The sequence below is a fragment of the Scleropages formosus genome, chromosome 1, assembly GCF_900964775.1.
Source record: "Scleropages formosus chromosome 1, fSclFor1.1, whole genome shotgun sequence".
Taxonomy (NCBI): domain Eukaryota; kingdom Metazoa; phylum Chordata; class Actinopteri; order Osteoglossiformes; family Osteoglossidae; genus Scleropages; species Scleropages formosus.
The window spans coordinates 37,565,741-37,806,474 of record NC_041806.1 but is presented as its reverse complement, the minus strand read 5'-3'; the positions used below and the strand labels follow the sequence as shown (position 1 = coordinate 37,806,474).

Sequence of the window (240,734 nt, the reverse complement as noted above, 5' to 3'; positions counted from 1 at the left end):
TCCTTACCAGGGTCCCAGGGAGAGCCCATCCCAGCAGCATTTGGTGCAAGGCTGAGGTGGGTGGCAGGTACAGTCTCTCACCCATTCACATACCACAAGCAATTTAGTGTCACCAATTCACCGCAACTGCATGTCTTTGGACTGTGGGAAAAGAAAACTCGCGCAGACACAAGCAGAACGTGCAAACTGCACGCGGCCTAAGTGGAGATCAAAATCTATTTCTGGAATGTTCTGTATAACTTTCTGCGCCTTGAGACTGGGGTGTAGATATAGCATATCTTGTGATGTTGCCTCCTGGACACTGCTATATTTGAGATATGAGGACTGAAAGCAATAAAATACAACAGCGCTTCGAGAAGGTGGTTAAGATGAGATGTAGCAAAAGCTGCTCGACACCCTGCACACACTGTGACGGCTTAAACGGCAATTAAATATAAGGCCACATACAGTAGTCTGCAGCTGTGAGCTAGACAAAATAACGGTGGTATTTTGGGGTATGGGGGGATGCTGAGCACCGCAAATGGACAGTTAGGGACACTCTTACATTATCAGCGCTTGCCCTCACTTCTCAAGAAAAACAGTCCCGCTCTGGCAGACTTGCACATTGTGACTTGCAATTTTGAGCTATTACAGGACAGGGCAGGGTAGGAGAGGATAGCAGAGCTTCCAGGCTGGCAGGGACATAAGGGCAGCCCTGGGGAAGTGAAATTCTGTGATTTACACTGCTGGGCAACCTTTGACCCTCCTTTCAAAAGAACAAAGGTTTGTAATAGTTGTATTAAATACCATCTGTGACATGGAAGAGCTCAACAGCATATAAACTAAGTCATAGGTAAGTGTAAAATAAAGTGTTTATAAATGACAGAAAGCACAGGCAGTGTGAAGTATGTAGTAAACACACTTTTACATACTAAAAGTGCAGAAGCCACAATTGCAAGAAGGGTGGGTTCAGGCTGCAGACACTGGTTTCGACAACAGAACGCAGCAGTTATACATGAGAAAAGGGCAGAAGAGTGTTTATTTATAAACTTATTACATACTAAAAGTAAACTGTCACCATTTCAGAGTAGTTTCCAAATTTTAAGGTTTATTCCAAGAATAGCTTCATCCAACAATCTGTGAAGCCTGGGAATTAACATCTCAAAGCTGTGAGAACCGCCGATTGCCAACTCCTCCAAGTGTGGTAGAGTAGGCTGTGACAGAGTAGGTGTGGACTGTGGACTAGGGCATAAAGGATGCTCAGACTGCTGTACATAAGGACTGGGGAAAAAGCACAAGCCTAAATCTATCAAATTGCACAGAGGTAGGTAAATTATCACTGAACCGCCCTACAACAGCAAATACTTGATGTTCAAGTAGATACACATTAAATAGTAAGCAGCAGTAGTAATCCATAGTCCAGTGCTCTCTGTATAAATGGGGGGGGGAATCTAATCAAGGCAACCTGGTTCAAAGGTGACCAGGGAAACCTCCTGTTAGTTCACATCTCAATAAATGTTAACACCCATTAGGATTCCTTGCCAAGAACAATGGGTAGCATTGCTCTCAGATTGCATATACTTTCACAGTCCAGCAGGTTTTTCCTCCATCTTGGAATCATATCTTCATTCACTATATTGTTGCATCAATCCAAAATGCTAAAAGCAAACTATTTTGTGTAATCATAGGAAGCTGGTATAATTCATCCAGTTTGTTCCCATTTTGGCAATTCAGTTTAAAATAACACTGGTATTTGAAAAACCTGGATGTCTATATAAAAAAGGAAAATTGTCTGTGCACCCAAAAGTGATTAAGACTGTCGGTAGAAAATAAGTGGTATAAAATTACATGCCAAAAAAAAAAAAAAAAGAGAAAAAAAAATTACATGTGCCTGCTCCATTTTCCTCACAAAAGGTCCTTTCTGTAATCATTTAAAAAGCGCAGGTGGTTTTAGTCCTTGTTTAGAAAAGTAAACCCAGTCTCTGAGTTTCAGTGTCTTGTGGACCCTTCAAGGTCTGGACAAAAGTTCAACAGCCCAGTTTTTAATGGCAAGAGTGGTATCCTGCAGAAAAGTCCAGGTTGAATTGGTGATGGATATCACGTGGTTCTGAACACAGGGTAAGGAAACCTCTCCACTGCAATAAGATACAGTTGATAAGATACAACAAATGCAAGGAACTTTTTTTTAATGTAAAGTTATAAATATGAACAATTTTTTGAAGTAGAAATGTACTGATGTTCAAGTCCACAATTTTACAACCTTCCCTGTGAAACAGCATTTTACAAAGCTTTGGAGTGAGTATATTCCTTTAAAGTATGTAAATACATGTCAAATTTCCCACCTCACAAATGGAGTGCATAAGAAAAAAATACAAATCGATTAGCTGATAAGGCATCTAGCAGAAAGAAAACCATAGTTTAAAAAAACACAAAAAAGATTGTACTTACTTGCAAGAATCTACAAAATTTTTCCAAGCTTGTTCCAATGAAACTTTAATATACATCACAACTGGCAAAACATAGTTCTGATGTATAAACAACAGGAGCTCCTTCAAATATTCAGCAAAATGGAACACACTCTCTGGGATATTAGCATTAAGCTAGGAAAAGAAAAAAAGTATTAAAATGAAATCATTTTGTGGTATATCTATAACAGTGGTATATTACTTGACTTACCCATTCAACGAAACGTGGAGCATTTTCCTTAACCCACAGGATCAAGTCTGAACACTGTTCAGCAATGAAGGCAAACACAATCTTGGTCTTTTCCCATACAACTTCCAAAACTGGTCCCACAGTAGTAACTGCCTCAGAATAGTAATATGGGGCATTTTTCTCAAGCCAACTGAAAGAAAAACAATACTGAATGAGTCTCACAATGAATAAAATATGCGTGCTTTTGCATAATTTCGGCTACTTAAGCTGCAATTTAACACGTAACCGTAGAAATGACAATCCCAAAATTTGCAATATTCTGTACCAGTTCAGTGCCATTTCAACTTTACTTTAGCAACACTGTTGCCACAAACCTGATTCCTTTCTGCGAGTAGTGTGAAATGTGACTCCAGGCCTGTTGAAAGACAGGCATCAACCCAGAGTTCTGCAGGTACTGTGCAGTGGTAGAAGCTATAAAACAGATTGAGTTCAAAGTTAATGAATGTCATTACATTGTGAAATGGATAGTTTTACACACAAAGATCCAATAAAGCAAGTTTAAGAATATTGCTCTAATATGACATGGACATCCAGTCACATTAGGGAATGATTTGATCAGTGGAAGTTTAATACTATAGCACCGTGATGGTATTATTACCACAAATTAAAATGCAACCAGAGGGAAAGAATTCTTTTGAACCAACTTGATACTGACCTTTGAATGACCCTTGTGATCTGATATCATGGACAATGAAGCCCGCAGCAAAGACCATCATGGCAAGCAACAAGCGAATCCATGGGAACCCCCGCCCCTTCATCTTCAGCTGTAGTTTCTGCACATTACAAAATCAGTTGTTTGGCCCATTAAAGATTTCCTAACCATATAAGGGCACATTGAGCAAAAAGCTGAAACCTTAACAATGGCAGCTTAAGTCCCAGGAGAAAGACCTGTAGTAGTAAACCTTAGCAAGAATTTAACCTGAACTTTTCAGTAAAATACCCAGGTGTACAAGGAAAACATTAAATACCATTTAATAAGTAAAGGCTCAACACAAAAGTATTTATATATAATAAAAAAAAAAAAAAAAAAAAAAAAAAAAAAAAAAAAATAATCTGCACATGAATGATAGTCTTTCCCTTAAGTATTCCCCAAAAGCAGGAAAACAAAAATAAATGAAAGTCATTTGTAAATTATTGAAATAGTCCAAGACATTTGGTTATGTGACAGTAAAGTTAAAATTCAGAACTTACACTGCATAGAGCATTGCATTCCATCACCTCTTGAGAACTTCCAGAGCTCTTCATTTCTTCATTGGTCATTTTGAAGGACTGGATTGTTTCTTGAAGATTCTTACGAAGCTATTAACACACATTCAAAACCAATATCAATGGATTAACATCTGGCAATTTATTGTAACTGATGTTTTTTTAAATACTTCTGTAATAAACTGTGAAACAGCAGACCTTTGGTGGCAAAGTGTTCCAGGATTTAAACAGACTATCTAAAAGAAGGCTGCGGGGAGACAAAAAAAAAAAAAAAAAAAAAAAAAAAAGTTAGATCACACATCAACAACCAATTTAAACCAAATTTGTCACTGGACCTCTTGCACTGAGGCATAGTGATGACACACCCATAATTCCTGGTAAGCCCCTCAGAAACCATTGAGTCCTTACCTTGACTGAGAGAGATGTTTTGTGTATAGCTGTCTCCATACACCCAAGCTCTGGGGGTCCAGTGACAGACATTCTGTCATGCTGTTCAGGAGCTGAAGAGACACCAATGTGATGAAGACAATGCCGCACAGCAAAATAAAAAGCCTTTTAAAACTAACAGTCCCACAACATTTGCACAAGCAAAAATTAGCAACTCACCTCTCGCTTCATTTCGTCAGGGCAGTGTGGTGTAGCTCTCGACAGGAAGGAGGGGAAGTAAGTGTGCAATGTGCACTCGGGCTTGGCTCCAAAAGCTAGTACTTTCAGCCTGGGGTATAGCCGTCTCAGCTGCTCCTGCAGGCTAACAAAGAATTCAGGCTTCAAGTATAGTCCAATATTGTTTTTTTTTCCTTTTTTTTTTTAAGTTCGGAATACTCAAGTAAATCTAAAATTACATCCAAATGTTAAAAAAAAAAATTTCATCTGCAATGGCACACAATGTCATCCCTTGATAAAAATTGACTTTTCATCAATGACATTTCAATAACCTGATTGATGAAGTTACCTGGGAGAAAGTGCATTTTTCGGCATGTAGGCAAAGTCCAAGAGGGGGAAAAACTCCTTTGGCCCCATTATTCCAAAGCCTTTGGTTAAATTGGCATGTAACCTAAGAATTAGATTTCAACATGAAATGTGGCGATTCACATCGGCACTCTTCCAGTTTGCGTGCCATGTTTCAAAATGGCACGCACAAAGCTAGAACTTCCATCTGTCCTATTGAAAAAAATGAACCAACTGAGCAAAACCAGAAATAATTCTATATGTTGCGCAAGGTCACTTTCCTTTCATGCAAGTGAACAAAATGTGCTGACAAGCTACATAACATGAAGAAAGAGACAAGCGATGCAGGAAGCCTTAATGACTATGTGTTGAAGGCTGAAGACAAAATACACAATGAAAACATATCAACTGGACAGATGAAAAGCAGGGCAACTACATGCACAGGCACTGAGTGCTTCCCCCTCCAAACTCACATGAGAAGTCTTTCCAAATATGCAATGGCGTAGGAGGAGAGGGTTTTAATGCCCAGCACTGGAAGCATGATGCCAAGCCACACTGAAAGAGTTGAAAAAAAAATACCATTACTTCAAATGTTCAGTTGCGGTAAACAAAGGGAATCTTTTAAAATGTGTCCTCCAAACACCAGCATGAGGATATCAAGTAGTCCCTTCTTGGAATTAAAGTACTTAGTTCTTGGCAACATTTTCATCGCATAACAGAAATTAACAAGAGTTAACAGCATTTTGCATAGAAGGACACCAGTTTTGAGTTGATTTTCACACAATGATTGCCAAGAAACCCTTCAAGTCTTGAAGTTCATCTGGTACTGTGAAAGTCCACTACAAGAACATGTTGCAGAAATCACACCTCTATTTCAGCAGCAGTTTAAGATGTCAGTATGGTCCAAAAGAGCACATGCAGAAGTTTGTCATTCTTCAAAGCAACAGAAGGATACACTGGTACATTAACATAGTTTATGTAGGTGTGTGCAGCCCTGGTTTTTCCTGTTTAGTTTCTGTAAAATTATGGTAAACATAGTGAAACTGTCCATCAATGCCTGGAGACATTTGTTGGCACTTTTTAAAAAAAAAAAAAAATACATAAAACCCATACCCATATACACACACACACACACACACACACACACACACACTTTCAGAACCGCTTGTCCCATACGGGGTCACGGGGAACCGGAGCCTACCCGGCAACACAGGGCGTAAGGCTGGAGAGAGGGAGGGGACACACCCAGGACGGGACGCCAGTCCGTCGCAAGGCACCCCAAGCGGGACTTGAACCCCAGACCCACCGGAGAGCAGGACTGCGGTCCAACCCACTGCGCCACCGCGCCCCACTAAAACCCATACAGAAAACTTAAAAGCAAATGGCTGTCTAGCAAAATCCATTTTACATGACAAATTAAAGCAACTGCATAACTAGGTGATATTAAAAGGAGCAAATATATATAGCTATCCATTATTAAAATCACCATAGTTAACCAAGTAATCCATAAAATCCCTTTATCACAATTGTCCCAATCATACAGGAATTATTTTCAGAGGCTATTGTCCCCCCTTTCTCAGCAGTTGCCACTTGCCTTTGAGTCCCTGGCTGAGGTCCGAGAAGCCCGCCTGGCCCAGAGCCCACATAATGGTTAGACACTTAACTGGTCGGTTCTGATGAGACCTCAGCAGCTCCAGATACTGAGATAGAAGACAAGTGTTTACACCTTACCTTCAACTTTAAATATTCATGCCAAAACATTTTTAATGTGCAGCCTTAGAAGGGCAATTAAGTAAATTCTGCCATAAATTCCAGATTTGGAAGGAAAACACTTTATATCTCTTAGACCACATGAATATGCAGATTGCACTTCAATGTCTGTGAACCTTTACAAAAATCAAATCAAGCAGTCAATTCTTAAACATTTGTTAATAAAAGCAATCTATTCTGACCGATTACACATGAAGACCCCACATAACTATCTCCCAGGTTCTCTGCCTGCATCAGCTTCCACTCACATTGGCCAAGTTCAATGTTGCTATTTTGGGCTTGTCCAGCAATATGGCCTGAATGCAGATCCTGTAGCCATGCAAGGGCTCACCTGCCAAAGCAAAAATGACACTTGAGAGGACAGCACAGCACTGCAAAGGGGAGAGTGTGGCCTGCACAATGCAGTGTTCTCATATCTCCCTCCCCAACTTCCTTACCAGAACAGTGAAAGTTTATGTCATCCACTCAGAATGTGTCACTGACAGAAGTCAAGCTTGAACTATGGCACTAAACTATACTTGACCTTATTTTCCTTTAAACTCTGAAACACAACCAGGACTTGGGAATATGGGAGGAGCTGTACCTCCTACAGCTGAAAAACTATGTCCTTGGTTTGCTGTCCAAAAATGTTGCAATCCCAGCTCCACCACCCCCCTTTTCACAAAGAGAAGCACACCTGCAGGTTTGTCCAGCTCACGCAGCATTGTGTAAATACAGTGGTCGAAGAAGTCCGGCAGTGTGTCGCTGCAGCGGCCCAGCAGACTCTTAATGGTGCTCCTCAGCTCCTTGCTAACCACACAGAAAGGGTAGTCTGCCCAAAAAACAAAATAAATTGCAGGGTCAGTGAATGCTTTAAATGCCTGACAGTGGTGAAAATACAGGCATGTACTAAGTGCATTTTTAAGACCTCTTCAGAATGAAAACATTTTTTGGGATGGATAAAAGCTGATCCCATTTGACTTAATGTAATATGATTTAGAATATAAACACAGCATCCATATGTAGCATAAAATCCTTTTAACCTTTTCCATGCTTTTATTGAAAATGTTTACATTTAATAATTAAAACTGAAGCTAGTTTTCTACATTATCAGTCACACACAAATTCCCCATTGAAGGATTTATTGAAATAGGTGGAAGATACTACTAGAGGAGATATGAAAACAAACATTAAGTTTACTTAAATATGAATTCAACAAGATCTGTAACACTAAAATTCTGTTACTGTCACATACAAGAAAAGTTTTCACAAAAAACACAAATGAAAAAATGCAAGTTGTTAATGCTACTTATATTTAAACATTTTGTGCATATTACAAGAATCTTTAGAAGGAAAAAAAGACTTTCTGCTAATCAGAAACAAGTGGTAGAAAAACCACTGTGGTATTGTGCACCTATTTTTGTATCTGCGTAACATCTTTCCTGTTTTGAGTATGTATTTTTAAATCAAACAAAATCCTATTGTTAATATCCCTTTATACAAAAAAGTGTAACCTGCATCTTCTTTCGACTACACAGCCATATGCCAGTTGTATAAAACTCATCCAATCACTGTCACGTCAGAGTAATTCAGCAGACCTTATGGGAATGCTTACACAGTTTAACTCTCTAACATCATGGGAAGTTCAAATATTCATTTAGATTGAGAGAGGAAGGGGAATAAAAAAATAAATTATAAACAAATGGTGTGAATTTCCAAGTACTGGTTTTAGTTATGCTTTTTATTCAAAGGCCAGCATCGCCCATTTTACTCCATGTAAGATTTGTTCATATTCCATGACTTCTGACTTGCAGAAGCCTAAAATAACTCCAAGCAGCAGCTCAGAAAGCTTTACCCAAATAAGCATTTTCTAAACAGACAGTAGTATGCTCTGCATCAGCCTCAATCACTCACCAGGGGCAATAAACTGGTAATTGGGCACAACAAGGAACTACGTACACCGTCACCTTTAACCACTGCATGAATATTTGTCAAGGAATCGAAAACCTTTTCAAAAAAAGGTTGCATCAAGGCAGCATTTTAGATTAATGAAAAGCAGGACAAAGCTGTTGCAACTGTACAGACATCAAGCATGCCACAACACAAGGTTTACCGGAAAAATACAGACAGGTTGATTATGAAAAACAAAGATGATATTTTATGCTATTCAAGCTCTACGGTGAACAGATGACTGACCGTAGGAGTGGTTACTCAGCGTAGGCTCCATCTCTGGGGCCTGAAGCTTGTAGTTGAGGTATCCAGCCAGGTCCTTCACCCATACTGAGGGGTTCTCTGGAAAAAGGTTCTGACTCTTCTCCAGTTGCTGCTGAAGCTCAGATACATCGAGCTGTGGAAGCCAGAAAAGCAAACTGCTCAATTCTGCTTTCCAGTACTGTGTCCCCAAAACAAACAAATCTTATTTAAAAAAAACTGCTTTTGAAACTGGATTTCAAAAGTTTCTCTAAAAGATAAAAATATTTGGATATGTAATTAAATACTGTAGATCCCAATATGAATTGCTGGAGATTACTAGTACACATGAAGCAGACAAGTGAAACCTCACATCTACTTTACATAAGCTATTTTTTCTACAAACTAGAAACCACTCTGTTCAACTAAGACTTGCACCTTAGAGAAAGAAGTTCTGATTACTATGGCATAAGTGAGACAACAGATCCAGAGAGGCGAAACCCAAATGGACTCACAGCTTTCAAAGCCTCCTCCAGTGATTTGAACTGTGCTGGTTTCTGTCCTGCACCATTTGCTGGGGACTTTTTGGGCTGCTTGCCTGCACTGGACTTCTGCTGCTGCTCTGGGGGTGGAGCGGGAGGAACCTGCTCTTTGTTCTGCTTCTTCCCCATCTTCTCAAAACCCTCATAGATGGTCTCAGACATCTTCAAGGGTTCTGTCATCCAATGGAAAGGAGGAAAGAAGGTGTCAGAAAGGCTAACTGTTTATAAAGGCTAACAGAAACCTCCCCACCCCAGTGGGCATGTCATCAGTACAGTGGCATCTGGCAACAATTCCTTCATCTTGCAACAAAATGCACAAAAAAAAAAAATCCCCAGGACCCTGAAAGTTCATGTCATGGTAAGTGTTACACAAAAACAAGGGCATGCAATTTAGCAGAAAGTTCAACATAATGAAGAGGAGACATTATTTCCTTTGCCCTAACAAAACTTGATAATACTTTACGATTTCTGGTCCAAGACTAAAAGCAAGATATTCATGGCCCTTTGATCAGCCTATAACACTTTCAAGCACAAGCTACATTTATGATATATTGATAATAACTAAGCAATTAATTATGTTCAACAGATTTCTTTCAAATTAAATTGATTTATTAGATTAAGTCAAGTCCAGATGAAGCCTGAACTGAACTAAGTGTGAACTGGAATTTGGTAGATGGCTTCTGCCTTCAAGTGCCTCACATACACATGCACACAGGGCTGTCTGAGCACGACAGCTGTCAAGTTACACCCTACTCGTTTTTAAAAAAAAAAAAAAAAAAAAAAAAAAAAAAAAAAAAAAAAAAAATTCAAGTTGAAAGAACACAACTAAGGGGGGGGGGGGAAATCAAATGTCTGCCCTTCCTGTAAGGAAGCTCTACTGTCCAGAAATGTTAGAGCATCTGTGAAGTGATTTATTGCCCCCCTCCCTTCTTTAAAAAGAAAAAAAAAAAATGTTTAACATGGACATTGCTTAGAGAGAGGAATGAATATTGACCTTTTTCACATTCTGGAAAACCACAAAGATCTAAACATATCTACATGCACACATTTGTTTACTAGTAATTCTTGCATGTTGGTAATGTGATCTTGCCATTCAATCTTAGATGGAATATTAATCAAAATGCTTCTTGAACAAAAAAGCTTGGCGCACCTATTCATTTTATTCCCTTTGTGCCATCCTAATGAAGATGCAAAAGAATAAATACATTAAACTGTAAATCTTTAGTTTATAAAACAAGTAAGTCTGATGAACAACAGACTTTACTCAACAGCTACCCACAGCTTGCGGTGAACCCTCGTGATTTTCATTTATCCTGGGAATTTTCCAAATGTGATATTTTTAAATCAGCTAAGATCCGTTGAACTGTCATGTGATGTATTTAATAGGAAATTACAGGAATTTAACATGTACAGAGGTTTCACCAATAAGGCATTTGACCACAAAAACTGAACATAAAATGCTAGATGCTGTATTTAAACTGCTGGTGTTGTTACCCTGGAAGCAACAAGAGTGGTAAGGAAAAGACAACTACAGGACAACACTCTGGCCAACAGAACCAACCTCACCCCAGACCACATTTGGGTCTTGCTAGACCTTTGCCTAACTACCACCTGCTTTCAATTTAATGGGGGTTTCTACAGGCAAAGACACAGCTGTGCGATGGGGTCACCAGTGTCACCTATAGTGGCCAATCTTTATATTGGAGATATAGAGAGTAGAGTCCTGAACTCTTTTACAGGAAGCACCCTTCATAAACGTGTGGCTCAACACAGGAGAGCCAGTTCTTCAGGTCAGGACTCAGCAGTCCACCTACACCTGAAGGAAAAGGGACACTCTTTTGAGGACAACAAGGTGCATATTTTAGCCAGAGAAGACAGATGGTTTGAAAGAGGAGTGAAGGAAGCCATCTATGTAGAATTGGAAAACCCCTCTCTGAACAGGGGAGGCGGACTGAGACAACTTAGCCACGTGTAACACAATCTTAGCATCTGTCCCCAGAAAGTTTCACACCCACTTACACCTCGAGTCTGGAGTTTCTGGCCATTAATGGGTCGTTAGAGTACCGCTAATTGTGGAAAAACAGGACACCACCCAGGTTAATTTGAACAACATCCTCGAATTGCAGGTGACTGTTGGGTCGTTAATAGACCCCAGTCATGTGAGTCTCAAGTGGGCTCCACCCACAGATGTTCCAAGTTAAAAACCTAAACTCCCCACCACTCTTTTAGAACTGAAGAAGCCACTTGGAGGAGTGGTGAAATGTTTAAGAAAAACTTATACAAGTCCAGTTGCCTTTGTTCATAGATATTACACAGACACACACCTACAAAAGCTAAGGGCAACAATTTGTACACTAAAGGTTGCTGGTTCAAGCCCTACTTCTTTACATTTATTCATTTCAGATGCTTTTTTCCCAAAGCAATTTACAGTGTTAATGTACCTATAATTATTTACCAATCAATACAATGGATAATTTTTTACCGGAGCAATTTAAGGTAAGTACCTTGCTGAAGGCTAATACGGCCAGAGGCAAGGTTCGAAGCTGCAACCTTTGGGCCCAAAGGCAGCAGTTCTAAAGTAGCAGACAATCAGAAGACTGAATCTAGTGAGAATTCTTGTGTGAAGGCAACCAAGGTGGCGGCGGTAAGAGGAGGAGGAGAAAGAGAGACTCTTTCTGCCAATTCACCAAATACTGGGGCTGACTGACCCAGGCTAGGCAGGCAATCTGCAGTGATGTTTGTTTACATGTGACAAGACACTGTAAAAGGCAGAGCATTAGTGTCACTGGCTGCCATGATGTTCAGTACAAACTGTGTGTGTAGTGCAGTCTCTGACAACATCAAGAAGCCAAGGAGAAGGACGGTTACACATGATGATGATCAGGACACGTCAGGTGTCACAAGTTAAGGGTGATGCACACCTGGGCTTGTAAACTGAGCACTGCTTTTCCAACCCACTCCCTGACAGTAATACTGTAGCCTTGAGTGAGGTTCTCACCCTGATTTACCACAGCAAAAACACACTTTCGAATAGGTCAAACACAAGTCACTTGGATAAACACCTCCGCGAAGTAAGATAAGACGCACAGTGGAAGAGTGCGAACGGACGTGGACCTTGGACTCCAAGTTGGAGCCCATTTGATCTGTGACAAAGAATTAATTATGTCTGAATTATGGAGAATACGGTGGACCGTGTTACATGTACCCAGCAGCAAACCACGAGCCGCCGCTCGCGCTCAGCCCTCACACTTCCCCGCAGCCTCGCGAAGCACAGCACCACCAACAGCAGGACATTGATTCAGTACTCGCCTCCAAGTCCCAAATCCTCTGTCGGGGGGGGGTGGCTCACTTAGTTTATAATGACAACACCAACGAGATCTACAACAGTATCCTGCTACGTAACCAAGCCAACGAGCTGCTACAGCAAAGCTAGCCGGTTATCTAGCGTCGGTAGTAATTAGCTGCTAGCTAGCTACGTTGTGAAAGGTTGGAAACGGCTTGCTGTGCATGAAGTACGGACCGTTGCTAACTACTTTGCAAGCTGTTCTAATGCTACACTAGTTGAGCTAATGAGGTCTAAGATAGGTGCTAAGTGATATGCTAGTGGCTATGCTACACGCTAAGCTAAGCACTGTGACTCACGCGCGGGGTCGATCCTCGGCAGGTTGGACTCGCTCAGCGCCTTCCTCCCGCCGCTCTTCTTGTCCTGCTGACTCTTCCCTCCTCCTCCGCTCTGTTTCTTCCCTTTCTTTACCACTTCCCATTTGCCCGCCGAACCATTGCTCGCAGCCGAAGCCATCGCGTGTGGACCGTGTCCCTCGACCGCCTACGTTCAACGGTTATAAGAATGGAAAAAGTCTGAGCGACTCCGCGTTACGATTTAAACGCCACGTCTCCCTGTTGAGGTGACGTCACTAAGAGACGCGTGCCCGCTGGAGAGGCGCAGCCGTTGGTTTCCGTGCGGCGCGAGCCCGACTATATCTAACCGGAAAGACCCGGTAGCGTGAAGCTGTCAGCGGCTGTAATGCGCATTTAGTGCGTCAGTGTTAGGGCTGAACTTTATGTAGTGCAGTGTGTATATAAATGTCGGTAGTTTTAGCCGAGTCACTAGGCGCCAGGCCAGGAGGGGTACACTACTATGGACGGGATGCCATTCCATTGCAGAGTAGCACACACTGACACAGGGAATTTACGAGGGTCACCAGGTCACCTGAAGGCCTTTCTTTGGGCTGTGGGAGGAATAGCTCTGCAACAGTCAAGCACACACACACACACACACACACATACATTTTCAGAAGCATCATAGGAAATAGAGCGGCAGAGGAAACATTAAACAACTAGAAAATTTGATCATTCATAACTGGGCAGCAACATGAAGACAACGGTTCACGTGGTTCATTTACATGTTTGCACTGGGGTGTTCACTGAATAAAGTACAGTAGTTTGAAATGACAAATTCAAATAGTTACACATTTTGTTGGGTATTTCGAGCTCTGCCATGATCATCTCTATTTGAATTCAGAATGTCACTTCTTCAGGCACCTACTTGAGAAATCAGTGCCAGCAATATATATACTGTGCTTTGATCATTGTGCCTATCTAATTAGCTCTTCATTTGTTGAATGCTCTTTTATGTAGCACAAGTACCCTTGTACCCTTCAGAGATAAAGGTCTATTAAATTAATAGATGTAAAGGCAATATAATGCAAGCATTCTATTTTAATTACATCATGTAGTAATTTTTCTATGTGCATAATAAATATTTAAACTACCATCCATGAAATCAAACTGGGTACTGGACAAGCATCGATGTTTCCTGTACATTTATCCAGGGAGCATAAATGTAGTGGACAAAGTCCTATTTAAAAAGACATGTTGTAAATCAGCATTTAATTGTAAATAAAAATCCCTGTGATGGAGAGGTAAGATTTAAAAAAAAAAAAAAAATCATAAAATGAACTACTCAACCTATTGATTGATTTTTAATACTACATAGGTTATTGCAGACATAAGGTGATTTAAGTATGTTCCAGTATTCACCCCATGTCTCCAATTCAGGCAGTTCTGCTCTGAAAATCATCTTCTGCAAGAGAAGTGTGCGTGACTGCCATGATGGACTGGCATCCCATTCAGGATGTGCTCCTTTCTCTGTCCTTTGCTTCCTGATTCAGGAAGGTTTACCATGAACAGAGGTATAAGTGGTATCGAAAGCAGGTCCAAATAAGAGGTCTGGTCAAAGCACTTTGAAGGCAGACTGAAATAAGCATAGCATAAACACAAATTAAAATGGCTATATGCAAGAGAATAAACAGGTGCATTTCTCCACAAGTTTATTTTACTTAATAAAACTCAGAACAGATGAAAGCTTTGCACAAGATTGTTATGGCCAAAGTGTTTGAACCGGACAGTTGATGTGACTTTGAAGCTGGTATGTGCAAGGGAAAGACTGCCGAGCTGCTATCTAAAAGCAGCATGAGGCGCTGGATCTGTGATGCCTACAAATATGCAAGTTGAATTCTTGATTCTTGATTCAGACTTCAGCCTTATTTGAACAGCAAGTTTCAGTTGATCTGCCTTGCAAATTCAAATCAAAACTTGTGTGGTAATTAAAGTTGTACAATATAAAAAAAGAAACCAAAAATAAAAATAGCAGCTAAAAGCCCATGATGCTACAAAGTTACTTTTCTTCTCAATATTTGCTGGTTTGTAAAATAATAACATTTTAAATATATATATATATAATGGCCACTTCACATCTGACCTTCTACTGGCCTTTTCTTTGCAATAAATACATTTCACAGCTATGCTCAAAAATGATGCACTGCTGTACTCAGTCTACAGTAAAAATGAGGCATTAGTCCTTTCCATCGAGAAATTCAAATTGGTCATTAGCAATGAAGTACCATCAACTGCTGACTCTGGAGCAAATGTAAGTAGTTAAAAAAATATATTAATCCTCCACTGTTCATCTATATCATTCAAAAGCAAATCTAGGTATGCAGGTCAAAGCAAAATTACATTCTGAAAACTTTCAGTTGCCTTCTCGTTAGTTACCATTGCATATATTTTTCCCTTTATACTATTCCTCCTAAATCAACAGAAATCAAAAAAAAAAAAAAAAAACCCAACAGAATCAAGCCTCATACTAAATTTAAAATAATTAAATAATTAAAAAAATATTTTAAACCAATTAACCTTAAAGCATTTAAATGTATCAATGAAATCATTTTGAGAGCTCAAATTCAGCGGATTTTGATGCTGAAAAGCTACGCCGAGAGTCGATGGAATGAGCCATAAACCAGGCCTAGTCTAGAGATGGTAAAATGCAAAAAATCTGGAAATTGGTTCAAATCAGGCCCAAAAATGCAGGCGAAACAGCAACCCTATTAAGGGACCAAATGACCCAGAATCTCTTCTCGTGAAAATATTTACAGCTTAGTACAATATCTTACTGCACTAATATTGCACTGGTTTGCTCATTCTCAGTTTTAAATCGTGCAGAAATGTTTTGGATTAGTCACTACTGCTAATTTGCAACTGCCTGGGTGAGGGGGGCGTCAAAAGGCTGTTGGATGTCAGTCAGTACACTGCACATGTGGACAGCCAGGGGAAGAAGTCAGAGAGATGGAGACGAGAGCAGTGCAAGTGTGAGCAGGAAGTTCAAGGGCAAAGAGAGGAGGGGAGAAACTGAGATGGGTCGAGTGAGGAAGAGAAGGAGGCTTCAGTATTCGTCCTGGTCCTCGTGCGGTTGCCCGTCAATGTCATCGTCTTCTGGTGGTGCAAAGCCTTCCTGAAATGCAGTAAAAATTAGTAAATACTCTGCAAACTCTAAAGCTATGCAGTGTTTTTGCATCTTATGCATTTGCATTTTATGACATGTAAGTTATGTGTATGCTGATAAAAGGTAATGTATGTGTTGAGCTGAAAAGATCCCTGTGACAAAGCTGCTGATGTGTGTTGGAGAGAAGTGGAGGGGCAGCATGTTAATGGTTGAGATGAACAGGAATTAAAAAGCCAAAAATAAACAGCCCACATTTTACACCATGGCATGTCGTTCAGTTTTCACTGTGATGCCAAAATGTTGCGCAGTAGGTTTGGCCCACCAAACGTTTCAGCTTATGATGATTTTGCAGAAGCTCATGTACTGTACAGGAAACAATGCAATATATCTAATTGTACCAACATTACCCGTAGTAACCGTATGAGTGAAGACATGTTGAGGTGTTCCATTTCATGAACAAAGTATGCAGAGATGTGGGAAAAGAATGAAGAGGTTACTAAACTCAATATAGTTAAGTGAAATAAAGTATTTTATCAATGTTTAGCAATGTTTCACATGAGTATGACTGTCCCATTGAGGTAGTCTTCAAGAAACTGCTGTAACATCTTAATAATAAACAACACTGTTGTCTATCTGTGTGTGTGTATATATACATACACATACACGTGTTTATACAGTATATGGGCGGTAGAGTGGTACAAGAGATACCACTTCCGTCTCATGGAATGGGGATTGTTGAGGCATAGGTTTGAATCTGGCTCAATCAGTGTGGAGTTTCCTTGGGTTTCCTTGGGTTTCCTCTAGCTGCTCTGCTTTCCTCTCACAGTCCAAAGAACTGGGGAATCTACATGTCCATAGTATGTGTGTGTATATGACAATGAATGTTTGTACATACAGCTATCCTACAATAGACTGGTGTCCTGGCCAGGGTGTACCCTGACTAGCCCAGCATCCTGTGCTTCCAGGATAGGCTCCTGATGTGCACAACCCTGACTGAGATAAGCAATTAATACAAGCTAAAGTACGTACACACACACACACACACACACACACACACACACACACAAACCATGTGTGACAGGATAGCTTGGAAACACCAGGGCAGAGGCAAGACCGCTACCTCTGTAGCGTAGAGAATGTCAATGATCCTGGCCAGAATGGGATTGTTTTCACTTTCGTGCTCCTGACAGATGAGCTCAATGTCGCGCAACTTGCTGAAGTAGAAATCCCTCTCTTTCTCTAGTCCCTCCACCGTCAGCTTCAGGTCCAATAGCTTACAGGGGAAAAAGTAGAAAGGAGACAACTTTATTTCCACTCCAACATAGACAATAGTTATTTCACAGGCCCCAGAAAAGAACACTTCAACTATTAATTACTTATCTGCCACCCTACTGTCTCTAAAACACACTTAGTTCACACAATGAACCTTTGGACACATGGAAAAAAAAACAGATTAATCTGCTTTACCCGGTGATTTATATTTTACCACAAAACACTTGAGAATGAAAGTTAAAAATTATAATTCCGTGGAGACTTTAGGGAACTGGTTCCTGAAATATTTTACTGTTATTGACACCTACAGAGCGTAGAGTCTAAATGATATCCAACATGAACTCAAATAGTAGTTTCCTCTTTGTGTGAAGAACAGCAGCAGGCCCTTGTCTCATGCAGAATTCCATCTTCTGAACCTTCTTATTCTCCTACCTGTTGGTTGAGCTCCATGATCTGAGCATCGGCTTCACTGCCACCGTTCCGGGAAGCAGGCGGGTTCTTCCTCGTGCTGACAGACAAGGTGTTGTTGACAGCCCTGGGGGGCGTCGGCACGTTTTTGGGCACCGTTGGGGATGTCCTCTGGGGTACTGGAGCGCAGAAAGCCAAGGGTTACTCAGCAGCTCATCGCCACTGCATCACAGACAAATCAAGGACAGAGACAAAATGCTCAGCTCTACAGCATGCTGTAAAAACACGGTAGTGAGCAGAGTGTGTTGGGGACGAGCCCAAGGAGCAGGGTGACAGACTGCATGAACTATATCCTCCTTTATTCCCTGTCAGTTTGTTGTGTAAAGGGATGAAGCATGGTGGAATTATAGAAATGACTATGCACAGTAATGCCACATTCATGTGAAAAGCAGCCGTCTAATTTCGCGTGTGTTGATGTACACAATACGAAGCATTCGGAGCAGGCCAGATGGAAAAAGTTGCATAAAATCTCAGGAAGTTTACATCCGAGACTCCTAAAGAGCTACCACACAGTGAATATTTAAGCCTAGGATAAAACCCAAATGTCACCTTGTTTTTCCTGTTTGTGAATTGCCTGAGACAAGATTTAACGTTATCAAAGCGCCTTTTTCACATTGTTAGTCCTAATGTTCATTAACACATGGATGGTACGTCAAGCTGCATTCTGCAAATCCCTTCGGGTCAAACACGGCCAGTCTGACAAAAGCCACAAAAGATCCACACTGCAGTATTTCATACGGAATCGTTTGTTCTGTCTTAATTAGTCTCAAAAACAAATTTTGTTCCTCACAACATGGTACATTTGACGTGTACAGTAATGTCAATGAGAGAATATTGTGAGTGATGTGGCAAGTAAGCGAAGGCTACTCAGCTACAGCCCTAAACCGTCAAACTAGGAGCCAGCAAACCTCCGAATTCCGTGTAGTTTCTCTAATTTCACTCCCTTTTCCAAGATCCTTTCCCAAAAACGTGATGGACTCAACTCTTTAGGACAGGAGCTGAATAGCCCTAATGCACAAAGTCAGCAGAGCCACGAGCAGAAAATTACAGCACCGGTTGCTTCGCTTTAGCCTCGTCACCACAGTAAAAGATGTAGCTGCCCCAGGAGCAAATAGGCAGTAGTTTTTCAGTAGGACCAAGAGTAGAATGAACTGATGTGAAGGTCACGTGATGTGGGGTCCCTCACAGCTGGTCAGAGCATGGGGCTGGGGTGGGATGGCTGTTGCTGTTATCAGCAGCAAACAGATCGCAGCAGAGGTAAAGTGCAGGTCAACCACAGAGCAGTAGGCAGAGCGCCATGGCTCATTCCGAAGCGTGGCAGGAAAAGATGGATGCAGTGGGGCCAGCAACATCGTGTTACCTGGGGCGCCACAGGGTTTCTTGGGTTTGTGGGAAATGTGTTCACCTGGATTGGGGGGCGGGGCTATTTCCTGGCCCTGCCTGGCCAGCAGGGGGTCGTATTCCTTCCCGTCGTAATTGGCGTCAAAGAACTTCTTGAACCACTGCACAAACTCAAAGTTGTCCTGGAACTTGCCTTTCACTAACTTTTCTACCGGGATTATCTGAAAGTGGAGAAAGAAACGCCATTATTGAACTGCACCCAAAGAGACCTACAATTCCTGTTAGCACATCATTTCATTGCTATAGCGCAGACCAAGCATAAAAACAATAAGCCACATGAAAACAAACACACACACACACAAAGTCTGAAACTGCTTGTGACAAGCAGGGTCGCAGCGAGCCGGAGCCTAACCCGGCAACACAGGGCGCAGGGCTGGAGGGGGAGGGGTCACACCCAGGACAGGACGCCAGGCCATCGCAGGGCACCCCAAGCAGGACTCAAACCCCAGACCCACCGGAGAGCAGGACCCGGTCAAACCTGCTGCACCACCGCATAAAACGAGTAAATAACAGTCCTACACTGGTTCACTTTGTATCAGTAATTAACAACTTCATGGTCCTTCAGAGAAAGCTAAATGAACCTTGTCCATGTGTGGTAAAATGTAGTAATGAACAGACTCACTTTATCCACATTCATTTTCTTGAAAGCTGCTTGAAGTACTTTGAAGTTGTGTATGTACTCGTGCTCCAGCTTGGCTTGGAACTTCACTTTCTTCAGGAGGATACAGCCAGGAAACAACATGTCCATAAACTGACAGTAAGCTGCCCCTATGAACAGACAAGAGGATGGTCATGTCATGTCATTGTCCGAACCGCTTGTCCCACATGGGGTCGCGGGGAGCCAGAGTCTAACCTGGCAACACAGGGCGTAAGGCAAGGATGGTGTCCAATTTAATTTGTACAACATACAGTACACTTTAAATTAGGCTCTGGACCACTGAGACCCTATACTGAATGAGGAGTTATTGATAATGGAACATGGATGTTTTGAGAGAGAGTTAATGGCAAAGTTCTAGAAAAATACAACAGGGAACTAAGGCTTAGGGTGCTTTTCTTTACGATGGGGATATACGGCAAGTTTTAATCTTTTTTTTTTTTTTTTAACCATAATCACTTTTTAACAGGTTCACCAACATCCCAGATGCTTTATTTCTCTGTCAGGATCACGATCTATTACAATTTTCTGTCTTTTTTTACCATTATATCCTTTAATGATTTTTTTTGTCTATGAGCTTGTAATTTGAATTTAACAAAGTTGATCAGAATCACATATATAGGAATATTCTCTGTCGTGTAATAGCTGTTAATTTTCTTTTTTTAAAGGAGTATGGTGATGTGATTATAACTGATCTCTTGTGATGTTTGTAAGAGTGGGTCCTCTTTCATTATGCAGCATATTTGGTGTTAATTTTCATGAAATGTAATAAAGGAGAAAATTTTCAGAAAATAAACTGCTCACTGGATCACAAAAAAAACAAGCTGTAGATGAACAACTATACTGTCCGAAAGATTTTTTTTTATTACAGATTTTAAAAAAAAAGAAAGCTGTGCTTTGGCAGTTGCAGTTATCTGGACTCTGTTAACCCTGATTTTACTTCAGTTTATTTACACCTTTGAGGCTTGGTGGGAGAGATGTACAACAGCGTCACAAAGAGCATTATGGGCAGTCCCACCTGAACACAGCTGCTCCACCTTCGTGTAGTTGAGCTGCAGGGAGTCATTGACCCAGGCCAGCATGTCATGTCGGCTCAGGTTCTCGATGGTTACAGACGTGGCGTACACATTCACCGCCATCCCCCAGCTGCAAAGCAAGACACATTTCCAACATGCGGTCACACCAAACACGAGCAGAGAAGGGCACGGTGAGCAGTTAGTGTGTGCGGAACGTGGTGGCCACCAGATGGAGCCACAAATGAGACGGCGCTGTCGGAGATGACGCTGAAGCTCTGGGCACCTCAAACAGTGGTGCAGAAAACTGCGAAAGGAAAAAGGGACCTTGTGGAGCAGGGTCCCCACATACAAAACTCACATGGGAAGCGCAGTGGAGTACAGTGGTGCACGTGAATGTGGTGTGATATGGCCAGAGGCTTTGCGGTCGTGCGAAAGACCCTCCCATTTGGACTTGAGTTCAGCAGGCCTCCCTGTGGACTCTTTAGCATCTCGAAACTCCATGGATACAGAGCTGGATTCGAACACATAACCATGGAGCTCTGAGGTGGCAGACATAGCGGTGCATCAACAATATCTCGCTTTAGTCTGACACAGAATCCCACCCACTATATTTACATTCTTTCTTGTTGCAGGCGAGTCTGCGGACACCTTGTATGGATCAAACCAGACATCTCCCGAAATCACGACAAAAATGCTACGTTCAGCTATGAAACACTGAAAACACTCTTGTTCTAACAGAAACTGTGTATCACTTTCATTCAGGCTAATGTTAAAATCATCTTCACCGTCCAAAAGTGACAAAAACACAAATGGCTTCAGAAATGACCAGAAGTAAAACTGTGGATGAACTAATCTAAACAGGTTATAACAGACGAACAACAGGAAACCCATCAGGTCATCATTATGTCACATTAAGTTCACAATCTAATGAAAGAAGAATCCAACTGTTTTACTCAAGTCTAGAATTTAAAATACACAAGATAATAGTAATCAGTGTTTAAAATTGGTAATACAATTGCGATTTAAAGTTTTTTTCTTTAATTTAATTTGCAATGCCTTTTTATTTCAAACCAAAAGAAACACACTCCTGTGGCCTATCAATATAAAAAAAAAAGTGAAACCCTGGAGTCTACCAGATACATAATGCACCGAGTGTAACCGCGGTATCACAGTCGGTCCTTACAAGTCCCCATGTAGAGTAGGTGACCTGAAAGTACAGTCCGTCAGGAGCGGGCTAATCTCGGAGGTCACCAGGAGCTGTGTCGCATTTAAGAGTATCCAATGCAAACTGGGCTTTTATGACACATTAACTAATGACAGTCATCATGAGCCAGCGAAGGGCCTGCCTTTGAGCACAGCACTAGCCCACTCACTGCACCCAATAATCATGAGGCCTGTTTTGCCAGGTGGGTATAAAATTCACACAGTAAATGTTCTGCAAAAGAGTGGTTTGGAAAGCAATAACCGCATTATTCTTAACGAAGGTGAAATCGTAAACGGCTGTAGGGTCGTGAAAATAGTCAATAACGGCTGACAAAGTAAAAACTATTAGCAACACCGGAAAAACCAGAAATGAGCGACCTGCTTGTGTGTGGCTTTAAGTTGAGTCAAAGAGTATCCAGGTTCTCCCATGAGCTGTGACTGTTAAGTCAATCCTCTTATGTCATTCTAGGAGAATCACCGTTGCCACTTTTACTTTAACCTGTCAGTGATTCACTCGGTCATGTGTTGGATGAAAACAGCATCTGTTAGATATATAGTCATTTCCTACTCTCCTCCGCATCACTTAATGACCATTACCTTCTCACCAAGACAGTAAAACCTGTCTTCAGCACAGTTATTTCTGATAGATTTTTGTTTTTTAAACCATTTAACTCCTTGTCACAACTAAAGATGATCCATTCAATAGGAGAGACTTTGCAAACTTATTTCTCAAGTTTTTGAATGAGGTCATGTCCAGTTTGTGGTTCTACACAGTGTGTCCTCTGGCTACAGTGTATGTGAAAGTGGTAGTCCTGAGAGAGCGTGTGTGTGTGTGTGTGTGAGGACATCAGGCACATTGCGAGGTGCTGTAAAAGGGTCTCGGTGAAAGGTCCATCGGCAGCAGCCCTGCTCTGTGTTATTGTCACTGCTGGTGACCCGTGGCACCCCACTCCTCACACACATGGGCTGCAGAGTATGGGAACCGGAAGGCCGTTTCTTGCTGAAAACGTGTTATATTTACAAAAAAACCCCCCATACACACAACTTATTTCTTATTGTGCTGAGTAACAGTGGTTTAATATTGGGCTGTTTCTTGCCCACGCATTTCTTTCAAACTTACAGATACTCCTTCAGTGTAATTAATGGGATAAAATGGCAAGTGGAACTTGAATGTTTTAAAAAAGTTCAACGTTAACCTGCAAAACAGTAATTCTAACATTATTTGTCTGAAATAGACAATGTCTGATTACTAGCATTTTAGTTGCAGAAATATTCTTTCTCAGATCTGAGTGCAATATACCGTATTCCGAAATTCAGTACGGCGACCAATAACCGACTGAAAACATGTGGTTCTCTGAACAGACCACAATGAGCCACACGGTGTGTCACTGTTGATATAACAAGTCCAGTAAGGACCCCGAGTACAGACAAAATGGACAGACGGCCCGTGGGGAGACTGCCTTAGCTGCGTTACGCACTTCTGCTCTGCTTATGTTTCCCTGAAGCTATGCAAATGAAACAGGACTGTGATGTGAATACAAAACAAACCACTGGTTCCTAAATAAATGGCTAATCTGTGCTCAATGTCAGCAGCTTAATTTGCCAAACTAAAAATATCATGCAGGAGGACCACTTTATGCACAAGACAGTCTGCAGGAGACCTACCCAGCTTATTCGATAGTGTAACATTTTTTTCATTGGACATCTGCAACGGTACCATCTCTATCATTCATGAGCGAGTGACGCATATGCGAATACATAAGAACTGTAGCTTGCAGAGTCCTGCGTGGCCCTGGCCTACCTGTAGGAGCACTCCTCTCGAGCTGCGTGCTTGCGGAAGGGAACAATCCTGCTGCCGGGGCCCTCATCGCGAGTCGCACAGGAGGACGGGAGGGGTGACGGCATGGGCCCCGGTGTCATGATGCTGTACCAGAGAGAAGCAGCCAGAACGAACCTGGGCTCTGAAGCTGAGCAAAACTGCGGCCGTCCGAAGTGATGCGGACCCAGCGATACCGAATCAGGTCGGAGGAGAAGCCTCTGCACTGGCACACCGATAAGGCAGTGAAGGAGGAGGAGCTTACGCACAGTGAACACTAAAAAGGCACACCAAGAGGGAGGGCCTGTATATAATCACACTGGAAAGGCAGGCTAGCAGGAGGAGCCTGGCCTGGGTACATCAATCAAGTAGGATACAATACTTCCAGCTCAAACGTAGGTGTGAGCTGAGACACCAGAGGTCTTTCGGGGTGAATTCAACACGATCGATGGATTGATTGCACCAGTCTTTCTGTTATTTCTCTTCTCGTTTTGCCTTTTGAAAGGTTCTTAGTGTCTGTTCAGATTATAAAACTAGATGATGGGACAACTGGTAGCATAGCGGTTAGAGCTGCTGCCTTTGGATCCAAAGGTTGCAGGTTCAAGTGTGGCCTCCAGCTATAATACCCTTGAGAAAGGTACTTATTTTAAAATTGCTCCAGTAAAAATTACCCAGCTGTACAAATGGGTAAATAACTGAAAGTAGATTAACACTATAAATTGCTTTAGAGAAAAGTGTCAGCCAATAGTAATGTAATGTAGATGAATAATGTACTTGTACATTTAAAGCACAAAATTATTACAGAAGCTCTTGATGAACTCAAAATTAAATCTTTGTGAATAAAGATTTAGCAATAATCCAAATCTACATTTTTACACCTCCTTAACATTTTGAACAGATATAACAGTGTCAACATTCAAAATAAGAGTATATAATGAGAGCCATTTCAAAAAAAAAAAAAAACAAACAAACATACAGAAACAACTGAACATGGTTACCAGGCTGGTTACTACACCACCTGACCATCCATGTTCCAAGATACAATAAACAAACATTTAGATACAATGGCTCCCAGTGTCCTAACCCCTGCCTTACAATAAAAAGGTGCTGGCTGACGTGTAGACGCAGAAAGTGACAGTAGTGCCGAAGCCTGGGACAGGGCCGGCCACCATGGACGATGCACGTCTGCTCCACGTGCTTCACCAAATCACCTCACAGCAGCCGCAAGAAGCCATGCAAGCACAGCAGCCTGCAGGGAGCTGCTGACTTTACTAAATGACACCTGAGTGTGTCCTCGCTTCTCCCATTGCACCTGTGAAAGATGTCACCTGAGGATGACCCAGAGACTTTCTGGGACACTTTTGAATCCACCACCCTGGCCTGCCAATGACCAAACAAAGAATGGGATCTTCGCCTAACCCCATCGTTCTTTGGGGAAGCTTTAGCAGATGAGTCCCAACGGTGTGGCAAACTGGAGCCCTCTACTACGATGATATCTGCACAGCTACTGCTATGAAGATGTTGCAAAGCTCCTCATCCCTGTCTAACAACTGCAGGTGGCTATAACCAGAGGTGGGGGCTGAGAACCAAAACATGGAGCTGGAGCAGTTCATTTTTGTACTCCCAAAGAAGAGAGCCAACTGGGTCTGGTGTCATAAGCCTGCATCTCTGAAGGAGGCAGTCCAGCAGGTCAGAAATCACATGGCGGTTGCTTCTGATCAAATCCTCCAACCAGACCCAACCTCTTTTAACCCCCTTCTCTCTGACCACCTTTTCCCTTGTTATACCAACCCAATCTTAGTCAGGTGTACGTTCTCTCGGACATCGCTCTTCTGAAAAGAAGAAAGCCTCTGGGGGCCCTTTCTCTCCCTTAGACCTCTCTTATTCCTGTCCCCAACAGGTTCTACAGTTGAAAAGAAGGCTGGCTCCAGTCGACAGGGGGTCAGGATACAAGTGCTATGGTAAACTGTGTCAACAATCAGATTGTAGAAGTGGGAGCAGTCCTCCCCTCAGTTGACCCCAGCAACCACATTATGCCTGACCACAACCAGGCAAACTGCTACTGCAACCTGGTAACAACCTACTCCAAGGGGATCAACACACATTTTGCTGGATTCCCATTGTCAGCAATCCATAATCCAGCACAACCTGCTTCTGCTGCAGGTACTGCGATACATTAAGATGGGAAATGCATGAACATGAATATCTGGCTGTCAGGTCTGAGTTATGAGGCAAAAAACTATAGCCGCCATGGTTAGAAGACAGGGCCCCTCTTACCGCAGGATGAGGAGGTAAGGGGTTCTCCTATCCAACAGTTTCGTGATGTAACCCTCTGCAGCATCAGCAGTCAAGTAGTATAACTTGAGTGAGTTATAGTGAACCCCAACCAGCCAATGAACTACCCATGTCTTTGCATGTTAAATGATAGACTACAGATTAAATCACAACACAATCACTAATGAAGAACTAATACAATTACTCGTTCTCCTCGGTATGCACCTCATCAGTCCTCTAGAATTAGGCGCAAGGAGACTCCACTTTATGTTAGCAAGTGCATACTATGTGAGCTGCTTCTGGAAGCAGTGCCATTGCGCAACATTGAGACTAAATTTATCGGGAGCATTCTTAACAAAAGGGTACCAGCGGATCCCTTTGTCCATAAACTCCACGGAGATCTGAACCTTTACAACTCCTTTTGGTTCACATTCAATATGTCTCTTTTCTGTTAGAGATTCATGATTCATGGCTTGTCAACAAGATCCCCCCATCTGCATGTGGTCTATGCTGCTACGCACCAAGATAACATTGTTGCCTGCAGTAATGACTGGCAGAGGAATTTGGTAGACCTGAGGGAAAGCCTGATGTCAGAGATACAGGCTGGGCTCACAGCAAACATCAGCAAATTGTGTGACTAGAAGGGGCAGTATGTGGGGTTCCTTATGGGCAGGGATCAGGTATGTCCTAAAAAGAAAAGATGGCAGTCACCCACATTTGGACCTTACGTGGAAAGGGAATGCCAATCTGGTTCAAGATGGAGGAGAACCAGGCTGGGCTCTGCTTGATTAAAGAAACACGGAGTGGTGAACCTGTCCTAGCATGTCCTGACTTCTCTGTCTCTTTTTAGCAAGAGATACCCTGGACAGGTGACTGGAGTCTATCCTCTCCTAGGAGGTGGGCAAAGAGGACCGCTTTATTTTGTGCGCCCCCAGAAACTGTGATCAAGGAAGCAACATTACAGCACTATTGAGAAGGAATGCTTGGCCATCAACTGGGCATTTCAGACCCTCCTATACCAACCACAGCTCGCTCTGCTGCCCGAACCCTGAGAATGACACCAGTGCTTGGATCGCCTGCTGGGGGGTGTTCCAGACCTTTAAATTTCAGGTAGCCTACTGGCCAGGGGCTTCGTTGATCATAACTGATTTTCTCTACTATCAAGCAGTAAAAAAAAGTGTGGCATGCAAGGCCCCGACACGATCAACATGTTTATCATGCCTCTCTAACTTACAAGCACTTAGTTACACTAAACAAATATGTAGGATCCACTGCAACTACTTTTCCTATTCGCAGTGAGAAGGTATTAACTGATGAAGAGGGTGACTATAGTCCCCAGTTCAGAATTTCTAGTCTCTACTGCACATCTACCCTTTATTTCCCCCTTCTCTTCAGACCACGTTCTGATCCCACACTTTTGCAAATGCCTGCTGTTGAGTTCAGCAAAACTGAGTCCATATGTCATCCTATACAAATAGTCAGGGAAAGGAAGCAGCCATTTCAATTAACAGCACCAAAGTACAAGTTTGCATTAACAACATTAAGCCTTAGCCCCAATCCAACATCCACCCAAGTTAAGGTGAAGAGAGAGACTGATCAATCTTCAACCACCACTACGGGAACAAAAGCCAATGTGTCTTAAACATCAACACAAGGACTTGACATTTCAGTGAGGCTCTCTTGATCTTATCACCACACAGACAAAATCACACTGGAATATTATCTGGACTAATAAAAAAAAAAATTTTAAAAAAAAAAGGATAAATTAAATGACGATGAAGCCCAATTTTGCACAGAGCCCCCTCACACTGCTGATATGCACATTGAGAGACAGGCCATCCTGGGAAGCCCATCCCCAAAATCCTGCTGTGCTCAACATCTTAGCCCGTCTTATTTAGCACAATACGATTTAAGAGAAATGCTCCTGTTTGAAGAGTAAACATTGGCTTCTCCACATTCCGATGTGCTGATGAAACGCAATCCCTTCTTTTAGGCCTCATCAGCAGGAGATAATCTGTCCGGATTAACAGGAACTCTTCTTCTGTGCCAAACAATCAGCACAACACACATCTGCTTATCCCAAAAGCTGCCCACACATTTTCTCGGTAAAGACAAAACCTGCCTGCTGCTCAGTCAATCAGTTTCACCTGAACTCTGCGAGGTCCATTCCTCAACTGTCACCACCTCCTTTGTGGGACATTTAACTGTGCCACATATTTTTATTTAACCTATTCTCAAACCGCTCGTAAGACTATAAAAAAAAAGAGTGTAAATAAGACAAATTTTGGGCATAATCATTATTTGGTGATATTGCACGGAGCATGCATGTGTTTATTGAATACAGAAGAGATTAAGCGGTCATTCACCGATTCCTGATGAAGCTTGCATCTTAGGGGCCAGTTTTAATTCTGAATGGTGGACATGGATAACCAATCCCACAGCCAAGTCCAACACTAATGCAAAAACATAACAGTCTCATCAGTGAGATGAAACTGCAATATATCAAGATAACAAGCAGCACATAAACTGCATTGCTGACTATTTGAAAGGTTATCACATCAGCTGGTAGAAACTGTTACACAAATACCACAGGTAATACAATTAACAGCTTGCAAATAAACCTCCATCTGCTGCTATAGCCAATCTGAAACTGAAACTACTTGGTTAGAAAACAATTCCTTTACCCCAAATAGTGAAGTCATAAAAGGAGTATCATACAGTCTGTTTGACAGCAGAGGACAGGAAACACAGCAATCACTACGCATACCTGTCTGATGTTCTATTGTTCTGAATCACAAACATAAAGCTTAATATTCTTTACATCACTGGACTATTCATTTGTGAATAAGCATTATTCTTTTTTATGTCAAGTATTTATTTAGCACATGATGGGTAGCAACGTTCTGCAAAATGATGACAAGAGCTCTTGGGAAAGAGTAGTTTTCCTACACACGACCTGAGGGATAAGCCATCCACCCCTCTAGAGGAGTCTCCTTGTTGTTATACCAAGAAAGACGACATGTGGGAGTTTAGCACTGCTAAAGGGGTCAACAAGATCAAGCGAGGCTTTTTCACGTCGGCAGTCTGTCAGGAAAAGAACTGCAAAACCACTCACAATCAACTATCAGACACATGAGCAGTGTGAGCTTTATGTACCAAACAACTCATTATTAGTTTACATTTAATAATAGACAGTGACATTTACTTATTTAGCTGATGCTTTTCTCCAAAAGCAATTTACTACATTAATCTACCTAGAATTATTTACCCATTTATACAGCTGGTTTTTTTTTTTTTTTTTTTACTGGAGCAATTTAGGGTACCTTGCTCAAGGGTACTACAGCCAGAGGTGAGTTTTGAACCTTCGGGTTCAAAGGCAACAGCTCTAACCTGCTACACTACCAGCTTTTCCCATTCATTTTTCATAGCTGTGTAATTTTTACTGCATCAGTTCAGGGCAAGTTCCTTGATCAAAGGTACTATAGTCTGAGTGAGAATAGCAAGGAAATCGCTCCAGCCACTACGCTGATTCAAGCAGGTAGCGACATTTGCATCCACATCCTGCAGGCTAAATGCTGTAAACGCACATACACGAGCACGTATCCTCAACCTCACCCTAAGGTTAGGCTGTCAGGCAGTTTGTCAAAGGTTTGCAGTATCTGACAGCACTTAGGACACATCAGCATGCCAGGAGGTGAAGGAAAGACATTCCTCCGATAGCGCAGCCTGACTAAAGTGTGGGATCCCGACAATGGTAACAGAGGCTGGCTGTCGCTCTCCAGTGCAACGAGGTGCCGACAGTTCTGTACATACATGAGGATGATGAGTCTATGGGAGGTGCTGCGAGAAGCAGTCTGAAGGACCAATCCGGTCAACACCTGACCTCGTGACGTCATGACAGTGCGAACAGAACACAGCAACAGACTGCCCCTAGGCACGGCACAGCAAAGCACAGTACAGTACTGCACTGCACTGCAAGACCTCTTCAACATCAGGACCTTGACACGACAATAAAAGTACAAGTGTGGTTCACTTATTTAAAAACCGACACTTATGAAAATCAGGAAGCAAATCAGGCTTTTAAAATCAGTTCAGAAGAATAATTTTACTATGCAAAACATTTCCGTGTAAAAAGACGCTTTTACTACAAAAGCTTGAAATTAATGCCATTCTATTAGGAGTTCTAGTATTACCACAGAGATCATGAAAGAGCTCGAATCTGTGGGAGTGCCTCTGAATATCTTGTTACCCAAACCATGAAAGTCCAGGTGCACAGCTAGAAAATATATTTGCATGCTATCAGCATGTACCAGAGTGGTTACAGGTGCCACCTGGGTTCGAATCCCCGTTCTCGCTGCTGTACCTTCGATCGAGGAACTTACCCTGGGCTGACAGAGTACAAAATAGCCAGCTGTAAAAACAAGTAAGTGTTTTTACTAAGAGTAGCTTAGTAGACAAAACTAATGCAGAAAGTTGCCTTCACGCAAACAACAGTTAGATAAACAACAGTTAAAAAGCAGGATTAACCTATCTTACCGTTCAGTGGCCAGCCGAAGATTAACGATCTCTCATTTGTTTTGGTACAACAAAGCTGATGATTCACTAGCAGGAATTCTGAGCGTACAGATAATAGGTAACCGGAGAAGCTGGCTCACAGCACTCATGAGCTGCGAGAGACTCCTGTGCGTTACTGTCGTTGTTGCCATGCTATTTTTAGTGATAAAGCACTACAGGTGGTGCATGAGGCTGATGTGAGCAGTTGGGACGTTGAAGCTTCCAGAAGGCTCAAGCACATGAAGTGACCTCAGCCATCTGGCTCAGCTGCAGGAACGGGGTGGCGAGAGAACGGACAGACGTGGCTGGAATGCGAGGAGCATGGACGAGGCTCCGCTCAGGACCCCAAAATGACCGTCAGGGACTTGTTTCCTTGCTCCGGCTGCAAACTGCTCCGAATGCCTGGGTGATGCTGACTGTTCCTGGATCCTGGTCCTCAACAGCCATTAACATTTACCACAAAGCCTTCGAAGTCCACCCATCCGTACACAACGGACTCTCGGGTTTGACTGCAGGGTTTCGGTGAACCATAACACATCCCTGACCACGTCCGCCCTTGTTTGCTGTGCAATGAATTCCACACTTGCTCTCTCCCTTTTTAAATGTCATGGGAGTTAATGTTTTTCACAGCTGGGTATCCCTGCCCTACTTTTTCTAAAACTAATCGATTGTGAAATTAAATAAGCATGCAGGCATGTTGCACCAGGTCCAGATATAGAAAACCGTGCAGAACAATTTCCTTCAGGGCTGTTAAAGCTACAATGATACCATTACGTTTAAATATTCATATGTACATGCAAATATGCAGATATTCTGTCCTGTCAGATATTAAAACATTACAGTGTTTGACGCTCACTTGGATTGTCCGGTTCAGACTTTTCTTAACGGAAATGCCGACTTTGATTAATTGTCTGTGAGCTTGCGGGTGTGACCTTACTGAAGCTTACACTGTGATCACACCTGTGGATATAGATACTCTGGGGCGGCCCAGTAAGGTTGAAGGATGTTTCCCACCACATCTAGCAGTGCAGTAACACATACGTTCAATAACAGTTTGTCTTACTCACAAATAAAAGACATTAAGAGCATAGTGCTGTAACCCCACCAATCTCCATTGTGGAGATCTCGGACCGCTGCTGGGGGCTAGAACATGGCCTCCTCGAGGAGCATCCACAGCAGGTGACCTCTTTTAGTGGGGCACACACACGTACCATGGTGCACGACTGGGTGACCCAGTAAGATGTGCTTGACTTGCCAAAACGTTCCCATCTATCTCTACTCGTTTCTCTGCACTGGCTTCCTATAGCTGCCTGGATCAAATTTAAGAGCATGGTTATTGCCAACAAATGCATCAATAGAACTGCTCCTAGCGATGTACAAGATTTGATCAACCACTACACCTCAACCACATCACTTCGCTCATCTCTCTTCTGCCCGCTTGGTGGCCCGATACACTAAAGGTAAAGCACGGAGATTCTCGGTTCTGATTCCATTGTGGTGGAACGGCCTTTCCCTCTCACTCAGAACTGCTGAAACTCTGTCTACATCCAAGAAGGGTCTGAAAACTCACCTCTTCCAGACTCACTTCGCCCATGATCGATTAAGCTCATGTAAGATGTAAATTTTCATGCACCGTAACCTTATGGTCATGCCCAAATTTGCCTTTACACATCTGCTACTCCTGTAGCGCACGTAAATATTTGTTCATTTCAAAAAAAAAAAAAAATGCAATACAATTCAGTTTATTTTTATAGAGCGCTGTTCTCACACAGTGACACAGAGCGCTTTAACACAGGCCAGAAAAACAAATGTCAGATAATAATCAAAGAAGACAGTTGACTAATGAATATCATAATATAGTACTTTTATAGAGCTATAAGTATGCCTACTGGCCACGGAGGAAAGGAACAAAAACTCCCAACTGAAATTCGAGGGATAAAAAACCTCTGGGGGTTCAAGGGCCAGTGGTTGCCCACCCCTCCTGGGCATTCTAGATTAAGTAACAATTCTAAGCCGATTAGCAAGCAATAATGATATCGTTTCTATATGGTATCTTGAATCCCCAGCTCAGCATGGTACGTCTCGCCCATTATGGCAGTGATGTAGGAAGGTGATCATGATTCGTCCATTCTGAGTTTTATGCAGCTACTCGTGTGATGAACATTGGTGCATATAGTGGAAAGAAACAAACTTTACTTCAGGATCACATGTCTGCAACTGTCTCTCTCCTAATGTAATGCACAAATTGTATTCTCTGATGTACGTTGCTTTGGAGAAAAGCATCTGCTTTAATAAATGTGAATGTGTGGATGTAAATATAAGGGCCTGGATGTGGAAAACATGGGCTCCCCTCTCCAGTCTCTCCACCCAGTCAAGCAGAGCGAAGGCAAACCAGCGCCAGCACAAACAGCTGGAGCTTCAACTTCACCTAATTTACAACAGCAGCGAAGAAGAGTGGAGAGAGACCCTTCGAAGAATGATCCGACATGGATCACGTTACCTCCTACCGTGAGGTTGGGTGGCCGTGAGATACACCCACCGCAGAATGAAAGAACAGCACTGAGCCTGGGGGGAGTAAGATACGTTGAACACGACCAATGCTCTTTTGCTGAGCAGCATCTCTCTGTCTGCTACAGAAATCTCCATCAAATAGCTTAATATCGCCAAAATACAGTATGCCATAAAGTGGTCAGAATGTCAGCTATAAGTTCACTGTCTGCCCCCCAAGCTTGCATAACACCAGCAGCTTTGTTAATTCTGTACGCAGAACATGCAGAATTATGAACCCTGATCACCTTAAAGGAAGATCTAACAATAGAAATAAACACGTTTTAAGTTGAGTTACAAAGAAAAATGGCAACTCGCCCCTCAGTTAAAAGTGTGTGTGTGTGTTTCATGTTCATTCCTGTGTTAAGTGACGCTCATTGAGAAAACTGTGCTGCTTTCAGAGAGCCTCACCTCCCAGGGTTTGGGATGGACTAAATGAGGAGAACAAGCGGGTTCAAGGGAGGGCAGCCAGCGTGTCCACTCTCCACTGACAAGAAGAGTGGCTGACAGAGCCAGCGGTGGGAATTCACGCTTGTGTGGTCCAGAAGTTTCCCAAACACTAAACTTTTCTAAGGGCTCCTTGCAGCTCATACCATCACTACATTATGAAGCTTGAAGCCATGCTGGAATCAATAAAAGACCAACGGTGTCATTTCACACAGACCTACATTGAACAATGTGAACAATGAATAAATGAGTATGCACATCTGTCAAAACATATTGGAGAACAGAATAACTACGGTTTAATATTAGTGCTTCCATCTTAAAGCATGGTTAATGTGAGCAAACAGTAATTAAACGGGTGAGTGCTTACAGTATTGCAGACTGGGGACCTGTGGCAAAAGACAGGCCTGCTGTCACACGTCACACTTATATTTACATTTATTCATTAAGCAAACACTTGTCTCCAAAGTGATGTACGATTCAGAGTAAACAAAAGTGCGCTTTTGCACTTTTTTAGGCACATGATTATTAAAGCATACGTTCTTTGTTTGATTTTTCCATTGTGGTAGTGCACATTACTCCAGCAGCTGCCTACAGAAACGAGATCCCAAAAGCAATTATATAACAGCGGTACCAGATGATTTTCTATTCATTTACAAAGTCATCAGAAGATCGGGAGAGAAATTCACCTTAAAGAGATTCTTCCTCAATGCTGGCAGGGTTTCAGCAGTTCTGAGGGAGAGAGCAAGTTTGTTCCACCACATTGAGGCCAAAGTTGACACAGGTCACATCCGACAGTATTCCTGGTCAACTGCAAAAAGGCCTTACCTTTAGGGTCCTACAGTCATTCTCACTCTCAGACTGCTGAGATCAATGGCGTTCAGTGATTAGCAGAATACTTGAATAGTGACCGGCCACAGATGACACGCTACTGAGACACACCAGTGTAGGATGAGATACTGCACTCTTCGCTTTGGCTCACAGACGGATGCTCTGCTGTTGTGGCTTCTCTGTGCTGAGTCATGCGAAAGCAACGCCACATTAACACCGTTCCCAAGGGGTCAGACATAAATACACTGCAGGCTTCAACGGCCCTCATCTTAGTCTGACGGCACAAATGAGAACACCAGCCACCAGAGTTCCTCCATGCTGGAGCGATACCTCTCCGAAATTACTTTTTAAAAAAAAAAAAAAAAAGTGAGCAGAACACCCACGCAAACTGACCACAAAAGGTCCATTTTGCAATGCTGCAATTCACCTATTAATAAAAACCTATTAACAAGCAAAACAGGGAGGAAAGCTCAAGACTGGATCTGTGCAACTGTCACTGTGGGACCAAAAAAAGAACAAACCAACCAACCATCGGTGCATTTTCCTCTCAGGGACCAATAGGAATGGTGCACACGATTTTAACAAGAATAAAAGGATGCAAAGATCATCTTCCCAGCCTATCGCATGTACTCTGAATAACCTATATCTGTGGAACATTTTTAATTACAAAGTTCAAAACTTGCACATACCACCTTATCAAGCAGGGTATTCAATACTGTAAACAAAATTAATGACCTTCAGGATGTGGGAGCAAAAACACGTTGTGCTGAACTGACATACCGTTGAGAGGTGTCCTAGAGTATCCTGCCGCAAGAGTCGCGTCCAGAAGGTGCAGCTGTAGACAATTCCCTGTAAAACAACACAAAGTGAAAGATGCAGTCGGGCTCCAATAAGAGCAGCATAAACGACTGTGGACGCTTAAATCTTCTCCAAAACCGGCTCGATGGTGCTTTTCTACTCTTCTCTGTACTTCTTTTCAGAGTCCAAGAAACAGCAATACCCGGAAATCTTATTTTAAGAAGCTGCCTCTCTCAAGGCCTTTCCCAGGAAAAGCTGACAAACCCAGATGAATAACAGAGGAGCCCAGCTTGTGCGTGAGGGTTCCGAAAGTGATGCGCACACACACTCTAGTCCTGGAGGATGGGGCCCACTTTAAGATGCCTGAACAATCCCGTGCTCCATTTTCCTCGTTCATGGTGTTAATGGTACAGTGAGAGACGGATTCCCACACAAGTAAATGTCGAGTGAAGGGACAGTGGAAAGAAACCAAAAGACGAAGCTACTTACATTTCTTCATTTAGTTGACGCTTTTCTCCAAAGCGACTTACGGTACCACCAAAAGGTATCTCACAAAAATACATACAATTATTTACCTATTTATACAGCTGGGTCACTTTACTACAGCAATTTAGGGTAAGTACCTTGCTCGCGGGTACTACAGCCGGAGGTAGGAACCGAAGCTGCGACCTTTGGGTCCAAAGGCAGCGGCTCTAAATGCTACACTACCAGCACGATTACGCAGATTCCAGCTGTGATTCAACGTGGTAGCTCTTGTTGAGGATGCAAAACTAAGACAGACAACCTGAGCATCTGACATCTATATGCAGAGGCAGATGAGCCGTGAGGAGATCCGCAACATTGCGCACTAGCCCGGCCCACCCAGCAGAGCCCCGCCCCCTTCCCTCTCGGCCACACCCCTCCACGCCCCTCCCTGCCCTTCGGTTACCACAACAGCTGTGGCTCTCTGAGAGAAGACGACCAGCATATGATCCCAGTAACCATGGAAAGGGATTTACACCAACATCCCCTAAACCGGGTGGCTGCGGCTGCCTCCCCCCGACGACGGATTATGACAGAATGTGTCTGTCGTATGGATGAGCGTGAATGGGCACTGAAAGGAGAAACTGCAAGTTTCTTCCCCCCCCCCCCCCCCACATAATGTCTACGATACCGTTACTCATCCAAGGAGGCAAAAGATATGCCCAGGTTTTTTCGAAGCGTGAGAATGACATTCCATTGTATTGCTTTCTGGACTTTTTCGAGTAACGCTTCAAAGCCTTTATTTTCAGATTCATTTGTCCTCAGGTTTTCTCCAGCAAGCAAACACGTCTTAAAAAGAAAGGAGGAAAAGACAAAAGTGACAGCTATTGAACATCAGCGACTGGAGTGCTCCGACACACACGGCCGCAGACTTTGTGGAATCGGCTCAACCGGCCCAAAATCCCTCGGAGCCGAGCGGAGCCTCAGCTTTTCAAGTCATATTAACGGCGGTTGTTAAGACCTCAGTTAAAAACAGCACAGAAATGAGGACAAATCAGGCCACCTGACAAGCACCCTCTCCAGCTTTAGACAATGAAGATTAAAAGAGTTAGTATGTAAACTGTTAGTTCATTCATCAAGTCCACAGTAACAGTTCAGCACTACCTGCTCCAGAAGTTCAGGCCACGCCGGACTCATAAACCTCTCTGCGTCACATAAACAGCTCCGTGTCACATAAACAGTTCCCGTATCAGCAGTTTAATAACCCTCAGGGATAAAACCGAGGCTGAAGGGCACCTGAGCACAAAAACACAGTAACTATCGTGACATGACCTCACACTTGACAGAGGACGCGAAGCCACGATTACACATCATCTACATGCTGTAAATGAGCCATTCATAGGGTACGTCTGTGCTATGAGGCTACCTTGCTGTACCAGAACGCCCACAGTCCTTCTGTTGAAGTCATACGATAAGGAGCACATCCCCTCAACTGTGCTTGCCAGGAAAAAGCAGGTAAGGTCATGACCTGTACAACGGCGATGGTGTCCTCAGTGAACAGGTGTTCACAGCATTTATTGAAATCCCCAATTCAATCTCAGTTACATATTATGGTTGCGGAAAAATATACCCAGAACAAATGATGAGAATTTACTTCCTGTTTAATAAATACAAGAGTTTTTCCAATGTTGCCGCATGGACTAATGTACAGTGTTCTATAGGTGTAGAGCGCAGTCTGATGACTGTATAATACACCTGTTGCTTGAGTCCTCTTTTCCAAATTCAGCCCATGCGTTGAGCCACCTGAAGACAGCACGCAACTGGTAGCACGACACGATGATGCAACGATGAGTTAAAGGTTCCCTCCTGTCGCTTACCAGACCCTCGATCACAAAGAGCGGAGAACTTGATTTATTCATACAGTCCGGCGCAGGAGCAGTTCAGCATGGCGTCTTTCCCGAAGGTACAATCACGTTTTTACCGGCCTGCAGGGGAGGTATCAGCAGTTTGAAAGCACCCAGGTTTGTTTCAGTTTGAACCCCACACTGGACTTTGTGATCTAGGCTGCTGTGTCACAGGGTGCATCACGTGCGCTGCTCCGGGGGACCGCTGAGTCACCGAGGGCTGCGGGAGCGAAGGACGGCAACACGTTATTTCACACGACAACAAGAAAACACGCTTTCAAACCGATCCCCGCCCCCCACCCTACACCGTTCACTGCGGTAATGATGAGAGAGAAACAAAAAGATTTCGTATCATTATAGACTAAACTCCTCTAGCCAGAGTAAGCGGCATCTTCCCATAAACAAAAACAAGTAAAATATTACCCTTTCTAAGGAAAGTAAGAATAAATTGCACCTTATGCTGTCCGGTACATTTGTTTATTTGACATCCAAAGACACCGGGGGATTCCCGAGTCTCTGAATTTCATATTGTCAAAGCAGAGCGAAGAACCCTGCCATACACACGGCGATACACGCGATGTGGGAGATGTGTACGTTCCTGTTAATGACCGCTTCAACGAGCAGCGGAAATCCTCTTTACCCCATACAGTTTATTTATCTTTACAATTTTGCCCTCGTACGAGAACGACGAGTCCTCTCAATATCGACGATGGTACTGAGCGCTTTATTGGAACCCTCTCTCTGCACACTTTCATAGCTCTCAGTGTGATATTTATTTATTCCTGCTACTCGAGTGTCTCCTCTCAATACTTTTCTGTACATGTGCTGCTGAAGCCTTGTGCAATTGACAGTGGGATCAAGCAAATTTTCATCTGCCTACCAATAGAAATATTTTAACCTTTAGATCATTCAACACAATTTATTAATCAGGTTTTTACTGTAAAATGTTTAACTGCAGTACAGCAAGCGTACGGCCAGTACGGTACAGGTAGCCCGTCAGTCGCTCCCGGACAGCATCACGGGTCTGGCTTTGCTCAAGCTCTGCCTCCCTGGACACAGCCGCCTTCATTCACAAAACATCCTGTGGCGGGGCGCACCTTCCTCTTTTGCGCCTGGAAGCCTGGAAATACGAATGGCTTCTCCCAGGGCCTCAGCAGGACCATTCGCGGTTCCACCGGACCAGTCTGGGTTCTGCTCGGGACACGACGCTGTCAGTGTATATATATCAAGATATTTCTGTGTTATACTGGTACGCCACAAAGGATTCCTAGCGAACAGGAATGAAAGGGAAACATCAGATCGACTCCCCTCCGTGCCTCTTGGAGCGCTGCCCCACACCCACTGATGTATGAAAAGGGCAATTTAATTTATAGCTGGAAAATATGGTAAACAATTGCCGGAAGAGGTGGTTTAGATAAGCGAAACTCCCTCACCCTGTTTACAACCAGCAGGCAGCCATTCACACCGCGGGCTCCGACGCAGTTCGTACTACCCTTGAGTGGGAAGAGGCTAGATCAACACCTACAGGCCCCCGGAACTTGAGGTGGAGTTATGGGAACGCGCCCCTCCTCGGTAGTCACCCAATGGGTCACTTTACAACCCCGCTGATGTGTTTCCTGTGCACTTTGTCCACACTGCATTCTTGTTGTGTCACAGTCAACACCAGGAGTATCACCAGTCTCAACGTTCTACTGGGAAGCCCCCATATCTACTAGGGGAAGACCTTAGTGGGCTTTGAACCTGGAAAACAACGCAAGACAACAGTCCACGACACAAGGGCACTTCTCTTACTGCAGGGATCTACTGGCTCAGCAGGTGGTGCAGCACTTAGTCTGAGCAGTTACTCTGCTCAAAGTCCTCAGTTCAGAATCTGGTAAGCTGAGCAGCTGTCACGGTGATGAAAGTAACAAGACACTGTCTGAGCACACCACATGGGTTTTGCAAGAAGACTTCCTAATGCTGCTGGAACCTCAGGGACTACGAGGTACAGAGGTCCTCTGCTGACCCTATGTGACCCCAAGGGCTCACCTTCCAGCTTCCGGCTGTGGTCCCGCATCGTGAACGAGTGAAACCTTACCCTGACTCCACGTACAACAGGGTACAATCTTCAAATAAGAAAAGCCCAGAAAACAAAGATGAGTCAGGGAAAAGCGACTGACGTGGACATGCCCAGGGGAACCCTCAGTAGGTGCTGATCTGATGTCCATTAAGTCCAACAGATACACAGACGAGCAATAGAGGGAAGCCATCCCAGCGGAGACATGCGGAGAGACGCGTGGAAAGATGTGCCCCCGAGCAGCCCTACCAAAGGATGCCGTCCCAGACAGCCGACTGCAGACCAACAAACAAACTGCAGTGTTTTATTTTCCGAGTCCTTATTGTGCAGAAGGATGCCGCATCAGCACCGCTCATTGTTTTTCACATCCCGCCTTGCATTGCGCCCTCCCATTCTGCCTTTTAAAAGCTGTTTGTTTGGTAAGCCCTGCGAGTTTTGGATCACCCATCCCCCAGTATTTTGGGAGCGCTGGCCGCGAGTTGCCGTCACGGCTGTCGGAGGGAGCGTTGGGAGTACTATATGCAGCGTGTGTCTTTTCAGTGCGCTGTTGCCTACGGCACTGTGGCTATAACAACAAGAGAGGAGCAACAAACTCATGAACACATGGTGACATGGAGACTGCGCTGTAAAATGACAGGCTGCTGTCCAGAATGAATACTGGCACACACACACACACACACACACACACACACACACACACACACACACACACACACAGAGAGAGAGAGCTGAGCCGAGCCAAGCTCACAAACCTTCAGTTACCTCACCCATGTGTTTATTCCCCAAAGCAGACAAAGGGGGAACCTGGCTGGTAGGAACGCAATGCAGATGCCCCTTAGTGGCCACATGTGACCCCATGTCCATCAGATCCATGCAGAGGGATCCACCCAGGGATCGAGCTGAATCAGCTAGCCAGGCCTGTGTGAAAACAACAAATATCTGCTGGCTCAGAGTTGTCTGGGGAGAGTGGGAAGCAGCCAGGACACCAACAGAGACCCAAATCTGGACTGGGGGAGGGGAAAGGGCAGAACACGGGGCAATACCTGTAAGAGCAGCTTCTTGCTCTGCTACTGGTCTCAGACGTCCATCATCCCTCAGGAGCAGCGACATCGCTCTGTCCTCTCTTTACGGGACTCATCGCAAGGATGTTCCTCATGTCACAGTCCCCCGCAAGCATCGGCAGTGATGTTCATCTTCAGATGAACAGAAAGCACAGCCCGCTAGTGTAACCAGGCTCCTGTGAACCCTTGACAACACCGGGGTTTCCCTTACCATGCTGACACAGTCTCCACCGTGCCTTTTAGCAGCTCCTGAAGGTGCCAATATAAACGGTAGAAGTTCTACACTGACAAAACGGTCAATATTCTACTCTTGGGCCAATTAGGAGTGAAGACATTAAAAGGAACTGTTTACTGAAAGGTTTTTGACAATAGTGGAGTAGGTATAATCACCATATCTTCACCGATTACATACCGTATGTATATATTGCTACCCATACACCTACTGAGTGTCTGCTCATGTTGTATAGCAGGAAGTTATTGCTCTGAAATACTACGGCAGAAAACAATAAAGTAACATATATTATGTGAACAGTTGAAGAATTGTATGACCCGGCTACCTTAAACAGTGACCCCCCCCAATACACTCCGCAATATGCTGGTGTTACTCTGGTGTTGTCCCACCTGTTACCTGGCAGTGCCTGTACACACCCCCCTCACCTCTTTGCAGAAAACATGACTCATCACTTATGGCCACGCGACAGACAATGTGGAAGGGAAACACTGAACACCACAAAGTGCTGCAGATCTTTTATTTGTTCTTATTATTCATTTACCTCACACCTTTGTCCAAGGCGAATTAGAAAGTTAGGCTTTAACTGTAAGATACTTACAAACAATTACACACTTAAAACAGCTGGGGATTTTTTACTGGATCAAATGGAATGGGATTCGAACCTGTAACCTGTCAATGGAAAGGCACCGCCTAGATCATCCCTACACCCGAAACGCCATGAGCACTTGGCATGCGGGGGGGGGGGGGATCCTAAAGCCCATGTTATGGGTTAGCAATCTCGAGCTGCCATCTCGGCTCAAGACGGAAGGACGGGGAGGGCGGGGGTCTGACCACACGCTGTGGAATGCAAATATTTTTCCCTCAAATTAATCTTCTGTGTAGAATGTGCAGAGAATCCCCTCTTTTCATTTAACAGGCCAGAAAAGGGATTTCGTTCCTCTACTCTATTATGGAGACACCAGCACACTACAATGGGCTGTGTGTGAATGTGAGAAATGGCTGGATCAAAAACGGTGTGTGTGTGTGTGTGTGGAGGGGGGGGGGGATTAAAGACAGGCTAAAAGTTAATTATTGGAAAACCCTGGCAGTGAATTCCTTGACAAAACTAACAGTTGTTAAACGAACACCTCTTTTGTGCGCTTCAATCTAGTTCTCACGTAAAGCAGTAACATCAGGAATGAATAATATCCTACTTTTGTCTGCTTTCTTCTCGGGGAAAGTCATTTGAGCAAAACAAATGCCTTCACTGCAAAAAAAAAAAAAAAAAAAAAAAAAGGCTCGTCACCAACAGAGCAGTTTCTCATTCCATACAGTTTTTGATTCTTCTCATGAACAATTTACCTTAGCAATGACGAAAATGCTTAAAAAAAAAACACGGCTGAGATCAGATCGAGCGGGAAGTCTTGCAGGAACGCAATGGTGCTAAACGCGTCCGCTGTCAGAGGATCGGAGCCTTTCGAACACGGCATGAGGCACGACGCTGGAAAAGAACTAAACACAGCGGGCAGTTGATGAAAGGCACTGGCTTCCATTTACCATACACTGTGTGTACGGTGCACCCTACCTCACCCTACCTCACAGCATGCTTCCAGGATAGGTGCTGGACCACAGCAAGCATGCACTGGAGAAGGGGTCACTGACAGCTGATGGACGGACGGACAGATGCTGTTGGACAGACGGGTGTATAGTATAATACTAGTACAGACTGAATAGGTGGGCAGCAAGCTCTCTTTGCACCCCCACGGGTCAAGGAATTTCTATGGAATTTGTACACTTTTTACCGTGCGCCACAATACTACCACTGCTGTGTTACCTTCTGCATATTTCCGCCCCGTTTGTGTTTTCTGCACTATTCTTGTTAAGCCCTCCGAGGCACCCTGTCGGGAGGGACGCGATACGGAAATAAAATTAACTCAGCGCATGCACCTGAGACAGGAGAAATTCACCAGGTAAGAAGTGTGTTTCATGTCGCCTGAGCCGTTAGAAGAACAAACAGGTCAGCGAAGGGTGCGTCCGAGTGCCTTGCGAGGCCCGTGTTTACATAAGGGTCCGTGTGCCTTCGAATGACGTCTCGTATCGCAAGATGTCAACAGAACGCACCCCGTCTCCTCCTTGACTCGGAAATGTAATTCCGCTCACGCGCTGCGCTGTCCGTCATCGCTCTGACATGGGTCGCACCCGTGCGCAGATCACATTACGTTTACGTTCATTCCTGTAGCTCACACTTTTCTCCAAAGTGACTTCCAGCATGAAGATGCTTAATTATTTTCCCCATTTACACAGCTGGGTAACTTTACTGGAGCAAGTGAGGGCAAGTACCTTGCTCAAGGGTACTAGAGCCGGAGGTGGGATTCTAACCTGTTCTTGAGATCCAAAGGCAGCAGCTCTAACGACGACACTAAGAGGCGCCCTAACAGATTCTCCTTTCATGACAGCCAGGATAAAAACGGGGGACTCACTCAAGAAGGCTCTCCGTGGAAAGGGCTATGACCCGATGTCGAGCTCCATGCTGCAACCGAAGGCTCCATAGAGGACAAGAGTGCAGAGGCAGGTTGGCCTTGCAATTAACCCTTTCAACTCCCTAGATCTGACCCGATCGATCTCCATACAGCGCATGGCCACAGAGGGCACGCGCTTCCGACGAGTATCGTGAATCGCCCTCACAAACGCGCATCAATTACATCCACTGACTGCGTGGTAACGGCTCCTGCTGAAGACTAACTGGCTGTAATTAGGAATCAATTAGCGAGCGTTTAATCGGCTCGAACCCAGCTGGCGCAGAGACGAGCTGCTGGCAGATGCCGCGGTGACAAGGACCCGATGCTGACGTTACGCTTTCAGATGGGACATGAGATGCACTTCAACGTTTTGCTCAGAACATTGACATTTTACCGAGAATACAGTCAGAGCCACATTCACTGTTTCCAGCATGAGCTCGCTCTCTCTCTCTCTCTCTCTCACACACACACACACACACACACACACACACACACACACACACACACACACACACACACACACACACGTTACTCATGGCTAACAAATCTCCTAAGAGGACATTATGCCACTATAAGTCCTGGCACTTTCGACACCAAACACACCCCACTTGTTCCACGTACAGTTGTCGCGCACACGTAGACGTGACGGGACAAAGCGCAGGAGCCATAGCGAAACGACAGTGGCGGCTCTGCACGCAGTCTAACGTGAAGGGTAGGCCAGAGAGCGACCGCAGCGACTGCTCCCCCGGGTGACATTTCACACACCGGCACTTCAGCTTACACCGTAAAAACGGAAAAAGACGATTAAAAAAAAAAACACCGAGCACCGCTGCTCAACCAAGAAACCTGCAAAGCTTAATGGGGCATGGACAATCACCCAGGGCACTGCAATTATTTCCTCATATTTTGGCATCTCTGCCTCGTTATGGAATTAACCAGTTTAATGTACATTTAACGTACATCGACTCATTTCACTGACGCTTTTCTCTAAAGTGACACACAATTATTTACTTATTTTCACAGATGGGTAATTTTACCGGAGCAACTACGGGTAAGTACCTTGCTCAAGGGTACTACAGCCAGAGCTGGGATTTGAACCTGCAACCTTTGGGTCTGAACCACTACGCTACCAGCTGCACAAGCTGTTCTCGGGCCACTATGTGGTGGTCCGTCACTTGTCACAATGGGGATGGACGCATCAGGCATGTCCTCCGTGGTCAACAGATGATTTTAATCTCAGTCCAGGGAATAAAACGGCACCTTGCATGCGCGACACCTCCCGACACGAACCCTCTCCTATGGACAGGGTGGCGTCCGGTGGCCGTCCTGCCGAACCTGCGCTCCTCTCCGTTGTGGTTTTCCGTGCGTACTGCCATACACACACCGATCACCGTTTACTCCTTTTCCGTGCCCCCTCCCCCCAGCCTCCTGCTGGGTCACACTCCTTTTGTCTGCCACCTCTCTCTGACCGAGAGCTGCGCGGCAGCCCAGCGCCAAGCTGCCACGCGACCCCATGAGACCCCCCCTCACTGAAACCTGCCTCCTTGAAAGAGTCAAAACTGAATTACTCATCGATTGCCGCACATCGTCAGGTTTGTACGCTGACCCACTCGCAATCGTTTACCCACTCACATACAGCTAGGTTATTTTTACTGGAGTAATTAAAGGTAAATACCTTGCTCCAGGGTTCTACTGCAGGGGGTGAGACTCGAACCGGGGACCTTCGGGGTGCATTGCCTGCTGTTAACCGTATGGTCCGAATGCCTTTCTTATCCTGGAGACATCACCCCCCCACCTTTCAGCACCCACTCATCTTTCCTACAACGAGCAAATCCTTGTCGAGTTTCTCCCCACGCTGCTCTCCATTTACCCAGTTTTACCTCATTCCCTCTATGTAAAGCGTTCTGTGCACAACACATGCAGCAACACTTGTTTCTTCTGTTTGGTTCGTTTCAATGATGCTGCCACAGACTCAGCCTCTGGATCGTCACGGAAACACAAAGACAGTAATCCTTGTAATTGTCATGCAGGGCAGCTCAAACAAAGAGGAATTCGGCCTTAAATCCAAGCAGACTAAACAGTCCCCGTTCGAACCCGAGCATTCGAGGATGCGCAAAAAGTCGCACGGGCAACAATGTTTCGCTTTTCCCCATTCGTTCATTCATTATCGAGCAAAAACGGAGAGACGATTCCAGTTTTTCGGGGGCTCCACTTCGTTCACGAAGCGAACGCGACACAGAAAAGAGCACGGGGATGCAGCTCCGCATCCAAGCGTCCACATGGTCACTTTCAAAATTTTTTTGACACATTTCATTTGTTTCACACGTTCCCTGGAGCCACTGATGTGGACACGAGGATGTCGTCTCACAGAAGTTCCACATACTCAGTCACACCGGGAAAGCAATCATGATTTTTGCACTCTATAGGTGGCGAGAGTGTGTGTGTGTGTGTGTGTGTGTGTGTGTGTAGGACGGATGGGGTAGCTGACACCTCTCAGGGTCAGAGGGTAATCTGTGTCTGCCGCGATGGGTGTCGTTCACAAGCCTGATGGCCTGTGGGTAAAAACTGTTTTTCAGCCTTAAGGTTCTGGCTTTAACACTCCTGTAGCGTCTGCTGGATGGTAACGGTGTGAAGAGGCTGTGCTGGGGATGACCGTTGTCCTTGATGATGTTAATGGCTCTCCTGATGGTTCTGGCCTGGTATAGGCTCTCCAGTAACGGTAAGGACGTTCCGGTGATGGTTTGAGCAGCTTTCGCCACTCGCCGTAGCGCCTTACGACAACATCTACACCTCCAGGTGCCACAGCCACACCTCCCCAGTAAGGAGAATCTTCACTTTCAGATGAGGTGTGAGCACACCAGCACTGACCAGTAGTGACCAGCACTGACCAACAGTGACAAACAATGACCAGCACTGAAAAACAGTGAAGAGTACTGACCAACAGCGACCAGCAAGAACCAACAGTGACCAACACAGTGTATAAGCAATCACCACTGACCAACATGGACTAGTACTGACCAGCACTGACCAATAGGGACTAGTACTGACCGGCAGTGACCAGCAGCAACCAGCACTGACCAACAGGGACTAATACTGACCAGTAATGACTAATACTGACCAACACAGTGACAAGTAGACACCAGCACCGACTAATAGTGACTAGTACTGACTAATAGGAACTAGAATTGACCAGCAGTGACCAACAGTAACTAGCACTGACCAGCACTGACCAATGACTAGTACTGACCAGCAGTGACCAGCAGCAACCAGCACTGACCAATAGGAACTAGAGCTGACCAGCAGTGACCAGTGTCAGTGACTATGATGATGATCCCGCGCGCAGAGACAGTGTGTGAGTTGACAGTGACGAGACCACCAGCAGCAGCAGCAGCAGCGGCACGTCAGGCGTGATGTCGCTGTGACTCTGTCTGTGCTGCTCCAGACAGTGCAGCCCGCGCACCTGTAGAGCGTGCCCGGGAGAGGAAGGGCGCACAGCAGACACCCCTCCGCGGGAGACCACCTCTGACACGAGCGCGCTTCCCCCCGACAGCCGCCGTTTTACTCACCGAGTCCCGGACGCTCTCTCCTCCAGAGCGCTCCACTGTTTCGACGCTTCCGTTGCTAGCGCCGCCGCCGTTCACGTCTCCAACCAGCCACGAGCATGCGCTTCCAGGGAAATGCGCGTGCGCGCTACTCGGGTGACCTCACCGTCGCCCCAAGTGTGCGCGTATGCGTGCGGGGCTAGACGTCTCGAGCGGCTCGAGCGCGACCTTGTGGTCCCGGTACCGCCATTCCGCGCTGGGATGCGAGACTTCAGTTTGATCGGCTGAAGCGCTTCGTTCTTTCGCTTCACTCGAGTTTGTCATTGAAAAAAGCAGAACAAGCTTTTAGCTAACATATAACAGCTCGACAAGAATATTGTCGGACATAACTTATATATATTTCTGTCAGAAACGTGTAAATTGTTAACCTGTTGCGCTGTGACGAGAATTCAGTCGTGTCAGAAAGCGAAATAGTATACCAGTCTTTGAATAGTTTTTTAAGTAACATTGTCTTTTTGAAAAATACCATTCTCCTTCTGGCTTCGTTTTATTTCCAATATTTTACCTTACACGGTAGTTTACTACACACACAGTCAGTGTCACTAAACTGTCTTCACAACTTAAAAAGTAAATATTATTTATTCACAATTGAATTGAAACGGCTTCGAATACTTATATTAGAAATCACCTGAGACACCTACCTACTTCACCCCTCATATTTTTGATGGTTTAACTGAGTTTTTTCAGCAATTTAAAATGGAGGACAATGAGATAAAACACTTGTGAGAATCTCGTGATTTATTTTGCACTCATTCAAGTGATAAGAAACGAGCCAATACTTAAAGGTTCACCTTTCAACACAAGTCTCTACAGGTACGTACAATCACAAATCTTTTTCACAAAGTGCCTTTCTGAAAAATAACTATAAAAATAAAGGAACATGAACAAATTGCAGCAATTAAAAATGTTTCTTTTTTAATTTTCAGCACCAATCAAAACACTTTTTATGCTCATGCAAGTTTTTGCTATGCTATCGTGACAACAGTCGTGACTAAGAAATGGACACAGGAATTTTCATGTCCCAATGAACAAACCATCAAAAAATTTAACGATGCATGATAAATATAAAGACTGAGGTGAGATGCCAAAAGTAAAACTAAAAAAAAAAAAAAAGTGTTTTCCTCATAGTGAAACCATGCAGCTCAATCAGCATAATGCTTCTTAACAGTCTCCCAGACAGATGGAAACATCTGGAAGAAACCCCTTCCACCCGAAACAGTGGCATTCACTCAACCATCTTCTCCAAGTACAACTTCATTAAAGCACACAGTCATAAAATCATAATCCATAACACTTTAAATAACATTGTACTGCTGAAACAATGAAATTTAACAACTTTGAATGTGAACAGCATTGTCTCAAAATATGTAAGTTACTGCTTTTGGTGACAGCCACATCATGTTAGAGATACAACGGAAAGGATACAATTGAGCAAAGGTTGCCAAGAAACTCATAATTTGATTCCAAATAATATGCTGCAGCATTCAGTGGAAGAAAGTTGTTTTATTTAACAATACTACCGGTGCCATCAGATCAGTAAAATCCCCTTCTCTGATAGCCCTTTCAGTTACTGTCTCGATGCAAGTGAAGGTTTTTCTGCTTACACTGTGGTGCACAGTCACATTTGGCCAACACTGGGAAACAAAGTCCAGGTTTCAAGAAAAAAATTGCTTTCCACTCTTATTTTCAGATGGAGCATGCTAGCAACTGAGTGAGGTACTGTGATTTGATAAATTTAAGACCTTATCTGTCACATAGCCATGAATGCTGTGTAGATCCGTTGTTTTGGTCGGTGATCAGATGATCTGCATCTTGAAATTACATCTCATTTCAGCGCTTGGATGACAGGCTAAACCAAGTACACAATGTCAGGTCTGACTGAATGTCCCAAGGCCATTAGACAGCAGTAAGTATAGAAAGTTTTGAAACAGCTGTGTTTTACATGCTATTGAAAGGTGCTATGATATAGTGTTAACTCGTCTTTAAAAGTAAGATGGATTTGAGTCTGTCACGAAATATGTCTTAGTACTGTGTAAAGTACAGGGTTCAAAGAAGCCTGTAGTAATTTCAAAATGAACTGATCACCCTCAGAATTATGTTGAAAATATTCATGTTTAAGTTTCTATTAGTAGGGTAGTAACACATGCATCAGTCACCTTTTACTTTGGTGGCATTTGGTGGACAACTTGGCGCTTCAAAAGTTGCACACAGAGCCTTACAATAAAGTTTTCAATCTTCTTTATGAGGAAAAATAATATTTCCATCTGTGCCCATTCCTCAAATCACTTAAATGACTTGTGTTTCTTCAGCTGCAGGAAACAAAAAAGTGAAGCCTGACCATCCTGAGTTTAGATGCAACTAAAAGTTCAGTAATCAGTAGAATAGGTACAAATATAACTTGTACAAAACAAATACCGTTGGACAAATAAACACAAAAAATTAAATTAAGACATTTAAAATATTTTTCCCACAAACCAATACAAAATACAGAGTTCTCTGCTGACTTTTTGCGGAAAATAAATGTTAAATGTGTTTAAATTAGAGCAGCGGAAAGCACGCAGGTTATATGCAGCAAAGGCCCACAATATTTCCCAGTTTACAGAGGGCTGGATGTTCAAAGCACCAAATTCCCCACCCAAATAACACATGTGACACACTGTATTTTGTGAAAACTACTAGAAATTAGTTAAACTCATTTCTGAGGATTCACATTAGAAGGAAAGGACAGTTCCAAGGCTAAGGAAAGCCCTTCTGTAAACATGACTAGTAACAAAACTTGAAAACTGTGTACATCATAATTTTTTTAACCATGTATAGATACTGACTTGCTTTGAGCTTTTAAAAGATCGTTTATTCCTTGGTAGTCACCATGTAAAGAACATCTTGTTTTAAGAATTTGTAGACGTGACATGTAGCAATTTCAGTTCTCATATTAATTCTAACAAGCACAGTGATTTAATTCTTTTTTTTTTTTTTTTAAATGACAACACTTTCTCCAGATCAAATAAAATGCAATGTCTTAAAATGAGGAGCAGCGGACAAATACTAACCTTTCACCCCATTTGTCCTTAAACACAGAAATGTGTCGAAGCATATGGATTTCATCACCACATTTGGGCTTCAGTAAAAAGGAGCACAAAAGATATGACATAATTACGCTTGTTTCATTACACTGTAAGTGCTACAAGGAGTACATGTAGTAAAATCGTTAAGTGGTATTCAGCATAACTACAGAACCAACCATACTGAAGAACAGGAACCAGCAGCTCTATGTAGCTGCTTAATGGTCACATCAAAACAAAGGGTCTGACTGAGGGTCTGAGGGTCGACCTCTTGTATATTCCTTGGCTGACACTCCTCACTGATTACATAAATAGAACTTGGAAGTTTCACTTTTTCATACATACCCAAGAAGACGCCATAACATAAAGCACATTGCATCATTACTACTCTACATCTACAGCACTATGCATTTGTTCTGCTCCTAGTATTGGTAAATTACCTCAGTCAACACTGACTTTGCAACCCAGCAAGAAACTGAACTGGTTTTATCATTGGAAAGTATTCAACAAATTTACTCTGTTGTTGAGCATTCATTTTAAAAAAATCACTAACCACACTTACTGGTAGGTACAACTTTCAGAGTTTTAAAAATTGCTCAATGTTTTTTCCTTGGTAAAATTTTCTTGACAAACCTAGAAAAATCTGGAATTTATTCTGCATAAATATACATGCAAAATTAATGTCAAACTTTTCTAGGCTTACAAGTGCTGTCCTTTATTACCTCTATTATCTGCTGTCAGTTGAGATTCCAGCACCCAAAACTAAAGTGAACATTGACTATCGGTGCATTATCCATTATTAAAATGTGTTTTATACATCACAGCACTTGCTATATCAAAATCAGTGCAGTTCTCTTGGTTGGTCATTAATTTACTGAAGACAGATGTGTTTGTGTTGTGGCATAGTAGCTGTTTTGAACTCCAGGTGGTGTTCGGTCCTATTGCTGCGGTTTCCATGGTTACCAGATGCCACTGGACCTGCCACCTGGGGGAGCCAGAATCCTGGCAGAAGACCTCTTTGGAATATGGTCATCTATCTGGGAACCTAACACAGAAGAAGCAAAAAAGATTACTAAGACATGTAAGACCACAAATACCCTCTATCATGTTCATCTGAGGGATTAGCAAAGTTTCAGATATACTAGATTTAGAGTTACTAAGCAGGTTCTTTGTTTTTTCATGAAAAGATAAGTATCAATTAAGCGCATAATATTTTCGACTATGCCCTGACATTATTACTTGCAGTCATAGTCAAATATCACATGTTCACAAAGGTCACAGATAGACCTTTGATTCCTCCATTTATAAAGTTAATTACAGGAGAACCCCTTTCCCAGAAAATAAACTAACCAACAATCTTCAGGTTACATGTCCTTAACCACAATGCCACCTGCTTGGCCTGCCACCATTTCAGTGTCATTTTAAACATGCAAGTACCACATGTTGGGTGTGTTTACCAGACAGACTGAAGCTGGACTCATGCAGGTCCCTCATGCCCCCATGTCGTGTGCAGGGCCGGGTGGGTGTCACTCCATCAGGGGGTCCAGACTCCTTCTTCCCAGAGTTATGCACCATGGCAACATCACCACTGTAGGGGGCCCGCTCAACACCCTTCAGAGCTTGGCACTGCCAGGTCACACACAAACACACAAATAATTAACATCTGTGAGCTGTATACTGCTCTGGGGAAAAAGAGCAAAAAGCACCTGCCAAATGCATAAACATAAACTTTAAATCCCAGCTCAGCAAACTGTGGGCAAATGCAGACTAACCTCTTGCATGCTGATGTGTATTAAATTATCATCAAAAGAAGAGTTCAGATGCTTAACTGGTTGGAATAGTTGTAAAAACAGGTTGCATTTTGAGTACTCTGTTTTATTTTGTTTATTTTTTTATTCTTTTCTTAAATTTAAATCTGTTTTAATCTATTTCCTGGTGTTCATTTGAATTTTCCAGCTGGGGAAAAGTAAAGTATATGTTTTCCCTGTAATGTGCAAATTTATAGGAGAAGATGTGCTGTCAGACAACAGGCATGGAGCTGGAGAGTTGTATGACAGGGCCTGAGGGCTTAGAGTGAGAGTGTTGCGCTTCGTCGAACCTTTTCCCTCTGGACCATCTTCTTGTAAAGGAAGTCAGGGAAAGTCCTGAGAGGGTAGAATTTTCCAGAGCCTTCAGCGCACATAAAGACGCCATTTTCGCAAACCACGCGGCCACGGCTGATGGTGACCAGAGGAACCCCGTGGCAGCGCAGGTTCTCGTACAGATTGATGTCCCCTCCCTGCTGCTGGGTGCTCACTGAGATGGTCCTGCACCCAGAAACACATGGTCATTGGCACACACAAACACACACACACACACACACACACATTTTCAGAACCGCTTGTCCCTTACGGGGTCACGGGGAACCGGCGCCTACCCGGCAACACAGGGCGTAAGGCCGGAGGGGGAAGGGGACACACCCAGGACGGGACGCCAGTCCGCCGCAAGGCACCCCAAGCGGGACTTGAACCCCAGACCCACCGGAGAGCAGGACTGCGGTCCAACCCACTGCGCCACCGCACCCCCTCACACACACACACAGTCATTGGAATTCTTTCACATCACCTAACATATCAGGACAACTTCTGAGTAAGCTATAATTATTATTAATTTAACTGCTGCTTTTCTTGAAAGCTACTTACAAGTTCGGTGTTACGTTACGTTGTTATGTTAGGTGTATATACTAAACTACTTACAGTTATTTACCCATTTACACAGCTGGGTAATTTTTACTGAAGCTATTTTGAGTAGTTACCTTTCAGTTTAGTAACAGCACGTCTGGGGATTTACAATTAGATTTACATTTACTTATTTAGCGGACACTTTTTTCCAAAGCGACTTCCAATGAACTCTATGTAGTGTTATCAGCCCACACACCTTATTCACCAAGGTGACTTACACTGCTAGATACACTACTTACAATGGGTCACTCATCCATACATCAGTGGAACACTCATTTCACTTTGGAGAGGAGTCTGCTAAATGAATAAACGTAAATGTAATAAAAACAAATAAGATCAATAGGGAAATCATTGTAAAAAATAAAATACCCATTGTAGAAGTAAATTGCCCAAGTTAAGAGCAAAAATGCTGTTGCACTGACTAACAGCTAAAGCGGCTGTTAGAAAGAAGGGTATGCAGTATATTTTCCTAAGTCGCAGCAATGTTTTGTTGTACAGGACACTCTTATATGTATGCTGAGTGTCCTATCACAATAGCAACAATTTAAATTTGCTTTAAGCACTCATACATACACTCACTTGCACTCTAAAAACGATATGGGAACATTAACTAGGAACTTTAGAGTTGGGGTCTTTCAGTGTCAACAGTGCTCGCTTGAGAAGGGTCCACTGGCCTCTTGGGCTTTACTGACCTGGTCGCATCTGGATCCCACACCACAACATCAGCATCGGCTCCAGGGATTATCCTGCCCTTTCTCGGGTACAGGTTGTAGATCTTGGCAGCATTGGAGCTCGTCACTGCCACAAACCGGTTCTCATCCATCTTTCCTCCAACCTCGAAGGGGTGAGACGGACAAACGGTTTCAGAGTAGGGTGCATGACACGATGGATCGCAGTCCCGATGACACCAGGCCGCACGGCTCCACTCACCACGCCTCTCTCCCAGATGACACTCATGCGGTCCTGCACTCCAGGAACACCATGGGGGATCTTAGTAAAGTCCTCCTTGCCCATAGCCTTCTGCTTGGTGGTGAAGGGACGATGGTCCGAGGCCACAACATTGAGCGAGTCGCTGGAAATCACCAAAAACAGAAGTAAGAAAGAGCTCACCAGAAAGCTTGATTCCTCTTCCTTTGCAGAATTCCCAGTCAGGACACCAGCCTACATCAACTACACAGCTGTGGACTTCACATACGGCTCAGATAAAAGTTTTACAGTCAATAGAACACGGACGTCTCCTGAGCATCTTGAGGTGAACTTTAAAAAACAAGTATTGATCTGAATTATAAGAATGTCTCATTGCTTCTTTGTGGCCTGCTGACCTCTTGCAAGTGGAGAATGACAACTGTATTTACTTATTAGTCTATTATTATTGCATCAGTCCACATATCAGCACCCCAGGACTGTCTGCAAAAACCACTGTTGTTTGATGAACAGACAGAGGGCGCTTACTTTCCCAGCAGGCTCATCAGGTAGTTGGGCGTGTTGGGGTCCAGGCGCAGGGGAGGAACAGTGACATACGCTGCGGCGTGTGACCAGTCCTGATGGTAGTAGTGCAGACCGTTGAGGACTGCATGGGCTGTGGTTGTCTCCGCATGCACCACTTTACCTGTGTTTGCAAAGTATGAGATTTTATTAGACCATCAGTTGGTAAATAAGTGGAGACTGAGCACAGGAGACAAAAAACAAGCAAGGGACATGGAGAGCGCTCACCCTGCATCTTGGCTGCAGCAATAACATCCCCTGCAGACATGCTGGACACGTTGACCAGGTAGATGGGGCAATGAGCCTAGATTTGAAGGAGAAGACCTTCCTTAAATTCATAGTCCCAAAGTGACGGATATACAGAAAGCACAAATACAGGAAACAGGACACACACACACATACACTATGGCCTTACTCACTCTGTTGGCGATGGTGATGGCTCGATGCGTGGCCTCTGCTTCCAGCTGTAGATGAACATTAAAGATTGTAATGGTGAGCAAAGACCTCAGACTACTGGATTTGTTTGACAATGAGCATCCAGACCACAAGCTAAAGGCCTGGTCAGCGGTGGTGGGGGAGGCGTTGAAAAGAGTATGCTGTGTGGAAGAGTATGGACCTCCAAGGCACAAAAACCTTCCAGCTTGTGTAAATGAACCCTCCAACTGACACCCCTATTGGTTGTACATTCAACACAAGTGCCTTTACTGGGTCATCTCAGACACTCTGAGATGCTGCAAACAGACATATGGAGCTGAAAAGGAGAACAGGCCACTCACTTCCTCTGGCCTGCTGATCTCAATGCCTTCTGGCCCACTTATGCCCAGATCCAGAGCCTCCTTTGCACCCTATGACACACATCACACATGGGAAATGTCCCCTTGTTAGCAAGATATATTACCTTTAAAAATAATAAAGAAAATACAATAAATTTACATTTTGTACGCAAAGTGCATATAGCCTTGTACAGTAAAAATACCCACGTACAAAAAAAATACTCAATTGTATAAATGAATCAGTAGTGAAAGCTGCTTTAAATAAGTTCAGGTCCCTTCTACAATGAGTGCAATCCATTCTTGAAGTAAATTAATCATCAAAAAGATCTCTTCATCACTACTAATTTAAATGGGAAAAATAAATATTTACCCTCACATAACAGGTCCTGTACAATAAAAAAATTGCTGTGGTGGAAAATACCCTGTTTTCATACAACTGGCTAACAGCTTCACTATAGTGGCATTTTTGCTTGTTGTGCAGTCATTTTTCTTCAAGAAATATGCTTTGCACAATCCTAAAAAGGACCCCACAAGCAGTACAACCACACACACACACACACACACACACACACACACACACACACACACACACACACACAAGACTTCAACCCTATACTGATGATTCCTATATGGGAGACAACACAAGCCCCAACCCCAGTTATAGATTCAGAGGAATCATTCATTAGAACAGCAACAAGGGAAACATGGAATAAACAATCAAGGGAACACTTAAGAAAATGAAAGCACATTATAAACTCATTTATTTTTGTCTATTATTGCTACACCTGGAACTTTTACAGAACCTTCCAGAAGTACAACAAATCTAACTGAAAGTGGCCGTAACACTCATGTTGCGTGTGCCTGTGATCTAGGTGGCATTGCACCTGACCCCCAGCCTTTATCTTGCAAGTGGTGAGTCCATCACATGAAAAGCAGCCTGGTACAATGTCAACATCTGAGGTGCTGAAGGAGGTGCTGAAGAAGGAGCCGAGTCTTCGGAAAATGCCCCAGTCTACCAATTAACTTTGGGTAATGACCGAAAGACTAAGGCTACAGATACCAGCGAGTAAAATGAGGCTTCTCTGCAGGATCTCTGGACTCACTCTCCATGAAACGGTGAGAGCTTGGTGATCCAGGAGAACCTTGGAGTAGAGTTGCAGCTTCTTTGAATCAACAAGAGTTTGGTGAGATGGCTTGGGCATGTGGTACAAAAACCCCCTGGTCAGCTCTGAGTGGAGATACACTGCACTGTTCTACCAGGACCAGACCCCAGGAAGACCCATGCAAGAGGCTGTGACATTGTAGTCTGTTCTCTGAATGTTAGGGTACAAATAACATTTACTCATAAGGGTGAATTCTTGTACTGCGAGTGAAGCCTGTAATAATAAAATCAGTACAACCAGCTGGATAGATACACGGCATAGATGAGATCTGAAAGACGTAACAGGTCCTTGAATATATTATAGATATATATAACATGCTTGTTTTATAATCATGAAATGCTGAGCAACCTTGAACCCAGACAGCAGTGTTGGATGGGTGGAGCTGGTGGACATCAACACTGCCAGCAGAGGGCCTTCAATGGGGCTACGGTGTAGCCTCGCTGACATTGTTCTGTGCTGTTTATAGAAGTGAAATGAGGTGATCGAGCAAACCTTGAGGACAACACGAAGAAATGACAATCAACAGATCCCGCGAGTGCTCGACAAACAAGACGCACGACAGCTGTAGACGCCGACTGACTTCAGCACAGGCAGGGCATGAACTCACTCAGGCACAGGCAACACTTAGGAGGCACTTCATCCAAAAATGTCAAACATGGATTACAACCTTCACCCATTTATGCAGATATTTTCACTGAATCTATTTATCCCAAGTATCTTCCTCAAAGGAACAACAACATGGCTCGGCTGGGGACGTGAACCTACATCCTCACAGTCACAGGTGCGATACCTTAACTAAGTTAAATTATAGCATAACAGAATACAGTTATAGTTTGTTATGCTATTATTAAAGCATATAGATTCATATATATATATAATAATATACATATTATTATACACACACACACATTTTCTGAACAGCTTGTCCCATTCAGGGTCGCGGGGAGCCAGAGCCTAACCTGGCAACACAAGGCGTAAGGCTGGAGGGGGAGGGGACACATCCAGGACGGAACGCCAGTCCGTCGCAAGGCACCCCAAGCGGGACTTGAACCCCAGACCCACCAAAGAGCAGGACCCGGTCCAACCCACTGCGCCACCACACCCCCCTTAATTAAAGATATTAATACAGAAATATATATAAAGCTACACAAACTATAGTAAAGCAGAACATAGGGTATGAAGACAGGTTTGGAACATATGAATATTGCAGATGTTCATGGAATGGACCACTCAGTGTCAATTAAGGAGGAGTCTAAGACAATATATTTTCAGTCATTTTAAATTGGTCTTAATAATATGTATATTATTACAATGTACATTAAATGATGTTTAATCTGGCTCAAAATAAATACAAATGTTAAAGATCCTAAAGGTTATTTTTTAAGTATTATAGCCAAATCCAACACTTTTACAGAAGCTACCCAGAACATAAGATGAGGTATACCTGTAATTATTAGGTTTCTTAGGTTGATTTAGTAGTAAAATGGGCTTTGTTGTCATGAACAGTACAAGTCACATCTGAACCCGAACATATGAAGCACACTGAGGAGGTAGATTGTCCCACTACTGTGATTTTGCAGTTTCACATAGAAACAGCATTATTCCAATATCAGTTCCCTCTCTGTGCTGTCGGTCGGTCAGGCTGGACTGAGGAGCTCCTTAAGCACTTTGCAGTGTTATAGCACACACACACACACACGCATCTTCAGAACCGCTCGTCCCGTACAGGGTCGCGGGGAACCGGAGCCTACCCGGTAACACAGGGCGTAAGGCCGGAGGGGGAGGGGACGCACCCAGGACGGGACGCCAGTCCATCGCAAGGCACCCCAAGCGGGACTCAAACCCCAGACCCACCAGAAAGCAGGACCGTGGTCCAACCCACTGCACCACCACACCCCCTAGTGTTAGAGCAATAGCTAATAAAAGATTCATGTCAATGTATAATGTCTAAGACTGCTTCTCCGCACTGCGGGATCTGCTGCGCGGCCGGCGGACACATAGCGATCCCATCCTGGTCACGATGGGCAGCAGCTCCGAAAGAGGGAACCACAATGTGCAATGGGGAGAATTCTTTGACATGCAGGTCGCTGCGAAGATAATCTGCAGGCTTCACAAAAGCCCTAAACCAATGACCGCTCTCTGCTAATTCCCACTTAATCCGCTGTCTGCGAGCGACGAACACCTCTCAACTTCTCGGGATGTAGGGGTGACGCTGTGACTAAAGACGTTAAAATAATTGCCTGTTTCAGGCACGCCACACTTGCCATCATTTCTTACTAACAACAGCCATGTTTCCCTCCCAAACAGATCACGCAAAGAAAGGGGGCGTGCAAAATGTGTGCTGCGACTGGCTCCTAACGCGGCTTCCTACTGGGATGTCTTCTGCGTGGGCCTGATGCAATTGCGTGCGGGGCGTCAGGAAAATGGACCGCTCTCATTGGTCGACGAAACGGGATACTCGGACCACGGAGGAAGATGACGGCGTGATAGCGGCAAGTGTCAGAAAAGCGCGTGCTTGACGAGCGCTCTGAGGAGGAGGACCTGGGAACGAGGAAGATGGCTGCGGACCGGTTGAGGAGGGGACATGGAAGAATGGGGAGGGGAGAGGGGACACAGGTGGGGAAATATGTTCTCTGTGTGTGTGCGTGTGTATCTGAATGAGAACAACACGTCTGATCATTCTGAGACTAAAAACAAGGCCATATTTCACTGGACTCAAATGGCGAACGAGCACAAATTCGCTGTAAATGCCTTTACCCCCAAGAAGAGGTGTGTTCTGATGAAAGATCTGCCATCTGCAAAGCGGCTCAGGTCTATTCGAACCCGCACTGCTAGGTACAGGAACAGCTTTTACCCCACTGCTGTAAGAGTATACAACACTCACCAGTGTGCCACCTTTTGTAACTGGAGTTGGACTGCTCCTCCCAAGCACATCGGCACATTACTTGCACTGTCACTTTAAGAGTCGAGATTTTATTTGTCACATACACAGTTATACACACATACAACCTGTAGCGAAATGTTAATCTAGTCTAAGTATTCTCACTTTTAAGTACTCTGGCTGTCTACTGTTATTTATTGTCACTGTCATTTATTGTTTTTCTTATCGGCATTATTTATTGTTTTTGGGTTGTTTTTGATGGGGGGGTGCAGTGGTGCAGTGGGTTTGGCCTGTATCTGCTCTCGGGTGGGTCTGGGGTTCAAGTCCCGCTTGGGGTGCCTTGTGATGGACTGGTGTCCCATCCTGGGTGTGTCCCTTCAGCCTTCCGCCCTGTGTTGCCGAGTTAGGCTCCGGCTTGCCGCAACCCTGACCGGGACGAGCGGTTTCAGACAGCGCGTATGTGTTTTGTTTTTGTGCAGTATTATCTATTGCTTTTTTTTGTTGATAGTCTGTGGAGAGGCACTCAAACAAGAATTTTATTGTACTTGTACTTATGACAATAAACCTTGAACTTGCACTTCTGGCATTTTACTGTACATCTTTGCATCCCCACATGGGACGGTGACACTTTACCTCAATCAGTGTACAGACTTGTGCTTTTCACTGGACTCCTGCAGCAGTGATCACTCAGTACACCAGCAGCTGCACCTGCACCACGATCGCTCCGCACAGCAGGTCCTCACCTCAGCCACCAGCTCCCCGTTCTCTGCGTGGACACGCGCGACCGCCCCGATGTCTTTGCAGGTTTGGAAGACCTGGTAGAGCTCGCTGTCCCTCAGCATGAACAGGTCTTTGTAGGCCATGAACATCTGGAAAGAGTTCACGCCCTTCTCGCGCACCAGCGTCTCCATCTCGGCACGCACCTGGGCAAGAACGGGCATTTCAGGGTTAGCGCTGTTCCGAGATTACAGGCGCTCTCTCTGCGATCGAGGTGGAACGAGATAAGATGATCCCTTCGATCGAACGTCGCGTCTCCCTTACGGCAAATCGACTCGCGTTTTTGTCTTTTAGGTAACGGGCTACGGAAGGAAAATGCCATTCCATTCAACTTCGGTGTAATCAGAAACCGGGGCGCTGCTGCTATATGCTGTCCATGAGCTGGGGGGACTGGGAGGAAACAGGTCGATACCTTGGGACCCCACCAGGTGACGCCCACGTGCAGGGCGTAGTCGCAGCAGGCCTTGGGGTCAGCCAGGGTACGGCACTTCTCGTACGCCTCCAGCAGCGACGTGTCCTTCTCGGGTAGGACGTGGGCTACCACCATGGTCGTTCCTCCGGCTAGGGCGGCCTGCGGGTACGGAGACACACACACACACCGCATTTAGAAAACGCATATCCGTGACGTACGACGGAGAAACGCGATGATCATCTGCTCGTATGTCAACATGTGTGAGATACAGCATTTACGCGGGGAAGCGGCATCTGGTTATCTGCCCAGCGTGACATTCATGCAACCGTGGCTTTGCGGTACAGCAGTGTTAGTACTCAATAATAAAAAGAAAGAGCTACATTTCCCTAAACGTGACCGTTTTCGGCTGTCTAAAGAAGCTTCTGCCTGCAAAGTGAACCAGGCAAACAAAAGCGACACCATATCGCATCACTAGAGTCGTGAACCCAGGGCCGGATGACTGGATGTCTCCTAATTCCGCTAAAAGATTAATAATGGAGCAGGGATTTCTTTCTCCGATCACCAGCCGCGCACGTGCGGCTAGGAACGGCTCTCTGTGCCGCGACACCACCCGGCCTAGCCACTAGCTGAGAGACGGCGTATAATTAGACCGCGAGCGAGTGCCCGTAACACCCCGGCCACGGGCACTTTAAGCCCGGAACGGCAGCGCCGCTGTGTCACTATCCGCAGTCTGCATCGCATGAATTATGCATGAGCTAAACGAGACGGCAGACAGGTCAGTTTAAATTGTTCTATCAGGAAACTGGAACTAAAGGGAGTACAATTTTTAATGACGCTGAATGCAGAAGACCTTCTGCTTGATGGGGACATGGATGTGAATTCAGATTCCTTCTAGCCTCGACAGAGTAGTAAAACATACAGTAAATAACAGGTCAAGACGTGAAAGGTGTAAATCACTGTCTGCGTCCTAACGAAAAAGGGGAACGCTCATAAAAGCCCCCACCCATTGCGGCTGGCGGACGGGATGCTCGAGGGCCTGCGGGGCGCTCAGCTTCGTGCAGGGAGCGAAACGCAAGGCCCGTCGACGAGCGACGGTCCAGGGACCTCGGCTGCTGCACGTTTCGACAACAATAACAAAAATCAACTGAACAAATGCCATGCGAGACTGCCGAACACGACTGGAAACATCATCCTCGTGTTTCAGTGACGACAGCAAATATGAGCATTCTGGGACCGTATTGCACCGAATTTGATTACGCTCTTATTCTCAATGTCTTTATGCCCGGAATACATCTGCTGCTTAGTGCGATGAAAGCTAAATTGACATTTGGGTGTTAGTTTACATTTAATGATAAAATATTACTTTTCGGTACCTAATCACCTTAAAACACGCACAGTCTGAAACCGCTTGTCCCAAGCAGTTGTCAGGGCAAACCAGAGCTTAACACGGGGCATAAGGCCGGAGGGGGAGGGGACACACCCAGGACGGGACGCCGATCCATCAGAAGGCACCCCGAGCAGGACTCGAACCCCAGACCCATGGCACGGGAGAACCCACACAAGCCCACTATGCATCTATAGTTCTCACACAGAGGGAACTCGGAGGATGCAGACGTCTGAGAAGGTCCCACTGTGCATGAACTTCTACCAATTTCCCATGAGCCTTATGCTCTGGCACACATGAGCTAACCCTACTGCCGTCACGTGCATCACCCTCTTTGTCCGGGCCTGCAACTGATTTTTGGTTCCGTTACAGGAGCCGTTTAAACGTCTACGGTACCATCCTGGTGTGTCTCAACGGCTTTTCACAGCGACTGGAAGCCGGTGAAGCATCAAAACTGGACAGCTTTAACGAAACTGTTGTCTGTTACATATTTTCCCACCGATATGCAGTTTGAGGGGGCATGGTGGCGCAGCGGGTTTGATCGGGTCCTGCTCTCTGGAGGGTCTGGGGTGCGAGTCCGGCTTGGGGTGCCTTGTGATGGACTGGCGTCCCGTCCTGGGTGTCTAACAGGCTGATGTGATGTGGTGGGCGGGAGCTGAGGCCACAACCCCTCTCCTGGACCGACAGCTGCACCCGGGAAAAGGGTCGACAAGAGGAAACAAGCACCAGGTGCAGCTTCGGCTTGTTACTTAAGGAGACTCCTTCAACCAAATTCCTTCATCCTTTTCTGCTCCAAAGAAAGGAAGAAGGAATTTGATTGTTTCACGAGTGACACTATACTGTGTAGTTCTGCTTGCTCACCCAACTGATAGACCATTTCTTTCCATTAGTTTCATTTCCTTTTCTGCCGGTCAGAGGTGGACACGGCAAACCCGGTGAGCGCACCAACGGGTGCCTCATTTTTGGTTCTTCCTGAGGCCAGACGCACCCGAGCATGTCACAGTTAGTTATAGCTGGAATGGTATCACCGCGGTAGAGGCCACTGAGAGGAGTGTTGCTCATCACATGTATTGTCACCGCCCATGTGGACGAACGGCACAGACTGCGCAACACATGGGGTGACTCTGGTCTCTAAGGGGTTTTTTACGCCAAGAGCTTCTGAGTGATGTCATCCTGTACCAAAGCAGAGCTCACCGAAGCGGCACAGCTGTGACGGGGGACACAAAGTGAGTCCTGCCTGCGGCTCCGGCATGCCGACGCACAGCTTAGTCACGTTCGCCACATCCCCCACCCCGAGTGAAAACGCCTTGCCAGCTGCGCTCCGGTGTGCTGCTTCAACCCTATCCTGCATCTAACCGTATTTTCACACAGCCCTCCTGCTACTTACACATTTCCATAGCGTTCTCTGCTCCCAGGCCTTGGAGTGTCTGTGCTCTTATCCCCAGGGGGTCCTTACTGCTGGGACACAGCCCCACCCAACCCCCCTCCTCCATGAGTCACCCTCATCAATCATCCTGGACACTAAGAGGATGATATCAGCAGACAGCGCAGGCAGGTTCGAAAACATTCTGCCATGGTATAAACACACACACACACACACACACACACACACACACACACACACACACACACACACACACACACACACTGGCTGAAGCCACTTGTCCCAAGCGGGGTTGCGGCAAGCCAGAGCCTAACCCAGCAACACAGGACAAAAGGCCGGAGGGGGAGGGGACACACCCAGGACAGGACACCAGTCCATCACAAGGCACCCCAACCGGACTCAAACCCTAGAGCCAAACCGGCTGTGCCACCACACCCCAAAAGGGAACAGGCAATGTGTGTTCTTTGCATGACAAATTGTTGAAATGAATTACAATTATGAATCTTTGAAGAGCACAACCATCATTTTCTCACCTGACACCAGAGAAAGGGGGTTGGAGAGCCTAAGAACTAATCTCGGAGATGTGGATTTGTGCAAAAGCAAGATGGCTAAAAACAATTCAAGTTCTACACGTTAAGCTCGTATATGATCTAAATGACATTGATTAATGAAATAAATATATGCTGTACATATTACATATAAAGTAAAGGTTTTGTCCCAGCGAATGTATAATCAGAGAGCAAATGAGGGCTGATGAAGAGAGGCCATGGCTGACCGAAGATGGCTCATTTATCCCCCCTCTAACTGGGTGTCAAAATGACAAATGGAAGCGGTCCAGAAAATCTCAGGGTTTCAATATTGGAAATGTGTGAAGGGACGGCGTACTGTGGAGTCGATGCCCAGGATCGTCTGTGACTCTTGACTGCGCCGACGCAGCCGCTCCTGAGCGGACAGATTGCCATGGAGACCAGGAGAAAACCGGGGAGAAGGCCAGTCTGCTAGAGGACAGCCCACCGCCATTCTCGTACTGTCGACGCAGGCTCCTTGTCTGCTCGTCCGGTCGGAATCATCCGCTGCCTGCCTGGCCTTGCTCGATCATGCTCCGTTTCATAAGCGCTGTCCTCTAGAAGACACAGACTGCCTGGGAGCCGTCCAGACATTTGCCCTTGCTCTGAGCGTCAGACAGGGTCCAGTTTCATTCGACTTGACTCCCTTATGAATTCTGTTTTAGAAACCAGAAGCCGCACATCCGCATTGTGTTCAGACCAAAATAAATCGAATTCCCCATCTAGCAGAACACGGCAGTAGGAGTTAGTGCCCTCCGTGACTTCTCAAAGGTTCAGGTCTTCATCTAACATCCATGCCTTTGTTTTCAGGAAGGTCAAAGGAATGTTTTGAGTCCGCGGAAATGCTGCTCAGGAAGAGCCCCAGAATGTAAAGGGAAAGAGGATCAGCAGGCTTAAGGATCCTCATGTTTTGGCAGAAGTTGGGCTTTGGAGGTAAGAACGTGTTAATGAATAATGTTTGAACAAGGGGGGCACAGTGGCACTGGGGCACCGGGGGTTTGGCCGGGGCCTGCTCTCTGGTGGGTCTAGGGGTCGAGTCCTGCTCGGGCTGCCTTGCGGCGGACTGGCGTCCCGTCCGGGGTGTATCCCCTCCCTCTTCGGGGTCGCGTCCTGCATTGCCGGGTTAGGCTCTGGCTCGCCGCGACCCCCCCGCTCGGGACAAGCGGTTGTAGACATTGTGTGTGTGTTTGAACAAGGACGTGGGGTTAAGGAAGCCAAAGCGCTAAAGTTTGACTAGTGATGCTTTGTGGGAAAAAATGATTTCACACATATGAAACCTCTGATGCTACATGAGAAAAGTGAGCATAATGCACAGTTTCATTTCAATGGATTATTTAACTTGTCAGTTGCTCTAAGAAATAATGCACACTACTCTGAAAACTCACTACCTGCACAGGGACGGCTGGTAGCATAGTGGTTAGAGCTGCTGCCTTTGGTAGGTAAACATGGAATAAACAATCAAAGGAATACTTAAGAGAACTCTACACATGAGGGTATGGTAAGGTAAGTACCCAGTGAAAGCCAACCACTCGTGTGGTTTTCAAGTCATGGGAGGAAACGGTGGTGGGTTACCACATCCTTCCTCTGCATGGCAGGGGAGGCAAACGCACAGAGAAAGACAGGGCCACCGCACCCCAAGTAGGACTCGAACCCCAGAGCTGCTCCACGGCAAGGCACTGGCCAAACCCCCTGTGCCACCACATCCCACTACAGACTCATTTATTTTTATTATTGCTACAGCTGGGACTTTTACAGAACATACACAACACTCATGTCCCATTTGTTTACCATCTACAGCTGGTAGCGTACTGGGTAGAGCTGCTGTCTTCAGACCCAAAGATCACAGGTTGGAATCTCATCTTTAGCTGCATTACCTGTGAACAAGGTACTTACACTGAATTGCTCCAGTAAAATTACCCAACTATATAAAGGGGTAAATAATTTTAAGTTGCTTTGGAAGAAAGCACCATGTAAAGAGACAACACTGTTAAAAATTTGTTTGGTCAAAAATTCACTGTCTGCAAATGTTCAATGACACGTGTTTTTAAGTACGCACGTACGCTAATACATAACTCCATGAGCTAACAGAGGATCTATTACTAACCTAGTTCATTGCTGCTACCGCTTTTTCCCGACGCGCCTTCTTCTCGTGTCGTCGTGCGGATAGGTAGAAGCAATCGGTCATGTGTTTGTGTAGTTGTCGGTGGTATGGTAAAGCACGGAGGTTCTCGGTTCTGGCTCCGCTGTGGTGGAATGACCTCCCCATCTCACTCAGAACTGCTGAATCTCTGTCCACATTTAAAAAGGGTCCGAAAACTCACCTCTTCCGGACTCACTTCGCCCACGATCTCTTAAACTCGTGTAAGGTGTGAATGTTCATGCACTGTAACTTTATGATTAGCCCAGATGAGCCTTTACACAGCCGCTACTCCTGTACTGTATGTAAATATTTGTGTATCTTTAAAAAAAAATGTAGGAAGGTGATCAGGAATCGTATATTCGGAGTTTTATGCACCTGCTTGTGTGATGAACATCGCTGCATAAAGTGGAAAGAAAGAAACAAAGTTTACTTAAGAATCACATGTCTGCAACTGTCTCTCTTTCTCCTAATGTAATGCATAAATTGTTATTTTTGCTGAGATGTACGTCGCTTTGGAGAAAAGCGTCTGCTAAATGAATAAATGTAAATATACAGACACATTGGCTGAAGCTGCTTGGGGTCGACAGGGAGTGCGGTGGGTCCTGGACCGGGTCCAGCTCTCCAGTGGGTCTGGGGTTCGAGTCCTGCTTGGGGTGCCTTGTGATGGACTGGCGTCCCGTCCTGGGTGTGTCTCCTTATGCCCTGTGTTGCCGGGTAGGCTCCGTGACCCCGTATGGGACAAGCAGTTCAGAAAGTGTGTGTGTGTGTGTGTGTGTGTGTGCGCGCGCTTGGGGTCGCGGGGAGCCGGAGCCTACCCGGCAACACAGGGCGCAAGGCCGGAGGGGGAGGGGACACACCCAGGATGGGACGCCAGTCCATCGCAAGGCACCCCAAGCGGGACTCGCACCCCAGACCCACCAGAGAGCAGGACTCAGCCAAACCCGCTGCACCACCGCACCCCCCGAATGTAAACGTCATGTAATGTAAAAAGCATTCCATCCTAAAAAAGCCACCCTAACAATAAGACTGATGTCTTATAAAAAGCATCTCTTCACTGAGAGACAAGCCAACTGTAGACACAATGCAATACGGTATCCAGATATGGTACTCGCATAAAAACAGATAGAAACATTTTGTAAATGCACAAAAATTAAGGTTAGTTGTTGCTTTTTAAAGCATGAGACAAGATCTGTCATCCTTGGAAGCATAAAAGAAGTTACGTGTGCATCGCGCACAATGGGTCATTGCAACCTCCTTTAAGCAGCTTTAGTCACAGCCGTAAGGCAGCAGAGCCGTTACCGCGGAGATGACAGCAGCTGACGGCATGGCGCGGACTTGTGAGCGGACAGACCGAGACTAACAGCATTCCGGGAGACAGGCGTCCTGAGAGGGAGGGGCACGCGACTGTCGTAAAACCGGGGGGTCCAGGTGAGACCCAGACCGGGTCGACCTGTCGGGTTCTGTCTCGCTCTGAGCCAGGCGATGAGGGGCAGCAGCCTAAATCCTGCCCCATGATGCATCACCGACAAAACCACTCAGACAGCCCGTCTCACCCCTCCGATCATTTCCGAACTGCTGCTTGATCTCAACCCGCCGCAAGGCGCACGGTGGCTACGATGCTTCCCATATAGATGAGAACAATATGGCTCCGTCATTCAGTCTTGGATATACAGAAATAACTTCTTTTTAAAGAACAAAGTTTTTAGGTTCCAGCTCCGATGTTGTGGAACGACTTCCCGCTCTCACTCAGAACTGCCGAATCTTATTCTGCTGAGAGAGCGGACGCTACGTTCCCACAATGCACCGTGTCTCACTTTCGCTCACGCAGTTGCCCGGCGCTACGTTGAAATGCATCTGAGTCGCAGACCAGACGAATGAAAACGTGGACCGAGTAACGGCAAGGGGTATTAATAAAAGCCGACCGCATAGGTCAAACGCGAGATACCGGGAGACCGACTATTAAGAATGAGCGTAAATAATAAATATCTGCACGATTTTTTGGAATTTAAAGAAAGGTATATTTTAAACACTTTCTTTGCGATGCTGGTTGGCAGCCCCAGCGCTTGGTAACCCTGATATACTCACGCGGCGCTCCGCATCTCCCTCCGTGGCTCAGCCCTAGCCTTCTGCACAATCACGATATCAATAATTCAGGACACCGGCGCAGCACGTCACCTAACCTAAGTGTGTGGTACACCCCGGCTCTCTCTGTCCTCGGAAGGGTCCTCCGGTCGCGAAGCCAGAACGTCCGCTGGCAGCCAGCGTGGCTCGGCACGGGAAAACAGAGGAGGGTCACCTCCGTACAAATCATTAGGGCAGAAAATCCTGCAAGTGGACGGGATTTTTCTGAGGGAGTCACGTTCCTTATCTGTAAACGTTGTACTGCGTGTTGTACAATAGAGGAGCACCAAGAAATGCGACGCCTCCCTCAGATCCATAATCCCTCCAGCTGTAAAGCGAGTGACTCCGCAGTATTGAATATGGAGATGAGAGAGCCAGCAGGAGGGCTCCCGTACGTGGCCCTGCCTTGCCGTAACAAAGAAAGGCACCGTTGCATCTCGGCACTAAACTCCTGGAGCGAAAGACCCCGAGCGAAGGCTGCGGTGTGAGACGTCACCATTCCCGGCGTAGACGAACAGCCCACGTAGGAGACGCGTCGACGAAGGGCACGGCGCGCCCCTCGGCCGGGCGTCGGCGGAATGCTAACGGCAGCCGGAGCGATGGAGTAACGATCCGTACGGACAGCCTGTGGCGAAACCGAAGAAGCCGCAAAATGGACCGGAGAGGCAACGAAGAAAAGCCGAACACGTTCATTCGCGCCAAAGAGGACGTGGCTTAGAGTACGACAATACGCAATGAAGGAGATGCCGATAATGCGGGTACTTAATAGTCGTTCCCTTTTTGTTGTTTATTCCATGGGAGCAGCAGAAGATGAAAGGAGGAGCGATTCTTCGGGGTGTGATTCTGCAGGAGTGCTTCATGCCGATATGCAGGATCACAGGAGGACTTTTTGCTGAACCATAGCTGTCAGGAGAGTAGCTATAAATAGGCCTTCAGGGTCTTCTTCCCCGCTTTGCTTTCAGGGCCACGTTCTCATCTTCTAGTCTCTGTGCTGGGCTCTCGGGGATAAGGTTAAGCTACTCGTGTCAGTCTGTGAGCACGCGCGTTCAGGTCCTCTTTCCTGCCTCCTCACCTGTCAGCCTGCGGGGCCTTGATGGGCCTTGACGGCCCTTGACGGCCCTTGACGGGCCTTGACGGCCCTTGACGGGCGGCTGGGCTCGGCTCGCCCCGGCTCCCTGTCGTGCCGGAGCAGGATGACCGTGGGGCGGGGGGTTGCGCGTCAAGCAGCACCATGAGCCGCATGCGATGACGGTAATGCAACAAGCCACTGGAGCTTCTCGCCTCGAAACCTCCGCCGCTCATCGATGCAGCGGCTCATTCTTCTCGCTCCCGTCGATCCTTGGGGATCTTTTGCGCTCATATCTGCTGCCACGTACGGGCCGCACGGGGAGGGATGTTTCAGGCGGATTTCAACACTAATGTGTTGCGAAGCACCCCTTGTCTCTGCCACCGGCTCTTTCAGCAAAGCAGCTGCCATCTCATTGCTCCAGTCAGGGCCTTGTTCCGGATGGACGTTCACGCAAGGCCCTACAGAAGAGCTCGCCCAGGTCGTTCTGGACCGGCCGAGCGCGTCCACACATCGCTACGAGCGGGGTGCAGGCCGGATCGCAGCTGAGAGAGCTGCCTAGATGTGACTTAATGACAAAAATGGATCTTTATGTGAGGGTGTACACTGGAGGGAAAGAGCTCCACGTAACCATAGCAACGTGCACTAATTCCCAACAGGCATTTTCAGCCCACGCTGCCCCACCCCCTCCATATTCCACAATAGCACGGCCCCCAATAGACGAGGAGTACGTGGTGCGTGCCGCTCACGCTAGGCACACCCAGTGCATCTTCACCACAGTGCACCGAGACATGTGCTCACGCATGCACTCTCTCCTCCATTAACACCTACGCAGCGGCAGCGCTCCCTACAAGCACACAGTCCCACAGAGACGGAGCGGACGGCTCCACCATTACAGGATGCAGAGTTTGCTTCTTCACCCCAACCTGCCCCACGGAAATCGTATAAGTGCCGGACCAGAGGGAGCTCCGGGAGTGTCCACTGTACCCATGGCATGGTCCTACAGGACCGAAAAATCAATTCATATTACATTTATTCATTTAGAATAAATGATTCCTCCAAAGCCAGGTACGTCTCAGAGAACAACACCAGAAGTGCATCGCGCCAACAGAAGGGAAGATGTTCATGCGGAAGGGCGCAATACACGACTAGCTGCACGTAGAGTTTTTTTTATAACAACACGGTACATGTTTGCCGAGCGCATAGGACAATCGGGGGAAAAGTGAGCCCTAAAGAGATGTGTTTTTAGAGCCTAAATTCAAACCTGAAATCCCAAAATCCCTGCTTGAAATCAGGCCACCTGCTCACACACACAACATAGCAGAGCAGATGCAACCTCCTCTTTTGTACTCATATTTCATTAGAGATTAAGCGCCTGTCTGCGAAGTCCAGATGATTCTGTCTGATCACACGTTGCCAACAAGTGTAGGACACTTTGTGACACCGTCCACGGTTACAGACGCGTACGCCATCTGCCGCACCTGCACTGCAGTGTGAGATCAAGTCAAGGTAGACGCTGGCATTGCCGATGACAGAGCCGTGGTGAGCGTGTCCTTCCCCTGGCTGCACGTGATTAGGAACCGCCGATATTGGGATAAACCTTTATGCACCTACTCGTGTGAGGTACATTGGTTCATATGGCGGAAAGAAACAAACTAACTGTACTTAAGAATGCATGAGACATTATGAAACACAGAACTTGATGATCTTCAATGTGCTCACTGCAAGAATGGGTCCAAATTATGTCATGTGTGCTTCTTGACAGTTCAACATAAGGTGCTCAGACCAGACACTGGGAAACTACACAAAAGCAGATAGTTATGGACTAATGAGTGAAGAGCAGGCCTGTAGTCTATCACCTTTTTTGGAGCGACATTTCTAACAGATTCTCTGTGATGGACTGGGGTCCCTTCCAAGGTGCCCCCCATCCCACAGTCTATAGTTCCCAGTGCTTCTGGGATATGTTCTGGATCGCTAGGGCCCAGCTCAGGACAAGTGGTTATTGAAATTGGATGGATGGATGGGTGGAGAGACAGACTGACAGACGGATGGATGGATGGATGGATGGAGAGACAGATGGATGGATGGATGGGTGGATGGATGGATGGAGAGACTGACAGATGGATGGATGGATGGATGGTTGGATGGAGAGACAGACTGACAGACGGATGGATGGATGGATGGATGGATGGAGAGACAGACTGACAGACGGATGGATGGATGGATTTCCAAAGAACTCTGCTAAGTGACAATGAGGTTTTGCATTAACTATGAAACTGCCTGGTCTTATCCAGGACCATTGCCTAATTATCACATTTTATGCTACTTAAGGATGTGAAGCTTCTGTGGTTTCCATTCACATGTTAATATTACTGATGGGAGGCTGACTGAGCCACTGGGGACACGGTGTGCAGTAAGTACACACACCACTGCAGAAACTGCTCAGGGCTCAAATGACACGCATATATGATCCAAATAATCGTGGAATCATCTGACACGTCATTAAACAAAGATGTTCTGGAAGCTTCCTTTCCTTAATGAGAGAAAATGTCAGTAATTTTGTTCTAAAAGTATGCCGAGTTGAGCTACAAATGAGCTGTATATACCGAAAGTCATTTTTAGCTCTCCTCCCAAAAAGATTTTCGTTCATAACTGAGCGCTCGGGATCATCATCGGCACCAGCACATTCATGTTGAGCGGCCCTCCGGCACTGTTCCTTTAAGATTTTCCACAAAATTAATAGCAGACACATACAACTCAAACATAACATTATAAACAGTGTAGTCAGTCCAGAGGAAGCTACAATAAATGGAATATTGGTGACCCCTGAAGAACGTATGAAACTTATCCAATTCACGTGGACACAAAGTGACCTATTAATTCTGGTAAAGTTTGCATTTTTCACAAATTACATTTGCACTTATGCATTGGGGGATGCATTTTTTTTTCTAAGCAGCAGAAAAACACTCATTAAAGTGTGGCTTGTTTGTTTGATGAGGCTTTTATTCTACCACCGTATTATTAGCAAAATATCCGCATTTACTTTCATTCATTTAGCAGACGCTTTTCTCCAAAGCGAGGTACATCTCACAGAAAATACAGTGTGTTCGTGACATTAACAGAAAGGAAGAGAGACGCAGATGGCGACGTGCGGTTCTTAAGTGCAGTTTGTTTCTGTCCTCTATATGAACCAACGTTAGATACGAGTTTATGGAGCACAGCTACTGAAATGTGGTACTGAACATACTGAGAGCTTTTAAATGAATGTAAATAGGTTGTTTCTTTCCTCCTGATCTAACTGCTGAGAAGAGACAGACTGTCCATCCACACGGAAGGTGTGGTCTGGAACCCCCAAGGGAGCTCTGGTCTCATTTGCTGGCAGACGCAGTAAGAGGACGGGGTGGGGGGTGGGTGGTGGTGCTTAAGAAGCTGTGAGAATGGATCTTTATTTAGGGACTGTCTCTGGAAGAATTAGGATACAGGGAACATCAGTCTTGTCACTGGGGGTCAGTGGAGGACAGCTAAGAAATAAGAGGTAACAAAACTGTACACAGTGATGCTACGGAGCTATATTTAGCCGGTACAGTTATTTCTGTTCCTTCATTAGTGAGGGACAGAAAATATCTAACGATTTTCCAAAGGACTGGAAAAAAAAGAAAAAAACTGCAGTGCTGTCTTACTTTAACAGGGAGGCGCGGTGGCATAGCAGGTTCGGCCAGCGCCTGCTCTTTGGTGGGTCTGGAGTTCGAGTCCTACATGGGGTGCCTTGCAATGGACTAGCGCCCCATCCTGGGTGTGTCCCCTCCCCCTCCAGCCTTGTGTTCTGTGTGGCCGGTTAGGCTCCGACTCGCCGTGATCCCGCTCGGGACAAGCAGGCAGACGCTGGCAGGCTGGTTGGTCGGTTGGTTGGTTGGTTCTTTTAAATAACTGTCTAACCTCCCTGTTGGAAACCCATCCCAAAGTCCTTCCATCTGTATGAAGAAGAAGTTCATGGGGCACCTGCTAGCATAGTGGTTCGAGCTGTAGTAGGTTTGAATCCCACCTCCAGCTGTAGTACCCTTGAGCAAGGTACTTACCCTAAATTGCTCCAGTAAAATTACCCAGCTGTATAAATGGGTAAATGATTGAAAATAGCTTAACGCTGTAAGTCACTTTGGAGAAAAGTGCCCGTTAAATGAAAAGAGGAGATGGGGCGAAAAGACGACTATCTGCTCTGCATCCCTTGCACTGATGCACACATTCTCTTTGGCGGCTTCACCACAAGTTTATGAATGCTTGGTCTGCACTGAAGAGAGAGAGAAATACACTTATTAGAGTGATGTGCACTTCAACAGCCGGATGCTTGGATCACCGGAGCCGCTGAGGCCGAAGCTTTTTGGAACTCAACCCAGCAACGTTCAGGTTACACGTATTCACGTCCTTCGGCGCCACTACGGGAATTCACCCCCTTAAGCATCCCCCCGTCCACTGAGAAGCAGTGCAGCAGTTTATGTGGGTGACCAAATGGCCTTTTGCCACATTTTGTCACCTCCAACACCTTGGTGGCCACTCTCAGAGCTCGGCAGCAAGGCGCGGTCAGACGGCGCTTTTCACTCGCAAATCCAGGAGCGTCCGGTTTCACCGTTCAGGGGGACAAAGACATCGACCTCAATCTCTTCAGCTCTCCTGGCTCATCCTCACCGCTACATGCAGGTCCACATCATTAAAATGCATTTTCCGTTGAACTATGGTGGGGGGGCGCAACTGCACCCCTCAAGGAGAATCCTTTCATCCAATCGATAGCGACAGCTGGAATTCATAGGTTGCATGTCTCCTGCTCTGGAATGACAGCGTTACTCACCGCATGTCTCCCCTTCCTGGCATTAATTAGGAGCATGAGTATTTATGGAAAGCGTGCGCTGTTATGAGAAAGGAAACAGGCGAAGCAGAAGAAGCACTCATACATTTTGCATGAAATTACCAAATGCGCATGAGGGCACGAGCGTGACCGCAAGGCCTCCGTGAAGCCCGGTGACCCCCGCGGTCCGACCGGGCAGCCTACGGCATAGGGACATCCACTGGCACAGTATCTGACTCTCTGTAAGCTGCAAACAGTAATCAGTATCTCCTGTAGTGAGATATTGAGAGTCAGGCTGCACGTTTCCCAGGGGCCCCAGGCCCTCACACAGAGAAAAGGTCGCTCTTTTTTCTTCTCCGTGTCACGCCCCCCTGTGCTCGCTGTCTGTCTTCGGTCATCCCGAAAAACGACGCATTTGACGTTTATTCAGCCAAGTCACGAGAGTGCTCATGAATGTCAGACCACGCTTGTATATTCCGAGTGCCAAATGACACCTTTCGTTCCATCGTGAAATGCTGCAAATGTTGAATGCTTTGAAAAAGTGACGAGCGTCAGTAAGAAACGCTCATATATAGCAATGCAGTACATCACAGCAGCGCACCACACAAAAACCAGAGTAAATGCGCTAGTTACAGTTCTCACTGTGCTTGACCATGGCATCACCATTTAGGCATCACTTCAAGGGCAACATCACTTAATCTGCTGAGTTTAGTGAAGATGATGAAGTGCCCTAATAGTTGATACTATAGAAGAATCACACACACACACACACACACACACACACTGTCTGAAACCACTTGTCCCCAGCAGGGTCGCAGTGAGCTGGAGCCTAACCAGGCAACACAGGGAGCAAGGCTTGGGGGGGGGGGGGGGGGGACACCCAGGACGGGACACCAGTCCGTCGCAGGGCACCCCAAGCGGGACTCGAATCCCAGACCCACCAGAGAGCAGGACCTGGCCAAACCTGTCACGCCACGCCATGCCACCGCGCCCCACCCCAATAGAAGATTAAATCTTGCAAATAAATAATACCGATACATCTATTAGAAGAATCCTAATTATCGTGTCAGTACTCCACGGCTTCAAGCTCTTTCGTGACCAGGTCGGAGATTCGGCATTATGGAACAATATGCGCCACCCACAAAGACGGCTATTCACCGGCCTCGGTTTAAAGAGTTAAAGACAGGCATCCCCACACTAAAGAGCTCACAGTGAAGTGGTTGATTAAAAATGGGCTGGTAGCAGTACTATTCACGGGATTACATATATTTGATGATTGCAGCGCAGACAAGGAAACTATCCTTGCCATGGCAGATGGCAAACCTACAGAATACAGTACCAACCCATCTGATAATACAGTCAGCATCAACTAGACGTGTAATTAGATAACACTGGCATTTGAACAATCTATGGTTATGTTAAAGTCTACCACAGTGCTGCAGCAAGATGCCATAATATAAACACGAATGTAAAAATACTCAAAGTAGACAATGAACTGCCACCCATACATCAGTCTAAAAAGTAAGCAGACAATCATAGACAATCACCTCTAAAATGAGAATGCGCATCAATAGATAATCTGCACGTTTTTACACGATTACACAAGCGCAGAGAGCGTGTTACATAAACTTTCTCTGTGATGACCAGGGGTTTCCGCTGAACGTTATTGGAAAAGCGAGGCATAGCGGGCGGTGAGTCATTTACCACTAATCAAGCTGATCTTTGGTATTTCGAATCAATTGTACTAGTCATGATAATTATGAAACAAATGCTAATGTATATTCTTTGTGCTTTTAATTCATATGGCATAATGGGTTCCATTCGGGTCTCGCAGTTCCTGAGCTGCACAGTTGACATAGGTTTGACTTTGGCTCTCGGGGTGTGTGGAGTAGGCGTGTTCTCTCCGTTTTCGTAATCCAAACGTTTGGAAGAAGGCAATGGCATTTTACCATGAAAACCACACGGGTGGTCGCCAAGAGTGAAATTCGACTCAACAGCACTTACCCAGCAAGCCCACTTTGAGCGCAAGGTTTGAAGCACTTAAGAGCTTACTGCTTACGGTCATATTTTTATATTTTTTCAAAACTGATCACCTCAGAGCTCCATGGGGATTCTTTGTTAATGTCTTTCAGTTTATAATATTTTATAGTAGTCAGAATCAAAATACTACTACCTTTAGCTGAGGCTTCTCTCTAAAGCAACTTGCAATGTTAGCTTACCTACAATTATTTACCCACTTACACAGCTGGATTATTTTACTGTAGCAATTCAGGGTGGGTACCTTGCATAAGGGTACTACAACTAGGGAAGGGGATCAAACCTGCAACCTTTAGGTCCAAAGGCAGTAGGTCTAACAACTATGCTACCAGCTGTTTCTAGCTTTTAAAGCATAAAATGTATCAAGAGTCACTGCAGATTTTTTCTATACAATTCCATTTAGCAATGAAATCAGTTGTATTGTTATTATTCTCTGTATAATCCAACACAACATGAAGTAAACGCAATTTTAATAAAAAAAAAACAAATAAGAAAGAGGTTGTATGACAGCATGCCCACTAAATCCACGTGATATTATTGAGAAGTTATGTAAGATGTCACACCGAGGAGTCAAAAAGTGTTAGAGGACCGAGACAGCTTGGAGGAAAAAGGGAATGAAACATGGAGAACGAGACTGTCAGTGACACGTTGGCAAAAAGTCAGGTCAGCCGCTTCCTGACAGCACTGTGCGCGTGAACCGCTTCCGCCCTCAGCATCCCTCGGATCACGACTCTTTCGCAGCGCACTACGGCATCCTGGGAGAGGCCCTCTTACCCTCCTTGGAGAAGATCAAAGCTGCTAGTGACATGTCAGAATAAACTGGCTCTTCAGTCTGTGTTCGGTGGAGTCACACGTCAGCGTCCTGCAGCTGGATGGAAATGTGTATAGTGTAAGGAAATAAAAGGCCCCTCCCAAAGAGCCTGCTTAAATAAACGTGTCTGTGAGCTGCATAGCAGTTCGCGCCGACTTCTGGAATAACTCTTGCCAGAAAACAGTTCTTGAATTCAGGGGAAATAAAAAAACAATCAAATTTATCAATCAGTTCAACTGGTAAGATGGAGAGAGGTTTTAATCAGTGAAACATTTTATAACACCACAATAAACAATCCTATGACGCGCTGGAAGGTTCTCGACTGGCAGCTGACCGTGTGACGGACTTGGCCGGGGCCTCGCAATCCAGGGCCCCGTGTTTAACTATCATTGTTCTCGGCACAATGGCGCGACTGAAAAAACGGGCCATCTCTGCTGCAGCACAGTTACCATGGAAACAGACAATAATCTACTACAGCCTCTGTGCTCACCAGACAGAGATGGGGGTGAAGACACAATGTGCCTTGTGTCCTCAGAGGCGGCGCCTAGCAGCCACATGGATACCACCTTCGTTGCAATTTCAACACAACCCCGTGCCTCTGTCGTGCTCAGGGAAGGAAGGTCGTGACTCTTGTCACCGGCTTTGCGTCCATGACCGCAGTCCTCTTCCTCAAGAAGGGTTTATCGAAGGCCACTTCTGAAAGTGTAGACCCGCTCGCCCAGTTGCCTTAAACGAGCCAAGGACTGCCAATATGCAGAACGCACCTACAGTGGTGCGGACGAGTGCTCGGCGAAGGCCGTTTTCGTACACCCGTACATGTGGAAGATCAATGACAGCAATGGAGCAAAGCACCATTCTCAAGAGTAGAGCCACACCCGAGGCCGTCACAAAGCGCTCTCGCTGCTGAAACGCTCCACCCGTGAGGTCTCCTCTCATTTTTAATAATCCGTTCAGGCATCTTTTGAAAATCCCCAAACCCACTCGGAACAAATCTATGTCAACGAGAATGATTCCCCCTCAGCTGGGTAAAATGCACCTTTATTGACACAACGAAAAATCAATGCTAAGCAAACGTCTTCAGTGAAAGAAACGCGCACGAGAACGCAACGCAAAAAGCGAGCCAGGATTAATGTGGCCAAAGCGATCCGAGACCATCCATCGCAAGCTGCTTTCGGAGCAGGGGAGGCTCGGCAACATCTGCACACGGATCGGTTTTTTTTCCACCAACTTGAACTGACCATACGTGTTTTTATGGCGTCGATTTCTGCAGAACTGGCATTAATCTGGGTTTTCTTTTGTTTTTTTGCATGTTTCTGGTTCCACAAGAGGGGTATGGTGGTGCGGTGGGTTGGACCGCAGTCCTGCTCTCCGGTGGGTCTGGGGTTCGAGTCCCGCTTGGGGTGCCTTGTGACGGACTGGCGTCCCGTCCTGGGTGTGTCCCCTCCCCCTCCGGCCTTATGCCCTGTGTTGCTGGGTGGGCTCTGGTTCCCCATGACCCTGTATGGGACAAGTGGTTCTGAAAATGTGTGTGTGGTTCCACAAGAGACCACATGTAAAGGTTTGTCTCCCACTGACTGTAATTTCTCTGGTGGTTAGTTGTGTAACCAAACAATGTGTAGGTTGGAAAGTGAATCCAGCAGCAGCTCTTGATAACCCCCAGCGGCTCCGCCTCCTCGCTCTCACACAGAGAGGAGGCCCAACCCACCGGGGGCAGAAGGGGACCCTGGGGCCGAAGGGCCGCAGATGGCAGGACCTCGCCCCGCTCCCCTTGGACAGGGACGTTCTCAGGCTGAGAAACTCCGGAAGGATCGATTTTCCTTTGTGTCTCCGTCACCCCATCCCCCAAGGCCAGGATGCACCCAGCCCCATTGTTTAGACTGCCTAAATCCAAAAGGAGCTGGCCTGCTGTGCTTGTCCAGGGGGTGAAATTTCTCAGTCGGGGCATTAAAATCACCAGAAGCGCTCCCTCTCAGAACAGCAGGTCTTCGGGTGAACCCACAGAAAGCAGAGCAATCAATGCTGCCAGCAGACAGCTTTGTACGAGCTTTCAACATCGCTGACCGGCGTGTGCTCTGTTCCGTCTTCCCGATTTAGAAATACGCCTTCGATACATCTAATGTGTTGCATTTCACTAATTATTTGCTATGGGTCTCTTTGTTGAAAAAGTCAGTCAGCGAACATCTTAAGGCATCCCCACCACCGTCTATGCGAGGATTTCCATAAGAATGGAACAAAACCTTCGAACCTTCGAACCCCATTTGAACCCCGTGCACGTTCCCATGTGTGGGGAGGTCAGCAAAGGAGAAACACGGTAAGTCCAGTGTGCAGAGCTACCGTGAAATGAAACCGCCAAATTTAAAAGCCAAACCACTGCAGCTGAACATGTATCTCAGACAAATGTAAGTGTTGATCTTATTTCCCAAGTCTTTTTTGGCTTTCAAAATGAACTTTCCTCATTCGAAACACCAAAGTTTTTCCACACGACATTATCAGCACAGTGGAGACATCAATAAACACGGTTGAATAGACTTATGAAACCATTTTAGGAGATGAAACTCACATTAGCTTCAGATTAGGATCCAGTAATATTTCATCACCTATTTCCATTTCCAAAAAATACGAAGCTAAAAATTCTGGTTGAAAGGGCACTGCATAAAAGGGCACTATTATGAAAAGGTTAGTGTATAAAAATAACCCGAAAATCTTGGAGAGGGAATTTATCCACAAGGGCTCTCTACCGAGCAGATGAGAACAATATGTGCGAAAGCTGAACTTATGGGCTCAACTTCCTGCTTCTTCTTCTCCAGAGCCAGGAAAAAACGGAGTGAGCTGGAAACTTGGCCCATCTCGGACGAGGCGAGGCATTCATTAGGCCGTGCTGGAAGGGGATCCCACGTTCAGTAGCGCCGGTGGGAACTACTTTCACCCACCCCTGCGCTTCACAAGCCACAGCCACAAGGGCGAGGATGCAAAGCCCGCGACTCACCGACAGCTGCGGTCGCATTCCGTGCGTGCCGCGTGTGCCTCGCGGCACAGCTGCCGAAGCGTTCGCCGCTTCGGCCTCGTTGCGCGAGCGACACATCTGACCCCGTCGAGAGCGCAGGAACGGGCGTTTGACGTCCGGCTACGGTAAACTCCGACACAAACAACGCGGATCGTGTCACGGCACGAGTTCCCGACACGGTGCCAAGGATGTGCCGAGTTGTCGCATTTGGGTCACTGCTCGGCAGCTGAAGAACATCAGAGCGGAAACATTTAAAAAATGATAGCGGACAGACCTCGTATTTCTGCAGGTACGCGGTTAGGTACGATAACCTGACGCCAGTCATCGCGGAGTGAGATCTTTTTAAGGTGCACCACAGCGGTTATAGGAGCCACCGCATATGGGCCTTTTCACTCTACCTTGGTGCCGCTGTAGAAGTCATCCACGGAGGTGGCGTTCATGAAGCTCTGCTGCAGGTGCGCGCTGGTGTCGATGCCCCCGGGGATCACCAGCTTGCCCGTGGCATCGATGACCTTGGCCCCGCCGGGGATCATCAGCTCCCGGCCCACCTGCTGAATGATCCCGTTCTCAATGTACACGTCCGCCTCGTGGGTGAAGTCGTCGTTCACCACCTTCCCACCCTTGATCAGGATGCGCACCGTCGCCGAGTTAGCAGCCATCGTCCTGCGGGGAGAAGGACACGGTATGACCTCTCCCGCTCAGAAGAGCGTTGAGGCTCACCTTCTCCAGCTCGTGAACACAGATTATTGAGTCCATCCAATAATGCAAGCTGGGGGCAGTTTACATTCTGTACGTTTAGAGATTTATTTGGCAATAGTTACAAGACAAAGGAAGGAACGTGATCTTAGAAAGGAACTACAAACAGTTCAGGGGAGCTGCGCAGAATTATTGGCTCCAGGAACGAACGAAACCGGACAGCGATTTGCTTTACTGACCAAGGCGCCGTATTAGAAGCTATGCTATGAGTCCATACCACGGCACAGAGATACTCAGCAGTAAATAAAGCTGATGAACCTAAGATCCAAAAATGAATCAGAGAGTAAAAAGGCAAAAAAAAAACTGGACCTTTACCAAAATTTCTTTTACAGTGTATACTAAATAATTTACAAGAGCAGAAGAGTAATCAATTATTTAAAGACACATGAAAGTAGCAGGACAGAAGAGATCTTTGTCTTCTTGTGCCCAGGCACAATAGTATAAAAACAGCAGTTGATTAATGTAATGCAAATTTTTAAAGTAGAAATTTTAGGTCAGAGCTGAAAAGGCTCAACCGTAATTACAATATGGCAACATATGTCATTATACCGAGCTGTAGGAAAAAAGGAAAAAAAAAAAAGTGTCAGGGAAAGAGGCCATTTTTCTCACAAATGCATTCAGTCGAAATGCGAACGTCTGAACATCTGTGTTTAAGACGAGGTTGAAACGTGCTAATGACGCCAGCATAAATCTGAGCAGAGTTTCATTATTTTCTTTCTCCGATGGAAGTTACTTCATTGCCAAACACAGCGATCTCAATGGATCCTTTGTGGCGAAAAGAAAAGCTCTCACCCATCAATGCGAAACTGGCTGAAGGTTGTGCGATGACGGCCACCGAAAAGCGCCAAGCCGCGCCGCTAGATAGTATTGCGCTGTACGCGGTATGGTACCGTATCGTACTGAGCTCTTTCTGGGAGGCGGGTGTGAAATATGTTAATGTAATTCACAACAATGAACGTGCAGAGCCAACGGCTCACAAACTTCATTAATTGACAACGTCCTCAAACAGCGGGCGGCATAAGAATTCCACGCGCGTCGCTGCCTGTCCGTCGGACACCTCTGCGCGGAGGTCCGATCACCACCTACAACTCCATCTCTCCAAAACAGAGATCCTACACCTCCCATCTGGCTTCTCTTCCCGTCATGATCTTTTGATCAAACTGGACAATTCACTTTCTTAGTTTCTGCCAACCTCCTCGGCTAAGAGTCTGGGAGTGACCGTCGACTCAAGTCTATCTTTCTTTCGGCACATCGAAGCCACAACCCGGTCCTGCAGATACATCCTGCATAATATTCGTAGGATCCGTCCTTACCTCACAACTGACTCCGCCCAGCTATTTGTCCAGGCCGCGGTGACATCCCGTCTGGACTACTGCGACTCTCTCCTGCGTGGCCTTCCTGCTACTGCCATCAAACCTCTGCAGCTTCTACAGAACGCTGCTGCCCGAGTTTTGTTCGACTTGCCGATGCATTCCCATGTATCTCCTCTACTCATTTCTCTGCACTGGCTTCCCATAGCTGCCCGGATCAAATTTAAGACCCTGGTATGGCCTACAAATGCATCAATAGAGCTGCTCTCAGCTATTTACAAGACTTGATCATTTGCTACACGCCAACCAGACTGCTACGCTCTTCCACATCTGCTCGACCGGTGGTCTCACGCACGAAGGGTAAAGCGCGGAGGTTCTCGGTTCTGGCTCCGTTGTGGTGGAACGACCTCCCCCTCCCACTCAGAACTGCTGAAACTCTGTCTACATTCAAGAAGGGTCTGAAAACTCACCTCTTCCAGACTCACTTTGCCCAGGATCTCTTAAGTTCATGTAAGGTGTAAATGTTCATGCACTATAACTTTAAGATCATGCCCAGATAAAGCTTTACGCAACTACTCCTGTAATATAATATAAATGTTTATATCTATCTTTAAAAAAAAAATTACTAGGAAGGTAAACAGGAACTGTCAATATTCTGATAAAGTTTTATGCACCTACTCATGTGATGAACATTGGTTCACATGGTGGAAAGAAAAACTAAGTGAAGTTAAGAATCACGCGTCTGCATCTATGTCTCCCTTTCTGCTATGTAATGCACGCATGGTATTTTCTACGAGATGTACATCGCTTTGGAGAAAAACATCTGCTAAATTAATAAATGCAAATAAGCAAGCTCTGATATACAAAGACTTCTGTAATTCACGTTAATCTTACATCACACATGAAGTTAAATAAAACCCAAATGCATGTCATCGACGGTTATGCACAGCACGCAACGTGTCATCACTGTTTTGTGTAACTCAACTCCCGAGAGCTCTCCCCCATTTAATTTATTGATCGTGTGACTAATTGCGGCACAGTTTCCCCGAGGTGCGACAGCGACGGAACGGCAGACGAACGATCCGTGGCTGGAACACGAAGAAGAAGATGGAGGGAATGTGAGAGTGTTTTCGGTCCACTGGGCGGAGAGGCAAAAAGACAATGAAACCTCCTGTCTGAGCTGTGTGTGACAGGGACCATTCATGAGGGGAAAACCTCAGTCTCCGGTCCCCGCTGCAGCAACGTTGCACTCTGCCCATTCATCCCTACATATAGCAAGAAGACATGGAAAATCTTCAGAAACGGTCGTTATTAGGAAGAAGTCTCTTTACGCTGTCAATAATCTCTTTCTCCTGTCTTAATGCTATGGATATTATTATCCAAGCAATCCATTCTATATGGCTGAAAGAATATCCAGATTATGGGTACAGATGGGCTACTGTTAATTACAATAATTATAATAACCACAAGTGGATAAGATGAAAAGGGCTGAAGGAGGACTAAGGGTTTAGAACTATGAGCGCTCTTAACCAAAGCGTCGACCTAAAGCTGACACCGCATCGGATTTTGAACACCTAGAGCATGAGCTTATTAAAGTTTCAAGCCATTCAAAACATAAAGGAAACGGAATGATAGCGAGATGCATTTGACTGTATTAGCTGAAATGTAAATACTGCACCATGACTTTAAGAGAAAATTCTGATGGAATATATCATAAAATAAATACACTCAGTCCTTTCATAATGGGGTCAGTTAATTCCATGAAAGTACCCTGTGAGTGAATTCCCAGTGTGAGGGGATGAAATACCATAATTTCACATGGGCTTAATAAAAAGTAATTAAAAAAAATGGTTCCCAAACAAAAATTGTTACTTAAAATGAATACCCAAAAGGCAGTTTTATGCATGATAATAACATGAAAATATTTTATAATGTTTGTAACAAAATAATTTCCAGCTTGCCCTTTAATGTCTCATTTTCATTCATTCATTGTCCTTAAAAACTTAACATCTTTATGTTGCATGGTACAGAAAAAGTAGCTTTCTTCCAACTTGTGTCCAGGCTCTGAACAGCTGCTTTATGTCATGTGTTCATTGTCTCAGTAGAGACAGCTGGCTGTCACTGGATGTGCAAAGTGGCACGGGGGAGGGGGTGGGGGAGCGAAGACCTGTACATCAAGTGTAGCTCCACCCCATGTCATTGTTCTGCCTCCTACCAACTTACAGTACGTGGCCTGGGATGGACCAGACCTGTTGGCATTCACCCAAAACCTAAAATGCCCAAATATATTTACATTTACATTTATTCATTTAGCTGATGCTTTTCTCCAAAGTGACCTATAATGTTAGTCTACCTACAGTTAGGGGGGGCGTGGTGGCGCGCGGTGGGTTGGACCGGGTCCTGCTCCCGGGTGCGTCTGGGGTTCAAGTCTCGCTTGGGGTGCCTTGTGATGGACTGGCGTCCCGTCCGGGGTGCGTCCCCTCCAGCCCCATGCCCTGCGTTGCCGGGCTAGGCTCCGGCTCCCCATGACCACGTATGGGACAAGCGGTTCGGATGATGTGTGTGCGTACCTACAGTTACTTACCCACCCAGCTGGATATATTATATTTGTACTTCAGGTCTCGTTTACTGGCACTGGGTCCACAATTCTTTTGCCCTTCGGCACAAATGCGCTGCGTTTACCGAGAAAAAAATTGACCTACGAGGCAAATAAAAGTGTGTCCGTCGGGCACCTTCGACCAAAACACATGTGCCGTGTCTTCAGAAACCACACAGCTCCGCTCCTGAAGTTATAAAAGAATGTAGGTTGCTTAAAACCATTATCTCACAGATATAATACGAGACTGTTCACCACAAGTATCTAGAACAGAATCAGACCCAACAGGTCAGTTTTAAAGGAGTGTTATTACATCTCTCTAAGTTTCCCACAAATAAATGTATTCCTGCAAAGTAGTAATTTTACCCACTCCTTGAACCTTCGCCACTGCGAATTTGACAGAAACGCATTAAGTCCCAGTTAAATTTCAATTGTACTGTTATTCACTGTCCACAAAACCTCAAACCGCTCCAGTGATGTCACACAAGGGTGGTGGCACCAGTTACAAGGTGGTGCTAAACAGAAACTGAACTGCGTGCTAAAGAACACGATTCCAGCAGGTTACTGGGCCACCACGTCCTGCCAGAACTTCGCAGGTCTGATGTCGTACGGAGTCGGCAAGGTTCTGGAACTGACCTACAGGAATTTGGCACCATCCTGCCGTGAAAAATTCCTCTAATTTACACCAGTCGGATGGAGATGAAAACCATCCGTTTTCAAACCACCCGCGGGGAACACGTGGTATGTAGATGGCAGCAAGGTCATCGAGGAAGATACCCCACCCAGCAGGGATGAGATGCTGCATCATGGGATGGCAGATGATAGCCCAGCATGGGAACGTAGTGCCGCATTAGCTCTGCTCTCTAACAAGAGAAAGGGAGAACAGTCATATGTTGGATCATTACGGAATGACCTGAACTGTTTTATACCCTGGATCCAGGCACAGGGGTTCTGAGCTCTTTTACGTTGCATCTTCCGACGTTTATTCCATGCGGACGTGGCAACGGAAGAACACGTGAGGATTTGGCACACCGAGCTGAAGCTGGAACAATGGATGCTTCCATATGAAAACAGATCGAACTCCCAGAGGTCACTGTGACGAAGAACCATAATTATCTGACACACCTATCAGGCATTGGAACTGTGGGAAAGGAGCCGATGTGAACGCGGCATGAGTCTGGTGCGATACGCTACAATTTACTTTCGGAACAAATGGTACTCCAGCTTTTTTCCTCTTGACTTCCAGTATTAGGTAAGTACCCGTAATCTGCCAACAGACGTCCATCACCGAGCTCTGGACTAACCGAGTCGCTGAGCGATGCCCAAAACAGACTGCAGCGCTGTATTCTCACCCAGACGAGGACCAGGCATCTCTGCTTCTAACGGTCATGACAGCAGGTATTTTTGGTGGATCAAACTGCTTATTCCCACTTAGGCTGTTCCAAACCCTTGCATGTGGTCACCCATGAACATCTCCTTCAATGTTCAAAGCTGCCTACAATTCCTGAATCCATATGACAACATCTACTGCTGCCAACCGCTGTACAAAGGAGATAAACTGGACAGCTGGTAGCATGCTGGTTAGAGTTGGTACCTTTGGATCCATAGGTTTGAACCTCACCTCTGGGGCTGTGTGACCCTTAAGCAAGGTACTTACCCTAAATTGCTCCAGTAAAAACAAAAAAAAGAAAATTATGCAGCTGTACAAACATGTAAATAACTGAAGGTCTCTTAACAGTGTAAGTCACTTTGGAGAAAAGTGTCAGTTAATGAAAAAGCATTTCTTAGTTCTGTAATGTACATAACTCTACAACAGGGTGTTATGAAGAAGGGTGCTGATAAGTAAAACAATTACGTTTAAGAAAATCCAAAAAAAAAAACATTAAAACATAGTTCTGTTGAAAAGTAAGGCCTAGCAAATGGAAAAGACCAGACAAACACGCTCCGTGAATTCATCAGTAAATCAACTCAACGTGAGCAGAGATTTGCTTACACGACCTTTTATACCCTCATTTTCTTTTCACCACACTGCAAAAATGCCTATATTTAAACATTAATTTAGAAGGAGGGTCAAGGCCCAACATTACTGTACGGAGACCTATACTTTCGGAACACAACATTTCTACGCTCCCTATAAGAAAGAGGGAAAAAAAAAAATCAGCCCACAGCCACCGTGCCTGGCCTGTTCTCCAAAATCGCAGTCGTGTGCACGGGACACATGGCCCCGTGGCTCCCGTGCTGCTGCCACATGGCACACTGGGCCGCCCCAGGCACCGCTACCAGTCATTCCCAGTCCCTCGGGGGGGGGCCGCGCCCCTCGCACCGGAACCCCGGCCCGGCGGGACTAGAACGGCTCTCTCGGTTGGCCGCGTCTCAGCGGCCCAGGGTGCGGGGGACACGCCCGGTGCATCTGGCACGCGGCCCCCCTCTCTGGTCCGGACAAAATCGCAGAGGAGATGAGGTGACGGGTTGAGTGCGGCGCTAATGACAACGTAGGTGATGACGAAGGGATGACCGATGCGACGACCAGTGCGGCAGAGCAATGCGCGCCTCGACAACCACCTGTTACCTGCGCGTCCCACCGCCGAATCCGAGTCCTACTACACCTAACAACTGCGCCTGGATCAGATCGTGACGTGAAGAGCGTTTCGCAAAGAGAAGCGTTAAGAGCGAAATGAAGCGACGTCTTCGCCAACATGTACGAATGTGACCAGGGAAGGGAGGAATTTGCACTGACTAGTCTCACTCTGGCCGCTGCAGCAAGTGAGACCGCAGTGGGCGGCAGGGTGTGTGTGTGTGTGTGTGTGTGTGTGTGTGTGGGTGTCGCTCGCAGCCAGCCGCCCCCTCCGCCCAAGCAGCACACCCACCCAGCTGCGGCGACGGAACGAGCGGGAGGGGCCCCGAACTGAGGACATAGTAGGGCGGGCCCGACCGCGGAGCCCGGCGAGGCCCGGTCCGCCAAGCAGTCCCTCCACCGCACCGTCATTGGCGCTGCTTCGTCCCCGCGCGCTCAGGCTGAAACGTCACAGCCCGCACACGCGCATGTGCGCTTCTTCTGTGTCCCGGTGCGTGTGGGTGGCTGCGGGCGGCTGCGGGCGGTACGCATGGCGCGGCTCGGCTCGGCTCGGCACGGCACGGCTCGGCACCCACACATTCCGATGAGGGGCGAGCGAAAGGGAGCGGAAGAAGAAGGACGCTTTGTGCGGGGAGAAGAGAGGGGCGAGGGCTGCTGCTGGCCGCTCATGCGTGTCTTAAAACGAATTGTGCGTGATGAGAGCGGACAGCTGCCAGGAGACATTGGTTGGACAGCGTTACTATACCAGCCCAAAGCGGGACAAAGGAAGCCTTGGGGTCGGGGGCCGATCGCCCGTTCATTCGCTCGGTGTCACCACGCATCTTTTCCAGCAGATAATATATAATATTGCAGGCAGTGTTGTTTTCCAGCTGCTCCTTCCTTTACACAAATTTGCTTATTCACATTTAGCACTACAATGTCGGCGAAACGACGCTTCCACTCCAGCCAGGTGGATCATCATGCAGGGCTCGCTCTCTCTCTCTCTCGCTGACACACACACACACACGTGAAATTAATCACTCAACGATAAAAAAATTGCCCTCTTTGTGTTCAGGGGAACGCCTGTCTCACTGGACTCGAAACATGAATAAATCATGAATTAAAAATTGGGGCGCTTATTTTTTTGAAGCAACGGAGGAGCGCTTCTCATGACAAGCAACCGACACCCAAAACAATTACCTGTAATATTTTAGTTCACATGTGGGAGCTTTCGAAAAAACAAAAAAATCATCTCCATACAGCGGAGCACAGAGGTGAGAGGAGGAACCAGCCAGCCCAGCTGCCAGAGCTTTGTCACAGTGTGAGCGTGGAGCCAGGTGGGGGGGACACACACAGACACACACACACACACACACACACACACACACACACACACACACACCGCATGTCACTTCTCCTTCTCCGCACATCACATCATGCCATGTTCTTCTGGGCCTCCACAAGTGACAGGCACATGGACCCTGTTGGCTCCTGGTTGAAGAGGCAGAGCGGGTGAGCTGCGGTTCGTCCGATCACCAGGGGGGACACACGCAAAGATCCACAGGACACACACACACACACAAACAATCCGTGGGACACAAAGAAAACAGGAGGGGAGCCGGGAGGGAGAAGATCCAGAAGAAACGAAACAGGGAGGAACCGCGAAATGGACCAAGAGAGACAGGAGGAGAGAACACGAACGAAGGGAAGGACGGGAAAGCCCGAGATGTCGCTCGCTCTCATCCATGACAGAACGCTGGAGGAGCCGAGCCGAGCCGAGCCGAGCCGCGTTCAGCCCTGCAGTTTGTCTGCCCGCCCGCCCGGACAAACCCGCCCTGAGGAAAGAGACCCTCGGAACGGCCGCTGCGCCACCCGTCGCACCGCCAGCGATGGCTTTTTTTCCCGATCGTGACCAGTCGGCGGTACCGATCGCATGAAACGTGATTTGGGATGAAACGCCGCGTGCAGAGACGATTCACTCCCGGTGAGCGCGAGCCACAGAACAAAGGCACGCACGGCGATGTCACACTGCTGCTGCAGAACCGCTGCACGCGCGTACTAGTAGTAGTACTACTAGTTAACGGCACTGCCTGACGCGCATCACACAGTTAAAAATAGCAACCCGCCGCCCGGGCAAAGAGGAATGGCAGTTCTCCCCCACCCACTCGTATACTTACCTTTAGATGTTTTACTTCCAAATCCGTGTCTTTGCCACGTTTGAACACGCCCCGTATACCGTGCGAGCTGCTGACAGCCGGCACTCCCGTGAACCGCAGACAGCTCCCCCGTTCACGGCGTCCGGACCGGGCCACAGTACGGCGGACCAATGACGAGCGGCGACACGGCGGCGGACCAATGACAAACAGCCTGATCCGCCCACCGACAAATAGAGACGCAGCGGGGGCGTGGCCAAGATACAGGGTTTGTACCATTGTCAGAGTGCCGCGGATTCGGAGTGACGATGATGGAGGCAACGTGATGATGAGAGCCCAAAACAATCACAAAACGGCTCATCGTATCGGAAAAAAGCTGCACTGCTTCTTCTGAAGTTTTCGGATGAATAAAGCTTACTTGCTCCAAGTATTACTCCAGCCAGTGCACAGGGAAATTAGTGTAACGAGGCAATAAAATCAGGGCTGCAGTTGACAGTTTCCTCTCAAGTCGCTATAATTAAGGCAACAATTCCCACGCGCGCTCATTTTCAGTGGCGCAGCGGTATTTGACAGTAATCCCTGAAAGGCAAAGTGTATAAGGAGGGGTGCATCTTGAAGGCAACACACACACACACACACACACACACACACACACACACACACACACACACACACACACACACACACACACACACACACACACACACAAAGGCCAGCTTGCAGGGAGCACTTAGCCCGATCAGTCTGCCCTCGGACACAAAAATCCATACAAACATGAGAGGGATGCAGAACCGGGCCTCGATTCGCACCCGTTACCTGCGGTATGCGGACACATCACAGCAAGGTCATGTAGGGGCTCAGTTAGGAGCAAAGCACGGCACGTAAAGAATGACTAAGGCGGTTTTTTTTTTTTTTTTGCACAAAAACAGTACATTTATTCAAGTGTTCTCCAGCACAAGTACATAAGAAAGGAGTCTCTTTCTGGGCACTGAAAAAACGGAACGAAGGTGGAGCGAGTGTGACCGCTACATCGGGTGTACGCACTGACCTTTTAGAATAGTATAATCCATCAACAGCTATGTCACGAAAAATACTTACACAGAAGTACAATAGTATCACTGAGAGCTATATAGAGAATTGACCTGTTCAGTCTGTGAAATGTACATTATTGTTGTCAATAAATATCAAAGCGACAGTAAAAATTACAGTCCAATGAAAGTAAAACAAACATCAGAAAGAAACACGGAGGGGACTTGCTGCATGGAATGTTGGGTAGAGAAGCATTGCCGCCAGGAAACCAAGCAAATACATATGTAACAGTAAAAGTTATTACCAAATGTATTTCTAATTTCCAATATGAATACATGATTTTCCCACAGATAGCACCGACTACAGCAATGTCTAGGCTAAAACACATGAATCTGTCCATTTTTATTTTTTTTATTTTTTTCAAGTACAAAGTTAAAATGCCTTTGTTAATATATTCATATAAGAGTAAAATAATAGTGCTTTTTCCATTACTACGAGAACTTAAAAACAGTCATTGTCAAGACAAGTTGATTTTTATTCCTAACAATATATTTTTCTTTTTTTAGATAAAATTGTTTAGCACCTTATGAAACACCTACAGTCCCTCTTTTTAGTTTTTATAAAATAAAATGCAAAAGAACAAACAAACCACCGCATGTAGGGCTGTGCGGCAAAGCTGAGATTTTTCCTTCTTAAAGCTGTCAAGACGTTATTGTTAAGATCACAAGTTCATCACAAGCCACTTTTCAATCAGACATAAAAACATTTCATAAATACAAAAGGCAGGCCTGGAGTCCCCCCACCTCCCACTCCGTCCCGCTGCTTCATAGCTTATTTTCATACAAATTCATCAGCTCTTCTGTCCCACTCTAAGCTTTACTAATTTCATGATATATATTAGCAAAGAATCATATTTGTACATCCCATAGGTAATTTAAAAAGACATGACCAAAAAAAAAAAAAAAATAAAAAAAATAAAAAAAATAAACAGCAACAGGCAAACTATGTACAATAAAATCTAGCCATTTTTATCATCTACTTGTGTTGGACCGAAGGAGAAAGGATCAACTGTTTACTATCAAAAGCTGAAGTTATCACATAAGTCCAGTGCAATGGTGGCTACTACAGTATAAATCCATTTACCTGTGGCTGGGGTCCTTTGTCACATTTGCTTTCTATGGAGAAAGTGTGTCGTTATGCTGGAATAGAAGGAAAAAATATAACTACCGAAATCAATTCATATTTTTCCTTTTTGTTTCGTTTTGGATGAAGGCGACTGCAATGACACTGCGATGGCAGAGCATGTGGAAGCACCCCCAACGTCAGAGCAGACGATGCCACGGTCCCGATTTGAGAACATGCAGAGCTGGGAACTGATGGAGCAACAATGCTCCCGGTGCTACGGGAGGAGCGGAGCGGAGCAGAGCAGAGCAGAGCAGAGGGGACTGTCCCTGCTGCCCCTTTCCCGTAGGCCGAGGGAGCATCCGGACGCTTGCCCGGACGGCCGGACGAGGATTTCGCGGACAGATACCCAGCGCGGTCTCTCGAGAAGTTCCTTTCTCCCGGTTCACGCCCTACGGGCCGCATGTTTTTAGAATTACTCCGACGTGACAACTATTACACAGCGACACTTTCTACGCTAAAACGGAGGAAAACGAGATGATGGGCCGCATGCTTGCCGCACCGCTGATCCCGCTCGCAAGCGGCCCCATCTCCAGGCTAGTCGTGGGTAACTCGAGAAATCCGATAATATTCCCATCATTCCGATTACAAAAATATGCACCTCCCCCCCTTCCTTCCTTCCCAATCTCCTTTCCTTTCCTTTCACATCTATTGGCACAGCCCTAGCATGATCAAGTACTACAAGGGTCTTACAATTCACATCATAAAAGCAAAACAAGAAATAAAAAGCACACGAGAAAAGAGGAGGATGATCACGGACGGGAGGGGAAATAATAACAAAACATTAGGATACACGTCAAACGGCTATAAAAAGGCAGAAGAGCAATGTGAAGCCGCACCATATTGTTGAAGATTTGCACCTGACTGAATATAGCTTGCGGGGTGCGGACAGAAGGGGCTGCGCGCAGCTGGCTAGAAAAGCGCCTCCCTTCTGTCCGCTGCCCTCACACAGTTGTACAGTAAAATGACATTGTCCTGGGTGAAACTAGAAAAGTAGTTTACCGCAGTCTGATCTAAAGGTTTTTTGGATGACAAAAAACATCGCTGCCCACTTGGCTGGCTTTAATTCTTCGGGTTTGTGCTGCCACAGGCAATGGGCCTGAGAGTAACAAGGCCAATAGACTGAAAAAAGCACCAGCAAATTCTTGTACAAAAGCTGTGGTAGATAAAAAATGCAGTTGTGGCATATTCGTCGCACCGTCCTACGATCTTTCCTTCGCTCCCTCGCCCGCCGCCGTGTTTCGCGGGGACCTCTGTTTGCCACTTTTTAAGTATTGCATTACCTGTTTTTGTGGAAGTCACGCCGTCGAGCTGCAAATGGCAAAAACGGAAATACAAAAGACAAAGGAAGCCAAAGCAACCTTCCCGGCTACTGCTGCCTGTATCCCTGTCTGTCCATATTGTAAGGCCACATGAGAGAGATGTTTTTCATCATCTTAAAGCACCATAACATAGTCACCATTGTACAGTAGTACCTTTATAATTGTGTGTATGAGCTGTAAACAAGAGGTATGTGGACTGGTGTGTTTGTTTCTTCAATCCAAGGTCTCCTTAAGACAGGACTGTCTTGACAGTGTACAAAATGATGGTTCTGCTGTTGATTCCGAACTCTCTCCATGAAGGCTCAGTAGCTGGAAGAGTGAGTGTTACCGAAAATTATTTTACCACCCTCCCTTACCCCCACCCCCACCCCCCCCAAAACACCAGCCTGTGCTCTTATCCTTCGCCACCACGTTGCAATGATTTCCCAATTAACACACACATATACACACACACACACATATATATATAAGCCCATAGTAATATGCAATCTATGTGTGTGTGTGTGTGCGCGCGCACACATATATATATATATACACATATACAGTACATATGTACAGTATGCATATGTGTGTGTGTGTATGTATATATATATATATATATATATAAAATGTATCTCAAGCAAGGTAATTGGTTTTCAGTTATCTGTCGTTCCAATGTTGTTTTTCCCCAGTGCTGCAAAAAGAAAGCCTTGTCTCAAGTACAGCTTGCACACATATAATCAATTTAAAAAAATTGACTGGATAACATTTCTAAAAATTAAAATGACATAAAAAATTAAATAGGATAAAAGAACGACATTTAAAATTAAAAAATAATGTAAAACATCTACTTTTAAATGTATCTGAATAATCGAAGAGGAGCAAGTTTGCTTTTTTGTTTGTTTGTTTTCCGGTTAAATATCAGTCCTTGTGTGTGGCGCTCTCCGGCCGAGCGTGGTGAAGGTTTAGACACAGGCGAAGTACTCCTTGAGTGGGGCAAACAGGTGACGGATGACGGGCACGCTCCACGACCTTCCCAAGAGTCTCTGTCTGGCAAGCCGACTCATGTTGGACACGTCTGTGTAGTGGACAGGGAAGCCGAACACCCTGCCGCACATATGGGGGAGGCAAAAAACATCAGACCATCTGCACAGTTCTGCTTTCCTTCTTTCAGATTTCAGCAGATGCGTTGAATGCATGAAAAGTGATGTACAGTAGTCCCCCCTTACCCGCGGGTTCGGCTACCTGTGGCGAACCGCGGTCCGAAAATATCAAAATTCCAGAAATAAACAATTCGTAAGTTTTAAATAGCGTGCCGTTCTGAGTGGCGTGATGAAATCTTGTGCCACCCCCGCCCCGGGACCAGAATCATCCCTTTGTCCAGCATATCTATGCTGTATACGCTACCTGCCAAGTCGTCACTTAGTGGCTGTCTCCATCATCAGATCGACTGTCGCGGTATCGCAGCGTTTGTGTTCAAGTAACCCTTTTCTTTATTAGAACAAAACTTTTTTTAAAAAAAATTTTTAAAAAAATCAATACTTATGAGGACCTGGGCATTGGTCCTTAGCTTGCTTTCTTCTACTTCTGTATCGGAAAAAACGTAGTATACATAGGGTTCGCTACTATCCGCAGTTTCAGGCATCCGCTGGGGGTCACGGAACATATCCCCTGTGGAGGGGGACTACTGTATTACAGTTGTACCTATTTACACAGCTGCATATTTTACTGAAGAAATTCTGGTGAAGTAACTTACCCCTGGTCCTCTTGTAGGACTTGAGTCAGCAACATTCAGGTTACAAATCTAAGTACTTAATTTCATTATAATTACTTGTTACTGTTCTTATATTCTTAACTTTCAGTGTTGATATGACAACTCTGTTATGTCATATAGTTCACTGCACTGCATTTAATTTTGAATTAGTCTTGTCGAGGCACTTTCGTTATTCACGTAATTGCACAAACGGTGGACCCCGACATCATAATTTCTACTTCAGAAGCTGATATTACAATACTTCAATATTACATTACGTGAGAATGTTACTTAAGACAGTCAGATCAGCTGGCTGAAAAGTAGGCAGCTAGTTCGTAAAAAACAGTAACAACAATATCCAGTTTTAAACGCGAGTTGTAAGCCGATTGACGCTGACCGATACAAACTCGGCATATGCACTTAAACCACCGCTCATAAGACAGGCTGATTTAATGGAGAAATTAAAGGTGCGCTTGAAGGTTCGAAGGCTAAATCACTGCTTGATGCCGTCTCGTTCAAGGAGCTTCATCACGGGGGACCACAAACATGCGGGAGCGCTGACAGCCAGCCACTTCTAAGGGCAAACGTACCGAACAACAGTACATTAAAAAGTGTTTGCTTGAGTGAAAGAGCACACAAGAGGCTCCTACCTCTCCATCTCAGTGCACCACAGAATGTCCTCCTTCTCGTTCATGTAGACTGGGAAGTGCTGGTCTTTGCCCTGCTTGATAGAATTAGACCGAGTGGTGATGGTTCTCACTTTGCCGAACTGAAAAGACAAACCAGCGCCGCTTCGATATGAACACATCTTCACATCACAATTGCAGCCTTTCAATAACAGCGGGAAATCGGGAAGGGGTAAATACTCATTCGAGGCACTGCAAGATCCACGGCCACGTGAATGAAGAATGAATTTGTAACGCTATCTGTAGACACTAAGGAATGTAAATGTAAATCCCTGTAAATGCCGTTATTGTAAGGCTGCAATAAAAAGTTCCATAACAAAGTAATAAACATAACAACACAAGGTACGGTAACTTAATTACACTTGTGTCAAAGTGACAGAAACACAACACAAAAAGCTGCTCCTCGCCATCGATCCAGCACCGCATGCCTCGGTTCCCAAGTGCTGATCCTACAAAGTAAGCCCGAGTTCTGCTGTGGGGTTGACTGACTCCAGCTGATGGCGACACGGCAACAGAAAGGATTACTGTATATTTGACCTAAAACACTTCTTCTCTGGCTGTGCTTACTGTAGCACGCAATGGCACAACTACTACAAGTCACACGGTGAAGGAAGGCCAGGAGGAATGATGCACGCCACGTGTACGAGTAAGGAAACCCCTTCACCTTTCACTCAAGCCTTTATGTAAAAATCCCAGCCCTGACATCTGTCCTCGGGTTGGAAGATGGGGGTAGTAGACTCTGCCGCTCAATATATGGAACGTGCATCAAGGCTCGTAGTAATGGAGGATTTGCGTGGCCACACTGTCTCCATTACGAGTATGATAGTGAGTAGGGACCATTCTACTTGGCCGCAGGAGACCCTGAACGTGGGGTAGTGGCATGGTCTTCAGGGGATACTAATAGGATTAGTCATCACAGAAATCATGTCAGAACTCCTCTTTACTGTGATCCTTTTAACCCAGAGGCACTGGAGGCTTCTGAGAAAAACATCTAATTATTACACGTGACTAAAAAATTCATGAGCCTTGTCTGTTATGATGTGAAAACTTAATTCTTTGAGAACAAATGCATTATGCGCAAGAGAGCTCTCACACAGACAAACACATCTGCACGCAGACAGGCATGCAAACACAGTGTCCACTGTGACCTACCTTGGCTGTTCTTCCATGCTCCAAACAATCCTGCAGGTCCAGCTTGTCATTAGTCATGGCTGTCAGTGGTCTGCAGAAAGAGCAGGAGAAACTAAGGCCTTTACAGAGTTTCCTCTTGCCGAAGTAATGGTACTTCAGCAACCACATCACATCTAGACGTCAACGAAAACTCACGAAATTCTACGTGATCAACTCGAAGACAATTCAGTTTTCACTTTTGCCTTCATTTGGCATTCAAAGGCTGTGAGGAGTCAAACCTACAAAAAAAGGTCTTGTGGTCTCTTGCTGCACCAAAATCAAAGATGACATTCATCTGTGAGGACCTCATTAGGCTGCTGATCACCAGCAGCCTCTAAAAAGGCGTGTGGCACCAGTATCTCCGTAGCCAAGGCCCCCGCTGTCCGGGTGATGTTTCTGATGACACTAGAAGATCGCTGCTGGCAGGACAAGTGCTGTTTACCTCTGCACTTTCCTCAGGGGTCACTTACTGTTACTGTTGAGCAGCTTCATTTAACCTGCTGGAGTAGGACACTTCATAGCATTCAGTATCACACTGTTCAATGGCAAGAAGAACATCTGGGCTTTTTCTAACTCCAGGTATTCCAATGAAACCACCGAGTGAACGACTCTCAATGATTTGCCAGCATTTATCTAATTGACTCAGACAGTCTTCACATGTTCTGCACTCTCTCTTCTTCTGCCTTCTACCTTTTTCCTGTGGAGGACCATTTGGCCAAAAGAATGTCATCAAAAGAAAATTTCAGTTTTTAATTTAAATAACCCATCTTGTCCAGTACCATTTGCTGGTTCCTAAACACTGACAAATACCACACAGTGACGACCTTTCACCATCGGTGTGATGTCTTCACAAAACGCTGTGACAGTAGCGCACAGTTGACATTGGAGATAATTGCTTCCTCCAGACAAAAATCACTGCTGTGATTCGTGGGAGGTCACTCCTCCTATTCATTATTCCAGTGAACTGCAGTCCCAGCCTCTGCAGGGACCTCTCAAAAAAAGACATGTACTTCCTTTTTTTCTAAAGCTGTCTTAAAACTCCCCCATCAGTCTCATTCAACATTGTTTTGTACTCATATGGAAAGATCATCAATGACAAATACAGGGAAGAGGGGGGGAAGAAAAAAAAAGAAAAAAAAAAAAAAAAACCACTGAATAACTTCATTCCAACTCATTTTTGGACTCAATTTTTTTTAAGAAACATTTTTGGAATCCATATTTTCTGATACCTGTATGTAAACATTCCTTCTCCAGGATCTTCATACAAACTTTTGATGCAGCGGACGATCTTACGTTTGTCAAGTAATTACCTACTCACGTTCCCCTTTCTATGGTTTCAGGAACCCTGCAATTTTCTCTGAAATAACTTCTCCCAATTGTTTATGATCTCCAAAAGGAGCTTAAGTCTAGAGAGAAGACTTAAATTCCTTCAATTTCTCTGCCAGACATGGAGGCAGCCCAGCTTTTACAGCTTATATCCCTCACTCTGCACAAGTCCTTACTGACACTCTCTTGTTATTATATTGTTCTGTTCCCTTATGGGTTCTATTCTTTATCTGAAGAAAAAGAAAAAAGCTAAATTCTTCAGCAATGTTAGTCATCACATATAAACTGTCTCCTCCTGTGATAAAAGGACATTACCATTTCTTCATTTAGCTGACTCTTTTCTCCAAAGCGACTTAGAAATTTTAGCTACTTACCATTTTTTTTTTTTTTTTTTTTTTTTTTTTTAGAGCTGGGTAATTTTACAAGAGCAATTTTAGTCTAAGTACCTTGCTCAAGGGTACTACAGCTGGGGGTTGGATTTGAACCCGTGACCTTAGGCCCAAAGGCAGCAGCGCTAACCACCACGCTACCAGCTGCCCGATCAAATTACAGATTTCTGAAAATGCAAATTTTTCTCCACATATTTTCTCAATGTCCCTTTGCTAAATTTGCTTAATTTGCAGCAGCATAAACGTAACCCGTGTTTGCATGCCCATCTCACAGATGTCAGTAAACCAAGTACGGGACCACCTTAATTTAACTCTGTTCCAGAGTGTTATCAGCTCACATTTAACTTCCACAAGCTGAGTCCAAGATGATCAGAGGCTTCCACACATGAACATGACCAGCATGCATTTTTCAACCCACCCTGGTAACACCGCATTATCTCTTTGCTTACATATGAAACCTTCTTTTAATATATTCCCTAGCAATGCTGAAAATACTAAAGCTACCTGTACTTTATAAGCTCAAATCACCCAAGTGTTGGCAAATATTTCCATAGTACTCTATTTAAGCATTAATATAACAATACTTCTATCCAAATACAGGCGCCCCCTGATTAAGAAACACTCATATTACAAGAATTCAAACTTATCAGGACATGGAGTCTTTGTTCTAAAATTTGCATAACAAGCCATAAACTCATAAGAAACACCTAAAAAGAACAGAAATTTCAGTTTAAAATTAAAAAAAAAAAAAAAAAAAGGGTGGTAAAGAGCACCAGACAAGGCCCATCTCAGTTACCGTGTGGCTGTTTGTCTGCTCACAAGCATCTCTCAGAAATTGTGACTCATCATATTGCAAAATCATCATTATAATAACGAGCTCAAAGCAAAAAAACTAAAAAAAGAAGCTGAAAGTCCAAATGACAGCCTCACGCATCAGTTTAGAACCTGAAGAGATAAAACGGAGAGAGTTCTTTTGAAAGGCAGTTTCATTATGAAAAACTTTGATTTGATACGCTAATCATTTATCGCAGATGATACTCCTGTAGAACTGGGGGCAATTTCCACCCACAGAAGGGCCTGGGCTGATGAGGCTGTGATCGGAGACAGAGCGAGACTGGTGGTGTGGTGAAACATGGGTGCATCGTGTTCAGTAGATGTAGTGGATGTGTGCCCCGTGGGGGCAGGTCCCAGTGCAACAATTAAACAGGAACCTCCGGACTACTCTCTGGTTGGTTTATAGCCAGACAGGCCACAGCAGAGGAAGATGCATTATGACAATGTGTGTGGTTGCCCTCTGTATGGAGGTGGACTTCTCTCACCGTCCTCTGACCCACCTGTTCATCCCAGGCAGGTTGCCCCAGAAGTAGCGGGCACGGTGAGCGGCTGACACTTCCTTGGCATCAATCATCACAGGGTTACACTGGTAGGGGGGGAGAGCAGGACCAAGATTATCAGACCTGTTGCAGGCATGCAGTAAAGACACATTATGCACACATCTTTTTCTCACATTTTTTAAAAGGCACTTCTATAAAATGAATGACATTTAAAGGGTTAACATGAATGCTGTTAAGAGACCAAATTGAACAGGTAAATTTCTATATCCAATAAATCCTACTAATGAAAATAAAATATAAATTAATTATCTGAATAAATACTCATATAAAGGGCTCTTTTTTTAACATATTAGTAGGACAAATAAAAGCAGTAGTCATAAATATTCCTTCGTCTCATCAGCAATGAGTGGGACTATCTGGTCAGGCTGCAATACAGGCTGTTGCCACAGGGTGTCAGTTGTGGTTAAGGAATCGGTCTCGGTGCCTCTGCCTTCACCGTGACTGTAGACACGGAGATGCTCTCAGGGAACACCACATCCCCTGGGTATAAATGGCTTTGAAGCTCAGAGCGTAGATGAACGCTCCATTGTCACGGGCAAACAGCATCGCAGCGGGTGTGCGTGTGTGGATGGGGGGGGGGGGGGAAGATTACCTCCAAAAAGCGGGAGATGTCCCTCTTGTCACTGACACCCATGGCCACCACATTCTCGAACAGCCAAAAGAAGGGCCGATCATCCCCCTCTTTGGGACGGGCTTCATGGAGCAGTCGGTAGAACTCGAAAAACAGGCGGCCCGTGCCCTCTGGGGGAAAGACGGTAAGATCACATCCACCCGTCCCCCTTCATGTCTTCTCAGTAGAAATGAGCAGCACCACGCAGAAACGCGAAGTCACATCTGAAAGGTTCTAGCAAGCGTATACTGATCATCCACCTCAACTGCTTGAGGACAGATGCACACATACAATACGCTCAGTTCCACTATATACATTGTGCTATGCTAATTCACATTATAAAAACAGGTTCAGTGAATGGGGTAAAAGGGTTGGGAGGTGGAGAACATAGAAGACAGAAATTGCGAACAACAGAAAGCGCACCCAAAATTAAATTAGATGTGTAAAGCCTGCCCCCCTCAAAAAAAAAAAAAAAAAAAAAAAAAAAAAACTCATTGCAAATAAATATAATAAAGCACCTGATATACTGAAGAATATGCATTTTGTGACGCTTATATTTCTCTATGGAGCGGGGGGGGGTCTCTATTTTCGGAACGGGATCGCGTTATTCCCAATTTGCGCTTCCGAAAGTCTGTATTACACAAACGCTAACTGTGAGATTAAAATGCGCTTTAAATCAGAAATGAATGGATGCACATTTATATACATTACGATTTTTTTTTGGGGTATAATTCCATCCGCACAGAAGCTCACGCACGGAGAGCGCACAAAGCACCGTCTTCTTCTCAACGCCGCACTCACGATGACCCCCGTGCCAAGCTTGCCACAGAGCGGCCGCTTACTTTGATCCGCGCGCTACAGGGATAGCGTACGTTTTGCGTTCGCGCCTCCGGGAGCGCTGCGAAGGCACGCGCAGAAACACTCTTCCGAAGACCGAAGGAAGCGTCGGTTAGGGCGACCGTACCGTAGAGGCCCTTCCGCGCAGGGTTGACGATGGAGAGGTCATTGCACGGGCTCCCGCCGATGACCAGGTCGAAGGGGCCCCACTCCTGAATCTGTGCCGGGAGAGAAAACGGTTCCCTCACGGTTCATTTGCCGCTCTCCGACAACCCTTCGCCACCCCCGCCCGGCCGAGCGCGTTCGTCACGCCGCTAACGAATTCCGTCCGCTGCCGCCACAGAGCAGGAGTGACAAAGGAAAACATTTTGTCACTTACGTGGGAACACTTTTAAAGGGCCCCTTCTCTCAGAAGAGGGACCCAGTGTGTAACTGACCACAAACACCTGTATCGTGCGCGGCACTCGGAATCCAACGCAAGCCTTCGATGGGTGTCTCGAAACAATCGAAACACAATGAGAAACTACACTAATCGCTGCACGACTCCACACTAATCATATGCAATTTATGCATTTTCATACAGTCATCATTTCACCGAGTTATTCTGCAGCGTGACGGTCCTCCCAAATCCGGCGAGGACTCGGAGCTCTCCGAGGCAGCCAGTTCAAGAAACGAAAACGCCAACAGCCGGACGGCTTCCTCCGGAGAACGACGTGCGGCCGGGAGGCTCCACTCACGTGTTTGCGCGTGACGTTCCGCACGTCTCCCACGTACATGATGCGGCCCTGGTGGCGCACGATGCCCACAGTGATGGAGTCCTCGCACACCTCTGATGCGATGTAGCTTTCCACCTGGATCCCGAGGTCTTTTAGCACCAGCAGCCCTGCACACGGGTCAGAAGTTGTCAGTGATCGCTGTGGCACATCGCTTCGGGGGAGCACTCCGTAAGCTCGGCGGTAGCTTTCCAGGCAACGATATAGATGAAACCCATGCCTTCTCAACGAACTTGTGTTGAGAAAAATAAATAAATATCCAGAAGTCTCTTGCGAGAATACATGCAATCTAACCGCTGCCGTTAATCACAGAAAAACACAAGACGGGTCAAGTTCCGAAGTGTTACGAAGAACTTCCGAAACAATACAGGTGACCGTGTTGAAGCAGTGAGCCGCACCAAGGTGTGTATAAAGGACGAATATAAAGGCGTTCAAAAAAATGTATCTGTCGAGTGGCTTCATATGGGACAAGCGGTTCAGAAAATGTGTGTGTGTGTGTGTGTGTGTGTGTGTGTGTGTAAATATATAAGTCACTCCATGAAGTTTCTTGATGTTTGGTTGCTTTTACAGCAGGAATGTGCACCTAGTGGTAAAGTTGAAAGGAAGGGAGGAGACTTGGTGACATTCCAGGCATCCATAATAATGCCAAAGCAGGACTTAGTCACATCACAGCTGAGATGTCCAGCACTGCTTGTGAAAGTGGCAGGAACACTGGCAAAACAACTTATCATCCTGGTGAGATTTTGTTGAAAGGGGTTGCACATAAAAATTACATATGTACGCTAAATACATCCGGGGGGCAGCAGCTGCTGCAGGTTGCAGGTTTGAATCCCACCTCCTGCTGCAATATCCTTGAGCAAGAAACTTAGCCTGAACTGATACAGTAAAAATTACCCAGCTCTACAAATGTATAAACAATTGTACAGGGTAGCTTAACTTTGTAAGTCGCAGTAGAGAAAGGGTGGAGGGTGGGGTGGTGCAGCGGGCTTGGCCGGGTTCCGCTCTCTGCCGGGTCTGGGATGCCTTGCGATGGACCGGCATGCCGTCCTGGGTGTGTCCCCTCCCCCTCCAGCCCCACGCCCTGCGTTGCCGGTTTAGGCTCCGGCTTGCTGTGACCCCCGCTTGGGACAAGTGGTTTCAGCCAATGTGTGTGTGTGTGTGTGTGTGTGTGTGTGTAGAGAAGGATGTCCGCCAAAAAAGTAAACGATGTCAAGCAGGCATGCTATTCACTGAAATAAAGTGGTAAGCCTTGGAACTTTTTGACGACGCCTCACGTAACAATACGAACGCGTATGGAATCCTTCGGAAATGTCTCACCTGTCGCGATACCATCGAACAGCGAGAGGACGCGAATGGGTTTCCTTTTCTCGGCAGCAACCGGCGGGTAAAGCTTTGGCGGGTCCTGGAACGCACGTGAGGACAGAAACACGGCTTCAGGGTCACGCCTTCGAGGGCCGGAGTCCGGGCGCCCAAGCGGGAGACGGAAAGAGGAGCGGCAGAGGACACTCACGAAGTCCTGGTCGTGGTTGTTGGCGAAGAAGTGCTGCAAGCGACACGGCCAGTCATCGCGGCGTCTCAGCAGTCCGTAAACGTTCCTGTGGCCGCACATGTAGCAGTTCCATGGGTCCTCTTTGATGGCTGCCTGCGCTGCCCCAGGGCCCACCAGGAGGTCCACGCACTCCACGCAGAAGCACCTAGATAGAAGAGGCGACACCGATACGTCAGCGGCCGCCACCAGGGGGTCGAACGTTTACCTAGGACCTTCGAGTGCTTGTGACAACCAAAAAGTAAATATGTGGTTCGAGCTGCTGCCTTTGGACCCGAAAGTCACAGGTTCGATTCCACCTTCAGATGTACTACTTTTCAGCAAGGTACTTGCTCTAAAACTGCTCCAGCAAAATTACACAGCTGAATGAATGGGTAAATAAGTGTAAACTGCTCTGGAGAGACGCATGAATGTAAAGATATTTTATAATATGGATATAAACTACGCATTTTGGGCTCCTGATCATCGCTGCAGAGAATTGGTACCATAGTTGTTAATCGCACGCTTTCGTGACCTGAAGGCAGCTAGTTCAAGTCCCACGGGGCGGCCCAGCCGCTACACGTTTTCGCAAACTTCTTAAGCCGTTCGTCTCCGGAAAGAGACGGGTACCAACTGCGGGTAGCCACAGATCCGCTACGTAACAAAATGAAGAAGAATCCCGAGCCGCGCGGCGCTTCTCACCGACAGCAGTTGTTGTTTCCACACATGAGCACCTCGCGTCCTCCGCAGCAGATGGTGCAGTAGGACTGGTAGCCGTCGTCGTCGTACTGATACGCGCATTCCAGGAAGCAGTTCTGCAAGAGATACTCTCATGCTGACCAGCTGCTATGGCTGAGCAAAGGCTTCTCGCTTAGAGCTGAGCCAGGAAAAAACCGTTCCTCCAGGCTGACCATTACATCTCGCTTGTCTGCGGTCACCCGCCGCTTCCTCATTGCGTCCCAGCGTACGTTTTACAGCCGTCGGTGAGACTCGGAGACTCGTCGGCTCGAGTTCCCAGCGTCCCCGCGCCGCCGTCACGCCTGCATTACCGCGCTCCGACTATTACTCCACCGTTCGATACCTGCTCACGCGGCCGCGCAGGACCGCACCGGCAGGCCACGGCTTGTTCCGCTCACCTTGCAGCTTTGGCACATGCCTCCGGTAAAGAGGGGGTGTTCCAGGGATACGTTCAGGCTTCCGCAGGAGATGCAAATGTCTGCGGAGAGACACAGCCCGTCAACACGTGACCTTGCGGCCACCAGAGCCTCACCTCAGCGGCAGAGCTCACACGAGAGCTGCTGCGATGCGGACCCAGGACCAAAGGAGAGGCCGCGGCAGAACGCTGGCAGAACCTACCTTCTATGTTTCTGCATTTCTGTCTGACTTCATACACAAGTCTCTCTGAAAGAGGGAAAAAAAAAAAAACATGTTGAAGGTTAAGTAATAGCACTGCAGCGTTCATTTTGATCGCAAACCTCACCTCGTCTGCAACAACGCATTTCCGAGGAACACTTAAGGTGCAAAGTCAAATTTTACACCGGTGTCGCAGCAGGATTTCAGCCCCCCGTGTGGCTCTGCCACTGCACACCGAACTACGAAGACTTTTTTCCTCCCACCGTACACTGCAGTTACGGCGCCCGACCTGGCCTTCCAGGCATAGGTTTGAATCTGGCTCAGAGTTTGCGTGTTCTCCCTCCCTGTGAACGAGGTCCAATGATGTTAGCGGAAGAAGTCAGCGGTAAACGACTTCCGTTCCCTCCCTTACTAAGAAAATCCATCATATGAACGGGTGGTCAGTTGAACTTGACAAGGTGGCATTTAGCCCTAGCCTGCCAAAAATGAACGAAACACTTCGCATGTCACCATACCCCATGGAACATGATGCCTGAGCACTATAAACGGGTGTATACTTACAACACACACACACACACACACACACACACACACAGTCCGGAACCGCTTGTCCCGTACGGGGTTGCAGCGAACCGGAGCCTACCCGGCAACACAGGGCGTAAGGCCGGAGGGGGAGGGGACACACCCAGGACGGGACGCCAGTCTGCCGCAAGGCACCCCAAGCGGGACTCGAACCCCAGACCCACCGGAGAGCAGGACTGTGGTCCAACCCACTGCGCCACCGCACCCCCCTGTATACTTACAACACATTTCCTTAAAAAAACTGTCAATCTTTCTTAGCATCACCCATTTCAGTTTGCCTGTATGTGCTTTTCAGTCTGATTACAAACCACAGCAGTAATGCAACAAGAATTATAAAGAGACCAATAATAGGACTATTATTACTATTAAGATAATAGTAACATGCATAAAAACGTGAGGCCCACACTCTGGGCCCTTCTTGGTGCATGAGGACCACGGGCATGCTGGCAGCGGTAGGCGCACCGTACCTCGCGTCCCCTCATCGATGATTTCCTTCATCTTGGGCTTCTCCGTTGTGCTCTTGCGGGGCTTTTTGGCTGGAGGGGGAGGGGTGTATGCAGCTGCTTCGGGCTCCACCCACATCTCAGGGTAAACTTCCTTGTTGCGCTCCTCTGAGGGAGTGGGGGATACGTGCGGACAACCGTCACGACGCGAAGAACTGGCGATCGGCGCAGATAAGGGGGACGGGGATTACGGGATTTCTAGACGGGGGGCCGACCGGACCGCATGCAGCTGAAATCTGAGGCCGGTATTGGCATCCGAACAATATAACGGAACGATGAGCGGATTTGGCTGGACGCTCATGTCACCGCATGAATACGGAGGGTCCGATCGGTCTTTAGAAACCACGCGCTCTCCATCGGGCGCCAGCGTCAGACAACATCTGACGGCAGATCATCGAAGATCTCCGTCCGTAAATGTTGCCCATTTAATTTCCTACGAATGACAGTTGGTTACAGTAAACTGGGGCCCTTTAAAAAAAATATTACACCATATGAAATGGACTTTGAAGTTCTCTTGACACTAAATTGTGCTCTTTCATATCTGTAATAAGCAGGAAATTACTCCCTGTTGCCAAAGAGGACTTTTAAAAAGGAAAATAATTTCAGACATTTGCGCTCGAAAATAATGCATGAAAAGCCGCCCACGCCACTGACGAACGTATCAAACAACACCCACATCAAAAGGCAGATAAATGAGGCGGGATGACCCAACAAAAACAGATAACCTATTACATTTTATTAAAAAACAAACTATTCAAGGCTAGCTCCTTCAGCTCAGGGACATCTTAAAGCATCGTGTGTCATGCAATTAGCACTGATAGAAAAGAGGACCGGAAGCCCAAGTACCTGCGTTAATATGGGAGAAAACACTGACAGGCTGAGGCGCTTGAAAAAGATTCAGAGACACAGTCTTAGTGCTGTTGCAGAGACAGGAGGCTCATCACACACACAATCCAAGGGTTTGGGTTAGATCTGTTAGTGCAGAGGTGAGCTGTCAAAACTAACAACGCTGCGCGCAGCTGGGAACCACAGAGCACACACTGTTTCGTAAAGATAAAAACGGCAGCTTGGACGCGTATCCGTGAGCGCGCGTGCGCGCGTGTGTGTATGTGCATGCGCATGCGAGAATGTGCATTCGTTTGTGCGTGCGTGCACGGGGGGTGGGGGTAAGGTATACCATGCTGCTGCCCACCTTCTGGGGGCTCCAGGCCCTTAGGCCCGGTGGGCTGGAACCCCGTCATGGCCCACTCGATCATCTGCTTGTTCTGCAGGTCCACGGACTTGGACGTGTCGCTCTCGTCGCTGTCGGGGCAGGCGGGGAAGATCTTGCCCGCTCGCGTGCCGGCCACCTGCGGAGGGAGAACTCGACGGCTGGGACCAGGACGGAGGGTCGCCGGGGTCCTTCCCCCTCTCCGTGCGCCGCGGAGCATCCGTTCCCACTACGGGCTTCCGCAGTCGGCTCTCATCATTCTCCGTTTATTTACGCTAATCAATAATAATTCAGCGCAATCGATTTAGCCTTAATGCAAATTACGCGCTGGGTATCGACCGAGTCTCTTTCGGAACATGCGGCCATCGACGCTAACGAGCCGCACGCCGACAAAGATGCGTCCTTCAAAATGACGAGACTTTCGCCGAATACATTCTGTACGAACGGGGCGTGGAAAAACGCTTCGGTCTTCGCGCTACGAGCACCCTAGCCGTTTTTGACCGAGCCGCCTTAATACCCGTTTTTTAAAGCCTTATACCGTCCGCCCACCCAGCACGTAGTCGAGGTGTAGTCATGGAACAGGGCCTACCTGAAGCACCTCATAGATTGCTTTCTTGTACATGGGCTGCTTGTTGTACGTTGGTTGGTGAAAGGCGCTGGAGAAGGAACTCAAGGGGAGCAGCTTCTCTACACACACCTACCGGGGGGAGGGGGGGGGGGAGGGGGGGTTGCACGTTACTCTCAAAATCTACATTTCAGCTGCTTCGACAGGGCCGACAGGGGCTAATTCAACACAGAAGGCATCTTTTACTGTTAAGAACGTTGCATTCGGCTGGAATAACACCATCCAGGGCTCTGTGAATGAAACACTTGCACACATCCACTCAGTCGCACTCACTCACACATCAGCAGTCAAAAGTTTGAGGACACCCGTTCGAAAGCGGGCTCGTCTTGGGCAAAAAAAAATACGGGCCCGAGACGTTTCTGAAATAAAAACTGATTTTATGAATTATGAAAATTTTTTAACATTTGGATTAGGGCTGTCACGATTACTCGATTAATTTCGAGTACCCGGTTTAAAAAAAATCCTCGAATACAATTTGCCGTGTCGACTACTTGACAAAAGGGCGGAAAGGCGGCGGTGCACGGACGAGGGTCCGTGCAAAAAAAACGGCAAAAAATGTCAACGGTGTGGGAACACTTCGCGCTAGAAGAAAAGAATAACATAGTTGTCTGCAGTCTGTGCAAAAACCAAATTAAATACAATAACGGCACATTTGCAATGCTACGGCACCTGAAAAGGCAACATCCGGGCGTAACGGATCCTCCGCCAGCACGGTAAGTTCACTACTAGCTTTACTTTAATCATTTTGAATACTCTTAATTTGCACGCCGTTTTAAACACAAGACCGAACATGATATATACTTGCATTATAAAGAGTTTCACCACTTAAACACCTGTCAGAGAGCACAATTTAATGGAACATAGATGAGGAGAAACTCTGACGAAATGTGAAGTTAAGGAGTGACTATATCCATGTTCCAAATTGTTCACGTTACTTTTCACTGCGATTTCATAACTCATAAACTCCCGCTTGGCTTAGCATGTTTGATGGTTACTAATCACATAAATCGAGGAATTATAATCCTTACAAAAATTAACCGTGGCTTTATTTTCAATTTTGAAATGCAAAGCGTGATATGTTATTGCTCGCCAAAATTCTTGTCCGATTACTCGATTACCAAAATAATCGATAGTGACAGCCCTAATTTGGATCCAAGGGCTGAGTATTTGTTGAAGTGAGAAAGAGCGTGTGCATGTCCTGCTGGTGTGCTTCATCCCCATCCAGCGTGGAGGAGGCAGTGTCATGTTCTGAGGTTGCTTTACTGGTCACAGCGGTGGTGGATCTTTACCAAATTCGTGGCAGTCTCAACTAGCATGGATTTCAGAGCACGGGTCAGTGGCGTAGTGATCTATCAGGGTAGAGCTGATAAGTGCTGGTCACACATGGGCCCCAGACTCACCGGTAACATGCTTAGTGCTTGAGTTACTGCCAGATACCACGAACTAGACGTTTTGCGGCGCTTTTACCCTTGATCCGGGCTTTGGAAAGCATACCTGCTGCTTCGGCAGTATTTCAGCTGTGTATCACATAAAGTCAGGCACTTTAAGTAAGCCATTTATACTTTTTCCCCAGTAGATCATTTTACCCTTCCATCCACATGCTAATTACTGCATTAGAACACATCTTAATTACTTCAAGTTCAGATCCTGTTATTGCACTATTTAACCCTTCATATATGAATCACAGGCATATTGTAGAGGTATTTTACTGCTTTACGGTAAAGCACCCTTGAGTGTTTGCGTATTAAGGCACCACATGGGATGCAGGTGGCAGTGGGGTAAAACGCAACGATCCGTTGAAAAGCGGACGGCTCCTTCAGACCGACCGAATCAAAAATCCCGCTCGAATCTGCTGCATCCCCCTGTGGTGACGCCAACAGAGATTATGCAGAGAGGCTTCTGAAGGCAGACAAGCTTTCATACAGGCCAAGTAAAGATCTGTGATGTGACTTACATTTATATTCATTTATTCTGCTCAATATTAAAACCCGTCAGGCCAGATAGCGTGGCGCTGGCGAGTGGGAGGCCGTGCAATGGGTGTGCAGGAACGGCGGTTAGTAACTGCGTTGCTGGGGGCCGGACTCACCACAGAGAACTTTCCATCGCCGAACCACTTGACCCATCTGGTTCCCTCCGCAGCCCTGCTCCGCCCAGTTGCCCACCATGACACGATGTGGCCCGGCCACCAGGAGAACCCACGCAGCTTCCCCCAGACCAGCTCACCAATCCCAAACCCCCGGCCGTCCTGCAGCAGAGATCCTCAGTGAGCGCAGTGCACAGCGCTGCCCTGACTATGAGAACACACAACTGATCACTCACATCACTCATATACACTTCCTTCCATCCATCCATCCATCCATCCATCCAAATTCAATCTCTACTTGTCCTGAGCAGAGTCACAGTGAACCAGATCCTATCCTGGAAGCACTGGGCACCAGAGCGAGAGGAATATACCCTGGACAGGATGCCCGTCAATAGCAGGGTTAGATGTAGAATCGCTGCATGTCGTTTACACGCACCTTTCTCTCAATAAATTTGTTCACTCAGTCTCACACACACCTCTTTTTGGCTTTCTCACACACACACACACACACACACACACACACACACACACACACACACACACAGGAAGAACTTTGTCGCTCAAGCTGCCAGATCACCATGGGTCTGACTTGCTTTTGAAGGAGCCAGTGCAGAGCAGAACAGATGCATAGAAAGGGTTACTAACTCCCTCAAAAAGTTCTGGTTCCGACATTGAAATGAACTAGCAACCAAAGCAATGTAGGTGTGGAAATGTGCTCAGTTTCTGATAAACACCACCACTAATGAAAAGCAAAGCAAAGGATTTTCAAAAAGAATTGAAACAAATTTGTCTAGAACCCTTTTCCCTCATATTCAATCTACAAACACAATACTGAGATCTGTCAACTCTAAGTGAAGAACACGGAGGTACATCTGGGGCAAAAACTTTGTGTCAAAATGGAGCAATCGTAAGAACGATTTGGCGGAACTTCTAATCTGAAGATTCAATTCCAATATCCAACACGGGAAGAGCGCTGCGAGTCCCTGTATATGTTGTACACCTCCAATGGTCTTGTCATCCAACATGGCTTACATGTGTACTTTACCATCTGAAGAAATCTTACCTTCACTTGGTAAAAGGAGTTAAAAAAAAAAATCCCAGGATTCACAAGCAACATTCATCAAAAATAAAAAAAAGGGTTAACCTCATATTCGGGCTCCATGTCTGTGGATTTGGGTGTGGCCTTATCACCGCTCCCGACGGGCACAGGTTCTGGGGTGGTGGCCACTGTGGGAGAGGCGGGATCTGTGGGCTGCTGCTGCTGTTGCTGCTGCTGCTGTGCAGGCGGGGGTGGGGACGGAGGGCCGATCACCGCTTCCCTCTCCTCTTTCCGAGACTCCTCCCCGGCACACTCCTCCATCGCGTTCATCACGGCCACCAGTTGCGCCTTCTTCTCTGCCTGCAAGCGAACGACACACGGGAGGGTCCTGTGAGAGCCCACCTTGTGCTACTCCGGTTCACGACCCCGAGACCCCGAGTAAGAAACGCCAACAACTTTGGATTGTCCCCCTTTATACGTAGGGCTGCTCGAAAGTATGTGAACTCCATAGGGGATGTCGTTATTCTTGTATAATATATGAAACAAATCAAGTCTAAATCATAAAACTTATAAAAAATTAATAAATGATTGATTTACACATCTGATTCGACTTACCTACTTGTTTTAATCAGTGCAACTTGGGGTTCACCTATTTTTGTACCTGGTCTACTTGTGTTATTCTACTAGATGCATGATTTTCTCTAAAGCAACACATGGAATTGGTCATAACACACCTATTATGTCAGATGAGAAACACTGCTTCTCATTAATTAACCATTTCGTGGTAAAATTAAGGGATATGTTCACATAATAAAGGACTGGATGTATACAGATATATAAACAATTAACATGTCATTATACTGTATTTTACAAACGTAAAATAATTTTCTTCACATCGAGGGCCTGAAACCAATATAACAAAGTATATATGTCATGTGGAAAGACAAGTTTTCCTACTTTTAAGAAAAGACGCGCACGGAATTTTGACAATGTACACAGAGAGCATACCACACACCGACACAGATACGTCTCCCATCATCTGAGAGGAAAACTGCGTTGGTGAATCATCGAAAAGTTCAGTGAGCCGCTTAAGCGTCCCAGTCACAGCTCACCTGTGTAAAGGGCCTACGGAACACCTGCTGATAACTGTTCAGGGCAAGAAAGGCACCGGACCAGCTGTTCTAATTCTTAAAAATTACTGTTCGGCTGGGTTTGCCTCAACTAACGTTTCCCACATTATTTACTCTTCCTGGAGCGCAAGAAAAATGCAAAGTGATTCATTACCTACTGTGGCAGGATGACACCTAGACTGACACCTGGACTAGGGATGAATACCTGTAAATCACCAAAAATTTGTTTGCATTTAAAATATGCTATAATGCACCTTTTGTGAGCATATTAGGAGAAGTTTGAAAATTGGTATATAGTGAAAAATGTATTTTAATGGGCCTTAATATGCACGTTGGGGGCAGCTCAGCACACCTTCTGTGACATGAAGCTGATGCGGGTACAAAAGCTCTCCGTGGGACTGGAAGTCAGTCATCGTGGAGCCACGGACCCTGCTCGCCTCGGCACGGGAGAGCCGGGCGGCAAGGCTGCCTCCGCAGCTGTCGGGTTTCATCAGGTCACGTCGGAAAACCACCCTCGCCGAACCGAGCTTCTGTCACAGCTCATTCGCAGTGCCATCAAGTGCTTAATATCCTCAGATCGCGACAGTGTAAACGTAGGACTCAGTATTTCAATTTCGAGTCTTTGTCTCTTTGCTCTCGGTGACCTCGGGGGGGGGTACAGAAAGGTTAGAAGCCTCCAACCTGCCGGATGAAGTTTCCCTGCATCACTACAAGAGATAAGACGAGATGAGCTGCGAGCATCAGCGCTGTCCTCGCACAGCCTTTGGAATGTAACAAGGACATTTATGGCAAGAGTTCAGGTTCTCCGGATAACAACGTCCACCACAGCTATTTTCTATTCCATCACCGCGTCGAAGTAAAGAACATGTCTCAACATGCTACGTTACAAAAATGCATCGTTTTGGGGGACTTGGAATATTGACACAGCGGGGCAGTAGAAAGCATAACGTTTAGGACCATCGCCTTCGAGTCAAAGGACCCGGGTTTGAATTCCAGCTCCCACTGCAGCACCTTTTAAAAACGTACTTACTTAAAAACAAACCGGATGGACAAATTGGTAAATAACTGGAATTAGCTTAGTGCAAACGTTTCATCACCAGTCGAGGTGACATCACCAAGGCGACGTCACCTCGACTGGTGATGAAACGTTTGCGGTCTGAACGCCAAGCTCGGCGAACACCTGAATCAACAACCTAAGCTACGGACACCATCAATCTTCTCTACCATTTATAAGCGTTCTGAGTATTTACGGCACCGAGGATGTACTCTCACGTCACATGACGACGTCGTCCCTGTATCTCGCCGTGCATCCGGCAACACGTTCATGAGCAGGAGCACACCTCCGTCTCTCTGTTGTTTACGCTTGAGCCGAGACCTCCGCAGGTTGGTAATGAGTTTTGTTGACCGTGCTGGAGCCTCTGGTTACTGGAGGAGTCCCCAGCCAAGAATGATTATAGTTCATCCTGGTGTAAACAGTCGAGAAATGAGGGGTCTACACTTCATTCCAATCACAAATTACTCTAGTAAATTCTTAGTTTACCAAAACCAATAAATTTAACACATTTAATTTCATTTTATATGAACGGGGTTTTGAAGCACACCACTTAAATCACCACTGCCAACATACAAGACTTAATAAAGAAGAAAATTTAGCAAAAGTATATTAAAATCCATGCACGCAAGAAATAATGAATGCATGCAGATGTGCATAAATTTAAATACATTTAAAGAACTGTTTGCTTTACATTGGCCAACCACAGTATTCTCTTGCGTGAGCTGCTCCTTCTAAAACTATTAATCTGTGTGTGTTAAAATTAATTTTAGTATTTCTGGAACAGTGCAAATGATAGTGGAACATGAAGGAAAAGGAAGACGTTGGGGAAGCACATACATAAGGTTCAGAAACAAATCAGAGGGAGGTAACAGTTACATCATAAATGATGCAATAAAGCCATTGATCCTGGAAATAAAGGTGCGCTCGGCCCATTTTGAGAAGAAACCTTCAAGACCACGACAAGTAAGGCCGAATCAAATACACATTACTGGACCACGCAAATCACACCAACATGGAATTGATTAACATTTTTTTTTAAAATTAAATTGTTTGGCTTTAAATACAACAAACCCTTTAGCTACGTTTAGCCATCTTGACAGGTCTGACACAGCGTCCAGTACTCCTCATCTGGACGGTGCAGGAACGAAAACGTATTCAAGGTTAATGAGAATTCAAGTATAAGATTCACAGTAAGAACGTGCTTCAGTCATTTCACTGCATTTCGCTGTACCCTGGGAGCCCATGAGGTAATGGCTCAGGATATAGAAATGAGGCTAGTTGGAGGGCGTAGCGGGAAACCTCAGAGCGAAGCACATGGCGGGACTCGGCGTTACACTCGCAAAGGAAACAAAGCGAGCCTTTCAGTTTTGTGCGGGGACCCGTCTGAAGCGTTCGCTCGCAGATCCTATCTCAGCCCCTTTCCTGGCCAGAGTCTTGGCCTCTCCACTCTGGGCTCTGGAAGGGCTCTCCAACGCACAGTCCAACACGCTGCTCCTTGGGGCCTCTAACTCGAAAAGCAAACTGCAGGATTCCTGTTTGCGTCGAGGAGTACAGTCATCCTGTTCAGTTACTTTTGTTTATTTCTTTGGCATGAAACATTCAGATTTAAAAATGAAAACAAAAATTCCTGGGAATAAAGGCAGAGATTGCACTATTTTCAATCAATTCCCTCTACATGCCAAGCTTACAATAATAAAAAAAAAAAAACGTAGTAAAAACCAAGTACCGCAGTACCTTGACTCTCAGTATCCCTCCCAACACTGAAAACAAACATTAAAACTTGTATTTAGACACAGCGGACTGTTAATATTTTCTCACGGAAAAATGCAGGGATCCTTTTCACTACATCGTCCTTAATCCTCTTGGTTTTTCTAAAAAGACCTTCAGCAGAAGGACTGTAGCCTCCTTATCTGAATGGCCTTGAGTTATGTGCCCACTCTGGAGGCTGTTCACTGCCTCCCACTTCTGGAAAATGAACAGGGTTTTGTCCAGACCATGGGCACTTCACACATTACACCGATTTCACAATTATTCCTTAGGTTGTTAGGTCAAGGACATCGATGACATTTAAATAACCATTAAGCATAGCCCTGTCTTTCAGCATGGCACATTACTGAGAAAATGTGCATTTTTTTACAAATCTCGAAATCCTGGGTTAATGCTTTACCAACTAAAATAATAGTGTGTGTAGATATTAAAACAAACACATTTGATTCACCGCATTGGTTTCAGAAGCTTTTCCTGGGATTTTTCTCAGGCTTCACCTCCTTTTGAAGCTATAGCCTGAATACGTACAGCTAAACTACAGAGAAGCTGATGTAACAAAGAAAAGGCGTAAACAGCTATGGTGTGTGTGTGTGTGTGTGTGGATAATTTATTGACCCCCAGGGGAAATTCAGTTATTATCTAGGTAACAATGACCTGTTACCTACACACAAAGTCAAAAAACAAGGAATACGCAAGAATTAAAACAGTTTGCTTAAGTTCCAGAGGAATACTCCAGGAGATTACGTGCACATGCGGGTTGTGGGCCTGTAGATGCTGTGTGCCAAGTTCAAGACCCCCTTCCTCGAGGGCTTTTGTCCTATGAGCTCATGCTGAGCATGGCAGCGCCCCCAGGCAAGCCTTCCACAGCCAATGCTACTGTGCATTCCACATCCCTCCAAAAAAAAAGGGAGTCCAGCCTTGGAGACGACAGGGAGATGCATGTCAGTGGATGGTTCTTCAATGTATGAAGGAACACTATGGGGTCTGGGTAATGTGAAAGGCTTTCAGGATAGCACGTCAGGGATGCAGTGATCTAAAAAGAGTAGGAGCAGCCCACCATTACCTTGGGAAAGGCAAGCAGGCATATAATTATGCTCATTCCGAGGTGTTATTAACAGAGAGCAAATTTCTTTCCATATGTTTACACCTGACAAGTGCAAAACGAACTGATGATTCTAATGCTTCTAATACAACTTTGAAAGAGGGGGGGGAAAAAAAAAAAAAAAAGCACACCATGGTTCAATGAGTTCAATGCACTGACTCGACGATGAACCGGATAACTTTCAGTGCTTTGTGTTACCATTCATGACATGATCCACTTGGTCCAACTCCAAACGGTGCCAAGGCAACTTTCCAACAAGAACTTTAAGCAGAAAACAATGGCTGATCTCTGTTCCTGCGACACAAAGAGGCTCCATAATCTCCAAAAGCTGGAAAAAGATCGGAAACTATTGACGTTATAGCTTGGAATCAAGCTGTATGTGAACAAACGATTAGCACAGCTGTGGGAAAATATAACTGGTTAAAAAAATTTTCCACGAGTCAGTTTATACATGTGGACGCCAGTAATCTGGAAATTCTGGAAAAGCTCAGTATGGCTGGTGGGTGATCATGCCTATCTGCATTTAAACTACTTTCTGAGGAAGATATACATTGACCGACACAAACACGAAAAAGGTAATCAGTAAGATTTTTCTCGAGGATTTTTACCTACCAGGAATACAATGGTTGAGTTCACAGCGGGGGAAGATAATGCATCTTTGTATCCAAAGGATACTGATGTTATGTGATTATTATGGTATGTCACGATATACTTTTAGCTAATTAGCAGAGGACCAAGCCAGCGTCGCTGCTTCCACCGAGATACTCCGGTGACCGTAAAGCCACCAGAAAACACGTCAGTTCCCCGTCTCATCAACACAACCCCACTAACGCTTCTCTTAAAAAATGGTGACGGAATCCGAAACTATACGTTCGTGCCCTCTTGATGAAGTCTAAAGTAAACCAGAACAGCGTATGAGTAGGTACAACCAGAACAGGACACTGAAACACCCTTCTGTGTTTTCTCCCACACACTGATCTTACCATGCAGCAGCAGCACGACCGCCCACCTAGCACGACACGTCAAGCCACTCACCTGTCTGATCTCTCGCTTTGCCTCACCACGTTAACATGGAAACGTGGGTACCTGCACACCAAGGCGTTCCACGGTTCAGTACATCTGAACCCGGCTTGCCTGAACGAGCAAACAGCTGCTCCGATGATACCTCATGTACCCATGAACCATGACACTTGCATACAAATCACAGAGAACATATGAACGCCCGTGCAATATTTGCCCATATACCGCATAGCATCTTGTAGGAAGCATGCAGTGTCGACAGACACGCCGTTTTCACTGAAAACATTCAAGAAAAATGCGTAAGCGCAAATCCATCGCCATCAGTTTCGCCACAAACTGAGATTACGTGGATGTCGCCGGGAAACAGAGCATTGCATCCGTCTAGCAGAACTCCACACTGCGTGGGACATCCTTCTGTGATCGCTGCTGCAGCCCCAACCACTTGTCCCAAGGGCTGACACCTTTGAAAGACACCCGTGATGGCGATGTAATTAAAACACTAATTGGAACGGCCGATTTCTCACTCGCAGGAAAACAATACATTTACACTGACGCGCATTAATGCGGCTTAAAACTGCATTTCAAAGGGACCAAAAACGCGTTGTGGGGGGGGAAATCAGGCTCATAAATTTGGAAAAAGAAGAAACGCAGCCCTTTCTCGTACTGAAAACTGGACAATGAATTATTTCGTACCACAATTCTGCTATTTCTCATGAGTGCCGAAGGAAATCAAAAGAAAAAACATCAGAGGAGTTGTTACCGTCTCAGAAAATGCATTTTGACAGACCTTCAATTCACTTGCAATTACCACATTCAAGACCCCCCCCCCCCCCCCCAGGAAGCCGAGGCAAACGCAAGGTGGATGAATCCGGACCACGCCAATATAAACATTCCTGCTGATTTTATGCCCATCATCTCTAGCAATTTGCATTGGAAAGCCTGTGGTCTGAAATTCAATGAAAGTTTACGTTGTGCATTTCAAACTTCCACATCTAAAATGCATCTTTTATATATAATCGTGCTGCCCTTGAAACGCCCCCAGTGACCGGACATGAAACGTATGCAGGCGTGGGTCTTATTATTAGTATTTATTTACTCATTGAGCTAACACTTTTCTCCAAGGCTACTTACAATGTTAGGTTTGTATGAATAAACGGCTTACATTATTCACCCATTCATAGAACTGCGCACAGCGGGGTAAGTATCTTGCTCAAAGGTACTATAGTGGGAGTGGAGTGAGTTAATGGGTCTTGACCTGTCGTTATGGAATTTCACATATACTGCTGATGTATTTATGGGGAAGGACGGGATGCGGACAGTGCCAGGCGAGTCCCGGGTGAGTTGGGTGGCACGGGGGCACAACGAGTAGCGCCGCTGTCTCACAGCGCCTGGGTGGTGCGAGAGAACATGGGTTCAATCCCTGCTCAGTCTGTGTGGAGTTTGCATGTTCTTCCTGTGTCTATGTGGGTTTCCTTCCAAAGACTTGCTGTTCAGGTTCCCCCATAGTGTGTGAGTGACAGCGAGTGAGAGTGTGTTCCACTGATGTATGGATGAGTGACCCATTGTAAGTAGTGTCTCTAGTAGCGTAAGTCACCGTGGTGAACAAGGTGTGTGGGCTGATAACGCTACAGAGTATCCATGGGAAATCACTTAGGAGAAAAGCGTTTGCTAAGTGAATAAGTAAGTCCTGCATGTTGTCAAGCACAAGTTGATGAAATGTCAGGGTCTTGCCCTTACCTGGTGTACAGGGAATATTCTAGAATCAACGACATCTAACCGGGAGGAAAGTTTCTCACTCGCAGGAGCACTCCACCTCCGACCATACGCGTACAGCTTGCGGCCAGGCTTACTCCGAGAATACTCCACACGCTTTAGTAAGCACTGCCAAGCGTGCAAAGACGCTACAGAGGGGGCAGGAAAAGTCGGGTCATGTGCCGATGCGTATTGTCATAACCCGTGACAAGTTTTATCATCATGCGCCTGATGAATAATTCTGCTGGAAAGAGCTGAACAAAGAAGCAAATCAACGTAAAGGAAATTCCAGAACTTTGAAAATACCAGCGCTGTGGACTCGGAGTCGTGGAGTCGGAAGCAATTATTGCGTTACTGGAGTGGGAGGTTTTGTGTACCGACCGTACAGCTAGTACAGAAGACACATCAATGCAAACAAAGCTAATGAAGAAAACCAAGTTTGGTACCACAAAAACAAACATCTGCATTACAGCACCAATATGTGTGTTACAGAGCTTGCTAATGTTTAGATTGGGTCAACATTTGCAATGCATACAGTTTATAAAAAAAATTTTAAAAAAAAATTAAAAAAAAAAAAAGTCTTGCCCTCAGTTTGATCCTGGGAACAAAAAGTGGGATATAATGGCATAGCACAGAGAAGGTAATCACTTTCACGGACTCCGTTCCTCCAATCACAGCTAACAGTAATTCCTCAAGCTGAAAACTAACCGGTGTTGCATTTGTACATGTTTACACTCTTTATACATTTCATTTATATCTTACAACAAACGAGGTTTTCCACTTCCCTGTGGGAATGAGTGCCCTGGGGCTAGTGAGCCATAAGCAAATCCACCTTTTTTGGCGGAACGAGTAAAGAGGCATTTCGTTCTTCCAGGGTCTCCCTTCGTTTTGAACGGGTGGGGCGGAGACCCCGAGACACAGGATTTACACACCTTTGCCACTGCCAGTCCTGTTCCGTTTTAAACGCCGAGCTCGCCATCCCACTACGACGTCTGAATTGTTATGACATTTTCGGTCTGCTTCTACTGCGCACCGCTGAGGCCAAAGTGCATCCAGGCCACTTTTCCACAGACAACAGCTGAACTTCACCAGATTCAAACTGTGCCTCCCGTATCAAAGTTAGGGCGAAAGATCACGTTGAATTTTTTTAAAAAATCCGCAAGTTGTACTTTGATTAAGTACTCATAATTTATTCAAAAATAAACAAATGTACCGTGGTAAAGAGCTCAGGAGCAGCCCTTTGCTCTCTGCTGGGCCAATGTTGCGTGCGAATGCCTAAGTGATCCAGCAGTGCAATAAGCACGGGCTCAGCAGCTCCGCTTCTTTGTTATAACATACATTCTGGAGGGAGTCAATTCGGCCTCCAATGTTTTTATAGTGCGGAGGAGGAGGGCGTTATTTATCTTAGAAATCTACAGAAAACCGAGTCTGTTAGAAAGGGGGATAGACAGCGGTGGGGGCGGGGAGGCAGCGCGGCTGTCGGGACGAAAGAGCTGCTTCTGGATTCCGTCCAGCTGCGTCTCTCCTCTCCCTGGGCCCCATCTCGCCAGTCGAGGAGCCTTTCTCCACCGGGCTGCAGGGGTGGGTCGTGGGGGGATATGAGCTGGTGTGGAAACACAATGTAAAGCTTATTATTCGCGCACAATCTCTCGCGGAGGGTCAGCGACCGCTCTGGCGAGGCTGCGGCGGGCACCCGGTGGATGGAGGATGGCTCCATGGCAGAGAGAGGCCTCCACAGAAAGCCCCGACGCACGAGGGCCGAAAAAGCTGGCCTCGGGGCCGAGCGCGCAAGCCCTCACCGCGCTTGCGAGAACAAGCCGCAACAAGGCATCACGTCCGGCTAAATTTCACAGGATGCTCAAAGCGGTATGAGGAGGCTGTAGAATTTCCACTACCGTGAAATTTGTTTAATACAGTCTCAGTGTATTTTCTGAAAGAAGCCATATGTCAGAGCTGATTAATATGCCACACGCGTGGAACTACGTACTTTGAATACGGGCTGCTGTTGCACGACTGCTGTTGTGCGAGGGAAACAACCGTAACACCAATACTACTAGACGTTATAATCTTCTATTCATAATACATGTGTGAAAATACTTAACTTTAATAAAAAATGAATATTCTGCAAGCCCCCTTTGAGACCTTCGGTGCCCATCTCTGTAAGCCTACCAGCTAAATGGCCGAGTATTTCAGCATGGGCTGATGCTACATTTACGCGTGAATTGCAATAAGATATGGTGAGGCAATAAAACCCAGACCCATTTCGTTGACAGTAGTATTTCTATCAGAGGACTTCAGCATTAATCAGGGTCAAGTGTTGCGGAAAGTCCCACCCCAGCTCGCCGAAGAGGCCTCAGGGACCTGTACCGTTGCCCAGCCGAAAGCAAACACATTAATTTTTGCTGCTCTGAGATGGAGGTCGATATTAACTTTGTCATCGTTGACCTGCGAGGGACATCCTGTGTTGGCATCAACCGTGCCGTCTCAGCCAAAGCTAAACGCCCCAACGCTCTCATTCACGATCTCCTGACCCCACGCGAACCCTGCTGCGCCCGACCACGCTCGGCCAAAGCCAGCCACTCACGCCCGTACCTGCAGCCAAGCTCACCTCATCCCGGAGAGCCCACTCCCACCTGCACATTTTTCCCTTCCTCTTCTCAATGATTAGACCAAACTGCATCAGACAAAATACTTCAACACATGAATAACTGACACTTAGTGAGTCAGAACTTACCAAATAGGTTCTATTATTATCTTCCATTTTTTGTGAATCAACAGAACAATTTAACAATGACGGGTTATAAAATCTTTCCCATCATTTTACAATGGGAAATGGTGCTAAAAACTTCGTACAGCCGCTACTCCGGCATTGTACGTGATTAGTAATAATATAAGGTACCCAAACAAAGAAAAAATTGGTAGGAGGTTATCAGGATTCATCTATCCTGCATTTTATGCACCTACTCGAGGGATGACCATCGGTGCATCAAGTGGAAAGTAACAAACCAGGTTTACTTAAGAATCACACGTCCGCAGTTATGTCTCTTTCTCTTAATGTAATGCACTGATTGTATTTTTGCTGAGATGTATGTCGCTTTGGAGAAAAGCGTCTGCTAAATGAATGAATAAATGTAAAACTGCTTTGAAAAATTGTTTAAATGAAGCTATTATATTTGTTTTAAACACTAAACTTTCAGGATCTGTATTTGTGAGTATAAAACTTTAACAGAAATACATTATCTTGAATTATATTACAGACACCCCTCTACTCACACAATTTGATTTACATAAATCTGGATTTACATAAAAAAATTCCCACCATAGACATTATTTACAGATAACGTATTTCAGATGTTTTGCGTAAGCTCTAAGCGCAAGTCGACGTAGCCAGACATGGCAAGAAGCTGCATCTTCCCAGTTCCCGCATGTTTTGAGGCGCGAACGCATCTCTTCTCATTAGCGTAGTGCTTTTTCCCATATTTTCTCACCTTTTCATTATTACAATGCCTGGTGGTAAATGAGCACTTGAAGGAAAACGAGAACTGTCTTGCAAACATACAACAATTGGAGATGAAAGTGAAAATAATAAGGAAGTATGAAGGTAGACAGAGATTATCATCTATAGCACGAGAACCAGACTTGGTTGTATCGACTATAAATATGATAGTGAAGGATGCCGCACGTATAAAAGAGCATGTGATAATGGCACACGATGATGTTGAACGGTGAGGGAGGAGTCTGACATACGTAACTTTCGATTTATGTAAGAGGTTGAAGAACGGTCTACTGCGCAAGTTGAGGGGTGTCTATATATTATACGATATTTATCTACGCTACATTATTAGCATCATCACTAAAATAAGCACAATTATCTAAGGTATTTCATTTATCCACTACGTGCCAGAACAACACTTAACGGCTAAAACACATTAAGCCGCACGTTTTTTTCCCCACATTGTTTACACTTTTAAGTTGTAAAGAAGTACTTAACGTAAACCTTCAGAGTAAAATGCAGTTTTTTCTTTGTTAACACCAGCACTACCAATTCATTTGCCAAGTTCAATAAGGTGGATACTATGCATATGGGGTGATGCTATAAATCTATTTAATTTGGTCTCTAGCCAGGCTTTGGATATGTACTCTTAATGGGGTAGGAGGCAGTGTATGTTTAGTGTTGCTTTTCAGTCTGAAGCTTCTTGGTTTGAATCCCATTGCTGCTGCAGTACCCTTGATCAAAATCCTTACCATGAATTGGTAGAGGAAGAATCCAGCCCTGTGTAAATGTGTAAATTATTGTATAGTCAACTATCTAATATAAGCTGCCTTGCACAAAGAATTTAGCTAAATAAAGGCTGAGAAGAATAATATAAATTTTAAAGTGACACAGCGAGATTACCAAGGCTGTGTTACTGCAGTGGAGGACACCACCATCTGTGACAGACATGTGAATACACAATGCAAAATGTGCTGACATAAAGAATTAAGAAGAAAATACATAAATAAATAAAAGTAAAACACCAGGGAACCTCAGTGATATAAATGTTGCCTCCACATGTATGTGAGTATGCAGCAGAATGTGCCAATCTTATACCCACAGTCCTCTCACTGTGTACGAAAGCATCTGGTGTGAAGAGTTGTACTGGGTGACCAAGAGACCGTGAGATCACTGTAATTACTACAACTTCTCGACTTTGTTTGGCTGGGGGTTCTGGCCCAGATACACACAAAAAACAATAAACGCAAGTATTCACACTCAGTGTAACACATTGGAATTAGTATGATTCTTTGTAATTAGACCAAAGTCTTAGCATCTGAAAGAAAAAACATTTATATCCATATTTACAACCTGAACACGTGACACATTGCTCCATATGGTGTCACTTTTGATTTTAAAGGTTCACATATCAATTTTTCAAAGGCTTGGATACCAAATACCAAGAGGAGCACATAAAAAAATATACTTTATGAAATGCTGTTTTGTGTTTTATATGACTGGCAAGTACTGTACATTACAGAAACTGAACGTTAAAGGAAATTTCAGCCATTACTTCTACAATGCAGCCCATTATTTGATAAAATAAATTAAACTGTGAATGAAAACAAAGGAGACAAAACACCAAACTAAATCATAACCAGTGCACATTAAGTTAAATAGATATCAGTTGTAAAAGGGTACTCCTTTACTTCAGTGTAGTACTTCCTGAAGCATCCAAATCATTTGTGTCATAAAAACTGTTAAACGACTTGAAGAGGCAGAGAAACAGCATCAAAATTTATGACAGCATACGCCAAACATGGAAAAAAAAGAGCATTGTTTAACAGGAATTGTGATCTTAAACGAAAACACACTAACAAGGACAGAAACACCTAACGGAACAGTTGTCAAAAATCACAAAGGAAGAACAGCCACAAAAACTACTGCAGAATTCAATCAACACCTCTGTGACTCAGTCTCAGGAAAACTTGTACTTTGTAAGTTCACAAAGCTGGCATTTATTAAAAAAAAAAAAAAAAAAAAAGCAGCTGTTCAAAAACCACGTGTCCAAAGCCAATGTGAAGAAGCTGTGAAGAGTTTGCTGTCCTGTGTCTGGAGGGGTTTAAATTTAGATGCTTCGACTCACACTGCTGACTGCTCAGTGTGTGGATCTGTAATGGGAATCACTGCTCTTATTATTGCACTGCATGGCTGCATAATGGAATATGAGGCTATTTTAGGGGACCAGGTGCACACTACAATTGCAAGCAACTTCCTCATGATGTTCCCACATTTCAACATGACAACTCCTTCACACACACTACTAAACAGATCCAAGAGTTGTTTCATCAACAGCAGGATAAAGTCAAATAACTTTGCCGGCTTCCCACAATCAGCAGATCTAAGCATTATTGACCCTTTTAAGGGAAGAGCAGGAGTACGAAGTACAGTGACAATCCACCTCCTTCATTTGGAATTGAAGCTTCAGTTTGGGAAGAACGGTTCACTATCCCTCTACACACTTCAGGGTGGAAGGATAATTCCTGCCAACACTAAAATGGTACATAAATCTTGGGATTTCACCCTTTATATAACTCAAATACAATACCCAATAGAAACTAATACAAAAACTCAATGAATAAACACAAAAGTTGACTAAGACTGTATGCCGGTCAGTTTGCAGATCTTCAGAAAGAAGAGATTAACCCCAGATAAGAAGCTGGTGCTCTTACTTTCTGTTTAATCTCTGATCAACAGGAACTTTGGATTGAAAAAGCCTCAGCGTACAACCACGCCCGACCAGGGCTGGGGTAAGAGAGAGCCTCATCAGCACGGACAGGAAGTGGCGGTTTGTGGGAGTAACAAACAAGACTTCTGTCGTCAGTCCTGTGTCAGCGGGGCACCAGATCTTTCCGAAGGCTGAGCTCTCAACATGGACAGAAGCTGCAGACGAGATGCTCATCATCCCCTCTAGCAAAGCGTTCCATACCCAGAACTGACACCGCTAGCCTTGTTCCTTAAAATACCATCTGCCATGATACAGCCATGAACTAGTGGAATGTCATACCACATAAATTTCCAGAAGAACATGGTACCATCCTACTGACAGTTCAAAACAGAGCGACAACAAATGGTGGCTCATTATTTCAGCTACAGTACACACCGAAGATCATCATCAAATAAACACATAGCCTAGAACAAAAATGCATCTCATCCTTATCCCTGATAATGAAGACAATAAACTGCTGACAAGAGAGAAAGTGGTACAAAAATATCTCATCGCTGAGAAGCCAAGCTGATACAATCAGATTCCACACAGAGAGCTTTCATTAACTAGGGAGTCTCAGTTGATGAACCACTTGACAGTGGAGCTGCGAACACATTCGAAGGTTGTTTCAGATCTTTAGTACTGAGCTTTACTCATTCAGTTTAACGCACATCAAAAGTTTGATATCGCTTAACAAAACAAAGTAGATCTGGAAAAAAAGTCATTTACTCAGAAAAACCCCAAGTTCCATTGAAGCTTAGAGCCAAGAAGTACTTTGAATAATACCTGTCAAATGGAGGAAACTGGCAGAGTCCAAATGGAGCGAAGCTCCTGGTGATATAAAAAAAACAATAAAAAAAAAAATAAATAATCACAAAATAGGAATGATACCCTGTCCCTAACCCCAGAGTGTACTGTAGCATGTGTAGATTATTTATAGACACTCTATGTGTGTCATTCCCTGAGAGTGGAAGAGCTCTGGCTTTGACTGGAAGCTCTGACCGGTGACAAAGTGACACTATGACCCCTATCCCCTGACGACCGCCGGCTTAGTGAATGATGAAGTGCATTGTGGGATAAGCAGAACCATGCGTCACAATGGGGCCCCTTCTTGGTCTTAAAAATAAAATATGCTCCAGGGTCAGACGAGACAAATGGAGCTCGACTGGTATCTTTCAAACAGGATTGGGGCGCACAGTCGGGTTCGTTGCCACACGACATCGATAGCAAAATGTGGAGCAAAAGTGCTCTTCTTGGTAAAAATGACATTAGTGCTCACACGCACATATTTGAAGCAGCAATTTGTGTGGCTATTTTATTATTGTGGTGTTAGCAAGGATAATTATAATGAAATCAAAAAAAAAACATGTACTGCAATTCACAGAATTCAACAGGATCTACCAGAAAGGAATGGACCAAAATCGTAGTGGTGTGTGCAGTGTTGCTTAACACTCTGTGCTGCACCAGTAACACGAAGCACCGAATCTATTAAAACTGGATGGAAATTTGGTGCAACAAAGATTTTTTTTTTTTCTTTTTTTAATTTACAAACCCTTGGGTTTACTGTGACAATATCTTGTGGACAAGAATCCCACAGAAAAAGACTAACCCAGTGAAACTCCTCACTTCATTTGAGGTCTGTAGGGATCTTAATGTCGCCACTCCATCCATCTGCGCAAACAAATCCATGTCTGCAACGCTAAGCCTTGGGGCACTCCATTATAAATAGAGGCCAGTGTTTCCAACCAGCTGTAATTACCTAAGGTCCTGTGAGATGGAACATCTGCTAAGTCTTGTCCAAGAGGCTCCAGAGTGGCATGACTTTCAGTGCAGAGGGAAGTCTTTTCAGCTGCTGGACATCAATGCGTTAGTCTTTCCTGATATTTCAAGGGGGGGGGGGTGTATTGCACACATTCCCCACAAGAACAGCCATAAAGGAACTTGCGAAGATGGCAGCTGCACGCACCAGCGCAAGGGGTCGCAGGACGGGGTCTCAGCGATGCGCCACATTGCTGAGAACCGAGAAGGAAACCAACACATACGTGCATGGGCTGAGCTCACGTGCTATGTACATGGGAGGAAGAGTATGATCCAGTAATGTTAACGTTTCCTTCGGGAATAGGAAAACGCCTGTTTCTCACAGAGACTGCTGTGTGACTGGAGACAGGGATCTGCATTTGTGTTTGTTCTACAGGAGCTGGTTAAGATTCCCTCTGTTAGTTAAACAACGCTCATGCTTGCATTAACTGCAGAGGATTCAGGACCACACAGGCTGCACATCCCTACGTACCGCTGGTCCACACAAGTGTGGGATTGTGAGCCGATCACAGAACAAATGCGATGCTGGACAACACAATGCGTGGGGCTATGGTATCGCAACCTTTGAGCTAGTGACAGGAGCTTCCATCACCTCCTGACCATGACCTCTATCTGCACTCTCAGGTATTGTCTGTGGCTGGAAGGCCCTTTGTTTTCTCATGGTGCAGGCTGCCCATGATGGATTATGGTAGATTCCTTCTGGCCGCTCAGAATACACCAGCCTTTTCCACGACCGCTTTGCTTACATGGTCACTGGCTTGCAATACACAATCTGAGTTTTCAAAAAAATCACCAAACGTTACACAGCCCAAGAGAAGAGACATGTTATTTATGGTTCACCACAAACCTAGGAAAAATTTCAAGTTGTAACATGTACACATATTACCCCGTAGAATGACAGTTGGCCTGGACTGGGGGAATCAAAAAATAATCTCAAAATGTCTACCGCTACTCATATATATTATATAGAGATTAATTAAAATAGACGGAAAGGTAAATGCATGCTTTTCTATCAATTTCCTTTCTTTACCCACACAAAAGGCCTGTTCAACAGAAACACCATGTAAACACTAGAACGTCATTTTTCTTTAAATAATTGATTATTTTTCCAGTTGACACCATAAATAATTTCAAACGATGTTCATTTTGCAGAGGGACCTTCAGAACTCCCAGAATGTGCGCCACATCATTTTCTCCTCAAAAGCAATAGCACCACAATGCCATCGCCCACTGTAAATTCCACTTCGCTGACCGCATTACGGGGGAAGCTTCATTCAGTGGGTTTTAAAACCCTTACAGATCAACAGGTTTCGTCAGAAGACAGATCCTCCCTCACCCCCATTCAAATATGTGCTATGAACTTGATGACCCATATGATGTCACGCAGTTCCCCCACCCGGCCAGAAAGGGCAGCAGGGGAAAGAAGAGTTCCACTCTAGCTCCACCGGCTGGGGGATCGAGATGCGGGTTGGGGTCAGGGGTCTCGGTGGGAGGGAGCCGAATGAGGAGGAGGAGGGGCTGCCCTGAAATGACCGTCATGTTAGCAAGGCAGCCTTTTGACCACATTATCCCTTCTGAGAGAGAGTGGCAAGATCCTGACCTTCCAGTACAAATTCCAGATGCGAGACAGAATGGGCAGGTGCAGGTGCTGCCCGCCAGTGTAACACACATTTTCCACACGGAAATCGACACTGGGAATCTTTACCTCCTGCCTTTTAATAATAGCACAAAAACCAGACTTGTAACAAAAGTATGCTATAAATACTGACGATACAACGGGGGAGCGCGGTGGCGCAGCGGGTTTGACCGGGTCCTGCTCTCCGGTGGGTGCGAGGTTCGAGTCCCGCTCGGGGTGCCTTGCGACGGACTGGCGTCCCGTCCCGGGTGCGTCCCCTCCCCCTCCGGCCCTACGCCCCGAGTCGCCGGGTTAGGCTCCGGTTCCCCGTGACCCCGTATGGGACAAGCGGTTCAGAAAACACGCGCGTGTACTGACAATGCAGGTAATTTTGCAAGACGTCTTCTTTTCCGCAGAAAGTGAAAGAGGACCTCCGAAACGCAGCCAGTCATCGCCTTGACCTCTAAAGATCTGTTAATATCAGCATTACGCAGAAAACCGGAACGGAAGGCTAGTTCACTCCGCTCCACGTTCCAGTCATCGTGCATCCAACGCCTGCAAGCTTCCTACAGCTGTGGAGACTGATGGGATGGGGAAACAATGGGCAATTAATTCAACAAGTCAAGAGCGAACAATGCAATAATTAATAAAAGGCGCGTGCTCCCGCGTGTTCGAGAACAGCACCACGCATGATTAAAAACTGCTCATGAAAACTAGAGAGACACCGCAACAACAAATCCTTCAGCGCTGGGCAGGAGTTTATCAGCATCATTACTATTACTACGCTCCTACCTGGCTCTCAATTCTGTAGAAGACGGCTACTTGAGCCACGTTTATAATCGGACAAACCAAGCCGCGCTCGGATAATCGCGCGCCTGTACATCGAGCTCCTCGCGGCAGTGTCTTTACCCTAAGCTGCACGTCGCCTCGGAGGAAAGCGTCCCGAGTGAATAAACCGTGAGCGTAACCGGCTCGTGAGGCCGTTCACCCCTCCCGAAGGTGCAGGAACCAGGAACCACGACTCGACTTAAGGAAATGAAACAAAACGCACGATCGGATCGTACTGCCGCGGCAGCTCAGCGTCAACGTGCTCACAGCGGCGACATCCAGGAGTTTTTTTTCCTTCAGCGCATGATGATGCGGATCGCAAGAGGAGGCCAGATGGGCTCTTCCACGCCTTGTGGGAGTAGGAAGCTCCAGAGCAGGCTGCTCCACAGCGCTCGCTTCCAGGCGAAGGGGGCCGCCACCGCCGCCCCCCGCTGACATGTGCACATTCCTATAGACCAGCAGCACAATAACGGGCCAAACAGCCACGACAATATACCCCCACACAACTGTCCTCTTCAATTACCTTGCTTCAGTTTACAACAAGGAGCGCTCAGCGAGACGGGGATCAAGCCCACGCGGCTTTCGCCGGGTTTCTTCACTTTTTTGTATTGATTGGGATTAATATAGGGAAAAGTCATGCATTCTAATTAGAATGACAATGAATCCATTCAGAAAAAGGGGTGGGGGGGAGGAAAGAAGGAAGGAAGGAAGGAAGGAAGGGGAAAAAAAAAAAAAACCACACACTTTCCCAGATAATAACGCTGCTAATATAAAGAATACATAAATTAGGAAATGTAGAATAAATTAGAGCAACTTAGCGAGACCTACTGCGAACGGGAACGAACGGGCAGCGGAATCGTGGCCCCAGTTCCTCAGCGTCCCGCACCGACTTTTGTTTTAAAGCGGTAAACATGTTGTTGGCAGCGCGGCTCCGCGGCTCCGCTCACGGCATTCATTGGTCTTCAACGCTGCAAGAGTTAAAAGTGCTACGAGAGCGGGAAGCCGCACGGATGCGCCGCACATGCCGGGTTCAGCCGGAGAAAGAAAGTCGCACCGACGCCGACGAGTCACGCTGCAGCGAAAAAAGTTCACAACTTCAGACTCAGTTCAGGCCGCCCTCGCCTCGTCCTCCCTGTCCTGTCCCGTCCGGACGCCCCAATGACCGCGCTCGTCCCTTCAGCCCCGGCCCGGGTCGCTAACTTTCTACCCATGATTATCTATCACGCATGTGTCTACGGAGAAAGCACAGCCTCAAGCCGGGCACTCGGACCCGAGCACGCGGCACTTTCCAGGCGCACGAGAGCGATTTCGCTACAAGTCTTTGGTAGAAAAACGGCTCGCGGGCGTCGCGCACCGCGGAGCACTTTGTCCGCGCGGCCGAGGAGCCACTTCTCTCCCGTCTTTTAAAGTGTCTGTTTCCCTTTAAGCCGCCCCCAGCACAAGCACCACAGCAACTCTCCCGAAATACCCCAAGTCAGCATTTTCCCCCGACCCCCCAAAGCTCACTGCGTCCGCCGGGCTCAAGAGAAAAAAAGCACAACAACACAGTGTTAAACAAACAAACAATGAATGCAACGGACGTACCCATAAAACCCGCGTGCGTGCAACTTTAAATCCAGCGTGGGTTGGAATTTTTTTTTTTTTTTTTTTTTTTTTTGCCCCCCTCTCTTGGAGTAAAAAGGAGCTCACTTAAGAAGGGGGGGGGGGAAAAAAAAGAAAAGAAAAAAAAAAAAAGAACGCTGAAAATTTCTTTGTCTGCGATTGAGGGTCAGGTGATGGCTGGGTGCGCTTCTGGTTGGCTGGAGAGGACTCGCACACGCTGGCAGGGAGCCAAGAGGCCGTCTACACGCAGCCTGGAAATTTGCTGCAAACCTCGTCCTCCTCACCCTCATATCTATAGCACGAGGTTCATTTCCATAACGGGGGAGGGGGCCGCGGGACTTGGGGGGTGGGCGACCAGAGTTCACTGTAACACAAGGCACAGGAAAAGACAAGAGTTGCATTCCGGCAGAGAAAGCCTGTGCGAAGCGGTGCCTCGCGCCCCATGGCATGTAGCTGCTCCTGCTATACACACACACACAGAGAGAGAGTAAGTTCTGGCATCCAGAATCCATCTCACACAGGACCCCTGACGAACTTGAAAAGGTAACTTTAGAAAAAAGCCCACTCTTTCAAAATCATGAGCTATACCTGGGGCCCACGGAGCTGCTGCCTTGTACTCAAAGGGCCCAGCTTTGAATCCCCGCTCAACCAAGGTAACTAACCCTGAACGGCACAGTAAAAATTAGCCAGCTGTTTAAATGGGTAAGTACTTCTAAGGAGTTTAATGCACAAATCCAACATTGTAACCTGCTTTGGAAAAGAGAACAAGCAAACTGAGTAATAATAATACCTGCAAATGCACATCAGTATTCACTTTACGTACACCTAAAAAAAAGTGAGCTGAAACAAAGAGCGAGTAGACATTTAAGCACAGCACGTATACATTTTAAATAGGTACCTTCACTTTGTCCACGTTTCTCAAGATGTTGCTCATGATATTCCTATTTGTAGAGGTTTTCATACTTGACAGTTACAGAAGCGCCAGAGTGAAAATCCCACTGTGTGTGTAAACAAAGACCTGATCGCAAGACATTTCTTTGCTCTTTTTACACCAATATATCCCAAGCTGGATGCCGCACATCCCTCCAAATTTGGCAATATTTTGTGACTCCGGACAAATTTATGACTCTCTGCCTCTGGGCTGGCAGGGGTGGGGGTTCGGGCTTTGGAGCCATGCACACATAGGCCCTGGTCCCGTTTCCATGGTGACAGTTCATTACAAAAAACTAAAGTGTTCACTACTTCATATTAATTTCTAGAACAATATGTGACAAGATGGCAAATTTAAATAAAAAATTAATGATTCACAAAAAAAAACCCTGCCCGTGCTCAAACATTAGAAAAATATTGTGCGTTTCGAAAAAAAAGGTGTGTCACTTCCCCCCAAATTGGATATTCCATAGCAGAGAGAGCAGAGAGAAAACCTATAGCATTGCTCTATTCCAAAACAAACACATCGATACAATTAAAACTGTCAGTCCTTGGCAGTCCTTCTTCAAGTAAAATGTACATCTTTTCACAAACAAATGCATCACAGAGACGCAATTCATAAAAGGCAGAGAAAGTCAGAATTTTACATTATGTATGATATACAAAATACATTTTAAATAGTGAGAGCTCCAAACAGATCAATTGAGTAAAATTTACTATTTACTAATATTAAATTGTGCATCTCTGGGAAAGACAATACAGGAAACATGGAAGCAGATTAGATTGTTAATTGACCAATTTTTTTAATTCATTTTGTTAATATAAGTCTATACGGTGTTTCTGGTTGGCAAACAGCCGTAAACTGAAGATTAAGATATTTGCAAAGTATGTGAATAAAAAAGCTTGACATAAAGATGAAAGGATTTTTGCATTTATTAAAACTTCAATAAGCAGAATTAAAACTGATGTTGAAAGACCAACGAGGGGAAAAAAACAAGACAGGATACATGCATAAAAGATCTGGATGATGGTCTCTTCTATGACTGCGTGCCACTTGTATGACCCCTGCGCGACTCATGTATGACCACTGTATGACCACTGTATGACAATTGCGTTGATGGCAGATCTGGGTAAAACCGTGATGCCACAAAACGGTGGTGTCAGCAGAGCATAGAAGAAGAAAGCCCTAGGCCATGCTGACTGTCACACAAAAAGTCCCTGCAACTACACGTTTCTCCAGGGTGCCTTTAGAGAGGAAACTAAGGTGAAACCACCATTCGGATGAGCCGTGCGCGTGTTCTTTGTAGAAACAAACACAAGACTGTTATTCTCAATGCTTCTCTGCTTCATTCAGCAACCTCGAAACAATAAAAACAAGTAAACATGCAGTAAAACTAAATCAACTCTGCGCACTTATCCGAACTCGCAGGGACGGCATGTACTCTCAATGCGGTGAGTGAACTCAAAATGATCAATAGCTGCAAGGACGACATGAGCGTGAAGGAAAATGATGTCTCTGAGGGGAACGGCAAAGGATGACCGTGTCCACGTGAACGGCGGCAGGTCAGCGGGAAGCTACCGACCCCCGACAGTAGGAGCGTGGCGACTCCAAGCTGCACACCCAGTGATCGTGAGGACAGCGGCGGGGCCAAGGCTGAGACTTGCGCTAACGTGTGAAAGACACACGGGGACGAGTTCACGAGAAAACGCGGCTTATGGCCGCCAAGGTGACCTCCTTCAAAGAGCAGCGGCCCGAAAAGAACAAAAGAACTGTCCTCGCCTCCTGTCAGGATATTCCATGGGAAGGTGTGCAGTCCGTGCAACTGATGTGGAGGAAATGTGGGAAAGAGCTGGTCTGAATTCCAAGCTGTCTGAACTCTGCAGTAAAGGGAACTCTCGCTTAAAAAAAGAACCCTGGTGGAGACTTGCAGAGCACTGCAGGAGAGCCCCTGGTTGGCCCATGGTGCAAAGTGGGAAAAAACGTCCCCTTGATTCAGACACTCCACCACAAAAGCACATTCACCTGTGGACGCCGCTGCCTGTTAAGTGTGAGGCATGTGTCCAAAAGGCCTCATTTCCTCACAATATTTATTTACTTTTAATAGCATTTTCTTAACAACCTTTTTTTTTATTGAAAAAGAAATTTTTAGATTTCTGTCTTGTGCTTAAACATAACTCAAAACATATCAAGAGAAGTCTCTATTATTAATGCTTTTATAGTGTAGATAATAAAAAATTAAGTGTGCCGAAAGTGACGAACACTGAACACACTTTTGCATTGCACTGGTTAACTTTCAAAACTGATCAGGAGTTTGAGGAGAGGACAGATGATTCTTCCAGTAATTTTAAAATAATTTTTATTTTAATGTTATTTCAAGTTTATAAAAAAATTATGAAATAAGTCTTGAAGAGGAGGGGGTGGGGTGGCGTGGCCGGGTCCTGCTTTCTGGTGGGTCTGGGGTTCGAGTCCTGCTTGGGGTGCCTTGTGACGGACTGGCGTCCCGCTCTGGGTGTGTCCCTTCCCCCTCCAGCCTTACGCCCTGTATTGCCGGGTTAGGCTCTGGTTCGCCATGACCCCGCTCGGAACAAGCGGTTTCAGACTGCGTGTGTGTCTTGAAGAGTTTCTATTCACTTCTTACAACAATATGAGGTTTTTCGCAAGACCTAAACAGTAAGTAAATCGAGGGTCATATGTATTACCAAGCTCTGACCGATTTGGACTTAAGCTATGAACAGACATCCGGTCAAAACTGCATTTATAAGTTGAGGCATCAACGAACTGAGCGCTGACACACTACAGTGCCTTTTGGACCTTTCCCAGAGAACAGACATTCGATGTCATCGAAACACACACACACACAGAAACATTTTTACGACAGTACACATCCCAAGTTCAGAGCAGCACTGTTCACCGCCCCAGTGAGCGTTTTCCACTCTTCCTCTCATGAAGAAAAAAACAAAAAAAAAAAAGTGATTCCCAGCGCACTTGACGGAGAAGCCCCCATTGGTTCAGGGTCCTTCGGCATTTCCTGCAAGTCCACACTTGACCACAGGGGGGCACACAGAGGTAAGGCTTCAGCTTCGCTGGGACATGTGTTAGCAATCAGGTCTCCAGTCACATCCTGTGGGGAGGGGAGAGCATGCGCGGCGCGGCGCGGCGCGGCGCGGCACCCAAGGCTCCGGCTGGACGAGCCGGCTGGAGAGCGGCCACCTCTCCCTCCTACCCCGTTTGCCGGTCTCTAACAGGTCTGGGGCCCGGACCAGGTGAACTGAGGACAGCCTGCCTCGCTCCCTCTCCAGCACCAGCACCATTCCCCTTTGCCTCTTTTCCAGCTCGACGCTGTTAAACGTGCTGTGCTTTCACACTGTTGCGACACGGTGTTGTTAAGTCTTCCAACTGGGAAAAAGAGCCTCTGAGTGTAAAAAGAAAATTGTGCTGTTACAAAATATTTTCCTCTAGACTTCCTACCTGAAGCGATCCGAGATAACTCCGGTGAAACCTTCGCGAGGAATATTTTTAAAAGCAGACATATTTAAATTTAACTAACTTTTCGGGTGATGTCTTTCAGCTCCATCTGGTTAGGAACGCCTTCGCTTTCCTGCTTCCCGAAGACACACAAGTGTGGAAGAAGCGAGGTGCGAAAACCCAGCTGCTACACACCTGTGTAAAACCTTTCAGAGGAAAATTTCACTCTATTTAAGCACAGGAGAAAAGGACTGGTTCTGCGCTCACAATACTGCAGGGAACGAAGACGCGGGTCTTTGTGAACAGACCTCTCTGGCACTGTTTCACGATGAAATACTTTCACGCAAGTGACTTAAAATGTCTGCTTTCTATACAGAGCTACTGGCAGTTATTTGTCCATTAATACAGCTAGGCACTTTTTACTGCATGAATTCAAGGTAAGCACCTTGACCACAGGTACAGCAGCAGGAGGGGGATTCGAACCCAGGACCTTCCGAGAAAGCTGACAGCTCCATTCGCCACACTACCTGCTGACCCTGCTGTAAGATTAAACACAATTTCAAAAAGCGTGTTCAAGCAAAAAAAAAAAAAAAAAAAAAACGCCACAAAAGAAAGGAAGGATAATTTTCACGAACCAGTCCAGTGGATTTCACTGGAGACCCCTAATGAGAACCAGTCTAATCTGTGCCGTTTCTGCACCTCTGCCTGCATGACAGCTCCCCACACTTCAGAGCCACATGAGACTTTCTGTCACCCGCTTTTCAAAACTATTAAATAAACGTTACAAAGCCGTGGATAGACCAACAAAAAGGGGTTAATACGAAGCTCGTCCGCCCCGCAGTTCACACGCCCTATAAGGCGTCTTGTCTTATCTGAGGACACGGCTCTGAGTTCCTGTGCGGTGGGACACATGATGTGCTCTCAGCTGAAACTGCACTAATGGTCTCTCTGGAGACCATCGTAGTGAAGCGGCGAATGAGGAACGTGCCCCCGCCCACCAGTGTTACCAAGGCCGTTCACAAGACACAAATGGATTGTCACCGCAAAACACAACTGTTTGTTTATTGGAAACCATGACGGACCCTGGGACTGTCTCTCTAATCACACAGCTGTTTATCTCAGGAGATCTCCCCTTTACATTTATTTATGAAGCAGATGCTTTTCTCCAAAGCAACTTCCAATGAACTCTACGTAGTGTTATGAGCCCACACACCTTATTCACCAAGGTGATTTACACTGCTAGAGACACTACATGCAACAGGTCACTCATCCATCCATCCATCCATCAGTGAAACACACTCTCTCTGTGACACTCACACACTATGGGGGGCACCTGAACAGCATGTCTTTGGACTGTGGGAGGAAACCCACACAGACACGGGGAGAACATGCAAACTCCACACAGACTGAGCGGGGATCAAACCCACGTTCTCTCGCACCACCCAAGTGCTGTGAGACAGCAGCATTATTCGCTGTGCCACCGTGCTGCCCTTCCTATAGTGCTTTGCATAAGTATGCCACTCAAGGTTAGGCCAAAGCACAAGTGCACAAAAGCAAACATTTCATTTAAAAAATAAAAACAGAACATGCATTTCACAGTTCATAAGAGAATTTTTACTCTAGCTCTAAACAAAATGGGACATTTGCCACCATTCCCAATAACCTGACGATCAGAAGAAGCGGGGGCGACTGGACCAAAGTGCAGGATCGTTTATTTAGAACTGAGGGATCAGACGCGTTCTCGTTGTTGGGGCCGGGCGAGGAGTCGGTCGATCGGCGGTCAGGGTGAGAGCGAAGATCCATAGTTGAAGTCGGGAGGCGAGGCGAACGGTCAGGAGCCAGGGGACGAAGAACAAGGTACGAGGACAAAGGGGGACAGGACATGAAATGCGGCGAATATCGTAGGCGCAGAGGGGACGGTTGTCTCAATGAGATTCCGCAAGCGAGAGAGGCTGAGAGGTGTTTTTACAGCTGAGTGTTCCGATTAACTCCGGGTGCTTAATCGGAGCCAGGTGCTGCTGGTTGAGGTGCGGGTGTGGATGTGACAAAACTAAATTTACGCCGTGACAGTCCACTTAAACTGTTAATACAATTTCTACCCTCAAGGACAATAAAATACAAATGGCTCATCAAATATAACTGCGGGTAACCATATTAAATCTTCACAATAACATTACAAAGAAACAACAGTAAGAGTTGTAAAAAAGTGTACTTGGGTTCTGTGTTCACAGATCTAATAAAAGACGGAAAGATAACAATGCGAAATTAGAATTAAAAAAATTACCACTTCTTATGTTTCAGGGAGTTATGTGGTTTGGATGCTGAAAATGTGGTAAGAGAATATTCATCACAGATTACAATCTGTACACCCTGTGGTTAATATTACAGCACATCACAGTTTTCAAGAAACTTCCATCAGCTATAAACTCAACCGAATCTCATATGGACATTTCAGACCATCAGACCGCAACTGTATTGTTCACTGCTGGCTCTTGCATTGTTTGCCTGAAAAGGATTCAAAATTTATTTTCCCGAGCCAAGCATTTACCATCACTCAAGGGACACCAGTTCAATATTACAGAATTACCGATCATTATATATACATAGATCATTATTTATAGAGACCGCTGAGTCTGAGGTACATAGCGATATATGCGCGTAACAATGGGACCAGAGGCTTCCTGCCATAGCGCGGCCCAAGTACACGGCGCGCAGATCTTAGTCAGCCCTGATCATAGCAACCCATCTTACACCAAACGCTCTGTTTCAAATTGTGGCTGTCCTTTGAAAAGCCCAAAGTCAAGCTTTTGGTGTTTAACTGCAACTCCTCCTCCTGAAAGACACCACTCTTTTTAAGAAATGTCTTCATTCCATGGAATATGATTGTGGACAGTAAGAGTGAACAGCTGGTTGCAATTCTTTTGTGTAAAACAGCCTGTTCTTCATCTATTCCTCATGCTTCTTGCGCTTTCAAGCACCGACAGCTGAAATGCAGGCTCTCGAGCAAAATTAGTCCAACATGAAAGAGGACCCCAAAACATATTTTAAAATTTTTCTTACATTTAATTGTTCGTCACATTTGGCACGAATTAAAGAATACTCGAACGAAACCCTCGACACTTCTGAATATACCTAGCCTGACTCAAATGCCTTAAACATTCTGCAGTGGGTTACAGCCCTAAACAGTGATAAAGTACCTCCAAGCAAGAAGAGTACATATGAACTAATAAGCCTATCCGACTCTCGATTCTACAGGCTCCTACGTAAGTAACGTACGCAAGCGAAAAACGGCGACACCGGAAAAACAAGCTGCGCTTCAACAACCATGTCTGTTTCTAAGCTCGTCTGTGATGAAATGCACTTGTTTGTCCTGAACCGTACATTTAATTTGTTAAACAAAAAAAGTGCATGCTAAATGGATAAATGTAAATGTACCAAAACGCTTCGGCATTTTATTTTACGCTGACGTCTTTCTGAGCTCCACAGAATGACAGACCACGTGCTAGGAAAGCTTTTGGATTTACGAACGCTGAGCAAAGGGAAGTACGGGACCTTGAACGTATTCAGGCGCAGCTCAGATAAAAGCACCGCATTCATTCAGACAACGCGAAGAAAGACGGCAGTTAGAGCGTCGCACCATCTTACGGCCACGCTGACTTTGTCGAGCCCAAACCCTGCCAGCGCCTCGGCAACTGCAAGCGCTAAGTGACGCGCTACATAGCGGGGTTTAGCGGAGGCCGGTTTCCCAGCCGAGCGGTGAGCTTAGGACCTCAGGGACACGCATTCCCTCCACCCCCTCCCTGTCAACCATTTTGATTCTCCGCAGATCTCCAGGCGACGGTGCCAATAATTATGGCTCTAATGGATTCCAGAGGAAAGTGTGTTGATGATGTGCAGCGGGAACAGCATACAAACGGCACGTCTTCATGGCAGAAGAAAAGAAAAAAGTTCTTTAGTGCTCCTTCCGCTGATCCCACGTTTTCTAACCCAGAACACATTCTTTCATTCCTCTGAACATGCACATCAATGAGCGATATCTACAATTATTTTTATTTATTTATTTGCTTTTTGTTACATGCTCATTTATAATCAGATCGGTTCAGCTACTAGAGAAAACACCACAAGATCACAAATCTCCAATCTGGAACAAACCCCAGCTAACTACACGCATCGCACTATTACAGACCACTTCAGCTTCCTTTCTTCCAGCTTAAAAGCAAATTGTACAGTGAAGTAGGGACATGCATTTTGGTCCCGTTTTAATTTTTGGTTTAAGAATTTTCCGTTTTTCATATAAGGGATACGGAGCTCTTAGCGTCTTGATGTGTGGCAAAAAGGGAATAAAAATGAAAGAAAGCAAAAAATGTAACTTTGAAATTTTTTTTTTGTTTGTTTAAAAATGCACATTTCTGTGTGCACCTTCACAAGTTCAAGTAGGGAAAAACACCTTCAGAGCTTTGATCGAACGCTTGGAAAGCGAATGCTGCAGCGGTTCAGCAAGATTAACTGAAAGCCCTCAAAGAAGCGCATTCACTGAGCCCAGAGGTGTCAACAGGAAGACGGGCTTGTGTTACCTGTAGTGCACACAGCTGCCGTAAGACAGGATCTTTCGCTGGTTAATACTAATGCCCTTGACATGAGGCCCGTCTCCCCTGCTGACACTGATGACCACAGTCGAGCGAAGAAAAAGAGCTTCCTGTGTTCTTCAGAACTCTTAACTTCTGCTCTTACAGTGTGTCCCTTAATCTCCTTTACTATACTAATCAATCATCCAGAATAATTCAGTTAAACTGTTAGAATACATATTCTTTACAAGTGAAGACACACATCACACATAAGATGTATCTGAGACACATACGTGTGATAATGTGACAATCGCATAATGAGCAGCTCTCAGAGGCAGTGTCAGTGAGAAAGAAACTTATGCTTTCATTCAGCAGGACGAGGAAAGGTGAAGAGATATTCTTCAGAAGGACTTCCTCAAACACCTGCTGGGACCATTTCAATGCCTGTTTGGAGCACTATAATATGACTTAGATTATTTCCTTTGTTCACTTTTCAAAGTGTAATACTGCGCAGTTCTCCGGGTGAATAATTTTAGTATTTGTTCTCCATTCCGGACAACTGTTTGATTTGTCCGTGAAAGCCATTCTGATCATCTACAGCAATTCAAAGTTTTATTTATTCTTTTGCTCCTCACAAGTCACTCACGTCTTTACATACATTCTAAATAAGGGTATCTTCTGACTTACAGGTGAGATAAACAACAAGCTCTGAGATTCAGAATGTTACTATGCTATGCAAAGAGCTCACCTGCTAAGAGAAGATTCGAAACTCTAAATAAACACACTTGTTGGCCTCTGTTCTGGTTAACTGGCTTCAAACCTGTTGCTGTCTTGCGAACAATCTCATCAAAATACTAAATTACGACTGCAGGTTGACAGGCCTCATTGAGGGAGTCTGGGTTGTCTGAACAGCGGTCTTATCTTTAATGAGGATGTAGGTCATGTGCTGTGAGCTATCTATACGGAAATGGAGATTTCGAAACTTCTGGTCGTGCAGAGGCCACTTTTTAACCACACTTTAGACAGGCCTCTCGACAGCAGAGGAGTGTCAAATTTCTATTGGCTGTGGGGAAAAGAGAGTGAGTAGAGAAGCGAAAGAAAAAAAAAAAAAAAAAAAACAAACCAAAGTCTGCTTCCATTTAGTTAACCCTTAATTTTAATCCAGGAAAAAACTTAAAAGGATAAGGCAGAAGCTTCACAAAAAAAAAACGAAATTTCTCAGTGATATTTATGTGGCTATTGCAGAAAAACAATGTGACATGATCGAACTTATTATGTATCACTAAACTAATTGATATAGCTGTTATCAATCAGATGATGACATATGACACGTCAAGGCAAAAAACACAAAGAACAGTAAATTTAAAATGAAGATATAATGTTCATACTAATAAACACAGACAGCACATGAAATTTCATGCTGTTATCTCACTGCAACTATTACTCTTGTGTCCTATCATGCACAAATGGAATAAAGTGAGGAGTCTACCAGTTAATTTTTAAGTGTGTTCTAAAACATTCAACTAAGCAAATATTTAAAACTACTTAACAAAGCATGATAGTAAAAGAAAATGCATTTTAACTTCTGATGTTACAGAAGTCAAAATGCATTTTCCTCTACTATCATGCAGAGTTTACTCACCACTAGGCAAATACTTTAAAACAACTGTTTAAATAATGTACACAGAAAGTCCTTGCTTATAAGGGAAAAACAAACACCAGGTACAGACAAACAGAGCAATCAATAGACTCTTTAAAGTAAGAAGCAGAATTGCAAAGAAGATGAGAAGCTGGGAAGGAGACCTTCAAGACTTTAGGGCCCCCCTAGCCATAAACTATGTTCTATAGACTTGGAATTGGTGATTTTGAACTTTGGGAATGATAGATGTTTTGAAGAAGTGCTGACTCACTGTTTCAACATTGCTTAACTTTTTGTTTCTGTCAGTTGTTGGATTCTCAGTTTAATAGCTACAAAGCCAGTGCCCACTCATTAAAGAGCTGTTTTAATATGGGCTTTCTGTAACTCTTCAATTCCTAATTGTGGGGAATAGACATGAAAACAAACAAAATCCACCCACTGTCGCCCTTGCCTTGTCACTCCCCGGCTGTGGAATTTCTTTGCATGTCACAATTCTGTTTTGCTTTGGAGATATTTCTGTGAAAAGCTACCATATGCAAAAAACATCAGCATAACTAGGGGTTGAATGTTTTATAACACACTTAAAAATTAACTGGTAGACTCCTTACTGTATTCCCTCCATACAAGTTGTTATGGCCGTGAAAAGTAAAATACATGTAGACAACTGTGACGTTATGCAGAAATCTCATTATTTTGCACCTTAAAAACACTAAACAACCTAACCCTTTGTTACTGTACATCATTATGTAAACTGTCAATGGGTTCACATACACAGCAAAAGAAGACCACAAAGAAGCTTTTCTCTGCTCAAAACCAAAAGGCCGAGAGGAATGTAAACATCTTCGGCATCTGCAGAGACACCTGAAACCTGCTGTTGTTCACCAATCTGAGAGGCTGAGAACAGCAAAATGGTAGCGGCCAAACACTTCTGTGCATCTGCGGCCTCCAGACAGGAATAATGAGGCATTGCGTTGCACAGTGTGAAAGAGGGAGCCGGTCTGTGGCCTTTTACCCCTATCTTGTAATTAAATATTGACAATGAGGGGGGCATTCAGTATGCAGGGAACGCTCTGGGTCCTGCCTACATGTGACGGCCATTGCTAAGCCTGCTTCGGAAAAGGTGTTTGTGACTAATGAGCTTTAACAGGGCTGGACCCTGCCAGACTGCAAAGTAGGACAGCAGTGGGGGTTCGTGAAGAAGGCACTCTGTTACGCTTAGTGTTCCAGGCCAGTCCTCCTTATGTCCTCTCAGTACTAGGCTCGGCAGGATACCAGGAGTTCCACCCGATGGCCAAGTGGCCAGACACCTGATCTGAGGCGGCACTAAATGTGGCAGTGTTACTCAGTGCACTATTCTCTTAGAAAGACTCTTCACAACAGGCCAAGAAGTGTCCCAAGCCCAGCTGTCTTTGCAGAGACTGAATGCCAGTGCCTCAGCAGCCTTTTTAAAAATGCTCCTCTGAAACTTCTGACTTGAACAAATAAGTGAGTCATACTAGTGCTTGCTTTATAAAGAGTGCACAAACCAGTGCTTTTCTACTAAACAATATCATTAATAAAACAACACTAACCATGCGTTTGCTCATTGTATGCCCCTTCTCACTTTGTTTCGTTGCCATAAAAATAACACAGGCAGACCCATAAACCACTTCCAGCCAGGAAGAACACCTCCCTGTTTTGCTGAGTGATAAATAAGTTCTTGTTAAGACTGACAATAAACTATATAAACTATAATGCTTGGTTATCTAAAAACACATTGTTCTGGGTGACCCAAATGAAAGCGGTTATGTAAACCTTTCATGGCTTGGTTTTTTGTGGGTTGGGTCAGTTTTGAGCATTACTGCCTTCCAGGAGCACAAGAAAAACAAAACATCTACAAACGTGTTCTTAGAGTTCACTGAGAACCTTTGCTCTTTGATTAGTGTCAATCACAGGACACCGTGTTATTGCATTTCTCCGCCTTCAAACTAGAAATGTGTTGACCATTAATGGTTCATAAAAAAATAGTTCTCTTCAGGTGGCTACCCACTACTGGTCTACTACAGTATCAATCCTACAGCAAAACTAAAGGCAAAATTCACGATTTTAGATACTGCAGTAAAAGGTTCCTTCAGCAAGATTCTCTGATGAGTGCAAGTCTTTTATGCTTCACACAAAATCTCTAAAACTAAGAAAAGAACTCTTTAAATGTGATTATTCCAAATATGATGAGTACAGATAGCACTAAAATCACTGACAACTCATTTAGCTACAGGGGCTTAGAGAATCAAATAGTCTATGGAATAAATTTGTTACTTTTTGCAAATTTGTGAGTTTCTTGTGAGCCAGTCACAGAAAAGATATCATGTTTACGTCAACAGATGAACAGATAACTTCTGATATGAACAAAATTAAATGAAAACTTTAAGAACATAAAAAGCATTAAAAACAACATCACAAGCCTATTACATTTACGTTACATACATTTATTAATTTAGGAGATGCTTTTCTCCAAAGCGACATACATCTAAAAAAAATTGTGTGCATTACATTAGCAAGAAGAGAAACTTAGATGCAGATGTGTGATTCTTAAGAGCAGTTAGTTTTTTCCACCATATGAACCAATGTACATCACACGAGTAGTTACATAAAACTTTCTCCAAGAATCCACAATTCCAAATCACCTACCTAGTAATTTTTTTTTTTTATATGAACTTTTTCTGATATTATGTGAATCAAAAAACTGGACTGCCACTACCTAAATTCTTTAATGGAAACCTCTTTAAAAACTCAAACATCCTTGATTAAATAAATGCATTCTCTCATCTGCTTCGTACTACTTGAAGCAGCTGAACAAGGCAAGCTCAGGAGATTCTTGCCCATTAAGGCTTACATATTCCATTATGACCAGTTCACTCCTCAAAGGGGAGTCGCTGCAAACTGTCCACCAAGTTCCTGGACCTTTTACTCAAAGTGGTCATCAAGGCCATAGGTTTATAAAAATTAAGTCTCTCCTGATTCTCCCAATAAGAAAACCAACAATTCAGCAAATATACATAACGTTGGGCATGTGATTATTTTGAAATTCATCTAATTAGAAACTTCCCTTTGTTCCCCAGGAGAAGTTTAATTTAATCTTAACTCATTCAAATACACCTGTGCTGAAAACCACCATACCAGCTGTTTCAGTTCAAGACGAGCATTTCCTGTAACTCATGTAAGAATGATTTACAATCACTGTTCTAGGTATATAATAAAAAAAGAACTGAGAAACACAAATTCTTTAACAGCATAAGTTAAACTAAACTGTAACTAAAGATACAAGTTGCCATACATATGCTATGATACCATTTTCCTTATTCCTTCTTGTAGGGGTAAAAGTAACTGAGATATAATAAAGGACACTTGACAGGAATGGAAAAGTTACATATTTTATTCTAAGTTGAAGCTGTTACCTAACATGATGAAAAAAATGCTACTCTGACAGGATCCAACAAAAATGTGGAGTACATTTCTTCCAGCCCCTTAAGTGACCAGTTACAAAACAAAATATTGTCTCTGTAAGAAAATTTATGTCTTTCATTTGAGATGCAAATTCAATTGCCAACATCTCCAAAATCTCAAATGTACATGAGGATATGGTGTGAAAGCCTCTGGCTTTTTCTCTGGATGGATATTTCCAAGCAAAGATTATATGATAAAGTGCAACAAACCAATTTCAAGATGGCTTCATAATAGGCAAAAACAAAGAACAGGACATTTTCAGTAAGCATGGCAACCAAAAAAGCATATCAGATTAAATAAATGGTACCTTCATGAGATATTAAATGACCCATCAAATACACTTGGCTTCGAAACTCCTGACACGAGCGCTCTGGGCCTATGCTTTCCCTCATGGCTCTGGTCCTCACCACTCTGTGTCTGTGGGACTCTGCAGAGCCAGATACTCACCTCCATCTTCCATTTGGCCAGCCACTCATCTCTCTTCCTCTTGCTAATGTAATAAGGGTCGCCGGCCTGGTAGGTTATTCTCGGCATGGGCCTTTGACGTAGGCTCATTTCCCCGCCCAGTCCCCCACGGTGCTTCGTTCGATCTCCCTGTTCAAAGGGATAAAAAAAACACGGGAAAACAAAAGGAATTAATCCAATGAGCCTTTTGACTGTTTTCCCCTTAGCAAAAGCTAAAGAGTGGAACATCTTTACGAGGAGTCCACTGCGAGACAAGGGGAGCTTAACTTGAAACATGTTCTGGTGGAGCATAGAGGGGAAGCCATGAGTGCTCCAGAAGCCTTGGGAACTAAGCTTGCTGTGGCCTTCTGGCATGCCCCTCTGAGGGTCTATATGTCCTTGGCTAGTTCTCTTGTCTTGTATATTCCCTAACTGCAGCACATAGCCTGGGAACGAGAACGCCTTCCATGAGAAAACCAAGTGTATTTGATATCCTCAATTCATATACCATTCGGTACCATTTATGAGAAATGCAACGTCCCTGCAGCACTGAGCACAGCATTTTTTCAAGAACAACCTGATGAGTGGGATGAGTATTTGTGCCATTCTTGGTACTTTGCCTCTAAACAGATGACCTTTGAGAAAAAGTCCAAGTTTTGTTTTCAGGCCAAGTTTCCAAGTTATGTTTTCCAGTCCCGTGAACTGAAGCCTTTTAGGCAGTATAAGGACTACATATGGATAAAGCGCTGCACTATTTTTTTGGCTGCTTTGTCTGTTCAATCAGTTTGAAGTAAAACCAAACAAAAGCCTTTACTCTCAGCACTCAAGCTGCTTTGCAAATCGATACTTTACAGTTAAGCACCATTTTTATTAGTTTTCATATATATGCCTTCAACCAAATAAACATGTTCAATCTCTGTCATTTTGGTGGCTAATATTTACAAGTAGGGCTGTAGCTGTATACCTGCATGTATATCTTTCCTGTTGGATTTTCTAAGGCATTCACATGGAAGGCTGACTTCAGTCAGCTTGCCTTCCACCATTTGAACATATCCCAAAGGATCTTGTCCTACCTGTTCATCTCCAAGCCCTTGCTGAGAGAATACTGCAGCAGAAGCAAGCTGGGAAACTGGGGGTCAAATACAGCAGCATTGGTGCAACCATCATGTGCATTATAGGTACACCAACAAATCTCTGAGCAGGAAAATCCTTCCCAGCAGGTTAAGTGCCTGGTTATAGATTCACTGAGTGAAGCACTTTATGCCTTGGGAGTACAAGGCCGCTAGGGTCACAGTTAATATATGACTGAATAGCTAAGTGTATTGTGAAGGGTGCATTGCAGCTTAATAACTTGATTTTGATCTGATTCAAACAGTCTCTTGGTTTACCTTATTGGCAAACGTTCAATAACAAACAATTGCAATGTGCATTTTAAAATGTCATGCAATTTAAAAAATCACAATCAGTACTAAAAAGCTGAATTCTCCATCCAGTCAAAGTGCAGATACAAATACACTGGTTGCAATTGTGGTACAAAAATATTATGAGGAACAAATGTTAAGTAAATAAACACAAAATACAGATTTTTTTTTAACACTTTGAGAATCACATTAATACTGCTTCCATTTTCAATATGCTTTTTATAAATCTATAAGTGATGTAAGATGCATTTAGGCTGTTGGTAAATACAAAGGAGCCATTTGTTGCTGAACAATCAGACAATCAGACTGGTTATCATACATTGTTCCCTTTATCATTTGCTGTATTTTATTAACTTGACCTCTTTGCTCAATAGGTGCTGAAGACCAAAATTCAACAACACAGCAGACATAGTTAACCAACTTCCTAAACCAGTATTAGTTCATGATTAACTGAGGGTCACCTCGAGTCAAAAAGCATTCTCTTGAAGTTAATTATTTTAAAGCCTTGAAAATACAGAAAAAATGTGTTTTTTTTGTATTAATGCAATATATTTGTAGTTATTAATGAACTGCACTATAAGTATTATAGAGCAGGCCCTTTATTATAATTATGAATTCTCATTAACACGAAAAGCCCAAGATGTCATCTGGAAGAAACATAGGATAAACAAAAATTGCTAACAAACTTAGAGGCCAACAGCATTGCTTGGAAGCAAGACACATAATGTGACAGACTGCTATAACAACAGGTGACAAAGGACTAGACATCCTTTAGGCTATACAGCTCAAACTCCGGTGTATAAAATGTGTCAGTTTCAGCATACAGGACAAAAAAGCCACATAAAGACACACATGGGACTGGAAGAAGCCATTGGTACAAATACACCTCAAAAAGAGAAGTCTGACAGAAATCCAAGACTGTATGAACAGAATATTAACTAATTTGGACTAAGACTGGGTGGACACTACACAACTTTCAATGCCTTGATATCAGACAGCCTATCACATCATTTTCCCTGTATGTTTTGACTTGTCATACTAAGAAAATGCACTTTCTCACACATTACAAGGTCATAAAAAATTCAATTTCCTGTTGATCTAATGCTTAACGTGAAACATTGTAGGAGGAGCCGCTTGCTGGTTGCCTGGTGCCGGTGCCCACAGCTGCTCCAGGGCAACAAGCAGCTCCGTGGTCCTCCGATGCAGATCCTATATCTCCAGCGCGCGTTCCCTCCTTCGATGTGCGCTCCTGGTCTGCACACATGAACCCTGCTCCATCCCACTGCTGACACCAATGTAGCGTCCCCCCATGGAGCTACTGGAGACAGGCTCAGGAGACAGGGTTCTAGAAAAATGCTCTTTATTGATCGCGTACATGTCTTTTCAATAGCAGTCTTGACAAAGACGCCCCAGACAGTACAAAGCAGTCCCTGAACACTGGAAAGTTTTCCTAGGTAACTCTAAGCCCCCTACACAACACAATGGTTAGCAGGTCACCCCTTGAACCCCCCAGGATTCCCCTGTGGCAAACTAAGCATAAGCAACATAACAGCCAATCAAAAAGGAGCACAGGACTATGGACAGGAATAGACACTAACACCAACTATTTACATTAATCTACATCAGCTCTGGTCAGTGTTATTACAATGCCCTCTCAGAAGTTGTCCATCCTGGCGACCGTCGATCCAGCCAGCAGAAAGTCCCTAAGGTGGTGAGGCAACCTGCGCTCTCTCCTGGGCCTTCAAGGAGGCAGTAAGTCTGCTGGACCTGGTGGACTTGTGATGGGGGAGCTCTGGTAAGGGCTCCTTAGGATGGTAAGGGGTGAGCCTGTCCCAGTGTAGAATCACCGGCTGATACCTGGGCCCCATCCGCACCTGGTAGATGACATCTGACAGCTTGTTCAGGATAACGCAGGGACCCACCCAGCTGTTGGAGAGCTTGGGGCAGAGCCCGCATTTTCACCAGGGCCTGTAGACCCAGATTCAATCCTCTAGTGCCAGGGGACGCCCATGACACTGCATGTCGTATGTGTGCTTCTGTCGCCTCCCTTCCTCTGTCAGGTGGCACCTAGCAAAAGCGTGTGCAGACTCCAGGTGCTGTTGCAAGTGCTGAAGGAATTCCGGCCCCAGTTCTCCACTCACCTGGGGCTCTGGCAGGCTGCCGAAAGCTAAGTGCACCGGTGTTCTTAGCTCACGCCCAAATATGAGCAGGGTGGGCGTGCAGCCAGTAGACTCCTGGATGGTGGAGCGGCATGCTCACAGGACCAGGGGCAGGTGCCTGTCCCAGTCACGCTGGTGTCGGGAGGTGAGGATGGAGAGCTGTGTGGTGAGTGTGGGGTTAAAATGCTCCACCAGACTGTTGCTCTGCAGGTGGAGAGACATAGTGCATGTCTTCCGCACCCTCCAGCTCGTGGCATACCTCTCTCATGACATGCAACTTGAAGCTCCTATGGACTTCCTCACTCAATGATGCCTGCTGCCGCAATTTTCTTAACTCTCTCCTCCGAAATCTGCCTTTTCACCAGAGCCAGATGATGCAGTCGTAAGTAGATGGAGATCGCGTTGCCTGTCTCGATGTGGTGCTGCACCAGATCCGTCCTGGTGAAGTTCTCATCCCTGGCCGCAAAGATGTCCGCAAAGGCCTCCAGGAGCTCCCTCAACTGCTCTCACTGGCTCTGATCAAATCCCGCCCTGCTGCGCTGTCACAGTGTCCACAACAGTTTGCGAGTTTCTACAGAGGGCTGCGGGTTGCATTCCATGCCTGTGGTGTCCCCGCAATGCCATCTCGATCCTGCCTTGCTGTGTGCCCGGGTCTCTCCATCCACCACCGCACCGCGCACAGCCCCGGTCTCATCCACCTGCGAACTGGGGAGGGGAATCTGGGCCTCGTTGGTCTGCTGCCGCTGCCATGGAGGGGGAGTGAGACTGATAGCCTCCCTTGCGATCTGGAGCGATTGTCTGCCTAAATCCAGTACATCTCCCATCTTGGGCAGGAGGTTCATCCCCACAACGCATGGATCCTGGATTGCCATGAGCCAGAACTCGTGCTCTAGCTGCAGGTTGCTCACGGCCATGCACAAGAGTTGTCTTTCCCACATCGCCATGGTCTCTCCTGTGACTGTGCGCAGGTTCACCGACACTTCGGTCCATCCTTCAGGGGGATGGCATGCAGTTCCGGGCAGCAGCCCGGTGCAGACGATGGAGATTGTAGGTCCCGTGTCCAGGATGGCTTTGCAGGGTACGCCCTCTATGAGGCAAGGCAGGCAGAGGCAGCGGAGCATCCCCAGGCAGGCCACTGGGAAGGATGGTATGGCTCGAGAGGGGGCACAGTCACAGGGTGAAGCCCTTCTCACGGCGCCACCCCTCTGGCGTCTCCCTGAGATGAGATGGGAGCGGACTCCCTGCAGCGACGCACCTGGTGCCCTCGCTTTCGGCAATGTCAGCAGATGGTGGACAACCAGCGTAGCGGGGCCGGCGCTCCAGCTTGGCAGGAAACTTCTTCCCCCGTCTCGTCATCAGTGAAATCCTCCAGGGCATGGCAAGGGCACATGGGCTTCACAGCATCCCTCAGAATGGCTTCCACGGGCTCCACTTTGTGCTGTGCTGCATCCAGGTTAGTTGGAACGGCAAGCTTGACGTGCTGCTACAGGCTCTTGGGGTGAGCGCCCAGAGGAACGCCGGTAGCGCCAAGTCTTCCTGGATGGGTGAGCGTTATTCAGGGTACGCACGGCGTGCCAGAAGTTGGATGTCAGCAACCAGCGCCCCAAAGCTTCTCCTTTGCTGGGAGGTCTGGCTGTGAGCTGTCCACAGTAATGGTCTGCCGTTTCTTGATGGCCAAAGCGGTGCCCCAGGGCAACCGTGAGTGCAGACAGCTCGTCATGTTGGTCTGCCTTTACATCCAGCAGGACAGTCAATGCCTTCCCTTTCAGGGCTAGTCCCTGCTTTGCTGTTGTAGTTGCCGTGCTCCAGCCGTTGTGCTGCACTGCTAGCTGAAGCTGTACCTCGTAGGTCTCCCATGGCACTGCCCCCGAATATCGCGGCAGACAGAGTGCAGGTTTCTGCGGCGATTCCTCCAGGGCTGTCATCCTAGGAGCTGGCTGGGGCATGTCATTTTCCTCCTACAGTGTTGTAGGAGGAGTCACTTCCTGAGTCCCCACAGCTGCTCCAGGGCAGCAAGCAACTCCATGGTCCTCCGATGCAGATCCTGTGTCTCCAGTGCATGTTCCCTCCTCTGATGCACACTCCTAGTCTGCACGCATGAACCCTACTCCATCCCGCTGCTGACACCAGTGTAGCGTCCCCCCATGGAGCTACTGGAGACAAGCTCAGGGGACAGGGTTCTAGAAAAATGTTCTTTATTGAACGTATACATGTTTTTTCAATAGCACTTTTGACAAAGATGCTCCAGGCAGTACATAGCTGTCCCTGAATACTGGAAAGTTTCCCCAGCTTGCTCTAAGCCCCTCTACTCCACACAATGGTTGGGAGGTTGCCCCATGAACCCCCCAGAATCCCCCCATGGCAAATTAAGCATAAGAAATGTAACAGCCAATCAGAAAGGAACACCGGATTATGTACAGGAATAGACACTAACACCAACTATTTACATTAATCTACATCTGCCCCCACCCCCCCCAGCGTCATTACAAAATGACAGTGGCTAACCTTATTTACATTACCAGTACTGTAGGCATACATTAGCATCAAAAATATGGGTAACCTTGCACTTGCTGCAAATAACTCACAATTGCCTCCAGAAAAGAACAAATTATTGACCATTATTTTTTCCCTGTGTAACCAAATGCTTCCTTATAGCATATAAGCTTCCTGCAGTGCTCTACTAGCATTCTGGCTCACTGTTGTGCAAACAGCTCCAGTTCTCCCAGATTTAAAGGGTGCCTTCCCCAACTACTGTTTTCATATTATTTCATATTACTGCAGGAAGACCCATGGCCTTCAAAGGAGACCTAGCTGTCTGACCCTGGGTTTGAGACTGTGCTCCAAAATGCCTCCTAATTATATGATGTCATGCACATGCTCAAGACACCTTGTGTCAGAGGCAGCAAAGCAACCCTAAGACATTACTGAACTTCCTCCATATTTCACTTTAGGGAGGGTGTATCTTTCATTCAGGATTCATTTCATTTTCTGCAAACAGATAGATGGTGTGCTTCACTAAAAACCTCTAATTTGGTTTCATGTGTCCACAGGACTTTCTCCCAGAAGGACTTTGGCATGTACAGGTGTGTTCTGGCAAACTGCAGTGGGGTTTTCTTATGTCTCTCTCTTAGCAGTGGGGTCCTCCTGGGTCTCTGACCATATAACTCCCTTCCATGATGTTGCCAATAGAAGGTGTGAGTTAAAACTCGTAGCTTTATGTCTGACAGTCAGTTTGAATCTGCGTAACAGCCGATCAAAGTGTTTTCTCCATAATCCAAACAATCCTTCACTTCACTCTTGGATCAAGGTTTTGCTTACAGCCCTGTCCAGGGAGAGCTGTCGACCTTACATTTCTTGATAACACTACATAGTGTGGAAACAGGAACATCAAGGTCTCCAGAGATGGACTTGTAGCCTTGAGATTGTCTGTACTTGGCTACAATCTTGTGTCTGATCTCCACAAATTATTTTTGCTTTTCTTTCTTTTTTCCATGCTCACCGTAGTACACACAGTGAAACAAAATAGTAGAATCACTCCTTTTCTCTGTTTACACTGGTTGCCTAAGTGCTATTTATATTGCAGTAACCTGTAATTCACCACAGGTGAGTTTAATTCCAAAGTAAAGGAGAAGCCCCTGCTTGAAATCAGTTTTTTCTAACTGCTTTTCAAAGGTGCAAATAATATTGTCTAGGCCATTTTAGGGTTTCTTATGGAATAAGCTAAGATGCAATAAATAGTTCAGTTTTATTAGTTTTTTTCCATTGCAAACCAAAGAAATTTATATATGGATACCAAAAGATTTTTTGAATTTCCACTCATCTGGAAGAAATGTTGCATTATTAAAATTTAATATAAAATGTGCACAGGTGACAATATTTTTGGCCATGACTGTATTATTTTCTTAGGATGTAAAATATACTTGGCTGACAAAATCAGAATGAAGTAGATCAATGAACTGTGAATGAACTTTGGCTTTCCACCTCCTGCTGGGTTCAAATGTGCTTCATATTTTCATCACTATTATACCCTGAGCTCTTGTTAACAAGACATGTTACTACTGTTCCAATAATTCAAAATATGTTTAAAATGACTGTGATGTAACTGACAGGGCTGGGGACTAGATCAGAAGTGCACCATTTCTGCTACTGACCTTGTGGCATTAAAACTCCGACAGCATTGACCAAGGGATTGTGAAGTGGAAAAATAAATCCAGATGTTGAAGTTGCCCGAGTTGGCAAAATCAGGGCTGAAATTTTGCAGTGTCCATCCAGCCTTACAAAATCAAATTGTCTCAAGTGTTCTCTTGCAAAGTAGATGGTTAACCATGAAGCATAAACATGGTATGCTCAAGTGGAAATAAATTAACTAGATTAAAGGGAGCATCAAAGAAGCAGAAACACAGACTGAGCCAAAGAACAAGCGCAAAGCTGGACGTGTCCCGTGCACATAAAGTTACACGATGGCAATGGACTCTTCATTGGATCAAAAGTGAATATTCTCTGGTGAATCTGGCAATCAGCAGAAAAGAAAACAAACAGAAATGATCAGTATTTGCTTGAAAACAAGCCAAGCTTCCTGCATACCTCTCTTTTCAAATTGGGAAGTCGACTGAGGCATGAGCACTAGGACGCATGGCAGCTAAATATAGACACACAAAGCCCAAGCGTCATGATCTAAGCCAAAGACAATTTGCTAGCGATGCCAGTTTATTTGTGCAACTGTCTCATGTGAAAAAATGTAAAGAACAAAGGAGCCGTTATAAATTGGCAGCCTTCACGTCACACACCGCCTTGCCTGGCTCGTGTTTTTCCTATCTGAAGGAGCTGCAGTGAGCTGTGGGGATGTTCAGTTAGCTTTGAGGTGATACCAAAGACTGAAAGAGCAGAATACAAAGACCACTGGAAAAGCACCATCCTTTGAACTGCAGGAGGAGGTCAACAATAATGACAAAATCTATGGGGGAATCGCAGCAGGATGCTTATTTAACTTCACCAGCAGGTTTACATTTGGGTATCTACCAGAGGACAGGAAACCCAGGACTTACCTCAGACTGGACTGCATTACAGCTGGTGTCCTCCTTCTCCTCCACATCTGAAATACAAGAAGAAGAGAGGAGCAACATCAGAGTGGATTGCTCACACCTGGAGCTGTGGATCACTGCTCGACTATACTGCTCTGTCCCAAAGCATCTGGAACATTGGGAATTAAAAACACATAGTGAAACCGCATTAAATGTTTTGCTATTTCAATAAACACACGGGAGACCACATGCACAATAGATGGAGAGTCGCCAAGAGCACTTTCTGCACATCAGTGCACTCATCTACGTTGGCTAGATTGACTACACACACCTTTGGTCCTAGCTTGCCTCACCAGTACTTCAGTACAAACCTAAGGAATGCGTTAACTGTTTTATTAGCCTACAGATTCCATTTTGTATTATTTACATTTATTCATTTAGCAGACACTTTCCTCCAAAGCGACTTACACCTCAGTGAAAATACAATTTGTGCATTACATTAAGAGAAAGAGACATGGCTGCAGACATGTGATTCTTAAGGAAACCTAGTTTGTTACGTTCTACTTGATGCACCGATGTTCATTGCCGGAGTAGGTGCATAAAACATAGGATGGATGAATCCCGATAACCTCCTACAATTTTTTTTAATAATAAGGTACACAAACAAACATTCACAGGCAATGCCGGCGTAGCGGCTGTGTAAAGGCTTATCTGGGGATGATCATGAAGTTACGGTGCATGAACATTTACACCATACACGAGCTGGAGAGATCTTATTTGCCATTTCACAGTGCAAGGAATGAAAGAGAAACAAAATATTCATTGCCAAATATGATATCTTAAAGAAACGCAAACCATGTAACAGTTTCCATGCTGACTGCATGATAAATGTCACACATGCCTCTATATGTACTGCTGCATGAAAGGATAGGCTTTTGAAAGGTAAACAGCAACTTTTCGTAAATAAAGACCACCCAGAGAACATAAGTATAAGGAGTTCTCAAGCAGCTTGGTCGTGTCCTGGAGAGTACCTAGCCCCTGGAAACTCCTCCTTGCCTTTTTACACTGCAATGATATGGTTTGGCTCCACTGTGTCTTCTTTGTGGAGGAGGAGGAGGAGGACACCAGCTGTAATACAGTGACGTACTCAACTGGGTCCTCCAAAAAAGTGTGCACCTACAATTGAAAGCAATGTTTGTCACTGTGAATATCCTGTATGCCAGCTCTTTGGAAAGTGGGTCATTTGGAAATCATCGCTGGCAAAATACATCATTTATCTGCAGCGCCGTGGACTAGGGAGAGAGGGATATATATGTGTATATAATATATATATATATATGTGTATAGAGACAGAGAGAGAGAGAGAGAGAGAGAGGACCCAATGATTATGGTCACACTCTGCAACAGATTACACTTTCACTTTGTGCTAAATATTAAATGGGACCAGTATTCACAGGGGGAATTTGTTACGTGAGAGTAACACTGAAACTTTGCATGATTCTCTAAAGTCACTGCTCACCTTTAAAGCATTGCAAATGAGAGATATGACCACTATGAATCTTTTAATTTGATGATGATTTTGTGTTAAAACACAGTTATTTCTTGGAGATGAATGTCTAAAAGCAAGTCGCCCATTACATAGTGCAAAAGCGACCCTTTCAGATTCCCGCAGTTCTGCTGCATGGTATTGAATGTTATGCACGCATACCGAGTTCAGCATGTGTTATAAACCAAAGACAGGGCTATTCAACACAAGGCCCCGCAAGGCCAAGGACAGCACACTTTCCAGCTCTTTTTAAACCATTAAGTGCTCCGTCAAGAGAGTAAGTGGAATGACGTGGAACACAAAGACATGTAAAAACATAACCAAAGTCATGAGATGTAAGCCTAAAGTTCATGCTTCACTGGACCACTCAACTACTAAATGTTAAAAAAGTAAAACAGGTGTCATTTCAGTAATACTAACATCACTAACGTTCCATGATAACATTTTAGCACTGCCAAAGTTCCATGATAACAACAGTGAAAATGAAGAACTTCTTCTGATCAGCTCTCAGTTTCTATGATGTGAATTTGATGGAAACACTTGTGTGCTCCCTACACGCACATTCAAATGTGTAACGACTGTGAGCTCACTATGAGAGAAGACCGAGTCTCAGCAGTGAATGAAACGTCGCCTGTCAAGGTTTCTGTGTCTTCAAGGAAAATGAAACAAAAGCCACAAGCTAAAAATAACATGGCACCACGGTAAACTCTTTCCGCATGTTGTCTATTTTTTTAATTTACACTGCGGGACGTAAGAACTTAGGCTGTCCTATGTCACTGCCTGCTTTCAGTTCAATATCATACAAGACTGAGAAACTCAGAAATACCGAATTATTTAATTCAGTGGATGGGGAAAAGCAAAAGAAGGAAACGATCAAGAACCCAAGCCCTATTTTTTCACTTCTTGAAGGCCTTTACCACAGATAATGCAGCTTCTTGTGTAAGCAGTTTAATACAGCTGTGCACAGCAACCCCGAGATTCACTGCAGTTCATTAAAAAAGCGCAAAAATTACAGAAACACCATCAAAATTGTGGTCGACATTGCAGTTCAAGAAATGAAGACCACCAGAGGAACTTAATCAGCAAAGAAAATCATCTTTCACAACAGTACATGCTGTGGACTGGCTTTAATATTATGTTTTATTCATTTAGCTGATGCTTTTCCTCAAAACACCCTTGAATTTTTAGGTAGTACTTAAAATTAATAACCCATTTATACAGCAGGGAAGATACCTGTCTCAAGGGTGTCACAGCAGGACTACAGCTAACCGCTACACTACCGCTTGCATATAACTTTTAGCAATCATAAATTAATCCCAACATAAGGAGAACAAACACATAACATTGCATATATCATTTTAAACGATGTCTATCCAATGAAAAGACTGTCATATGATTAAAGCGATATTCAAAAGATTTGCTGTGAATAATATTTTTAAAACAACCATTTCTCAAAATGGTTTTCCAGTCTTGCGCTAGTGCATTTTACATTTACATTAATTCATTTAGCAGACACTCTTCTCCAAAGCAACGTACATGTCACAGAAAGAACAATGAGTGCATTACGTCAACAGAAAGAGGCTTAGACGCAGACGCATGATTCCAAGCACAGTTGATTTGTTACATTCCACCATATGAAGCAATGTACATCATACGAGTTGCTGCCTAAAGGTTTATTTTTCAGTTAAGTGTTTTTATGCTGCAAAAAACAGCACAGACAAAGGTCTACGAGATTCTAGTCAATAAAACAAAACTGTAGAGCAACCGAAGGGAAACAAACATCTCCAGCTAAAGAACTCGAGCAACAACCAACATCCCCACAAAAGACACGAGTGCGCTTGTGTCTGTCTTTCTGTCTGTCTGTCTGAAACCGCTTGTCCGGAGCAGGGCTGCGGCGAACCGGAGCCTAACCCGAGTGCACTCGTGTTAAGGTCCAATACTGCAAATGCCAAGAGGAAAAAGGTGTGATCTAGAAGGTGTACTTATAGGACTGCATGAACACAGCTTACACCTGACCTTACTATTTCAAGTAAAAAAAAAATGCATGCTTTGGTGGAAATGCGAGATACAATAGGAAATATAATTCCATTAAAAACAACTTAAACATATTCAAACACATCAATTTAACCAGATGACATACACAAGCATAAAGAAAAAATTTTTTATTTATACTAATCCTGTTACACTGAAGCATACAGAGTACTGGCAGTAAAAGATTCCTATTGTGGGGCAGATATTTTCTGCAACTATGTAGCACCCATACTGAATAGATATAACTTCTCCAAAAGCAGAACGAGAGCAGCAGGGGTAGACATAAACATAGCTTGCTTTTATTATATTACGTTCAACACTCATTAAAACAATGAGCACGGACTGAAAGGGGGAACTTGGATTAAAGAAACAAAAGTTATGGACTGTTTAACGTTATGCACAGGCTATTTAAAACACTGATTGCTGGGCTACAATTCTCCAAAGAACATCACAAAGCAGAGCCTGGCCTCTCTGAAGGTAAATCACAGTACCCAACAGCCTGAAGGGGAGTGCCAAGGACATCAAGGATGCTGTCATGTAAAATGGCCAAGAGGCTGGACAAAGCGGAGTTTAAACAATGGAAAGGGCCCGGAGCGGCTTCCAGGGCTGCGATGGAGCTGGACAGAAGCCAGGTTTACTTCAGCACATGTCACGCCACAACCTCACATCCCCTCCCTCGAGCCGCAGCTGTCTATAATTACGCTCGCTGACGCCGGCTGGGGTGGGTGGGGGTACGATGTGGCTCTCACGTGCTTGTACTCCCCTCCCGTAGCCCAGGCCAGCCCAGCCCAGCCGAGGCCAGCCCAGCACAGCCTAGCCCTAGCATGGTGGACTGACGTGCGGCCCTTAACCTGGTTACAACAGCAGCGCACAGGACCGCTCCCTTCACCTACAAATCGCCTTGACCTTCCTCATCGTTCCCTTCTGCAGGACATGAAGAAGGTTTCAATTATGAAACACAGAGAAAAAAGAACACAGGCATCAAGTAAATGTAGCAACTGCTCACGCAGAAGAGATTAGACAGGTCTTACTGCTATGAGATCTGCAGATACGTGCTATACACACGTGTGTGACATTCAATATTTACTCTAAAACGTATTGAAAATGAAACAAGAATAATCAACGTCGGAGTACTTCTCGCTGATTCGTAAACAGATCCAAGATCTGGAAGAGAAACAAAAAAACCATGTTGTGAAAAGTAAAGAATTTTCCCATAAAAACCATTTATACACTTTCAAGGAAATGTGAGTGTGATTGCACGGCTCTCCTCTGTGATGAATTACATTCTTGAGGTCTGTAACTCACCAAGGGGTGTAATTAATCCCCCGACAGCTCTACTTTCCATTGTTCAACAATTCGAGCAGAGGTTAGCCAGAGTGTGTGGAGATAATGCAAGAGAAATGGCAAAAAGCCTTCTCCTTCACTGTGTGTGTAACCCGAGCCTCAGGCCTAGGAGCCCACAAAGCTGCTCGCTAAAATGTAACCAGCATCACGTGACGTCCCCACAAGCAGAGGTGGTCCCCGCCAGCTCTCGGAAACATACCTGCATGAACCTTAGTCTCCGTTTACATTCGTTTGCATTTTTGCAGGAGCAAAGATTTCTTCGCGCACGCAGAAACATTAACGGGCTTTGTAGGCAGATGGAACGGACCTGACATAACGTGTCATAATTGATGGTGTGTGGTATTGTACCACGTACCTTAATGACAAACACATCAAGACGGTCAACAATCTCTGTTCTTCATATTCCATTCATGCTGCAGAATGTACTCATGTTTGCATAACACACCCAGTGTGAATGAAAGATAAATGAAGCAATACGAAGTACCCAAGGCTAAATGTACCTGATTAACCAAACCAACCGTCCAAACAACAAAACAGTTCCGCACAAGGCGCACGTTCTCACGTCACAACATTCACTTTATTTTCGTTAGCCGTGAGAAAAGGAAGAGTTACTGCAGCTCCAAAGCCACAATTTCACTTTTTTTCTCAACCATGGTAAACACTGGCTTTCGGAAACGTATCATATGACCGGTGACACTCTTCAAATTGTGGCACAGATGACATTCTGAAGAAGAAGACATGCAATCATTCAGAAACCAAAGAGAATGGTTCAAATCTCAACAGCCAAGAGAGCAGAAAAGAACAAGGGTGACCCATGGATACAAAACCAGCACATTACTCTAAGAGCACAGCAGGCAGTGACGTGGTAAAGGGCAACATGTAGCTTGAGGGTTGCTGATTTAAGTCCAAAGTGAGGCCTTCAGCCAGTACGGTACTTACAACATTAACATTACATGGCCGGAACCCGACAAAGTCTTGAGCTCCTCGTAAAGAGGAGGAAAGAAGCCCAAGGAAAGGCTGCGCATTGGTGAAGGAACTGCACGCGCCACCAGAAGGATGAGGTATAAAAACCAGCACTAGAATAAAGAGCGGAGGGTCACAGGAGGACAGAGGTCTGCCTTTGTGCAGTTTCACATCCGTTAACTTGGTGTGCTTCCCTCACGTATGTGAATGAGCAGAATGCTACACAGATCTCTCCCCTACTAGCCACTCCCTCCCCTTACTTCATGTGGATCTTATTAAAATGTTGCTGTGACATGGAAGAGAACGTGAAATGAGTGAAGCTTACAGTTAAATCCCCCATTCCACATGGAAGGCATTATTTGTCTGTGGTTGCTCAGTTAGGAGAAGAGGACACTGCACATGGTTCCCATGAAATTACCGAGAGTCACTTTAAAGATTCAGCTGCCAGAATGCTTCACGGAGCTTGATACGATCATCCGTGTTTGGATTCTAATGGCATGGGGCAGCGAGCGCTTGGCCGGAACCTGACAAAGTCTTGAGGTCCGCATAAAGAGTATTGCCCAAGGAAAGGCTGTGCATTGGTGAAGGAACTGCACAAGCCACCAGAAGGATGAATACACTGAAAGTGAGGACCTGACACATCATACATTCATTCGTTTAGCTGACATCTTTGTTCAAGGCAACTTACTACGTCAGTATTCTATACTAAGCAACTGTATTATTTACCTACTTATGCAGCTGGGTATATTTACTGCATGAATTCAGGGTAGGTACACTGAAAAGAAGAACTACAGTAAGAACGGGAATTCAGACCCAGGTCCCTTGACTGCAAAATGATATCTTATAGTTATCTAGGTAAAGAAAATCACTGCACCACCCAATGCCCCCAGTAAATACTGATTTTATGTATACCCAAAAAATGTCCCAGTCGGAAAATACTTGCTGTTCTTTGTTTAACGCGTTTTACTACAGTAAATAAATATCCCTAATCTGAACATGAGGTCATATAATAAGAAGTGGAACTAAAAAAAAAGCATGAGATCAGACTCACAAACCTGTGCTTTTACTTGACATACGGCGTCTGTAACACTTGATCCATTCACACGCACAATCATTTCACAACACACCGACCTGCTACCAAAGCCAAACACACATGTAACACTGAACAACGTAATAAAGAGCAAGCAACATGGTGCAAAGGGAGGAAACGAGAAAAATAGCTGGTGCAAATATTTGCTTGTATGTGTCAGTCATAAGACACAACAAACACTTACCATCACACTTCTGTAAAACTCAGCTGTGCTACTTCAATACCCTAACAAATGACAAATGTAGCCTATTAGTACTCACATTACTATTGCATTGGCAGCTGAACTCTCATTTCTGATCAACACTGTATATTTTCAGTTCCGTTTTCATTGGCAACAATGAATTTTGGTCCGCATGCATCTGATGGTTATGACTTTATTGTGACGCGCTGGAGACAGAACGCAGTAAAAGTCAACGGAGCTGTCAGCCTTTCATTTGCCGTAACACTGCAAGGTGTGTCCAATAGCTCCAGTGTTCCCGTCCATACTTTCTGTTCAGTCGTAGGCTGAAAGATAACAAACCAATGAGAAACTTTTCTTAGAACCTCTATTTATATCACATATCTGAAGACAAATTTCCTTTCATCAAAAGTGAAGGAACAGGAAGAGGTTTAAGTACATAGCAGCTAACCCCATTTGGGACTCAGCCTGCTTTTCGATTTGCAGTTCCTACACCCAGGGAGCTAGCAGACCCTTTTTGGGTCACACAGCTGATAAAAGTCAAGGTATTTCAGCAGCTGAGGCTTTCTCAGTTGATCGGGAGTCATTACAAACCTCCCACGTCTCAATGTGAAACTATGATCCATCTGCATGACAGTGAGCACATTCAGTGTAAGAGGTTCTGGCATGAACTGACAAATGCCTCAAAGATGTCATACGTGCGACAACGCTGGCCTTATCTGACAGATGTCTCACAGGAAGACTGCAAAAGGTCCAGCTAAACACAAGTCATATTTCACAGTTTTTTAACCCTTTACTACTCAAATAGACAGGATCTTGAATCCCTTTCATTCTGGTACGCCTACTCCCAACGTGCTGGAAATGTTAGCATACTCTCTGTAACAGTGACTCCTAGCTCTCTGTACATGTTGATCATATTTGAAGCACAATCCCAACAGTGATGAGAATGTGAAACGGCTAGTAAAAGGACATAAGCCCATTTTAGCACCTATTAAAAATGAGAAGTCGTAGCCTGAGACGGGGGGGGGGGGGGGGGGGGGGGGGTGGCGCAGTGGGTTTGGGCAGGGAATGCTCTCTGGGGGGTCTGGGGTTTGAGTCCTGCTTGGAGTGCCTTGCGATGGACTGGAGTCCCGTCCTGGGTTATGTCCCCTCCCCGTCCAGCCGTGCGCCCTGTGTTGCCAGGCTAGGCTCCGGTTCGCCGCAACCCCGCTTGGGAGGAGCGGTTTCAGACAATGCGTGTGTGTGCGTGTACCCTGAGATATGCACATCTGAGTTACAAGAATTCGACTTTACAAGGGGCTTTATTCAATACCTCTAATTCATCTCACCGGGCATTTCTTCAGGTTTACAAGGACCAAATTTGGGTTTTGTGTGCCTTCCAACAGCTGACTGGCATGTCACATTTACATTTAGCAGACGCTTTCTCCAAAGACACAATGATTATTGACTAGTATTTTGCTGACACCTTTTCTTCAAGGCCACTTACAGTGCTAGACACACAACAGTAAATTTCCTACAATCATTCACGCATTTACACAGAACAGCAATGTATCAGCCTCATATGGCCACTCACACACCGCAGGCTACTGAGATTCACCTGACACACACGTGAACGTAGGAGGAGGGTTGTGCGGTGTTTGGTGTCTAAGGTTTATTTTTATGTTTATATTTTTAATAAATATATCTGCTATTAGGTTTCATTAATTTTTGTGTAAGAGCAAGTTTAATCCCATAAGGCTGAGTTCATGTCAGGGTTAGATGCCACTTTTGGCTTTACACTTGGGGGCAGTTGCAGAGCAACATAACACACAGACGCACACACTATGGACAATTCAGAGACACAAATCCAACTGAAACACATCTTTGGATGGTGTGAGCAAACCCACGCTTTGTTAAGCATCCGGTATGCGATGACTGAACGAGCACAGGCAGACACAGCCATATAGTATTATAGAGTAATTAATGTACTGTTATAGTGTGTGTATTTTAATAGGATTTGGTGATATTTTAGCATAAATGGTTAACAGATTTATAATATTTGCAACATATGGCCCAAAAGATATTAAGCCATTGCAGGACCCAAGCCTGGACTGCTGTACTTCAGAGAAAGACCATCAGTTTCAGGACTGCTGCAACTCACTTTGAGTCGCAGAAGCAAAAGTCACAGAAACTGTATCAAAATCAGTAATGATACCAGTACTAGTGGCTGCTATTAGTCATTATGTCATATCAAAGTTTAACAGGGTGCAAAAATGAGAATTAACAAGGCTGCGGAAAATGGAATGCAATAGAAAGCAAACAGGTTAACAGAACCAACTATACCGAAATAACTGAAATAACAGCAATAATCAGATGCCAGAAGGGCCCAGTAGGATGTGGGACAAAGAGGAAAGAAGGTAAACAATGGCAACTGGTTTTGTGATTTGCGGTGACATTTTAAGGTTGTAGACTTGCAAGTTTAAAACTTTATGTCAACAGATCTGAAACAGTGTTATGCATATAAATGTAAAAAGCATCATTCCTGTAAGCATGACGTAACATATTAATGAAGGTCCATTCAAACGGAGATCATAGAAACAAGGAGCAGAGAAAGGTAAAGGTGCTAATCCCAGAAAATGTATGAGAATGAATCCAACGACAGAGGAACTTAAAGCAGCAGCACAGCAGCAAACAGTTAAGGTTTGAAAAACCAGGAGTCAGGTGCAAAGAGAAGAGCGGTTTCCATTGTGTGCAAGAAATGTGGTCGAGGTTCAAGCAGATCAAGACGGGGAATTCGCTAACGGAACGTACGGTGTCAGCAAGGCAATGGAAAGAAGAAAGGGTTTGTGTGCTCATTGCAAGGGTCAAAATTTAGCTTTTATTTGAGTAGGGGAACCAAACAAATTTAGAGATGAAGCGAAAAAAGGCCTCTATGATGGAATGGTGCGAGTAGGATGGCACTCAGTACAATGTAAAAGGTGTGTGGGTTTCGGAGAATGAACACAGGCAGTCGCCCTCAGTGGAAGAGATATCAGAATGGAAGGAAAAGGGGGAGTTGAACAAGAACTCAGAGGCTGGCAAAGCAGACGATCAGAAACTTAATGGGTGGCACAGAAAATCAGAGAGCACACAGCAGTCATGGAAGGTATGGGTTCTAAGACACACAGACAGACAGCCAGACGTGCTTTTAGCAGCGATCAGCACTAAGGAGAACAACAAGAGAGAGAACAGATGTACACCTAGAGCGTTTCCAGTTATCTGACATTGTGCCTTCAAGTTAGCAGCTGACAACTTAAATGTTGCTTGATTTGGTGCCATCGAAAAGGTAGCGTAAGCTCACACTGTAGGCTTTGCGTTGGTTTGAACATGTTTATTTCTGTACGATAACCAAACGTACTTGCGCACTGAGGAAAGATGTGGGTGACTCATGGATTTGCATTCTGATTCACTTCTACCATCTTCAGACTTTAGCATTAAACTGGTTTTTCCACATGTTCATCTGACTGTTGAGTAAGCCCAATAAATAATTATAAAACGTTACCCAGTAGTCGCCCACTGTGCCTCCAAACCTGAATCAGCATCCAAGAAGTGTTCTGAGGTAACACCAGAGACATTTTGATATTTGGGTCAATATTATGTTCTTAATTTATTGCTAAGCTTATATATTTAGCCTATTCTTGAACCCTTGAGCAATTCCAGGTAGGTACCTTGCTCAAGGGTTCAACAATAGCAGTTGGGAAGCTTAAACCAACACCCTTGAGCTTTTTAGTCCACGTAACCTCCGCGCTACCTGCAGCCTATAATTTGTACAGTTATTTTTAAAAGAGAAGGTTACAGTAACCTCAGTTTGCCCTAAAGGTAAAATATATTGAAATCTGGCCACTTAGACTGCTGACTATAAACTGTGCTGCATGAACTCAGCAAGATGAAAAATTCAGAAGAGTAATCTGGCTGCCACATTAGCAGGCAACTAACATCACCTCAGCACACTGCTCAAAAAAAATAAACATACCAAGTACAATCCCGGTGAAAAGCATGAGTCACAGGAGCAACCTGGGCAACACCTTCATGGGATGAACTGAACAAAAGACTGAAAACCAAGCGACCCTCAAGGATCCTACGTGCTTCTGAACTGCGGCAGCAGGTTGTGTAGTGGTTAGAGCTGCAAGATTTGGACTCTGAGTTTGAAGGTTCAAATTTCACCTCCTGCTGCAGTACCTTTGAGCAAAGTACTGTGACTATAACTGCTGAACAACGGATAAACCGTTACGCAGTTAGTTGCGTGATGTAAATGTTTGTTGTAATTTTGCGATTAGAAATTCTCGAATTATGGTTAAACCTTCATGAAACTATTCATGTAATGTCCTGTATGTTGGTTTATATGGTGACAAATAAACTGCGCTTTAGAATCACGTGTCCGCATCCAAGTATCTCTTCCCCTTGATGCAATGCACTCATTGTATTTCACTCTGAGATGTATATCGCTACGGAGAAAAGCATTAGCTAAATGTATAAATGTAAACGTAAACTGTTGCAGAAGAGCTGGGAAGACACGTTGGCTCATTTTGTGCTCCAAACCATAAACCAAACGCTATGTGGAAAAACAAACCGCTTGCAGCAAGCGTACTCAAACTTTTGACTGGCGCTGTACCCATTGAGTAAAACCGAAGGCATTTATCGAAAGGCCTATTACCGAAGGCAGCTCAAGCGAAAAGGAAAGGAAGTACTTGAGATGGTACGTATCGGTGCTGGAACTACACTGAGCGCACTTCAGTGTTATCCCTTAATATTCCATGCAACAACGATTCTTAAACAAGTCGCAAAACGACCGACAACACTCGGGGAAAACTACGGGCAAATGCAACACGTTGCGGGCGCCCTTTCACTGAACTGTGCCTCGGTTCACACACCGCTGTAAGACAGGGAGATGGGCAAGCGGAAAACAAACTATCCGAGCCATGCCCTGGACTGGAGCTGAGGAACAAAATACGAGTGAGCCAAATTCCAGGCCAGGAAGAAGGCGTAAATAAAAGGCACGTGAAGCCTGAACACCGAAGACTGTTTACTTCTCAATTCAGGCCGACCGGCATTCCCGTCACGATTCCGTAACGCAACTCCCGAGACCTAGGACAAGAATCGGCGTTTTGGCCGAAGGGGTGCAGGAGCGGATGCCCGTGCTGCGTAACGGCGGTGCCGCCGCAGCGGGCCGACCGAAGCCTGCGCGTTCCCTCCCCATCCCTCCTCTCTGCCACTATCCTCGTTCACCTCCTTTCTCCACCGCAGTGCGAACGAGTTACTAAATAGCCAATCCAGGAGGTAAAGGGTTTTTGTTCTCCGCCCTCCGGCTGCCAAGGTCACTGGGTTTGCGGGAAGGGTGGGGTTTCAATCCCCCTGCTGAGAGATATGTGCTAGTTGACAGCTTGCCAGCGCCCGTGCGACTGGCTGCCTGCCCTTCAACCCCACCGCAGCTCAAAAAACACAACACGATAGGCCATCCACCCTCCCCGCCATACCAGCTGCAGGAACGCACCGTGAAACGACGCAGTTACGCTTCCTCTGACGCTCACGTATGAAGCAAGCGCCGAGATGATGACCGTGCGCTCGCTGAACTTCTGCGTACGCAAGGGCTCCGGCCTCACAGCGCAACCATTCATTTCATCCGGGGGGCCAGGCTGTCCGAAGCAGTTTGCATCGGATGTACTTAATAACAGGGTGGGCCGAAAGCCACACGCGAGCGCAAACGCGACAAAGGCTCGCGTCTACTACTCTGCTCCTTAAATACACTGGTCTGCGAATTTCGCATCTCCTCACTGGACATAAATAGCAAATGTAGGTAGCGGTTGGTACTGCAATTTGAACCTGCGGCATGCACTCAAAGGAGCTAGGGTCGAATCCCACCGAATCCTGCTGCAGCACTACTGAGCAAGGTACCTATCCCAACCTGACACGGTTAAACTTGTATAGCTGTGGAAAACGGGAAATCATCACACGTAGCTTGGGGTGCAAACCTAACGTCGTAAGATGCGTCAAAGATGTCAGAAAATGAATAAATGCAAAAAGAGCTTTGCTGCAAGGTGTAACGACAGGTGGGTATTGCAGTGGGGGCTGGAGCACAGACAGGTTTCAGCATCGTGTCACAAGACACACTTACTGAAGCGACTCAACCTCAAGTATCCCATTCTAAGATCTTAGCGACTGAACCGCTGCGTTCCCCTAATTTTGGGAAAAACGACTGCATCGACAGACCCATCCTGCGATTTGGTTTTGGTCTCGCGGTGGCCATCGTCCTCCTCCCGCGTCCCTGTCGTATCCCGGCCCGTACCAGGCGGGGAAGGGGGTGCCTTCTCCTTCTCCCTGACGTTCGGCGATGCCAGAGACATCTGATAGCGCCTGCGGCCGCCAGCAACCCCGCAGAGCCGCTGCCCATTTTCGAACACAGCGCTCAGTCCCACCCCCCCCGAATAGAAGGGCCACTCATGTGGGCTGGGCAGGGAACAAGGCCAAAGCACGCTGGAGCAGCACTGCCAGGCCGGAAAAACTTGCCCAGCTTTCTGCTGGTGGAGAGGCTCTCAAAGGCCCCACATTTGCGCCGTTTGTTTGCCTTTCTCTACGTCTGCTGGAGCGGCCAACCGACAGTCCATTTCCTACGGGCGTCTTCGCAGCTTCACGCGCGTCGGCGCACGAAGGCACTGCTGAAGACCGCAGCGCCCGAGTCGTCGCGTACTGCGGCACTTTAACTATCGCTGACAGGTCATCTCATCTGTTTCACATTAGCCAGAAGTCACACAGGATTTTAATCTCGAAAGTCAAATAGTCTCAGTGGTTACAAGTCAGACAATGCGCAGAACAGGACGGGGTTGAGAAAACTGCGAAGGCGCAAGTGTACGGAGCGAGCCGTTTCTAAATACAGCAAAGAGAACTCTTCGGGCCTGTTTTTGCGAGCTCTAGCTCGAAGATGGCCAAAGCTGCTATATTCCCTGCTCATTACAAACAGGGTAAGCAAGTCAATCACAGAAGGCAAACCTGAAAATGCTCCATTTGTAGGCGGTTTGAGGAATCGGACAGGAGAAAGACGAACCCCTGAGACGAACTGGTGTCCCATCCGGAGTGCACCCTACCTCCCAGCCGGTACTTCTGTGAAAGGTTCTGCCCCACCCCCCCATCTGCACTGGACAAGCAGTAACTAATAATGGATGGAGAGAGCTGCACCCTGTCTTTGGGAACACAGAAAAGGAGAACCCCGGGGTGGTCCGAGCAGCTTAGGACCCTACCGCAAACCGGTGTAAGCACAGGTGTGTATGACAGAGATTTGGCTTGCCCTGCCACCCCCATACTGCCCGGGATGAGCTCCCCGGCCTTCGCCCTGCTGACAGCGAGAGCAGCCCAAATGCAGACCTGTTGTCTGTCCCTGGGGCAGGCTGCCAATGGAGCACTCTGCTTCGAGGCTCTTCTCTGCTGCCTTGCTCAAGGTCACTGCTGTCTCAGGCTTATCCTATTAAAACAGTGGGGGGGGGGGGGGGGGGGGGGAGGCACACGAGCTAATTGATTTGTTTAATCTCCTGTTTGGAAAAGGCAGTCACTTTAAAAGAAGCATTTTTTTCTGCACCCGCCATATTTATCTGCTGTCTTTTACTATTATTGTTGTGCCTTTTGTAGCGATTTAGCTGGGTCAACAGAAAATAATTAGATTTTAATCCTGTTTTTCCAGCACTGCAGCTGAGGGATCAGGGCTGGATGCTCCCTACCTGTCACCAGAAAAGAGGCCATCCCTCCTTTTTCCAAGACTTACTCTCAGTGTGTCAATGTGTACATGTCTATTTTGATATAATAAACTTTTGAGGATGTAAAAGTACCAGTGATTCAATTTGGATATGTACAGTTATAACACACACACACACCATCCGAACCGCTTCTCCCATACAGGGTTGGAGGGAACCGGAGTCTACCCGGCAACACAGGGCATAAGGCCGGAGGGGGAGGGGACACACCCAGGACGGGACACCAGTCTGTCGCAAGGCACCCCAAGTGGGACTCGAACCCCAGACCCACCGGAGAGCAGGACCCGGTCCAACCCACTGCGCCCCCCTACAGTTATAACAGTAAACATAAATGTAGAATAAACGTAAGCACAGCTATGAAATGGCTACTGGTGGTCATTAGTATAACATTAACAATATGTAATATGAAAATACAAATGACAGAAAAGAATAGTTCTATCCGAAACGTACTTCAACAGTTCAGAGCACAACAAATGTTCAGAAGGCTATTATGAACTCAAAACTGAAAATCCTAAATGCTCTATATCTATATTCCCCCCATATAATCCACATACTATTGCACAATATTAATTTGATACTAACTAACCGCATATCGTTTGCTGAATGCATTTTGAGAAGTCCTGTGATGGACTGCCATCCTGTCTAGGTTGTATCCTGTTTCTGAGGCTCCAGACCACTCCCACATTGCATAGTAATTACTGAAAATCGATGAAAGAATGAATGTATTTAAAAAAAGGTCTGATGTGTATTTGTAAATAATTCAAGTGTACATTTTGACTAGTATTTGGACAGCTATGTTTTCAGTTCCTTGAACATCACAATAACCCATATTTACCAGGACTCGAACACAACATCAAAGACAACCTGTAATTCCTAACATATCAAACACAGTGAAATAAAAATAGAAAAGTAAAATTAGTACTGTATAACTACCAATAAAGCTTAGTCTCAAATAACAGAGTGTCTGTTATATGCTGACAAGCTGTTCATTTGTTTGCAAATAGCAGCCTGTTCGCATAAAACGCCGGGTCTAAAGAAATGTGTCTGGCCACGGGTACGACAGCTTGCAGAAACATGTTTGCTTACTATGCTCCATCACTCCATCATTTGTGCAGTGTTGCAGTTCTTTGTCGAATGACATCAACTTGAACATTTTCAAAAGTCGTACGATCAGACTGTGGCTATGCCAACATTTTACGTATCGCTTTAAATGCTTCAGCATTATTAATACACAACGATGCTTTAATTATACTGAATTGCAATTCCACTAAACTACTGAGTGTACAGCTTAAATATAATTCTAGCCATCCATTAGATTTGATAGGAATTACATACTGTATGTTTTAATTTGTGTCAAATGTTGACTGAGCTTGTGATACCCTTCACCTTATTTCCAGAAACCGCTTATCCAGTAAAGCCTGTCCTCGAAGCATAGGGTGTAAGTCAGATACACCCTAGACGGAACAGCGGTCCATCATAGGACAGTAACACGCATTCACTCATGCATACACACACTAAGTGAACTTTTTCATAGGAACTGTGAGGTGCCAGTGCTGCCACCTGCATCTGACCACCACTGTGTTACACAAAGGCTATATTCCTAAATACTGTACAAGCCAGAAACTGCAGGTCCTCTGATGTTTCTGGGATATGGTTCAGACCATCGCAATCCAGCAATCGACAACTGGTTGAGAAAAATGGATGGAGGGATGGATGGATGGTTGTGATCATATGTGATTGTTTGTTTGTGTACCTTATTCTTTAAAAAAAAAAAAAAAAAAAATTGGTAGGAGGTTATCAGGATTCATCTATCCTGCGTTTTATTGCCCGTACTCGAGCGATGAACATCGGTGCATCAAGTGGAAAATAACAAACTAGGTTTACTTAAGAATCACATGTCTGCAGATATGTCTCTTTCTCTTAATGTAATTCACTAATTGTTTTTTTGTTGAGATGTACGTTGCTTTGGAGAAAAGCGTCTGCTAAATGAATAAATGTAAATTTAAATAGAAGGATGGATGGATGGATCGATGGATGTGTTGGGAACTTTGCCTGGGAATAGCATGACTGCAATGGTGAAAGAAGAAGGTAGACTTGTAACTGGATGTTCAGTTGCAAAAGAATTGATTCAAGTTGTCAGTCAGGTGTCAAAATTCTGAGGCTACCCCAGCTCTTTTCTCACATGCAAAACATCACATGCTAACTAGGTATTATATAATTGTTTGTCTTAAGCCACTTGTTTGGTTTCTGAAACATTCCTGAAAGAAGGAGTACTTATATAGATCTTTAAACATTCTTGGTTTTATGGTTTTATGGTGTGCTGGTTTCATGGTTTTACTGCTGTGTGGACCTCCTGGCTTTACTGGCTTTGCATGGTTTGTGAGCAGTCTCAGGAATCATTGCTCACATCTCTTCCCAGTGTGTCTACCATGACAAGAGTCCGGCACATTCTACAAGTGTAAAAAACAAAGTAGATTACACGGCATGCAAAGTTGTTTCGATACAGACATTTTCAACCCCTTTACATAGATGGATAGACGGATGAAAAGAAAATGAAATGGAAATATTATTCACAAATAGATGGAAACAACAAAGTTCAGAGAGTAGTAAATATTTGAATTATTCGCAAAACGTATTTAAAGTATTTTAATAATTCAGGTTTAAATTAATTTACATCTACATTTATTTACCTAGCAGACGCTTTTCTCCAAAGTGACTTACAAATGTGATTTAAATCACGAATATCAAACAAGACAGAATTTGCAAGTTTTAAAATACAATTTAGAGAGAGTAAATAAATTAAAGGCCAATCCAAGAATACAAATACATACTGATATTTGATTCCATTTACTGTCTTCTACTTACTCTGGAGAGAGGGTGCAGCGGTGCAGCGGGTTTGACCTGTGCCTGCTCTCTGCTGGGTGTGCGGTTCGAGTCCCGCTTGGAGTGCCTTGCGATGGACTGGCCTCCTATCCTGGGTGTGTCCCCTCCAGCCCTGTGCCCTGTGTTACCGGGTTAGGCTCCAGTTTGCCGCAACCCCGCTCGGGACAAGCAGCTGCAGTCGTTGTGTGTGTATTTACTCTGCTCTGTGCTGAGGTTACAAACAATATAACCTGCCCTTTGGTTTTACTGTACTATTTAATCTTTTTTAAAGAACAGTTTGAGTTTCTTACTCCTGTTCTGAATTAGTGGAATGCAAACTCTTATCAATTTGCAATTACAAAATGTAAGGCAGTGAAAATACAGACACACACACACACACACACACACACACACACACACATACACTGACTGAAACCGCTTGTCCCGAGCAGGGGTGCAGCAAGCCAGAGCCTAACCCGGCAATGCAGGGCGCAAGGCTGGAGGGGGAGGGGACGCCATTCCATCACAAGGCACCCCAAGCGGGACTCAAACCCCAGACACACCAGAGAGCAGGATCCGGTCAAACCCGCTGTGCCACCGCACGCCCACAGTGAAAATAATTCTTTTTAATTTATTTTCACTAGGCATATGTAAAATTCAGTTCCATAATAAGTTGTCAGGTATTGGGGCAACCAAAAACATTATCAGTAGTGGTCACAAGTTTCATTAGATTGGTTGTACATCCCCCCTCATTAGAGCTATCGTGAAAATTCAACGAAGAGTGAAGGAAGGAATACTTAAGGTTTCCAGTGTAAAAAAAAAAAAAAAAAAAACAGGTTTGCCTTCAGGAACATCTTTACTGGAATACTGGAGCGGAAGAGCAACAGAAAATTTGAAAATGTGCTTCCAAGAGAAAGATTTGATTAATATAAACTGTGTATTCCTTTCCCATCCACCCAGATCACTTCAGTCATTAATTTAGCATTAAGTACTAAGGATTATTTGTCACTGTTCACCTCCAACATCCATAAATTCAATGGGCAAATATGTTAGAAAATATAAACAGTATTTGTCCTTGCTAATTTGAATTGATCATAAATGGAAACCAATCTAAGAGTAAGACTTTAGCATCGATTTTTCCAAATGTACAATCTTGTTAGCGGTGAAAGCAAGATTTTGATGATTTATAATCGCATTCCTCAAAACAATATTTAACATGTTTTATTTGCTGCACAATAAAAATATTGGAAGTTAGAAAACAATTTTGTTTTTCACAAAAAGAATGTGGCAGTAAGCCTGAATCTTGATGGTATTCAAAGTGAATACTGCCACACCTCCAACCACACCCCAAACACAAGCACCAATTAGTAAGGCGCAGTATAAAGGGTCCCACACCACCGCTCCCAGGGTGCAGAATCTTACTGAGACAACCGTCCCCTGAGCATTCGCAACCAGGAACATCACCTTGTTGGTCCCACATTACCTTGTGTCCTATGTTCCTGCCTCTTTTCCCAGTCCTGACTCCTTGTCCCCATGTCCTGACTCCCTCATCTACGACCTTTGCTTTGTACTTCAACTTCGACATGGGATCTTCCCCCCCAAGGACAACGTTCGTGTCTCGATTCCTGGACCCGCCCCTGTCCCAGACCACGATTCTCGCCTTGCCCTTTGGACAACTACTAAAAGACCCCGCAATTGGGCCTTACCTGCTGTTCACTGCCCTTGTGTGCAGTACAAATACAGAGAAACTTGACATGCCAGAACATCAGAAAATGCACTTTTCCTGAGAAATTTGAAATTAAAGTGAGTTAAAATGATGAATATGGAAATACGTAACATTTATTATAAAACAATATTGGTAAAAGGTAAACCCCAGATCAAAGGGGTTCCCTGGCAACATCTATTTACCCCATCCAGTGCTACTACCGCGGCATGTCAACACACAGCATGACCAGGGTAGGTACAATCCTGAGAAAAGCACAAACCTGAACAGAGTAAAACACAAGAGGGCCACAGAGTGGGCCAAGGCCCCTTTCATTGAGAGGATGGAAACCCTGGCCTGAAGAGCAGTTACGCAACAGTTACGCAACAAGGATGCACTGAAAGACCCTCAGCTGCTCTCATTCAGTAAGTCAACAACTGGTAATCCATCAGCATAAAGCAATCACCCATTTCCATAATGGTTAATGAGACACATCGTAAAAAAAATAAATGTAGCCAAATTTATATGTGACTGATATGACTAACAATACAATATGAACATCAACACAAAACAAAATAAAATATCAGGATTTGGCTAATAAACCTGTCTCTGAACATTGGGGCTAGATTTTTCACAGGTGGATAAAAGCCACTGAGGTTGACTGAAAAAAGTGTTTTAATCACACAAAAATTTCCAAATAGCTTTTAAGTGTCCTGTGTTCTAGGTGCCAAATATCAGGCTCATTGCTATGACCTTGTGCAGAATAACAAAGGGCTCACCTCAGAGAACTTCACCAACCCTTGGTATCCTACTCACATTTTCACCCATAATACAGCAAAGCCCTCGTTCAACAACTGATGTGGAAAAAACTGACTGTTTTTGAATACTGTCCAATGCAATTTTTTTACTACAACAGAACACCGGCTAATTTTCCCTAATATTATAACTAAACCCTTAGAGAAGAATGTCGAGTGACTTCCCCTTATTATGATGAAGAGTGCCTAAGTCCCACCAGCAGCTGAATAATGGAAACAGAGAGAAAAGGCAAGGCAATCTACACTTGCATTCCATGCTTCTGGGATCAACTCTGTAGCCAAGGATCTAATACAATGTCTCGTAATACAATGCAAACTTGTCAGCAAAGGAGAATATTTACATGGTGTTTTTTTTTTTACCCTGCTAAAGACTGCCATCCTGTTGAGAGTTTACCCTGCCTAACCTAGCACCCTACACTTCTGAAAAAGGCTCTGGACTGCTGCAACCATGCCTTACAATAAGCTGTTAAGAAAAGTGAGTGTGAGTAAACGAACGAGTAAGTTTTCCTCTGGTAAGAGCAGACTGCTATGGGTCTGTTAACTGCAGATAAGAGGGTAAATGGAGCAAAACTGCACACCTACAAAATGTTATTAGTCACTAAAACAATAGCAGCTCTTAATATAATGTGATTAAGAGTGACAGTACCATTTTGCCCATCAACACTCTACTGATAACCTGGACAAATAAAACCTATGTTTAAATCCTCACTGAGAGCAGTGCTGCCAAAAGTATAATGTTACATGAAAGAGTCTGTTCCTTGACAAGGAACTATTTGTCATTAAATACAATCAGCCTTTAAAAAACTGTTTAAAAAAATTCAAAACAAAATGTACAGAAATACTAAGGACCAGGATTACATTTTCAGATGGATAACCAACGGAGAAACTGGATATTTTTAAGTTAATTTCCTAGTTCATCATTTTTCTGTTTGCTTAAAACCTGCCATTTAGGAAAATGATGGACTCTGTGGTGGTGCTTTGTACCATCCAGTGAGAAAGACAACTTACTATAATTGCTCATGACAAGGAAACCCGGCACTAGGCTTTAAATAATCTACGTAGTATGACTGACGGTAAAACTGTAATAAAAATCACTCGAGCGTGTCTGCCATCGAAAGAAAACATCAAAACTCACGTTTCTCCGGGTGCTCCAGTTTCCGTCTCCCACGCTTCCTGCGGGGTATGGGTGGAACCGGCTCTCCATCCTTCTCCGAATCCTGGAGGCCATTCTCCATGGAGGAATCTACACACCCCCTCCTGGAGGAGCCTTGATCCGGAAGCCCTTCAGCACGGCCGGCTGGATCCCTGGAGACGCCGTTCTCCGGGACTCCCCTGTCCTGCCGGGAGGAGGAGGCAGGGGCCCCACCATGGGCCCCGAGCCCCCCATTGGGCACCTGCTCTGCGGACTGGCTCTCGGGGCAAGCGTGACTCTTAGAGCCCACCACACTCTCCTTCGCTTCCTCACAGCTGGCCACCTGCAGAGGAAGAGAGAGAGCAGATTTTGGGCTGTGACTTGCAGAGACCTGTCAGGGCTTTCACTGAATATACTGTTACCCATTGTTGTTGTTTTTTTTTTTTTTTTTTTTAATTTATTTATTTTTTTAAAAAAAGAGGATTCATATTCACTTGCAGCACAGCTTACAAAATAATTAACGTACACTTACCCTAGACATCTTTAACACGCACACTTTGTCCCATTCATATTCCTTCACTTTACAAACACTATTTTAAAGTCTACAGAAACTCCTAGTTCAGCAATTTTTCAGTTTATGCCAAAAAATTTTTTTTTAGCCAGGAACTAGAAGAAAGTACTTCCAACCACAGTACTACTGCAGTCAAGGTTCTTTCAGTTCAAGTGTTTACATCTCTGCTCAGCTTCCTCCTGAGAGCCCACGTTGAGTATGAAGGGGAATCAACTAAGATCCTCACCCCAGAGGATGTCTGCACTCCTGACAACACCTATTACTCTGACCCCTGCCAGCCCATTCTTGGTTACTGTCTGGGTTCTCCCTTGTTCAAGAACCGCCTGATTTCTGCTGACTGACTGCAGATGACACAATTCAAGTTTAAATTATTTACACTGAATGCAACATCGAGAGACTATTGCTCATGTACAGTGTCACCACCGGTAACAAAAAGTGATCTATGAAGATTGATGATTTATTTACTGACTAGTGCGTGTCCTCATGCAAGGTCACACTGTTCTCCAGCGCATCCTGGAAGTGTACAGCACAAGGCAGGGAGGACCCCGGACAGGCCAACAGTTTATCACAGGGTATCAATAAAGATTATAAAAGTATGACTTAAAAAACTGCAAACAAGCAAAAGTTACAAAGCGATAGTTACTACTTAAAAGTATTACCACAGGTTGTTAAGCAAAGGAAACGAATCGTCAAATTTCATGCAAAACCATTCAGATGCACTTATTGTTCTTGACAAAGAACTTCTGATGGAAAAAACTAAATAAATACACAGTAAGATTTGAAGATCCAAAAGCAGTCTAAGAGCAGATCAAAAATTCCAGGTAATATAATAATGGTTTTATGAGGGTCAAGAGCTACCACACATATCTGAGATAATTAGTAAGACGAACACACTACTTGGCAGTGCTTGGCAGTCTGGTGCTGGAATGAAACACTGAAATGACAGTACGGGCGCTATTAGAGCGTGACCCGTTTGGCACTACTAATACGACACATTCAGAATTGAGAGGAAATCTGAGCTCGTGTTTCACCTGAGTATTGTGGAGAAAGTGCAATTGAGAGGGGAAAGACCTTGCTTTTACGACAACGTGACACCAGGCAAGATCTCTTATACAAGACCGACGGCATGTGGAACCACATATGGGGTCAGATGGAATGTGTATGATGTACATGTCTACACTGCCAACACTGATTCGGTGAATGACTAGCACCTTGTATGACAAATCCACGCACGTTAAACATTCACACTGGCACCTCTTTATTTTCCTGCATATTAAGCCCCGCAAAGCAAAAAAACTTTGTTGGCACGCATGCAAGATGCTGCTACGCTCATTAGCCGTAACGCCTCTGTTCCAAAAAAAGAGAAAATGTCATAAAACATGTTCTTCCATTACACAGCTTTGTAATCAAAGAAAAAACTCAATTAAAGAAGGCAACCCATTAAATTAGGGATGGAGGCTGTAATCCCAGTTATTATGAAGTAGGGGGCTTTGCTTTAACCCAGAAACCACAGAAGTCATTAGAAATGTGGCAACCTACAGATCTGCTAATTACAGACTAAAGAGACCTGTATTCAAATTAAATAACTGTACATTGCCACACTATCACTTAATTAAGTCCGGGCTAATTTCTCTTTTCTTTGTCAAACTCCACTCTGCGCTAGTAAATCCTCATTAATGTGGGCTCTACAGTTTCACACCGGATGGACGAAGCTTGCAGGACCAACTAGAAGTTCATATTAGACGTGAAATAGCCGGAGTAATTACTAAACTCAAATGTGCCAAACGCAACACAGCATGTAGGGTCTGTGGGGATTTCATTGAGGTGTCTGCTGTTGTGATCTGTCCACATAAATACACAAAATGTAATCCAGGTAAAAAGTGAAAGAGTACTTGCAAGTACACCTTGAGAACATAAAACTGAACATGCAAACTGAACTTTTATTTGATCTCACAAGCTCAGTATCACAGTATCACTTTGTTCTCCTGGAGAAATCCCATAAAAAGCTCAACAGATGGTCAGTGTCTAGTAGCAGGTCCGCTCTTACGCTGCTGTCCATCTTTTACCACGACAGGAATAGGAATCGACCTCACTACCTGCCCACTACAAGCATGTGTGGCGAAATCTGGGCAGCAGGGACAGCTTTTCCTTGAAGGAGATGCTTCTCCTCATTTCCCTTGTAAGTATAACTTTGTAGAGTAGATCCAAGGGAGGCCAGCGAGACAGGGTTAAATGAGGTTCACCTACTTTTGGCGCCGCCTCCCCCCAACTTTCCACAGTCATCTCCATCTCTGATCATGTTAATGAGTTCTCATGATTCACCCTAATCCTTCATCAGTTTGACAACCAGGCCTTGGTGCCATTTACAGTTTGTTTTTATTACTCTCAGGAAAACTGCGAGCAGGGAATAAATCAGTTCTGTTACGGCACAAAAGGGGGTTGTGCGTAGACCCCAGATGGCTTTCCATACATTAGGCAGCAAAGCGAGTGCCGTGCGGATCCACACGCTGACGTTCCTTTTCTGCTTTTTCCACACGATCCCTTCGCATCTCACAGAAAGTTTTGACAACTGCTACAAACACTCTGCAAAAGTGCTCTGATGCTGTGGGACAGCAAACACACACGTACGCACTGAGGTCTGCGAATTTGTGAGCTAATAAAAAAAATGATCAAGAGAAACATACTCTCGTAAAAGAGTTACGGGTTAACGAAGGAGAGAGTTACACACGTTTTCTTTTCTACCTCAAAACTGCAAACGTAGGGACCGGTCAGCAAGCTGGGCCCTGCACCACCATCACATTAACAACACACAGGCTGCTCGAGTGATAAAAGCTGCTTTAGCACTGTTTCAGATGTCAGTCTGTGCACACTGAAGGGGTCTGAGGGTGTGCTAACTGCCGAGCGCCTCCACAACGGCGGTATACATCGTTCACATTTATTCATTTAGCAGATGCTTTTCTCCAAAGCGACTTCCAACAAACTATGTAGTGCTATCAGCCCACATACCTTGTTCACCGCGGTGACTTACACTGCTAGATACACTACTTACTGGGTCACTCATCCATACATCAGTGGAACACACACTCTCTCTGTGTCACTCACACACTATGGGGGAACATGAACAGCATGTCTTGGGACTGCGGGAGGAAACCCACGCAGACACAGGGAGAACATACAAACTCCACACAGACCGAGCAACCCACGGCCTCTTGAACCACCCAGGTGCTATGAGACAGCAGCGCTACTCACTGTGCCATCATGTCATCCTGAATTTAAACTTTAACCTGTAAGGTTTCTGTGTTTGCCAGATGTGAATAATGTGCTTTAAAATCATACAACAGATGTAAGAAAAACAAACAGAACATCCACCGAACTTACATTTACAGAGTTTAAAATTCTTTTAAAATGTACAATTATTAAAAATATTAAACCTTAAAAATATTTTTTTTATCATTAAAAGTTATTTATAAGCTGCACTGTAGTGTTAAGAGTTTAAGGCAACAGCAACTTTACCTGTATTTAGTGTCCGTGATCATAACCTAACACTGTAAGTCACTTTGGAGGAAGGGGTCAACTGAAGAAAGATTTATATTTGTCTAGTGTAAATAGAAACTACAAATGAACCCAGTGTTCACCTGCTCCGAATGTCACAAAACTATAAGCTCCAGTCCCTGTAGTGAGTAGAAGCACCGAATGCTGAGCAGACTTCTGAGAAAAAGCAAAGCTCGACCTAGAACGGCACAATGCACATGGATGGGTCATTACAGTAGGTGTTCTTTTACATTCTGAAAAAGATTTAGGAAGAAAATACACTTAACAGAATCAGCCATTTTAATTACATGATAAGGGCAAGCATGTTAAATGTGCGTGTAACCGGTATCCAAAAACCAAACTCTAAAAAAAACTCAGAAGTGTAATTTTTTCGAGAATGCTTTAAGTGGCACGTCTTACTTGTTCCAGTGATGAACTTATTTCAGTTTTTCATTTAGTCAGAGTCACCACACTTGTGGTGTACAGTAAGAGTAAGTCAGCTTGAGTAAGTGTGATACCAGGAGCCGGAACCAAGCGTCAGACTCAAAATACAAAGTGTCAATTGTACAAAAAATCTAGAGAGAATTCAAAAGAAAGTCATCTGAAACAAGATACATAGACAATATTAGCGTTGTATTTTTTCAAAAGAGCCTTTCTTAAATCTGATTCTAATAACTGGGAACAACCAAAACAAAAACAAAAGGAAACAGCATAAATACACCAGTTCAACTAGGAAGAGGCAGTATGGTACCTCAAAATACCACATACTACAACCTCTGTACTCAATGACCGATTCTGAACTTGAGCCAGCTTTTTGAATACAGTACAAATCAGACTTGGCAGGAAACCCTGGCTTTAACAGCACAGTGAAGCATTCTTACTACTTGCAAATGGACCTGGTGCAATGGACCGTACCTCATTCACTTTTTAATTCTTTAATCTGGACATGGATCCAGCTCTCCTAATGTCAAACAGAGAATCATCTACAAAAGTATTCCTTGCACAGACTTATTAAAATCTCGAGGGAATCTCTCATTACGACGCACTGCCCACCTTAAGACAACAGAACTCAATCTAAAGTTATTTACTTAAAATACAAGCTGGGCTTTAATGACCCTTTTTCGTCTATGGATATATAGGTAATGTACAGTCATAGACAAAAAGAGCAAAATACACAGCAACACAGCCAAAAGCACGTGAAACACACACACACTGAAACCACTTGTGCCAAGCGAGGTCATGGCGAACCAGGCTGGACGGGGAGGGGACAAAGCCAGGACGGGATGCCAGTCCGTCGCAAGGCACCCCAAGCGGGACTCGAACCCCAGACCCACCAGAGAGCAGGACCCAGCCAAGCCCATTGTGCCACCATGTCCCCTACATGAAACACATATAGTATTCCATTAAACTCTTTACTTACAAAGTGGTCATTAATATCCTTTTACTGTGTGTGTAGTCTGAACAATGAGCGCAACCTGTGACAGTGATAAAAACTTGACCAAGGGTAAGAGGAGTGTTCACCCCTTTATAACAACTTCCTCCTGGCTCCATCGCTTTCCTGGTAAGAGGTCAGAGAGCAGAAAAAGTAGAGCATCTGATAGACAGAAACAGTTCGGCAAACTTCTCTGAAATCTGCATGACTCCGACCACATCGTTTTTCTTGTGTTGCACTTTAAAGCGATTACTCATTCCTTATATTAACATACAGAAGCACAGCACGCATGCACAATAAACGATTAATAAGAGATATACATCATGTTCCAGCATCCTGTGTTTCAATAAACAAATGTGTGTCCAGCTCAGCAGGGGCCAAGAAACGCGCTTAAAGGGCCTGCTTGGAGGTGCAGCGCCCTGGCCGAGAAAAAAAACAACACAACACAAACGACAGAAGATGGATATTCCAAAGGGTTCAACTGCGAGTGAAATGCCTGTCAAATCAAAGTGCATGTGTTGATTTTCTCTGATGTGAAAGCAGAACAAAAGTTACTACCTGAAGCAGTTAACACTTGAACGAGTTCAGCTATAACATGGGCGCTTCAGGTTATGAGCTCTCAATGGTCAACCTGTTTAGTAGCTGGCTACGCAGCACGGGTATCGAGCGCAAGCTAAACATGGAGGGCACCGGTCTCTGAGGACATCAACCTCCGCTGCAAAAACTGGCTATAAGTATTAAAAACGATTAAAAAAAAACAGAAATGACAGCAGGCCTCGTGCATTACATTTTCAGTTAAACACCGTTTTTGCTCCGGTGTTACCCTGCAACAGGCTGCGCGGCCGACACGCTGCAAACGGGCTAGGCCGCTAGGCCTTAAAACCCCTCAGAGGGTGTTTCGTATTTCAAACGGCGCGAGTCTCTGTGCTGCTCTTTACTCTTTGAGTTCGCAAAAGTTTAAGGTTTTGAGGTGGGTGTCAGCCACACTTTCCCTTGCTTTCATGTACCCACCCTAGTTCGCTCAAATGCTCATGGACTCCTTTGTTTGGAGAAAGGATTTAAGCAAGAAAATGTCTAACAGGAAATGCTGCACAGTTATTTTCGTAATCATATGGTGGTCTGAAACGTCTTTGCCTCCTGCACTGCACCCACCTCACAGCTGTAACAATAAATCATACCACGGCGCGTCGAACTGCTCTATAATGACGGATGTTTGAGAAAGAAGCGTTGAAACAGAATCGGCTCTGAGCATCAGACGTAGGACCACGTGATACCGGCAGCGGCGTTAGCGCGTCCAAAATTCGACTGACATGATTTACTGCACTTAGTGTACCCCTAAATCTTTTCTCCGAGAAGTGTTGCTGAAAGCTAGGCTGCAAACCAAGAGATATCAATAATGAATTAAAGTATTTCGGTGTCGTAGGTTCTCAAAAGAATCGACAGCTTAACCTTTTTTGCCACGCACACTAACAAACACAAAGAAAACTTGGGCACATTTTTTATTGGCCCATCGTTAAAAAGGAAGGAAAGTGACATACTGTGAAATGACTGCAGTTAGCCCATAATTAAAAGCTGATGCCAGTGCTTCCCCCACCGAAATGACTTTACAACAAACCGGTTGTGCTTTTATTAAAGCACGTTCCACTGGAGCAGTGCCACTTATAAAATTTAAGAAAGAAGCACGACAGAGGCTAACATATTCCATTTAAAAAAAGAAAAAAAACTTGAAAGAGGCTACTGAAAATGGACGAGCGCCACGTTTCATTCTCATCACATTCTTGTTATGAGTAGGAAATATCAGTAAGTTCATATTATAACCACAACCTCATTAAAGGTATGGGTTCCAAAAAGGCTGAAGGAGTCAATCACAAGTCAGAAAAAAAGTTTTATTATAAATAGCAAGCAGCCAAAGTTACACAGTGGTTTGTTTTGCAAAATATAAGAATGAAGATGAAAAATGGGGGGGAAAATGCAGTAATGAATTATTATTTTTAAGAATTTCATGTGTCTGTGTTCTGTACAGACTGTTTATATGATCTGAATCCACCCCACATGTGTAACCTGACCTGAGTGTGAGATTATCTAGATAATTCACACACACGTAAGGCTCTAGGTCTTTCCATTATTTATTATGACCTTAAAGAAACATGTATTTGAATGAGTGACACCTTTCTGACACAGACATTTCTTTCCAATCCAACCCATCACTCATTGCAAAACTGCAGCAGAAAAAAGGTTTCTCAATACCATAATTATGTCTGATTGTACCTAAAGTGTGTCAGCCCCTAATTACAGGAACTGGCAATCGTAATGGGTAATCGTAAATAAAGCGGAAAATAAATAGCAAAGACTTGAAGGGAAATGCCCTCCTAAAATGTTATGGCACAAGTTGTTGTCAGCTTGCGAAGCGTTCCCAGGTTATCACTCTTCCTTCTCTACAAGACAGTAAAACAATCTGCACCCCAAGATCCGTAGAACCAGATCACTCCCACTACCTCTGGCTGCTTCATTTTTCTACTCACAAGAGATCCAAATTCCAAAGTCCACCGGCTCTCAGTTTTGGCTCTGATTTGTGGAATAAGCATTCTTTGTCCCTCAGAACTACTGAATCCCTTCTCACATTCAAGAAGAGTCTCAAAACACATCTCTTTTTGACTCACTTCTCTTCTGATCGCCTAATAGCTCTGTAAATTGACAATGCAACATTTGTCATGATCACCTTTGTAATCCTATCTGGCTGCCCATTCTACGGGCAACTACTCGTGTATTGTGTACCAGCAAAAGCAGCCACAGCAGGTAAAGTAATTGCGTTTTGACAATTCCATATTTGCGTCTAAAGCTCTTTGTCTGTTGTGAACTGTACTTTTTATTTTGTTGTTTTCTGCTTTAGAGAAAAGCACCTGCTAAATGAATACATGTAAATGTACGAGCACGTATCCCATGGTAACAGACCAAAAAGTTTAAACGAAGCGCACATTCTTTGATATTTCTTTAATTTCTTTAATTCTTAGATTTGTGGAAAGCACAAGTGATCCACACACAAGGTATATAAACTCAGTATAACCTCCATGTTCCTGCATACAGTATTCTGAGCACCCCACCGGCGGCCAATCTCCACTTCTCTCTTGTCCAAAACTATCTCAGAAAGGCGGCTCATGAACCATGCTCGACAGCAGGTGTGAGCCCTCTAACAGACTCCGAGCCAAAATGGTAAGTACATCAAGCATTCACATAAATTAAAAACAGCAATCTATTACTACTAACAAGTGAAGGATTTGTTTGTGAAAACACTTCTGGTAATTCTCTTGTTTCAAACACACCCTTTCACAAAGGGGGGGCTCCCATTCACTTCATTGTCATCACGGTCACTACTGAAAAAACAACTGGTTTCCTTCAGTCCAGATTTGACCGTAAATACTGTGGTTGTGCCAACAATGCAGCAAATGGTGTGGCATTTCCTGTTTCAAAGTTGTTCATTATGAGTCTATTAACCATATGGCCTAGGGAACAAAAAAGCACTAGACAACTAAGGTCTACGCTTAAATATAAAGACACTTCGGTAAAGACCAAGAGACATGAAACCCAACATACCATGATCAGGGATCCAGAAGTTTTCTGCACCGCTCTGCCGATTTATAGAAATCCACGTGCTATTGAAGTACAACTCTGGAGTCTTCCTTGTTGCCTTCCGCCTCAGAAGCGGTTGACACACTCACTTCCTGTTTCATTACGCAGTACACTGTTACTGCCGACCAGTCTCTTGCGCTCATTCAACTTTTTTCAGAGGTTGATGCACGTGTTACGTATCACTGGAGAGAGACTAAAGACGAGAAAACTTCACACACAAATGTGCCCAAAATATAGTTCTGGTAGCTCTGCGAGAGGTTCTCTGCACGCAACCAAACCAAAAGTGAACATTTAGGATGGAACACCTATTCAAAACTGATGAGTCAAATGTAAACAACACAATCTGTTCCTTGAGTTGACACTTATTTACTTAGCTGACACATTTCTCTAAAGGGACTTGCAATGATTTACCAGTTCATACAACTAAGTAATTTTTACTGGAGCAACTCAGAGTAAGTATCTTACTCAAGGGTGCTACACCAGGAGGTGGGATTAAACCTGGGTCCTTGGCATCCAAGGAGAAGCTCTAACCACTACACTAGCTATTACTACCGGCTTACTTTACTATTAGTTTGTTTAGTTTCACACGCATTTAACTTTGTCAAAGGCAATTTACACTGTTAGACAAACAAGTTTACAATGATTTGCCCTTTTATACACCAACGTATTCTCACTACGTCAATTCAGGGAAAGCACCTTGATCAAGGGTACTACAGCAGGACTGGAATTCAAATTGGGACCTTTCACTTGTAAGATGACAGCTCTAAACTCTACACCAGGGTACTATCCCCTGGTTCAGGTCCCAAGAGAAAACCCATAATGATACCCTTGAGCGAGGTATCTAAATGCAATTGCTCAAGTAGAACTACATACCATATGAGCGCCACTACAGTCATGATTTGGATAAAAGTGTCCGATAGGAAAAAAGTGTTAGTATTACACAATTTCATTCTGCATTTGGGTCACTGTCTTCAGCTGTGCTGCCAACGGCACAACAGAGGGAATGACCCAGCTGTCCGTTTACTAACATAGTCAGCTTGACGAAAAAAGGTTCTGCATTTCCTATTGCGTCAAGAGCACAAAACAGAAGTCTAATAATGAGAACAGCCAAGCAAGAAAAATACAACCAATAATCCGGGGATAGCCTATTACTGTCGCATAGTCGCGGTGGTTGCAAAGAGCAGTTATTTACCATATATGGAGTGGCTCCAGAATGTTCTGCCCTCCACTTGTGTCCATAGGGTTGAAAGGGTTAGTCTATTGTTGTTACAGGTGTGCCTTACTGCCGCCAGTATTAAAATGGGCTTTTTATGGTATTTGTACCACAGAGGATTCTTTAAGTGCAGGTAGTGCACATTATCATTATTAACTCTGCAGTTATGGCCATATAACTGCATAAATACATGACATATTATATTTATACATCAAATATCTGGAACCTATCGTAATATTATATGATGCAAAGTTTTAAAAAAAGAAGTGTTTAATCAGTTTGCTCCAAAAAGAGGAGATAACCACTGTTACATCCTAAGTTGTAAACTGCTGCCTATTTCAGTGCGGTAATTATTCCGTGGTGTACCCACATCTAAACTGCATAACGAACGATCATATTTGCCGAAACATCGCAGTTAAAACCCATAGAGGTAACAGAGAGTTGCAGTTGAACGAGAAAACACAGGGTGGAAATGTCCCCAGATTAGGACTAAAAAAAGGAGCAGGAATGATGCAACTGTCCGCAACCACTGCACACCTGAACAAAAGTAACACACAAATGTCTGAAACAAAACACAAAGGAATCTCCACACCGAGGAGCTATTTACTGTGTATGTATGAAGGGCGATAGGAAATGATGGGTTGATGGGTTATGAATGGGAAGGTGATGAGCGACAGGAGAGAAAAATCGTGCTCGTCGGCACTTTGGACATACCTGACTCATTCTAAGCATTCTTGAAATGGCATCCACTCCATAGTACATCTGGTGGTCCTGTTGAAAATTAGAGTTTTTTTTTTTTTTTTTTTTTTTTTTTATCTTCACAATTACACAGAACTGTACACACTGATTGCAGCATTGTTGTCCTTTTTGGATTTACAGCACTGTACAATACAAGTAAATAATATAACATAGGGGAAATATAATAGGGGCGACAAATCATTCTTAAAGAAAGCAAGACATAGCAGGAAAAGCTTGCTGTAACAGAACCAAACCCTATAAATAACATTGCATTTACAGACCATGTTGCACAAGAAATATTTTTGAATGCATGCACATTATACTGCACAAAGACATTATTTGTACATCAGAAAATCATAACTTGTATGTATTTAGCTGCAAAGAAAACATCTCTGTTAAAAAAGGCAAGCAGCTCAGAGATTTTTCTTCTTTCACTGGCAGGACAACTGTCAGCGCTCCCTATGAAACTGGACTGCAGAGGAATGCGCCTTCCGACCATCTCTTTCCAACGAGACGCGGAAATGCTACCGTAAAGAAAGGGGTTTCGGCCTCCGCCATGCATCCATACGCATGTCCATGTGAACGATTGTCGGGCCCATTATTGCCAGCCCCTCGACTTGTTGGGGTTATCGATCGCTCCCAGCTGCAAAAGGCCCACTGCCCCACTGGCTGCAGGGCCCGATAACTGGTAGCTTTATGCTGCTGGAGTATGGCGTCCAACGTGTCCATGCTAATGGCACTCGAGGACACAAAAGATTCACTCCCGGAATGCCGGGGCATAAAGCAAGGCCTTCCCCGGGGCTCAGGGACCCAGTGGTGGGACAGATTCATTTACACACAAGCCGCACACAATTCATTCATTCAATGGCTTTCCTGCTAACAGTATATTCAACACTACAGGTTCTCCTAAGGCCGCCTGCTCTGGGGCAAGCTGATCTCCCTCAAGGAATGGGGAGTAAATGAACGCCAGGATGAATGAATAGAGATGAACGACTGAATGCCATGCGAGGAGCTATGCCGGCCTTTTCCGTCCTCCGTGTTAAAAATTTTTGTCTTTTTAATCTTCGCAATTACACAAGACTGTACACACTGATTGCAGCACTGTTGTCCTCTTTGGATTTACAGCACTGTACAATAAAAACAAATGATATAACATAACGGAAAATATAAATTGGGTGACAAATCATTTTCACAGAAAGCAAGACATAGCAAGAAAAGCTTGCTGTAACAGAACCAAACCCTATAAATAACACTGCATTTATAGTCCATGTCGCACAAAAAAAATTTCTGAAAGCATGCACATTATCCTGCACAAAGACATTGTTATTGTACATCAAAAAATCATAGCTGGTGTGTATTTAGCCTGGAAAGAAAACATCTCAGTAAAAAAATGCAAGCGGCTCAGAGAGATTTTTCTTCTTTCACTGGCAGGACAACTGTCAGCACTCCCTGTGAAACTGGACTGCAGAGGAATGCGCCTTCCAACCATCTCATTCCAAGGAGATGCGGAAATGCTGCCGTAAAGAAAGAACATAATAGCTCTGTAAGTATTCCAAATTTGGACAAATGACTGTTTTCAAGTACTAATGACGACTGAGATATTAAAACAAAGGGGTTTTTCCCCATGAAGCCTTATTCGAACACTCAGAAGGCTGGCATAGTACATTACAGACAGTCCCCGAATTACAAACGAGTTCCGTTCCTAAGTCAGTCTAAGTCGGATTTTTACGGAAGTTGGAACAGTTAGGTAAGGTTTGTGTCTAACGTCAGTTAGTCAAATGTTTGTCTTAGAATACAGTGTACCTTTCTATATATAAAATACATTAAGAAACATGTCCGGATACACTAAAGCATCCTTAATATAACCATGCAGAATCAATAATAATACAATGAAATGATAAAAATATAACTACAGTATTTATCATAGAATAGGGGGGGTGCGGTGGCGCAGTGGGTTGAGCCACAGTCCTGCTCTCCAGTGGGTCTGGGGTTCGAGTCCCGCTTGGGGTGCCTTGCGGTGGACTGGCATCCCGTCCTGGGTGTGTCCCCTCCCCCTCTGGCCTTACGCCCTGTGTTGCCGGGTAGGCTCCGGTTCCCCGCGACCCCATATGGGACGAGCGGTTCTGAAAGTGTGTGTGTATTTATCATAGAGGCATAGAAAGAGATAATAATAAATGTTACTACAGTATTTATAATAAAGAGATATATATAGAGAGAGAGTGTGATTGTGTGTGTGTGTGTGAGTGTAGGTATAAAAAAGATTAAAGAAACTTTAATGTTTGTTTTTCCAATTTTCATTGGCATTTCACCTTTTTCTGATCGCTTTATTATTTCCAGTTTAGTTTCACTTGTGATCATTTTCCTTTTCTTTGATGCATCACCATCACTTGCATCACATTTATGCTTTGATGCCATGGTTAGGAGGGGAAAAACAAAAAAAAAAAATAAAGCAAAATACATCAAAACACACAAGTCACTGTTAACAGCAATGTGGTCCGAGAGAAAAGGACGAAAGTCTTTGTCCTACCTCGGACTTGGGTGCCCATGAGCCGATGAACCGCTGTAGATGAGCAATGTTTTGATGTGCATTGCAAAGTAGTGCCTGTGTGTTATTACGAATTATTGTGTGTGTGTGTGTGTGTGTGTAAAACTCGATTTTGTAATATACTAGGCTTCATGGGATGTGGTTCATAACTACAGGTTGTATGTAACTCGGATGTTCGTAACTCGGGGACTACCTGAACTTACTGCATATTGGCAGGAAGACTGTCAGCACTCCCTGTAAAACTGGACTGCAGAGGAATGCGCCTTCCGACCATCTCTTTCCAACGAGATGCGGAAATGCTACCGTAAAGAAAGGGGTTTCGGCCTCCGCCATGCATCCATACGCATGTCCATGTGAACGATTGTCGGGCCCATTATTGCCAGCCCCTCGACTTGTTGGGGTTATCGATCGCTCCCAGCTGCAAAAGGCCCACTGCCCCACTGGCTGCAGGGCCCGATAACTGGTAGCTTTATGCTGCTGGAGTATGGCGTCCAACGTGTCCATGCTAATGGCACTCGAGGACACAAAAGATTCACTCCCGGAATGCCGGGGCATAAAGCAAGCCCTTCCCCGGGGCTCAGGGACCCAGTGGTGGGACAGATTCATTTACACACAAGCCGCACACAATTCATTCATTCAATGGCTTTCCTGCTAACAGTATATTCAACACTACAGGTTCTCCTAAGGCCGCCTGCTCTGGGGCAAGCTGATCTCCCTCAAGGAATGGGGAGTAAATGAACGCCAGGATGAATGAATAGAGATGAACGACTGAATGCCATGCGAGGAGCTGTGCCGGCCTTTTCCGTCCTCCATGTTGTGAGCCGTCTATAGGACGACGTAGCGCTCTTACGTCCGCCAGGGGGAGAAGGCACAGCTTTTCGAGGCCCGGAACTGATACAAAAACATGCTGGAGTGATCACATTAATCGCCGGCCTTCAGTGTCACGTTAAAGCAGAGAATGAGCCGTCCTCTTGACAAATCTTTTTTTCCGCTCCAAATGCAGAGCATATTGTGGCATTTGTTGAATAAAGATTCCCCACAGAGGAAGAGCTTTGATCCACAAGAACAGAGCTGAACTTTTTAAACAATTCACAATCTTCTTGTTGAATTAACAAAAGGCACTGTCACAAACCATCTCAGTTCTCAACACTTTGTTTTCAAGTGATCCCACTCTGCAAAGGACATCCAGCAGTCCAGTGCAGGGCTGCCTTGCTTCAGAGCCTGTCCCAGAGGTAGGGTAAAACACCACACACACACACACCGAGGGCAATTTTTTTTTTTTTCAGAACCGCTTGTCCCATACGGGGTCACGGGGAACCGGAGCCTACCCGGTAACACAGGGCGTAAGGCCAGAGGGGGAGGGGACACACCCAGGACGGGACGCCAGTCCATCGCAAGGCACCCCAAGCGGGACTCGAACCCCAGACCCACGGGAGAGCAGGACTGCGGTCCAACCCACTGCGCCACCGCACCCCTCCGAGGGCAATTTACGGTGTCCAATTCTTCGGACTGTGAGAAGAAGCTGGAGCACATGGAAGAAACTCACGCCAACATGGGGAGAACCTGCAAACTCCACACGGTGTGGTCTGTGAGGATGCGTGACACAGCGGTGCTACCCACTGCGCCAGCGTGCTCCTGAAAAGGACTCAGACATGGAAGAATACTGTAGTTATATTTAGCCTGTCTTTTTTTCTTTTTAAAGAAGGTTCATTAGCAGGTCCACCTATCCTATCCGATGACTTAAAAGCCAGAAGGAAACGTAGTGGTGCAACTTCACAGCGTATAAGAGGAAATACTGTGCTGCACTGGGGAAACCGGAACACTGTACACACTGTACCTGTATAACAGCATCCCACTGCGTAACGGCTGATCTCATTTGGCACAGAAAGGAGCAACGCTTTTCATACAACGCCCGATGTGGGCACAAAGGTGATTATTGATGTTAAAAATAATACAACCACACTTGTAACTGAATTCTGAGCATCTCCATCTGATGTGTCTTGGCAGTCTGGGACATTCCACAGAGGACTGTTTTGTTGCTTTCCAGGAAATCCCTGCTGCACAGAGTCCATCACAAAAAAGGCTGTGTTAAACCCTTTATTTGTACAATGTCGAAAGAGTCGCAATAAATGTTTATGTTTGCAAAACAAACAATTCACAGTATGAGAATGAAACAGAACATAATAGCTCTGTAAGTATTCCAAATTTGGACAAACGAGCATTTTCAAGTACTCACGATGCCTGCGATATTTAAACGAAGGGGTTTTTTTTTTCCCCATTAAGCCTTATTCAAACACTCGGAAGAACGGCAGAGTACATTACATTTTAATCTATCTGATGTGCGATGAAATGTAATAATGGATAAACCTGTATAGTGGAAAGAGAAACCGCTATCCCAGCCGCACGGCACATTCGAGTACAACATTTGCTCCTCTAGTCAATGCTAAAACACAAGTATTAACATTAGTCTGATTATGTCATTGTGTGATTTACCTAATGAGGACAGGAGAGAGGGTCATGTCCTTAACAGATGTGCTGAGCAGTCTTTGGAGTCATACTGCAAGTGCTACTGTGAGATAAGACAAATTTCTGCTGAAAACACTGTGCTTTGTAGACGAGCCCAAAAACTTCAGATGAGTTGCTCTATACACACAGGGCGGAAGGCCGGAGGGGGAGGGGACACACCCAGGACGGGACGCCAGTCCGTCGCAAGGCACCCCGAGCGGGACTCGAACCCCAGACTCACTGGAAAGCTCTATATTCAATTTATATTTCCTGCCTAAGGAAATGGTACAATACTGTATATGAAATAAAATAGCATGCAATGGCGAGATGCCTTGACGCATTTTGTCCTCTGACCTTACCCATAAAGTGCAAGGGTTCCCAACTATATGATGCTAGCACGGAGTGGAAAGTGTGTCCTTTAGCACAGTAACATATAGAGGGGCTTCAGGTTCTAAGTAATGATACCGTTAATGTGGACGGAGATTTGCTAATTTCCCTTGGTCTAGCTTTAAGTGTACTTATTAATTGGTGCCCAAAAAATATGAGTATTTGCCCAAAAAAACCAGAGATATTTTTAATCATTTTAGATGATTCCTCTAGTGAAAAATATGTTTAGCAATACCACCTGTATCTGCTTTGTGGGAAAGCGTATGCATGCTCTCTGTATGTTGTGTACAATCATATCTGGTGAACAGAAGTTTAAATCCAAACAGTAAACCAACAAAAAAGTGTCAATCCTTTAGGAATGCACTCCAGCGATGATATATTTTATTCTACTAATGAAAACCACATGACAGGAGTAGATTAAGGCATACTAAAAAAAAACAAAAGCTGCATTCCTATTTAACAAATATGCACGCTCAAATGTGCAATTTCAACATACAGCACTACAAGACCTCAATCACTTTGGTGCCTGTAAACGCTCGGCTCCAAAGGGGCCATCTGCTTTACGGCCTTGAAGTACAAACATGCATAGAAGCCGGCATTGGGAACATATTTCTCAACCCTGCAGTGGACTACGCGCGCCGCAGATTTTGCCGAAAACACAACGCCGATGAGCAACTCATCACCAAACTGTATTCATATCTTTGTCTTCATTTAAGCTGGAAGTACGGCTACCCCAATCGAGCACAGGCCGCGCACGTGAACAGAGACAAATACCAACTTGAACACACACTGTGCTCCTTATTGGTTTATCGCTCACTGTCCACTGGCGGAGCAGCTACCCTTACATGATACTCTTGATCCCGCTGTTGATGTGACCGGGCAGATGGCCCGTGCCCATGTCAGCAAGCCCAACTGGGGTCATAAATAACCGCCTGGGCTCGCCCCGGGCCATGAAGCTGTAGCTCAGAGGCGCCCGGCGACGGGCTGGCACAGGGGAGGACCGCAGTCTCCGTGGTTTGCCGTTCTGGAGGTCAGATGTCAGACCTACATCACGCAATGCCAGGTGCCTGTGACTGGACTGTTAGGCCACGGTAGTGTCATCTGTCAGCAGTCGTCCGTGTACCAAACCCAAATTTTCACCTGCAGGCCATTTAATCACACCATATTGCTCACTGCATCTCAGAAGGGGCCCCTTAGTGGAGTCCACGAACATCATGTGTAACCGACAAGGATGCCTCCCACCTATGAGAGAATTCTCTGCATCTGCTAGCATTACCACACAGTACCAGTCAAATGTGAGGGCACACTTGACGCAAACTAGTTTTTTTTGTCATGAGCCATTCGGTTAACAAGGCTGAGCAGGAAGTCAGCCGACGTCTGCGCAGCTCCTCGGCAGCAGTTCCAAGACGCGTAGGACACTTTGTGGGTGCCTTTGCTTTCGCTCTTCTGCTCGGTTCAGCACATTCAAGTATTAGCCAGGTGGTACTCTAACTTCTGACAGGTACTGCATTCTATACGCAGGTGCCTTTCCATGGTCTGCGAGGTTTTACAGCGCAGCAGGTTCAGTGAATCACGGAAAACACAGACAAAAATCACCGAAAATGGTTGAGCGCCTTAAAAACCCCACTAAATGGATATAAAGTACATTTTGCAAACAACAAAAGGAAAAGTACGGAGTCCATTTTTTTAAAAAATATCTGTTCCTTTGTATAATACTTCCTAAATGGTACTGAAGTGAACACGCTATTCGTGAATAATTGAATTTGCATACAAGTTGCTTATTGAAAAACAAGCATAAATGTCCTTGTAGGAGTATTGATCCTCTTCCTAAGAATGTAACGTAAACACACAGTTCCAGTATTTTGAACGAACACTAACATGCGGTCCAGTGTTTTCACATCAAGTAATGTGAAAGATTTTTTTTATAAACAGACGTATAACATCTGTCTTAACCCAGGAATCAAAAAGCACCTGTCCCTCAAAACTATTAAATTAGCCACTGCTCTCACTTGCTTTGAATATTTGGCCAACTGGACTTGGGTAATGATTCATGGGGTCGAACCACAGCAATATTTTACTCAACCTAACATTAACCTGACAACAGCCCTTGTGTGTATAAACCCTTTGTAATCAATAACTTGCCAGGTCGAAAACTCTGGAAAGGTAGGCAAGAAACATGCTTTGAAGTCAAGTCACCATTTTACCAGAGACGACGTTCATCGGTACACCTGCCCAGCAACCCGACCGATCATATATTTTGCTTTTTTTTAATAAGCAGCTCCAACTGCATTCAGACGTCAGATGACTTTATTCCTGAGGCCGAACACATGCGGAGAGGCCTTAACCAGATAGGGGCTCCGCACAGACCCCAGAGCGCCTCGTTCAGGCTCTGCTTCAGATAAGCCGAGATTTCAGCTGAAAATAAATCGGGGCACGGAACGCACCGGTGCAAAACAGACAGCGAACGGCTGAATGCGTCTCCCGAGCGGCAACATCTAATTAAAAAGATTTACGGCAAATTTAAAGTTCGACGAACGTGTCATTGTCATACGGAAGATGCAGCCATCTCTACTTTACTAGAGTACAGTAATGAAGATAAAGGAAACCCGAAGCGGTCATCTCTCCAAGAGAACCCAGCGTCGCACTCTGGGTCCCAACAAAAATCATGGCGCGCGAGCCCACGGGACAAGAGAGCTTATTGGAGCTCGTGCAGCCGTCACAGAATTTACAGTAACGCCAACAATATTTCTTTCCATACTACGACAAGTTAAAGGTCGTGCTCTTATGCTACCAATACATTACCCGATGTCGTCATTAAGGAGGATCTACAGCACGACAGCATGCATTAAAAGGGTAAAAGACTTTAAAAAGTATCCGTAAGCAAGCAAAAGGACTTACGGGCGGTTAGGCTCAAAGAGATCCGTACGCTAAGTATGTAGGCTGGTCAGACCTGCATTGCACTCATCCGTCTGTGAACAACTTCCCTTTGTCAAACAGCTCGGCGAAATCGTGTTCGCACCATCCGCCGCGCTGTCGACCGACAACGTGACACAACATAAGGAGTCCGTCTCCGTGTATGTAAAGGTCCAGCAAACAGGAAAAACTAGTATGTCAGAATGTTCATTCATCAGTTCCTTCATTTTCATTTATTGCTGCCAACACCTTATTGAGAGGGGCTTGCAGTGAAGTGGTGCCAGTCTCAAAAAGAAGTGAGAATGAAAGAGGGCACCCCCCCCGTTGGGATGCTAGTCCATCACAGGGCACTGACACACACACACACACACACACACACACACACACACACACACACACACACACACACACACACACACACACACACACACACACCAAGGGCATTTCTGAGTTATCACGTCCCCTGTACAGCCTGGGTTTGGACTGTGGGAAGAAAGCAACCAGAACACAAGGGACCAATGAAACACAGCCACGCACAATCGACTTCAATCGCATTAACAACACGTTACAGTTATAGCTAAACTGAAACGTTTTGAACTGAAATGACGGTAAGTGAACAAAGGCTTTTGAAGAAAAGTGTCTATCTTGAACTTATGGTGCCCGATTTTAGCCCCAGCAATGTTTTACTAATGATGAATAGCAAAACTGCTCAAATGGCACCCGGGTCTCCATAATGAAACCATTGTTGTTTTCCTCAATCAAACACAGCTATATTTCAAATGAGTAACTTAATGGTTTCAGCTTGGAAAAGCACTGTAGAGATTGAAGAAAAAAAAAAAAAGACTCCCTGTTTCAATCAGTGTTAGATACCATCTTCAAGAGAAATAAAACAGACATGCTGCTATGACAATGGCCACATCCTGTCTCACGGAATTGGGAAGTTATAAACAAAACATCTAAATCGAACCGCGTCGAGGCTGCGTTCTCGAGCTGATGCCAAGGCTTTCCCTGCAGGTGGCACACGCGTCGGATACCGTGCGAAGAGCTCTGTGTTAGCAGGGACCTATTCTCTCAAGGGCACTGGAATTCAATGTGAGCACTTCCATCTGGCCATCAGGATGTGCTCCTGTGTCCCGGGGCGGTGCTCTAAAACAGCCTTGCTGTGAGGGAACACGATCAGCTGCGCAGCCGCTGTGACCTCACATGGAGCCGTGTGTCGACGGCAATGAAGCTGCCCTCGAAGAGCCCCTTCAGCCCATCACTTAAAGAGAGACAAACTAAGAAAACACCGAAATCGTACTAAATGATTTCTAAGGTTTCTGGTTAAACTGCAGCATGTGTTATTTAAAAAGGCACCTTTTCAAATTCTTTCAATATTGCCAGACATACAGTATGTCTGACATGTAAACAAACATACTAAATCCAGCACGGGGGAATGCTGAACACAAAATTAAGTGGTTTCTACAACTGATAATTATTAAAGAAAGATGTTAAGCTTGGGAGCTTGCTTGGAGAAATTATGAAAGAAGTTGCTGTCCTAGGAGGGTGCAGTGGGTTGGACCAGGTCCTGCTCTCCAGTGGGTCTAGGGTTTGAGTCCCGCTTGGGGTGCCTTGCGATGGACTGGCGTCCCGTCCTGGGTGTGTCCCCTCCCCCTCCGGCCTTATGCCCTGTGTTGCCGGGTAGGCTCCGGCTCCCCGCGACCCCGTATGGGACAAGCGTGTCTGTGTGTTGCTGTTCTAATAAAATTATCATCATCATTTTCCGTAAAGCTCCAGGAGCAAAACTCAAGTATGCAACCCGACATGTGAAAAGTGAGAGAGCAACAGGTGGTCTGGTTAAAGAGTCAGCTGGAAACAGACAGTGACCAGCAGAAAAAGCTTCGACACCTTTCTTCCGTCGAATTTCTTCATCATGCTGCAGTGACACCAAAATGGTTCAGTCAGTGATGATATAAGAAACACTGATCCATCCACTAAGCACGTACACCGGTGGCAGCTGGTAGCGTAGTGGTGAGAGCTGCTGCTTTTGGACCCGCAGGCTGCAAGTTCAAACTCTGCCTCCTGTACCCTTGATCAAGGTACTTTCCCTGAAACAGCTCCATTAAAATTACCCGGGTGAACAATTGTAATTCGCGTTGGAGAAAAGCATCCCCTAAAGGAATAAATGTAAATTTACACTGACCAAAGTTCTCATATTGTCTTTTATGAACAGTACATAATAATTTCCATCCATCTGACCATCCATTACAAATAACGGCATGTTCAGAGCAGGGTCATGGCAGTCTGCAGCCTATCCTGGGTGACACGGTGTGTTCCAGGGTACATACCGGAGAGGACACCGGTCCATTGCAGAACAATGCAACACATACGCACGCACGTACACATATTATGGGCAATTAAGAATTTGTTTAAAACACGTCTTTGGACTGCAGGACGAAACCAGTAGGAGGAACCCACTGTGCCACCCATACGTAAAGACTCAAAAGAACTAGCTTTACTGTAACACGCCAGGAATGCGGTGATCCCGGCACTGGCTTGGCAAGATGTAATTTTGCCAGCTTGCAGCTCTTGAGTGAGGAATGCACAGTTCTTGCAGCAGAAAAACAACAAGCTGCCATCAGCTGACTGGCGCTTCAGGATCCTCACACTGGGGACACTGATTTGTTCCCTTTTGTCTCGTGTCATCAGACCTGCAAGCTGGCAACATGGCTCCATGGTGGACAGCCGCCCCTCCGCAGTCAGCAGACCAGCCCATCTGGGGGGAGTTCTACTAGATGCTTAATTGCTGATGCGAAAAGAAAGCAGGACTTGCGCAGGGCGGTTTTGATGACAACACCGGCTTGGAAAGACACTCATCTGTAAAAGGAGCTAGGCTGGGGGTTGGGGGGGGGGGTGCTACTAGGACCTGTGCAAGCCATTCCTTCAGCAGAATTCCAAATTGCTCATTTATGGCACGCTTAGGTTACCTCTGAGTGCCAGCTGCTAGCTTGACTCCCAATCTAAGCGTGATTATTTTGAATGCCCTTCACGAAGGCACACGGCAAGGACGTGTTAATTGCGGGAGCGCAGTGGTGGATTACCACGCTACAGGGGTGGGGGACGAGCGCGGCGCATTAGATCACGCTTTTACTTAAAGGAGCTATTTATAGTGACATCAAGTAACTGTGTATGTTACTACAAAGTCACTGCTTACACTGCTCATAACAACATTGTACACACAAAAAGCTTTTCAAATACAGCTGAAACCAAAGCCAAGTCAACAGCAAAGACTAAAAATTATAGTTTCAGCTTTGATTTGACCACTAGTTGAACAAACTAAGGAAAACACTATTTAAATTACATACGTAGCAGACACTTTTCTCCAAAGCGACTTCCAATGAACTCTATGTGACATTATCAGCCCACACACCTTATTCACCACAGTGACTTACACTGCTAGATACACTACTTACAAGGGGTCACTCATCTATACGTCAGTGGAACACTCACTCTGACACTCACACGCTGTGGGGAACCTGAACAGCATGTCTTTGGACTGTGGGTGGAAACCAGAGCACCTGGAAGAAACCCACACAAACAAGGGTAGAAGCTGCAAACTCCACACAGACTGAGTGGGATTGAACCCACATCCTCTTACATCACCAAGGCGCTGTGAGACAGCAACGCTACTCGCTGTGCCACCATGTGTCTCAAATAGGAGATTTCATATCTACTTGTTGAATTGCTAAATAAAAGTGGTTTTGTTCACCTTAATTGCCCTCACATTTCTGAATTTCCAACAGAAGAGCTGAAACGAGACACGTGTTACAAATGTCTCTTGATTAGGTTTTATTCATTTAGCTGAAGCCATTGTCCACAGCTACTTAAAGTGTAAGGTTTGAACGCTAAGCTACTTCCTATGACTTATCATTGGAATCACAGGTTGCATTTACTGCACCAGCTCAGGGAATGTACCCTGCTTAATGGTACTACAGTGGGAGCAGGGGGTTCAAAACTAGCTCCTTTGATTTGAAGGCACCAACCCTAACTGCTACACGACCTCCTGGCCCATGTCAATCCCGATGTAAGTTCATGACAAGGTGCACAGCTTTGCTCTGGAGCAGCATGATGTGAAACACCACAATGGAGTGCCTCCGTACCAGAGTAAAATGTCCTAACGCAAAGTGTCTTCCCGTTACTGGAAATTTCAGGGTGGGAGAACATGGTGCTTTTATATTAATCAGAGAGCCAGTAAGGGAAGAACAAAGTGTCTCTCTGTACAGACATGAGGAAAGAAAAGAGGAAAACAAATATTGCTGCACACGGACAACGGGCGCCCTTCTTAAACCACCCTGAGCTAACCTGTAAACACAAGGGCCAGTTGAGAAGGTAGAGGACAAGTTAAGGATACGGACTTGTATGCTGGTTTAAGCCCCAGTCCTGTTGTAGTGTCCTGGATCCTAACTCTTACCCTGAACTGATGCAATAAGAATATTTAGTTTCAGCTAAGGAACAAATACATAATAATAACAACATAGTCCACTTCTCACATCCTTCAGAGACTCTACTGTGGTCAGGCAAACACAGCCACTGTATGTTCTTTATGTTTATGACTTTAATCCTTAGGGGACAGTTGTATCCAAAGTGCCTAAGAATTTTTTACCCTATGATGCACTTTGGATCATACCGAACCTCTTGAGGTGGAACACCTTGCTCAAGGTGATCAACCACACATCAGGTCCCTTCCTGGGTCCTGAACTGACAAGCTTCAGGTTACCACTGCCGGCCTGTAACCTACAGCAGCCAAATGACCTATATAAAGCATTACAGAAAATAAAGTAAGTGAGAAATTGCACGATTTGCGTGTTCCAACTACATCACAGTGTACATTGTTTATATAACTATATACAGGGTTTAACTGGGGGGGGAGTGTACATGTGCCTAATTATAAGCAGCTGTGAAAGATTAAGTTCTACATTTCTCCATTTTCCCTTGATTTCAGAGAATTTACGAGGTGCAAAGCAATTTTATTTTTAGTCACATAATACACACAATACTGTAGACAGATGTAGACTGTACTCATGTCTGAACAACATTAAAACGATTATTTCATGGTCAAGGGGGCATGGTGGCGCAGTGGGTTGGACTGGGTCCTGCTCTCCGATGGGTCTGGGGTTCGAGTCCCGCTTGGGGTGCCTTGCGGTGGACTGGCGTCCCGTCCTGGGTGTGTCCCCTCCCCTTCTGGCCTTACGCCCTGTGTTGCCGGGTAGGCTCCGGTTCCCTGCGACCCCGTATAGGACGAGCAGTTCAGAAAGTGTGTGTGTGTGTGTGTGTGTGTGTGTGTGTGTGTGTGTGTATTTCATTGTCTTACCACTTCTGGTTCTTTCTAGGAAAGAATAGTGCATCAGAATAAAATTTCTGAGTGAACTACTCACATGTCACATAGGACTTCTTATACACCCATTATTAAGCCCATTACTAACTACAAATAAAGCAAACAGTGAACTGGATTACACACTTTTTCTAGCATTTTGATTAATATTTCACATTCTTAAGTGTTTTCGTTTGATTACAGTTATTAATATCAGTTGCTTAAGAAGACATATGTCCTCTAAACTTGATTTATAATTTGAAAATAAATTGCCTGTGCTGCCAAAGCTATAATTTAAGAGCCGTCAAAGTTAGAGAAAAACTTTTCTTTCAACACATTTGAGGTCCGCTGCAAATTATGTGTATGAAAAGCAATCATGTCAGTCACCATCCTATCACTTGTAAATACATGGACGTTATTCTCGTATCTTCAAAAATAGTTTAAAAAACACCAAAGATCTTTTTTTTTTTTTCCTCCTAACAAAGTGATCCCATTTAACCTCAGCAATCTAAACTCCCTTTCTCACTCATGCAAGTTTCTCTTTTTCCACAACATAATCTTGTCAGAGATGAAAGAAAAACAGCAGAGTATATTTTTACAGCCAAGGAGACCATTGGGTCAAATCTGTTTGTTCCTCTCTGGACTTTGATGCTCCATGTAAGAGTGAATTGATGAACTCTGTTTATATTCTATGGAAACGTAGGAAAAAGACATTTTAAAGGATTCCACTGGATATTCTTTATGCCTGCAGGTATTTTTTTCCACCAGCTACACATTTACAAGTGTCTTCCGTTCACAGAAATTCTCATCATTGAAGCAAAACTCCCTGCATCTTATACTCAAAGTGTTTAAAACCAAACTAGTTATTCCGCTTAAATTTGTGACAGCCTGGTTTACCAACCACTGCGATTCAATGTTTCTGCTGCTTCATCGGATTGATTACGTTGGAGCAAGCAGCTCAATAAACAAATAAGTTACTTTTGTAGGGTTTGCCTGTATCACAGAGTGTTAGCAGCGTGTTCCTGGAATGGTGTTATATCAGGTTAAACCGCATGTGTTCTAACTTTCCCGAAGTGTAACCTTTCAAACACTTCTTTGCTCAAGATATTAACAATTACTTATTAATCTGAAACCATTTTGCCCAAAGAGACCTCCTATATTAATCAACTTTATGTTTCTAAAGCAGCTGAGGGTAAATACTTTGCTCAAGGGTCCAAAAGCAGGACGTGGGATTTAAACCCAGGACATTCAGGCTGGAAGATGACATTTTTTCACCAGTGTAAGTATTGTTAATATCCCGACTTGTATGTTTTTCTTATTTTTTTTTTGTATTTGTATGATTATACACGGACAGTGGCAAAGACAAAAAGAAACAAACTGCCAATAAGGGATAATGACAGAGAAACGGAGAAACCAGCATGAGAGGAAGCACAATAAAATCGCTTGATGAAAAGGAAAATTGTCATTTCTAGTATTTTGTGTTAAATTATCTCACGAACACATTATCATGCAGTCAACATAACGTCTTTCATTATATCTTGGCATTACGAAAATATGTTGCCCATTTAGCATATAAAACATTAAATATTTACCGTAGGATTTTTCATTAAGAATAAAAAGGGACAAAACACAGGGAAAAAAAAAGCAGTTACAACGAGTAGAACCGCAGTGAATTATGCTGCCAGTGAAGTATTGGGGCTTAGTAATGACGAGAGACACTGATTTTTGCGGCTCACGGGTCTTCCCGTACCTCTAACATGAGCGATCCTTCCCCTGGGGAGGGGGACGACGGGGCGGAACCGGGACACCCCCTTGGCCTGCACTAGACCTTGCTGCACAGTGCCGTTTCGGCCCCATTTATCACTACCACATCTCATTTTCAAGGAAAGCACACACAACACGTGTGTCCATTTCACTACAGACTTCTATAAATACTCCTCTTTCCAGGAAGAACCCTTCAAGTGCGCCCCAAACCCGCACTACGGTAAAGGACACTATAAGGTAGATAGACTGAAGGCTCTGAGTCAAAGGTAAATTATCTGTGCGTTGCACTGCCTACATCAGCAACAGACAAAATTCATACAAAGGCAATTTTCCGTTTCCTCACAACTGCGTCAAAAACGAGCAAATGTGTGAACTGAGGAATGGTGGAATAAAAAAAATAAAAAAAATGTTCCCGTGTTTTGGAAACTGGAGGAAAGTGCGGCTCATTGCTCAGCCATGTTGAGCAGCATGAATTAGATGGGCGGCAGAGGATAATGTTGCTTTAAATAGAACAGAGGGCTAAAGTACACTGTAATCTATTTATCTGTGTCACGAGCACTGCTAGCCTGAGTGTGTGTCTGTGTGTGTGTGTGTGTGTGTGTGTGTGTGCGCACGCACCACCAGGCAGCCAAACAACACCAACCAACGAAGCTGACTGTGCAGTCCACTCTCACATTCGTACGCTGTTTTTACCACCCCAAAGGACGCACTGCGGTACAGCAACGCCCAGTTTCGGTGCAAACAAGCCGACTGTTTGCACTACATTTCCATCGTGTCCTCCGTGTTGTAACATGGAATGAAACACGGGTCCTGCGTGAGCGCTGGATCTCCAATAAATCCGGAGCTAGAGGGACAAGGAGTTGCTCGATTCAAGGGTAACCGAAGTCGAAACATTACATGCCTCCTTGGGAAGGTTTCCATGTTTTGTAAACTGAAGACCTCAGACTAAAGAAGAAGTGCACGCCAACAGTTCTCAACATTTCTCTGAAAAACCAACACTCCTGGAGAGCTACCTGCGGATTTATAACCTTCAGTCTTTCACAACGGTTTCTTCTTAGAAGAGAACAGTGAAGAGGACCACCCTGGAGTGTAGCCTGCAGTGTAGAGACCATTTATCTCCAGTTACCATGCTCCACCTCAGACAATGATCCCAACATGACATGTGGTGCTCCAACAGGCTCCATGAAAAGTTGACACCTTTCTCCGAGGCGACTTACGATGGTATGTTTTCACGCTAACCTTCACAGAATGATTCAACCATTTATGCAGCGGGTTCATTTTTCCTGGAGCTTCATCAAGGGTACTGCAACAAGAGCGCAGATTCAAACCGAGGACATTTCCATTGAAAGGCGACAGCTCTAACGCTACGGAATGGGCTCACAACACGCCGAGCGCGAGCATCCTCTTGCAATCATTCAGTTACTAAAATGAACCGAGGAAACAAAATGAAGCACTGCGGCGCGGGCTTCTTCTTCGTAGCGCACTTTGAAAAAGGATGAATGAAAAAAGCGCCGCTCCATCAGGGTGTGTGGAAAAAAAACCCTCCTGAGTGGTCACTTCACTGCCTCGCTACCTTTGCGCCGTTTAAGTGGAAGCACACTGTTTGCATCATTAGGCTGATGAAACGACCTTTGTCTAAGATCCATTCGCTTCAGACACAGGACAACAGAACACACTTTTTTAGGCAGATAAATCATGTGAAAGTCTTTTAAATGTATTGATAATATAAAAAAAATTAAACCAGCCTATTTACATATTATTGTTGTTCATGCACTCCTGTTTGTGGTTTTCATGGACCGGATATCAAGGCGCAGCCGATGTCAAGAGGGTGGTGGCTCTGCTATTTGTGGATGATGTCCTTTCGGCAGGGGTGCGGTGACGCAGCAGGTTTGGCCGGGTCCTGCTCTCTGGAGGCTCTAGGGTTCGAGTTCCGGTTGGGGTGTCTTGTGACGGACTGGCGTTCCGTCCTGGGTGTGTCCCCTCCCCCCTCCAGCCTAATGCCATGCGTTGCCGGGTAGGCTCCAGCTCACCGCGACCCTGCTTCGGACAAGCAGCTTCAGAGTGTGTGTGTGTGTCCGTCCTTTCGGCACCATCACATGGATGCCTCCAGCACGCACCGTAACGGTCTGCAGCCGAGTGTGAAGCGGTTGGTATGAGGATCAGCACCTCCAAGTCTGAGTCCATGGTTCTCCCACGGAAAAGGATGGAATGCCCCCTTTAGGTAAGGGGAGAGAGTTTGCCCTAGGTGGAGGAGTTTAAGTATCTTGGGGTCTTCTTCACGAGTGAGGGGAGAAGGGAGCGTGAGATCGGCTGCAGTCTGGGAGCAGCAGCAGTAAGGCGGTCGCTATACCGGCCTGTAGTGGTGAAGAGGGAGCTGAGCCATAAGGCAAAGTTCTCTATTTACCGGTCAGTCTATGTCCCTACCCTCACCTATGATCATGAATTCTGGGTAATGACAAAAAGAATAAGATCGCAGATACAAGTGGCTGAAATGAGTTTTCTCCGCAGGGTGGTGAAACTCGCTCTCCGTGACAGAGTGAGGCGTTTGGGCATCTGGCAAGGATGCCCCCAGGGTGCCTCCCTTTGGAGGTATTCCAAGCATGGCCAATTGGGACGAGACCCCGAGGTCGACCCAGAAGCCACTGAAGAGATTATATCTCCCAGTCGGCCTGGGAGTGGCTGGGGAACCCCGAGGTTGAGCTGGAGGAAGTTGCAGGGGACAGGGACGTCTGGGCCACTCTGCTCTACCTATTGCCACTGCGACCCTTGTAGGACAAGCGGGCAAGAAATGGATGGATGGATATTGTTCATGCATTCATCATCAATAAACAACTGTCCAGTCCTGGGTCACGGTGGTTCAGTGCCTATCCCAGAATCACAGGGTGTGAGGTACACCCCGCATGGAACACCAGCCCGTTGTAGGGTGCAACATTCTCCTTGTTCCCCACTGCCTGTCACGCCTTTCCATCCATCTCTGACCTAGAAAAACGGTCCCATTGCTCTGGTTGAAGTTAAGGGTGCTTGACTGGAGGGGGGCTGGCAGTGATTCAGGTCCTTCCAAATATAGCTCCCAAATGCAGTTTTTTGGAAAAACCATGAGTAGGTCAGGGAAGGAAGTGGAGCATCTCCGTGGAGAGAGCGAGCGCTCGCTCCCTCTGATCCCAGAGCCTCGGTGTAGAGATCTGGCACCGGGCAGATGCTGCGGAGTCCAGCTGTGCGTCAGGAAGTTGCTTGCACATGGGAGAAGGACATCCACAAGTCTGTGCCCCATCCCCAACTGGCCTGCATGCTGGGGCCCAGCCCACCTCACCGACAGCCTCCTGTAGCAGTGAGCTGACCTGAATCGGGCTCCCACAGCGTACAGCTCCCCCAACTGTTAAGGGGCCAATAGACTACAGTTATGCAATGATGCTGCAAATCAATTCATGAAGTGACATAAAAGTATGGGGCTCTGGTCTCAGCCCAAAGACACCACATTCACAAACTGCGAGCACTGAAAATAATAAGAGGAAAGGCTTAATGAGACCGACCTGAGAGGGATTTATGAGTGGGCTACAGCAGGTGTAATCCATAACAAGTATATATATTAGCCGTATCTCCAGCTTTCACATTAAAGAGAACAAAAGAGAAAAAAACAAAGATGCAAAGTGGTTTCCACATTCAACTGTAGAAAGAGTACACATTCTCTATGCTCTATCTTTTGGTAGAGTAACGCTTCAACATCTCGTAAATTAGAGAACTAGTTAAACAGGTACTTTAGAATGGCTCTTCTGAACAGCTATCAATAACTATTTGTCCACTGCAGGGGTCTCGGTGGTCTAGAGCCCATTCCAGCAGTATGGGGTGTGAGGCAAGGTACACCCTGGATGGGACATCACACACATGTCCATTCACACATGCACACACTACAGGCAATTTAAAGCCTCCAGTTCTCTGAAACAAGGATCTTAGGATTGTGTGAGTAAACTGCAGTGCAGAAACACATTTCCTCCAAAAGAGCCATAGGGTTACGTTCTGCCGAGGCAGTTCCCTGTCGCTACACTTTTGAAGCATTCTCCTACAACATTTTAAATGATGCTCGACTTTTACAATGTTCTTACCTCTGTCTTACATTTGTTTACTTAGCAGACACTTTTCTCCAAAGCGACTTCCAACGAACTCCATGTAGTGGTATCAGCCCACACACTTTATTCACCAAGGTGACTTACGCTGCTAGATACACTACTTACACTGGGTCACTCATCCATACATCAGTGGAACACACTCTCTCTGTGTGTCACTCACACACTATGGGGGAACCTGAAGAGCACGTCTTTGGACTGTGGGAGGAAACCAGAGCACCTGGAGGAAACCCACGCAGACACGGGGAGAACATGCAAACTCCATACAGACTGAGCAGGGACTGAACCCATGTCCTGAACCCAGGTGCTGAAACAGCAGCGCTACGTGCTGTGCTGCCATGCTGTCTTCTCACTTGTCACCTGGGTGTGTTATCAGTGATCTCGTCTGCGTTGCTGCAGGTAAATAAACAGCTACTCACTTGACGCTGGTTGGGAAAAGTCTGCCCGTTGTTTGGCCATGTTCCCAAGTGTTTTCGCATCTACCATTAAGCTGACAGCTGAACCTAACACACACTTCGGCGCCTTCTGCACATCTGTACGCGCTGCATTTTTGTTTGCGTTTCAGCAAGAAGTGCCCAGTAGCCTTCCAGGGAAGGAGAAAATCTGTCTTGTAGTCGGAGCGATGTGGAAGACACTGCGGGGCCAAGCTAAACGTATGTGCAAATGCAGTATTTGGCTCAACGGCACTGACAGACTGAAACTGTGATGTTTTATGTGAGAAATTACATGTGATATCACAACTAATAAATGTGCTAAAGTAGAAGTGCTTGGCTTTTTTTTTTTTTTTTTTTAAATGTCAAAGATGTTTTTCAAGAAGCAGCTCTATGAGTGCATGCTGTTTTATGACATGGAGAGCGGGTGGATCTCCGTCCAGGGGACCGGGGACCAGCCACAACTTGACGCCGGCTTTGTGAAACCACATGCACAGTAAAGCGCAGCGCGGAGCGGAGGGCTGGGAGCAGGGCCGGGAGCAGGGCCACGCTGCCAACAACTCCCGTGCGATATTAAGTCAAGCTTGTGTGGAAACCTGGACAAACAAAGAGGTACATTTATTCCAAAGACTTAGCGATACCGTGTACCGACCGTGCGTTAAACACCCACTACGCTGAAATAACCCGCATACACCACTGTACTACAAAATAACAAATTAGTGCTAAAAAGAATAAAGTTGTTCCAAAGTATTATTATTATTTGCTTTGCTAATGCTTTTGCCTAAGGCAACTTAGCACGTTAGGTTTGTACACAAAGCTGCTTAAAATTATTTACCCATTTTATACAGCTGGCAATTTCTGCTGTAGGAATTCTGGGGAGGCACTTTGACCAAAGTTACTATAGGCGGAGTTTTGGATTCAAACTTGGCACCTTCTGAATGCGAGACGATCAGATCTCAATAGCAAACTACCTGTAGCCCCAGGGGGAAAGGCGAGAACATCCATCCATGGCCCTGGCTGCTTCCCAGGATTCCCCGCATTTTGTCTCTGTACTGCTGAGGCTTACCCACGGGGCAGCGGCGGAAAAAGCCCTGCGTGTTACACGCTTGTCATAATGGAAAACGGAGGGAGACGAGCGAGAACCTAAAATCACAGCTCAGCAAATGCGTCTCAGTCACTGTACGTGAAAAGCGGCCAAGTGAAACACAGAGCGCTGGTCGAGGGGCCGGACACGATGCGTCACGGCTCTCCAGGTCACATCGCGTTGCCTGCTTCCGCGATAAGTCCGCATGGACGTTACAAGCGCTTACAGCCATGCAATGGATGGAAGGCTCTCCATTCTGAGCTCAAACAGCCTTTGTCAGCAAGACAAAAAGAGGCAGATGTTACACAAAAAATGCATTACAATTTACCTGTCAAAGGGATTAGATCAAAGCATTCTGTGCTGCAGGATGTAAAGTCACAGTGCAGGTCGGGGCCTGATTATACAGCCATTCTGTCCCTGCACTTATTTCACTGTTCCAAAAGTGTACCGCAATAAAAGGTATTTAAATATAACTTACTATGTCTGCTATTATCGTGCAAATGTAGACTTCAAACACCGCCTCGACACACTTCCTACGTTCACCAACGTTTGCCTATTTGAATGAGCATTTTCAACGCAATAACGTTTTTTTTTTTTAATGAAAATTCGGTGGGAACACCGGTTACTCAGACAAGAAGGCACTGCATTCAGGAAACATAAGAGATGATGTCTGAAAGAAACAAACAGGAGAAAAATCATAATCCATTCAGACAAGAAGGGAGCAAAAGGGAGAGAGAGCAAGAGCAACAAAAATCACTGTGTGAAGGATGCTGGCATCTGAAAGCAAAAAGAGTTATGCAACAGCCACAGTAACCCAGTGACCCACAATCGGCCTCGCCGTTCTAGGTCGCAGACACACAGCCGTCAAAACAGACTGTAGTAGCGCGGGCTAGCGCTAGCGCTAACTGCAACAGACGGCGGCGAAGGCGTGGAGGCGCTGCTCTCCCTGGGCACATCTGTTGCTCTGGGCTGCTGGGCTGGAGACCGGGATGGGAGGATGACGGTGGCGGGGGGCGTGGGACGATACTGGTTAGGTTGAGGTAAAGCTCAAGGAGATGGATACTGAGCGTGAAGTGCGTGACTCCAGACAACATGACGGCAAAGACAAAGTTTAACTTAGCATTTGGAGTGAAACAAACAAAAATATTGGTTGGGTCGCAATTCCAGAGGTCCATTGCTGCGACACCAGCAGGTAGCATGGCGTTTACATCTCACTCTCTTACTCACTGTTGATACCTACCTTTTTGCCCAATGCAGCGCCATGGGGGTCCAGAGCCTATCCCACGGGTGTAGAGCGTGAGGCGAGGTACACACTAGACTGGGCACCACTTTGTCACAAGGGGACCACACACAAATACACCCAAATTCAAACACGCACGCATTGGCTGAAGCTGCTTGGGGTCGCGGGGATCCGGAGCCTAACCCGGCAACACAGAGCGCACGGCCGGAGGGGGAGGGGACACATCCAGGACGGGACGCCAGTCCGTCGCAAGGCACCCCAAGCGGGACTCGAACCCCAGACCCACCGGAGAACAGCACGCAGCCAAACCCGCTGCACCACCGCGCCCCCTCCAAATTCACACACCAATGGCAATTCACCAGAAACACATGACTTCGGACCGCGGGAAGAAATCGGCATATATAGAGGAAACCCACGCAAATGTGGCAAGAAAATGTAAATTTCACACGGACTAGACGGGGACCAACCCGTGCCCTGTGAGGCACCAGTGCTACACACTGTCACCCCTGCGCACCTTGCAACAGAAAAATCTGGGTTCAAATGTCACCTCCTGCTGGAATACACTTCAACAAGGAACTGCTCCAGTAAAAACTCCCCAGCTGTGTCAATGGGTAAATAACTGTAAAAAAAGTTTAGCGTACAAAGCTAGCATTTTAAGTCGCTTTCGACACTTTTGAGAAATAGGAATAAAAACAATAAAGAGAAACACTTCAGTGTGAAACTGTAACAGCGCAGTACATTCTTGTTCAGTGCATGCCTCTTTATGTGCCCCGCAGCTCTCCGAAACACCACTGTATTGCATCGCCCGATAAAACCTGTACGTCGCTCAACGAAATGCAGTAACAACAATAACACAAGAACAGAGTGAGAACTATCTAAGATTAGCCAGCCTACTTCTTGGAAAAGAAAAAGTTTCTCTAAAACAAGACATCAGTGCAGAGACCCTGCAACCAACGGCCGCAGTAAGAGAGCCTCCTTCCATAGGGGCGCTGCACTCTTTCCACTCACATGTCCTTGAAGGCTCTTGGCCCGAGCCATACGCTGTAACACTATGCCATAAAGACGCCTGCAGAGCCAAACGCTGGAATAATAAAATATTTAGGACAGCTTGTGATCGCTACACCATCTGTCTGGGAGGCTGCACTTTAGTTTTAAGGTCTAGATGTGATTCTAAACACTGAGATTCGGTGTTAAATGTCCTGAAAAAGTACAACGATCCAATGTGGGATTTTCTTTTCCAGTCAACATTATTCTTAGTTAGCTTTATTCTTCGTAGGGCACAAGTCAAAGGTCTTAAAGCCTCAGTGTAGAAGTGACAATGAGATTACCAACCAACCAACCAATCAATCAATCAATCAATGGTCACTGCATCCAATGAGTTCCTTCAGACAATCAGGTTACAACATATGATCACCTAAAACTCTGATTACTAAGCTTTGGATTCCATGAAGAAAGAGGCAAATATCCATATCCCTGTACTGGATAATCTCTGTGTGTGTGTGTTGAACCAAAATTCAAGCAACATGCATTTTTTGGCGGCAGGGACCGTAAGCTGCAGTTGATCACACTGTTTCTACTGAGAGGTCTTTCCTACTTTGAAGTCTCACTTTCACATTGCATTTTCCTGTTTTACTTTCAGCGGTAAAACTGTTTGAGCTGCAAGTGAAAACGGTGGCAAAGGGATGGAGAGGAGCCGGGAGAACACGTGCCCTCGACTGTCCTTGCAGCGAATATCTCCGCTGAAAACACAACGGCCCACCAGCAGCCAAGGTACAGTTCAGAGAGGGGCAACTTGTGCTCACTTAATCCTCGTGAGAAATGTGGTGTTTTGGTATACAGCACTTGAAAGGGGTCAAATACATAGTTTTACGTAACCGAAAATGTACTTACGACAGGGCTCGCCGTAATGTGAAAACGCGGAAAGAATAAATTCGGTAAAACATGCACTACTGATATTGACCTCCCCTCCCATTAATGTTCAGAATGTAACATCAGGTCAATATCAGTAGTGCATAACACTGTAGTTGAAAAGTGAACAGCCTTTAATAATAATAATAAAAAAAAAAATGCATCAATAGAAGCCTCGCACAAGACACGTTCTCAGCTGTTGATGGCTGAGGCTCTGGAGCTAAACCATGACATCGGCTGTTATTCTGACATTGATTCAAGTTTTGTTCACAGCTCAAAGGCATCCAAACAAGACATACTGCTTACTCGGTTCTGTCGCAGTTTCACAGTTTCGGAAATTAACGCTAAACAGATAAAGTAACATTATCTTACCAGACTGATTTAGTGCATGCCAATATACATTGAACGTGTTTGGCTGCAGTACGTAACTGTTAACAGTTCTCAAAGTTGGTCATGGGCACAGAAAATTGAGATATACTTGAAAGAATAGTACACTAGAAATAATAATCAGATTTATTTGGCCAAGTATGCACACACATACAAGGAATTTTGCTTCGGTTCCCAGTGGGTGAAAGTGTAAAAGTATCACTGAGTGTCTTTTAAAATATTCCGATTATTTTAAATTAAGGGGGTGCGGTGGCGCAGTGGGTTGGACCGCAGTCCTGCTCTCCGGTGGGTCTGGGGTTCAAGTCCCGCTTGGGGTGCCTTGCGACGGACTGGCGTCCCGTCCTGGGTGTGTCCCCTTCCCCCTCCGGCCTTACACCCTGTGTTGCCGGGTAGGCTCCGGTTCCCCGTGACCCCGTATGGGACAAGCGGTTCTGAAAGTAAGTGTGTGTGTGTGTGTGTATTTTAAATTATATTGTAGTGGTTTAGAGGGGGTGCGGTGGTGCAGTGGGTTGGACCGCAGTCCTGCTCTCCGGTGGGTCTGGGGTTCAAGTCCCGCTTGGGGTGCCTTGCGACGGACTGGCGTCCCGTCCTGGGTGTGTCCCCTCCCCCTCCGGCCTTACGCCCTGTGTTACCGGTTGGGCTCCGGTTCCCCGTGACCCCGTATGGGACAAGCGGTTCTGACGTGTGTGTGTGTGTGTGTGTGTGTGTGTGTGTGTGTGTGTGTAGTGGTTTAAGGCAAAAATCGGTCACTTTCCCAAAGCCCCTGTCCTGGTCAGGGTGGTCTGGAGCCTATCCTGGAATGACTGAGCACAAGATGGGGGGCAACGCCCTGGATGGGACACCAGTCCATCACAGGGTTTCCACACATGCACACACTACAGGCAATTTTGGGTAGCCTATTCACTTGAACTGCACATCTTTGGACAATGGGAAGAAACCAGAGTACCCAGAGAAACCCCAAGCGGACACATGAGGAGAACATGCAAACTCCACACAGAGTGAACTGGGTTCAAACCTAGACAAGAACAGCCCAAGCACTGTGAAGTGGCAGTGCTATCCGCTTTGCCACTGTGTCGTCCTTAAGGCAAAAAACAATGTAGCAACTGTGGTTTCAGAGAATTTCTTTATTTTGTACTACAGGATGTTATGGTAATACAAATTTAGAAGAATGTATGTCATGGTAATATGAATTAAAAGTAGAGATACAAGTAGAGATTTGCTATTTAAGAAGGTTTCAGCACCAAATCTGACGTGCTTTTTTAAAGAAACCATTACGTTTAAAACACACAGGCATAATACAAGTTATGCAAATGTAGAGAGCATGTTTTTTTGCACTCTGCAGGGACTTTGTAACACAGTAAAGAGAAAAATATACAGTAATACCTTCATAACACTTACTACACACATTATCCTGTGGCATCTGATTATAGAACGTTAATCACTGTCATTTTTGGTTATGAAACATCTGTAAAGCAAAGAGTTTCTTTTATTTCAGCATAACTGTTGCACTGGAGAAACTTTTTGAAATGCATACGAATATCATCAAGGGTTTTTATCGCTTTTATGCTCAGCTCAACGAGACATATGGGACTCCGGTTTAAATGTCCTTAAATGGTCAAGCGCGGTACGGGTAAACACTGTGGATGTCGTTCTGGCAGAGCTGGGCCAACCCCAGCGTGCGGACGCATGTGACTTCGCAAAAGCTGCCAAATCCACCCCCGGCAGCCCCCTGCTCTCTCCGGGCCCCCCCCCAGCCGCGCACCGAGCTCAGAGCGGCGGGAGGGTCCCCGGAGGCCCGTGCACGAGGACAAAAACAATGTCCATTTGTTAGCGCTCACACAATGGAGAAGGACTTGACGCATGTGACTGGAGCGCGTCCAATCAGATAGAGGCGTCACGGGCCCCCGCACAGTGTCGACCGCGGGGCCGCGGCACGGCATATATATCGCCGTGTCTTTCTTCCTCTTCCATTAGCGGCATTTACCGTGAACTCCAGCGATCGTCAAATAAACGTCAACGTGCGGACGCCTTATGTTTCAACTGACTCATTAGAAGCAACGAGATTTGAAAACAGGCAACAGGGCCAAAGCGACCTCAAATATAAAATACGCTTCGGCCTCACCGCGGCAGTTAACAAGTCAACATGTGGCACGGCGCTAGGTACCCGGGCCCATTCCTCCCGCCCGCCGGGAGTGCCGTGAGAGAGGCCTCGGCAGATCGGTCCACTCCGCATCAAAGAGACTTGGCCCGGAAGCAGGCGGACGTAGGATGTAGGATGACTAAAAGAGGCTTTGCGTGCGTTCCCATAGAGCGGACAGCCTGAGCCTCGGTGCCTACAGGCCACGACAAAGCCAGTCGGCCGGCCGGCCGGCCTCCCCGGTCCGCAACCCGAGACCCGGACACCTCGGTGGGCCTGGCGGTCAAACGTCCGGGGCACGGCGCTACTCACCGGCAGCTGCTTGCGCTTCCGACCCGGCCGGCCCACTTTGCGGGCGGGAATACTGTTGGCCAGCTTGTCCTCCCTCGAGCGCTCCTGGTCCGACCGGTCTTCGCTCTGCAAAGGAACGGCAGCAGACGACACGTACTCGTATGTACACGTACGCTGTTTTTCACTCTTAAAAAATAAGAACGCCAGCACATACCGTACCTCTCCATACAGCTTGTCCTCAGTTGCCCCCAAAGTGACCCCCAACCCTCCACCCCTACGAACAGAGTGCATCTGGTTCAGGATATAAATATGAAAATAACAATCGCTGCAGCAGTGAAAATGTGATGGAATTCCGCAGCGGGACAAAAACGGAAGGGGACAAGCAGAGGCCTCTGCATGCACTCGTGGGATAGCCATTTCGTTTCCAAGGCAAGGACTCTGCGCACATTCTATACGTTTATCCTTTCGGTGAAGCGTGCAGCCAGCTGAATGGGAAGGCTGCCAGAGGGGGTAAGGAATGCGAACACGAGAAGAGATGGGTTTTACTGTTGTAATGGAAACATCGGCATATATGTGTACCGTGCCGCTAGAAATCCTTATGGAAACCTGCGGTGGGTCATTAATATGAGAGTAATGCGCTTGTCCAAATGTACACTGGCTGCCCCGCTGTCTGCTAAAGCGATTAAATCTCATTAGGGCCGACTAAGGGACGACCTTTGTGAAACGCTGTCTGGGGGCCTCCGGGGACCACAAACCCTAGAGCAAAAACACATCTGCATATTTTCTTAAACCAATTATTTATACAGTTGCGGCAGTTTTAATGTATTTAGACACGAAAGACAAATCATAGCGGAAAAGAATGCAAAGAAAAGCTGGGCCTTGTTAAACAAGTAGTTGGCTGGGGGCAGCAGGTGGTATAGCGGATAGAGCTAACGGCTCGCAAGCGAAAGACCTGGGTTCGACTCCTAGCCGCTGTTGCTGTAGCCCTGATCGAGGCACTTAACCTGAACTGATCATCCAGCTGCGTACATGTGTAAATTATTGTAAGTAAAGCACCAAATAAAGGACTGTTTCTAACCAAGCACATTAAAATGCCTTCTACAAACTTTGGTGAAAGAGGTTGAGTTTTTTTTTCAAAAATCAGTTTCACGAGCGTCGCAATAAACAACAACATGCATGCCCCCCTTGCCCCCCGTAGGTTTTCTTTTTAAAGAAATTATGCTTTCAGGTTCCTTTTGTATAAAAAGAATGATTTCCTCTTGTGTGATGCTGACAGGAGAGAGAGAAAAATAAAAAGTGAGTGACACCACCCCCCCTCTTGGATGAAATGAAGTAAAAGTTCAAGTTGAGCGCAGGCTATACATACAGACTCCTGATGAGACATGACAAAGGCAATTTACCAGGCTTCTTCTCGTTCTTTCATTAACAAAACCACGTCTTCCCCTTTTTAAAGCCCGTTTCCCAGACCACAAAGGACCCCTGTGGTGGATGGTGGGGGGGAGGAAGGGGGTCATATAAATGTGGTGTAAGCAGCCATCGGTGCCGTCTGGACCGGAGCAACCTCACTGCGACGGCACGGGCGAGAACGCAGCAAAGACGCCGATCGTCGCAGCGCCCTTCACCTGGAAGACCGGTCCGCCGAAGGCAACCCGGATGGCAGAGCTTGTAAGAACCTCTGAGCCTCTCCGCTCTTCGGGGACGCCGCTACCGGCCGGAGGACACCTGCCTCTTCCTGGAGGATAACGCGCGCTCCAATCCGCCCGATGGCAGCTTTCCTCTGAGAAATAACTCGCCTGTTTACCCGAGACTATTTACATGGGTCAATCAGCGTAAATTCAATGTACATTTCTTTAGTACTAATTTCATATATTTGACAGAAATGCCGTTCCAGGCACATTAATGCTCGGCCGTTTTGTTTTTTATTCTCAGCTGAGAAACAAGGGAAAGTGCTGCACGTTGTACGACTTGCTCGGTTCACGCGCACGTGCTGAACTTTCCTGGGATGGCTGGCGCTTTCCACCCATGAGACTGATGATACACCAAATATACCGTATCTTCAACTGCTTCATTGCTAATTTTGTTTCCTTAAGCTTTTCCACAGTTTACTTAATCAACATATTTATTTAACCAGTTTACAGAGCTATGGTACTATCAACAACAAATTTGTGAACGGTAAGTAAAGAAATATAGAGAAGCTGTAACTTAAACAGAGACTAAGGTGTTGAAATAACACATAATGTCAAAATACACTCTCACTACTAATTAAAATAAATGAGAAAAAGTTAAAATACATCACACCTTTCTGCACATAACAGCACTATGCAGACCCTTTTCAGTCTTTTACAGTTTGTACCACAGAGGTGTAGTGGCCAGCTGACCTGAAACATGTCTTTGGACTGTGGGTGGAAACCAGAGCACCTGAAGAAACCCTACACGCACGCAGGGAGAACATGCAAACCCAACAGGCTGAGCGGGAATCAAACCTACATCCAATTGCACAACTCGGGCACCGTGACGCTCTGGCACTACACCTCCGAGCCACCCATAATGATGTACGGGACTGTGCAAGTTAAATACACTTAATACGTATATGACGTGTAACTGCCCAAGACACCTTATTTCCCTAATATCCAGAGAGATGTGAATCATGAGATTGAACACCAGAGGAAAAACATTTACTGACACATTTCATAAATTAAATTACAAAAAGATTAATATATATATATAGAGAGAGAGAGAGACTTAGGAGTATTACCTGATTCAACCGACACACGAAGGGGCTGGAAACGGATAGGAAATTCATAACTGATCAGGCTCCTGCCTGCAAAGCAAACACACGTTTCTCGTCTCCACCTGGACTTACTGTATGGCTTCCAGCATCACACCCACACTCCCTGTGCTCTGCAGAAAGGGCAGAGATGCTGCCATTGAGCTAAACACCACACACAGCCTCCGACCTGAAGAACCCATGTGCCACTGGTAGGGGTCCAGGGAGGTCACAGATTCTAAATGGCTTCTGTTCCTGTAGCACCACGTTAACTGTTTGAGGAAATCATAATGAATGTGGTGGTAAAATGGCAGTTTAGTTCCTTTGTTGTTTCCATATACTGCGCCAGTTAGAAAATCTTTCTAAGTACTACAATACATTCATAATCAGATTATTCTTACATATGAATTATTTATCACAGCTTTATACACTTTTACAGCCGGATATACCTACACCACGGAGTTTAGTCTGAAAACAGTGACAAGCACAGCTCCTCAATCACCAGGTTTCCAGGTGGTTAGAGCTGTCATAGCGCAGGAATGCACAGGAATGATCCAGGTTCAAAGCCCACCTCCCAGCGTAGCACCGTTTTCACCTCAAACTGCTCCGGTAAAAAAAAAGCAAACAGCATGAATGTGCAAATAATAGTAAGTAGCTAACTGTGCAAACCTCACACTGCAAACCACTTTGAAGAAAGCATCAGACAAATTAATGAATAATAATTTCAACGTGATTTCCTATCCATGAAAACAACAAACCTATCTTTTCTGATTCTTGCTAAAATAAAGCACAGTTTTGCCCCGATGTTATCGGATCCCGTAATTTACACCAAAATAGGCCGAGGGCTCGGATGGGGGCATCGCAGCTGCGGCCGAGCACCTCCTGGACTTCCGACCGCAGGCCCGGTGGGTATGTAAGCGCTGGGACCAGGGAACAAGGGACAGAGGGACAGGGAAGATGTACAGAGGGGGGTTTCTCTTGAACAGCGAGCGGAGGACAAATGGGCTGCATCGGATTAACAATCAGGCGCCGAGCGCGCGCACACACGCACACACACACACACGCACGCACACACACACACACACGCGTGCACTCACGCGCATGCCTGTCTGCTCGGGAAACTCTTGCCAGGAGGGGAAAGAAAAAAACATTCAATTGCTACGAAAGCGGTCCTCAGAAGAACAAGGTCCTATCTTTGCCAATCTAAAATGTCTGTTCCTATCTCCCTTTCTCCATTACTGTGTTGCTTTTGAAGGCTATGAACACTGACGCCCAACACCACTTGAGCGAATAAAAAAAGGTGCTTAAAAAATGTGCAGGATCTCAAAAGCAAAAATTTCAGAAGAAAAAACATAAAACACCAGACTTCAACTTCAGCTCAATCTGCTCTGTGGCATTTTGGCGGATCGCTGCATTTCAACAAAACGTATGTAACAACAGCGCTTGGGCAAAGGCACACTGCGCCAGCCGTGAATAAACATTTCTCTACAGCCCCAACAACACATAGTCCCTAACCTCTGTAATGCTTAAAATAATTTCTCACATTTCTAGCAATATGAAATTATTTCGGGGGGGGTGCAGCAGTGCAGCGGGTTTGACCAGGTCCTGTTCTCCGGTGGGTCTGGGGTTCGAGTCCCGCTTGGGGTGCCTTGTGACGGACTGGCGTCCCATCCTGGGTGTGTCCCCTCCCCCTCCGGCCCTTTGCCCTGTGTTGCCGGGTAGGCTCCGGCTCCCTGCAACCCCCGTATGGGACAAGCGGTTTCAGATGATGTGTGTGTGTGTGTGTGTGTGTGTGTGTGTGAGAGAAAATATTTCATGCCAAAAACATGTATCAGCTCAACATATCCTACAGACAACTATGCACTCCAATATTCCACAACTGGGTTTAAGGACATAAAAATTATTCTCATGTTCCAGTACACAAAACAATTATAGCTTATATGATAGCGTTTAGACTTCTCGATGCATGCTAATCACACTGGTCTAAGAATATCAGGCCACGAGCAGCAGTAACCATACAATGTAATATAAATCATATATTCCGTTACTAAAATCGATATCCTCCAGGGTAACAACAAACAACCCTATTAGGTCAGTGCTAAATTCAATTGAAATACCAAACAGCCAGATCAGATTTTTCTCCATGGTCTACAAATTGCCACAATCTGCACTCCGCATAAGGGTAGGTGTTTCTACGAAGCCCACAAACCTTGTGTCTGCACTTTAGATTTTTATCTCTTCCACCAGCAGTGCAGTGGAAATAACAGACACGTTGGAAACGTACGGTTTCCATAATTGATGAACGGCGATTAAAGAGAGCTGATTAACATCGCAGGCACACCCGCATTTTACTGCGGTTGTATTTCTGCTAATTCTGAGCAGGAGCCTCCATCACAGCCAATTAACTTTGCAAGAGTCCTTCCAACAGGTACAGAACCACGCTCGAACTGAACAGCGCGCCGTAAACACGCTTCAGAGAGGTCATCTCGATCGCCATCAAATCCATCCTTATCCTCACCTGGTGGAAAAGTGGAAAATCATAGATATTTACTCCAAGTACAAACAGCACATGTAGAAAGAAGCCGTTATCAAATGTGAGATTTTTACAATAAAGTCTGAAACGATCCCAGGTGTATGCGTTTCAGTTTAACTGGTCGCTCTAAATTACCCTCTTCTGTGTGTGTGCGCGCGCGCGCGTCCAGCAAAGAACTGCAGTAATGTCTCAGGCGTACCCACGGCCTCTGGACTGCCTTGACCTTGACTTGGATTGACTTGGATAAGCAGTTAAGGAACATGAGTGAATGAGCCTGTCTTTCTTAAGAGGGTGACAGTTTTTATTTTGATGGGTACAAGATTCTGCTGTGGGAACACACAAATAAAAAGAGCTATCACTCTACGACTGCTGAAGCACAAATAAAATACTGAGAGCGATGGAAAAAGAAGAGTGGAACCGAAAATGTACAGTAATCATCCGGGCTGCATTAAAGGACTGAACAGGTCAGTAGAGATGCAGGAGTGTATTTCAAACCTTAAAATTACTCTGTGCATCATCTTTGTTTCAAATCCCACCAAGTAGACTCATAAGACTTGAGGTGAACAAGAGAAAACTTAATCTGATCTGTATTTTAACACAATCCTAACAATTACCCAATACCGCAGGCCAAAGAGGTAATAATAAAAAAAAAAAACTCAAACTTAAAAAAAATCCTAAAGAAGCCTTTCTTTTTGGTACAGTGTTCAAACAAATGTCCAACGCTGGAACATGGTGAAGGAAAACCCACTTCAACCATTTCCTATCTTGTGGGATCTGGCATGATAAACAATGACATCAGACATGGGGTATTTTAAGTAGGCCAGCCAAAAAGTGATGAAAAAAATCCTTTGTCTTTATTTTTTTTTTTTTTTGCACATACTGTACGATGAGAAGTGGACGTGAAAATAATTGGTACACGACTCTAATTGGTCTTCTTACCTTAAAAACTTCTTTCTCCCCAGAGTAAAAGGCATACAGTAAATTAACTTTATTTAATGGCTTATTAGTGTAAATGAAACAAAGAGACTCTGTGGGTAAGCAAGCCTGGAAATCTTCCAGGTAGCTGCAATAAAGGTAAACCAGGGATGGCCCAGCAGTGGGGAGGATGATGAAAAAGTCTCGGAGAGCTGTAAACTAACTTCCTCGTTAAAGCGGCTCCCTTCAGGAACTCCAGGAGTCTGCCAGGGCTTGCCAAACAAAATAAAAGCCACCTCATTACGCCGGGACGCACCACGGGCGAGGCGGGAAAACGGACTGCCGTGCTCGCCGAGCAGAGGTGAGCGTGGAGCCCCTGCTTTCAGACAGCGGCTAACAACGAACCGGCGCTCCGCCATCACGGTTCGGCCCGTTAAAGTTCCGGATTAGTCGACAGCCTGGAATCGGGACTCCGAAGTACGGCAGTCCTAATCCCACGCACAAATCCAATCCCGTCTCCTGCTAATATTCGCAAAATCACGGAATGTGAATGCAGTAGAATTAAGAGCGCTCATCTGCAGAAGTCTTGCTTTTCGACGCATTATTAACCGCTGCTCAAAAAATACATATGGAGGACAACACACCGCAGCCACATCACAAACAACACCGCCTTCTTTCTCTTCTCTGAGATCAGTTGTTGGCCACTATTTAAGTTCCTGGCAGTTTCATCAAGGTAACATTTCCTGGGCACAAATTATATCCAGGTGGTGCCCTACTGATTGCGAAAACATAAGATCTTTCGCACCATGACAACAGCATAAATTATGCAGGACTAAGGAAGGGACCATTTATTTTACATCTCAATAAATAAATAAGCCAAAGAGAGATGCAAATTTTGGAGACGCTGGAGGCTCCAAGCTCCCCGATAATGAATACACACGATTTTCACCCACTGATTTCTTTCGGTTTTGCTCAGCAAAACAACGTACTCTTTGCCCGCAAGGTTTTTCCACCATTCCCACGGCTCTGCTGATGTCAGTATCTGGCTTTTCCCCCTTCTGTCGGTGCTGCCCCTGAGGGTTTTGCTTGGCGTCTGTGCTGCTCGTTCAGTGGGGCTACGAGCAAGTTGCTAAGGTAGGAGATTTGTTGCTAAGGTGAAAATACTGCTTAGCAACCATCCTCGTAGCAGTGGGCTGCTGACTAACAGTTCTGGCAGAGCTCAAAAAAAGGATGGCGTCAAGGTAATTTAGGAAATGACTCAAAGCCCTTTGTTTCTACAAATCTCTCAAGCCCATTGAAGCCTAAGGACACAAAGGATATAGATACTGTATACAGGGTTCAAAGTTCAAATCAGACTATGAAAATTTTTGATTTTTGATTTTTTTTTTTAAATTCCTTGGAAACATTTAAAAACACACACATACCTATTTGTGTATTTGAGCGGCCATATATCATCTGCTGCTTATCAGGTAACAGAGCACAGGCCATGTCTAATCTGTACTGTAACCTATAATGAGATGTAAGGTTTTATGTGATTAAACGGTACTGATATGTAGCAAATCATTCAATTATTTGTGACCTAGGGTGACTTTCAGCTGTGTGCCCCAGGCAACCAGCTAAATCTATGTCAAAGGGGTTGAATGGACCACTGGGAGCATAAACACACAAGCACGCACGCATGCACGCACGCACACACATGGTTACATCCACTCCATATGCCCTTTCTGTTGAGCATGATGCAGGTCATCAACATCTGAAATCAAATCTTTACCCAGAGTTTACTCAACCAACCTACAATACAAAAGAGGATGTTTTTTTTTTCCACAGGGAGTTTTTGAGCACATTTCCTTCTTGAAATGGACCAGGTGATCAGCTGGATGATGACAGTAATTAGCCCTAACTTACAAAAAGAGAAAACAAATTAAACTTGACGATTTGAGTGACCGAGCTGTGAAAGTGTACTCATTCATATACTTTGTTTGGTACAATAAACATTACTTTCACTGTGTGTCAAGACAATGATGTGTAAATTAAAAAGGCTTTCTATTTTTGTTTAACACACACGCCTTTTTTTAACAGGGGTAACACAAAATACACTTATGAGTAAAAGAAGTATTAGAAGTAAACAGAATAAGACATTGCAATTAACAGGAGAATACATGACAGAAGTTGTATGCTGGCTGATTCAAAATTTAATTAAAATGTGCATATATATTTTTTCTACCTGAGGGTAAATATACAATAAAATCTGAATTCTCACACGCATGTCCAAAGACCACGGAAAGTCAAGTACATTGCTCAAGGGACCTATAAGCAGAGCCCGTCTTAAAACGGCACCTTTCATATTTAAAGCGTGCCCTTAAACACCACAAAGGTTGTTACCCCAAAGTGTAATTACTGTGTAAACATCTCACATTATTCTACTGTAGAAATGGGTACAATTTATTGCAAAACAGGAAGTGATTTTTAGGTACAAACAGTGTAGTATTTTACATTTACTCACTTAGCAGACGCTTTTCTCCAAAGCGACTTCCGATGAACTCTATGTAGTGTCATCAGCCCACACACCTTATTCACCACGGTGACTTACACTGCTAGATACACTACTTACACTGGGTCACTCATCCATACATCAGTGGAACACACACACTCTCTGTCACTCACACACTATGGGTGAACCTGCACGTCTTTGGACTGTGGGAGGAAACCAGAGCACCCGGAGGAAACCCATGCAGACACAGGGAGAACATGCAAACTCCACACAGACTGAGCGGGGGATCGTGCTCCACCTTGTATGCTGTGGTGCAACGTAGGTGTATGCTGACTCTTTACATCTAATTCTGGCGCTCTGCATTGTAAAATATAAAGTAGCCGAGCAAAAGAGTGAAAGCAAAGGTTTACTTATGCAGAAATGTTGCTCTTTCCAGGGGACTCCCATAACACCCCTGTTGCTCTGTTGTTAACTATGCGATCAGAGACGCCCTCTGATGCTGGAGACTCGAGGCTGTGCAGCATCACCCTAACTGCACATTGGCATTCCCTTGGAAAAATGGAGTATGTCCATCTCATGAAAGTAGAGAATGAAGCGGATTCATGAGAAAACCATTTGAAAGAGGTTAGGCTTTCACCCTACTGTACACAGCACTAATAAAACAAACCTAGTTGACCGAGATGCTGGGTTCTTTTTTTCCCCTCTTCATTTATGGCTTGTGTCAGGAACATTTTACACCATGAACCCTCCTTTTTCAAAAACATATGGTACCCCTATCTACGCCATCAATGTGTTTACTCTGGCTCTAAGCATCACTTCAATGGATTTTATTAACTGTTATTCATTAACTTAACACGTGAGCTCAACAGCAAACCCCAGCACAGGGAGAAAAAAGAAAAAAAAAAACAACCAGTTACAAAAGGCTATATTGCAGCATTAATGCCAAACGTGTCCAGTACAATTTTCATGGAAATTAAAACAAGAAAATGCAAACAATCAAAATGTGAAATAAATGTAAATCTGTCTTATTAACCTGCACCGTCTCAGACAGTATAGAACAAAGACGACAAGAGAAGAGGGGAGGGTTGAAAAATGGGGCAGGAGACATAGTTTGTTGTTGCCTTCAATATGTGTGCTCTATTTCTGTCTGTAGCAGGTTATTTCAGGCAGCTCCTGTTGCCAAGCAACGAGACTGCGATGGGCGGCAGCGGACAGCGGAGCAGAAAGTTCCCGGATGGTGCAGACACTGTTCCGACACCTCGCTACCTCTTTTTACATCCCAACTCAAAGCACAGGTTCATGCTGGACTGTTTCTTTCAAACTGTAGACAGTCAAATCAAAGAGTAAGAGTAACAACAGCATCGTAATCCAACTAATGAAAGCTGACCAATATGACTGTATGCTCCAGCTGAATTTAAACCACGCTGCCGCTTTATAATATCACACAAAATTATAACTTCTTTTACAGCAGGAAAAAGAGCTCTCTAGAAAAAAAAAAATGTTTACAAACACCCTAAAATAGGTGGGCAATTGCTAAAAAAATAAACATTGTCAGCGGCACCACGTTATGCATTTAAAGCAAAACACCTCTTACGGGCAACGTGGGCATGTGGGCTGGGAAGGGAAGGGAAGGGAAGGGAAGGGAAGGGCTTTGGACCAAAGTCCACATCTCACCTCTTATTTGGTCGTTCACCCCCTGCACTGGTTACGTAATCTCCCTAATAAGACAAATACACACAGAATGTATCCGTGCTCACTAAGTTCACTAAAATAAGGTTTTTTAAATATTTTTAGAAGTCCTTTAAATTATACCTATAAATACATAATTATACACGCTACCGCAAAAAAACTTCTCGGTTTGACAGCACTGTGGATACACAATGCATCCCACTGAACACGTACTGCTACAGAAGATCAGTGTTTTTACCTTCAGGTTTCTCTTAACAAGATCCAAATATGATATGTGTAAACTGTAAGGGATTTTCTTAGCATGAAGGCAGCCTAATAGTGCTCCTGGCTCCCACAACTCCCTGAAGCTACAAAGAACAACTAACTATCCAAATAACTTTTTAAACTTTGATTTATATACAGTATGTCATTTATGGTCATTTCTATGACTACTATTTAATAATCTACATTTGCAAAAACCAAGCTTTCAAAGTCATTATCAAACTACAGACACAGTCATAAGTATGTCTTGTACAATGGCGAGAGAGAAGATGAATACATGGCGCCACTCTGACCCTTTACAAGTGAACCTCGTGGACTTGAAGAATTTACCACAAAAATGTTGATAACAAACAACATTGTCTGCAAAACCAACAACCCATAAACCTTACCATGGATATTCAGCGGTCCATCAGCAAGTAACTAGACAAAACCCAGGACCATAATGTGAGCTCAAACCTTAACTGACCTCACCGCTGTAACTAGTTGTCACACTAATGACCACTGCACCTAGTTTTTGCATAATTTGTCACCTTGTCCAATTAATGCACCTTTGAAGGCAAACAAGCCAGTGAAATTACTAACTGCATAATTAGAGCTACATGTAACAGGCATATGGAGATATGTGGATTATCAGAAACGCTTCCTTATTTATTACCTAATATTACCAGTGACAATAATGACAATAATCATCAAGGTTACATTTCTCAGTGAAAGCATTTAAAGCATTACTTATCTCTTTCTTTTATGGTGTTTCAGATTCACAATGCCACGAAAACTCTTCCATTGTGAAATGTCCTTCAGTTGAGATTAATAATTCAGACTATCACATTCACTGGCATCACTTTAATGGTGAATCCATTTTAAAGAGTAGATACAAACTGTTTGAAGAACTCACTATAAAATACATTAATATGTATATTCAGTGGACACTTTCAGAGTAAATTCACTGGTTATTAATACTACAAATGACCAAAAAACTGAATGAGAACAAAATGTAAAAACTTTGGTGTAGTGCTAACCTTACCAAAATACACACCCAAATAGACAACAGTACAGCATTGTGCAGTATCCACATGAGAAAAGGCAGCGGTAAGAGAATTTGAGAATTGGCGCAGAGAAAATGAAACTGATGAAAATTGGTGACAATACAGCTACCCACCCACCGTTGAAAGCTGCTGATGAGGCGACTGAAACAGTCGAGCGCTTCACCTACCTAGGTAGCGTGATTACAGCAGACGGTGATGTTGAGCATGACGTCTTCCAACGGCTCGGGAAAGCTGCAGGCATTTTCCAACGTATGCGCAGCGTTTGGGCTGCATCAAACATCACCACTGCGCTGAAAATTCTGCTATACTTGTCCATCATATTACCAACAGCCACATATGCCAGTGAAACGTGGAAGAACACTGTGAAAATAGCCCACAAGCTAGATGTGTTCCACCAGTGATGTCTTCAAAAAATTTTGCGAGTAATGTATCGGAATCATGTCACCAACTAAGAAATCCTAGCATGGACTGGCAAACGGCCGCTATCCAAGATAGTGGCAAAACGTCGACTACAGCTGGCAGGACAAGTGTTGCGAATGCCGGACCATCGGCACCCTTTGACGGCAATGACCTGGACACCATCAGAAGGAGTGAGGAGAAGAGGCCGACCCAAAGAGGCTTGGAGAAGCACCTTCAAGGAAGATTTGGCCTGGGAAGGCCTCCAACTTGCAAATGCATAAAATATAGCCACCAATCAAAATCCCTGGAGAGTGCTTGCTGCCCAATGTGCCCAGTTGCACAGGCGGATCTAAGTCTAAATGCCTTTGTATGAATGGACCAAGTGCTAAGAAACAAGAGTGCAAAGCATTTGGCAGGAACAATAATAGTGTGATTCCTTCCACCCTTCAGCTCATTGTATCAGGCATGGCCAAAGCTTGGAGTCCGTGGAAGTATATGGGTGACAGAGGTGTATACAAAATATTGGTGTTCAGGCTGTTAATAATGCTCAACAGCATGTTATTATGTCTTGAACCAACACAGGCTTTCTGAAAAATACCACCCAGCTCTTCTGTGAAAGCAAGGAAGGTCAAAAGAGGTCTTGTCTTCAGCATGTTACAGTCTACCCATGATCCATTACTATTTGGGGCTACCAGTGAAAGACAGATGAACACCAGTCCCTCACTACATTTGCATTTATTCATTTATCAGCCATGTTTCTGGGGTGGCACAGCGAGTAGCACTGGTACTTCACAGCTCCTGGAGTGTGAATTTGGACATAGCCTGAAATCCAGCTCAGTGTGTGTAAAATCTGCATATTCTCCCCCTGTTCATATGGGTTTCCTCTGGGTGTTTTGGATTCCTCCCAAAGTCCAAAGATGTGGTTCAGGTAACCCTATAAAGTGCGCATAGTGTATCAATCTGTGGCTACCCTGTGTCAGTGAGACCTCTAAATTGCCCTTCATGTGCATTTTGCCCTCTGCATCCAGGAAAAGCTGCAGACCACCAACACCTTACGCTGGGCAAGCAGTTAATTGATAATGGATGAGACACCTTCTCTCCAAAGCACCATATAATTAACTAATTTACATTTAATAATTTAGCTGACGCTTTTCTCCAAAGCAACTTATAATGTTAAGCTACTATAGCTATTTATACAGATGGGTAACTTTACTTGAGAAATTTAGGGTAATCACCTTGCTCAAGGGTATAACAGCAAGAGGTGGAACTTGAACCTACCACTTCTGGATCCAAAGACACTAGCCCTAACCACTACACTACCAGCTGCCTTTACTCAAGAGAAATGTCATCTTAATTTATCTACACATTAAAATTAAAATTATTCTCATCTGTTGAGCTAGACTGCTACTGGAAAAATTCAGGCTGAATACCTCTACCAAAGGTCCCTGTAGGAATCTGAATCCTGTAACCTCCTGTCTGCCACTTAGATGCCTGCTGTCACAGGTGTAATTACAGTCTTTCAATGAAGGTATTCACAGGTGCTGAAAACAGTCAGCCTTCTGAGATCCACAAAATCCACTCGATTTCGCTAACCACTCTAGTTACAGTACCATGTCTGAAGTCTGACAAAATGCATCTGAAGAACTTCAGTTTGGTTAAGTCAAGCCTTTTTTTTAATCTTTCGTCTGATAACTAACAATTACAATGAAAGACATTCTACCATGTGTGAATCCATATCTGAGACGTGAGATGGAAGAAATTCAAAACATTTACAGTATCCTCCCATTAATCACAGATAATAAACCCGGAGGTGCTGACAGATTGTTTTGTCATTTGACAAGGGGGACGGCAGCTCTGCCTCAGTTTAAGCCTTCTATATACTGGTGCGTAATTTATTACTAAATGGAAAAAAAATCCCACCAAGAGCAGCACATGCCTTCTGGCATTATCAAACAGGGTGTGTTTCATTTGCTGTTGTTGTTTTTTTATTAATAAAGAGTACAGGAAAATGTGTCAGGTACAGCAGCAGAAGCACTATACTGAGTGACTCTCTTGAACCTCTGTGCTTAGCAACATGGGGTTTTATGGGTTTGAATAGAACCTAAATCATTTTAAAATCAGAAAATATGCATGCTTGTGAATATACTTGTCAGAGGTAATGTTGTTCTGACAGGCCACAGTGTCGCGTCAGAACCAGGCAATCCGCTCACAAACCATTATTCTCCTGCTGTAACAGGAATACGGTCAATTTAACATGTACAGTTACATAAAGGGATGGCAGAAGTGACAAAAAGTATGCTCGGCCCAACCTATCGGTGTTATGATTGGACAAAAGGCATGTTGTTCCTTTAATTATTTACACACCAATGGGGGTTATGCCACTCAAGGGGTTACCCATACCCAGCCAGAGCACAATTCAGATCCACTACACTGAAGGTAACTGTTAATTATGGTTTTCACATTCACTGTTTCGTTGTTTAAATATCTAAACTTAGCCTTCCTAGAGCTTATAGAAAGTTCTAAAATTTCTTCAACTAAAGCCCTGTGGTATAATAAATTACTGGGGAAAATTACACTTTAAACCCTCATTACTCTGCCAACGTCCAGTCAGTGTGTTATATTATGGTTTTGAAATATTTTAATTCTTACAAAACTATTTTTGCTCATTCCTCTAGTCTTGTACTATTTCACTGAATAAAAGAAACAATTTTCCATATAAATCCAGCAACCTTCCAAATAGGACCCCCCCAGAGAGTCTATGTCTTCAGTGGTATAATGGCTGTCTGCATTAATCTATGCCAGAGAAAACATTGTTTGACAACAGCAACAGAAACTGCACACTGTCAAGTAGTAAATAGCTCTTAAATTCTCTGCTGTGAAATATAAATAATACATAATGAATAATGAATGAAAAATGCTAAGAAAATAGATGAATCTTTGGATACAACATTAGACACAATAACTAGTTGTCAGCCCAATGTATAAAATTGTTCAATTTCTGTTTTATTGTGCCATACAGCAATATGTTTTTGGGCAATCCCTAGACCTCGTTTTGTCAATTCTATTTAGATTTACTTATCGATACTGTTCCCATTTTGGGCTACATTGTAAGGGTTTATTCAACTCACTTGTAGTAATACTCATCGAAAGGGACACGATCGAAATATAGTAATACTACCTAATTATTATGATTACAGAAATTATAGAAAAAAAACTAATGTGCATAACTTTAAAATTTGTCTTCCTGTCTTCAGACTCCACATGATAATCCTTAATTTGTTCTGGTAATCTGCCTTGTGCAAACTGCTGACCTATGATGGATAAATCAAGCTGCCGTATTTCTCCTTAACTTGAACAAATTAATCTGACAGTGAGCTCTGCAAAACCCCTTAAACAAACATTTTAATCAAAGTTAGTTTTGTCATATTTAGTGACACGCTGTCCCAGCAGCGTTAGTCTCCTGAGGACAAGCACAGCCCAAACATGCCACTGTTACAAGTGATGTCTGAGGTGTATCCCGCTCTCATTTATTTGAATCCTTATCTGCATAATGCCAATAATAAAATAATGCAGAAAAGGCCCTCCTTCCTTGTTTTTTTGTAAATTATTAGATCTGTGATTTCAGAAATGAGTGCTAAAAGTTTCATGTACGCAGGGAAAGTTTTGCTTCAGTGTTAGTCAAAGTGAAGAGGAGTGGGCACCTTTCAGACTGAAGCAAGGCCACTTAGCTATGATCCACATAATTCATAATTGTCCTGCAGGTATAATCCACAAAACTTTGAAACTGCACTCAATTAAACCAATCATTTCGATCATTTAAGGTTTTCCTTTTACATTTTGCTAAACAGGTCTCCTTCAAGGGAAAACTGGAAAAGACTGATCATTTCCAGTAGATGGTCGTAATGGTGGGGTTTAAATTTACTAAATTAAAACATTTTCACATACTTATCTGGAAAAAACGTGAGAAGTATCTTATTAAACTGCTCACGTTTTTGTCGTCGCACCTTTTAGGCACAACATTAGACCGTAGCCAAACCAGAGCACGTACCTCAAGGTTACCACGCTTGACGCTTTTTCTACACTAACCCGGTTGTACTGTATTTATTAAACATACGAAAAATATGCTCTTACATCTAATTACGTAATTTCTAGTATCGCGAAAGACTGCGTGGCCGCGAATTTCTCACGGTAATGTCTTTCTTCAGAACTTGTGTGACATTTTACCTAAAACAGGGATCAGTAGAACCAATTAGAAGGACGTCACCAGACTATTTTTTTCCTTCTCGTGCGCAGTATATTAAACCAGTCTGCCTCTACGACGTTGTTTCTATAATAACTGAACTATATTAAACGAACTACTTGAAATAATATCTATTTTTAAGTTTTATGTCGCGCCTTTAATGATGTTTTACAAACCCTAAAAGAACTACTGAGGGGGATCCTCCTGTTCGTGAAGGCAGAGAGAGACCCGCGCTCTGGTAGGAAGATTCCAGAATATGAACACACTCGGCGCCAGCGAGAAAACGTCTGCGTCGACAAAGACACCAAAACGCAGTAATTTTTACTGTAGCATCTGAAAATACGCCACACACTTGCCCAGAAAATAAAAGAAAATTATCTATTGTTAAGTAAATACGCTACAAAAATCCGCCCGGCAGCCCTTCTTCGCTACACTACAGCCACTGCGTGAGCGCTTCGCCCCGCCCAGCGCTGTAATGTTTATGTGTATGTCTATATATTTATATTATATTACAAATAAAGATAAAATACGTTCATTGTGTACACCTATTGGGTCTGCTGGCTTTGGTAGGAAGTATCGGGAAGAGGGGACGCGGAGACGCGATGCCATGTCGCGCGGCCGCTCCTCAGCCGGCCACTGCGTCACAGCGCGGAGCGGCTCGCCGTCTGGCTGCTCCCATCCAGACACTCAGCCTTCCCCGCAGTGTCTTCCCCGCGCCGACCGGCGCGAGCCCCACACCGCGTGCGCCTGAACGCGAACACACGATGGAGGCGCAGAGGAAGCGGACGTCGTGTGTGTCGGTGGCCGTCAGTGCCGCTTCTTACCATTTTATTTGCAGCTGCGTCATAGTCGAAGTCTGAAGTTTTGAATGTGGCGGAGGTGGTGTTGGACGGCATCGCCGAAATAATGCACTATTTTTTTTTTTCTACGTAAAACCAAAACAAATAAAATTAAAAAAAAAAATGTGAAAGTAAAAAAAAAAAAAAAAACTAAAATAAACTAGCGATCGCCTCCTCTTTCAGTTCTTCCTTTCCCTGCAAAAACAAAACGAATATATCAGATGACAGTGAAAGTTACTAAATCAGCTGTACAAGGTTTTCTGTAGAGTGTGAACTTGTGTGAGGTGGACAACCTTTACAATTTCACATTTCAATTATAAATATTTATTATTTTGCGATTTAAAAAAAAAACATGACTGAAAATGGTGGCATTTTTGACAGTATCACATTTTGACTTGGAACTCCAATTAATTCAAAAAATCTTCTAAATGTACGAAGCGACCAGTTCAGAAAATTGAACGAGAGGGTGTGGAGATTGTAACACTCTTTTCACCCAAAGAGCGCAATGGTCACCTACGCGCTAAATGTCCACCAAAAACTCGTCTTTTAAGAGTATTACTTTGAGAAATATGCAGCCGTGCTCGAGATGTTATAACCCCTTCAGCTATTAAAGCGCCCCTCTCGTGCTTCCCTTTAACATGGCGGTTGCTGAATCTCTGCCAAATTTCTATTTTTCCTTTTTCTCTCCCTTGGATTTCATTTTGCAGCGCAAAGCGTCAGAGAAAATATTTCGTGTGAAACTCCCATGGCAAAAGAAAAACAAAACAAAAAAAAAAACTTTCACAAATCGCGTCAAGTTATATGAAAAAGCTAATACCCACCTAGGCCGGTAAGAAGAGGTAGGATAAATGATACAGGTCTAAATGATACATATTCAGAGTTTTATTTTTTGGACGGACTCAGTGTCTAAAATTGAAAAGAATAATGGCAACAAGTAGCTAAAGGTAACAACGTGTATTATTGGATTTTAACTTCCCTGAAAAAAAGCCAAGATTCTAAAAAGTTATGTAAACATAAAGAAAATAATTAAAAGATGGGCATGGCTGTGATACTTACTAGCTAGAAATCGCAATACTCAACTTTTTGGTCAAAACTAATTCACACTGTTGGGAGCACGTTTCGAAGTTCAGCCAAATCTAGTCCTCCGCATCTCCTTGAGGCGCATTTCTGAAGTAAAGTTTTTCAAGAAAATTCATTTTCTAAAGGGTACTTCTTAAACGCCGGTACTCAAGCTTTATATATTTTACAGAAACTTTGGGGGAATGAAGTGGAGCAGTAAATCAATATGAATGAACACCAGGCTGGAATATGATTCATCTGCAAGTCCATTCCCACCAAAGGAACACAGGAGAACACAATGGATTAAGCAGCATTGTGCAACATCATGTCTGAGCATGTCCAATGTTGTATAACAGTGTAAAGTAACCACATTCAATATGTTCCCAATCTACATTTGTGAAAGGGAGCGCTGAAATAAAAGAGCAGCTCACTTCCCCAGTCAGTTACTGTGTGGACATCTTCAACCTGAAAGACCTGGCCTACAAACCATGTGGTGACTGTCATGGTCCCTAGTTTAAACAAGCTTAAACCTTTATTTGAACTGTAGTTGAACCTGGCAAGTGTTGTATAACCTGAACTAAACCCACAATAAATCAAAAATGGAATCTCCACAATGCATTGCATACTTTGTTTGACAATATGTTTAATACACAAGTTTTTTGAATAAATATCAAGGCATTCAGGCAACTCAAGGGAAACTGTTACGGTTAACCGTGTTGCCGGTATCGTCACCTTCTTTACCGAGTCTTGAAAGTAAGGGCATTTTCATACATTAAATAAATTCCAAGCAAGTTTTTGAATGCACAGCGTATCACAAGCAAACATGTTCCATGACATAAAGTTTTAACACCAAACCCAAGGAAACGGTCAAGTACGACACTTTTTTTTTTTCTATAGATGGCTCTGGGGTATAACTAATGTGAACCTGTAAGTGCCACAAGTGATGTTACGGAGAACAGTACCCCAAGAATACCACTTCTGAGGCCCTGGAAGAAAATCAGTTACAGTCTTTGAGGTTCCACGTTGTTTATAGTGGGCTTGCGGTCTAATTTACGTACTTTGGATGCTTGATCATTGTCTCCATTTCCAGTTGATTATGCTCTCCAGTAGGTCTAATTGATCTTTGCCCAAATGAAATGGTGTATATGAACTTGCGCTAAAAACAGTTACATTCAGCATTGGTCTAATATGTAAAATTAAGGGGGAAAACTGCTTACTGTATGCCCAAATGGGCATCCACAAATGTCTCCTCAGGTTGTTAACTCCACAAGAGCATAGTAAGTCACTCTATGTAGGTCACAAATATGCAACCAGTTCAATTACATTTCATTTCAGTCTTTCAGTGAGAATCCCACACTCTACATGTCACCACATGTCAACATGAACATAAGCGGAACTTACTTTTTTCAAATTATTGCATAAGCATAATCATGTGCATTAAGGTACAATGGACCACATAAAACAGACATTATGACACAATTAAGGTTCATGCATATGCATCGGTTGCCTGCGAGATTCATAACGACTTTTACATAGAGTATATTCCCAGCAAAATCAATAATTAAAGATGGACAAAGACAAATTTGTTACTGGATTTTAGGCGCATTAGAATAACCGTGCAGATTATATTCTCGGTGTTTATATTTATTTGACTGCAAACGAAAATGCATGGTAAATGCACTTGGCACACTGATCATCATTTTGGAAATGTCAGGAAAATGGAATTAGCTTGTGTCCTTCTTTCAAACCGTTTCAAGTCCACATCTGATCGTGGGGTGTCTGTTTAAGACACATCTGCAGCTGAGAAACCCCCCACCCGCTTTGGACCGCGACCGCGCGTCCTGGACCGCACATTATTATTATCGCACATTACACATTATCACTAAAACACGCGTTTCTTCTTGTACGTGGGACATTCATTCGCCGCTCAAGCCCCGTTTCTGTTTCAATTTAAAAAAAAACATTTTAAAATTTAAAAAAAAAAAAAAAAAAAAAAAAAAAAAAAACTGTTCAAGTTCAGGTGCCGATCGCGACGTTCAACCCGCACATCTGCAAAAGCGCACTAAAATTCTGCCAGTTTCTCCTCCATTAAATGCCCGCTCCTGCTCCTCCTCCTCCAAATTGGGTTTATTTTTGTATTTTATTTTGGACCGTGCGAGCTGATCTCGTTCAGAGGGCTATTTAGCACGGGCTCGAGGTGGTTTCAGTGAGTGGATCACAGTGTTAGTTACCCGTCGTGCCAGTCCCAGGCCTGACCCTTTTCGTGCGCGCTCGCTCCCGGTTCCTCCTTCAGCTCCTCTCCCTGTCCTCCTCCTCCCCAGCCGGCGAGGCCTGCTCCAGCGGCACCGCTCGCTCCGCGCCGCGCTCACTGCGGAATCCGGCGAGCTTCGGCGTTCCGCCGGGTCCTAGAGCCCGTCACCGCCGGGTCCATCCGCTCCGTGGGTCCATCCGCTCCGTGACATCACCAAACCCCTGGGCCTTCTTACAGCTATAGTACTATGAGTGACCTTTCTTTAGCTGACGTCTTTGTCGAAGGCTACTTGCAGCGCTACAGTGGGATTTGCCTCTCAAGCCACAGGGTTTTCTTACAGTATCAATTCAGGGTAAGAATCTTACTCAAGGCTACTACAGTGGCAGCGGGACTCAAGCAGGGATCCATTCCTTCAGAAGCCAAAAAACAGTTGTAACCTCTACCTACCTGCTACCTGCTCTCTGCCCAGTAACAACTGCAAGTGCAATTTTACTCGAAATGTAACGGTGGCTTTTCCCTTTGAAGCCCACCCTTGCGCTCAGTATTAGGCCGTGCTACGTTCGCTTGTAAAGTGTCACCTTAAGATAATTTGGAGCCTTTTCTTTTGTCCACAGATGGTCCCCGGATTACGAACGAATTCCGTTCCTAAATCTGTCTTTAAGTTGAATTTGTACGTAAAGTCGGAACAGTTCGGTGTGGTTCGTATAATGTCAGATAGTCAAAGGTTTGTCTTAGTATAGTGTATCGTATACCTTTCTACATGTAAAAAACATTAAAGAAACACTTCCAGATACACTGAAACATCTTTCACACAATAATACAGCAATAATAATGGTAAAAATGATAATAATAATAAATACACACAGAAATACACACACGTCATCTGAAACCGCTTGTCCCATGGGGGGTCACAGGGAGCCGGAGCCTAGCCTGGCAGCGCAGGGCCTAAGGCTGGAGGGGGAGGGGACACACCCAAAATGGGACGCCAGTCCATCGCAAAGCACACCAAGCGGGACTCGAACCCCAGACCCACCAGAGAGCAGGATCCAGTCAAACCCACTGTGCCACCGCCACCCCCCATAATAATAAATATTACTACAATATTTATAAAAGAGAGGGAGAGACATCAGGACAGAGCCTTTTACACGCTCCATTATTTTCACTTTGTCCTTTGAAATTTTTCCAATCGTTTGCTGACTGTAGCCTAACGCTTTTCCAACATTCGTTGGTGTTTCACCTTTTTTCCGATCGCTTTATTATTTCTACTTTAATTTCAGTTGTGATCGTTTTCCTTTTATGTGGTGCATCACCATCACATGCATCACATTTACTTTTTGGTACCATGGTTACAAGGGTGAAAACAAAAAATGAAAGCCAAGTACAGTAACACACAAGACACTGTTAACAGCAACATGCTCTGACTGAAAAGAAGGAAGTGTTTGTCCTACCTCGGGTCCCACGCGCTCACAAGCTGACAAACCGCTGTAGACACACAATATTTTGATGCACGTCACAAAGTAGCGCCCATTTGTTATTACGAACCATTGTATGTAAGTCAAATTTTTAATATAACGGGCTTTACGGGGGGGTGGTTCATAACTACGAGTTGTACTTAAGTCAGACGTTCATAACTGGAGACTGCCTGTATATCCAAAAATAGTAATGTACAGCACCAGTCCAGAAACTACATATTGATTCGTTTTGTCTGTTAGTTCTCTTGCCTCTTAAATAGCAGTGATCAATAGATTATTTCCTTGAACACAAAAAGGTACTGTATCAACATTGGCGATACATCCACAGTTTTAGAAATACACAATGGAAATCTATCCTTCATGTTGATGCCATTACTTAGTGTTACTTATATATGTATAAATGCTCCAATTTCAAATGAACTGAAAGCATAAAATTATTTGTAACCAAATACTTGAACCCTCTAAGACTAGGATTTCTGACAAGCATGAACAAGGAAAAAGAAATGCTTCGACATGTGCATCTTTTTGTGTTGCGCCTCACTAAAATGCAAAATCTCATACATGCACACCTTAATATCAGTGAAATAATTTAACAGTTATTAAAAAAAGGTGATATTAATAGAGTATGTAGTAAATTGGGTGCAATTCATGCAGTTTTCATTTCACTGTTTTCATTATATTCACTGAATTAGCTAATGACAGTTATATAGTATAGTAGTTATTACTGAAGAACAATGTTAGAAATTCAAGCAGAGTTTAGACACAGCAACATGCCAAATGCTAAACCTGTTGATAGTGCATTAATTATTAACTTACTTCTCATAAATATTTTCTTGCAACATGATTTTGATGTCTATATCTGGGTCTACACTTTCACGATAAAACCTGCTGGAACGCTCTAATACCATGGACATACAGACAGAAGCAGCAGTCCACATTCCTTGACAGCTGGATTTCTTTTGTGTTCGGTGTGTTGTTCTGGAGTGTCAGAAGATTCTGAATTGAGTTGTTCTTTCAGTGCTGTAGAAGTCAGACAGAGAAAAGAGAAAAAGCAGTTCTGTAAGCTGTTGAATCTGGTGGTGGTCACGGTGAATTGAACAAAATTAAAATTGTCATTACAGTGATTTGCCTTTTAAACATATTATTGTTTAACCTACTAACTTATTCATAACATCTGTTTGTTTAACCTATTTATAAGAATTGATACATATTTTCAGAAAATAAATTCTACATGTAATGAATGAACATTTAGCTGACACTTTTCTCCAAAGCAACTTACAGGGTTAGGCTACTTACAACTATTTACTCATTTACCCAGCTGGGTTTTTTTCTCCCTAACAGAGCAATTTTTGGGTAAGCATCAAGGGTACTAGAGCTGGAGATCAGACTCAAACCTGCAACCTTTGTGTCACGCCCCCGGGATCAAGCCGAGTGACCGCACCTGCAGCTTGTTAACCCGGTCCAGTATAAAGGGAGCTCCGTAACCGCACAGAGGGGTGGATTCTTGCAAACGCCTCCTTGTGTGGATTTGCAGTCTCAGCGTCTTCTCCTTGACCCTAGTTCCCTGCTTCGATCGTTGACTCCCGGTTCCTGACCCTCGCGTGCTTTCTTGAGTTTAGCCTCTCCTGCATATTGACGTCTGCGCCTTGAAGACCTTCGCCTGTCCCTGACCATCGTGTTTTGTCCAGCCCAACAAACTCATTCAGAAATAAAGAACCGACCCGCAATTGGGTCCATTCACTCACCTCCTGTCTCCCGTCTGCCTGTGTGACACTTTGGGTCCAAAGGCAGCAGCTCCAACCACTGCACTACCAACCGCCCTTTTGCAGTAACATAGAAGTTTACAGCACAAGATCTTACATATTCAAAATTATTTAGTATATATATGTGAAAAGGAACAGAGACAAATTTCAAATGCCAAAAGGAAAATGCACATATTGAAATCATGTATTTATTTTAATTCAAAATATTTACTTGATTTATTTGTTAGATGCTTAGATGCTTTCTTCATAGCCTGTCACATCATACACATTAGGTGGTTTACGAAAGAAACTATAGTGATCATGCAATTGGAAGAGGCAACAAAATTATAGCGCCCAACAATCCCTACCAATTCTATATGCAGTTACTTGTGTAATGTACGATACTTTGAATGCTGATGTAAAAAGCAGCGTGAGATCCACCAACTGTATTTTGAGTCTCACGAGGCCACTTATGTCTCTTCATCCCTTGTTGAAACTTTTGTTTTCTCTGACTTGTATGGCGACTTTGGAAAAAAAAGTGTCAGCTAAATTAATCAATGTAAAACATAAATGTTAACAATACTGTGACTATATAATAAAAGCGGACTAAATTCTGCCAGTTTCTCCATCGTTAAATGCCCACTCCTGCTCCTCCTCCTCCTCCTCCTCCTCCTCCAAACTGGGTTTTATTTGTATTTTATTTTGGACCGTGCGAGCTTATCTCGTTCAGAGGGCTATTTAGCACGGGTTCGAGGTGGTTTGAGTGAGTGGATCACAGTGTTAGTTACCCATCGTGCCAGTCCCAGGCCTGACCCTTTTCCTGCGCGCTTGCTCCCGGTTCCTCCTTCAGTTCCTCTCACTGTCCCTTCAGCTCCTCTCTCTGTCCTCCTCCTCCCCAGCCGGCGAGGCCTTCTCCAGCAGCACCGCTCTCTCCGCGCCGTGCTCACTGCGGAACCCAGCGAGCTTCGGCGTTCCACCTGGTCCTAGAGCCCGTCACCACTGGGTCCATCTACTCCGTGACATCACCAAACTCCTGGGCCTTCTTACAGCTATAGTACTATGACTGACCTTTCTTTAGCTGACGTCTTTGTCGAAGGCTACTTGCAGCGCTACAGTGGGATTTGCCCCTCAAGCCACAGGGTTTTTGGAAGTATCATTTCAGGGTAAGAATCTTACTCAAGGCTACTATAGTGGTGTAGGCTGACATATGGGGGTGTGGTGGTGCAGCGGGGTTGACCGGGTCCTGCTCTCTGGTGGGTCTGGGGTTCAAGTTGCGGTTGGGGTGCCTTGTGACGGACTGGCGTCCCATTCTGGGTGTGTCCCGACCTTGTGCCATGTGTTTCTGGGTTAGGCGCCAGCTCGCTGCGACCCCGCTTGGGACAAGTGGCTTCAGCCAATGTGTGTGCATGTACTACTGTGGCAGTGGGACTCAAACAGGGATCCTTCAGAAGTCAAGGAACAGTTCTAACCTCTGTGCTACCTGCTCTCTGCCCAGTAACAAGTGGAATTTACTCAAAATGTAACAATGGCTTTTCCGCATGAAACCGACCCTTGCGCTCACTATTAAGCCATGCTACATTTGCTTGCAAAGTGTCACCTATTTGCACACTTTCCTCAAAGATGTGTCATAATCTGTATACAAGGCTTGTAGAATGTAAGATAATTTGCAGCCTTTTTTTTTGTCTATATCCAAAAATAGTAAATGTTAAGAATGCTGTGAATATCTAGGAGGGACCAACAAAAGTGTAAAAGTGTAAGAGATGATGTGTGAGCGCACCACCACCTAATCTCCAAGTACACAAGTTATTCCCAATTTTGGGATAGTTGTAAGACCTGTGTGAGTTTAGCACTGAAGTGTCCCTTTCATCCAGTGACAACCAGGCATAGAGGACTAATATCTGTGTCCCCTTGGAGCATGGTTTCATGCATCCATATAACTGCAAGTTGTTTAGACTGCATCTCCAGGTGTGATGTGGACATAAGATATGTTTCTATGATTCTGACAAGCACCGGTTCCGTGTTCCTTCAAGACTCAGGTAGAGAGCAAAAAAATGTTGAAGTCTACACATTGTTATCTTAGGTATCTGAGACTGTAACTATCCCCAGGGCCTCGTGTAAACAGCCCAGCGCTGACTGTGATGACTCAGCATGATAATCACTTCTTTGGACACTGCATGCTGGGACATGCTCAAATATGCCTATTTCTTCTAAAGTTCCTCCAGCTCTGCGTTACACTTTCAAGTCTCATGATTTCCTCAGTGCTTAAGTGTCACCGTGTGAGAGTGACAACAAACAGAGGGCATAAAGGGAAGTACACAGTGTAATGGGAACTGGAGAAGGATATAAAATGCTTAGTGGAACACGTCGTGATGAATTAATGACACATTAACGAAATTGTGAAATTTTAGTATTTTTCTTCGAGACATACTGTAGAAATGCAGGGAGAGTGAGAGCAAACTCAAAGTTCTGTCGCCATTAATACTACACCGAGCGCACGTCATTAATGTGTTATTGTTGCCACTTTGGCCCGAGCAACTTTGCTTACTATAGTATTGCGAAAAAATGCTGTAACGTTTACAGGAGCTGCTCTGTTTACAGTATCTCCAGTTCAGAAGGCACTTCAGTGTGTACCCACTAGGTGGAGGTGGTTTTTTTTGCACGTGAGGATGTTAGACAGTGAAGGCTGTCACGGAAAGCGCTGGGCCGCGGGTCACCACCCTCCACTTAGAGGCTCTCCATCACACAAAGGACCGGTTCATTTCGGGGCATCACCGTGACAGACACTGTCTGCCCCGGTGCCCTCCTGCTAGTGTGCCCTTGTCCAGGGGAACGATGCTCCAGGCTTCCACCTGATGCTCAGCTTTAAAGGATTGACTGAAGGTTGGTGGCGGATTGATGAAGAGATCTAGTTACCATCGGTAATGTAACTGACATACCTTTTGAATTCTCCGTGATCCACAAGCCAGCACCCTCTGGGATTCACCTTCCTGCAGCATTCCACCACTTAGCTAAGCAACCTTTACCCCTTTTTTTACATTAAACATTCTCTTCCTGAATATTATATAAGTCACTTGGAAATGTCATGTATTTATGAGATATGCATTGCTTACAGATTTTTGAACATGAGTATATAACAAAACAGCTACAGTATCACTGATGAGAAGCTTGAAAAAACAAATTGCAGTCACCCACCTACATAAGGAACAGCTATCCATCCAGTTTATATAACCGCTTGTCCTAAGTAGTAGGGTCACAGCGAACCAGAACCTATCCTATAAGCAATGGGTGCAAGGCTGAGGGGTTGCTACACCCTGGATGGAACACCAGTCCATCACAGTGTAGCCACACATGCACACAGTCACTCACCTATTCACACACTATGGGAAATTTTAGCATCACCAATTGGCCTGAACTGCATGCCTTTTCGAGGAAACCTAGGCCCCCGGAGAGAAGATGCAAAATCCCCAGAGACTGAGAGGGGATTGAACCCATGTTCTCTTGTACCACACAGGCCCTGTGATGCAGCAGAACTATTCACTGCACCCCTATGCTACCCATAAGGGGACATTACTTTTTTTGTATTTATTAGATAGTTTCAACGGGAGTGGTAAAATGTTGGGGTAGCAGGTAGGACAGAGGATAGAACTGTAACCTTGCAATGTAAAGACCATAGTCTAAATCCAACCTCATACTATAGTACTTAGCAAGACACTTACCTTGTGAAAATTACTTGGCTGTAGAAATGGCTCACTAATTGTAAATACTTAGTCTACAAACCTAACACTGGTAACTAAGTTGCTTTGGAGGAAAG

At 44.9% G+C, this 240,734-nt stretch overlaps 4 protein-coding genes across 13 annotated transcripts; all 4 read right to left on the bottom strand.

Annotated features, from left to right (window-relative positions):
• Nucleotides 1-951: 951 nt before the first annotated feature.
• On the bottom strand, nucleotides 952-13,263 carry tmem214 (transmembrane protein 214). The gene is made up of 17 exons (XM_018743478.2): nucleotides 12,972-13,263; nucleotides 9,303-9,502; nucleotides 8,794-8,944; nucleotides 7,295-7,429; nucleotides 6,867-6,949; nucleotides 6,443-6,548; nucleotides 5,322-5,403; nucleotides 4,853-4,954; nucleotides 4,507-4,648; nucleotides 4,309-4,400; nucleotides 4,099-4,147; nucleotides 3,886-3,993; nucleotides 3,350-3,467; nucleotides 3,009-3,105; nucleotides 2,656-2,824; nucleotides 2,428-2,579; nucleotides 952-2,114 (listed from the first exon to the last, which is right to left on the bottom strand). Exons 1-17 carry the CDS (start codon nucleotides 13,126-13,128, stop codon nucleotides 1,988-1,990), a joined length of 2,070 nt encoding a protein of 689 aa, XP_018598994.1. The 5' UTR covers nucleotides 13,129-13,263; the 3' UTR covers nucleotides 952-1,987.
• Nucleotides 13,264-15,573: 2,310 nt separating this feature from the next.
• On the bottom strand, nucleotides 15,574-47,260 carry mapre3b (microtubule-associated protein, RP/EB family, member 3b). Of its 4 annotated transcripts, none has more exons than XM_018743494.2 (8): nucleotides 47,169-47,260; nucleotides 35,372-35,440; nucleotides 20,925-21,052; nucleotides 19,874-20,019; nucleotides 19,256-19,412; nucleotides 17,815-17,969; nucleotides 17,231-17,383; nucleotides 15,575-16,119 (listed from the first exon to the last, which is right to left on the bottom strand). In XM_018743494.2, the coding sequence occupies exons 3-8, from the start codon at nucleotides 21,043-21,045 to the stop codon at nucleotides 16,051-16,053; spliced, it is 801 nt and encodes a 266-aa protein (XP_018599010.1). In that variant the 5' UTR covers nucleotides 21,046-21,052; nucleotides 35,372-35,440; nucleotides 47,169-47,260; the 3' UTR covers nucleotides 15,575-16,050. The 4 variants fall into 4 exon arrangements, with proteins under 4 accessions (XP_018599009.1, XP_018599010.1, XP_018599011.1 ...); XM_018743495.2 differs by lacking the exon at nucleotides 47,169-47,260 and adding an exon at nucleotides 37,729-38,013; XM_018743496.2 differs by lacking the exon at nucleotides 47,169-47,260 and adding an exon at nucleotides 37,016-37,033.
• A 694-nt stretch (nucleotides 47,261-47,954) lies between these two features.
• Nucleotides 47,955-89,347, bottom strand: dpysl5b (dihydropyrimidinase like 5b). Its single transcript, XM_018743831.1, has 15 exons — nucleotides 89,221-89,347; nucleotides 80,226-80,490; nucleotides 60,478-60,636; nucleotides 60,032-60,211; nucleotides 55,248-55,316; nucleotides 54,891-54,935; nucleotides 54,700-54,775; nucleotides 54,439-54,595; nucleotides 53,917-54,058; nucleotides 53,679-53,821; nucleotides 52,365-52,572; nucleotides 51,724-51,892; nucleotides 51,230-51,311; nucleotides 50,255-50,322; nucleotides 47,955-49,513 (listed from the first exon to the last, which is right to left on the bottom strand). The coding sequence occupies exons 2-15, from the start codon at nucleotides 80,484-80,486 to the stop codon at nucleotides 49,491-49,493; spliced, it is 1,782 nt and encodes a 593-aa protein (XP_018599347.1). The 5' UTR covers nucleotides 80,487-80,490; nucleotides 89,221-89,347; the 3' UTR covers nucleotides 47,955-49,490.
• A 4,159-nt stretch (nucleotides 89,348-93,506) lies between these two features.
• On the bottom strand, nucleotides 93,507-237,837 carry dnmt3ab (DNA (cytosine-5-)-methyltransferase 3 alpha b). Of its 7 annotated transcripts, XM_029250489.1 has the most exons (26): nucleotides 237,712-237,837; nucleotides 236,087-236,201; nucleotides 230,385-230,594; nucleotides 213,241-213,345; nucleotides 186,133-186,189; nucleotides 175,048-175,387; nucleotides 153,649-153,695; nucleotides 145,027-145,173; nucleotides 110,672-110,926; nucleotides 109,531-109,689; nucleotides 107,409-107,516; nucleotides 106,802-106,958; nucleotides 106,456-106,494; nucleotides 105,574-105,717; nucleotides 104,528-104,572; nucleotides 104,308-104,387; nucleotides 103,874-103,986; nucleotides 103,157-103,340; nucleotides 102,964-103,048; nucleotides 101,611-101,756; nucleotides 101,001-101,091; nucleotides 100,019-100,167; nucleotides 99,367-99,452; nucleotides 96,300-96,369; nucleotides 95,112-95,230; nucleotides 93,507-93,815 (listed from the first exon to the last, which is right to left on the bottom strand). In XM_029250489.1, the coding sequence occupies exons 3-26, from the start codon at nucleotides 230,454-230,456 to the stop codon at nucleotides 93,674-93,676; spliced, it is 2,940 nt and encodes a 979-aa protein (XP_029106322.1). In that variant the 5' UTR covers nucleotides 230,457-230,594; nucleotides 236,087-236,201; nucleotides 237,712-237,837; the 3' UTR covers nucleotides 93,507-93,673. The 7 variants fall into 7 exon arrangements, with proteins under 7 accessions (XP_029106322.1, XP_029106326.1, XP_029106325.1 ...); XM_029250493.1 differs by lacking the exon at nucleotides 106,456-106,494 and having other exon boundaries at nucleotides 237,712-237,836; XM_029250492.1 differs by lacking the exons at nucleotides 236,087-236,201; nucleotides 237,712-237,837 and adding an exon at nucleotides 233,690-234,524.
• Between the last annotated feature and the right edge of the window lie 2,897 nt (nucleotides 237,838-240,734).

Excerpts from the sequence above, each read along its gene's own strand:
- tmem214 (XM_018743478.2), bottom strand. The coding sequence starts at position 13,128 with ATGGCTTCGGCTGCGAGCAATGGTTCGGCGGGCAAATGGGAAGTGGTA. Across the intron at positions 9,503-12,971 it reads GCCGAGGATCGACCCCGCGC|AACCCTTGAAGATGTCTGAG; the intron begins GTGAGTCACAGT and ends ATTGGATGACAG. Across the intron at positions 6,950-7,294 it reads TGAGCTGGACAAACCTGCAG|GTGAGCCCTTGCATGGCTAC; the intron begins GTGTGCTTCTCT and ends TTGCTTTGGCAG.
- dnmt3ab (XM_029250489.1), bottom strand. The coding sequence starts at position 230,456 with ATGCCGTCCAACACCACCTCCGCCACATTCAAAACTTCAGACTTCGAC. Across the intron at positions 103,049-103,156 it reads ACAACCACGACCAGGACTTC|GACCCGCCAAAGCTTTACCC; the intron begins GTGAGTGTCCTC and ends CGTGCGTTCCAG. Across the intron at positions 95,231-96,299 it reads AGCATGGAAGAACAGCCAAG|TTCGGCAAAGTGAGAACCAT; the intron begins GTAGGTCACAGT and ends TTGTCTTTTCAG.
- mapre3b (XM_018743493.2), bottom strand. The coding sequence starts at position 24,045 with ATGACACCGGGGCCCATGCCGTCACCCCTCCCGTCCTCCTGTGCGACT. Across the intron at positions 20,020-20,924 it reads GGTGGAGCAGCTGTGTTCAG|GGGCAGCTTACTGTCAGTTT; the intron begins GTGGGACTGCCC and ends GTCTGTTCATAG. Across the intron at positions 19,413-19,873 it reads AGAAAATGAATGTGGATAAA|ATAATCCCGGTAGAAAAGTT; the intron begins GTGAGTCTGTTC and ends CTCCACTTTCAG.
- dpysl5b (XM_018743831.1), bottom strand. The coding sequence starts at position 80,486 with ATGGCTGCTAACTCGGCGACGGTGCGCATCCTGATCAAGGGTGGGAAG. Across the intron at positions 54,776-54,890 it reads CCATCACCATCGCCAACAGA|GCTCATTGCCCCATCTACCT; the intron begins GTGAGTAAGGCC and ends CTTCAAATCTAG. Across the intron at positions 49,514-50,254 it reads AAGGACAAATGGGGTGAAAG|CTGAAGAAACACAAGTCATT; the intron begins GTTAGTATTTGT and ends TGTTTCCTGCAG.